The sequence below is a fragment of the Vicugna pacos genome, chromosome 15 (assembly GCF_048564905.1).
Source record: "Vicugna pacos chromosome 15, VicPac4, whole genome shotgun sequence".
NCBI classification, from domain to species: domain Eukaryota; kingdom Metazoa; phylum Chordata; class Mammalia; order Artiodactyla; family Camelidae; genus Vicugna; species Vicugna pacos.
In genome coordinates, this window is record NC_133001.1 from 53,666,602 (window position 1) to 53,889,852 (window position 223,251).

The following is a 223,251-nucleotide window of genomic DNA, read 5'->3' on the forward strand; positions in this document are numbered from 1 at the left end:
ACAGACAATGGCTCTGCTCACTTCAGCCCGCGGGATGCCCCCTTCCTGGGCTCCAGCACAGATGAATCGGGTGGACTTCCTCCTTCCCGTTATTCCTCAAATGTATGTTTTCCCCTCTCTACCCGGAATGTGAGTCAGGAACCAAGTGCATCGGATCACCTGGTAGCTTTTGAGGAAATGGAGACTCTTCAGGCCTCACCCTCAAACTCTGGAATCAGAACCTGTATTTAAAAGATGCTTGGGGATTCAAACTAATGATAAAGTTTAATAAGCTCTGAGTCTCCAATTTGGCTGCACATTTTAATCACCTGAAGAGTTTTCAAAAATAAAGGTCCCTGGGTCTCACTTCAGTCTGATTTATTTGTTAAGGGTGCAGCTGGGGCATCATAATTTTTCAAAGCTCCCCAGACAATTCTAAAATGCAGCCAAGTTTGAAATCTCCTCAGCTACCCTTTAGCCTGGAGGCCAGCAGCATGGCTGAGCGGGGCCTGTGGTTATCCCAGAACAGGCGAGGTGGGAGGAAGAATAAAGGATGGTAGGAGCAGAGGAACTGAGAAGGAAGCAGTAATCCAAACAGGGTTAGAGATGGTCTCTAATTCATCTCTAATTAGACAGCCTCTACTCTGATGCCCTCAATTTACAATAAGCAAGGTCCGGAATGGGTTGCAGACTTGGCACTGTCATAAAACAAGAAAATCAAAACAGACAGTGGTTCAGGTTGGGGTATGGGAGAACACAGCGAGAATTTCAGGCCTCCTAAACTGTTGACTCTGTGCTCTTCTCATCCCCAGACCCTTCTCTGGTGCTGAGCAAAATCTACAGATCCCTTGACTCCGTTACCTGCATCATTTCACTGCCACCTTTGTGCAAGTCACGGATGCCTTCATGATTCACCTGGCTATCTGGCTCTGAGTTTCCTGATGGTCAATCGAAAAACGGAAGACACAGTCAGTCTTGTCACTAAAAATTAGTAATTGCCCCCAGCTCCTCAAAGGAAGCCAAGCTCTTCCTGACCTTTATTTTAACAAAAGAGTTTCTTGCTCCAGGCTCCATATAGGAGTCGAATGACCTAATGCATAAGACTTCAAAGACATCCCTACAGTAATAGTTTTCATAAAGCCATTATGTATAATATCCCTGGATGTAAGCCAAGGAAATAACATTAAAATGCATGAAAATTCTGCTGGGGACTAAGAACATATGGTCCAAGTGCACAGCTTAATGCAGGAATAAAAATTAGCACACTAGAGGAAGGGGTAAATAGCATGCCCTTCAAGCGAGTCCTCATAAACATCACTTCCATTACCCTGGCTTTGGATACGGCAGTGGAGGACTGGGGCTTAATTCACCAGCCCGCCGTGCCATTGCTCTGTGTCATGGACTGAAGGAAAAGCCCAAGCAAGCAAACAGTAGGGTTATCTATTGATGAAAGTTCATAGCTCTATTCAAGACTTTTGGGAGAACAGAGAATCATCTATCTGGGGGCAAAGTTGGGTCAAGGGTATGTCCAAAGGGCAATTTGGGAGTTTTCTGCAAAAAGTTTGCCTCCAGGAGGGCACATGAAGATATGAATGACAGGTCAAATCCTGAAGTTTCTGTGCCCTTCCTTGGCCCTTGTTTCTCATTGCCACAGGAGCCCTGGGCAATCCCGTGTCCGAGGACTTGGTACACAAGGTTTCCTTGCAGAGAAGATGGGACTGGAAATAAACCTTGAAAGATGAGGAGGAAATCAATAAGTCAAAATGGGTGAGAATGATTTCAACTAAAGAAAATGACTAACGAAACAGCTTTAGCTGTAGAGATGGGCATGGCCGGACTCCTAGAGGAGTGGCCTGGCAGCCTGCCCGCCTAACAGGAATGGCTTGTCTGGGGGAGTCATGGAAAGTGCAGGGCAGTTCTCTTCACTCCAGTACCCACTCCCCCCATCTTCAAGAGCTCAGCTTATAGAAGGATCATCACTGGTGGCTCAGGCTAGAAACTGAGCATCAGCTGGACTCCCTCCTCTTCCCCCTTCACATGCTACTGGTACTATATCTTGTCTACCTACAGGATGTATTTGGAATCCATCCCTCCCAAACACCTCTATTTTCCTTAGTCCAGATGGTATCATCTCCCACCTGGTCCACTGCAAAGCCGCCTAACTCATTGCAAGTGCAGCTCTCTGCAAGTGCAATGGTGACTGAGAGGAGAAAGATATGAGGTAGCCTTAGGAGGTGTGATGAATGAACCTGGGATGATTTGAATGAAAGAAGGTGAGGAAGCAAGAATCAAAAGGACTCTCGGATGACAACACTCAGAAGGTAAGGTTGTGGGAGGAGGTGAGTCAACATGGTCGCTCCACTGAGACACAAGGTGAGGGATCATCCTCTGCTGAAACGTTACCGATGCCGCCCCATTAGTTCAAGACCAAGTCCAAAGTCTTTAGCATGACGTTGAAGTTCCTTCACCTTCTCACTCCAGCCTAACCTCTTAGCATTTCCCACTCTCACCTCACTACCACTGTCTACACTCCAGGGATACATCGGACCCCGTGACCCTCTTGTGCCTTTGCACAGGGCTTTCCTTTCCCTGAACTGCCCTTTTCCTTAACTAATTGCCTAACAAGACCAATTCTTTAGTTGGCAACTCAGAATGCACTTAGATGCTTCCCAAGTAACTGCTACTTCACTGACCCCACATGTTACAGTCGGCGGTGACCTCTTCCAAGGAGAAGTCTAGATTTAATGTGTGTTGTTGTATTTCTTAAAACTCAGTGCCCACTAAACTGATGTTGATGAGTTGTGTGACCTCAGTTCACCTGTGTGGAAATTAAGGGGTCGTGCTTGGTGATTGCTGCGGGTTTTCCAGATCTAACTCTGATGAGTCTTTGATGACTAATAGAATTGAAAAAGATAAAGTGACAGACATATCTGTACACGCACTAGAGTGAGAATTGGAGACCAGTCATCACCTCAGGGGATTAGTCATGTCACCAGCAGGAATCATGCATATTTTTAAATCCCTAAAGAATTTATGCTGGGAGGGAAAAATAATAATAGATAATATTGATTGAATTCATATACGTGCCAGAGGCTGTCCTAAGCATTTAAAAGAAAATTTTTGGAGGAAATTATCCAAAAATGCACTGCACTTTGTTTGCCGTGGGTGATCTGGAAAGCCCGGCAGGAGAGCTGATGTGTGCATCTGGTAGGGCTGCCCGAGCCCAAGAGGGAGGCAGGGGAGCCGGATTCCTGCATCACACAGTTATTTGTGCAGCTTTGCTGATTTCACTGCACAAATGACTCAGGCTCAAATAAGCAAGAGAAGTTGGTGATTTTTTTTTTTTAATTAGAGGAAGAGGATTTCAAAATAGAATCATAACTGAGGATGGAAGAGGTAATTATCATTTTTTAAATCATCTGTGAATCCAGAGAAGAGGCACCCTTTTTTTTTTTAACGTTTGGAGAGTTTCTTTTTTGAAAAATAACAAGTAGCCTCAAATGGAAGGCTCTAAAAGACCAGATGAAGAAACTAGGTCCAGAATTGGGAAAAGATGTCTCTGAAGTGACATCGGCAGGACCTGGTGAGCAATTAAATGTGGCTGGTGAGGAAAAAGAAAGAAACAGAATGACTTCTGTGTTTCTGCCTCATTTCCTGATACGGAACAGGGAGAATTTAAGGAAGAGCTGAGTTCCGTTTTAGCATTTGAGACCTCTATAAAACACGCACATGGAGGTGTCCAGTGGGTAGTTGACTGTGTGAGCAAAAACTGGGCTAGACTTTGGATGGCAGGACATGAAAGTATATGGGTGAAAGTTGAAGCCCTGGGAGAGGACAGAATTGAACTCCTGGGTTACTGGCAGCAGCCCCATGCCCTGAACACAAAGCTCGCTGTGGACAGGTGGTGGTCAGGAGCGTCACTGCAGAAGAAAGAAAACTAGATTGAGAGCTAGTCAAACTTCCATTAGTTCTTTTTTCTAATATCGTCAAGATGTCCTTGAAGTACCATGTTTCCTCCCAGAAGCTCAGCTTCTCCTTCTGTGAAAGGAGACACTTAGGGACTGAGTGACTCATAACACATGTGATTATGGATTAGAAAAAGTTAACTTAATCTCAATTCCTGGTTCTAAATGAGAGCCATGTTGCTTGCATCCATTCATTGATTTGACATACATCTATTAAGCACCTGCTCTGTGAAAGGCTCAGAACAGAGGTGACTGAAATACTGAATCAAGGACTATACAGCCTACAACGGGGGTGTAGACTTGATGTCTCTCCCAGAGGCATAAACCAGTTACCACAAACACTCAGAGAAGGGTTGACCACTGGCCTGGAGAGGTTGAGAAGGTCCAGGAGCAGAGAATTACTGACATGGGCTTCAGAGGGTGAGTAAGTGCTCGCCATGCCAAGCTGGGCAGACACAGTCTTAGGAAGTACAGATGAGGGAAAAGACGGGTCATGTTTGGATGCCTTGAGTAGTCCCATGTAATTGAATCACAAGAGTAGGAGGTGACTGGTGGGAGGTGAGGCTAACAATACAGGTGCTAACCAGCTGTGAAGGGCTTTGAATGCCATGCCAAGAGCTTGGTTTTAGCCAGTTGGAAAAGGGCGTGTCATGACCCTGGTCAGACAATTATTCAATTTCCTATTCTAGCCAAGGGATGAAAGGATACTAACTTCTTATAAACAGGATCTCCTCCATGGCACCTCTTTGCCCAGCATCTGGCTTATTCTTCACTTGTCATTAAGCATGGTTCTCAATGCTAGATACACATTATAAACACCTGGGAGCTTGAAAGAAAGTGTCCGCTAGCTCCTACCCCAACCAATTATATCTGCATATTTTCTGTAAGGTTCAGTCACCTGTTGTTTTTGTTTAAGCTTTCCAGGTAATTATAAGATGCAGCCAGGGTTAAGTAGTGCTTTAGAGTCAGACCTTCTTATGTCACCAGAGGAAATGGCCACCAGGTAGTCCCCATCCTTCTGAAATTGTCTCTATAACATTAGCAAAGGTCAAAGGGCCAAATCAATCACATTATTCGAAAAGCGTATTTGAAAAACATTAGGACGAACCTAAAGGGTTGACTTTAACAGGTTCCTCACTCTCAGTGAGCTGAGAGTTTGGTGTGGATCCAAACGCCACTTAGTCTCTGTTGAAACGAAGCAAATCTGGGCAGCAATCCACATCACTGAACCCCTGCAGTCCCTCCGTCTGAAGAGACACCCTGGATCGCTCCCCTGCATCCTTGGACCCACCCAGAAAACTCACATCAACCATCCCCGAATGAGGGGGGCTACGAAACGTTTTATATGACATTTTTCTGACACTTTTACTTCTGATATTTACTAACACAGCAGCCAGACAAACATGGATCTTGTGAAAAGCTTCAGTAAGTATTGGAGCTTTTGCTCTTCCTGCCCCAGAGGTAACTTGCAGCATCCTTCGGTTCTACTCACCAAATACAGTAAATAACTCACTGCTATTAATATAGGACATGCATGTCCACTGGAACATGCTGCTTACGTATTTAATAAGCATGACTTTTAGGGTTTGGATAGGACTTCAACAGTGACCCAGAAGGAGAATAAATAACTTCAGGCAACACAGAGGGGCAGCAGTGGGAAAAAGTCTCAATGCCTTGGTTCTAACCTCTGCCCTAGGGTGACACACCATGTGACTTCACACAGGTCCCTTTCCTGGAACTCAGTTTCCCTACTGGTATCAGGGGAGTTGGATTAGATATTTTCAAAACTCTTTCTCCATCCCACATTACATTTTTACTAATAAGCAACTTTGGTTTTTTTTTTTAAGTTTTTTTGGGGGAGGTGGTAATTAGTTTTATTTATTTAATACAGGTACTGAGGATTGAACCCAGGATCTTGTGCATGCTAACCATGTGCTCTACCACTGAGCTATATACCCTCCGCCCTGAGCAACTTTTGAATGTGAAGGAAAAGTCCTTTGTACAAATCACAGCTGTTACTTGGTAGCTAGAGAATGCTAAGTCACAACCTCTTTCTTTTCTGTAAAGAAGAGCATAACCCTTTACTGAGTAGAGCTCGCATGTAAAGCAAAGGATTTGAAATTCTCGGGGCTCAATGAAGCTAAAAGTAGAAACAGTCATCATTTACTGAGTACCACTATGTACTGTGTACTGATGCTTTATATGTGTGCATGATTCCATTAGTCAACAGCTTAAATTCCTCTGGAACCCAATGGGGTTAGAAATGGAATACTACTCTGCCATAAAAAGAATGAAATAATGCCATTTTCAGCAACATGGACGGACTTAAAGATTATCATACTAAATGAAGTAAGTCAGAGAGAGAAAGACAAATATCGTATGATTCGTTTATATGTGGAATCTTAAAAAATGATACAAATGAACTTGTTTACAAACCAAAAGAGACTCACAAACATAAAAAACAAACTTATAGTTACCACAGGGGAAAGGGAAGAGGGGTGGGAATAAATTAGGAGTTTGAGATTAGCAGGTACAAACAATTATATATAAAATAGATAAACAACAAGTTCCTACTGTAGAGCACAGGAACTACATTCAATATTTTGTAATAACCTATAATGAAAGAGCATATATATATAACTGAATCACTGTGTTGTACACCTGAAACTAACACAACATTGTAGATCAATTGTACTTCAATTAAAAAAGAAATGAATTGATATTGTTTTCCAGTCCTCACAGCACAGCAGTTTTACAGATGATGAAAGGAGATGGGGAGGATCTGTGGGTTTCCGAAAATGCCCAGATAAGCACTGATGGCCAACAATTCTAACAAGGGACCCCCTGATCCAACACTAGTGGCTGCCACGGGTCTTTCCACAGTCGGTGCCACCTCCCTTTGTCACTTTCAGAAAGTCACTTCATCCTCGTGAGCCTCCCCCACCCCCCACCATCCACTTTGCTCAGAGTTGCCATAAAGGATAAATCCATTGAGAACTGAGAAAGCACCTTTGAAACTGTGGCACACACACAGAAGTGAGCAGTTACTGATAGTGGAATGACTTCTCACATGCTGATAAAGAGCTGAAATTATCAAGAAGGATCCTCACCTAACCTTCAACACAGAAGAATCCCTTCTACACCCAGAGTTTCAATCCACTTTCTTTCAGACCTGCTTGGCAGAGTGGAAGGGGGCAGGGAGGAGAAGGGTGGCAGCACGCCGAGCGCTGCCTGTGACCCCGCCCGTGCTGGGCATCCTGCGGGCCATCCCAGGACCATCTCACAGACAATACCACTGCTGCCTCACCACCACCCATGTACAAGTTGCCCTACATCCGCCCTACGGGTCACAAAGCAGAGGCTTTGCCCTCAAACCCACAGCTACTAAGCAGCTTAAACCAAATCCTGTTTGGAGCTTGTCTGTAAGTGATGGGGTCTCTCAAGCCCTTCTGAAGCATCCTCTATATCCACTCAACACAAGATTTTGTAAAATACTGTCTTCTCTTCACAGTCCTAAGGACAAAATCTTAATATATCCAGATGTGCGGCCAATACATCAATTAGGATGTGACCTCATCGCTTATTTACAGCCAAAAAAAAAAAAAACAGAAAACTACTGCCCTGTCCACTCCAGGGTAGAGTCCTCCTGAAGTCTAGCCTCCACACACCCTGCCTTCGGGTCTTGGATCCTGGAAACCCTTTTCCCAAGGAGCTCGTGAGTGACGTGGCTATTATGGGATGGCACAGACGCACACCGCTCTCAGCACGGCCACCGCGGTGAATGGCAATGGTTATTTTCCCCATTAGAGAAAAGGCCAAGCGCTACCCAACAGCCCTGAGTCCATTAAGAAGGAATCTGGGTCATTTCTGATTTTAACAGACAGTGTGATCCTCAGCAGTGAAAGAACAAAAATGACTACTTCAGAGAAACGCATTCCAGTCGCAGCCCTGCCCATGGCTAAGTGACAGGGTAAGATCTGCCTTTGTACCCGTCCTAAGCTTCAGCAGGACAACAGTTTTGATCCCTATTTTGTCAGTCGCTGTTCTAGGCACCCTGGGGGAACTTGCTGCCCGGCCCAGGGGGGCTCCCTGATCCGCGGAAGGAATGGGGTTGGATTCGAGGTAGCACTTCCTTACGGAGGAGGAGGATGTAAGGGAGGGGTGGGAGCAGGAGGTATGGGGAGGGGGGGAAAGTAGGAGCTGATCATGAGAAACCTTTGGACTGATAACCAGGGCCCAGGTTTTAGCCCAAAGGCACATTAAGGAGCCACTGAAGGTTTAACACAGAGACCTTAACTGGGCGGATCTGTGCTCTGTGCTCATCACATTCTCCTGTTCGGGTGCTATTTATGAGTCCTGTGGCTTCGAGCTGGGTTGACGCTTTATCAGATCTTAAAAGGATTTCACATACCAGTGAGTGCACAGGACCCGCAAGTGAAGGTCTTCCTGGGCAAAGGTGCCCAGCAAATCCCTAGGCAGGAATGAAGGTTCCTGCTCACTTGTCATTGAAACCCAACCCCGTCTTCTGAACTTCAAGGAATTTCTCTCTTACCTAAACCAAGGCTTGGCTGGCTTGAAGGGGAACCTTCTCTGGTGTAGCAGCTGGTGGAGGACTGCAGGACTCCAAGCCCAGCACGACTGTCCCCCTTTAAGATGCTGCTGCTTGGTCCCTCCAACAGTGTCCTCCAAAAAGGCCAGCCACACCACTAACTGGCATGTGCCTCGTACTTGCCTTCCTGCAGGGGGCGCCTGTCTGGGGCAGGAAACCCTACCTGCTATTGACAAGCTCAACAATTGGAAAGTTGTTCTTAATACTGACACAAAATACATAGAAAACAAACTTACGGTTACCAGGGCGAAAGGGGGAGGTGGAGGGACAAACTGGGAGTTCAGGATTTGCAGATACTAACTACTGTAGATAACAACCAGGTCCTACTGTACAGCACAGGGAACTATATTCAATACCTTGTGATAGTCTATAATGAAAAAGAGTATGAAAAGGAATATATATATGTATAAATGAATCACTATGCTGTCTACTAGAAATTAACAAAACGTTGAAAACAAATTATACTTCAGTTGGAAAAAAAAATTGAGCTGAAATCTATCTACTAGAAACCTGCCTCCACTGGTGTCAGTTTTACCCTTTACAGTCATGCAGAACACGCCAGCTTCCTCTCCAATGGGGCGTGTTTATTATCTGGTTCTCCCTGGAGCTGTGAGGTCCTTAAGGATGGGGACGGTGCCTGATTCATGTGGAATCTCAGAATCCAACACAATGCCTGCCACACAAGAGTTCAATAAATGTTGTCTGAATTAATGGATGTACATGTGATAAATGGGGTTAATAAATACATGCCTGATGAAGTGTGCTAAGTGAATGTGAAAGCAGTGTCTGTAGGTCGTGTTCACATCTTATAACTCCCATAGTTCTCTCCTCTCATGATTACGAATTGTAGGTCAAAAATTCTGAAACATAAAAAAATTGGGGTCTTTGAGCTCAGATCTTCCCCCAGGAGCCTCACCTCAGACGGAAATATTCCGTTTCAGTGGGAGAACACAGGACGCTCTCAGAGCCCAGCTTCCTTTGTAACATGGGTCAGTGTTTCATATCAGCCCTTTCTCACCTGCGGGGAAAACTAGACGCGGAGGAAATGGAAGAGACGGCAGATCGGTTGGGTGCGATCAATGCAGGGGAGAGACGGCCAGAGGATGTGACCTTCCTTCATTACCCCTTTGTTACCCCTTTCCTGTGCTTCTGGAGAGCAGAATTCTCCCTTCTCCATGCCAGCGCAAGCCCTCTCGGCGCCCCCTGCCATTCCTGCCCATCCCACCCAGACGGTAGGCACCTGCCCTGGTCAGCCACCGGCAGCAGAGGACAGAGCTCCGCAGACGTGGGTGGCCCTGGGTGTCTGATTTGCCTCTGTGTCCTTGGCCCAGCACAGGGCCTGGCATACTAAGTAGCAGACTGAGTGCTCCCAGTGCCTGCAATTAGCAATAATTCGCACCCTGACGAGTGCAAACAACCACGGATGTGTGTCCGCCCTTCAGCACCCGGACTGTGTTGTCAGGTGCCCCTGACTGCAAGGTCCCTATTTCCCTATGCTACCCCTCCAAGTGGAGAGGAGGGCATCCCAGTTTTCTGCCTGGGCTTGTGGTTTTTGTTCTCTGCCTTTTGAACCCGCACATCCACTACTTGGTTCAGAGAGCCTGGAAGACATCAGCTCAACCATTTTGTATGGGTTAGGCAAAGCCATGAAAACCACATCGTGTCACTTGGCTGATTTGTCCCTTACACTTGGAGTGACGTCTAAACTCCTGACTAGGGCCAGCAAGGTGCAGCACGACTGGTCCCTGCATCCCCTGCAGCTTCACCGCCTGCCACCCCACCACTCTGCTCCCCAAGCACACTGGCCTGCTATTAGTTTCTAGAACATGCCACGCTCTGCACCACTGCAAAGGCTTTCCTGCTTGCTGAGCCAGTCTCTCTCTCTCTGGTGCTTCCAATGCTGACTCTCTTCATAGTCTAAGGTTAAACGTCACCTTTCCAGAAAGCCCTCCCTCAGACGATCTTTCGAAAGTAGAACGTGCCCTGTCCGTCAGAGCGTGTGCCTTTCTCCTGCAGTATGAATTTCCATAGTCATCACTCCATTTAGTCCCTTGTTTATCATTTGTCAGCCCTTGATGCTGCGAAGCTCGTCTACCTGGCACACTGGCATGTCTCCCGCGCCACACACCCTAACAGGATATTGCATGACGACCCCTCCTGAGTGCTACGTGGGTCTCGCACTCCCTGTGCACTTCAAGGCCATTGCCTCTTCTAATTCTCACAATGCTGGGGCATAATTACTGTGCCTGTGTTATAAATGAGAACATGGGGCTTTAAGGGACTTGTCTAATGTCACACGGTTAGTCACATAGTCAGGATCTGAATCCCTGCTGTCTGATTTCAAAATCCATGGCCACATGATTATAACCTACAGCAACCAATCAGCATGTGCTGAATAAATAACTCTGAAAAGCAACAGCGGCAGCTCTTGTAACCTCTCCAGTTGTTCAATTCTAGAAGATAAGAGCCGTGTCATACATCCCTTTGGTGTTTTCCAACCCATGACAGTTCTGGGGATAGAGCAACTCAACTGATGCTTGTGAAAAGCAGGAATTTTATAATAATGCAGCCAAGGCAGTGGTGCTGAGAAGAGGAACACTAGGCTTATGACATGGAGCAAACGGCAGAACGTAGAGTGGATGTGGCATTGAGAGATGACTGGTCCGATTCTTCTCATCCAGATGCTCATTTGCTCACAAGTCCATGTTCCTTAATGAGGCGCATGTGGTCCTCCGTCATCTGCCCTGGTCGGCCTTACTCCAGCCTCATCCCCCAGCCCTGTCCTCACCCACATTCCCCTCAGCAGCCACAGGGTCAAGGGCCTATAGACCTTGTCCTACCGAGGAACTTAGGTTTTAATTTTTAGGTCAAGAAATCACTGAAGAGTTTGATTCAAGGGATTTGGCAGATTTAAGTGGAACACAGCAGACCAGATCGAAACTCACAGCGTGGACCACCATTAGGAGTGCACAGTGCTGCCACCCAATGGGTACTGGATAAATAATCGTGAAGGGAGAAAGCCAGGAACAGAAGGGATTGCCCTGGGAATAATCCCGCCAAGTGATGACGAGCTGATCCAAAAAATCTGTGATCCTGCTGGGAAGAAAGGCAAAGGGCCTGGGGAACCTGACCCCAGGCTGGGGCCAAAGAGACCTGAGTCCCAGTCCTGGCCTTGGGTACTTCAGTAGCCTGCTCAGCGTGGACAAGGCAAATTGAACCTGGACCTCAGATTCCCGACCTCGGGCTCTTTACAACAGGACCAAAGGATCTAGTTGATGAGTCCCCCAACCCGGCCTTGGAGGAATAAGAGTCAGGCAAATGGTGCACTGAAGAGCCACACATCTGCAGTGGCCACTGATGCTAATCTGTGTTCCTGTGCAGCCTCAGGCCTGGAAAGAAACTGCCTGCAGCTCCTGGAGCAGAACTTTTCAGCAACTTCACATTTTCTTCCTTGCGAGCGCTTTTTACAAATCAAGCCACTGGGAAGCATGTATGTAAATGCGTTGGTCCTCCGTGTATGCGGAGACCACAGTGTGGAAACTCCCACCATCCTCGCCCCCCCCACCGACATCTCCCCCACCCCATCCTTTTTCCTCTTTGTCTTCCCCTCTGTTTGTGCAAACTACCTACGACGATTTCTACACTTCACCAGAAATAGAACGTTTCATTTTATTCATTACAAATAATGGCCTGGTTTGTGTTTTATTGTGAAATCGATACATATTCAAAATCAGTGGCGTGGGTCTTTGAAGTAATCTCTAAGTTCTCCCCCAGCTCGGCCGTTCTATCATTTCTCCTGTTCTGAATTTTGGTCCACAGCGCTCACTACCCCTGCCATGTTTTGCATTGTTTTAAAAGTCCTGTCCTGAGCAGAGATCAACATTCTAAATAACCATCCTCAATGCTTTCACGGTGTGTTTCAGTTTGCCCGTACGCGGCGGGAAGTGAGGACGCAGACTGTGGTGTGGCTCCTACCCTCGAGGTACAGGAACAATCAGCTCCTTACAGACCTGCAGCTGCTCTTACCCTCCCAGATCCCAGCACAGGCGCCCTCCCCTTCCCCCACATGAGAAGGGTGCACATGTCCACAGGTCCTTTCGCGGTAGTAAGAGGTCGCTCTGATTAGAGATCTTTCAGGACTCGCATTTCATCCTGGAGAATGTAGACCTTTTGTAATTTCCAGCGTCCAGGCAGTGAAAAGGATATTTAAGGACTGAAATAACATGGCAGGAAATTGAGATTCACTTACTGCATATAAAGTGATCGAAAAATCCCCTCTTTCGCTATCTCTTTTCCCCTTGGGTCTGTGGTTCACAAACTGCAGAGCATAAATCGTGGAGCAAACCATGCTGGAATATCAATAAAGCCACATCGACCCGAGGCAGGAACTTATCTTGCAGCATGAGGATTTTTTTTTTTTTTTAGACATTGGTTGGCAGCCAGGTTGATGAAAGGAGAAACCAAAGAGAATAACAGCTTTGCAGCAGCAAAAGAGGAAGTTAGGATTCAGGAAATGTTATCCATGTGCCTCTCTGTAAATTCATAAGGAATGAAGTTGGGGTTGGGGGTGTGTGGTGAATAATGGAAATACCAACACCGTGCCAGAGGCCACAAGACCCCAGGTCTGGGTGGTCCCCAAGGGTTATGGGTTGACTTGTGCCCCTTCAAAAACTCATAGGTTGAAGTCTTAACCCCCAAGACACTAGACTGTGACCTGATTTGGAGGCTGGGTCTTTACAGAGGGATTCAAGTTAAAGTGAGCTCATTAGGGTGGGTCCTAATCCAGCATGACTGGTGATCATATAAAAGGGAAATTTACACACAGACAATCATGGAGAGAAGCGGATGTGAAAAAACATAGGAAGAAAACCCATCTTAAAGTCAAAGAGAGAGGTCTGGAACAGAGCCTTTCCTCAGAGCCCTCAGAAGGAACCAACCCAGGTGACACCTTGACTTTAGACTTCCATCCTCCAAAACTGTCAGGCACTGAATATGTTGTTTAAAACACTCAGTTTATGGTAGTTCATTGTGGAAGGTCTATCAAAATAGTACTTCAATAGTACACATCTCTTCAAAGAAGACATACAGATGGCCAATAAGCATATGAAAAGATGCTCAACATCATTAATTGTTAGAGAAATGCAAATCAAAACTACAATGAGATATCACCTCACACCAGTTGGAACTGCCATCATTAAAAAGTCTACAAATGATAAATGCTGGAGAGGGTGTGGAGAAAAAGGAACCCTCCTACACTGCTGGTGGAAATATAAATTGGTGCAGCCATTGTGGAGGACAGTATGGAGATTCCTTAAAAATTAAAAGTAGACTTACTGTATGATCCAGCAATCCCACTTCTGGGTATATACCCAGAGAAAAATATAATTCAAAAAGATACATGCACCCCAATGTTCACAGCAGCACTATTTACAACAGCCAAGACATGGAAACAACCCAAATGTTCATTTACAGATGACTGGATAAAGAAGATGTGGTATATATATTCAATGGAATACTTCTCAGCCATGAAAAAAGAATAAAATCATGCCATTTGCAGCAACATGGATGAAGCTGGAGATAATCATTCTAAGTGAAGTAAGCCAGAAAGAGAAAGAAAAATGCCATATATTGCTTATATATGGAATCTAAAAAAAAGGACACAAATGATCTTATTTATACAACAGAAATAGACTCGCAGACATAGAGAACAAACTTATGCTTACCAAGGGTTAAAGGGGGTGGGAAGGGGTAAATTGGAAGTTTGAGATTTGCACCTCTTGGGGAGTGATGGAAATGAGCTATCTTGATTGTGGTGGTGGTTTCATGGGTGTATACAGCTATCAAAATTCATCAAATTGTGCATCTAAAATATGTGTAGTTTACTGAACAGGAACTATACCACAATAAAGGTGTTTAAAAATAAAACAAAACAAAAAAATAGAACACCCAGCTTCCAGAAAACCTAGGAGAAGAACGAGGTAGCTGCCATCTTCTTCTGCAGGTGTCCCCTCCTCTTAAGTCCCAAGTGGATTCTTTACTGAATTGCTCTCATTCTTTGTCATGTTTCAAATACATTTGCCTACCTGTAAAAGTCCACGTGTAAAATAATAAGTAATTTTTTATTATCATTCTGTAACAATCAGAGAGAAAACTACCATCCAAACATCTGATCAACATGAAAAGCAAGTTATGACCATCTTGAAATAATAAGATTTCATTTAAAGACAAAAACACATGAACCTGACTAAGTGTGACTAGATTCTTCATGGGGAAGTGTAGCAATTCCGTCAGGCTTTCAGAAATGTGGGGAACATTTCACCAACCTCTTTCTCCCTCCCCCTGCCTCCTATGACCTTCATGGATATCAAGGTGGAATTGAGAATTTAGGCCTGTGTTTCTCAAGGGCTGGTGGGAGGCATGTACAGAACTAAAAGCCCAATAGGTTATTTTCATGAGCTGTTGTCCCCACTCCCACACCCCAGCTCAAGAATCCCAATGTCTTCCCACTATTTTCTTTGAGAGATGAGGTAACTAAGGCTCCTTCCTGAAGTCAGTGTTTCAACAACCATTCATGAAGCTCCTACTGTGCGCTCACGATGTGCCAGACATCAGATGTCTTCGTAAGATACAAGCTGTTCCCCAGGTAGCTCCTCATCTTGTGAAAGATTCAGATGTTAAAACAGGCTGTGACAATGCCAGGCTGTGTGTGACGTGACCGCCAAGGAAGGGCTTATAGTCAGACTCAGAGAGTCAGCAAGCCCTTCTGAGAAGTGCCTTTTAAGCAAAGGAGTTAGCCAGGTGATGGCAGTCCAAAGTGGACAGGATGAGCAAAGGCTAGTGGAGAGGGAGCACCTTGTGTGTGTGCGTGCGTGCGTGCGTGCGCATGCGTGCACCCACGTGCTGTAAGAATGGTGGAAGTGAGAGGAAGAGTAGACTTGTGACTCGGGGCAACAGTGATAGACTCTAAACAGCCTGAGTTGCTGGAAAACCAAGTGTGATGGAGAGAAGAGCATGACATGAACCTGGACCACACTGTTGAGGGCTCTTTAGGTCTAGCGAGATCAAGCGATCTACTCGAGGCCACTTGGCTGCTTAGCAGAGATAAGACTTGAGTCTTCTTCCTCCTAAATCAATGCTACCTCCATTAAGTAATAATAATGACTAATGTGTTTTGGGAGTTATGATGAGACATTACAGATATTAAACCATTTAATCTTTACGACAACGCAATCAAATAATTACTTTTATTACTAACCCCACTTTTCTGATGAAAACACTGAAGCATGGGGAGTTTGAGTAAGTCACACAGCTGCCAAGTGATTATCCGTCTTCTTAACCGTTATTTCATGGTTCCTTGGGACTATCTTCCATGACAACAGTATGTACAGAGAAAGAAGGTCAGCGTCTATGATATATCTGAAATAGGGAGAAAAATACCTGTACAGGCAATTGTGCAAGATGTAAGTTTACCTTTATTGAGAAGAGTACCATTTTATCCACTTAATTCTCAATATGGTAAGAATTTACACTAACTTCGGGGATGCTTAACGCTCTTCTTCAGTGGAAATAGCCAAACAGAACTCAAAATGATTCCCCTCTTGCTTTAGCTTTCCAAGCCCTCAGGTATGGTATCCTGGGGGGCATTTTGGTTGGATGTGATTTATATGCTGATGCATTTATTTTGAGAACCTCAAATATATCAATTGTGTGATCATATACAAAGGGATTCTTTTAAGAATGGAAAGTGATTTGAGAAAAGGAAGACTAACCTGCAACACCTTTCTGGATCAATAAGCAACATTTGTTAGAAAGTTAGGGTTGAGCAGGGGGACTACACTTTCAGTGCTTTCGTGAGCTCAAATTCCCTGCCGTGCTGGATCAGGGCTGCGGTGGACTGCATGAACATACTCTATCGAAAGGATGACATCCAAAGAACTGATAAAAATAAAATATACTCATCGCTCTTTCTAACACAATGCTGAAATTTGTGTTCCCTGCTGGATACTCTGTTAGGCAGAGAGGACCCAAAATGGTATAGTCCTTTCCTGATGTAGAACCATGTGAAGGAAAGCAAAAACAGATGATGAGTAAGATGCTGGATCAGCAGAGACGAGGCAGAGTGGAACAGCAGGAACTAGGGGCAGTGACCAAAGACTGGGGCATTCAAAGTGCAAAGGAATGACAGAAGTGGAGATCACTTCCAGAAGATTCACTGACTTGGCATTGGTGCTTAAGGTGTCATTACAAGTGCTGACCTTGGAGCTGTGGAGAAGAGTTAAGAGGATGTGGTGGTCACCTAAGAATTGGCCAGGGCAGGTGCTGGGTCTTAATAAAGGAAAAAACTGCTTCTGTCTGGAGAGCATCACAGAAGGTCCCAGAGGGAGCCAGTGTGTCCTCACAGTTAAAGCCCAGCTGCATCAACCCTTCCGCGTTCAAATCTATGAACCACTTACTGTTTGAGCTCAGGCAATTACGTCACCTCTATGGGCTTTTGCATCCTCATCTGTAAATTTATGATAAATAACAGTCCTGATTTGATGGAGATTTGTGAACAGCAAGTGACATAATTTCTGTAAAACACTTAGCCCAGCCGGTCCCCGAGTTAATACTCTTCAGATATTAGCTATGATTATTATTACTTGAAGGGCTGACATTTGAGCTGGTCTATAAAAGATGAAGAGTATTTTGCTAGGTGGAAAAGCGGGGGGAGGACATTCCAAGGAGCAAGATTAACATCGAAATTGATTTTCCAGGCCAAGAAGAAAAATACCTCTTTTGTGAAAAATTTCCTTTTTTCAGCTTGACTGTTAGCAAAAGCAAGCCAAGAATTTCACATGGGAAATAGGATCTGAAACCCCACCTTTCATTCTGAAATTCAGGAGATGTAAGTTTGCATTTTATTATTCTCAGACGGTTAGTTTTTTCTTTTCCTTAACCTCTGTTCCACCCAACCCCAAGTGCTTTGCTAAAGCAATTTGCGCTCATGACAAGAAACGAATAAATTATCTGGGAGCATAAAAGATTGAGACAGGGATGCGGGTAAATGAAAATAGAAGCGATTCAGGTTGATCAGCCCTTTGGTCATTTTGTTTGTCAAACATGTATTGGGTTTCTACTCTGTGCCAAGCATTATGCTTGATGCAGAGGCTATAAAGGTAATTACATCATTGTCCCTGTCCTTGAGGGGCTCTGACTAGTGAGGGAGAAGGGCAGGTAACCAGACATTTCCAATTTCAAAGGACAGAGGGAAGAAGAAATGTGCCTGGTAATAATAAGCCCAGCCCAGAGGGCCAAGGGCCAAAGTCACGTCATATTTAAAATCAATATTAACATCCTTTAAATCCTCCTCTTGGAAGGATGTTGGAGTTACAAGTATGCAAGATGGAGCTACTCTCCGGGTATCACCTGGTGTGCATTAGGAAGTGTGCATAATTCAGCGCTACGTATAAGAGAGCTTCTTCCTGACTGATAACCAACATTTGTTAGAACCTTTTCCTCCAGCCTGTGTTTCACTTTTGACTTCCTCCTTCTGAAAGACAAAGTTTAATCAGGGCTGAATTAAATTAGAAATGTTAATGCTGAGATAATTACCACTGCTTTGGGAAGAATTATCTCTAATAACACATTTCATTCATCAGCCCTGAACATAGTTTTGATCCCACCATCTCCTGATGTGCGGAAACGGTGGATTTTCATACTGAATTGTAGCTTTCAGGCATTCATCACACACAAAGGGCTTGTATCCGGCACAGAAGATGACGTCCAGTCTCTGCTCAGTTGAGTGTTAAAATTCAAAGTATAAGTGTACAGCTGCTCAGAGAGTGTTTGCCTTTAATGAAGATGATTCACAGAGCTGCGGGTAGGAAGGACAGACTCTGAAGCTGTTGACAGTCGGGAAAATCAGGAGAAGAAATTTAGTCCAGTCTCTTGGGCTGCCTCCATGGGACAAGTCATCTGAGATACTGTTTTTCCATTCCAGTCTTACTGACTCTTTTCCAAGTTGGAATATAATGGGCACAAGAATAGGAGGGAGAATCAGACAGTCTTGCCCCTGTACCCCACGTCACCAGCTCTGATACTTACTAGAATGTATGTTGGCTAAATTTATTAAAACCATAATTTTCTCATCTGTAAAATGGGTTAATAAAATCTACCCTAGAGGGTTGTCATTATGATAATATAAAGAAATACTTTCCTGACTGAAAAAAACACTAAAAAATAAAATCAGAAGTGATGGGACCTAATTAATCTTACAAGCTTTTGCACAGCAAAGGAAACCATAAGCAAAACAATCTATGGAATAGGAGAAAATATTTGCGAATAATGAGGCTGACTAGGGCTTAATTTCCAGAATATATAAACAGCTCATACAATTCAGTAACAAAAAAAAGCAAACAACTCAATCCAAAAATGGGCAGAAGACCTAAACAATTCTCCAATGAAGACATACAAATGGCCAATGACACATGAAGAAATGGTCAATATCGCTAATTATCAGAGAAATGCAAATCAAAACCACGAGGTATCACCTCACACCACTCAGAATGGCCATCATTCAAAAGTCCACAAATGATGAATGCTGGAGAGGGTGTGGAGAAAAGGGAACCCTCCTACATTGCTGGTGGCAATGTAGTTTGGTGCAGCCATTATGGAAAACAGTATGGAGATTCCTAAAAAAAAACTAAAAATAGACTTACTATATGATCCAACAATCCAACTCCTGGGCATATATCCAGAGGGAACTCTAATTCAAAAAGATACATGCACCCCAATGTTCATAGCAGCACTATTTACCAAGACATGGAAACAACTTAAATGTCCATCAACAGATGACTGGATAAAGAAGATGTGGTATATTTATACAATGGAGTACTACTCAGCCATAAAAACCAACAACATAACACCATTTGCAGCAACATGGGTGGACCTGGAGATCGTCATTCTAAGTGAAGTAAGCCAGAAAGGGAAAGAAAAATACCGTATGATTTCACTCAGAAGTGAAATTTAAAAAAGAAAAAGACATAAATGAACTTCTTTACAAAACAGAAAGAGACTCACAGACATAGAAAACAAACTTATAGTTACCAGGGAGTTAAAGCGGGTGGGAAGGGATAAATTGGGAGAGTAAGATTTGCTACTAAATATAAAATAGATAAACAACAAGTTTCTTCTGAATAGCACAGGGAACTCTATTCAATATCTTGTAGTAACCTATAATGAAAAAGAATATGAAAACAAGTACATGTATGTATATGTATGTCTGAAACATTATGTTGTACACCAGAAATGGACGCAACATTGTAGACTAACTCTATTTCAATAAAAATTAAAATAGATTTTAAAAAAAGAATAGACACTTAAAAACTGGAAAAAAAAAAGAAGTGACTAGCAAACATTGCTATCCTTTACTTATTTATTCCCAAGACAGACTGAAGGCAGGGTCTGTGCTTCACACTTTTGGATGCCCCATGCTCTAATACAGCAGGGGTTTGGTGACTATTTGAAGGGTTGTTTTGTAGGGACATTTATGTAGGTGGTTTGGGTGTATTAATAGCTATTACATCATTTAAAAAATGTTTTACTACTGCCACTGAAGAATTCGCTTTCTGCGCTAAGCAAATTGACATCCGAAAAAAAGGGGAGAACGTAACTTAAAGTTTATAGAGGCAGGAGTTCCAGATCTGCAAGCCACTTTACCTCTTTGGGCCTCAGTTTTCCCTTCATACAGTGGAAGCTTCAGTTTGTAGGTACATTAGTACCGCCCAGCCCTACCCTCTCTCAGGAAGGAAGGAAGGAAGCCAATAGTAAGTGGCCGCCTGCAACGCACCAGTCCTGGGTTTATTCTCAGGGTCACTGAGCGGTCTGCAGGATCCAGGGGGGCGCAGGGCTACCCACCGACTCTGGCTCCTGGATTCCAGTCATATTTTCAACAGGCTGGTTGGAATATAGATTCATAAAAACTCCAGAAGTTAAAAGTGATAAGCTGATGGTGAATGAATGTAAAATACTGCTTGTCCTCTCCTTGCCCCAAATCTTGTGAAGTCTTGCCAAGCACCCCGAGGAGAAGCCCTCAGTCAGTCTGTGTGCTCAGCCATCTGCATTCAGCCAAGACCAGGGAAAGGAGACATCACATAAAGAATAGCTGCTCCTAGAATCTTTCAGTAATTGAGCTGATCTGCGTTTTCCCTTCAACATGAACTGATTTTAAGTGGGAGAAAAATCAACTTCTGTTTTATACTCTAATGGGAGGATAAAAGTTATACAACCATGCATTCCACTGATTAGAAATTCCTGCTCATTTTCTGCTGCCTGCTAGCCATTTGGTAGCATTTTAATTTAACTTTCCACTTGCATGTTCCCCATTAATATTTATGAAATGATTACTAGCTGCAGTTCAGTCTTTAAAAACTGGATGTGAAGCATTCAGCAAAATACATTTGCTAGTAGTTGTGAACAAATAATGCTCTAACAAGCTGTTAGGAAGCTTTCATTTTTTAATGTATCTCTTTTTTTTCCCCCTAAAGCTAAGATAATTAAAAGGCAGTGTGGGCCTAACAGGCAGGTAGAAATTTTAATAATTACATAAAACACTGTATATTACAGGAACCCTTAGACTAAGTCTAATTCTGGACTTGGAGGAGAATCTGCAGAGTCTTACATGCCCATTAAATAAAGACAAAGTTTATTCCCAAGACCTACATTAACACCACAGTAACAGCTAGCATGCTTACTGACCTTTAGAGCTGAAAAGTTCTTTTTCACATTTTTTTAAAAATTTTATCTTCACAACTGCTCCATGAGATGGGTGTTATCATTTTTATTTTACAAGTCAGAGATGTCAGGTTTAGGTTTAAGTAATGTCCCTTATTTAATCAATCCTGTCTGAATGACAGCCCTGTGCCCAACTCTGCATCCAGTTCTTTCACCTAGAGGGTGCACGCTGCCGTCTGTCCATCCAAGAGCTCAGGACCTCTGCAGGAGCAAGGCACTCCAGCAAACACACTGCACTGCAGCAAGGGCTAAGACTGACCACGGGGGAGATCTGCGCAAGGTACAATAGAAAACCAAAGAGGAATAATAAAACCGAAGTGGGGAGCAAGAAGAAGGGTACTGGAAAGTTAGGGAAGTTTTAAGGCTAAATCCTCAGGAAGCCAATACAGCACAAAGGCATAAAGCACTTCCTGGGGACCCGCACAGCACCTGATACAGCAGAGGGCAAGGTGGGAGGGGCTGCTTGGAAAAGGAGGCCTGTACCAGACCACATAGGGCCTTCTGCTGGCCCTTCAAGCTTCATTTTTTAAACTGATGAGGAATCATTAAAAAAAATTTAAGCAAGGCAGTGAAATGACAGAATATGTGGGCTGGATGGGTTGGTTTTTCAGCAGCAAGGACTAACTAAATCAGAGAGGAAGAGACCAGAGGCAAGGAGACCAGGTACAAGTTCAGGAAAAGAGCAACCAGGGTTTGAACTTGGCCCTGGGACAGGGACAGTGGGGATGAAGGTGAAACTGCCAGAAAGTGGCCAAACCCATTATTGGACCAAAACGCCAATGTGTCTCCAAACGCCATGCCCTGCACACCACAACATACTGTTTTTATATAAGACAGGCTTTAACAACCTTCTCTTACAGGCGCAAAGAAACCAGTAAGACAGCAACAAAAGACAATGAGACCCGCCCTGGATCTCAAAGCTGAATGACTGCTTCTGCAATAAGACGGAGTTATACTGATCAGGCTGCATCTCAACAGCCTTCAGCGTGCAAGGCTGGCCTGCGGCAAAATCAGAGAAGGTGAGCCCTTCGGCCCTCTCCTCTCCTTCCTCCCTTCTCTGAACAGTAACACCCTCACTGATAGCAGCTTAAAACCTAACCTCACTCCAAGGTGTACTGTCCTGAAGAGCACTTGAATACTCAAGTCCGAGGAGAGTTCATCTCCAGTGGTGGACATTCTGGAGCTTTGAGGGATACTGGGGAGATTTCTGACCACACAGGGAGCCTTGGTCACGCACTGCTCTTCCGGTCTGTATTCATCCCCACCTCTCTGGCGCAACACGGGGGCTTCCAGAACAGCTCCCTTTACTCCATTAACTCAGTTCCCCTGGCTTGAGCCATTCGGGATTCATAGCTTTCTATTTCGTCCCCTAGAAGTTTGCAGGTAAAATGTCGTTTTCTTCAAGAGACATATTCATGGAGTCATTACCAGTATTATCAGAGGGCAATGATTAAACTACCTTGTACAGGGCCAGCTGTCTAAAAGGAAAGAGAACAGTGGACCTGTAGGCTTCATTAGTAGCAAAGAGGGTGAGGGCTTATGGAAAGAAAGAGATTATTAGTCAGGTCTGCAGGCACTGCTGAGGTGGCACTGTTTGAGAAAAGGTAGAGCCTCATTCACACAGGCGCACGCACGCGCGCAATCAGGAACCCACTGGATGAATCACCCACTTGTCAATGACTTTCTATCCCAAAGATAGTTGTTTCATGGTGGCCACGTTTTTCAAACCAAAATCAAAACTCACATCCTAAAAAACTTTCTCTTTAATTTTTTTTAGTAAAATGAATATTTTCAATAAAATCCAAGTGATCATCACAATTTAGTTCACCTGAAGCCCAAATGCAGGGTGGATTTTGCCCCCCAAAACCTCTCCTTTCATCCTTAATAGGACTTGCCTCCCATTTAACTGAAATGATCACGGCTTTCTGGTTAAAACACCTATTCTCTCTTCCTCTTCAGAACACTTGTTTCCATTCTACTCTGTTTTCTTTCAATTCAGTGAAATGGCAGAGCAAAAACTGCCTGGGATCAGGAGTCTGACAAATCTGAGACTGAACTCCAGTCTTGATAATTACAAAACTCTGTGATCGAGGGCAAGTCCTTCCACATGGCTGAGCCTTGGGTTTCTCATCTGTGAAATGAGGAGAAGAGAATGCCGTGATCAGAGACATCGTAAGCGTTCAATTAGTATTTGCCCTCCCTCCCTCCCTCTTGCCTTCATTTGCACAACCTTGGAATCTAGTACCACTGTTTCCGATGTCAATATTCTTCCCAACATTTTTGTAGCCCTTCCTGCTTCCTCTCCATCAGTGACATTTTCCAAACACACTTCAAGATCCAGTTGCAACATGACTCCAGTCCTGTAACAGATGTCATATGCTTTTCTTTGTTTAATATAAGCAAATATAACATTGGTATTCACGTACTATTTCAGATTAAGATACAGCATCCCACAGGAGGCAAAAGTTTATTTTATTTAGTTATTTTTTTAACTCAGTATTTCTACATTTCTCTAGTTTCTCTGAAATCAATAAAGTAAAGCCTATTATTTTCAGTGCTCACTTTGGCATTAATAAAAGAGAAATCAGTATACTAATGTTGGAACTTAAAATATTGACAGTAAGGAAGAAAACACTGATCATTTTTCATTTATGCATTTTGAAGCAGTGGGTCTGAAGTGGTAATATATTTATGAGCTGCTTTGAGAATGAGCACAATTATTACACTGGGCTGTATGAAAAAGAAGTGATTACCCGAGGAGGGAGCTCTTTTCTATGTTTCAGATGCCATGCACCACTCCGTAAACACTTAAAAAAAATACTTTTGCCTTAAAGGTGACTCAATTCCATTCAACAAACATTGAGACTAAGCTAGCACAAGACGCTGTGAGAGTTGCATATTAGAAAAATCACATGTTCCTCTCCTGACCCCTCCCTTCCCGAGCTAATGCCTCATTGTTCTTTAAGAGCTAGTTCAGACGCCTAGTTGCCGTCTCCTCCAAGAGTCTTTCTCTGCTCTTTGCAGCTGAGTTAAATGCTGCTGCTCTCCTGCCGGAGGCCACGTGCCGGCTGTTGTCACGGCATGGCTGCAATGCATCTTGGTTCCCTGTTTCTTCATTTGTCACTCGTAATAAATGTGAGCTCTGTAAGGATAGGGACCATTTATTTTATGCCTAAATCCACAGCACCTAGCCCAGTGTCTGGCCCACCCAGGCATTTACTAAATGTTAAACAAACCAATAAATGGATGAGTCAATGAATGAATCAAAGAATGAGCCGAAGAGTCCATTGAATCAAGCATTTTAGCCAAAGATACACAGAAGGCATCTATGTAACCAGTGCCAGTGAACAGAAAACTAGAACAAGATGCGGAAACTGCAGAGAGTTTAGAAATTTCATTGAGATTACTTTCAATACTACATGCAAATCTATGCTTCCATTAGCAGCTGCTATGAAGTGCTTCTTTCATTTAAAAAATAATGGTAATAATAATAGCGTATTAAAACATTCCTATACATTTGACTGAAGCTTTACATTTACAAATAATTTTCAAATATGTCATTTCATGTCATTTTCCGCACTTTGCAGGAAAGGAACAGAGCTCTGAGGAGCTATGGATCCCTGGGAACTGGTTCTGTGGTCTCCCGAGCTCTCTGTGACACCAGGGTCTATCCCGGTCTAATACTGCTCTGGAGGGTGACAGTGCTGTTTGTGATTATCACTAGACTGAATTCTGCAGTAAGACACACATGTTTTTCTGACAGCTGATGACAATTAAAGAATAGATTTGTCAAAAAATAAATTGACCAAAATGATGTTTTCTCAGGCAAAATCTTCTCATATGTTGGCAATTTTTGTACACAAAGGGCCAGTACTCAAGCTTTGTATAAATCTTCTAGCATTTAATCCATTTCTCAGAATGTATTTTACTCTTTCATTAATTCCATGAGACTTTTATATTGTTACAGAATTTATTCTTATTTTGCACACTTTTCTTTATTTCTAATTTATCTTCAATTATGCTAGCCTTCACTTTTCTAAAAATCAGATGGCATTTCTCATTTTTATCTAAGCAAACAATTTTCAGAAGTAGATGCTGAGAATCACTTCAAATGTTGATCATTTCTTGCCACTCCACATTGATTTTCTTAAAATACATTTTAAAGTAATTTGTCCATTCTCTAAGCTCATTTACTAAAATATATTTTAATTTAAAATTTATCAGATATTATGCCTATTTTACTTATTTGGTTTTCACCACATTAAACTATGTCTATTTTATTTTAAAACACTTTTACCTAGTGTGAACATAAGTTTTGCTACCGCATGACATTATATTGCCACCATTTGACAGGACTTCTGAAGTCATAATTAAAGCTCTCGTGAAAGTAGTGTCTGATGTAGATTTAAAGAGAAAGCCTAACCACAGGCTTAGAAAAATAAACTAAAATGAAAGTTTCCCATGAAAACTTCTGTAAAGATTTCATAAATGATTAAAAAGAATGTATAAAGTATAATGAATGCTTGAAGATAGGTAAAAATCTACAAAATCACTCCAAGGTGCAGTGAAGTATCAATACATAAAAATATTTATTTTTGCCTCATTTGCTCTTTCAAGGTCATAATGTAGGTTTATTGGTGGGAAATCTGAACCCATAGCCTAATGAATGAGACTCATGATACTGTAATTTTAGTGATAGGCTATTGAATATCTCTTTAATTACCTTCATAGGTTTCATTTATGTGTTCATTTTGACAAGGGGATTTCCTCCCTAAAGGACACGTCAATAATCTTGGTCAAGAAATGTTGGTTAGGAGATACTATTATTATTATCTCCGTTTTACTGATGAGGAACACAGTCCAATGATTAACATGCATACAACTAATGACAATATAAAGCAGAACAATATCGGGTCTAACATGAATGTCAGCTAATCACTAAAGATTTGTCTACTTCACCCAAGCCAACTTTCCTTGTGTACTTGGTCGCCTCTGGCAGGACAATGTGCCATAAAACGATTTCTCATTCAGCGCATGATTTCTGTCTCCTTTGTACTTAATACACTGCATTCCCAGGCCTGTTAGATGCTGTGCATGTGACTGCACAAAGAATAGAAGATGATGTTCCTTTTGCACTCCAGGGTGAATCCAAAGTTGGCAGCAGCCTTGGAGAGAATGTCAAGGAATGAAGTCTGGGAAGTTCAGCAGAACTGGGAAGGTGGTTTCCCAGAACAGAGGAGAAACCAAGTTAGAGCTGATAAGGGAAAGAAGTTCTAGCCCGAGCCAGTGTCACACATCAGGCCTAAAGGATAAGACAAGGCTTAATATGAGAAAATGGATCACGAGGACAAATCTCAAAGAGATCAAGATATGGGGGGAAATGTGTGGATATAAAAACTATAAACAAGATAGAGATGTAGCCTTTTGTCTATGTGGGTCCCAAGATCATTGACTCTTACTCTTACCTCTCTACTGATCCAACCAAGATTAGGTGAGGAGGGGACCAAGGACAGGGCACAGCTTATTCACAGCTATGGAACAAGACATGGCTGCCTAAGCTGAGGGACTCTCAGAATTAGAGCCTGGTCTGAACACAGAGATGGTTGAGAATTGAGTGGGTCAGTTTGGAATCTAGGTCACCAAATTCAAATAAGATAAATTGAAAGAGCCAAGATCAGGCACATAACAGATAAAGACATAGAGGAGACAAGGACAGTGGAGCTCAGGTCCAGCGGATCAGTCAGGTTGTCCATTGACTTAGTGCATCAGGGTAACCAGGTCTTGTAGTTTGGAACGGGGAGGGTGGCCCATTCCAGATGTTCACGGCACACGGGAAATGGGCACAGAGCTCCTAAAGAATCTGTGAGCCACGCCCCATGGCTCTCTCAAAAAGTTAACCATTTAGTTTTCAGTATCTCATGCAGTTCATCTACTCTATGTATGTAACAGTTTATAATTTTCCACTCATTCTTTACTGGCATCTTGTTTGCTTTGAAATCGACTTGTGAGAAGGAGAGAATGAGTATGATTAGTTCCATAAACCAGATCTGACCTGGCAAGCTCTTTGAGATGCTCCAAACCGGTAATGTTCTCTGGAGGATTTTCCTCTCTCTACAAATGCAAAGGCCTCCCGTTGCTAAGAAAAGCAGATATGTCAGCTGCCTGTGCTCAACCCCTCACTAGTAATACAGAGTTTTCTACGGAAAAGTACTGACTCATTTTCTGCGTCTAACCCGCCAGAAGAGGGAGTGTGCCAGTGCCACGTGGATGGGCAGCAGGATGCTGGACTCCTCTTGCAGAACGCTGGCATCCTTCTGCTTACTTCCCCATTATTACTTTCCACTTTTTGAAAGCTCCTGGCTTTGTGAACTCACAGCAACAAACCGTGAATGATAGATGAGAAGAAAAATTCTATCCTTTCCAACTACTAAACTGTGACAGTTCAGACAATGTTCCTGCTTCCCCAGACAAGCCTAATTATTCACAAGAATATCAACAACACAAAGAACAACAAAGATCTTAGTTTGGAAACTAAAATTATTTCAACAAGGGTGAAGGAAGGAAATAAAGAAGAAAGGGAGAATTAGAAAGACAAGTAAACAATTTACAATGTAAAGTGGATTTTTTTTCCTTCCATGTTTCAACCTTTTTTGTCTACAGTAAGGGAATTTGAGAATAAAAATTGTTTACACACACACACACACACCCCACCTACTCTGTTTAAATGTCTTCTTTACCTGCTGTGTGATTTTTTTAAAAGGTCTATTTAACTTTTCACTATAGTGATTTCAGTGCAAACCAATGTCATGATAGGATAGTAACAATTTCCAGATCAAAGAAAACACCACACAACTCAACCAACCGGACTTAAACCTACAAAAGCCTCTCGAGACCATGACTGGCTTCTCCAGCAGCACTGAGCCTTCCCCGTGGCTTTCCTCCCGGACTTGTTATTCAGTGAATGGGTGGAAGGGGCATGGGGGTCAGGGAGCTTCAAGGGGCTACACTGCTGGGCCCCAGCCACAACCAGCTCCCTCCCCCCGACACAGAGAGTTCAGAGTTTTGAATTAATTCCTATTTTGCCAATTTCCAGTTTTATGATTGTAGGCAAATGATTTAAACTCTGCAAGCCTGATTTTTGTTTACCAATAAATTAAGGGAAGTAATACAAGACTTTAGGCCTAAAGTCTTATATTAAGGATTAGCTATAATATATGCAAAAGACATAGTATATGAAACATCATGAACATTAAATAAATGAGATATTAAATCAGGGTTTTTTAATATTCAGAATTAGAGATTCAATCTTCTTTGATGAGAGATATTAGTTATTGTTTCAGTTATTCCAATAAGTGACTTTTCTTGGTTATCACACTTAATTTTTTTCTGTAAAATGAATTTTTTAACTCCAGTATCTGAAAATGAAGTAATGAGTTAGCTGATAGTAAAAACAAAAAGGAGAGAGTATTCTCTTATTTCTTTTTTGATTAATATTATCAATCAAACTGATGTCTTTAATGGAAAACGATTCACTGAAATCAGCTCGTGTTGCAACGTGAAACGCCTTCTAGCTCTGAGGCAAGAGTCCAGGCCTCAGAGCCAGGCAGACCTGACTCGGCTACTGGATCTTGTCCTTTAATTGCCATTTTGCTCTTGAACAAGTCATTTAGACTCTCATTTCTATTGGATCAAAAACTATCAATTCAGATCCTAAAACTGTTATCAAGGCTAGAGAAGCTATGATAATAGTATAAATTCTAAGAGCTACAATTTCCTCATCTATTAAATGCATGCAATAAAAGCCCCATCCTCTCTCTTGTCTGGGCAACTGGGACAGCCTTTAACAGCTCTGTCTGCTCTTACTACTTCTCCAGTTCCTCACCCTGCCCCACCTCTCAACTGTTCTCCCCACGAGATCCACATAATCATCTGAAACATGTAAATTGCAGGTCAGGGCTCTCCTCTGCTCAGACCTCAGCTGCGGTCTCCCAGCACAAGTTAAGCAAGATTTCAGACTATTCAGCCATTAAAAAAAAGAATAAAATAATGCCATTTGCAGCAACATGAATGGAAATGGAGAACGTCATTCTATGTGAAGTAAGCTAGAAAGAAAGAAAAATACCATATGATATCACTTATATGTGGAATCTAAAAAAAATGACACAAATGAACTTAATTACAAAATAGAAACAGACTCACAGACATAAAAAACAAACGCATGGTTACCAGGGGAAAGGGGGAGGTGGAGCGCTAAATTGGGAATTTGGGATTTGCAGATACTAACTACTATATATAAAATAGATAGACAAGGTCCTACTGTATAGCACAGGGAACTATATTCAGTATCTTATAATAGCCTGTAATGAAAAAGAATATGAAAAGGAATCTATATATGTATAACTGAATCACTATGCTGTACACCAGAAATTAACACAACATTGTAAAACTGACTATATACTTCAGTTAAAAAAAATTCACCACTATCCCAAATTATATCACATGCCTGTATATTTAATCATTAGTGGTCTGTTTCCGCTGCTAGACTGCCATCTTCATAAGGGCAGGATCCACTACCGTGGTTCCAGACTCTGAAATTACGTGCAGGGCACATAACAGGTGTTCAACACGTATCTGTTGCCTGAGCAAATAAAGACATCCAAGGCTGCTGGGTAATTCATGAGACAAGATGTGCAAAGTGGCAGCAGAGTGCCTGGCCCCAAGTGGCTGCTTAACGAATGCACCAGAAGGAGAAGAGCCTCGTACTGATTCGAACACAACACGATCCTTCACCCAGCATTCTGATGGACACCCTAATTTTCTTATAATCTTAGTAAGTCCCATGATGGTTGTTACAACATCGTCAAGGAGAATAGGACAATAAAGAGGAATGAAGGTGCTCATTCAAGTCCAAGGCAAAGACTGCAAAGGCCCAAGATGAGGCTGAACTAGAGCTGAGCAGGGTGCAAGGCACATCGGAGGCCAGAGACAAGAATGAGGTGGGGCAGAGGCTAAGAAATGGCCACCATGTCACAGCAGGCCAGCCCGAGGGGAGAGAGAGCTCATGGAAAGTTAGGCAGCAACTCCTTGGCAGATGACCTCAAGGCTCTGGTGATGTGGGAGGCCCAGTCCTGAGTCTGAAATTCCTCAAGGAAATGGGAAATTCCTTTTATTGTTCCGCACATGACCTTTCTTCTCCTCAAAGACTCCCTGTCTCCCTACTTTCTTACATCAGTTACCTATCGAGCCTCCCACCTAAATGCCTGTGCCCCTCCCAGGGACATCATCTCTCATTTCACCCAGACAATTGCATCAGTTTCTAAAGTGGTCTGGCATCAGCCCGCCCCTCTGCCCAGCCCAGATCCCGACTCCCAAGCCTGTGCTCCAGGATTCGGGCTTTCTCTCCTATCACCTTCCAACAAGATGAAACTCAAACACCTGAGGGTGCCATGCAAGGCCTCTCAGAGTCCAGCTCCTGACTGCCTCACCTGTCTCACAGTCTGCTACATCCCATGACAAGTCACATCCTCCAGCCTGACAAAATCCACCCACATCTTTATCACCACCTCCCTCTCAGAGAAAACAGCAGAAGCTCTGTTTTTTCTAACAGGATTACCCATCCCCCCTTTTCCTGTCAATTATATCACCCAGTGCCTGTCCCTCCCAGAGCAGAGCTGGGCACAGGATCCAGGTTAGCCAATGAAAATGCTCCATTTTTTGTCCAGAGAGAACTAGTCTAGGATGGAGCCATCTCCCAAGCAAGGCTTGTTAGTTCCTTCCCTAGGATTGACATGTGAGAGTGGGAACACAAGCATCCTTCATTTGGCTGTGATATGAAGATAATAGGATGTGGGTCCCAGGGCAGCGATGGTCACCTGGCCTCCCTGAGGTATGACCTTGTTTACAGAATGAAACCTGACACAGGCGTGCAACACGCAGAGCTGCTGTGAGATGGAGAGTCACAAGGCTCTGAGGACCCCAGGCACAGAGAGTGACACTGAGTGTTGACTCCATAAACACAGTGCACATGGAAGTGTTTATTGAATGATGGACAGATGGATGGAGAGATGGAGGACAAACAGAGTAACAGTGGAAGGACAGGCAGACCGACAAGGAGGTGTACAGCTGTGCCATAATTAGGACCAGAAGAAGAAAGTACACTGGACGAAGCGTAGGGCCCCTCTTCTTTTCTTTGTGTTAAATGCCATCCTAACAGCTCAGTGCCCTCCTGCTTGCTTTGTAAAGTCAAGTTGAATGTCACGTTGCGTGTTGCAGGGAGCCTTTGTAACTTTCCTACTGCTGCCATTGTCTAATCAGATGAAAGAATTTTCAAAACATCTCATCTGTGCGTGTTTCTAACAGCTTTTTATGATTCATCGTTGACCATCTCAAGCTCACTCGGCATAGCTCTAACTGACATTATATTTAGATTTATCACCACGGCTGACTCTATTTTTTACACTTTTAATTGTATTATCTTCTGAAGGGGAAAATGTTAGAGCTCGGGTAGGATTATATTAAGTTAAAAAATTTACAGCAAAAGATTTCAAAGATTGATGATACTCAGCATTGTCAAGGGGGTGTAGAGAGGGAAGCCCACAAACTCCGCTGATGGAAGTTGTACATTGGCAAAGCTTTACTGGGGGACAGCTTGGCAATATGCATCAAAATCAGAAATACCCTAGCAATTCCATTTAGAGGAATTTTTGCCTAAGGAAGTAAATGAATAATTGTTCAAATGTATATATAAAGTATATTTACTGCATCATTATTTTTAATAGTGGAAGACTGAGAAAATCCAAACTGTCCAAATTTAACTGGGATTAATTAAATAAATTATAGTACATCCAGGCAGTAAAATAGTATCTATACATTAAAAAGATTAGATACAGATATAGATACAAATATATAGATACAAATACTGAGAAATGTATAAATATATGGGTATGTAGACAGATATATAAATAGAAGTGAGAGCTTTTCCTGATACATTGTCAAATTTAAACCGTAAATCACAGGCTGGTATATATGTCTCCAATTATATTGCAAATAATGTAATTTTCATATATATGTATTTACACTTACCAAAAAAACTTAAAAGCTAAAAGGCTATTTGCCAGACTGTTACCAATCGCTTTCTCAGGGAAGTAGCTCAGAGAGGGCTTTTATTTTATTTTTTATATATTTCTGTACTGTTTGATTTTTTCAAATGGTTAGTAGATATACGTTAATAGTACGATAAACAGTAAAGACGTTTCTATTGGGAGAAAAATAGCTTCCACGTGTTGCTCCTTATTTGAGGGGCACATACTGACTACAGTTTTGTCTGTATTTGATAAGATGAATCTGTGCAAATATGAGGCTAGTCTGTATCCATGGTAACAACGCATCCAGTTATTTAGGGCATGTGTGTCCCTCACATACTAGGGTTGGCTCTGGTATTTGGTTTGGAACAGACACAACAATAGACCATTAGAAAACATACATTTATTTCTTAATACATTCGCCCCATGATACTGTAGAGATAAAACCAACTGGATTCTAAAACCCAGTGTGAGAATGTATGTAAAGATTAAACCCTGGAGTCAGAAAAGCTTGTGTGTCTAGAAGCATGAGAGAGAAATCACCAGGGACAGGCTGATTGTTTCTACCATAAAAGATGCAAATAAAAATTTCAAAGAAAAGCCAACATCCGCATAAGGCTGGAGGAAGCTGAGGGAAGATGACCAGAGAGTTGACATTTTCAAGTAACTCTACCCCTGGTGTGGACAATTGCATTGTTTTGTTTCAATTTTAGTTTCTCATTTTTAAAAAATCTGCTAAAACTTCTTTTGTCCCTCCATTCTAATCTAAAGTGATGGACCTTTTCTGGGGAGGAGCATGGTTTAATAGAGCACGCTCCTAAAGTCATAGGACCCAGCAGCACATTAACTCCGCCGCTGTCACCATGTTACTTAACTCCTGAGACTCTTCATTCTTCATTTGTAAAACAATAGGACGTGGTTCCTTCACAGAATCCCCTGTAAAGATGTGTTTGCAAAAGGGTTTTGTAAACTGCAAAGCACTGCAAAGACGTTAGCCCTTTTATTTTTGTCATCATTTCCCTCAGAATCTCCAGAGGCCATCCAGCCCCTAGTTCTTAGGAGATACAAAATAAAAAAAATAAAATAAAATAGTCTCATTGTTTTAGTCAACATTGAAAGAATAAAGGATTTAAAGAGATACCTAGGTTCAACTCTTACCTACACATTTTACTTGATGAATGTCCACAAACAAGCCAACATGGATATACAGAAAGGAATCCTCACCCGGAAAGCTGCGTGGCTTAAATTAGACAATGCTATGAAAATGCTTTATAAATTGTGACATGTCATAGGGATGTCAGCTAGCATCAGTAGCATCAGTAGTGACAATTACTAAAGAAAACTAGAGCTGGACAACAGTTAAAGTGGTAAAAACAAATTTTATTCAAGAACTATTAAAAACAAAACAAAACAAAACAAAAAAAGAACTATTGCAAGAGGCGGGAAGAGACTTTACCATAGAACTGGGCTCAATTCCAAACACAAGAAGGACAAGTGGGGATGAATAGCCAAGGAGTAGGTTTGGGGATCCAGGCCAGGAAAGCTAGTGAGAGGAGACATCAAGGGTACGGGGGTTCTCCCTAGACTGAACAAACAGGACTCTCGCTGAAGGCAGGTCAAGAGGATCAGATCTGCCTGCGTAGACAGCAGAGGAAGAAGAATTTGATCAGTACCGAGGGTGGGGGATTCTGGCTAAACTGACTGAGCAGATTCTTGCTACAACTGGGTCCACAGACAGGGCCTAACCAAAAAAGGGCTCAGAGAAGCCTGTCTAGACTTTGGTCAAGGAGAGAGTCTTTGTCACAACATATGCTAAGTTGATTACCTTAATGTTATATTAATGATGTCAGTTAACACTATTTATGACTATTAGTGATAATGATGAGTGATAATGAAACTTGGGATCATAGTATAATAACCTACTATTGCCAGAGAGTAGGTTCTTGTCTTGCACAGGAAAGAATTCAAGAGCAAGCCATAGTGCAGTGAAAGCAAGTTTATTTAGAGAGAGACACATTCCATAGATTGAATGCGGTCCATTTTAGAAGGGAGAGTGGCCCCAGGGAGCAGGGGTAGTTAGTTTTTATGGGCTGGGTAATTTCACATGCTAACAAGTGGGAGGATCATTCCAACTGTTGGAAAGCATGGGCAGGGATTTCCAGGAATTGGGCCCCCCAGCCCACTTTTTGACCTTTTATGGTCAGCCTGGAAACTGTCATGGTGCCTGTGGGTGTGTCATTTCCCATGCTAATGTATTACAATGAGTCTGCAATGAGGATCAAGGTTTACTGCAAGTCTAGACTTCTGCCATCTTGGACCTAGTTGGTTCTAACCAGTTTATGTCACATCCTCAACAGCAGTGTCATTCTTTTAATGGTCGTGCCTCGTCCCCTTCCCTCCTGTCTCACTACCAATCTTCAGATACCAGGTTCTCAGAAAATATATTTTAATACCTAAAATATATGTATCATTACTTGAAACTTTACCAGGTGTCTTTGAGGGTCCAGGTTTTTCTAGGAATTACAGTGCTTTGGAAGGCCTTGTATGTGGGAAGGATAAATGTTTATCCGGTTGGAGTATTTTGGCAGGCACAGGGAAGGCCTCACGCCCCCTGACATTTCTTTCTTGCTGCTGGAATCTGCACCATGGAGGCCTCTGACAGAAAACCAATGCAGGGCCTCCCTTCTTGGGCCAAGAGATGTAACTTTGGGTGAAGTAGAACCAGAATGTTCATCCTGGTGTATCCCAGGCCAAAACTCTCACTGGCCCTTCATGCCGTATTTCTTCTTTTGGGGTAGAGTCTCATAAAATAAAACGATAAATATGAAAGCACTTCATAGTGCATAAAGAGCCTATACTGAGGCTGGTTATCTTCAAAGCCTTTATTTTCATCATTTATGCAAAAAACTATATTGGGAGCAGACTGCTCCCACCCTCGGCAGTCCATAGGATACGCTCCTCCTCCCACTATTCACTTCTCCTGCTATGTGGGGTGTGGGGGGAGGGAATTTTTGAATGGGCCTGTAGCACCAGCAAACCCAGTGCTGTGACCCTTATCATCCTGATGTGAACTTGGCATTATCCTTTTGTCTAAAACATCTGCCTGAAAGATTATGGCAGGAAGCAACTGGTAAAAAAGTAAGAATCTAGCTTAGCCTGTCACTCACTTTGCTCAAATTAAAGCCATTTGCATTTCTAGGATGTATTAGCCCTATTCAACGCCTGCCACAGAAATGGAAATGGTCTTGGGGGAACAGCCTGTTCCTAATCAGTGATCCTGGGGGATGAAGCAATCACCGACTTTGAATCCCAACCTCTAGATTTCTCTGCAGGAGACCCCAGATGCCAGTTTCCAAAGGTGAGTGGATGTAAATGCCTTCTCAGTGTGACTAATTACCAGGGTCCTTGGCACCCAGAGCTGTTAGAGCTGATTAGAGAGCTGGAGAGGGCTTCTTCTAGAGGATATGAAACAAAAGTTACAGAACAATAGCTGCAGACCAAAAAGCCAGACTTAACTCTTCAGGGAACCCTCTAGGGATGGGAAGGGCAGAAGCAAAGCCACTGGTCAGAAGTTGAAAGGTCTTTAAAATCCTGGTTCCTGGGACTCAGGATCTCTCAACCATCAATGACCTTGAGAGTGTCATCCATCCCTTTGCACCTGTCTATGGACAGTGCCACCAGACGTTACCAGTCACCCTGGGATCAGACAGGTGCCCTTTTATTTGTTGATGCCTGAGGGAGTCCCCAAACTTTAATCTGTGTTTCTTGGGGCCAGATTGTTCGTCTTTTGGGGTAAAGAGTCCATTAAAACGAGGCTCATGGGGTAGACAGTATAGCTTAAGTGGTAAGGGTGCATGCTTAGCATGCAGAAGGTCCTAGGTTTAATCCCCAGTACCTCTTCCCAAAATAAATAAACTTAATTACCTCCCCTGTCCACCAAAATAAAACAATTAAACAATACAATAATAAATAAAATAGTTCTTTTGAAAAAAAGTAGGCTCATGATAATAAATTAGTGACATAGACTCATGATTTAATGTCATAATTTCTTCTATTTCCAAAAAAGTCCAAAAATTCATAAGGAGTAGTCATTTGAGCATCATCCAAACTGTACACCTGCCAGTGGCAGGTGAGCCAGGCTGACTCCCCAGCTGCCACATGTCCATGGGGCTTTAAGATTTGCCATCCACCCCTGTGTCCAATAGCAAATTGTGTGATGGAGAAAATGCTTCTGTGAGGAAACTAGATCTCCCGTGAAAAAATCTGGCATTAATAAAATATAAAAGATTTCTCATACAAAGATATGCATTGGGAAATAGTTCCTTATTGCTTGAAATGTGACGGAGGATAAAGTCAGCTATCTGGTCTACCATTTTCTTATCTATGAATTTAGAGATTTGAGAAATTTCTCAGGACGGACCCACTATAACAGCTAAGGGCCTGCTCTGTTTGTCCCACCTGCTGTTTTGGGAATTTTAAACCCTCTTCAACATCTCTTCTAAATATTCTGGGAAACCTACAGGAGATGTCACACCTGTTTTTTCAAGAGCTAATTATTGTGCATCTACTACATGCTGTACGCTTGTCAGAAGATGGGTGTGCAGTGGTGGATGAAACAGAAGTGGCCCTGATCACTCGTGGAGTCATCACATGCTATCCTAATCTCTTTCCCTCCTGCTCCTGCTGCCAGTGGGGCCGGGTGTCTGATTCCCCGGGAGTCTCAAACATTGCTGATGGCCATGAAAAATGCTGTCATTGTTATATTAGCTTCCCATTGCTACTGTAATGAATTCCCACAAACTTAATGCTTTAAAGCAACACAAATTTACTACCTTGCAATTCTGGAGGTCAGAAATCTGAAATGGGCCTCATGTGGCTACAACCAAGAACTGCTTTTCTTCTGGAAGCTCCAGGGGAGAATCTATTCCTTGCCTCTTCCATCGTCTAGAGGCCACCTGCATTCCTTGGCCCCTGGTTGCATCACTCAGACCTCTGCTTCCATGATCACGTAAGGACCCTCGTGATTACACTGGGCTCACCAGATAATCCAGGATAAACTCCGCATCTCCAGATCATTAACAGAATCACATCTATGAAGCCCCTCTTCCATGGAAGGTAACATTCATGGATTCCGGGGAGAAGGTCGTGAACATCTTTGGGGAGCCACTGTTCTTCCTACCACAAATGCCAGCTCCGCTAAGGCTGCTGACAAATGCTACTGTGACCTCTGGTGCATGAGACAAAGTTCCACTTTATGTCATTAGAAAAAAATACACTTTCACAACCAGCCAATTTATTCTTCCTAAAAGTGTTTATTAAGTACCTTTTACGTGCCAGCGGTATTCTAAGCTGGGCTTAGTGATCAACGGGCAAGATGATGTTTCTGTCTTTCAATAGCCTATATTTCTCATGGGGCTGGTGGGGGGGGGGAGAATAGCACTAGTCAAGTTAAAAATAACCAATACAGTTTAAATGTTGGTAAATTCTATGAAGGAATAAAACAGAGTGAGGTTATGGAGTAAGACTGGGGAGGTCCTGGCCATGGGAGACCTCTCTGAGGAGGTCTTCAAAGCTGAGCCCAGAGACTGAGGTGATATGAGGAAGCAGCCAGGGAAGGAATGTTCCAGACAGAAGGAACACTGACACCAAGACTCTGGGTAGGCATGAACTTTCAACGATGGTAATGACCAGTGTGTCTAGAGGGCAAGGAGTTCAGGGGAGAGTTGGGCAAGATGGAGATTAGCAACACAGGTTGAAGCCAGATCACATAAAGCCTTTGTAGGCATGGCCCTGGGAGCAACAGGATGCTAAAAGAGGGATGTCTTTTGCTTGGGAAATGAGCGTGTAGGGTGAATACACAGTAAAACTTTATTATTGGAAGCCACTAGATTTGGGGGTCATTGAAACAATAACTAGACAGGGAGCTTATGTAGAGCAGCACTGGCACATGTGTCTTACAGGTCAGTTCCATCAAAGACAACCCGGATATCAGATGGGAGCCCCTTGCTTTTTGAATATCTGGTTAAAGCTAATTCAGCCTCCCCCTCCACGACGTGGGAATGCCAAGGCACTGCCTCCCATTCCTGTGCACTCCAGGGCTGCGAGCATTCTCTAGCCTTTCTTCTCCTGGCTCAGCAGTTATCTCAGCAATGCGACAACCCCGACCCAGAGTGCACCTCCTTCCTTGATTCAATAACAAAAACTACTCACCTGTGAGCTGTGCAGACTTTGCTAGAGATTCACTTGGTTGGAGGTATAGAGAATAAAGGAGAACTTATAAAACAGATCAAAGCTGAATCAATCAGGTAAGACTAAATTAACAGATGACCCCCCCCAATTCTTAGTGGCTTCCAATAATAAAGTTTTACTGTCTATTTACCCTACATGTTCATCACAGTTGGCTCTGGCTCTGCTCCCATTTTCTTCTTTGTGGACGGAGGCTCACAGAGCGTTTGCTGCCTGGAGCACAGCCAGTCATCACGGAAGGGGGAATCACTCACTGCCTCTTAAAGCTTTTGCTTGGGAAATGACGCACATCAATTTCACTCACGATTTATTGACCAACGCAACTCCCATGGCCAAGCCTGAGTTCTGAGAGTGTGGGGATATATAATCCTCCCACAGGAAGTGGCACCAAATATAGATGAGCAGTAATGCAATCTACCACATCAGCATTTTAAAATGCACTAGTGGATATCATCACCTTAAAGTGCTTTTGAAAAACCTCTAAGAGCGCAGTCGCCCTCCTCTCTCTTCTGATCCTCTTCCCCGCTCTCCAGAGCCAAACAACCTTTCCCTCCATCTCAGGCAAACCTCCTGAATATATTTTTCCTACTTAATTATACAAGAAACCCCTATAAGTAGGAATCAAAAGAAGCAGAGCCCTACCTCCTGAAAATGGCAATTTTACATCATAATGTCTAACAGTTGCAAATACAAGGACAACCACACGGTAGACTTGGAGGGAGATGCAGAGCAGAGACATGCCAGGTGAGAGAGTTTTCTAGAATCTGAGAATTGGGCTGAGACCTGCTCAGGCCTACCTATTCTCCAGCTGTAGCTCATAAAGAATTTCAATAGCAATGTTGGTAAATAGAGAACGAGGCCAATGGCTATCTGTGGCAAAGACCTACTTGAGACAGATCTTATCTTTGTTTTATTTCTTGAGGCTGATTAAACAAAAGCCATGTTTTCAAGGGTTTATTGGCGCTACATAATTTCTTTTGTGAAGTGTCTGTTGAAATGATGTGCCCAACAAGAAAAAGTCAAAAGATTCTATTTTTTAAAAGAGGAAAAGATCTACTAAACAGGCAAAATTGGATGCCCAAGTTTCTATTAGGCAAATGAAAAGATACCAACACTCATCTAAAAAAAAAAAAACTGAAATTAACAAAAGATACTGTCGTGCTAAGTTTTGGTGAAGATGTAGTACAACCGAAAATCTCAAATATTAGGCATATAAATGGGTACAAACACATTGGATAATTATTCATATCTACTAAACCTAAACATAGACCTACACTATAAATCACCAATCACACTTACAGTTTTATCCCCAAGAGAAGTAAGTACATTTGTCCATCAAAAAATATGGACCAGATTATTTATAGCAGGTGTATTCACAATTGCCAAAAGCTGGGAGCAAACAATTATCAGCAGAAGATAGAGCAGCTACATAAATTGTGGTACAGTCAAATAATGGAATACTACACAGCAATAAAAAATGACCAACCACTGATGCCCACATAACATGGATGAATCTAAAAAAAATTACTTTGAGCAAAAGAAGCCAAAAGCCACTAAAAATTGCATTCTGTATTTATATAAAGTGCAAGAGTGGGAAAACCCGATTGATGGTGATAGAAGTCAAAACATGCTGATATCAGGGGTGGAGTATTGATGATGAAGGAACAGAAAAGAATCTTCATGGGTCCCAGAAATATTCTTCATTTCAATCCGTGTGTTTGTTAAACTTAAACAGATGTATATAAAATATTATCAAGATCTACTTAAGAAAATTGCTACACAGTTTACTGCATGTGTTATTCATCAATTAAAAAAAAACAAGTTCAAGTTTCTTATCTCACGGAAAAATGGAACTCCTTTGAGTTGGAAATAAATTCTCCCATTTCAAAAATAATCTTGAAGTTGGAAGGTTTACAATTTAAAAAAAATTTTTTTGTTTTGTGGTACATCTTGAAAGATTGGTAAGAATTGGTCAGGTGAAGGAGGAAATCAAATTCAAAGACAGAGAAGCAAGAGAGAATAAGAACCATTAAGAGAAGTAGAAGGAGTGTGGGTCCAGCACCAAACACACATGAAAAAAATCTGGATGATTAACATCTTTAGAAACGTGCTCTTGGGCTTCCAGAAAATGGAAATCATTAAGAAAATGAGAAGTTGTCTAAAGACCTACTTCAATGATTCATTTACATGAATTAGTATTTTACTCTGGAAAATAAACAAAGGAACTGGTGCTTTGTTATTTCTGAAGATTGAATCCAGCAGTTTCCAAAGGGAGCCAGAGCAGTCTGGCTCGAATTTTAGCATCTCTGTCCTCGTCCCAGATGCATGGGCAGAGGATTAATAACAACACACGTCAGACTGTTTTCCCTGTAACCAGCAGCAGCATTCTTAGTTTGTAAGAATGAAGTCTTGGGTTCCCTTATTATCATTCTTCTTGCTCCCCTCAATTGTCCCTGGGCAGAATGCCTGTGGGATATAGACTAGTGATTTAAAATGTCCTATTCATTACCATGAATGTCAGCCTTTCAACCCAGACCAAGAAACCCTGAACTATGCAGGGACGGAGGGAGCACAGGCGTTCCAGCAGCTAATAGTAGGCTATTGTTTCAAATGATTACGGCAGCACCTTGGCCTCCTAAGCAGTGAGTGACAGAGGCAGGCTTGGGAATGCTTATCTGGTGGGAACAGACAAGATGCTATCAGGTCCTGCTTTACAGTATCTCTGCATAGCATCTCGCCTCTTTTGGTGGCCAGAGAAAGTAGGTCAGGGGGGAGGGCCTGGGTGAGCCACAGGGGCCGAGTTGGAGGCTCTCATACAGGGTTAATTATCTCTGGTTTTCCCCTTTTCCATCACTGGTTATAACGTGGGGCCCACCTTGTGGTTTCAGCTTAAATTAGGAAGGAAAGATTCGTCACTGCAACTGCCTGCTTGATTTGAAGATATTGTGGGTCTTTATCTCCCAACTGCAAAAACCTGATAAGAATGAAGAGGTGATGTGAGAATTTGTAACCGATTACAGGAATTTTTAAAGGAAAAAGATGAAGGGCGGGGAGAGAGAATGATGGCTGATTCTTGCTACTGTGAATCTCTCTTCTTTCATGTCTTTGGATTTTGATGGGAAAAGAGAAAAAACTCCGTTATCCCCTTTCAGTTTAAATTTGGAAGACATGGGGATCCAGACTGATGCTAATATCCTGAATCTGGGATTTGGGGAGTGTCTCTTAAGCTCCATGGACCTGGGATGTTTCTCCTACGTGAGAAGGTCCACAACAAGAAGTCCTTCTCCTCTCTGAATTGTAGGATTCAATGACATCTGGAATTCAATGAGCTTTTTGTTTTTGTTTTTTGTTTGCTTTGCTTTTAAGAATCAGCTACACTGGGGTCAAATCCAGGAAGTGAAACAGGGCGGCACATGGCACCCACGCTCTGCTCTGCCGTGACCATCCACACCCTGGGGACAGGACAGGGGTCTCGCCTCTGCCCTCAGTTCCTGTTCGTGTGACTTGGACTCTCTCCTTAAGGTCCTTAATCCTGCGTCCTTATCTGGGAAATGTGGATAATACCTGCTTCACAGAGCTGTTGAGTTTTCTATTAAGGTAGGAAAGGTGCCTGGTTTAGATTAGCAGCTATTGTTATAACTCTTCACAACGTACTGGCGCAGCAACTCCGCAGCCAGACTTCTCAGGTCCAAGTCTGAGCTCTGCCAGTGTCTGTCTGTGTAACCTTGGGCAAGTTGCTGAATCTCTCTGTCTCAGTTTTCTCGTCTGCGAAATGGAGATAATACTACCTACTTTATTGGGCTGTTACGAAGATTAATATGTATAATGTCCTTAAATCGTTTAAATAACTTTTAAATATTAAATATTTTAAAATTAAATATTTGGCACAGAGTAAGTGCTAAGTAAGTGGGGTTTTTTTAATTAAATGATATATATATATATATATATATATATATACACACACACACATATATACACACACACGCATACATACTTATACATGTGATGTCTCATAAAGCAAGTGGGCATAAATGTTGGGTATAAGGATAATGATCATCATCATGACAACAGAAACCATCTTTTAGGACTAGAGCTGAAGCGTTAGAAAAGAGTTCCTGTGTAAGGCACCGCACCGGCAGAGGGGATGGAGAAATGGGGCCCTGTTGCAGAAAAAGCTACGTGGCAGATTTAGCAGAACTGATAGTTGGGTGGGCCTGTGCCTGAGGATGGAGGCAAGGTAGATCCTGAATCAAATGATGACTCTAGATTTCTCTCTGGGCAACATGGTAGATGGTGCTGCCATGAAATGAGAGGAAACTCTAGGAAAGATCAGATTTGAAGTGAAATAAAGTAAGTTTGTGTTTAGACATGATGAGTTCTGAGCTGTAGGCAGGACATTCAGAGAAGCCCACTTATCCAAATAGGACCTGAATAAATAGAATCCTGCACTGAATTCTGGCCAAGACCAATTCCAGCAGCAGCATAAACCATCCCATGTTACCTGTAACAGCTTATACTCAGTTAAAAAAAAAAAAACTGAAGAAAATCAGTGGAAGCATTTGTCCCCTGTCACCTGCTTGGGAAGGACTTTGGAGATCTGCAGGTCCAACTTCCTCATTAGCCTGACGACGTTGGACATGATCCCACCATCCATCACTTACAAAACCAGTTCACGTCTCTGATCTTATTTAAGTTTGTGGAAAGATCATACCCTATTTTATTGGCAGGAATTGGAGTTGGGACTAGATCTAGGCTCCACTATCCAGTGTTCTCTTGGCCATCACTTAATTAGGGTCAGCTGGTACTGTAACTATTTTACATGCCAGATTTAACCAAGATTATCTCATTAAATCCTCAGATCAACCCAGGAGATCGATGCCATCAGCTCCATTTTCAAATAACATTAAGAATTTACACAAAGTCACACAGATGTTAAGTGACAAAATTGGGGTAACTGAGTACCAAGCTTAGTTACATTTCAGCGCTTTCAAGGAATTTTTTAATAACAATGTGTAGATGATGAAGTAGGTTTCTTCAAGAAAGATAAGTCTTCCTAAATTCAAACCCTGGTTCTGTCTTTTATGCGCTGTGAGACTTTGGGCAAGTCACTTCACTTCTCTGTGTCTGTCTAGTTGCCTGTAAGATGGGGACAATAATGGCATCTGGCAATGTAAAAGCACTGAGTTCATATTGGTACAAAGTTTAGCAAAAACTGAAATTCAGTAAGTTCTCTATTAATGTTAGGAATCACCATGACTGTAATTACAACGTCCTCTGGGACCCATTTTTTTCCGGAGCGGAGATCAAACTTCGGGAATCAGCTCAGTGTAAATCAAGCCCAGGAACTACTTCCTCGGTTTTGCATTCACGTTTATTACCAAAAAAAATCAAGGGTTAAAGAAAAGCAGCACACAGCAGGTTGCAAAGAAGGAAATGAAAGCGAGAAAATAAAGGCAAGACTTGAAGCTGTCACTGCCCTTCACTCTGATGTCATGAAGCGCTGCACCTTTACAAGATTTGGGTCACAAATTCAACCTTGAATTTCTAGCAGTCAGTGCAAAGAGAGAAATACGATCAGAGAGTCTAAAAGACAAAGCAAACGCTCAGGAGAGGCACCGCCAGTCTTTAAGACAGTTAAGAGAGGAACTTCTCCCATTTTTCGTAGCTCAGTGAGCAGTGGACAACATACCCACCCGTGTCCCCGGTATGGAACCAGCCTGGCCAGCAGCTGTCAAAATATTCCCAGGAAAACAGCCACAGGCGACCAACAGCTTTGTCATGAGAACAATTTTGTATCCACCAGACCCATGGCCCCCTTTGCTCTATAAGAAGCCTTTCTTTCACTTCTGCATTTGTTTGCTTTAGGGGGTTAGCTGTAAAAATAATAATAATAACAATAATAATAATAGCAATGCTTGGGTCAGCCATCAGACACCAGTTGTGGAGGGTCCAGGGTCCCTTGGGCTTCTCTGAGGTCATGGGCGTCTGGCCTTCATTGTTCTTGGCCCGCCTGTGGTCATGAGAACAAGCAGAGGCTTTGCCATCAGGCAGCTCCATCCGTCTGGGTCTCCTCGGGACCCCCAAAGGGCAGGCCGTTCTCCACACTCCCAGGGCCATTAACTCCTCTCGCTTCTAACTTTTGAAATCTCTATAAAGTTCCTGGGCCCTTCAGTCATCCCAGAAAGATGTGCCTTCATTTCTCTCCAAATCATAGTCTTTTTGGCACTCAGCTTTAGATGGTTTTTCCTGAGACAGGCAATGCTCTCCCCTGCTGCCTCCCCCCAACCCAGTGACATCCTCAGCTCTGCCTTTACTGACAGGCAGAGAGAGCCCCAGCACCAGACTTCCCCAAATAACCCACAGACTGCTTTCCCCACGGCACCTCCCTCGGAGGTAACAGTACCTTATACAGTTCCACCTAGTCCCTGAAAGGATTTAAACAGCTGATGCTGAAGACATTAATTATTAAAAATTCATAAAACTATTCAAATAAGCCTTCCATATCTCTACTGTAGACACCATTTCTCTCATCTCTAACTCCTTAAGCACCTTAATTCCTTTAAATTACTCAATACATTTTGCCTGGTTTAATAATTATTCAGAGTCAGAGCTTCACTTTTCCTTCTGGACTATGACTTTGCAAAGCCAAAACCTATATAAAATCCACACAAATGCTCCTTAAATATCTAATGAATGAATGCACAAACATTTATCTTTAGAGGGGATAGAGCAGTGAGAGCTCAGGGCATTATCCCGGAGGTGTTCTTCATACTGTGGGTGAGCAGTTCCATGAACACGGTTATAACTCACTTTTGCGAACACAGTGATAGACCAAGCTAAGTGCTCATAGGGACACGAGGAAGGGATGCTCTGGGACAGCTTAGGCAATGAATTATTTGCAGCGTAATAAAAAGGACATGAACAAGCAATGAAAAGAGGTTAATGCAAGACCCTGACAATGAACATAACACTTGGTACTGAACATCCTAGCAGCCAAGTCAAAAAGGGAAATAGTATGCTTTGTACAGCTCTGGATGTCAAATCAAACTTGCCAGTTTACAGGGAACACAAACTTTTATCTTTGTTTGGTCTAACTTCAGACAGCTCCTCACCTAAAGGACACTGAGCTACATAAAGAATTGCTTACAGAAATGATAGTTTAAATTGTAAAACTTACAAATTCAAGGGCATATTGTTGATCCCTTTGGGGAAAATAAATCTCCATGAAAAATTGAAGAAATAAAGAGCTGATGAGGATGTGGAAAGCTGAATCTTTCATCCATTGCTGGTGGGAATATAAAAATGGTGCAACCAGGCTGGAAAATGGTTTGCAGTTTCCTATAAAACTGAATATGCAACTACCATCTGACCCATCGATTGCCTCTGGATGTTTAGAGGAAGAAAACATGCTCATACAAAATTCTGTCCATGAAAACTTATAGCAACTTCATTTGTAGTTGCCTAAAACTGGAAATAACACACAACACGGGTATCTTTTGATGGTTACTGGTTAAACACACTGGGATATACCCATATCATAGAAAAATCACTCAGAAATAAAATGGGACCACTATCGATACATGGAACAACCTGATGATTCTCCAGGGGAATTGTACTAAGTGAAAAATTCCAGTCCCAAAAGGTTACAGACTGTGTGATTTTCACTCACATTCTTGATTTCTATCACATTCTTGAAATGATAAAATTATAGAAATGGACAACTGATTGCTGGATTGCCAGAAACTAAGGAGGGGCCGTAAAAGAGCCGTATAATGAACCCTGCTGGTGGTGGGAATGTTCTGCACCTTGACCATGACAACCTCAGTATCCAGGCTGTGACACTGTCCTATGGTTCTGGGAGATGTTATCACCAGGGAAAACTGAGCACAGATACCCGGGCTCTCAGGATCTCTCCCTACTATTTCTTACAACTGTATGGAAATCTACAATCATCTCAAAATGAAAGTTTAATTTTCCAAACAGTGAGTCATTAAAATGACACAGCCATTTTAAAAAAGAGTTTGGCAGTTTCTTATACACTTAAGCACAGACTTACCATAAGACCCACCAATCCCACACCTAGGTAACTGTCCAAGACAAATGAAGACATATGTCCACACAAAAACCTGTGTGCAAGTATTTGTGGCAACTTTACTCATGGGCTTCAGAAACTGGGACCAACTCAAACATCATCAGTGGGTGAGTGGATAAACCAACCGTGGTCCATCCACGCAAAGGGATAATACGCAGCAATAGGAATAAAGTACTGATACAAATAGCAACATCGACGACTCTCAAACACATTAGGCTACGTGAAAGCCAGATCCAAGCTACATCCGGCTGTCTGATTTCATTTATACAACACTCTGGAAAAAGCAAACCTATAGGCATAGAAACAGATCAATGGGTGCTCGGGGCTGCAGGTGGAAGAAGGTATTGACTACAAAGGAGGGATGAGGGAACACTAGAATGATGGAAATGTTCTGTATCTTGACCATGGGGGTGATTACAAAACAGTACGCGTTTTTTTCAAAATTTATAGAACTGTACACCCAAAAAGGCAGAAATTTACTAAATATAAATTGTGCCTCAAGAAACTTGACTTAAATAAGAAGGTGAATCATTAAACTGTTGTTACGAAGCTGGAGTTTGGACAAGTTAGAGGACAGGAGGTAAACGCCCTTTGGGTGTGAGGATGAACTAAGTCAAACACAGGGAAAGGCGCATTCTCATCCATGGAAGAGCCACAACTGTCCCGTGGTGCCCTGTGACTACCGAGGCACAGAGGTTCTAACAAATCCACAAGGCCTCCCCAGCAGTCATGTGTGGCAGAACCAGAAGTCAAACCCAGGTTTTCCCTGGGCTGGAAAAAGTGTTCTTTAGTACACGGTGCTGTGTGACACTGCTGGCAAGGAACCTGAGTGGATGAATTTTCAATCGCCGATTAGAGAGTATTTGTTGAGTTGGAGATGCTGTGTGCATTCAGTTGTGAAACTAAAGAACCCAGCTTGGACTTGGAATCCTGCTACGGCTCCTCCCTTCTGCTCAGAGACAAATGGGCCACAGGCCTATGAGCTGAGCCTGGGTCAGCCTAGGAAAGGAGCTTCGGATCATCCTACTTTGCAAAAAGGACAACTTGCAGTTTCCAACCCAAACAGACCCGGGGCCCCAGCCGGCCAGCTGAGTTGATGCAGTGCCCAGGCTGCCACGATTCTGCACTGAAATAACAAGACCCAGACCATGGTCTGCTGTGGAGGAGAGATGCTGGGGGCAGGGGAGCTGGGAGCTGCCCTGCCATGTTCACCCTCTCTGGGCTCACGGCCAGGGCACAGGGGCCCCAGGAGGAGACCCTGAAGACAACCTTGAGGGGCAAAGCATAGGACTGGTTACGAAGGCTACAACTGAGAAGATGATGAGCAATAAGACGGGGTCAAAGTAGCGGTCCAGCCCTGATCTTGGCTTCCTGCAGGAGTGCCATTTCCAGCTCCGTTCATTCAACACATGTTTAAAGCAGGCCTGGAATGCCCAGTTGTGAAATCAGGCAGTTCTTAGGTCATTCTCGGGGTAAGACAATCACTTGTACATGGAGAGGAGCTTCTGCTTTAGAGGAAATGAGGAAAGGGCTCCCTCGCCCCCAGCTTTCTCATTCTAACTTCCATGTTCCAACCCTTCCTCATTCCCCACCTCCTCCCCCACCATTTCTTGTTGGAGCTGTCCCCAGCCGTCTCTTCCCGCCACCTGCATCGTCTCTAAGTTCTGACCTTCCTCATCACTCAGCTGGATTTTAAAATAGCCTCTTGACCGAGCTGCCTGACATCACCACCCACTCAGGTCTATTCCCTGATGGAATCTAACACATGCCTTTGGCCAGTTTTACACTCTGCACTCCCTCCCGCTTGCCGGCAGAGTGAAATCCAAACACCGCGTACAGGCATGTGACATCTGTGCAGTCTGGTCCCTTCTGGCCTCTGAGTTCTCACCTCCCCGGGGCCCGCCTGGCATCCATGCTCTGGCCATCCTAACCTCCTTACTAGTCCCAGAGCAACCTCCCTCGTGTCTCTTCCACAAGACTGTGAACTTCCCAGGGGCCAAGTCTTCCTGACCTCATGGCCTTTACTCCCAAGCCAGTGCCTGGAATGTAACAGAACTTTAATATGCATTTTCAAATGAATGAGGGAAGGAAAGAAGGAAGGAGGGAAGAAGGACTGCTCTCAACTCCTAAAATAAAGGCCAGCAAAATTAAGGAAGTTGAAATCAATTGCTTGGAAAATGAGGTCTAGGAGGCCACAATGGAATGACAATATTCTAGGTAACAAGAGATTCTCAAAGGTACAGTGAAAACCGGAGTGTGATCCACAGACAGTCAGGAATCATCATATTCTCGAGTTATTATTTATTCATTCAATAGGTATTTACTGAGGGCTTCCTCTGCAGCAGGCTAAACTACATGCATTATCTCATTTAATCATCCCCCGAAAACAAATGTGTAGGTGTAAATCCATTCATTTTACTGATAAGGAAACGGAGGCTCAGAGAGGTTAGGTAAATTACCCAATGTCACGCTGTCAGTGAGCACAGATCCAGGATGTGAATTCAGGCCTCTCTGACTTGAAACTTGTGCTAATTCTACTGCGTCACTCGACACCCTCCTCCCCTGTCATTCCAGGACCCTCCCCTTCCCTTCCATTTTCTCCTTGTTGGAAAGTTAACCACAGGACGCAGTGTGTTTCAGTACAGAACACAGCGGAATCCTCATTCTTGAAAGGCAAAAACACAGCATCTTAATTGAAACAAGATAATCCAAACATTTTGCTTCACTTAAAGTTTATAAATTCCATTTTGTTGACTTACATTTTCACAAATGACCGTCATCTCAAAGTTATTTTATTTTTACAGAAGTTAGGAAAAGAAAAAGAAAAGAAGCTTTAGAACAAAATAACACACAGCATATTTTGGTCCTGTCTTCTGGGTGTTGGAAGAAAGGTTGAGAGGTTTCAAGGGGAAACTCACAAGCCATTTAACACTATTCCTCCAGGACCCTTGTCCACCGGCACAGACCCTCGGGCACCCTGGGTCGCCAACAGCCATGATCTTAAATCTTGTTTCTTTCTCTCTTTCAAAACCCCTTCCTCACCTCCAACCCCAAGATAATTTCCTGGCAGGGCCCTCCTTGCAAAATCAGAATTAGAAGTAAGGGCAGACAGCTCCCACATTGATTCGGGTCACAGTTTCAGGAAAGATGCTTTTAGTCAAAATGGTCAAAGTCAGTTCTGCTTTTCTCACAGAAATCAGTTCTAATGTAGATTAAAATATAAGACCTTGGGTCCCTCAGTTAACTTCTCCACATCTTTTTTACCGAACCAGAGAGAGAACATCCAACCTCCCTACATGCGCATGTGTGCCCAGGACCCACTGGGCTCCTCTGACCTACTCCTCCTCATGACACCTCTTCTTTCGGTGTCCCAGAGCCACGGGGCACTGTGAGACACCACGGGCTCCAGGATCAAAAGAGCTGGGTCCCAGTGAAGCCTCCCCCATTCCCCCAGGATTTGGGTACCTGTGGTCGCACGTCTCCACCTATAAGGGAAGTGTAGCTCCACCTACCTTTTCTGCCTATGGGCTTTGCCTTAACTCACATGATCACGTGCACAAGAGCCTTTGAAACCTGGTTTGGGGGCAGCTACGAAGGCTGTCCCTAAGCCCCTAACAGCACTGTCCAGTCTCAACACAGACTCCCCTCCACCATCTACCCTGCTAACCTGTTTACACGTTCTGTTAAGACGCGGCTCACCCCACCTTCTCCAGGAAGGCATCTGCACCACCCCAGCCCCTAGCCTCTCCCAAAGCACAGGCTGACTTCTCCAAGCATTTCCTTATCCTGTCCTCCTTGTGCCCAGCATTGTGAATCCAGTGATGGGGACAGAGTGTGGATTCCCGCATGCAAAGCAACTGAGACAAGGGTTCAAGGGCACACAGGTTATTTTAGAGATGCTAGGAGTGCCATCAAGGAGATGAGGACATGACTCAGGAAAGGGAAGGCAGTGTGTTCGGGACCAGTTTCAAAGTGTGCAGCCTGGGCAACCACACAGGACCCTGCACTCAGAAGGCCCCGGATGTGGTTCAGTGCTCTGCTGTCACCGCTTGAAATTCTTTCTCATTTTCCCCTTGAACTTGTATGTATCAGCCATAAAATACAAACTGTGTAACTTGGGTAATTCCCCATACAGGTTCACTGCTCTTATATTTGCATTTAAAACTGGCATTGCACAACACAAAGAAGATTGATGAAAACTCATTGCTGATAATATGAGTTTATTTTTTTAGTCAGAACAACTTTAAAGTAAGCAATTATTCCCCATTCCTCTTTTCCCAAGTCCTCGGCAACCACCAATCTGCTTTCTGGCTCAGTGGATTTACCTATTCAGGATATTTCATTTAAATAGACTCATGTAATAGGTGACCTTTGTGTCTGCCTTCTTTCACTTAGTATTATGTTTTAGGGGCTCATCCATATTGTAATATGTATAAGTACTTCATTCCTTTCTACGTCTGAATAATATTTCGCTGTGTCCATATACCGCATTTTGTCCATTCCTGGACATCAGCTGTTACCACCTTCTGACTACGGTGAGCAGGACAGGTATGAGCTCACACAGACACACATTTGTTGGAGTTCTGTTTTTAACTCTTCTGGGTGTGTATACCTCTTTTACTTTTAAGGGCTCACATGAGGACATCGGGCCCACCATATAATACAGGATAATCTCCCTTAATTCCAACTCTTAACACGGAATGTGACATATTCACAGGCATTGGGGTGTGGACATCTCTGGGGGACCATTTTTCTGCCTCCTATGAGACCTGTGTGATCAAAGTTTGGAGAGAACGTGATGGCGGCAGGCAGCTACGAGCATCCTGGTCCTGCTACTTGACCAGTGCTTCTTATACTTGAGAACTAAGTGAAACCCACCTAGAGAAAAGGAACCCATTCAGAGCTCAAGGATATGTCCACTGACCGCCCACCCCCACAGAGAAAATGCATGGAAAGTTCACTCTCCATTTAATGATCACTGGCTCTAACGTGCTCAGTGACACACGTGTAAACCCAGACATCCAGATCCTGTGGGAGAACCATTTTAAGGCAACTTTTCAATCAATCCAGATTATATTTTATGTCAAGGTTTTAGATTGCCATCAAATGAAAGAGAAATGTGTTACATTCTCACAGAATTCACATCATCACAAGAATTGGGGGCCTTGGGTATCAGTAAATCCAGGGGGAGAAATATTTGGCCAGTGTTGGCCTGTTTTGTTCATTGCCATGCCCCAGGGCTGGTGCACAGAAGATGCTCAAGACATGTTGCTGAATAAATAAAAGGAGAAGAGGATGGGGACTTGGCAGGGCAGGTGTGCAGTGGGGGTTGGCAGAGGCCTGATACATCACGGATCAGCTTCCTTAGACCATATACTGTATACTGTCCCCAAGAGCCACTTGAAGGTCCTGGCTGTCCATATACCTCACTTGGTGATCAGCACTTATGGTTTCATAGCAGTTTTCATCAACATTAACAAGGAAGAGAGAATGTGCCAAATCGCCATGAAGAACCGAGGGCAACGCCAGGAAAAGGTGTGTGGTTCAGAGGTGATGCCAGTGAGAACATGGCCCCAGGGCCCCTGTGACTCCAGAATCACTGGTCCTTGCTCCTCCCCATCTTTCCTACCTCAGAAGGGGCTGGAAGGTGACACACATAAGATAGGAAAAAAAAAAAAAAGATATCCAGTGACTGAGATTTTAGAAACAAAATCAAATTCCCTATTAGGATTGAACACAGAGTAGGTAACAAAGCTCAGGACGTGTTTGGTTGTCATATCTCATTACTGAGGATAGGAGGGAGGATTTTGATAAGTCTGTTTATAAGGAGCACATCCCCCAGACCTGAAAGAGGAGTTACCTTGGGATGTTCCGACAGTGAAGGTCTTTCTGGAACTGATGAAGCAACAGGAGCCAGGTGGGAGTCCCAGACAGCATTCCTCAGATTCCTAAGGAGGAAAGACATTTCATCCTTGAAATGTAAATACAATCCTTTTTGTTTTATTCTTTTCAAATACAACTTGGTTCTGAAAGTTGATCTATTGAAAGGAAAGCTTGCCTTTGCCAAAATGTCAAAATCTTACAATGGAGAATGTGTTCACCAAGTAACTGTGATTTCCTATTTATATAAACTTTTCTTTTTCCAAGTTCCAAAAACTTTGAAACTCTTCCCGAATTAGGCTAGGTCAATCTATTTCAAAAGGGCTGTCAATAGGAATAGGATATGGTTATTCTCAAATGACACAATTTCATGAAATCCGTTTTTTAAAAAACTTGTGTTAATACTCTCGTTCAAACGGAAAAATCTCAAGGAGAAATTCTTTGTAATTTGGTAGTTACAGAGAAGAATGGCGCTGTGCTTCCAAATACTAGATGTTTAGAAAATTCCCACTGCACTTTAACTGGGAGTCATGAATTCTCTACCTTCGCCCAAGTTCTGCCACCCTGAGCTGGTCATGTCTTTTCTCTGGGCTGCAACTTCTCCAGCTGTTAACAGGAGGAAGGTGACAAGCAATTTCTTCCAACATGATTTGGTGAGTTCTCTGCAACAAGTCTACAGAATCCAAGTCTATTCCATAACTTTGGAGATGTATTTAATCTCAGAAATAAACAACATCCCTCCCCTTCCAAAACATACACTTTCTTTTGAAAAGTATCTGTCTCCTAAGAAAGTATAGAAGACTTCTTCAAAGACCCTTCTAAAGTTATGGCGCTAAGTATTTCCACCTGTACCCAGCATGAACTTGGCCACTTAATCAAGTTGTGATTATCCGGCTCAGAGTTGAGCCTGAGTGTACATTTTAAAGAAATGAAGAGCTGAGTCATGTGGTTAATGGCACAGAATTCCAGTCTCCAGAGAATCCTCAATCCCAAGACTATTGGGAGTGAATGTTCAGAAGGTCGTAAGTTTTCAAGGACAAATAAACCGGTGTCTGTAACAAGAAAGGATTGCCAACACACTCGGCCTTTCTCAGCAAGCCCTGTGGCTTCCATCTCCAAAATATCTCCGCAGTCTGTTGCCTGAGAATCTCTTGGTTGCTTCCCTGGTTCAAACCCCCCTTTTTCTCTCTGTTTAAATCAATGTCCTTGCTTCCGGTTTCCCCCTTTGTAGATCATCCTCCATGAAGCCTGCATAATATCAGAAATCTGATGATATCATGTCTCAGTTTAAAAACCTTCCAAGACCACCCACGAGACTGAAGCCAAAACTTTCAAGCATGACTTTCAAAGACCTACATATTAAAAAACCAATGGGTCAATGATGAAATCAAAGTCAAAGACCTACGTAATATGGTCTCATCTGCTTTGTCCTTTAGTCTAGGATCACCAGATTTAATAAGTAAAAATATATGATGATCAATTAAATTTGAACCTTGGAGAAGCAACAAATGATGTTTTCAGTATAAGCATGTCTCATTAAATATTTGGGACATGCTCATGCTAAAAATGTATTCATTGTCTATCTGAAATTCACATCTAACTGGGTCCCCTAAGTTTGACCTGGTAACACAGTTCTAGCTACACTACTCTAATCATTATTTTCCAAACCATGAATTAGCTACCCTTGGGCAACTATTCATGCCATTTTCACTACCCAAAATGCTACTTTCTTCTTCTCCTCAACTAGAAAACTCCTATTCATCCCTTAAAACCCAACACACCTTCTGTAAAGCTTCCCTGACTGCTAAGGGTACCTTTAATCACTTCTTCCTATGCCTTCTTTTATTTATTTCCCTTTCTATACTCACTACAGTGTAGTGACATAGTTCCTGGATGTAGGAATTTGAAATCTAAGATATTATTACATATTCAGCATCAAAGAAGAATTTAACTCACAGAAAACATCCAATTGGTGAAATAAAGGACATTTTTAAAAAGAAATAGCATCTTGACTGTTTCTGCATTTTATTGAAATAGAAGTATTATTTCTGAGTCTGAAATTTCAGACCCCATGCCACTTTCTCACCCTGACGAATGCCTCTGCGACCCCTTGCAGGTAAGCAAGAGGAAGCAGCAATGAAAGTCAGATCGTCTAATGAGGAGTAAGAAACACAGACAGAGAATCTGCAGTGCAGAAGCCTGCTCTACTCTGTTTACAAGGCTAGAAATTTTATCTATCCAAAATAAGTCAAAAGAAGTGATGACAAATCTTAGCACTGAGAACTTCGAGCACTGAACTGGGAAATTCACATATAGGCTATAGCTCATTTCTTGATTAGAATGACTAAAGCAGCCAGGACCAGACTTTATTTGCTTTGTACATTTGTGTCATTAATTTTTCCAAGATTACTAAGCAAAGACATTGTTCCATATATAAAGAAGATAACTGCAAGATTTATCTCTGGTGACTTTCTGAAGCTAAGTGTGACTACGAGGACAATGGAAAGAACCTTGTGCTGCTCCACACCTTCTATGTAGCAAATACTGTCCCATCCCCTGGGCCATATTATTTCATTTAAATCTTAGACCTGCCCTAAAAAGTCATCATTAGTATCCTCTGTGTCCAGAGGAAACTGCAGTTCAGAGAATTTGTACCTTCCCTAAAACCCTGTAGCTAAGGTGTGTCTTAGTGTAATTGGAACCTGAATTGTCTCTCCAAAGACTCTGTCCTTCCCACTGCCCCAGAGCAGCTTGCATAGAACCCAAAGGATTCATCTCACAATGAATGAAAGTTATGATCAGTCATTCAATCAACAAACATTTTAGGAACACACAGCGAGCACATGATATGGGCTATATGCTGAGGGCCACCCAAGAAGGTGCAATGAGATCCTTAATGAGTATTCTAGAACCCTGGGCTTCAGCACCAATCCTCCTCCAATAAGTCACGCAGCCTTGGCCACTCCGCTTCACTGGCTGAGTCTCCCTTTCCTCATATGCATAACAGTGATGACAATAGCTCCCTGCAGTCTCAGAGCTGGTGTGAACACTGGATGAATCGATGTGTGAGAAAACGTTTTCGTCAGGTGACAAATGCTGTAGAAATGTGAAGTACAAACTTGTGTTTTCAACAAGCCTTCCAGTAAACAGAGACTTGAATAGTTACTGGAGGTTTTTGAGAGCAGGAAGTAGAGCGGGAACTCGCAGGCGAAAGGAGCCCTGTGCTGTCAGGGGTCCTCCCTCTCCGCGGAGGCACACAAAGGAAGCTGAGTCACCCCGGCTCGGCAAGGCCCCTGCGGTCCCCAGGAGATCAATTGAGTCTTCCTGTGAGAAAGCGGAAACCCAAATCCTGCTGTCCCCACGGTCCCTCCTGAGAGCTGGCCCCTGTGGTTGGCCAAGGTTGGCCTCGGGGCCGTGTGGTTCCTTTCTGCGGCTTGGCTGACAAAAACAGCCCCGCGTGGTATATGCCCTCCCAGCCCCCACGCCGCGTAGCATCTATGGGAGGGAGCCAGAGATACAGGAACCGGAGACGCCAAGGTGGCTCCTCTTCAGACCTTGTCCACTACTGAGTTCTCTCTGCAAAACACCTGTCTGTCCACAGAAAACAAACTTATGGTTACCAGGGGATAAAGGGAAGAGGGGGGGATAAACTGGGAGTTTGGGATTGGCTAATACAAACTACAGAACAGATAAACAACAAGTTCCTACTGTACAGCACAGGGAACTATATTCAATGGCTTGCAGTGATCTATAGAGAAAAAGAATGTGTATCTATGTATGTGTGTATAACCGAATCACTATGCTGTACACCGGACTAACACAATATTGTAAATCAACTATACTTCAGATGTTAAAAATCAATTATTTATTTATTTTTTAAAGAAACATGTGTCAAGCTCACTGCTCTGGTTTATCCTTAGTTGGACAACACTGGCAACCTTCAGAAGCCCATTTATGATGGGGATCTCACAGGAAGCAGGGGAGAGCTAACTTTATGGGGTTCTGGAAGGTCAACCTTCTGGTTACTTTGGTAAGTGATGAATCCCCCACAGCCTTGAAGCCTAGAGCATCTTCTGGAGGACAGGAGCACCCCAGCACCCCTACACTGGCTGCTGGCAGCTCACACCCAGAGAGCCATGCAGGGTCGAACAGAGGACCATGTGTTCCATGACGGGGGCTGCTTTAGACTCACCCACCCTGATCCTCTGGTTCGAGGATCAAGAGGACAAAGATTCAAGTGAGGCAGGTGGTCATTTAAGAGGATGGCTTACTCAAATATTGCTAGGGATATGGGGTCGAAACCTCCCTAGAGCTGCCCTCAAGCCCTCTGGCCGAGGGGGAGTAGGGTAGAAGAAACACACAGATGGCGGGGTCAGATGCAACAGGATTCAACCTCCGACTTCACCACTTACTAGCTGTGTGGCCGAGCGTGAGTCAGAAGAAACCCTCTGGGCTTCATTGCTTCTTCTATTTCAAGGAGATGCTCTCCACCCTACCCCAGTGCAGCCCCCACGGTGGGGCAGTCATGAGGACCAGAGATGAGGTCTCAATCGGATTTTCAACCAAAGGAAGCCAGAACACTGTACCTACCGCTATTAGGAGCCCACAGAGGCAAGATGAACTCAGACTTGATTTGAACAGATCCAGATCGCTAAAGAGGCAGTCTAGCAGCACAGCCAGAAGTCCGAGAGTGTGCCTCAGGGTTTCAGGTGGAGGGTGGAGGCTGGGAGGCAGGAACAGACTCTAGCCCTCTGGGGAGATGATAGGGTCCTACTTAACAGGCTGGACTCAGAAACTGGGAAGCAATATTCCGGTAACTTTAGGCTGAGCGTGTGTAGCAGAGCCCCAGAATGCAGGTATGACTCAGTGCTTAAAGACTGTCTTCCCATAGCCCTCCCTGCTCAGGCGAGGATCCCAAGAAGCCCCCAGACCCCTGCATATCCACCGCATTCCCTTGTCATGCTAATCTTGCTAACCCCATAAAGCCACCAGCTCCCTTGCCTCGTGTAGTGAGTTGAATTGTGTCCCCTTAAAATAAGATATGTTGAAGTCCCAATCCCCAGTACCTCAGAACGTAACCCTGGAAATAGAATCTCTGCAGATTTAATCAATTTAAGATGAGGTCCTCCAGGGTGGATCATAATCCAAAGGACCAGTGTCCACCTCATAAGAAGAAATTGGGATGTAGAGACAGACATGCACAGAGGGAAGATGGTGTGGAGACACAGGAAGAACACCCCATGAGGCACGGGGTTGTGGTGATGCACGTCTGCAAGCCAAAGAATGCCAAAGGTCACTGGCAAAGCATCAGAAGCTAGGAAGAGACAAGGAAGGGTTCTACCTGGAGGCTCAGATGGAGCACGGTCCTGCCAAAGCTTGGTTTTGAGCTTCTTGCCTTCAGAAAGACAATCAAATGATTTGTTCTAAGCCATCCAATTTATGGTACTTTACTAGACCAGCCCTAGGACATTAATACACCTGGGAATTTGATTTATTTTGGGTCAACAAATATTCACTGAGCTCAGTATAGTGGGTAATAAAACAAATACACAATTACAACCCCTTCTGAGGAGTGTGATGATGGTGTGTTTTCAGAAGAGAAGACAACAAACTGCAGGCGGAAACGCTCCTGTCACTAGTTCCTTGCACGGAGTCAGAGCAGCTGCCACCATGGCTGAGGCTGGGCTGCACTGTCTGTATGTGAAGCTCCTGAGAAGAACGCTGGAAGCTGTATCTCACTCTGCACCGCGTTGTCCTTTGGAGCTCTGGGTAGGGAGCCAGACTGACAGCCAGCTCGCCCTGCTGAGATTTGGGGAAGTTACTTCCTCTCCCTGAGCCGCATCAACTTTCTCTGCAAAAGGAAAATAACCACCAACTAACAAGAGTTCCTGATGACTGAATGGGCTAGTGCATGAAAGCCCTGAGCTCAGAACCCGGTACACAGCACGAGTTCAATAAATCTTAGCTCCTACTAGTATCGTCAGAGCTGCACAACTACTTAGTGGCAGAGCTGGGACAGTGAGCAACGCTTCTTGACTCAACATTCTGAATCGTATCATTCTGCCCTCTGTGCAAAGCTTGTAATAATGACAACAATTCCACTGTACTTTTGGGACGCAGTGCTCCTTGTCTAAATATTACATTCATTGTCCAAAAAAATTCCATAAAGGAGATACTACATTCCTTTTCAGATAAGAACACCAAGGCTCAGAAATGTAAACAGTAACCTATAATGAAAAAGAATATATGTATGTACATGTACGACGGACACGTCACGCTGTACACCAGAAACTGACACGGCATTGTAAACTGACTGTATTTCAATAAAAAAAACAGAAAAGAAAAGAAAGAAAGAAGAGAAAAAGAAACGTAAATAGCTGACTAAAGGCACAGGGCCAGTGATGGATGCAGCCTGACTCAGACCTGGGTCCTCCGTCTCCCAGTCTCCCTAGAAGACCCCTCTCTCCTCTCCAGGGCCTCATCCCACCCCATGTTGATGTGGGTGTACAGCCCCCGTCCCGCCTGTAGGGTCCGGACTTTTTCACGGTACCAAGCTGAAGTCCTAACTTGGCTCCAACAGAAGTGTTCTCTGCTTAGAGTTTCTTTCTGCAACGATTCTTTAAATCGATTCTCCCACTTCAAACGAACAGATGGAAATTTGAGATCAGTCACAGCTCCCGCATTCACCATGATCGACCGCCACTTCATTAAGTTCTGGAGAGGTTCCTATGTCTTTACTAAAAATGACACGTGCATTTTTTCTGCCTGACAAATCAGCCTCACACCTTTTCTGGGCCGTCAGTAACTTGGATGGGCGTGTGGATCACCAGAGGACTTTGTTAAAATGCAGATTCTGACTCAGTAGGTCTGGGGTCAAGCGTTAAGATTCCGGGACCACACTCTTAGTAGCTTAGGCCATAGACTTCCAGGCCCTGAGTGCCTGACAGCCATCTCCTTCTCCCCTGGGGTCCACAGCCCTTGGGGCAGTGATGTTCTGGCCTGATCACCCCCGAGCTCAGCTACAGGCTCCCAAGGACGGCAGTCCAGCCTCATCTTCGCGGGCACATTTCCCCTCTAGGCTGCGGGCTCCGGCACCTGACTTGTCCCCGCCTGTGACCCGGCACCTGGGACAGCAGCCAGCACCTAGCAAGTGGTCCATTATTATTTGCTAAGTAACCGACAGATGAATCCTGGCATCTCCCCATAGTGCCTGTGATATAGCAGACAACTTTCAAAAATGTGTTTGTTCAATAAAATTCCTTGTACCTAGGATATTGTTAAGACCAGTGTCTATATTACAACTAATTGTTCTGACCTATTTATTCACTTATTCACCTATTTTTATTTTTGTTTTTGGTGGGGAGGGTGGTTTGTGGGGGAGGTAATTAGGTTATTTATTTGTTTATTTATTTGTTTGTTTTTAATGGAGGTACTGGGGATTGAACTCAGGACCTCATGCATGCTAAGCACATGCTCTACCACTGAGCTACACCCTCCCCCGTATTCATCAATATGTAGTGAGTGACTACTCTGTATGAGACACTGGGGACAGTGTAATAAGTAAGTGACATAGTGCTTCTGTTTTCTTATTACTTATACATTAATAATTATAGCCCTTCACTGAGCATTGAGTATGTGCCTGGTGTTTACGACGTGCTCTGCAGTATCAACAAATTCGATCCTCCCAACAACTTTGGGAGCAGGAACTGTCATCATCCTCATGTTGCAGCACAGGAGACTCAGGCCCCGAGCAGTTAGACAAGCTGTCCACCGCCACACAGTTAATCAGCGATGGTGCCAGAACTGAATCCCAAGCCATCTGGATTCGGATCACTGCTTGACCAGAAAGGACAAATGACAAATAAGCAAATAAACAGACAAGATAATCCAAGATGGAGCTAAGTAGGAAGCCAGAAGGTTGATGCAGTGAATCATAGGAGGAGTGGAAACTCCTACAAGTGAGGCTGATCAAGGGGGAGAGTTAACAAGTGCCCCCGCCCCTGTACCCCTCCTGCTCTTCCACGAACACCATCCTCCTATTGGGTGGTTCACAGCAGTAACATGCATAGGAAAGAAATAAAAGAATTCTGGGGCAAAAAAAAAAAAAAAGATGGCTTGAATATCTTCCTAGCCAAAGGAAGATAATAAAGTCTATCGTTACTCATTCTACAAGTATTTATGGCATATCTGCTCTGTGCAGGTGCCAGGTGCACTGTGGATATGGGAGTGGGGAACACAGTCAGAAGTCACTGCCGCAGAGAGCTTATGATCTAGCAAGGGGAGAGAGATGTTCAACTAACAGAATAATCAGACAAATAAACAAATGCATAGAGACGTGAACAAATAAACAGATGTAAAGTGCTGAACAAAAAAATAGTAAGGCACTGAAAGGAACAGGGAACTTCAGAGTTTGGGAAAAGAACCTAACCAGGGCTCACACTGGCTTCCTTCGACTCTCAATATTTTTCTCTATTGTGACATAATTTCCCAACCACTCTACCATTTACTTTTATCAGCCACATTCAACATATATTTATTTAGACCTACTGTGTGTCGGACATTACCCCCTTCTCTTGATTATGTCCTTCCAGTGAGAGTTGCTTCTGCCCTCCTCCCAAGTGTATTATCAAACTGTGACCTTTCTTCCCAGGCTGATAAAAGACAAAGGGGAAGACATTTTATTTCCACTGAGCATGGATTCAGGAAATATTTAATGAGCCCCTAATAACTCTACATAGCGTGTGTACTGCATTTATTGTTTATCAAATACTCCCACAGTCATGCTCTGCCCCAGCTGGCCAACAGTCCCCTGATGAAGGTAGAGTAGGAACAATTCCATTCATTTTATTTATATTGCATCCCTTCTGAATAGGATTTGAGGACATTATTTAAAAAACAATGGCCAGTAGGATTATTATAACCATTTCATAAATGAAGAAACACAGTCTAGGAAAGTCTATGGGGCTTACTGACAACACACAATAAACAGTAAAGCTGGAATCAAAACCCAGGCCTTCTATCCCCAAACCCACATGACTCACCATACACGGTCCCTTGCCAGGCCCCTGAGGTGCCCAATAGACAATGAAATGGAGGTGCCTCTGCTCTTACTACACTTAAGGCTTCAATCAAGACTATAAGCCAAGACTTCAACAGCTACATAAGGAAACAAGGACAGATGCGAAGTTTTGAGAGAGATGGATGGAAACTCAGCAGAACACGGGCTCATCTGCAACTTTGGCTGAGAAAATTCTACAAGGTCTGATGGAGGACATGGACTACTAAATGGGACAGGCTAGAAAAAGCATTCCGGGTTAAAGGAATGTTCATCGGCCCAAGTTTCAGAAAACACTGGCCATATGCCAAAAATATCATCACGGCATCCCCTCCTCTCTCCCTTAGTCCCATAAATTAGTTAGTGTCCCCAAACCACTGTAAACCAGAAGTATCTTGGGAATGCCCTTCTGCTTCTCTTTCACACTGGAGTCAGATCAGGCTTCTAGGTAGAGAAAGAGGAATGGTGAGAAATGACCTTTCCTAGGGCACCTACCATGTACCAGAAACTTTTGGGTACTCTATAAATGTTGTGTCATTCAATCCTCACAATAGCCCTACCAGGTAAATATTATTCCCCATCTTATAGATGACGAAGTTGAAACTCAGAGACTAGTTGACCTGCTCGAAGTTAAATAACTAACAGGCAGGGAAGCTGTGACTTGAACCCAGGACGATCAGAAGCCAAAGCCAGGTCTCTGTAGGAGACTGCACACTTGAACCAGCCAGACATCAAGGAGGATCTGTTCTGTGAATGATTATGAGCTTGTGAGCTAATAATTTAGCACCTGGTGGATAATTAGCAAGTCAAGAAGATCCAAAGTAGATTTAAGCACCTAAATCACTGAAAGGTGAAAATGGGGAGTTTCTGTTCAGTAAGTATAAATTTGCAGACGAGTTAAGTTCTAGAGATGTGCTGTAAAACAGTGCGCCTATACTCAACCATATGGTAACGTACAGTTAGAAATTTGTTAAGAGGATAGATCTCATGTTGTATTCTTACCACAATAAATCAAACAAACTAAATCACACAAAGAAAGTTGCAAATAAAGAAAAATATACAACCGAATGTATCCAAGCATGAATTCTTCCACCATAATTCTTCCTACAAGATTTTTTTGATGTGGTATAAACATTTCTTTAATCATCACATTTTTCTACATTCCATGAGGAAGCCTCCTAAGATATGGTGGGTCCTGTTTATGTTTGGGTCTATCAGATCACACAAAAGCAATTATGATGGTCCATTGATTCATAAACATGAATGTGGACATCTTTAAATGTTTACACAAACACATTGATTACTTACATTTGGAAGCCTACAAGGGAGCATTGCACTGATCTTTAATGCAATGTTGGGGAAAAAAATAAGGTTCTTTGCAAATACACTAATCAGCCTATATTCACTGCTCATTAGACTGACTCTTGAAATCATCTTCAGTTTGTTTGCAAAGATGATTCACATCTGCACCAACACGTGTGGTGGAGCCGAAGTGTGTGTGTGGAGGGAGGTACGCTTTGGGCTACAAATCCAGAGTGGTTTTCAGCATCTGTGGGCTTGAGAATCGACCCCCAAAGGAGCCAAAAAGCAATGGCAAACAGGAGAAGCAGAGAAATTCATTTCCAGCAGATCAGCTCTGACTCTCACAATTCCTAGCAATTGAGCAAATGGTACTGTCGCTAAAGGTTTTTGCATATTATAGAACCATTAAATAGGCATTGTGGCAAAAGACATTAAACATTTTGTTTTCTCACCTCTCATCTCCACTTTTATTTAGTTTGGATTCTGATGGTGGAATGCATTTAAAACTATAAAATGGGGGAGGTTGGGGTGCGGACATAGCTCAGTGGTAGAGTGCATGCCTAGCATGTACGAGGTCCTGGGTTCAATCCCCGGTACCTCCACCAAAAGTAATAAATAAATAGATAAACTTAATTACCTCCCTCCACTAAAAACAATTGAAAAAATTGAAGGAAAAAATACATCTAGGAGAAGTACATCTAGGAAATAGTAGTGGGGCAGAGCTTGCTCCCTGACTAAACCATGCATTTTAAAATTGTGGTAAAATATAGATCACATTAAAAAAAAAAACCTCTAAAGAGCCTAGAGAGTAATTACTATGACTGCGGAGTCAAAGCTGACAGAGACACGCAGCATACAATTTCTATTTCAAAGTATCAAACTGACATAAACAGTTGTGATTTATTTGTTTACTGATGGCAACCTGAAGCTTCTAGAATTCCTAAGACATCCCTGTGAATGAGCAGACAGGAAAAATGGACAGATGAAATTTAGAATCAAGGTGAGTTAGAATAAGGGGCAAGGTGTGTTATCGATTCACAAACTTCCTGAATCTGTTTTTTCCCAGCGCTACGGAAAAGGGACTTGTGACTTCTGTGTAACTCTCATCCCATCTCATCCCACTCTCTTAAACTGGTTTAAAAAGAGAAAAACTAATAATTGAATGACAATCCTAATCTCAAATGCAGAATTTATGCAGAAACAGGAATGGGAAAGATCATATTCTTCTTCTACAGTTGATGGTTGTCAGCTGCTGAAGTAAATGATGTAAGGGGTGTGTGTGTGTGTGTGTGACAGACAGAGGGAGAGAGGAAGAGGTTTTAAGGAATTGGCTCGTATTATCACATGACTGTGAGGCTGGAACTACTGACTGAAATGTTAATCTCATCTAAACAATACTTTCACAGCAAAATACTTTCTGGACTAGTGTTTGACCATGTATCTGGGTGTCATGGCCTAGCCAAGTCGGCACATAGTTTCCTAGTTGCTTTTCACACTTTATCTCTATTAATCTCCATATTTAACCTATAACACCCATGTGCGTTATTAGACTATATCATCTCATTTAACCCTCAGAAGAATTCATCAAGATAAAGCACCATTTTTTCACCATTTTTTTATAGATGAAATTGAGGTTTGCAGTGGTTGTATAACTTGCTGAAGTCACCCAGCTGGCAAGGGTCTGCCATGAAGAGAAAACCCAGCTGCCCCCATCCTGAAGCCCTTGCCCATGGTACAGCACCGCAGCCCCCCATAGTGAAAGGACCAGGTGAGAACCCCTGGACAAGTAGACCAGATGCTAGAAGGAGCACCTGTCTTTGGATTAGAAGGAAACAAGGGTACATTTTAAGGAATAAGAGAGAAAACTAAGCTTCCCACAGAGGAAAGTGACCTGATGCAAAACAGCAGAAGCTCCCAGGCAGAGAGAATGACACATGTTCAGGTACATCATTAATGTTGGTGGCCCCCAGCTGTGGAGGACATGAGCTGGGAGGAGCCAGCCTGGAGCCAGAGTCACGTTGCCTGAGGCAGTGGCCCTGCCACCTCCTAGTTGTGTGACCTTGAGCAAGTTACTTAACCTTGTTTATCTGTTTCCATATGTGTCAAAAGAGGATCTGGTACTTACTTTGCCTAACTATTATGGGAATTCCAGATAATGAGTATTAATTACCTGAGACACAGGAAACCCTCCACCAACCAGAACACTGAGTGCCAGATGCCCACATAGTACATTTTCTGGCTTCTTGTACTGGAGCAAAACGAGATCAAATGTGGCTTTTGTTGTCGCCAGCAGACCAGAGTGACCAAGGTGAGGGACAACAGGCCCCACCCATGTCCTGTGGGTGTTGACGTCACTAGTTGCAGCCCTGTGACCAGAAAGCCAGGTGTCAGGGCCTCTAGAACAGAAGCTGGGTGGCTTTGCTCAGCTTTGTGACCACAGGCTGCAGAAGCAGCATAACTGGGGGCTGCGAAGGAGGCGGAGACGGGGCGTGGAGGGGAGTGTGAGGATGGCCTATTGCAAATCCAGACCCTCACCAGGAAACTCCTCAACCTGGTTGTCTAGTCACTGGAAAGTCAGCATGTCCCCTCTCGTGTGACACGGTGCAGGCATCTCCCTGAGAGCCGGCACTGTATTGGGACATCCTGTACTGCATGCTGGGATCGCAGAGACAAGTCACACACCATCTCACCCTCAGTGAGCCCAGGGTCTAGGGGAGAAGAAGGGTAGCAAAGAGATCGATGAGTTACAGTGTGCCGGAAACCCTGCCAAGGTCTGCATGAGATGCAGAAAACATGGAAAGGAGCAGTGATCAGTGCTCCCTGGGGCATTAGGTGTGACCTCACAGGTAGGTGCCCCCGGGTGGGAGGTGCATGGAGCCCGGGGAGATGCTCACTGCCTACAGCCAACTTCTCCCCGAGACGATCCAAAGACGCCTCAGACTTGACGTCCCAGCCATGACCCACTTCTCATCCTGTTTTCTCTGGCTCCATTAGTAGTGACCCCACCCCCTGACAGTCACCCAAGCCAGAAACTGGAAGTCACTGAGGACTCCGTGCCCTGTCCCCACCCCTCATGCCCAGTTACCAGGTCCCGCTTATATTCCAACCCCATATTTCTCAGATCACTCTTTGCCTTTCATTCCCACTGTGATCACCAGTCCTCCAACCCCAAGGAAAGAAGAAAGGAAGGTCAATTCCCCCAAAAGAAAAGAGACAGTCTCTTCCATAAGAAGAGGGAAGGGATGCCAGAAATCCAAATTCAGCAGATGTCCACGGCACTAATAATAGTTAAAGAACCAAGTTTTAAAATGTTACTCTTTTCATAAATTAGAGCATATTAAAGGTTATCCTGAACATAATGTCACTCTCAGTCGCATACTAATATGTGTTCTAAAGTGGGAGAGCAGGAGTGGAATTAGAACAACCTCAGGGCGGCGGCCGGGAGAGGTACCCCAGCGATGATCCTGGGGCCCGGGGCTTGGGCACTGGGCAGGCACCTGGGACGAACAAGGTGCGAAAAATCTGCACACACCTGCCGGGGCCACAGCAGAGGCAAGTGTGAAAATGACCAAACCCAGGCACGGAGACCTCAGATCATTCAGAGGGAGGTCCTCCAACTCTATTCTGAAAAACAGCTATTCAGTTCTGCTATCAGTCTTGGCTGACTTCCAGTTCAGGAAAAGACCTTATGCTCAGCTAAAGTGCTCCCCGAGTCTGTCCATCTATTGCTTTTTCCACATCTGTAACAAGGACCCATTTCAACCCCTCACCATGGCTGCTGGGATTTTCAGGTTCTTCATGGGGATGGTGGGATTTTTTTATTTTCATGATCTTGATGGGGAAAAAAAAATGAAATGAATCCTTTGGTGGCATTGCAACTGCTGTTGTTTTGAAATGTTTCGGTTTTATTTTGAGACTTGTATTTTGTGAGTATCTGTTTCTACATTTGGAGGTTCATGCAATATGCATGGTTTCTTTACAAGATGTGCTATGCATTGAGGGAGACAGGACTGTCTGCCAGACTTTGTTGAGAAAACCCAGAGCAGTTACACCTGACCGGAAAACCATCTGCGTCTGCCCCGTGGACACATGGTCAGGGCCAGGATTGGCACAGGAAGCCCGGACTCTCGTTCAAAGAGCTCTCAGCTAAATGATGCCCCAGAAGAGAAATGGTAGATTTACAGGAGTTGAGGAATGCTTATCACTTGAAATAAATATTTATTTTTAATGATTTTTTTTTCCTGGAAAAGTGGCCGGCAAATAAAGGTCTTGAGAGATACACCGTATATCCAATTCCTGAATGGGAGGTCATCGTCTCCAAGTTACGTGAGGTATAAACCTAGGAGCAGAAGTATGAGTGCCCCACCTAAAACAGAACTAAAGCCCTGGTGAGAGCCACCAGCACTGTGGTTGTTCCCCACTTCATACTCCTGCTGTCTGTACGTGCCTGGCACACACCGGGTACTCAAGAAACGGTAAGAGTGTCATTACTATTACTGACACTGTACTTGAATCTTTAGTCTTTAGCACAGGCCCTGGAACACAGTAGGTGCTTTATAAATGTCCATCAAATGCCTGAATGAATACCAGGAAGAGGCATCTGGCCGCTGACTGGCAGCAGACTGTGATGCTCCAGGGCTTTCTCTGGGCTCAGCTGTGAGGGACGCTGATGACGGATCTGGGAAGAGCCTCTCCCCGGAGAAAGCGGGTCCACCAACCCCAAAGAGTCCCCGGCTAAGATCGGAGCTGCCGACGTTGTATGTCAAGCCAGCCTTGGAGTAACATTTTCCAAGTTCCCTCCAGCCCTCAAATTCACTCCTGGCCAAAGATCGAATAAGCTTGGCAGGAGGCTGGAGGCTGCTTCTCAATTTGTACGAAACGCTGATTGAAGATCTCAGCTGAAAACAGACTTTGTCCATGCAGAGCACACCCGTCCGGGCTTTCATGACAGTCCAAAGGAAAAGGAACTTGTTTTGTTTGGTCGCACTGGGCCCACTCCCACATCTTCTGCCAGCCAGGCTGGCAGACAAGCCGAGCCGAGCCGGGAGCAGTGGAAAGGAAACCCCCAGGGTGCTCGTCTTTTCGTGCATGCGAAGGGAAGACAGATTCCTCTTTTCTGTCTCCTTTCTGTCCTGCTTGTTTTCTCTCTCCTAGTGACTCTCCCTCCCTCCCTCCCTCCCTCCATCCATCCCTCTCTCTCTCTCTCTTTCTCTCTCTCTTTTAAAGTCCTCTACCCCACCCCTCAGTCTGTCCTGCCGACCCTGCCCTTCAGGGACAGACACCAAAGCCCGCCACGTCCTTCCAGCTCCACTCGTCCTGGGGTGGACTTGAGGTCGGAGCATCCTGGCTCCGCGCCCCCCTATAGTTGCGATCTTGGGCAAACCATTCATTATCACTCATTTCATGGCTTCAGTGATTGACTTGTACACGTCTGTAAAATAGCTGACACCCAGGAAGCGCTCAAATAGGATTTGTTTTTCGTCGTGTTCCCTCATCCTTCTCATCAGATCATTGCTGGGGTCCAGAATTCTCCATAGCTGAACTCATCCAAATGAAGACATATTAGATAAGAAACGTTATCTGAAAGTCCTGGACACAATAGGAGCTCAAGAAGCATCAGCTATTGCTACTGTTATATATCATCCCATCATCTCATCATCATCGACTATTTGTGGAGCCTCTTTATGTGCTAAAGCCTGTAACGGGCACTTAAAAAAATGCTATTTCTCATCACCATAACCCTACAAGGTCGACATTACTGTCCCGTTTTCTGCAGACAAGGAAACTGTGGCTCAGGAAACAAAGTGAGCAACTCAAAACCACACAGCTAGCAAGTGGCCAAATCAGGACTGTCTAATTAGATCTCATCAGCAGTCATCCTCCTCTGAGGCTCAGGTGAAAGAGAAACAGAGGGAAAATAAGCAGATGATGTGACCCCTGGTCTCCCACGGGAGTGCTCAGAGAAACAGGTTACGGGCATCAAACTAGAGCCAGGGCTGCCAGACTGTGAAGAAATGAGAACTGAGCTGTGCAGGAGAGAGACGGGTGCTTGCTGGAGAGACCTGGGGAAGCCTCAGGGTCAGAGCAGCCTTGAGCTGGACCTGGACCAGCGGAGCCCAAAGGGGACAGCTAGGAGCTCTGGCAGGATGGGGTGGGAAGGCTGGGAGCAACAACGGATACTGACTGAGGACCTCCTGTGCTCCTGCCCAGGGCTGGACAGCAAACATGCATCACCCCGTTGTCCAGGGGAGGAAGTGCAGCCATCCAAGTAACAGGTGGGAACAGGCAGGGCACTTCCAGCAAATGGTGCTACTTGGGGACATCAGCTGGAAGCCTATCTTGACTCATGAAGAGGAATGACCAGGTCACTCTCACCCCAAGGGCACGATAATGTTTCAGACTTTCCTTTCATTCTCCTTTGCCTGCTCAGCCCTCGAGGTGGGCTTCCCATAGGGAACGAGGTGCCCATGCTTTCTTGACACAATATGGTGGGTCTGTCTGTCATTCCTTCCCTTAACCGGCGCATGCTGTGGAGCCCCTACTGTGTGGCTGGCTCTTGTCAGAGATGCCAGGACACACAGATCCATCTTCCAGAGACCCTGCCTTTGAAACTACTCTCATGTGGCTCCTGAGTTCATCCCAGATGCTGGACCACTGCCAAATAAATGTAAGGAAGAGCACAGCGAATCTTAATTACAGCATGGAGTAAATTCACTAAACTATGCCTCGTTGTCTACTTTCCTCGGTTGTCCAATCTGTAACCCACTGACCAGCTACAAATACTTATAATTATTTTCTTTCATCATGCTCAAAACCACTAATTAGAGTAATTACTGCAAAGTATAGTTAACATGAATCAAGCTGACATGAAGCAAATCCTGCCCCATCTCCCCATTTTGGCTTTCCTCTAAGTGCCCTACTCTTCTGTTAGTTGGTTTCCCAGGCCAGACTCACCCAATTTGCTAAAATGTTCGACTATCTGATGAGGCTCCACACTCCTGGCCTCTCTGACATTAGGCAGAGTAAACACCAATGGTAAGTGAAGATTTCCAAAGATTCAAGCCTGGCGGGTCAGACCTCTGATCGCTTCCAGCTCCCCTGCAACCGATGGCTCTCTTCTCATCCAGGTCCATTTTATGGCTTGTATCCCAGGCCTGAAGGCTTTGGTGTCTGTTGCCTTGTCATGAAAGGCCCATTAGCATGAATATTTATTTTTTAAAGACGTTGCCCCGGCGCACAGAGAGAAATGGCTTTGATGTAATCAAAAGAGCTAAACATCTGTATGTATATGTATGGCTGAAACATGATGTTGCACACCAGAAATTAACATTGTAACTGATTCTATGTCAATTTAAATAAATAAATAAATAAATAAACAAACTAACTAACTAACTAACTAACTAACTCGGCTGGAAGATGAGGTCCTTGGCTCTTGATCCCTGGGGATTTCGGGCAAGTCACTTTCCCCCGCTGACCGTGGGCTTCCTCCGGGGTGCAGGTGACAACTAACGCCCGCCCCAGAGCATGAGCGGGTGTGGACGTGAGGGTGGGCCCGCTACTGTCCATGTTGACTCTAGAAGGCGCTGATTGTTGTATGACTAGGGTAGGAAGTGGTAGAGTCCAGAATGAAAGGCACGTATCCCGTGGGGGACACTCTGACTGCAAGCTCACGGGTGTTTTGGTGTATTTGCTGTTCTGCTGTGTTGTCTGGATGGATTTATTCTTTCAGGAAACCAAGCTGCCCTCCCAGTCATCTTCCACTCACACCCTAAAGACGGGCATGAGAATAGGGCGCAGTATCTCAGCACCCCTCCCCTTCCTCACCCTCATTATGACACTTACTTACTCCACATGTAACACTCATTTGGGAACCAGCTGCTCCAGCCCCTCCACCAGTGCACTCTGAGCAGGGGCTGTCTGCTTCCTCTCCCCGCCGGTGCCAGCACGGTGACAGCTCCAGGGCAGCTGCCAACTTAACATGCAGCTACTGAAGCTTAAATGTCAGGATCCCCCATTTGCACAGGCCCCTTCCAAAGCCTTGAACCTCATTTTATGTTCATAACTTTGTGTCCTGTGATGGGCTGAACTGTGTCCCACAAATTTATATTGAAGCCCAGCCCTCCAGGACCTCAGAATGTGGCTGTATTTGGAGATAAGGTGAAGAGGCAATTAAGTTAAAATGGGATCATTAAGGTGGGCCCTAATCCAACGGGACTGGCGTCCCTGTAAGAAGAGGAAATTGGAACATGGACACACACAGAGAGAAGACAACGTGAAGAAACAGGAAAAAGACAGCTGTGTGCAGGACAAGGAGAGAGCCCTCAGAAGAAACCAACCCTGCTGACACTTCGATCTCAAACTTCCAGCTTCCAGAACTATGAGAGGATAAATTTCTGTCTTTGGTGCTTTGTTTTGGCAGACTGAGCAAACGAACGCATATTCAGCCAAAATGTAAAAGCCTCAAGCCCCACAAAAGCTGGCCTGCCACAGTGTAGACGCATGACTGGCTGACACTTGAATGACTAGTCAGGGCATCATCAGAACGCGCTAGGCGGAGAGTGACGGCCAGAGAGACCTGTGCTGCTGGCGTAAAGAGCGGGGGCTTCTCGGGCGGAAGGCAGAAGAGCTCCTGAAGCAAAGGGCCAAGACTCAGTTTGACTCAGTTCCTATTGCAACAGACTTTGTTCTTGAGCCTGTATTACGCTTTCCTCTGGCAGCTTCTGGTCAGTTTCATCAATGTGTATGAGAGACCACATGGGACTCAGCCACAGCGAGCTCTCTTACCCTGAGGTTCTAAAAAGGAGGGACGGGTAAGATCCAGGAATCCAAATGACAACTGCAGAAAATCGAAGCAATTTCTGGAAGATCTTCTGAAATGCCCAGCTCACAGGGCAAAGGACTCCCAAGAAAATTCTGATTTAGGGAAATTACAGGCCTTTTAGCTTCTCAAGTTATCTTATAATCATTGAAATGAGAGAGGAGCAGATGGCAGGATCTACCCAGAAACTTTAAAAAGGAAAGCAGCGGGTAGAGGTTAAAAACATGTATTATTTATTCCTCAGAAGGGGAAGTAAATTTTAAAATATGAGGACAGTTAGCATGGACGGCACAATGTGCCGTCTTTCTCTGCCTCATGCAATGTTCAAAACGACCTCACAAAATGATTTTATGATTAAGTAGATGAGGAAACTGATGCCTGAGTTTACACGGACAGCAACATTGTTAAGCCTTGATCTTTCGAGTCGAATCTCCTTTACTTCTCATCATAGTGATAGATTTGTATGTATCTTTCTGTGCGTGGTTGTAAAATGCTTTGTGCTTACTATTTTTAATGAGAAAAATATAAAATGATTGTTTAATTAGAAGCATTACTAGGGATTTGTATTTCTTAAATAGTCAGGCTAAGGCTGACTCCTTTTGCCAAAAACCTGAGCTATAATCCCCCCCACCCCCGGACAGAGACTGTGTCTCGTTTTCCCCTGTGCCCTGTGTTCATACAGTACCTGGTCTTCCAAAGGTGCTGGAGATATTTGCTGCTGAACCCTGGTAGCCTTCCCAGATCCAGGCCTGTACCTCAGTTTTGACTCCCCAGCCCCACTGCCCTGCTCCCAAGTCCAAACCCTTCCCAAACCCAGGATCTGGCTTGGTCCCAACCCAGGGTTTAGAGCTCAGCTGCCTCTGATCCAAACGTGCAGGTGACATCCTCTCCCAACCTCATCCTGCAGCATCCAACCCACCTGATCTGGACCCTCCTTCTCTTTTGCAAGCCCTGGGGGCTCTGGGATTAAGCCGACCACCCCTTTGATACTCCAGAAGAGGCCCTGCAACTCCCTATATAATAGAATAAAAATAGCCAACATTTACTGAGTCCTTACTCTGAGACAAGTACTATACAGGGTGCTTCACATCTGTAATCTCAGTTAACTCCCACTACATCCCTGGTGTTGTAAATGGTATGTATTATGGCCCTGGGTTAAGTACCAGAATCCTTATTTTGTTAATAAAGAAACCAAGGTACAGAGAAGTTAAGGAATGTAGCTTAGGGACAGGCAGGCAGGAGCAGAAAGTAATCCCCCATGTGCCCTGCGGTTTGCACGCACCACATTTACAGAAACGGACCCAAAGGCTGGTCTTGGCATCATCAAATCCCACACTCTGTCCTGAACTGACACAGGCTCAGGTCCAGGCTGTCTGATCCCGGAAGTGATGCTCTCCACTGCATGCTCCACTGTCTCCCTACACAGAGAGGGTCCTGGGCAAAGTGATGGCTCCCAGAGTTGTGATAAGGATAAACTGAGTCTGGGGCTCTGCTCAGACTACTTCACAGGGCAGAGTTCAGCAGGCCAGCCACAGGGGCTCATCTGAGAAGTCAGGTGGCTCAGGGAGAAGGGAGAGAGAGGAAGGCTGTGCTCCCAGACAATGAGCATGGACCAGCTACCGTGTGCCTCTGATGAGCTTCTCCAGGGCGAACAGGTTGCTCCTGGTTTAATGGCTTAATTAGACATTGGGTAGCCGTCCCTGAGCCCAATCCTAAAGGACTCACAGAAAAATTCCAAGAGCCCCTTTACCCCAAATACCTGGAGTAGCCTAAGGATCCATCAGACTTTGTTCCTAAGGGTTGAGACATTATATAAAACCCACTTCACTGGCCACAGATCAGAATCAGAAATTTGACTTAGATAGATAGATAGATAGATAGATAGATAGATAGATAGATAGATAGATAGATAGATTGACAGACAGACAGACAGACAGGTTGCTTTCCCTACACCTCTGCCCAAGGGGAAACTGGAAACGCCATTACAAGGGCCCATAGAAGAGGAAATGGCAAAGTAAATCAGTCCAATCTGGCTCTGAAGGAAGGCCTGACCTACACTTGTGAACATGGACAAAATAGTGATGAATCATACCTTTCTTCCCAGATGTGAACCCTGAAACCCTGCCAAGGTCTGTTTCAGTGTTTTATTGATGGAGTAACATGGCCACATCCCAGGGGCTGGCTCACTCATTCATGGAGCCAAGTCTTGGTAAATGTTTTATGTTTGCAAATCCTTGAGCTTGATGAGCTGTGACGGTGTTCGCCCATCGCAGTCTGCCCCGTGTCCGTGGGGTCTGGGCAGTGCTCACACACAGTGGCACTTCAGCACGCAACCCATCAATAAACATAGGTAGCACCTGCCCTGTAAGGGTTCAAGACCTTTGTGACAGCTGTTATCACGGAGTGTTGTGGTTTTCTTTTGTTTCACAAAGCCCACAAGATTACTGTTATGCTTTTCTAACAGTAACACCATGTTGTTAGAAAATTTTGAACTGGGATTCAGAAGACCTGGGTTTAAGACCCAGCCCTGCCATTGACAAGTTTTGTGAACAGGAGGAAAATTCATAAACCTGAGTCTCAGTTTTCTCATCTGTAAAATGGGGGTGATAACACTTATCATCGTGGGTTGACTGGATGCCCCATCTGTCTGTCTGGGATGATATAAGGCCAAGAATCAAAACATCCATGAAAGCACAATGCAAATTGCAAATAACTCTACAAATGTAATATGTGCCATTTTTAAAATTGGAATTCAACAAGAGTAGGTGCTTGGCCAGGTAACACATGCCTAAAGGAAAGTTTCAGTCATGCGGATAAATCAGATTTGTTGGAGGAAAGTCTTTAACTGGTGGGCCAACCTACAAGGCTGTAAGAACCTCAATAATCGACCCCTTCTATGCACGAGGTACCACAAGGCACAGAGAACACACTACTAGGGAGTGTAGTTCTACTCAGTGGAGACACTCCCAGTCCAAAGTTAAAGCAAATAACAGGAATGTAACAGTGTGAACGCCGAGGGGAGGAATGGCTCACATGCCATGAGAAACAGGAAGTGCTTCCTAAAGGACAGGACAACTGAGCCAGATGTTGAAAGGTAAGGAGAAATTTGCTCATAAAGCAAGCAAGTCACAAATACCAAGAAAGAAAAGGGTCAAGACCTTTCAGAGGAAGGTGCTGTAAGGACGTGGACTTCCTGCCTGGTGCTGGGTTGGTGGAAAGAGGGAAGACACGATGATGGACAGTGGTTAGACCCAGCTCTCCTGACAGTCCCAACCAGCTCACATTTTGTAGGCAGAAACAGGTGAGCAATTTAGAGGAGCCATGGTCAGATGGTAAGGGGGAAAGGCTGAGTGTGAAAAGGGGTTGATAAAGAAAGACATGGTCAGAAACCATCTTCACCCACTCAGTAGCAAAGAGTTGATACCACCTTCTACTTAGATACTTCCCACTTTAACTTAAACTTTTGGTAAGTAGCAACTCACTAAGCTTTTGAGAGTCTCCGTCTCCTCAGATGTCAAAGGAGCCGCAAGAACAATGGAAATCAGAGGCGGGAGGTCTCCCACGGACTCATGACTGACTATGTAGCTGAGAGCCCCAAGGAGGAATTCCCCAGGTGACATAAGCTGAAGGAAGGTGCAAGTTTCAGTCTTGCAGAGTAACTCTCTCATTCCATTTTTGCATCCCAGTGGTGGCTTCAGAATCATCTTCTCTGAGTTCTCATTTTCTCCGGCTGCAAAGTATACTTTGGCATGAGAATGGGCCGCTCAGGCTCATGAACCGGGCCTCGTTCCCTCTGGTGGATGAAGTGTCTTATCCGTAAACCAGAACCATCTGTGTCAAATGACTGGGAGGCACAAAAAGTGCCGGAACCACAGAATTCCAGCTTTGGTTTCGGCTTTCTGGCAATGAAAAGAATAAAAATGCAGCTCTTATTTCTCCAAATATTTCCTCCTCCACCGTCTACTCTGGTCTAACTTCAACTCTCGATTAGGAAGCCCTGATGTTTTTGCGCCCCACTCTTCCAACTGCCTTTATTGCTGGAATGCATATTAAGGGCATGGTACTGGTGGGGGATTAAATCATTTTTTTTCAAAACAAAACAAACTTCATAAATCCTGGCTCATTCCTACACAGGTATATAGAAGAAACAGAAGAAATTTTCCTGTGTGTTCAGATCTTGCCAAGACCCAAATATGAAAAACATATAAGACCCAAATATGAATTTTTTTCCACAGAAAGTGTCTGTTAAGGCACTTGAAGTGAGCCCAGAGAAAGGCAAGCAGTGAGCTACGAAAACATCGTGCCCAGTGTCTGCCGAGAATGGCCTGCAAGGCTCCTCACGCAGCATCTGCCCACGTTATCATAATCAGGGGCACCGTGTGCACCACCTGATAAAGACCGCCGTTCGGACTGACTAGATGGGGTGGGACCAAGATATTTACAGAGATGAGTGAGAGGTGCTGGAAAATTCTCTCCCCTCCACACCACAGGAAGGCTTGAAGATCCAACCCAAACCAGAGCTCGCTCGTTCAAGTGTCAGGAGATGAAAATAATGTGGTTTGGGTGCACAAACGTTTTTAGCTATAAATACCCTTCAGGTTGTTCCAATGCACTGAGCCAAAACCTAAACGCTGTGAGGTTTCACCCAACTGAATGGTTCCTTAAATAAACACAGTGCAAGGACCAAAATTACCAAGATGAAATTGAAAGAGCAGGGACTGACTCTAAACGGATGATCTGATTAAGAAAACACGCCCGGGCCTTTAGTGACCAGCGTTAGCTGAGGGCCTTCAGTGGGCTATGGGCTTCAGGCTCATTCAAATCCACCAGCATAGTAAGTCTTCCACCAGAAATCCCATGAGAAAGGTCATTAGTGCCCTGCACGTAAAGAGGAGGAAACCAAAGACTCCAGACAGATTAAGAAACCAGCTCAGGATCAGAAGTCAAATCTGTCTGATCCCAAAGCCAAAGCCCACCATCTTCCACAGGACCCACTGTCCCCACGACACGTGTCAGTTTCCCCTTCAGTGTGGCCCCTTCAAGGGTCATGGCACTCGTCCCACTCACCTAGGACACCCCAGTACCAGGAGGGGTCTGGCCCCTCTTCACCTTGTGTAAAGTTTCTTAGGGATGCCGTGACAAGGTGGTTTACCACAAACTAGGCGGATTAAAGCCATGGACATTTATTTTCTCGCAGTTCTGGAAGCCAGAAGTCCAGAACCCAGGTGTCATCAGGGTTGGCTACTTCTGGGGGTTCTGAGGGAGGATCTGTTCCCTGCCTCTCTCCTAGCTTCAGACTGTTTCCCAGAAATCCTTGGCGTTCCTCAGTTTGTAGACACATCACTAATTGCTGCCTCCATCTTCACATGTCGTGCTCTCTGTGTCCGAGTCTGTGTCTCTTCCCCCTTCTTAGGACAGCAGTCGTACTGAATTAGGGCCACCCGAATCCAGTGTGACCTCATCTTAACTTGATCACATCTGTAAAGGAATGTTTCCAAATAAGGTCATAGTCCCAGGCTGGGTGGTCAGGACTTCAGCATACCTTTTAGAGGGACACAGTTCAACCCGTAATAGAGACAATAACTTCATATTTCTTGAATTAACAAAAGGACCAGATGGACCCTTCCAAGACTTCTGATATAATCCATAGCCTGGGAACTCCCCTGGTAGTGCCTCTCTGGACACACTATTTCCTCGGATTCTGCAGTTCCAACTTCTTCCCACAGCCTGAAGAAACCAGTCAAATTTCCCAAAGCTTCCACCATGGTGGGGACCTTCTGTGTCCTGACAGAGTGAGGAAAAAAACTCTTCTCCGGTTAGGAATCACATCCCACTCCCTTTTCCTTTAAAAACCCAGGGCAGTTTTACAACTGCATAAGGAAGGTTGGAAGGTCTGAATATCATTCAAACAGAAAGAGTAAGAACACAAATCTAAGAACCATTCCTTGGCCCCTGAGTCAGAGCACCGGGAGGGAAGCTTGTTATGAAAAACACCAAGAGCAAAAACTAAACCTCATCAAATTCTGAAACGCACCCATCTTGTGTGCAGTGCTCATCAGCCAACAGCACCACAGACAAACACCGGAAGAGTTTTCGATACTGCTCCAGCTATAAAATCTTTGGGGTTTTTGTTTGTGGGAATAAATAATTTTTTAAGAATTTGATATTTACAACACATATACACTTTATGTTCTACCTCCAAGACAGCTATAAATGAGGATGTTACCGCCCAAGAAGGTAATATTGACAAAAATGAGTTAGAAGTGGCTAACAAAGCCCAACTGAAGGAAACTACAGAAAGTAACCAGGAAACTCTAAACCCATCCTGGCAACGAGCATCTGCACGTATGCTAAGTGTCATTTCTGCCAGGTGCATGAAACCCATGAGTAATTACAGACAAGAAAACAAATTGAGCGATAACCTTTTTTCAGCATGGACACCACCTCCTCTGTGTGACAGCGCTTTGAAGAGTTAAACGCCTCCTACAAATGCCAGGTGGTGGGATTACCATTGCCTCCACTGTACTCATCACAGCCAAGGCTGCACACAGAGCAGTTCCACAGGGAATATTCCGCCTTCCGCTTTCTTTCCCTGGAAATACATGGTTCATTTAAGCCCGTGGAGCTTAAAATGTAGCCCAAAGAACCCTGGAGTTCTAACACTCAAATCAAAGACTGTCTTTTTTCCAATTTGCAGGGAGAATAATAAATAACGAATAGAAATTTCTCAGTGTGACGTTTTATTCTGTAATTTTCCTTGTAAGAATTCAGAACTCACTACCTTTGTGCTGCTAGTAAGTACCAGAGATGGCGGAGCAAACAGCAAGCCTTATCATGCCACTGTGCCCATAGCACCGTGCACCTGCCAGCAGCCCACTGCGTGCCAATAGCAGGTAACCCCCGTTTGCATTTGTATAGTCAACACTCTCATGTACCTGACGGTGGGGGACATGCAGGTCTAGAGCCCTGCACTTGACCATTGTGAGCTCACAGTAAATGTTTGCTATAAGAATGAACACGTGAAAGTGCAAATCACAACCATAGTGAGATACCACCTCACAGCCGCTAAGACAGCTGTTATGAAAAAAAACAAAAACAAAATAACAAGTGTTGACAAGGATGTGGAGAAATTAGAACACTTGTGCATTGCTGTTGGGAATGTAAAATGGGGCAGCCAGTGTGGAAAACAATATGGCAGTAACTCCAAAAATGAAGTACAGAATTATCATATGACCCAGCAGCACAGCCTCTAGGTATATACTAAGAAGAATTAAAAGCAGAAACTCAGATAGACACTTGTACACCCACGTTCCCAGCAGCATTATTCATGATGGCCAAAAGGTGGAAGCAACCGAGCATCTGTCCATCAATGGATGAATGGTCAGACAAAATGTGGTCTGTATATACAATGGACCATCATTTAGCCTTAGAAAGAAAGGAAACACCATGGTTGAACCTTGAGGATATGATGCTAAGTGAGATAAAATAGGCACGAGAGAACAAATACTGTGATTCCACTTACAGAAAATACCTAAAATAGTCAAATTCAGAGTCAGAATAGTTACCGGGCCGGGGAAAGGGAGCAATAGGGAGTCATTATTTAAAGGGTACAAAGTTTCAGTTAGGGATGATGAAACGTTCTGGAGATGAACAGTAGTAACATTTGCACAACAATACGATGTACTGAAAGCCACTAAACCATACACTTAAAATGGTTAGCTGGTAAATTTCACACAACGAAATTTTTACAATTGAAAAAAAGGATGAGCAGGTCAATGTCAACATTCAGCAAGTCTCTAGCTAGCCTCTGGCTTCGGATAGCCCGTCACCTCCTCAGCTTTAGAAACTTGAGAGCAGAGTTGCCGTAGTACCACTTGTGGGTATCTAAAGAATGTTAAAGAAAAAGGCTGTAACTTTCTTAAATGCAGAGATACGTTATATTGACTCATAATTCCAGCGCCCAAATAATCCCAGCTGACCATATTTTCAAAGGTAAAAATAACACACACTTGGAGTATTTAGCAGCGCATGATGTTGTAAAAGGAGACGTACAAGCATCTTTCCGTCCCAGCCCCTCTCCAGTGCTAAGTGCCATTAACAGTGTCTCAATGTGTTCTTTAAACTACAAGAGAACAAATGTTATGCTCAGGCTGATGTTATGAAGACACATGCATGAGCAGATATTTTTTAAATATTCATCTAGGATGTTTATATTTACGTTCCGTTTTACACTTACAGCTTTAACATTTATACAACTTGGTTCATACACTGTACACTCTTCAGGATTTAACTTTTTTCCACTGAAAATATTCTGAGGGATTTTTCCATATTAGGATGCAAAGAACTACTTGGCGACTGTTGAACATTCCTGATGCAACCTTTAAGCTGCTTCCAAGCTTGCTTGTGTTTTGTTTTGTTTTGTAGACAAGTATATTTATTGTGATGGAATTGGCAGATCAAAATATGAGCGGTCTGGATTTTAATAAACATCGGCAAATTACAGTCCACAACGCATTAACAGCCTAAACTCTCAGAATGTGTGAAAATACCTGTTCTCCACCCATCACCCCAGTCATTCCAGCACTCTGCAGGAACCAGGGTTTGAACGTTTGCTTGTCTACTGAAGCAATGTGGTATCTCATGAAGTTTATTTGAATTTCCTTACCTGAGACACACTGAGCTTCCTTTATCATGTTCCATGTCCATGTTTTTTCCTTTAAATTATTTGTTGATATTCTTTATTGGCTTTCCTATTACTTTGCCTTATTGATTTATATGAGCTCCTTAAAGAGTCCGGAAATTAACCCTTCATTTGTCATATGACTTGCAGATATGTGCCCCAGATCTGTTTTCCCGTGTTTTAGCTCTTCTGTGCCAGGCAAAAATTCAAAATTTTTGTTTTGTTGTATGTATCTGTCTTTTCTTTTACAGCTTCTGGACTTTTAATCCTACTCAGAACGGCTTTCCATCCTCCAAGCTTAAAAATAAACCCATTCCAACTTTTAGACTATCTTTGCTCTATGTATGTGATAGTGTGCCAGTGGCGTTACCTTAGATGGAATAAATTAGAAGAACAGTGAGTGGGAATGTTAAGACTAGCTATTAAAATGGGAGTGAATGACTATGTCAAATGATTTTCAATGAGCATGCCAAAACAACCCAATGGGAAAGAATGCTATTTTTAACAAATGGCATTGGGACAACTGGATATCCATGTGTGAAAAGTGAAGTTGGACACTTAACTCACACCATATAAAAAATCAACTCAAAATTGATCATAGACCTAAATATAATGCTAAAACTATCCAACTCCTAGAAGAAGACATAAGAGTAATCTTTGTGCCCTTGGGTTAGACAATGGTTTTTCAGATATGACACCAAAAGCACAAGTGAAAAAAGAAGAAAGAAAAAGATAAATCAGATTTCATAAAAATAAAAAACTCTTGTGTTTCAAAGACCACCATCATAAAAGGGAACATGCAACCCGTAGAATGGGAGAAATCATTTGCAAATCACATGTTGATAAGGGACCTGTATCTACACCCACTAGAATGGCTAAAACAAAAGAGATAGACAAAATACCAGTCCTCAAAAGCACTGAAAAGCAAAATGAAAAATAACAAGTTTCAGCCAGGATGTGGAGATACGGGAACTTCCATTCACTGTTGACTGAGCTGTTAAATGGTACAGCCACTTTGAAAACTAGTTTGGTAGTTTCTCAAAATAATAGACATGGAGTTACCATGTGACCCAGCAATCTCATTCCTAGATCTACTCCCAAGACAAATGAAAACAAAGTCCATGCAGAAAGCTGTACATGAATGTTCATAGCAGTGTTATCCATAATAGCCAAAAATGGAAACAACTCAAATGTCCATCAACTGATGAATATAGAAACAAAATGCGGCAGAGTCACACAATGGAATATTACTCAGCAGTAAAATAGAATGAAGTACCAATTCATGTGACAACATGGATGAGCCTTGAAAACATCATGCTTCATAAAAGAAACCAATCACAAAAGACTACATAATGTAGCATTCCATTTATCTGAAACAAGAGTCCATTTATCTGAAATGTCCAGAATAGGCAAATCCATGGAAACAGAAAGTAAATTAGTGGTTAGTTAGGGCTGGGGAAGGGGATGGGGGAAGACATGGGATAAAGGGGAATGACTGCTAATAAGTATGGAGTTTCTTTAGGGGTGATAAGATTGTTCTAAAATTAGAGAGTGATCATGATTGTAAAACTCTTTGAATCCTAAAACCCACTGAATTTTATATTTTACATGGGTGAATTTTATAGTGTATGAATTATAGCTCATTAAAGTTAGCTTTTTAAACTTCATTTTACAAATCAGGCAATGAGCCATAGTCTTCCAACTTCTAGGCTAGACTTTAACATTTTGTGCTTTTGAAAGATTTGAAAATAAACATGGAAAAAAAATCTGAGGAGTAAGTGATAAGAGAGAAAGGAAGGAAAAAACTAGAAGGTGATACAGAGTAAAAACTCAGAGAAAAACTTAAGGAGGAAGCATCCTTTCTTCCCTCTGTATATATCGATCCGTAGATAAAATGCTCCCTCATCCAGGAGAAATACTTGGTCTGAAAGCAGGAACCCAGTGAAGTCTGTCACGGGGAGATGCAGAGGGGTCAGTGACCAGAGCACCACACAGGGGTGTAACCCTGCCCCTACTGTTCCCTAAGGGTGACCCTATAGCCAAGTCACCTGGCCATTCTGGGCATCTCTTTCCTTCTCTCTAAAGGGCAGTAATATCTCTCCTCACAAGGGTAAAGCTCTAACACTTGAAAACTCTTAACACATTATAAAATGTGAATATTATTATGATAAACTTAATGTTTCTCTGTTAATGTGGCATGAATGATGGCTTCTTTTGAGAATTTTTACTTCTTAACATGAATGTAAATATGCCCAGAGCAGAATAAGAAATTAATATCCATTTTCCAAATAAATCTGTGTGAAGGTCCACTAGTGGGTGGGCTGAAAAGGCCCATGTTTGCATTCTCAATCTTTCCTCCCCCAGCTCCTTGTCCCCATTCCCTCAGAGAAGACTTTGAGAAGACAAAAAGTCTAGAGTAATTCTTGGATGCATTCTGTTTGCTCCACCGTGTAAATCTCCCTTCTGGAGGCTTCAATCAATGTTTGTTTTGCTTTCTGTGCTTTTTTGGGCAGGTATGTCTTCTGCCACCATATTCACAGAGACTGGTCTGGTGGAGCCAAATTTATGCAGCTGATGTCTCACTTATGTGAGCCTGAAACATTTCTTATCTAGCAGATGTACCCACTTAAGTTACGCTGGACCCAGAGAGAAGGGGAGGTGGGAGGTGATACAAGCGAGCTTTGGAGTCAGTTTTCAGCAGGGGCAGTGGTGCCTGAGTTTTTGGTGCTAACTGAGAAGTCTGAATCTGAAGGTGTGGCCTTGGCTGAGAACAGATAAGAGGAAGGTCACAGGGAGGAGCAAGGATAAGCCAGCGTCAGGAACTGAGTATTGGCCACAGAGCTAACAGATGTGACAAGCAGTGGAATGTAGGGGACAATCTGAGATCAGAGGCTGGCAGAAGAGCTCCAGCAGCCCCCTCCTCAGCTGGCAAAGCAGGACCTTGACCTAGTCCAAGTTCACTGGCCACCAAGCTCCTCTCCTTCCAGAGAGCATTCAGTTTTGTTAAGAAATCCATCAGGCTTGTAGATTTTCCAGGAGACTTCTTAAATTTTCTCATGCTAATGAATTGGCATAATGCTCTATAAACCTTGTTCCTGATCTGAAATATCCAGTCCTGAACAGAGAATCACCTTATTTCATTATTACCTTCATATGAAATACAAAAAACAAAAAAAGTGTTTCCTCATCTCAGAATCCTTTCCAGTTTCCCTTTCTCTTTGGGGTGGTATTTCAGAGGCCATCATGGCTCCCTATTGGATCAGTTCCCACCTCCCTGCACCCTACAGTCAACAGAAATGTTGAAGGTACATTCTACAGTCCTAGGGCAATAATTTAATAAGCAGTATCACTCAGTAGGAATTGAAAATCCAAAATAATGGCTCCCTAAACAGAACTAGAACCCATATTGCAACTGGTGTCAACAAGGTGCCACATGGTCATTCAATAGTCCCCTCTTAAAAGCACACACTGGGTCCCAGCACTGTTACAAGTACTGCCTCATCCACACCTCACAGCATCCCCATCAGGTGGATACTATGACTATCTCTGTTTCATAGATGACAAAACTGAAGCCCAGAGGTTACATCCTTGCCCAAGGTCACATAGATAGCAAATAGTAGAGCTAGAACTTGAACTTGGGCAATCTCACTGCAAAACCCGTGCTCTAAACCACTCTACTACACTGCCCTGAATTCAACAAAAGGCACAGTGCACCCAATCCCAAAGAGGAAGACAGGAAGCTTTGAAAAGCATTTTCCATGTTGAATGGGTTTTTCTCAGAGGTGCCAATAGGGATACTACATTATGAGACACACGGAAAATATTTTTTAAAACTTTATTGTCCCCAAACCTCACTACCTTGGCAACTGTTCCCCTCAAAAATCTCAGTTCTCTGATTCATTTCTGAATTTTCTGTAAAATCGCTAGACCACCTGGATCTCCAATCCCTTTCCACTTATGGAAAAATTTAGACAGTTTAGTCTCCTTCAGTTCTCCTCTTTACTAATTATCCTGGTCAGCAAAACAAAATCTACCAAAGGTAGATCAGGTTTAGCAGGGAAAGGATATGCATGCTTTTTTGTCCCTTTACATCTTGGTCACATTTATGTTAATTGTGTTTCATCATTAAGTCAGAACCTCAAACACAACTCAACTGGAATGTTCCTAACTCTTCCTTCCAGCCCACAAGGTACGCCCTTTATCTTGCCTCTCACACCTCCAGGCTACAAGGTGATGGTGCCTGTGGGTCACTCTTCCTCAGTTTCCTTGGCACCACCCCCCACCCCGCAACGCATCTCAATACCCTCATCTATAGCCTAAGGTGAGACTGCTCCTTTGTAGCTCCCTGGCTATGCGACATAAAACATCTTGAGTTCTACAATCAAGTCTACATCTCTACGTCTTTGTCTACTGTTCTTCCTCCTTTTAAAATCATTATTAGTAGCTCATACCTAGATTATCTATAGAACTGACACAACCAACAGAGACGTTGACTTAGACTGGCTGGGTAGCCCCTTCCAAGGGCACCATGATTTTGTATTTAAAACCAAGACTATAAGTTGGCCCTGGGTGGGTCTGTTACCTACCTGACCACTGCTACACCCTGACCCCAGGCTGTTCTGCCTCCCTAGTCAAGCCCTTCTCAACCATGGGCCATGGAATGCTAGGGCTGGGCTGGGGAGATCTCTCAGACCAGAGGGAGTAGCTCGGCTGAAAATCAAGGACATCCCTCTGCCCCTGATGCATCAAGGCCATTACATCCCTGAGGAGAGAAGTGGATCTCAGCTTTGCAACACATTCCAGAGGTGTGAACACTGGAGTTCTCCCCTCCCCCGTGCAGTCACAACCACTGAAAAGGGCCCTCAGAAGAAAGAGCGTGATAACAAATTAAAAAATGATAATTACTGTGATTTAGCACCTTCTCAGCAGATGACTCTTAACCTAAAGAGTTGCCTATTTCATCCCCAGGAGGATGAGCAGGGATCTGCAGAGAGACATACAGCATTTGAAGAACTATATTCAAATATTTAACATAAATGTGGATGTCACGAAACTAAAAATGCATATATTTTAGCTACAAAAGACATCAAGTAAGCTAATAAAATCTTGTTGGGAAGAGGAAAGTGGAATTAAAAGGAAGAGAAATGCTCATCTGCTGTGGCTGGTGCTGGGCTAGGAGGCCCCTGTATGGAGTGGCATGTGTTTCCCACCACACAGTAACCAAGCAGGACCCTCGGGACCTTCCTGGGACAGGCCCCTCCCCCATATCCTCTGCTTTAGCTCTTCTCTGAGGTACCGAGATAATAGTATCTGATGCACAATTCCTGAGTTGTTTCACATATGCTAAACTCCCACCAAATGGAAGAAATTAACTACTTGATGACCATGAGCACATAGCCCCCAGACCTACTGGCGCCTAAGGATGGATAGTTTTACCACCTGTTACCTCACTACCAACCAATCAGAGAATTGTGCACGAGACAATCACTTACCCTGGGCTCCACTCCCTCATCTTGCCTTTAAAAATGCATTGCTGAAATCCATCGGCGAGTTCGGGCTTTTTGAGCACTAGCTGTCCTGAACTCCTTGCTTGGTGCCCTGCAATAAACGCTGTGCTTTCCTCCACCATAACTTAGTGTCAGTAGATTGGCTGTACCACGTCCAGGCATGCGGACCCACATTTGGTTCGGTACCAACATTATGTAAGGGAAGTGGCTACTTTCTTAGACTCAGTGATTTCGTTCCCTAGTCTGAACAAATTTAAATAGTTATGGCACAATCCTCACAGAGCTGTTGTGAGAATCATTACATGAGTTCATACACTGAGGGCACTTACAGCAGTGCCCAGCACAGCACGTGGTCATCACAACACAACGACGAACGGTTATTATCAGCTCTTATCCTGCTCTGCTTCTCCCAGATGAAAAAGACAGAAGTCATGCTGCCTCAGAGCAGCAGAGCTGAGGTCTGAACCCAAGTCTTCTGAATTTAAATTCTAATCCACACTGCAGACAGACTTTGCTACCTTTCCAAAAAATAAAAATAAAAATAAATATATATATATATATATATATGTGTATGTATATATAAAATAGATGATGTCATCTCAGGTCAGTAATGGCATACTGTTTAGACATTGTTTTAAAGCTTGCAGTCAGAGAACTTGAGCTCAAATGCTAGGGAACAAAGGTAGAGAAAGATGTGTTGAATTTAGGGTCTGTTGGGAACTTTAAAGCTCCGGGAGGTCTGGATTCAGAAAAGAACTCAAGGCTAGAAATACATACTGAGGAGTTACTAGTTTAGGGGTAGATGGTTCCTGAAGCCTGGGCATGAATGAGCTGGAAGAGGAAGAATGGGTTGAGTTTAAAAGAAGAACACTGGCCAGGCAACTGTGCTGCTCGTGGAAAACAGATTTAGAAAATGCCAAATGCACTTTGATATTGTCAGTTCCGAGGAGCGGGTGCACAGCGGAGAAGGAGCAGGCTTATTCTCCTGTATAATTGCATCTCACACCTTCTGCGTAATACAGATTTGCTCTGAGATAAGCTATCTAGGACTTTGCATTTCTCTGCTGGCTGCTATCCAGCTTGGATTTGGCATTTCCCAGGGTGTTAACAACCGTGTCTGTATTTTGGTTCTGTACTTATTAGGAGTTCTCTGAAAATAGCCTCTAGCAACTTCTGCTCGGTCTTTCTGAATGTGAGGCTGAAAACTCTCGCAGCTGAATGTAATTTTTGACACTTCATTTCTCCCAGCGAGAACCGGGACGGGGATTCACAGTGGCCCCTGTGACGCCCGAAAAGCAGCATCTCTCTTGTTTCACGGAAGCCACGCCCACAGAGGGGCAGTGTTCACTGGTGGTTGGCTTCTGCGGGTAACATACTTCTGTGTCTCAAAAGTGTAACACTGGTCCTTAATTACTCTCGAGTGGAAAGTCAGGCTGAGCAATCAGCCATTAAAAGAGAGCGAGAGAGAGATTACTAACATTTAACATTAATTCAAATCCTCCTAGAAACTAAGTAGAAGACAGAGTACACTGAGGAGAACCAAACTAAAATGGGGAGAAAAATCATACATGAAAAATGAATATTCATTATGTGATGACTCAATAAAATGTTAAAGAGAAAGTTTGTAAGTTCACTTTTCCTTTGATCACACAAAAGTTTCTGATGTGTACTAGGAGCTAGACGTGGCTTCAGCATTTTCACATGTACCTTCTTTAACGTTCCCAACTCTGGAAGAAGGTATTTTAGCACCACTGTACAGATACAGGAGCTATTGTTCAGAGAAATTAAGTAGCTCTCTCCACATCACACAACCAGAAATTAATATGGCAGGATTCACATCCCAGTCTTCCTAACTGTAATCCCATTCTTTGCTGGGAGAACTTGCATTAAACTGCATAGAGATTCAGGGCCCCATGTACCAGTCGTACATGTGCACACAATTGCAAGAGACTGAAACACACCAGGATCAGGACAAGGAGGCCAGTGGGTCAAAATGCAAAGACCTGGGAGGGGCCTGTTTGACTCTGGGAGCAGAAAGAACTGGCTAGTTGCATATCAGCTCTTCAAGGTACCAAATGAACGAGTCTTTTCAAAAATATGTGTAGTGAGCATCTCTTTTCCCCCTTTCCTATTTGTCTATTTCTGCTCCCCTTAAACCTCAATTATCAAAATGCAATAGCTAGGTAACATTTAACCTAACTCCTGACTTCTGCTCTACTGAGGCAAACAATGCCTTGCCTAGCCTGTTCCTGGGTTAAAAGGAGTCAGAATGAAGAATTAAGTAGTTAAAGAATGACTGACTCTCTACGCCAAGCTTCCCTTTAGTGAATCTGCAGGAGGACCCTGCAGGTAAGACAGCACCCAAAGGAAGACCAGGGGAAGTCCGTAGGTCTGCACACAATGGAAAGATGACAAAGAATCTGAACTCCTACTGTAATAATTAACTGAGATTATTTCCCCTTTTCCCCTTTAAAAATTGTTATGGCCAAGCAGAATCTTTGGAGTTGGTCTTGGGACATGAGTCCACCTTCCCAGGTTGCTGGCTTTGCTGAATAAAGCACCTTTCCTTTCTACTGACACCTGCCCCTTGAGTATTGGCTTTTGAGCGGTGAGCAGAGAAACCTGAATTTGAAGACACAGGGAAATCCCATGAAGTAGAGGGATGGGAGTGTTTGAGCAATGAAGAGGAGCCTGCTGAGCTGCTGCCATAATGAACGGGAGAGTAAGGCTGGAAATAAGTTAGGAGTAGAATGTAGAAGAGTTGTGAATGCCATACAAATAGTGTGGATGTTATTTTTCAGGAAAGAGAGGGACCCGGAGGTATTGAACGTGAAAGGTGAAGGGTGTGACCTGTTTTAGGTCTTATGCTGCGGCTGTGAGAAGGCTGGACACTGAGGGTGGAGGAGCAGGCAGTCCTATTTGGAGGCTGTTGGAGTGTACTTGGTGACCCTGTGGCAGTCTCGGCAGGAATGGCAGAAAGGACAGGTATCGGAGATACTAGAAAGAGGGAGGAGAATGAATAAAGATGATGTGCAGTTGGGAAGACATGATGGCTAATTTTACATATCAATCTGACTAGGCCACAGGGCGCTCCGATATATGGTCAAACATTTTTCTAGGTGTTTCTGTGAGGGTGTGCTCAAATGAGATTAACATTTTAGTCCACAGGCTGACTAATGGTGGCTTCCTTAATTTGAGTGGGCCTCATCTAAGCAGCTGAAGATCTAAATCAAACAAAAAGGCTGACCCTCCTATGACAGATTTCTTCCTGACTGATCAATTTCAAACTAGGATTTTGGCCTTTTCCTGCCTTTTGACTCAAATAGAAACAATGGCTTTTCCTGGGGTTCAAGCCCAACTGACTGACCCTGAAGATCTCGGGGCTTCTTAGTCTCTGTAATTGCATGAGCCAATTTTTGCCAATAAATCTTTTTATATACACACAGCCGATTGGTTCTGTTTCTCTGGAGAGCCCTGATGAATACAAGAGAACATCAGAATTCTAGCCTAGGTGAATGCAAATTCTGGTAACAGTTGCAGAGATCAGAGCAGACTCAGATTTGGAGGAAGAAGGAGAATTCAATTCAGACATAAAGTCTGAGGTGGATAAGAGCTAGGAGACAGTTGTATGCATGAGTCAAAAGCCCAGGAGAGAGAGCTGGGACGAACCCAGAGACTTGGGAGCCTTCGGGAGGGGTGCTATAGTAGAGGGCGTGGGTTCAAATCACCAAGGAAGAGAGTCCAGGACAGAAACACTCAGCTTAGAACGTTGTGACACCATGCCCCAGGGGAAAGTGACCCTGAATGTGTCCTTTCCAGGTACACAAGGCCTTTCTCCAGTTCCCTCTTTGAGAGACAGGACAAAAATTTCAAAGTCACTTTCCAGGGAGAGAATGTATAAGACGGCTCCATTATTGCTCTCCCAAATGGAGCCCCGACCATTCCTCCAGATCTGTTCAGCCCTTTGAAGAGTTATTTCTCCTTTCTTTGCTAGATTTTGAACTCCCTTAATACATCACCATCTAAGCTCATTGTCTCTACCATTCTGGAAAATAATTCACCAGTCTGTCCCTAGCAGGGACTTCTCTGTTTGGGTCCATTCTGATCAGGCAGGGCCAGGTGGAATTCTGGGAACCTGGACTGAGAGAGAGCTCCCTGTCCACTTAGACACAGGAGAGCATGAAGCACTCCCAGGATCTTGAAAACACCACTTCACACCAGAGATACGTTTTATACTAGCATGAAGATGAGCAAGGTCACCTGATTTTAGTCATTCATCTATCCATCCATTCACTCAACAGACATATATCAAACGCCCACTTGGAACCAGGTGCCTGCTGTGAAGACCCACAGCATCTGTACAGCAAGAATCACATGGATAAAACAGGGTTAATACTGCCTCCCTCGGTGTTACTGTGCAGACTGAAATAACCTGTGTAAAGTGCTTAGCACAGCACCTGCCCACGGAGAAGCCCTGAAATTCCCACACCTCCCCCTTCCCGGGGCCCTGCTCTTCATCAATGAGCAAATCCGGCTTTACTGCTGATTTTCTTTTCATGCAGCAGGTTCCTCCCACTTTGATTCTGTCCTCCTTCGACTGTTCATCTCTTCTAAGGTAGGTCACCATCCAATTACATTTTCACTAGAAAAGCCTGCTGGTCATGGAGCTGAGAATCAGACACGTGATGCAAATGTAACCAAGGACAAGCAGGAACGATTACAAGTGCACCTGGTTGGGGCCTCTGGGGCGGGTCCTGACCTCCCGGAAGCTCTGTGACCAGCGGGAGGATGCTGACTCTCGCACTGCGTGTTCACGTGTGTGTGTGCGTGTGTGTCAGCGCACCCACATCCACAGCCCCGTCATTCACCATCCTCTCCACTTAAGACCCAAGGTGGGCACAGGTAATGGTTTGCATCACGCCTGTGAATGGAGGACCTCCCAGCTACACTACATTTTAGCCTCCTATGAATTAAAGCTCTTGGAGGCCAGCGAACACTTTTTCTTTGATGAATGACTAGGAAAGTGAATAATATTCAGGCTCACCCACCTCGAAGGCAGCTGTTCTTAGGATTAATTGGAAGGTTGGCCCGCGTACGCCTCCCATATTTCTTTGGTAAGAAAAAAATTACACAATCATGTGACCTTCATATTTGGTTCATGACTAGAAACAAATCTTCCCTGGCTGTTCCTTCCAAGAATCTGTGGGGAAATGAAACAGTGGCCATGTTTACAGGGCACTAAATTGTGTGATTAACAAATGTGTTTGGACAGTCAGAGCAGAAAAGAGAGATGCCAGCGTGGATTTGCGGCCAGGATTCTGCACGTGGCTGCTTCGCCCAGGCCTAGCCTCCAAGGCAGGGGTAGGGGAGGCAGACCCAGAGGAAGAGAGGCCTGAGAAAAACATCTGCAAAGTGAGAGGGGAAGGAAGGAGGAGCCAGCCGCAGAGAGTCAGGAATTCCGAGCCTCTGAGTCCATTCCCCTTTTCAGAGACAGGGGAACTGAGGCACAGTAGGGAAGTAACTTTCCCAAGATTGTCTGTTGTTTGGAGTGACCATTCTTCTATATTTGTGGTCAATGACAACCTGACCCAGGGTCTCAAGTGTCTCTTCCCCTTTCTAACATCCTCCTCCAAACACCAGGAACATGCACACACCACCAATACATACACATACACACATACACACATCACACACACACACAGTGAAAACGAAATGAATGTGTGGTCAAAACATAATACACAGAACTGAACTGAATCAGCAGTGGCTCACTGACTGGCATCGCTCTGCTTCACATGATCTTGCATCTTTTGCGTTTATTTATTTGTTTAAAAACATGAAGAACTTCCATGACCCTACCACCTAAGGCCAAGAACTAGAACATATCTAGTTAAGTTTCATTTACTTGTGTTCCTCCCATCTTCCCTCCCCCACCAGACATAACCATCACCGTCCTAAATTTTGTGTTTTTCCTCATGTGGTATCTGTGTACATTGCATCAATGTATTATTTAGTTTTCTTAATTTTCTTAATTTTTTATTTTATTTTATTGAGTTATAGTGTTGTGTCAATTTCCAGGGTAGAGCACAATTTTTCAGTCATACATGAATATATGTATATTCATTTTCACATTCTTTTTTGCATGAGCTACCACAAGATATTGTATATATTTCCCTGTGCTATATACAGAGTTTTCTTAATTTTCAACTCCACGTTATTGTCACACTCTAGGTACCAGACTTATTTTTTCTATTTACAGTAATGTGATCATTATTGATCCAGATTATTTATCATTAAAGTTGATTGATTTTCATTGCTATATACAATATTCTCTTGTGTCATTATATTACAGTTTATTCATCCATTCTCCTGCCAATAGACTCATTTGATTTTTTTTACTAGAAAGAGTACTTCTGTGAATATCCTTATACACATCTGGTACACATATGTGCAAGACCTTCCCCTAAGTATATGCCTAGGAGAGACCTGCTGGGTGCTTAAGTATGAGAATGTTCACACTTATTAAAAAAATCACCAATTGCTTTTCAGAACGATTATCGCAGTTTACACTTCCACAGCAAAGAAGCGGAAACACCACTGACCCATATTCCTTCCAAAACAGGGAACTGTCAAACTTCTTTAATTTTGCCAAATGGACACAAAATGGCATCTCATGTTGGCCTTGATTTCTAGTTTCAGATGTTTCCTTACCACGTGGGTCTCCCCTTCTGTGAAATGTCTGTCTTGCCTTTATCCATATTTATGGGGTGGATTTTCCCTATTGATTTTGTGTGTCCTTAACACTAGGATTTCATCAGTTATTGATGTTCCATGTTATCATCTCCAAGCTTGTAGATTGTCTTTTCCCTTCCTTTATGGTGTCTTTTGAGGCTCAGAACTTAATTCTAATGCAGTGTAATTGACCAGCCTTTAATTTCATGTTGGTACACTGGATTTTACTTCTCAAACCACTGCCAATCCTGCATCACAGTTTAGTTTACACTTCTTATCTTTTCTGTACCTCGTAAACCTGGTGAGCCATATTTAACACTGTCTCACTTTACAGGTGAGGAATCTAAGTCTTGAAGGTAAGTGATTTGCCTGAGGCCACAAAGCCAAGATGCAGCTGTGTAAGGATCAGGGCTCCAGTCCTGTGTCACTGGGACTGCTCCAGTTCCACGGTCCTGCTCCACCCCTCCCTGCTGGGCCAGGAATTCATCCAGCCATCCTCGAAGCTAACAATTATTTCAGGGTCTGATGTGCATGATGCATAGTGCTAAGCCCTGGGGCTAGAGAGATAAACAGGATGTCATCCCTTGAAAAGCTTGTGTCAGAAAGACTGTGCTGAGAGAAGGCTTTGCATGAGACATCTGAGCTTGGACTTGAAGGAGAACAGTCTTTTTCAAAGCGCGGGGTTTTAGAATAGGTGGGAGCATTCTAGGTGAAGGAAACAGCATGAGCAAAGGGACAGAGGAGTGAAAGAGCACGGTGAGGTGGTGAGCAGCAGGCTGTCCCACGTGGGGCGGGGTGGGGAACAGTAGTGGGAAAAGAGGCTGGGCGCAGAGACAAAGGTCAGACTGGGAAGGACCCTGAGTGCTCGCTAACCAGCAGTAACCATGCTACAGGCGGTTCTTTGGCTTTGAAGTGCTGAGATCTGGCCTGAAAAGCCACTCTATCCTCTAATATCCCTTCAAGATCTCCTTCTTGAAGGTTTCTGCCTGCCAGGTGGGACATTCCTTTCACTGGTCCTCCATGTCTGAGGGTTTTCTCCTCAATGTACCAGCCTGAGATTTGGTAAGGAGAGCTTCCATTATCACGTATCAAGTAATTCATAGAATTCCATCCTTCCTGCTCTACTCCATCAACACCCAGTGAACACTGGCCGAGAGACTTGATCTCAGTGACAGCGTGGCCGAGCACAGGGAAAGGGGTCAGAGCGCACGCTGGGGTCTGATTTTCAGCACGGCCACTAACCATGTGACTAGGGCATGCTTCTTCAGCCTTCTGAGACCACTTTTGTTGACTGTCTTGAGGATTTAATGGCTTATAGAATGTGTCTAAAGCAAAGGAAACACCTAACAAATACCAGTGGACTCCTACGTCATGCCCCCTGAAGGACACGCAATCTAGACAGAAAAAGAACTTCGCTACTGAAACCAAATGGAGAGACATTGAGTGTGAACTCGAAGGGAGAATTCCTGCTTTAGGAGAGACGACTGGCCCCTGAGCCCCAAGCGTCATCTTCCCCAGGGATCTTTTGTTCTTAGATCCCAACTGCCCATGCTGGCTCCTGGGACTCACAAGCAGACAGGGGTAACTTGCACAAGCTTGGCCCTACAACAAGGGACAAAAGTCAAAACAAACAGTTCGCATCTTTCAGAATCCTCCTTCACGACAGAGCTGTCCAGTCTCACCATAATAATAGCAAGAACCACCATAAAATAGATCTAATCAGGAGGAAGCAGGTCAACTGGCTAATAGGTTTCAGGGAACTTCAATTGGACATGGTGACACCCAAACACTCAAAATGACTTAAAGATGCACTTTCTCCAATGCTCATTTGAATCTGCTTAGAAGAATCATTATGTTGAAATTAACCAGGAATGGAGGATTCTTAATAGAGAACAGACAGAAACTTTTGTTTTAAATCCACAATACACATTTACATGGGTGTACCTCTGAAATTTGGAGAAAGTAAACTAGAAATCAGGGCAGGTAGTGCCCAGACTGGGAAAGTGCCCAACTAGACAGAAACAGGAGACTGTGCAAAAGGCACTTCTTTTCCTGAACATATGGAATCGTTTCAAGTAATACATCATCCACTAAGCCACAAAGCAAGACTCAACAAATTTCAGAAGAAGCAATTCTGAACAGTGGGTGGAAGAGTCCCCACAGAGCAGTTTTGTATTTGCTTCTGATGTGTACCCCCAAAAGTTTCAATGGGCAGGACCCAGGTTCATGTTGTTTTTCTCAGCTTGGGATTTCCATAACAGGCAGGTGCCAAGCACGTAGATGCTCCATTGGCAAGTGTCATGGTATTTCTCCCATGAAACTCTATCCCCCAACTCAGAGCCACAGACAGAGAGCAGCCTCCTAGCATCTCCCATGGGGTGGGATCTATCTTATTCAAAATTCTCTAATTCTGGTCTCTTGAAGTTTAGCAACACTAATGGGAAATAATATAATTTTCTTTATTCCCCTTATTTCTCTATTCTGGGGACCTAGGTGGGTGATGAAGAAGCCATGGGTCAGAGGTATACCAAGATATGCCAGGAATCCTTTGTTTCCATCCTCAGACTTGCCTATGAAAGGATAAAACATCCCATTTTACCCCTTTCGGAGTTTGATTGCTTTGCCGCTGCCGAATCTTTCTTGGCTTTTACAACTTTTGTTCATTCAGTTGGGCACACAGCAGGAATCTTGCAATCCATCTTCATCACACCACCATTGCCTAAAAGTCTCTATATTAGCAAAAAATTATTTAAAAAAAAAAAAGCTTCTCTATCCCCCAGCCTGTGCTAACCTTGCTGGAAATAAAGGATAATTAGACAAGATCCATCCCCAAGAGCTAATGTTAATCTAGTTATTAAGTTATGAAGATGTGGTCAGAAGCTACGGGAATACAGCTTAATAAACGGAAATAAAGACAAGTGTCCCAGGGAAACACACTGCACCCATTCAGATAGTATTCTAATCATCAGCATCCCATTTTATGAAATTTGAAAATGCTCATGACCTCGTCTGAGCCTCACCCAGCCCAGTGACCTGTGCAGGCTAAGAAAAACCAAATGGCTTGCCTGAGGTCAGAGCCAAGGGTGTGAGGGAAGTGCGGGGGGGGGGGGGGGGCCAAGGGCTGGAAAGAGATGGGATTATCACACTCATAAAAATTCACCATGAGTTGAGCCACATGAACCAATTCAAGAAAAAGCGGATTCACACAAAATTAAACTGAGTAAATTTTTAATTCATCAAGTAAAATTTAACAAAATGGTTTTTTATTTTTTAGAGTTAAGTTCTAGTGTATTCAGTATACTTTCCCAGTGCCTACAAACTGACTTACGTACAACATTTTCATTAGTTTCATAAATCTGGCTACAGCTGTGTATTTCAAAGGAAGAGAAGGTCTGGGATGTCTCAGTGGCAGAACAGGTCCTAGGAGCCCCAGGGGGCTCTCACACTAGCTCGAGTTTAACTGTTCTCTTTCTGGCACTGGATCCAAGCTTAGATCGCTATTGCTAATTAGAGAAACAATTTAGAAGATCCAGAGGGAAGCCACACAGGCCACTGAAAGGCAGAAAAATCAGATGTGTGATTTTTGAGACGTGGGATTTATGATCAGAGGTCAAGCATGGAAGAGGATATGCTGTAGGATCAGGGGTTCAAGCTCCAATTTATCATCTCTGAAGTAGGAGTGACAGTCAGAATTGTAAGGAATATTTAAAATGCAGACAGCTTGAGACATAGTAGACACTCAAATTTTTAAAGTACTTTGGATACTGAAGTATCCAGTTTTCATCCTTCTTACTTTTTTTCACAAATATTTATTGAGAGTATTAGCCATGTGCTGCACCCCACACTTATCATGTATTGTCTGACTTTATCTTGTCCTTTGCCTCGTAACTTGCACTAGGAATTGACATCCCCATCTTTACAGATGAGGAAAATAGAGGCTCAGAGGCTTTGTGTGACTTGCGCAAGGTTGGGGATGTGGTGTGTAGCCGGGCTGGATTCCCACGCAGACCTGTCAGACTGCAAAGGCCTCACACACCAAGCAGCACGTTCTTGCTGCCCTAATTCATGTAAGAAGACTCGCAAGCCCTCAGCATCTACAATGTGTCTGAGTCTGTTCCAAGAGATTTACTTATTTAATTTAAATGTGCATATTTAACTCGTATGTGAAACATCTAATCTGCACACAGCGCCTTAAGGTGGGTACCACTATTATCCTGTACTACAGATGAAAAAATGCGAGACACAGAATTGTGTAACTCAACCTAGGTCCCATAACCTGCATCTTATTATATGAAGGACAGCACGTGGCAAATCTGATATCGACATCCAGCTTGGGGACAATGTGGTCATGATCGCATGTGCTTTCACTCCAATGGAGAGGAATGAACCCAAGGGCTTCCCAAAACCTTTCCCCTCTCTGGATCTTATCGCTCCAATTTTAACCAATCAACAAAACCACCAACACTAAATGTTAGGTTGTTTTTATCCTCATAGGGATTTTTGTCTTTAACGATAAGGAAGCTAAACTCTGATTCACTCTTCTTTTAATACAGAATTCGGCCTCAATTAACCAAAAATTTTCTCACTTTACATTTTTTACAGACATCTTTGTATTTGAGAAAATCAGCAATAGCTAAGGACACGAAGCCACAGAAAACCCCACTGCGATCTGCAGCTCTTGTGAGCTGACTCTCTCCATCTCTTGGCTGCCTATTTCCCTCTCCACGGAGCGGTCACAGGACCCAAAGGGAGACGCCGTCTGGATCCAACCTCTATTGCATCATCCTGGTGGAATGTGGACACAGGGTTTTTGCAAGGACTTTCTGCTTAAGCCTTGTTTTATTTAAGTTGATATCATTCTCAGAGACTTAAATCTCATCCACAGTTGCTTGGAATCCAGGTTTCAGTTGGATTATTGAAGGGATGCAGCAAATGTGTCCTCCTAAAAGTTGAACTCAGCGGATGGTCAAACCAAAGCCATCCTGCCCCAAGGCGCAAAGCGAATCTTTCAGCTCATTACATTTTAAAGATTGCTAGCAGTCAGCAGCCTTTGGATTTATGTAACGTAAGTCATACATAGTAAAAAGCATGTGCTTGTTATATAACAAACTTCATGTGAATTGGTTAAAATAGGGCAGGTAAACTAGATGTTGAAAATCAGAACACAAAGGCCCCCAACAGCTTGAAATGTACGCTGTTTACAGTCATAAGGAGGTAGCTTGGGGTTTTTTCCCCTATGCTCTCCAATAATAACAGACAGTTGAGTGTCTGCAAAAACACCAGGCGCTTCTGCCCCGTGGCTCAGCAGAGAGAGCAATGGCTTTGGAGTGAGGTCAGACTACTTGGTCTCTGATATTCAGCGAGTTTCCCCACCGTGGTTCACCCACCCATCAAGCAGAGGCATGCCACCTTACCAAGTCAATGCACGAGTTAAATGAAAAACCTTGCCAAGTGTCTGACTCAAAGTAGGTACCCAAGGAAGGATGGTCTCCTAGCCAGCTGCCCTTATCGGATTGTATTTACTCCTCCTGGCCAGCCCGGGAGCTTGGTGTGATTACAATTCCAATTTAGCAGGTGAGGGGACTGGAGCCCGCTGCCAACCTGACATTCCACTTAAGCGGAGGAGGGTCTTCAACACCAAACTAACTCCTCAGAGGTGCATCTCCATTTTGCATAGGTCATCCCGTGGGCAGCCGGTGCAGGTCTTCCAACTCTGCTTTTCTTTCCAGCTGCCTGCCATCTGGCACTTTCCCTGCCAATTAGCACCCCAACCACAGTACAGCAGGGGAAATCCAAAAGGGTGAGCCTCGGTGGTTAGTAGCGGAATTGTGTGGTTTACAAGCTTTGGGGGAAAGGTTCTTTTTTTATAGTTTGATAAATGAAGAAAGTCACATCTAAGCAGTGACATGAGTATTTTAAATTATATTTGGAGTTCAGTTGTCTATTATCCCGTCCTCCCACTAACAGGTAATTGAGAATGGATCATGGTATTTAAGGAGTGTTCTAAACCACAAGGTCCCACTCTATAGCACAGGAACTATAGTCAATACATTGTAATGGCCTATAATGGAAAAGAATAAGAAAAAGAAAAAAAATACATATATATGTATATAACTGAATCACTATGCTATACACCAGAAATTAACACAACATTGTAAATCAACTATACTTCAGTTAAAAAAAAAAGAAGTGTTCTGAACTTCAGGGAGATTAAAGTTCATTTGTATGCTAAAGCGGTGAGCATGTTTCTTAGAGTCATATCACAACTGCTATTCATCCCAGCCACTACCACCAAACTGCACTACTCTCTGCTGTCTCTCATCAGACGGAGTCTCGTGGGCAAGTGTTAACTCGTTGCTGAGATGGAATGACTGGCATTCTCGACCGAGCAAAGCAGAGAATACACACAAAGACATCAGATCAGTCATTGGATTCCAGGTCAGACGCCTTACATCTTTGCTCAGGCAAGTTCATGTTAGCTCAGACCAAGAATCCACTAGTGGGAGAAGTAGTGTCTATTTTTGAAACTGGTTTGTGATGGAGGTGAGAGAAATCACTCAAAAGATCCAATAAGTTGGATTTTAAAATCCAGTAAAACATCTGCATTTAGTCCCAACTCACAGTCTACAATCATCTTTTGTTTTCAGTCAAGTCCTTATATAGCATCTTGACTACATTAACAAGGGCTACAAAACTTGTAAAAACCAACCCTGCAAAAAAACAAAAAAACGAAAACAATCCCTGCAGAAAGATGGAGAAGCAGTACTCTCCCAATGGTGTTCTAGAAAACAGTTTGGCAAAATACAGCAAAGGTCTTTAAAACACTCATCATTTTTGATTTAATAATTGCACTTCTTAAAGTCCATTCTTAGGAAACAATTTGTAAATGCAAATAAATATGTTTCTTACAGTGTCTGCATAGATGATGACACAATTGGAATCAGTGAATGTTCCCAAAATGAATAACCAATAAATATTTATTGTGCAGCTACTTGGTACAGATACTATTCCAGGCAGCTCTTCCTCAGTAAAAGGAGGGCAGGAAAAAGGATGGACACAGCTGGCCTGGGACAGGTGAGGGTAGTGGAGGCAGCTTGGGAAGTTTTCTTCAGGTTGCTGAAGTAATTTGTGATAGAGCCCACCAATTAAATACTCCATAACGCCTAAAAGCCATATTCATAAAAAATTTCAGGGGGAGGGAAAAGGGCTTAGAATATCATATCCCATGAAAAAGCATCATGCATACTTGTGCGTGTGTGTGTGTCTTGTGTTGTGAGTATCTGCAGATCTCAAGTGTTTGGGATGAAATGCACCAGTGTCTGTAACTAACTAGGAAATGTATAAGAAAACAGACAGACTGATCAACAGAGGGACAGACAGACAGCGATGTGCTAAAGCAAATATAGGAAAACAATGATAGAATCTCAATGGCAACTATATGGGTGTTCACCATACAATTCTTTCAACTTTTATGTATGTTTGAAAGTTTTTTGTTGATTTGTTTTATTGAAGTATAGTTGATTTATAATGTTGTGCTAGTTTCTGGTGGACAGCATAGTGATTCAGTTACACACACATATATATATTCTTTCTCATTATAGGTTATTACAAGCTATTGCATATAGTTCTCTGTGCTATACAATAGCACCTTGTTTATCTATTCGGTGTACAGTAGTCTTTACATGCTAATCCCGAACTCCTACTTTATCCCTCCCCCACCTTTCCCCTTTGGTAACCATTTCTTTCCTATGTCTGTTTCTGTTTTGTAAGTAGGTTTATTTGTATCATATCCTAGATTCCACATGTAAATGATATCATATGATATTTATCTTTCTCTTTCTGACTTGCTTCACTTAGTTTGATTATCTCCAGGTCCATCCATGTTGCTGCAAATGGCATTATTTCATTCTTTTTACGGCTGAGTAGTATTCCATTGTGTGAAATACTACTTATTTATCCAATCATTCAAAAGTCCACAAAGGATAAATGCTGGAGAGGGTGTGGAGAAAACGGAACCCTCCTACACTGTTGGTGGGAATACATTTTGGTGCAGCCACTATGGAAAACAGTATGGAGATTCCTTAAAGAACTAAAAATAGAGTTACCATATGATCCAGCAATCCCACTCCTGGGCATATGTCCAGAAAGTTTTTATAATATAAAATTAAGGAAAAACACATTTTTATGTCCATATTCACACAAACATGTACAAGTACCAAAATGTTCAAAGTAGTCACCTTTCAGTGGTGACAACAAGAGTGATTTTTTTTTAATTTTGTCTTATACATTTATATGTATTACCCACTCCATGAGGCCCCGGCCCCAACAGGTGAGTGAGAATTTAGTCTCCCTGAAGTGGTCCCCACTTGCTTCCAGGGGCCACCCTGACTGTACCCTATGATAAACTCCTCTGTTTCTTCTCCCGCACCTTGTTGGTGTGTGCCCCCTGTAGTAGCTCGCTCTGTGATAACCCCACCTTCCTGGGTGCAGGTGGCCTCTTCTATCTGGAACTGCTCCTGCCACCTCCTCTACTCAAGGGCAAGGACATCACTCAGCTTTCCCAGTTCTGCCTACACACTCCCTGAGGCAATAGCCCGTCCTCTGCTCTCCACGGCGCCTCTACAGCACCTGCACTCAAATCTCAGCTCCAACACCTACCAGTTGTGGGACCCTCAGCTAATTGCTTACCCTCTCTGGGCTTTAATTTCCTAAACTGCAAAACTGTGAAAATATCAGTCCCTAGCTCATAACGTTATTATAAGAACAAAATGAGTTCACATCTAGTATTCAGAAAAGTACCTGAAACCCGTAAGTTTGTTTTCTATGTCTGTGAGTCTGTTCCTTTTCTGGAAGTAAGTTCACTTGTGTCATTTTTTTAGATTCCACATATAAGTGATACCATGTGACATTTGTCTTTCTCTGTCAAGGGGAAAGGGGGAGGAGGGATAAATTAGGAGTTTGAGATTAACAGATACTAACTACGATATATAAATAGATAAACGAGGTCCTACTGTATAGCACAGGGAACTATAGTCAATAGCTTGTAATACCTATAATAAAAAAATGTGTGTGTGTGTATATATATATAACTGAATCACCATGCTGTACACCAGAAACTAACACAACATTGTCAATCAACTATACTGCAATTAAAAAACAAAAGAACAAACAGAACAGTATCTGGGATGTAATGGGCGCTATGCCAGTATATCATTATTATTGTCAATATCATTACCATTACTAGTATTACCACCATATCTATTACTACCACTTATAAAACATGAGTAAGGCTTATCTCCTGAGTCTTCCTTTCTTGCTCCAAGATTTACATCTTCTGGGGATAATGGAAGACTGGGACATTCACTCAGTGGCAAACCCCCCTCTGTCCACCAGAGTTCAGTCTCATCTCAAAGCCTTCAAAAGACAACCCTAAGGAGTCTGACACGGATGTTTTTCTCAAAGGCTCTGCTAGTCAGTCTTATCATGGTCATCATGCTAAATGTATTTTCCAAATTTGATGTAATAAATAGGTGCTACTTTCATAATGAAAAGAAGATGGTGGCTGTGAGCGTTCTTAATAATTGCTATTAAGAGTCTGCAGGAGTCTATGGGGTGCCACAGAAATCAAACAGACTCCTATCGCAAAGTCTGTACGTAGTCACTGGTTATCCTCAAGGTGTCTGTACAGCTGTTTGCAAGGCTGCACTCGGACGTTCCAATCCCTTCTAGGAAACAGTTGTCAGAAGTCGTAGATGCTGTTTTTCTGAGATATAAAAACAATAGCAATTTGCTATTTTTATCAATTCCATCTTTGCTGGGCCTATCATAGCCAATAATTTGAACTAGGGTAAAAATAAGAGATTACTTTTGTATTCAAAGTTCATATGGTCGAAATCCTAACCTTTGCCAAAAAAAATTATTTTAAATAGAAAAGAATCGTTTGTTTCTGGCACAGGAATGTCATTCAAACCCTTAAATTCAAAATAACTTACACTTTTCCAAGCTCCACTTATTTTTCCAAATAAACAAAGGTATCTTTTTCTAAATTGTTTCCACCCAACTTTTGAAACATGCCCACTAAATTTCTCAAATATGACATGTTTTATGTGTTTTCCAGGTGTTAAGAAATGCCAGGAAACCAACCTAGGGAGTAAAAAGAATTCATAGATCTGGTTGGTGAGAGAGAATAAATAATGACCCTTCTACCTTCCAGCAAATGTAAAACTCTTTATAATTCTTCAGGTACCAGTTTAATAGCCATCAAAGCTGTCTTACTTGGTTATTTCAGAAATTCAGCTTGCATGTGTGAGCAACAAATTGCATTTATCTTTGTGAATATACAAATGAGTGCATTATTTGACTCAATCAGTGGCTCACCTGTCAGTAGAGGAGACATTTTGGAATAAAACAAAAAGCCTGGTATTGTGAGAGCTGGAAAAGTCCCAGAGGATCATTTTATCAAAACCCAGAGAGGTGATGAGCTCCCTCAAGTTCACGCAGCAAGCTGGTCCAGTGGGGGCTGCCATCTTGGCCTCCCCTCCCCGACAGCAGGACCTCTGTACTGCACTGGGCAGTTAGAATGCAACCACTGAGAGAAGAAATGCCTATGAATTCCTTTTCCCTACCCTGCATCCTTATGGAATATAATGTGGTGAAGTGAGAAGAGCGCAGGCTTTGGAACCAGATCTACCTAGGTCCAAATCCAATGCTACCAGTTACTGCAAACCCCGAATAACACTGAGGGTTTCTTTATCTTATGGTGAGACTGTGAGAAAAGAGAGATGAGTACCTCATATACAAGGTTCTCGGTAGTAGTCAGGATGATGATTATCTGTCTATAGCTGAATACATCAACTAGATATTTGTTAAATATATTAGACATACAAGACGTATACATTTGACATATAGAGATATAATATATATAACCTAGTATATGTGTGTATGTATATATAGATGTGTGTGTGTACAGATATAGATATATGTTACTAATGCCTAAAATTCCTATTTTTGAATGAGTGAAGGAATAAATACTTACTTGTTCTGAGAAACATTTAAGCTATGGGATACCTTGATTACATCTTCTCCCTCCAGAGATTAACAGCTATATTTTATGAAAATTCACTCTAAAATTATATTCTTTGCTAAAAGCAAGCTCCATTGTGTCAAGACTCCAAGTAATGGCTGGAGCGTGTCCTATTTAGGATGCCGTGTCCATGTATGAAGTTTCACACCCATTAGATTTACATCTTCAGAGAAGCAAAAATAAATGATGTGAGTCTGTGACTGTATCCCAAGCAGATGACTGAACACTTTACTTTCTTGGATCTCACTAGGGCAGCCCCTAGAAGTCTTTCTTGAAACACAAACCTTATGTTCCCTTTTTGTCTTTAGGTTTTATTTTTCTAAGAAAAAGGTAAGAGCCTGGGACCAAATATCCATTCTGTAAAACCACTTTTTCAGGGACAACTTTTTAAGACCAAAGAAGATCTCAGAGCATGGCCCGCCACCCTCTTTCCTGGTTTTTCCCGCTGGTCAGCTGGACATCACGGGCATTAGCCACCAACACTGCCACTCTGGCATGGTTTGCCACTTTTCAGGGCAAACCATCCCATCCCTGAGGCTGTTCTTATCATTAGAAAACTTCTTCCCAAAGACTCCCACCAATGTTTACGCTCTGAAGTTGCACAGGCTGGATAAACTCTCTAAACCAGCTCTTGAAACATTGGAAAACACTGCCAAGCTCTTCCTACAACCTGCGCACCCTAGTTAAGTACCCCCCAGTTCCTCTAGTCACTCTTCCTATGAGAGACCTCGGCTAGACTGAGAACACCTGGAGATCCGCTTGGTACAGTCACATAATGGCATCTTGAATACAGCAGAAGCTCAATAAATATTTGTCAAACAGATAGATGAATAATTAAATGGTTTTCGAAAACTTCTAATGTATTCATTTACTCAACAAACAGGCATAGAGGGCTAATAACATTCTTGTATAAGCAAAAGGGATCCAAAGTTAAGTAAGAAACAGTCTGTGCTCCCAAAGAATCCATGACTTTCAAAAACATCCAAAACAGAAACAGACTCACAGACATAGAAAACAAACTTATAGTTACCAGAGGGTAAGGGGGTGGGAAGGGTTAAACTGGGAGTTCAAGATTTGCAGATACTAACTAATATATATAAAATAGATAACCAATAAGTTTCTACTGTAGAGCACAGGGAACTATATTCAATATCTTATAGTAACTTACGGTGAAAAAGAATATGAAAGTGAATATATGTATGTTCACATATGACTGAAGCACGGAAATTGACACAACATTGTAAACGGACTATATTTCAATAAAAATATATATACAAAAAACAGCCTCTGTAAATGACTGTTATGGGTCAACATGCAGTATGTGCTCTAACACAACGTACAAAGTGTAGAGATGTCCTTGAGGGTCTCGAGGGAGGAGCAGCACTTGCTCGAGCAGCAACAGGGAAACCCACGCCCAAGCGACCGGCGTGGGTAAACCCCCAGTGATGATCTGTCTGGGTTAATGTAGCACATTTCCTATTCCTCTATAGCCCCACAACTGAACACTATACTCCAGTCAGAGCTTTGGCCGTGCAAGTCACAAGGAAAACAGCATCTCTCTTAAAAAGTCGTAATTCTTCTAAGAGTGCATTTTACTTTTAGATTTACTTTTTTGGTAGCCATGTCTCATGACTGGTTTCTAGGGAGGGCATAGTCACCTCAAACCACTGAAACATTTATTGCAATAACTACTCTTTGCTAAGCCCCACGCCTGCCAAGTTGCATTGGTACAACGGACTAATTTTTCACTTTCCTCAAATATAGAAATTTCCCACTATTACATTTCGTTTCATTCCTCCGAACTCTCACTCCAGCCACCACCACTGAACTATTACAGTGTCAGACCCTTCCTTGCTGAAGAATACAGAACAGAGTATTGAGATTCTGCACTATATGATCAGGAAATTTGGGAGAAAGTAAAAGTTGGAATTTTGGTGAGGCCAGCATTCCAAAAGCAGCTGTCATTTCTGACCTTTCCCTGTTACACTGGAATCTAATCAATGTCAACGTTATTTCTGTCGTAGGGAAGAAAGCCACCGAGGTGTGATGGCTGCGTCCCTGCATCCCTGGAAGGCTCCCAATTTCTAATATTCTGTCTCCTTCATTGTATAAATCAGCAAAATGTCCTAGAAATTACAGCACCTTACTGTCTATATTTACTGCATCGCCCACTGTCTGTCTCATAAATGTTCCCTGTGTCCTTTGTTAGATAATTCATCCCCAATTTTCTCTGAAAAGATTAATAAAGAAGATTTGAATGATTCCATGAGAAGTCCTCTAAAGTGCCAGTGAGACTCGGAGCTAAAAGTGAACTAGAAATCTTGGCATGCTGCATTCCAGCCCTTCACCCTCCAAGAGTTTGCGAGGTAAAATGGGCCAAGCCATCTGAGACTTCCTTCTCCACTGCAAAATATGCCTAAAGCTTCTTATTCCATTTCTAAATGGTTTTTGGGGGGGGGGGCGGGTGGAGGAGGGAAGAGAGGAGGAGATGGGAAACAATATTATCTCTTTTCTATATCACAGCCTTTTATACACATAAGCCCATTTAATACTTATAATTTTGAGGGGAATCTGAGCACCCCTCTTTTATAGACAAAGAATAATGAAGCTTAAAGGATTTTAGTACCTTCTCCCAACAGCGTACAGAGCCCAGGTCTGCTAGGCCTTGAAGCCCTTACTCTTTCCATGTACTACATATTTGATAACTAGGAAAAATCTAAACTTGGAAAAGAATCTTGGTGGATAGCTCATCCAGTTTGTTTTTCAGATGAATCAACAGAGGCTCAGAAAGGACCAGAGACATTGGCAACGTGCTGGAGTTAACTAATGGCAGAACCGGAACCCAGGTCTCCTGAAACCCCACCCCGTTTCCTTCCTCCAGCACCATCCTCGGGGGACGACTCAGTGGGAAGGATTGCTGAATCAAGGTTCACCTAGACCCCAAGGCCAAGCGGAAAAAAGGTGCTATTAATTGCAGAATACTACTTCAAGATGGTAGCAAAGTGACGTGAGGGCAAAGATTTGCAAATAATCTAATGTCAGATATAAAAAGTAAAGAGAGAGATATTGACAAGGTGACAGATAAAAGGTGTCTGAATTAAACTATGCACAAAAAGCAGAAGTCAATGTGGTGGGCAAGCTTGGAGGAGTCTCGTGGAATCCCTTTCCCTGAATTCTATCTGAAAACTCCCTGAACCAGAAAACCAGTACCATGACTGCCTGATAAGATGGTTAAATGGACAGTTTGGGGTGGGAAAAAAATGAGGTCACCCTGAAGAATTCTATCTGATGTGCAATATCGTGAACCAGAGGTTAATTTTCTGGAGTTTTTTTTAAGATAATTAATCTCTTCCGTATGGTAATTGGCAATAAAAAATAGCTCCTTCTATAAAACCACCTAAAGAGAAAATACATAACAGAAGAATTATCAAAAAAAAAACTGTTCAAGAAAAAATACACAAGTGACAAAAGCAAGTTCCTTACCAATGATGGAAATATTTGAAGACGGAAAAATTCCAAGAAATATTTTCCTTCTGTAAGTTGAACAAAGTGGGAGAATCTGGAGGTGGTGCTCTATAAAAGAGTATGCTTTTTATTTAAATGCATTTTCAAAATGTAGGATGCTGATGGAAATGCTACTTATAATTAATCAGCAAATAAGACTTTAGAAAATAAGACTAGCCCTTGGAGTCAGGCTACTTTTGCAGCAGGATATTTGCCTCTAATGTGATCATTGGTAGTTAAAGTTACTGGATTCTGTTTGTTCCCGAGGAGCCAAGAGGCATTTATATTCTCTTCTCTCCAAAAGTAAACCACAATCAAAACTAGGTTGCAGATGCTGTTTGAAAATAATGACTAACATCTGCACAGCCCCGTTACGGTTTAAAGAGCAGATTCACATCTATTATCTCATTTGATGCACATGAAAATTTGTGAGGCAGATATTATTTCCCCATCAAGGCTCAGAGTTTGAAGGACTCGGCTAAGGATACACAATGGCTGAGTGACAGACCTCAGGCTCCTTTTCCGTTCCCTGCATGCTGCCCACCCAGTACACCATCAACCCGGACTACAACTGCCCTCAAAACACCTGTGAGTTCCGAATCTCCTGGAATCCAGTTAACAAGGATCTGCAATGGTCTGCTTTTGTGTATTTGTTTTTGGCGGAGGAGGGGGGCAGTTTGAGGGAGCACTTACTTTGAAGATGGAAAAGATGAGCAGACAAATATCATTCTGCACATTAAGGGAACTCCTTTGCTTGGTGTACAGCTATTCTGATCTGCACTTTTCTGGATAATCTTTTGTTGTTCAAATAGGAATCTAAAGTCAAGATAATTATCAAAATACAAAAATCAGTTTTGTTCAATGTAGTGTTTCATTACTGTGTGAATTCGGCTGCAAGATTTTTAAATACTTACAATTTTTTAAAAAAGTGAACAAAGAAAGAATTTCTGGTTAAGCAGAAAAGCAAATTAATGAGAAATGCCATTCACAAACTAGTGTCATCACTGCACAAAGATGCTCTTTGAGTCTATGGACAAATATTGGCAGGATTCTTTTTCACCCTTTCACTTATTTCTCATCTTCAGGACTGAGAACTACAGCCAGAAAGTGAGATGTCCATTAGGAATTTTGGGTCATTTTTTTCAAACGTATTTGTACTTAATGCTGGAGTCTGGGCATGTCAAACCTGGAATTGAAAGAAAAAAAGATCCCTCTGTCAGTATGGTTATTTAGAGTGTTCATGGGGAGAGAGAGGAGAGGGCAGGAATTTCTCCAAAGGGGAGGCTCCTTGGTCCTGCAATTCCTCTTGGTGAAGGACAGCTAGTTTGGGATAGTTTGGTTCCAGGTAATCTCTGAAAGCAAGCCTTCAAGTAGGAGTCCTGAAGTCTGTAATAGAGATCAAATGTAATGAGAGGAAACTTTGTTGGAATCCAAAGCAGACTTTTCCTTCCAAGAGTTTCTGCACTTAAAATCACAGTATAATTTTGTTTACGAAGAAAGAAAGATATTCTGACTCAAATAAAACAGATTTGATATATGATCCTCAGAAGCAAATATTCCCCCAGGCTATTAAGGCAATAAACTTGAGAGAAAGTGATTTTTACATGGAAAAAAAAAACTCCGAGATGAAGGAACATATAATTAAAGTTGGATCTAGGCAATATCAACTTTGAAACAACAAAATCAGTCAAATAACCAAGATTTATCTTCTTAATGCCAACAAAATGCGCCTCCCACATACACACAGCCCCATCCCACTAAATTATTTAATTGATGTTGGTGGCCATATTAGATTGCTCGGGCCACCATAACTAATTATCACAGACTGAATGGCTTAAACAATAGAAATTTATTTTGTCACAGGTCTGGAGGCTTAAAGTCCAAGAGCAAGGTGTTGGCAGGTCTGGTTTCTTCTGAGGCCGCTCTCCTTGACTTCTCACTGTTTCCTTACACAGTCACCCCTCAGTCTCTGTGTCTGTGTCTAATCTCCTCTTCTTATAAAGACCCTGGTTCTACTGGATTAAACCCATTACAGAACCTCATTTTACTTTAATTACCTCTTTAAAGGCACTATCCCCAAATGCAGCCCTATTCTGAGGTCCTGGGAGGACTAGGACTTCAACATGTGAATTTGGGGGGACACATTCAGCCCATTAACATTTCACCCTCTAGTCCCACATGTTCTTTTCACATAACAAAAATACATTCGCCCCATCCCAACAGGCCCCCTCCAAAGTCTTAATCCACTCCAAGTTCAAAATCTCATCTAAATATAAATATAAATCATGTATGGGTAAGACCTAAGGTAGGATGCATCCTGAGGCAAATTTCCTCTCCAGCTGTGAATCTGTGAAACCAGACATGTAATCTGCTTCCAAAATACAACAGTAGGGCAAGCAGAGCATAGACAATTCCCATCCCGGATGGGAAAAGTCAGGAAGAAGAAAGGGGTGGCAGGTACCAAGCAAGTCTGAAAACTAGCAAGGCAAATTCCATTAGATTTTAGGCTTGAGAATAACCCTCTTTGGCTCCATTCTCATTCTCTGCATCTACCGGAAGGCAGCCCTTCCCCAAGGCCCTGGGCACCAGTTCCACGCCATAAAACCAAGGGGGAAGCAGCCCCAACACCCACCCCCAGGCCTACGTCCTCTAAGCCTGTGATGGCAGCCCTGCTCTGAACTGCCTTCTGGGCCTTTGGAGAAACATGTTCACAGCCAGGTAACTCTATTGATCCACCCTGTAAAGTCTCAAAAGTCCAACAGCCTTCCTTCATTTTGTCCTGTCTCTCTCCCGTCTCCCCACTTCAGTCCAAGCTGGCATCAATTCTCTTGAAATGGTTAATTGAACTCATGAGTCACACCTGTGGTTTCTTTATAATCAAATGATTGTCCAGCAACACCCTTGATGGTCTCTCCAAATCATGCTTTCTTGTTTTCTGCAATACTGATAGGCTGAGAATTTCCAAATCTTACAGTTCTGGTTCCTTTTGGCTTAACAATTCCTTCTTTAGTTCATCTCTCACCTCTCACATTTTACTACAAGCGGTCAGGGGAAACATAGCAGTACCTCCAACACTTTGCTTAGAGATCTCCTCAGCTAAACATCCAAGTTAATCATGGACAAGTCCTCCCTTGCAAAAAACACTGGAACACAACTCGGCCAAGGTCTCTGTCCCTTTATTATAAGGATTACCATTCTTCAGTTTCCAATAACGTGTTCCTCATTTCCATCTGTGACCTCCCCAGAAGCACGATATTTCTATGAATAGTCCCTTCAAGGCAGTCTTGGCTTTCCTGACATCACCTCAAAACTCTTCCAGCCTCTCCCCATTACCCAGTTCAAAAGCCACCCTCACATGGGTAGGTATTTGTTACAGCAGCACCTCCACTTTCCAGCACCAAAATCTGTTATCAGTCAGGGTTCCCCAGAGAGACAGAACCGACAGTTTTAAGGAGCTGACTCCCACATATGACTGTGGAGGCTGACAAGCCCACAGTCTGCAGGCGAGGCTGGCAGGCTGGGGACCCAGAAGAGAGCTGCAGCTTGAGTCTGAGATGCGGTCTGCTGGCAGGCTTCCCTCTTCTTTCGGGGATGTCAGTCTTTTCATAAGAGGCCTTCAAATGATTGGATGAGGCCCACCACATTATTAAAGGTGCTCTGCTTTACTCAAAGTCTATTGATGCACTAACCTCATCTAAAAACTATCCTCACAGGGTCATCTAGAATAATGTTTAACTAAATATCTAAATGTTGTGGCCTAGCCAAGTGGACACATAAAATTAACCCTCACAGTGACACATTGTTATTTATTTCCTAATCTTCAGACTGAACTCATTCAAGGGCCAGAGGTGAACTCAAGCATATAAATGAGAAAAAAAGCACGGCATCCTGATGAGAGTCCTGAATTAGGAGTTAATAGAGATATGTTTTCTGCTAATTGATTGGCTCTATGATGTATCTGCTGTCATTTTTTTAATTTATGAAATGGGAGTAAAATTAATAACCCCCTCATCAGAGATCAAATGTGATGATGAAATACGAAGCACTTTGAAATGTTAGTTATTAATGATAATATTAATTACCACGAAATGCTTGCCTCACACTTTCAACGGACAAAGTCTGGAAGGCAGCAAACTTGGATGTCTATCTGGATCAATATCACGATGCCCTGCATGGGTGATCAGGTGGCATCTCTCTTGCTCTTACCCCTCTCTAAAGCCCAAACTTCAGCTATTCCCATAGACAATGAAGTCTGGCAGCAGTAAAGCCTATCTTAAAGCTACCATGTGAGCAGAAGCAAACGTCAAGTCCTCCTTTACCAGTGATATGGCTTCTGTTCTCCCAATGACATTGTGACCAACTCCATCGACATTTGAGAAAGGTGGTCTGCAACTCAAAGACCCTATAAAATGTAATCAAAGTCATATACGTGGAAAGAGAGACCATCATTATTAGTAAAATAATCTCCTTTTTTTTTTTTAAGTGAGGAGGGAACTTCTCCTTGCTCCACCGTCTGGGATGAGTTTTTGAAGTAGAAATAATCATTTAACTTTGTCTTTTGAGGTCAGTGAGATAGAGATCTGAGTAGGGCATTTTTGTAGTTTTAATGCTCTTGGAAAGAAAAGAATAGAACTAACCAGCTGCCTTGCCCTGGGCTCTTTTCCCATACATTGTCTCTCACTTAGCCTTCCCCCCAAATCCTGCAGCATAGAAATTATCTCTACATGGGAACAGCTATGGGGGTTGCCAACAACTTGGGAAATAGAGACATAAAGTTAATAGCAGGGTTAATAATAGCACCACAGACACCAGATCAGAGCTGGGATGTTGAAAGTTAACTGGAAAAAAATACACTATTAATAACTAGAGACATTAATATAATTGAAGTTAAGTAGGGGGCACTTGGTAATTCCTGGAAGTGGAGGGAGGGAGAGTCACAGAGTAGTGCCCATGCCAGAAGGGACCAAGGGGGAGGGATTCCAGGTCCAAGGTTCGATATGTCCAGTCTCTGTGACAAATTTAGCTCTATTATGAAAATGGATGGAAGAGGCCACTAGAGCCCAAGGCCACTGGACACTTATACTGCATAATCACCTTATCATACTCTGACAGCATCTGCATCAAGTAACCTTCCAATTATAATTTACTTTCCCATGTAACTTTCCCACAAGAAGAGAAAATGCCATTTGGGTCACTGCAAGTATTTTGGCCATTATGCTAGGTATGACTCCTGTTCTAATTTAATACATTGACGTTATGGTTTTTATATCAACCTTTATGAATTTGGCTAATGTGAGTCTGCCTCAAGAAATGGAGCACTATCTTGACGAACCAATCTAGTAACAAGTTGCCTCAACTCTCTTACCCCGTAAAACATCTTAGCGGACTGACAATGAATTCTGTTTAGTCTTTCTGTCCAATTCTATTTGAAATTTCAACACTATCACCTATTTACCTTCCTTGAGCCTGAGTTTCCTTTTCTGCAAAACAGGGAATGCTTGCCAGAAATTAAATAAGACAATGTAAATAAAGTAGATAGCAAGGTCATCAAGATAGGAACTCAATTGTAGGAACCCAATTAGTGTTAGTTCCCTTTTCTTCTGGCCCCCATGAGGGCATTTTCCTGGAGGCTGAAGCTAGGGAACACTCCATCTAAGGACTCTGGTTCCTCTAAGTCAAAAGTGCTCCACTTCCTAAGGAATGCTTCCTCATTCAACCAAGTTTCCAATTGTCAGAACGTCTCCCCTACCTGGAGTTCCCCAAAACAGAAATATAGGAAATGTTAGGGAACACTTAATGACCAGCAGACTTTATCAGTTTAACAAACGTGCAAGAGTCGGAAGTGATGTGGGTCCTGATACAGGGAAGCTGCCCCAAAAGCTGAATCACAATAATTACATGGACGCCAAGGGGATTGCCAGTGAGTTTTCTGGGTCTGGCAGAAATCCCCATCACTGACAGAAATCCACCAACTCCAGGAAGAGGACTTCATACAGTGGTCATGCTGAAGGCATTTGGTCTGGGGACCGTGGTAGCTGGGAATACCACGGGTTCAAATGCATTATTGCTGCTCTGAACAAACTGGGAGGTAATGACAGAGACCTACTGAAAAGCAAGGAAAATCTCCAAGGCCACTTCCTCCCAGGATATATGCTTTGACATCCAAGTTGGCCAGGTTGTCAGCATAGCAATCCTTGAAGCATGCTGTCTGTGACACGGATGAACTCCTCCTTCACTTCTTGAATGTTTCAAGATGTCTCTTTATAGCAACAAACTAAGATTAATGGGCGGGGGGAGACCCAGAGCCAAATCTTACCCCAACAGGAACTGTGCAGCGGAACACGAAGCAGCCCAGAGAGTTTGGCTGGGAGGACTGCCGAGATGGCTGTCAGAGCAGCAGTGGAAAGAATCCGCTTCCCCTGGCAGGGATTGCTCCCCTCTCACCTCCTGGAGAAAGAGATGCATTTCCTAGAATAGAGGCAAAATCTCCCTCGATCCAAGGTCACAGACACCTCCGTCCAACTTTGTTTCCGTTCACACACAAGGAAATAAAGACACTGACGCGGTCTGACTAAAGATGAAATGGAAGTGGTCCAAGTGTCAGTTTGGGGCCAAGAAAGCTCTTTCCAAATCTGGTCTCAGAGTTTCGGGTTTCTCCAATGATTTAGTCCATGTTCTCAATGAAAAGAGGCCTGGACGTGGGAGGGGTGGAGAATTAGAGATGGAGTAGCGGGAGTGCAAGATAACATTCAAGACCTCAAGTTGTGGAGTCAGACAACACAGGCTTCAGATCCCAGCTGTGCACTGCTAATGACTGTGTGATCTTAGGCAAGTAACTTAACCTCTCTGAGCCCCAGTCTCCTGCAAAGGGAAGCCTGATACTCTCTTTCTCACAGAGTTGTTGTGGAAATTAAATGAGATAACATATGCAAAGGTGCATAACACAGCCTTGATACATGGTAGACGCAAGCCAAATGTTAGTTTCCTTCCTTTCCAAATTACCTTTTTAGAATTTCTGAATGCATTCACGCCGAAAAGCACTGCTGAGACGGGTGTCTTCAATTATACTTTATAGAGAATATGAAACATATGGGAGGAAGATATTGATCCCAAGCTGCCAAAATTATTTTTGTGGAAGGAAAATTCAGAATCACTCCAGATCCACACTGCACTCTTAGCTGCAGGTGTGCCTACTGCGGCTTTGACACTATTAACTTGAATATATTCATTATGACATAAATAGAATTTGGGGAGCAACTTCATTCAGGTTGGAGCTGTGAGTGGCACCATCTTTTGCAGAATCACTCCACTGGGTATGTATCAACACAGTGGAAAATGTCAGACTGAGGAGAGGAAGTTTTCTCTCTGGGATCCGAACACCTGGTGTGAGAAAATCGAACGGAAAGGTGATGGCAGAGAAGGAGAATAATTCTTACTCTTTCTATGTAATATATTCAAGCAAGTGTGCAAAGCAATAGATCTTCCTGTTAGTGTTTTTATTTGATACATGTTTAATGGTCTTTCACAATAATCCGTGGGGCATATCTGCATTGAAATGGTAAGTTTCTCAGACATGCACAGGTAAAAGAGCATTATGAACCTCGTAAGATAGTGCACCTCCACCTGCTGAGAGGCAGGTGGCTAGTGGGGACTGTGAAACCGCAGTGAGATCAGAGGGAGAAAATTAGCAAAGACTGATTTTCTACTGTGTCCCTGGCAAAGTGTTTGGCACTTAGAGACATTTTATCACTTGAACTTCACAGCAGCTTTATGAGGTCAGAGCTACCCCAGCTCATTTTAGAGATAAGGAAATTGAGTCCAAGGAGATTAACTAAGACTCAGATCAGAGCCCAGATCTGTCTAATTCCGAAGCCTAGCTTTTCCACTGTCCCACGCTGCCTGCCCAAGGATCTCAGACGGGCTCTAATTCACCCTCTCTCCCTTGCTTTGTGGCTGAAGAGTCCTCAGCCCAGGGAGGTGAGGCACATTGCTTCAGGTCAAACAGTGAACTCATCTTGAAGGCTGAAGCAGACCACTCCTCGGATGCCGGCACAGTTCACTCTCCTCCATGTCTCCCAAGTTAGAGACCCCTGGACGCAAGCATCACAAACCTGCTTTTCCCCAGAGATCCCAGCTCAGTAAACGAAAGCCCCATTTACCCACCTGCTTCAGACAACCCGGAGTCCTCCTGGATGCCTCCCTTTCTGTCACGTCCGCCATCTGATGCCCCCCCACATCCCCACCCCACCCCACCTCTCTGCTGCCACCCTGCTTCATCCGAGCTCCTAGCCACAGCACTTGCCTGGCTGTTGTCGCCTCTTAATTGGTCCCTTTGCCTCTGTCCTTCCCTCCCCGCATTCTGTCCTCTGCACAGCGGCTCCAAGAGCATTCCTTTCTCTCTCTCACTCAATCCTTCATCTCACAAATTCTTGTGAGCGCTTACTGTGTGCCAGGCACTGTTTCAAGTGGGAATTCAGCAGTGGTAAAATAGGCTAGAATCCCTGACCTCATGAACCTTACATTTTAGTAGAGGAAACAGACAAGTAATAAGATAAATATGTAAAATGTAGAGTAAGTTACATTGTGACAAGTTCCAGGGAGAAAAATAAAGCAGGGAAAGGGGCTGAGAGTTTGGATAGAATGTGTGGGGAGGCTTCTCTAAGAAGGTGGCCTGGCCGAGGTCACCTGGAGGAAGAGAGGAGTGAACTCTGTGTGCGTCTAGGAGAAGGATGCTCTGAGCTGAAGGAACACGGTACATAGTCCTAAGACAGGTAAGAGGAGATGCCTTTGCAGGGAGCCCTCAGGGCCACAGTTACCATTTGCTAAGCCCCACACGCAGCCAAATATTCTAGTGCTTTGCATTTATTGACTTCTTATTCTTATTAATCAACAACCCTCAAAATATCCTCAATTTTTAAATGAGGAAATTGAAAAGTTCAGCGGCATGTCCAATTTCACTGTGCTCCGGCTGCCTCTCTGCTGATCCAGATTTGCGCTGGGCTACTAAGTCAGGACGTGTCTTCAGTGAAACTTTCTTAGCTACAAGGTCAACTACGGGTTGAATTATGGCCTCAGTTCTGAATTATAAAGAGCTGCTCAGAACAAGCCATGAGCTCAGACCCAAAGCTCAGCCTGGACCACAACCGAGGTTGGGTTCCACTCTCTGATGAAACAGATTTCCAGGGACCTCAGATTCTTCATATGAAATCAGACTGGATGTCACCAACTGGTCCCTGGGTCAGAGGAGCCCTCAGAGACCATGCAATCCAACATCTGTATTTATAGCAGGTGAGACAGTCCCAAAGAGGGCCATGACCAGTCCCCTCAGTCACTTGGAGGTCAAAGGCAGAGCCAGGACTCCCAGCCAATGCTCTTCCCAGAAGAATATCTCCGTCCATAGAGTGTGTGAATTATTCTGCCTTGGCTTTGAGGCATTAAAATGCAGAGAAGTGAATAAAAGCTTGGGTAGGGGTTCCAGCTGACTCCTGAAGGAACCTTCCCCACCCTGGCGTGATGATCTGACTCTCCTCACACCAAGGAGTGGGCAGAATGGTGACTCCCAAAATAACATGTTCACGCCCTGATTCCTGGACCACAAAATAACACTTTCCATGGCAAAAGAGTGACTATCACTTTACATGGCAAATCAAGTGATTAAATTTATGATACTGAGAGGAGGAGCTTATCCTGGATTGTCCTGGTGGGTCATTCATGCAGTCACACATCTCCTTCTAAGAGAGAAACAGAGGGAATTCCAAGACAGAAGAGGGGAGGCCCCGTGATGGTGGAGGCACAGATCGGAGTGATGGGGCCATGAGCCAAGGAATGCTGGGCCACCAAGAGCTGGAAGACAGAAGGGATGGATTCTCCCCTAGAACTTCCAGATGAAGCTCAGTCCTGTCCACACCTTGCCTTCAGTTTCAGCCCCATGAAACTGATTTCAGACTTGGAGACTCCAGAGTGTGAGAGAACACATTTCTGCTGTTTTAAGGCACCAAGTTTGCAGCGACATGTCACAGCTGCCCAAGGAAACCAGCCATCCCTGAACTGCTGGCTTCTCGCTGTCATCAGGGGCTCCTGCCTGCCTACCTGTGCCCTCGGCCTGTTGGCCTCAGAACCCACACCCCACATGCCTCTTCTTTCCTGCCCTCTCAGCTCTCCCCTCAGCTCAGACCCCTCTCCAGCTCCCACTCTCTTCTCTCCTCCTTTCTACTCATCCCTCTCAGCTCTTCCAGTCCCTAGAAGCTCCATTCCCATAAGCTCCGCCTGAGGGCGCCCCCAACCCTGCCTACCAGAGACAACGTGGCTGAAGCCTCTTCCAGCAGCGCCACAAATCTTCATTAGGAACGTAATGGTCACTAATGCGCTGGAACCAGGCGGCTCTGCTAGCCCGCCCTGACAGTGGCAGTGATGGATGGCAGCCCGGCTGCCCTCCCCACCTGCCATCACCTTGTGCTGAGGTTTCTGAATGAAAGAAAGTGTGAGGGAATTGCTGGTGAGAAGAATCCGGGCTTGGTCAGCATGGGGTCTGGAGCCCCCTGTTTTAGAGACAGCCGAGCTCTTTCTAGGTACTAGGGGGAGCTCCCCCACATCAGCCAAGCCCCTCTGTCCACGCAAATTAGGACAGAGGGACCCGGGCAAGCCTGCCAAGGAAACAGAGGACACCCAGCTAATCCTGAATCTCAGATAAACAACAAACAAGTATGTTCCATGCAATGTGTGGCACACAGTGATACTAGAAATGTATTCATTTTTTTATCTGAATTCACATGTTTGACTGGGTGTCCTGCATTTTTACTTGCTAAATCTAGCAACCCTGGACCTGGGCATCCAATGGGTAGCTCCAGACAGTGCCCTCTGCCTGTGACATCACAGCCTACCTGCCCAGGCCACTGAGAGCTGCCTTAGGACAGAAGCCAAGTTCTCTGTGGCGTCTGAGTCCTTGCCAGAATTCTAGGAACCTCAGGCAAGCATGCTCATGCACGGAAACTCAGGCCGAGCAAAAGAACTGATTTGCTGAAGTTGCAGCCATGGGAACCAAGAGACGTAGAAGATGGCTCGGAAAAGCTGCGTGAGGTTCCAGTAATGTACTCAATCCAGCCCACACGCACTCCGCCAGGCGCTCACTGCCACTGCAGAGCTGAGAAAAGCACAGCCTGTGTCCTGAGGGAGGCAACGAGGATGCTACGGAATTTTCCACCCTAATTAGCCTGGACTCACCCCCAGTCCCTGAATCGTCTTCTCTGCACCTCCTCCCAAGCATCCCTCACCTGCAGCGCATCACCCCTACCCCACGCCGAGCAGCACTTCCGCTACTTTGCTGCTCTCTGCATCCTGCCCTCATTACTATCTCCACTTTGGACCAGTGCCCTCTATAAACTTGCTCTGTTTCAGGCCATGTGCCTCCCCACAGCCACCTTTCTGGCTATGAGACATCGCAGTCCTGACGGAGCAGCTCTTCTTACTGCCGTTGACTGCCACCCCTTTGCCTGCCTCATTCAGACCAAACTCATCGGCATGGCACTTGGAAAGCTCCGAGGTCGGCTCCTGCCTCATCTCCAGCCAGCCCACATGAAACACCCAGTGCTGCAGGCAGGTGGGATGACAAGCTGTTTCTAGAAGTCTGGATTCCTTCCTCCTGCTCATCTTGGGAATCTGGGACTCAGAAAACTGAGACAGGAAAAGCTTTGGCTACACCGTCATTAACCAAGTCAGCTCGGCATGCCTTGGGGGTGTCTGTGACCCATCAGGGGATGCTTCCCCACCTCCTCGCCAACAACTAAGATTCTGTGGCTTCGGCCCTACCTGGATGGGTCAGTGTCAGGCAGGGTAGGGCCCCCAGCACAGCACGGGGCTGAATTTCAAAGCTGGAGACTTCAACTTCTCCACTCTGCAGGGGTCGTGGTGGGCCTTACCAGAGACGTCTGTCTACAAAGGAGGATCAGCGAGAGGAATCCTCATTCTGCTCCTTAAGGCTATGGTTGTACATCTCTCCTCACTCTGAGATGATGTTAAATCTCTGCCAACCCCAATTCTTCTCAGGGTTCGCCTCAACCATTCCTCTCGGACAATACCAAGGTAAGCCAACTGCTCTAAGTCACAAACCCCAAATCTCTGACTTAACCCAGCAAGGGTTTATTTGCTGCTCATTTCAGTCTGGGGCGCTCTGCCCCACGCAGTCATTCAGGGACCCAGACTCCTTTCATGTTGTGGCTCTAACCTTCCCTAGGTCCTTGGAATTCTTTCTACTGAAAAGGTAAATGAGGTGAGGATTGTAAGTGTTGAGCTCTATTTCAGAGTCTGGTTCTCAGGACCCCAAACTGCATATACACACATCAGTTCTGCTCACACTGCATCAGCGCAAACTCAGGCCGATGAGAAAGGAGCCTGGACAGCGCGGTCTTGTGGTGCTCACAGGTACCCAGGAGAGGGCAGGGCCAATCAGCCCCAGCAGCATCTCCACAAGGAACTGCCCTCCTCTCTTGTGCCCAGCATGGAGCACTGCTTTGGTGGTGGGAACCTTTGAAAGTAGAGAGGAAGGATGTATTTGAACCTGAGAGCATGATTCCAGAGTACTGGACTTAGAATCAGGGCATTCCCTTTCACTTTTTAGGACCAATACAATGTTATTTCTCTTCCCACTTCTACAAACTCTATTCCCAAATCTATAAAATGTGGCCAAAAATATTAGATTCTATAGAGTGGCTGCGAAGATTAACAAGAAAACCTATGCAAAATCAACTACCCCAGGACCTGGTATGGATGGAAAAACTCCTCTCTGGGTGCTAACGTGGGTCCAAGTCTGTCTTCTGGCGTCTACTTGATCCGCATAAAAACACTGACCTCTTTGACTATAAACCTGTGGGCTGGGACACTCAGACATCACATCCTATCAAGAGCTGACCAAACAGAAATGAATTAGTGAGCTGGAGAATTCGATATCATCCCTGTTTTACTTTCTCTCTAACAAAACTTTGAAAATGTTTTCCTTTGGTATTAAACCACTTGATCTTGACTTAGTATTCCATGGCCTCAGCCGCCCTGGAGCTGTGCGGTTTGCACACGTTGGACCGGGATCTGACACTGGGATCTGGCATTCAGTTGAGGAGAGCCTTTGAAGGCTGAATGAGACTTGGCTGCTTGATTTGAAGGTTCTTCCAGGCTTCAGGCGTCCCACTAAAGGAGGCACAGCTCTTGTGGGAAGAGGTTAGCTGGGCAGAACAGACTGGCAGGAGTTTGAGACAGCTTCCTCCTTGCCTCATGATTTGAAACCAAACCAGCATAAACCTACAGTATAATCAGAGCTTTGAGAGGCTCTCAGAACCGAATCCAGTCTCTACAATACCCAGGAAGGAATGGTGGGATGTCAGTGGGGTCAATGTCAGCTCTACCTAATACTCAGCTGAGGCCCCCGAGCCCAATGTGGGACACAGGACAGGAGTCAGCGGGACTGACATGACTGTATACAGAGCAGCGAAGACCATGGGTTCTGCAGCAAGGGCATTTAAATTCGTGTTTGCTACTTCTCAGCTGAGTGACCGTGAGCGAGCCGGTTACCTAACCCCTCTGACTGAGTAGCCCCATCTCAAAAATGGAGAGCAGAAGAGGACCTCCATCATCATGCTAATGTGAAGATTAAGCGAAAGAAATTCAGGAAGCTCTTAAAAGTAGCTGGCATTCGGCAGTTACACAGTGAAGTTCATCACTGTTGCCGTTAGTAGCAGTAGTAGCAGTAGACATATTATTATCACAAAAGGTATCTTCACTTGGTTACTGACGTGCTCACTGGTGACTTAGGTCCCGAGTCTGTGCAAGACCCTGGAGAGACATCATTCCTACCCTGGAGCTGCCACAGTCTGCTCCGGGAACAATGAAAGCAAAGAAGATGCTGTTTGGATCCAAGCAGCTGGAGGTGATGGGACAGCACGGATGGGAGCCCCCTGACCTAACCTGTGGGCACGATGCTGCCACACGTTTTTAGTCCACAAAGGACTGGGATGGCTGATGGAGGAAACACAGAAGCCCCGGGGTCCCTGTGTGAAAGGAGAGGAGGCTGGAGACAGGAGGTGGAGTTTGAATGGGCTGTGTGATGAGGAGTCCCAGTGATGCTCAGAACCACGGACACAGATCGTGGGGGTCCCCGCTCCTGCCCCCACGCACCCACCCACCCTCTGATGGTAGAACAAGAATTCTAGAGTCTCAAGACTGGGAGGGACCTTCAAGGAGGAAGTGTGATGTCCTAGGTGGGTTCTAAAGAAACATCATTTCATTTCTGAAACCAAGCTCAGTCTCATCCTCTATCACGTGAGGATACAGTGAGAAGGCAGCTGTCTGCAAGCCAAGGAAAGAGCTTTCACCAAAAACCAACCTTGCTGGTACCTTGGTCTTGGACTTCCCAGCTCCTAAAACTGTGAGATAATAAATTTCTACTGTCTAAGGCACCCCATTGTGGTATTTTGTTACAGCACCTGAGCCACTACGACGGTTCAGATACAAAGGACATTACTTGGTTCATGTTCACAAACGCTTGGAAAGTGCTGACCAGGTCAACCCATCGCCCGACCATCCTTGACTCTCCTGTCCAGCAGGCATCCCCGCGGATGTCCATCCACCTCTGAGCCAACGTGAGAGGGCCAGCTCACTCCTTTCCTGGGCGGCCCCGTCTGTCACTGAGTCTCTCAGGCTATTAAAAACAATTCTTCCTTTGAGCCGAAATCTGTCTCCTTGGAATTTCCACTCACTAAAACAGCACCACACATTCTGAAGCAAACTTCTTTCCCATTCATTTATTTTTATGTTTTATTTGGATTCTCTGAAGGCCCTTCTCTGAGCAGAGCTCCAGCCTGGCTGCTGGTGGAGTGGAGACAGAAACAGGCCCAGGGCACAGCTCCTGCCACCAACAAAACTTGGGGTCTCATGGTGAAAACACACGAACGCACGAACAGCATGTTTGAGAAAGAGCCATGAAGATGGCCCAAGGGCCTCAGGGGCTGTGGGCCAAGAGAACAAAGCAGAATTCTGTTTCAGATGGAGGTTCAGTGGCTGGACGGGCAAGGGGGACTAACAGGAGGGTGGTCTGCTTGGATGGGGTCAGAGCTCAGCACTGAGGAAGGGACCACTGCATGACCAATGGTAGCAAGTAGCCCTGTATCTGGAGAAAAGTGAGAGGATTCCAGGAAGACATCCTTCCCAAAGAATCAGAAAAGGAAAAGTTAGGAAAAAGCAGACAACTAACAACCAACAATATAGGCTATTTCTGAGTTTATTTAATTAAATTCACATAAGTCAGGTGACTGTCAATGGTCCACAAGGCCCTGGCAATACAGGGAAAAAAAAGCAGAATTCACTGGTCACCTTTGACCAAGAAGCCACACGAAGCAGTAACTGTGGTCAGGAACAGAGTCATGACCCAATACGGCAGCTCTTGTGAGAGCCACACAGCTGGACGGGGAATGCTGGACAGACAAACACAGGAGTGTTAGCTGAGGGGTTAAAACTTTGGAGAGAAGTGGGAGTCAGGGCATAAAGGAGTCAAATGTTTAATAGAATATACAGGGGGAGAGAGGAGGTTGAGTGGAGTGATTCAAACACCACAGGCTTTGACCTTGGACCTGAGTTTGATTCGCCATCTAGTCGCTGTGTGACCTTGGGTAAGTGCCAACCTCTCTGATGCTCAATTTTCTTAAACATTAACAAGGAAAAAAATAGTACCTAACTTTAACCTTTCTGATCCTCTATTTTCTTAACTGTTAATAGAAAAAAAAATACATATAGTACCTAACTTGGAGGATGCTAATGAGAATTAAAAGAGAAAATATGTAAGGCATTTGGCACATGACTGGGCTCATCTAAACAGCAGTTACTACTCTTGCTCCTCGAGGTGACACCTGAAGACTCAAGTAAGACCAGTGACTAGAAGATATAGGAGAAAGCTTTCTGTTTCATGAGCATTAGTCAACTGGAATGGCTCAAAAACAGAAGAGGGCACCTTCTATAGAGTGAACAGCCACTTGGAAAGAGGTAGAATGGTGTAGGGGCAAAAACATCAGAATTAGTTCAGAGGCTCTTGCTCCCATTTCCTAGATAGATCATCCAAAGAAGGCTTCATCATTCTCCTCTCTAGCTGCTACCTCCCTCTCCACCTCCAAGGCAACCAACATCCAGACTTCTCTCACCATAACTTAGCCTTGCCTGTTCTTTAACTCGACCTAAATGGAGTCACACAGGATGTAATCTTTTGAGTTTGGTATTTTTATTCAGCATTTAGTTTGTGGGATGTTATTATATGGAGGTGTAGTTGATTCTCAATACGTTTTTGTTACTATTTTTTCAGTTCAGTTTGAGTTGTCACCTTGAAACAAAATGGCTGTCAGAAAAAACTTCCAAATGGCTAAACTCCTATGATTGCACCAAATGATGGCTGCAGTCCCAAAAACCACTAGTTTGGTATTCTGAATCACAAGATGATTCACTAAGTTGCCCTAGAGCATATACATAAAATGTGCACATCCTTTATAACAAATGAAATAAACTGAGCAGTGGGAGCCAACAGCTTAAATAAAAGCAGGCATATATCAAAACCTTAGAGAAGAAAGATTCAATTAGAAGAAGGAGAGAATTCACATTGCCTATGCATATAGGTGAAGAAAGAACAGAAACTTTCTCTAGAGTCACCAATGGAGTTGTTAGAAATGCGCAGGCATGAAACACCGTGGAAGGAATGTAAGTACTGACACCACATAGCACTGGTAGGGAGCCCTCGGTCCACTGTCCACTAACAGTGTGAACTTGAACAAGTTACTTCACTTCTCTGGGTCTCAATTTCTTTATCTGTGAAATTAAAATAATAGTACCCACCTCTTAGGCTTGTTTTAAAGATAAAACTCAACTAAATAATTGTGTGAGATAGAAAGTAGGGGCCTGTATTATTAAGAAATGAGGAAAATGCCACCCCATAGCCCCGGCTCCAAACAAACTTGATTTGTATGTTTCTATGAGCTTTCTGAGGGCAGAATATGAAACTTATTTATCTGATGATCCAACGTGCTTATTAGCATTTCATACAAAAAATATGTATGTTGACTCAAAGCTTTTTTATTACGAGGTAGATGCATGGTTGTTCTTCTGCTTATGTATTTGGAAGGAAGACAGTGACACTGATATACATTAGTGTCCCTGTGTGTTAGCTGTTATGCCAGTCACTTTGCAAATGGTAATGGACTTGGATTGTTCTATCATTTAACCTTTATAACAATTCTATGAAACAGAGTTTTACAGACCAAAAAACCAAAACTCAGAAAGGTTAAGGTCATATACCCAGTTAGTTTAGGATCAAGTTTGGAATCAGGTCTATGTATTTCCAAACGCTGGGTTCCTTCCACTCCCCATTGTTTTCTCACTGTTTCTCACTATCTTCTCTGCCCATTCATTAATTCAGCTATTTATTCATTCATTGAATCAATCCATCAGTGAATATTTATGAAGCCCCCTCCCATGTGCCAGGCTCTCTTCTAGACACTTGCAGTATGAAGACAGATAGTCTCTCCCCTCATGAAGATTACATCCTAGCTGGGAGATGGCAGTAAATAAATACATAGAATTCCGATGGTTGAGCTATGAAATAAATAAAGAAATGTAATTCAGGGGCAGGAGCCTTCCTGCAGAGGTGACATCTGAGCTGAGACCAGAAAAATGTCCTCTTAAGCGGTTCCAGATGACATATCCTCCTGCCCTTCCATATACCCTCTTTCACAAATAGACCCACGAAGTATTCGAAGCCATCCCCAGGCCTCCCACAGGGAGCAGTTTTCAAAGCTGGATTTACAGATCGGTAGGAACGGATCCCAGCCCACCTCCCTGCCAAAGTCCCGTCAGCACTCACAGATGGTTTCCACAGATTACTGCTTTCCTATCTGTCTGGGCTGCCTCTCCCAAGGGGGCAAACGGCCTACGAGAGGTGGATGATGAGGAAGAATTTTCCAACATCTTTTATGCAGCAACTGGCCCCTGTAGTTTTCATCCCTGTGGGAACCCTTGGCTTATATTCTTTTATCTTCCTCCACCTCTCTTTTCCGACAGGGAAAAGAACTACCAGTGACAAGGGGTCCACTGTGCTCCTCCAAGCACTGCACTTTATGTACTTATCTGAAAATGCCTTTAGTTATGAGACTCTGTGTACTGCCTTCTGATGTTTCGTGACACTGTCTTGCATGTGGTCACAAAGACCATGGTTGGTCTTTCCTCTACAGAAGTATTCATTTGTAAGCAAAGTGTTCGGACCATCACAAATACATTCAGAGGCAGCACTCTCCCTGCTAAACATGCCACGGACTATTAGGCTGTACAAGAGAACTGCTGGGCTCAAACAAGGAGATGAAAGTTTCTGGTGAAGGAGGAACAGCATGTGCTTTGAAGTCAGACACCTGGATTCTAAACCTACTTCACCACAACAGTGTGATTTTTAAAGAATCAACTTCTCTAAGCCTTATTTCCCCAGCTTAAAAATGAGGTTAATGATACCTAGCCAGGTTGCAAATAGTGAAGGGAAAGGATTGGTCTTGGCCTAAGCGTACAGTGTGACAAACGTGTCCCCAAAACAAGAGTGACAGATACAGGTCCCTTGGAAATTTACCATAATCTAACATCTGGCGATGTTTGGTGACAGTAATGACATGATTTTTCAGCCCACCAGATATCCACCCATCTCCCAGGATGGAATCACATTGACCAAGTTCCATAGACTAGAGAAAAACCAGAATATCAACTTCTCAAATGACGAGGAGGACTAGGATTGTGATACAAACCTCACAGTCTTTCAGCATGACTAACACTCCCCCACTGAAAAGCACAGGGAAAGCCAAATTATACTCGGGAGGTCGACTGATGAACACGGAATCAGAACAAGGAGAATTAGATGAAACACCTGTTTCAAGGCATCAAAACAACATGGCCATGGGGATCAAAATATTCACAGCCCCTTTCCCTGGACAGTGTCCCTGTGGGCGCTGGTGAAGCTGGACTCCACACCTCTCCACTTCCTAGGGTCCTCTCTGACAGCCTCATTCTTTCCCTTAGAAATGCTAACATGTTCAATTGAATTTTTTCAAACTTTTTTAGACTCAAGAAACATTTTTCTGTTGGAGATGATTTTACTTTGCCCTGTTCTGACCTCCTGATGTTGATTTGATTTTATTTTATTTTTTGTTGAAGTATAGTTGATTTATGAACATTGATTTTTATAATTTAGCTTTCTGGAGGCAATCTTAGTTCTAGCCACAATATTTACCTGTGGGTTTTCTAGGAAGAGTAAAGGACATAGACTTCATATAGCACTTGGAACATAACAGGTATTGAAGAAGCTTTGATGATGACGGCGGTGATGATGGTGGTGGTGGTGGTTCTGTGTATTGGTCACAATACACTTCTGCTCTAAATCAGGGAATATTTCAAAAGGAACAGTAGGAAGTGTAAAGAGTAGGGAAAAGGTAAGTCACATGGTCATTTCTTGATTCCTTCTTAAATAGCAAATCCCGTCTCTTAACCACGAGACTGGGCACGTGATCTAAGCTGAACTAGCCATTGAACCCCAGCCCAACAGCAACAGAGACTGGCACATAAATGAGGCATATGCCCAAACTGGCCAAAGGGTGTCCTTTGCAAGTCCTCGTAAGGACGTTGTGCTATTGTGCTCTGGTGTTTCTGACCTGCTTAGAGCACAGGAAGAGGCCACATCCCTGTGGGTAGAGGACAGAGCATCCACTGAAGGAAGAGAAAATTCCCATCATCTGGAGATGAGGTAGATCATGGGCAGGAAATAGAGACTTAGAAAATGGGAGGCTGGAGCCTCCTGCTGTCCCTGGGACTTGTCCTCGAGTCTGCACCCAAGCAGGAGAGAGATGTTCTCAGGGTGCTCCTGGGTGGGAGTCAAACAGTGGTCGCTGCCGCATCCGATGATCCAGGGACTGACAGATAGACAGAAACAGCCTGGAAAAACCCACGTGGCTGGGCCAGGGTCTGTGTGTGGTGAGGACAGGCGGATCCGGTGCCCATCTGTGCACTCCCCTGTATCCCAAGCCCTCACCTGTGCTCTGAAGAAAATGGGGAGCACGAACATCTTAGTCTGCTAAGGCTGCTGTAACAAAGGACCACAGACTGAGTGGCTTATAAACGACAGAAATTCATTTCTCGGAGTTCTGGAGGATGGAGTCCGAGACCAAGGTGCCAGCGTGGTCAGGTTCCGGTGAGAGCCCGCTTCAGACTTCTCCTTCCCCTCACGTGACAGACAGCAGAGAGCACAAGCCCTCTCCTGACTCTTCTAAGGCATTAACCCTGTTCAGGAGGGCTCTGCCTCATAATCTCAACTCATCCCAATTACCTCCTAAAGCCCCGCCTCCTGATACCTTCACATCGCGGGGTAGAGTTTCAACACAAGAATTTTCAGGGAAGACCGACTCTCAGTTCACAACAAAGAGTAAAGAGTAAGCAGCAGCCCCGAGGCAGCCTCGAAGCCTCGGCAGCCAGGTCTGGTGAGAGGGTCCGAGGGGAAGATGCATCTTCCGGCCAGTGGTGTAAACTCCCAGGGCCTGCCTCCCCCTCCACCCTGACCACCTCCACTCCACAACAGATGCAGACACAGGCTCACCCTCCACTGACAACCCCAAAGGACTTGCTGTGATGTTATGAAGCACGTGGCCATGTCTCTTCTCCAGTTGCCTTTGGTATAAGGGTGCTCAGTACATTTCTGCAGATCGATTTGTGGCTGTGGCTTTCTCTCTGGATAGGAAATTTGAGGGCTGCAGATACGGATGTTTAGCCTGAGAGCCGACAGAACCTATGAGCCTAGAAATGAATCCTGAAACAATCCCATTACACTGGGAGAGGCAAAGTGCTTCTTTAAGTAAAGAAGGATGTAATAAGGAGCAAAATTACTTTCCTAAAATGTCCCAAGAGCCCACAATGTGAAAGAAAAATCCCACATGTCCTATGGGGTCCAGAGGAGGAGAATTAGAACTGATAGACAGAAGTTATACCAAGATGGATTTTTATCTCAAAGAAAGAAACATGCAGCTCCTTATACCTGATAATGAAGGGCAAAGGGTGACTCCTGTTTTCCCTCCCAGCTTACCTCTAACTCCTCCAAAAGCTCTCTAAAGAGCACAAACATAATGCTGAGGAGGCTGACTAACACAACTGTGTGGGGAGCAGCGAATGCACCAGCAATGCTAAGGGTCCCTCCTATCTGTTGTGCTGTTATCATGGGCAGGTACCTGCCAAGAGCTTTACAGATCTCTTCTCACTTGATCATCACAAGGACCCTAAGAAGTAGGTACCATCACTACCCTCATTTAAAGATAAGGAAACAGGCTTAGAAAGGTTAAGTAACTTGCCAAATCTACTTTGGTCTTAACTAGCAAACAATATTACGTACATTTCTAGGGTTGTTTTCAGTTTATTGAGCCACTTAATGAAACGTTCCATGTTTGCTACAGAGGATCACCAGGCTGCACAAGAGGGTGTTGTCCTGGGATCCAGCCAACAGGAGTGCTGAGTAATCTCACCCGAGGGCAATGGCAGTCAGGCTCCACAGAGGTCACGCCACCAACCTCCAGCACGTTTCTGATCAAGTGTTTGTTTTGTTGCTTTGCATACTCATGTCCATGAGAATCTTGAAGAATTGGACTTTTACTTTCAGAAATGAAATGGGAAAAGCAGAGCCACGAAGGGGATATATGCCAAGGAGCCCCTGGCAGGCCACTGGAAGCTGCTAAAAGTTGGGTGAAGAGGTGACAAGCAGAAACGTCCAAAGGGATGAGCTGAGTCCAGATGGCCAGCTAGATTTCTCACAGGAGAGGAACTGGCTGGGGAGAGGCAGAAGTTCTGAAAGTTGTTTTTTTGTTGGGTTTTTTTTGCTTTTTTTTTTTTTTTTTTGTCACAACCCTCTAAATAGAGGCAGTTACTCTTCAGGGACTGGATGTCACACACTGTATGCCAAAGTCAAACTCACCTACAGAGAATTCTGTATCGCCTGCTCACAGAATTTTAGTATCTTCCAAGAGCTTTCAATAAAAAGTTGAAAGGCATTAATTTAGCACACATAATCTACATGTTTGGCTCCTGCAGTAGCATCTCTCACCCCTTCTACATAAACATACACAGCCACAACGAGTTGCCTGTGGTTCTCAAAATAAAGCTAATGTTTCATGATTTTCTACTCCTGCCTTTAATGTCCTCCCGCCCTTTTCTTTAACTCTTATTTATTCTTCAAGACTCAGGTGATCTACACATCGTTCTCCCTGGACCTGCCTCTCTTCTTTGCCTGTGCGGTATAGTGTCCTTCCACATAACCCCAAACATCCCGTATGTATCTGCATCACAACACGTAATTCACAATGAGTTCTGTCAATTGTCTCCCATCACCACTCCCATCACTGCTTCCACCACCAACAGACAGAGGAAGTGGAGGGAAAGGGTCATATCTTCTTTGATTTTAAACAGGAGTTTAGCACCACAAATGATTTTAGAATGAAGTGATTTTTTTCAGTTCAGTTGCTTATACGTTAAAGTTAATAGGCAAAAAATAAAGTTAATAGGCAAAAAATTCTATGTACTACCAATGAACAACTGGAAACAAACAAACAAAAATTCACACTAGCTCCCCCCAAATGAAGCCTTTTTGGTATAATCTAATGAGTCATCTACAGCAAGAGCCAGGAAATTTTACATAAAGGGCCAGGTAGACTTTAGGCTTTGAGGGCTATTTAATGTCTGTTGCACAGTCCTCTTTGTTTTTGTTTTGTTTTGCCTTGCTTTTGTTTTACAGCCCATTAAAAATGTAAAAACAAACAAAAACAAAAACAAAAAACACCTTTCTTAGCTCACTAGTCTTACAAAATAGGCCACAGACCAGATTTGGTTCATGGGTCATAGTTTACTGATCCTTACAAAATCCTACTGAAAGGCGTCAAAAGCCTAAAAAATGGGGAGACAGTGCATTTGTGAATTAAAAGACTCAATACAGTAAAGATGACAAATTGATCTGTAGATGTAATATCCATCAAAATCCCAGCAGAACTTTTTTGTAGATACAAACAAGGTGATTCTAAAGTTTATATGAAAAGGCTAAGGAACTAGAAAAGCTAAAACTATTTTGGAAAAGAAAAAAAATGAAATTAGAAGAATTACACTAATAAGATTAATATTAAGACATTATAAAACTACAATAATCAGGATAGTGTTGATATTGAAGAAAGGATAGACATACATTATAGAAGAGACGCACCAATATGTCCACTAGGTTTAGACAAAGGTGCAAAAAATAATTCAATAGAGAAAGAGTAGTCTTTTCAACAGATAGTGCTGGAACAACTCGATAATCCATATGCAAAAAAAAAAAATTAACTTTGACCTAAAGCTCATGCCTTATATAAAACTTAACTAAAATGTATTAAATATAAAAACAAAAAATTATAAAGCTTTTAGGAGAAACATAATAGAAAATATTTTTGACCATATACCAAGAACACAATCTGTAAAAGAAAAAATTGACAAATAGGACTTCACCAAAATGAAAACTTTTGTTCTAATGAGTTCTTTTTGGCATCATTTCATTGAAATAAAGGGATGTTCATGGAGATTTAAATGAGTAGAAGCCAGTGCATTTCTGGGCATTGATATATACTTCTTTGCCTACAGAGAGCCAGACATCCCTTGGGTTGAATAATGGCTGGAACCTGTCTATTTTATTCTATTCTAGAGCCACTGTCAGATACCATCATTTCTCTGGCATCGTCTGTGCCAACCCATCATTTTCTTCAAAAAAGGAAAAATCAGAAAGCTGTGTAGAGGAGAAACATTTACCTAGGAAAACAATAAACTAGCAATTACATTCTTACAATGCAATTTTCAAGTATCATTTCCTCCTGGAAATCGTCCTCCCTGACACTCATGTGGGATGTCAATTTAAAATACCACTGCTGCATTTCTCTGTCAGGGCATTTCCTTTGAAGAGTTTTCAAAACCTTGGCCAGGGGCTCTCCCTCATTCACAATGTATGTTATAAGTAATGAATATCCTTGATATCTTTCCTATGAAGGGGAAGCAGACTCCTTTAAAAGTTTCACAGTAAACTCAGGAAAGATGTATGTATTGGTGTATCGTGGCAAGGGTGTATGTATTCAGGGTGGCAAGAGAGACTTAAAAAGGGGATGCACACCTCATAGGTGATTCATCCCTCATTTCAGATCTCAGCTTCTTTTTTACCATGTCAAGCGCCTCACATTTCAGAGCTTTAATGTACATCTTAAATAGTCAATTTACACAATTCACAGCTTCTCAGCTATCACGTGGTCTGGATCCACTCACTGGCACAGCTGCCTGTGCTTTGGGCTCTGCTTGACCTAACTGGCTTCCTTTCAACTATTCTTCCTTCCAACTTGACTAGAATGAAGAGGAGATAAAAGGGGAGGAAGATGTCCTAGTAGAGGGGTAGTAAGTGAATGGTGGAAAAGAGGGAGGACAAATGACAGTTTTAAAAAGGAGAGAATCTTTAACCCTAATGTATTTTAATCACACAGTTTGGGAAGTTTTGTCCCTATTCAGCTGTAGGACATCTGCTCTAAAGCAAGGTTTTGTAGCAATGGTCATGAGGAAATACATAAGGACAAATGCTGTTGCCTTGTAATGAGCTTTTTATGAGTTCTCTCTGGTTGCCAGGTATGTGTGAAACATTCTTTCCTTGGGTCAGAGATTTTATTACCTTCCCAATGGCCAGGATTTCACTGTAATAACTGATGGAAAACATTTGTACAGTATTTAGAGGGCTGAATACCCAGCTCATAACAGCAAGCCACATCTATGGGGAGAAACTGAAGCAGTCTCTCTAGTCCAAATAGCCTGGACCACTCCAGAAGACGGCACTGAAGTAGTAGAATCAGGAAACTGGTTGTAGGGAGGCCAACTCAGGACACTGCCACCAAAGACAAAATATCCAAGAGAGAGAGTATCCCAAGATGCACTGGGACCTTCAGCTGTGAGTGGAGACAGAGCTTCCTGAATCCTGGGAGAGCCAAAGAATTTGACTTGGTCAAACTTAGGGCGTCATGATTAATCTTATTAATCTTATTTGTCTTAGTCTAGAGCTACTAACTGCAGTTCGAGGGTGCAATTTATCAGATTTGAAGTTGAGAACAAAAGACCTAGAGGAGCTCTGCCAGATTAGCCCTGAAGAGACAAGAAAGAGGAAAAGTCAAATACAGCAGGAAGGAAAAGAGAGGACAGGAATAAGCTGCAGCTTATTTAACACGTAGTAAACATCTGCCCAGGTCCTAAAGACCTTACTTATGACCTCTCACTGTTGTGGTCAAGACAAGACAGAGTGAATCTTGGTTTCTTGTAATTTCTCTTAGAAGAGGGCCCCTTAGCAACAGAGTGATTTTAGTTTTGTTTTTCAGCAGAAGCAGAAACCTTTGTTTAAATGGAACCATCAAGAAATTCACTACATAAAAACAGATAAAAGTATAACTGTGATCCGAGAGGATTTGAGTTTCCTAAACAAGAGGGCTGACCCAGGCAGGAGCTGGGGTCCCTGTCTCTGTCCACGTTCTTCCCATCACCTCACAATCCTCTCTTTATGGAAACCTAATAAACGTTTCTGGATTCATGTCTCATCTCTTTAAAAAGCTCATAAGCCTTAAAGGCAAATTTCAAGTCTCATGTACTCCTTTTTACCCCTCACTGAATATCGACAGGGACTGACACACACCCCAAGGCTCTATACGTACCTGCAGGCACACTCTGGGGAATTTTCAATGATGAACTTAGCTGCAGGGCAACTTTAAAGCTCATAAAGAAGTCACATTACGGAGGGGGGATTATGCTTCTGTGGGGGTAAGCCTTCCTCTTCTAGAGGAGGAAGCAGTGTATCCTGAACAGCCCACGGGTACAGGCCTCCCGGGTAAGGACACAGTCCCTGCAGTCCTGTCAAACAGGCTTATTCCAAGTGGTGCATCCATGAAGGTACCACCCCAGAGCGGACAGGCAAGTTTCCAGATAAAGGAAAATAAGTCATGTGTGTGTGAAGCCGGGCAAACAGAAAACTGGAGGATGGGCAAGGATTAGCCAGCCAAGAGGTTCAAGCAGACCATGATGCTAATTCTGCTAAGACTGAGGAACACGTTCATTAAAAATTGAAGTATTCTAACTTTGTTGCTGTTGTTAATTATGTAAGCTTGTCTTGGAAGAGAATGGCCAATGGTTTCTTAACTCCTCATCCTCTTCCTTTACTCCTGTATAACATGATTAGACCACATAGAAGCTTGCGAGACATACAGCTCCCAGTTCCATCAACACTTACTGTATGTCAGGCACTTTGCTAAGAGAAAGGATACCAATTTCCTTAACAAAAAGAATCAAATAGATGCTCTTTGCCTTCGAAAGTAAGAAAAACACATCCCAGTCTTCAAGATGCAAACAGTCTTTACAAAAAATGCTCAGTAATTTCAGTCCAGGGGGCAGCACTTAATACACTGGCACCTAATGGATGCTCAATTCATATTTGTTGATGAAAAGAATGAAGGAAGGATACAGGTACCGCCAGGGTGGTGTGAGAGTACACGGGAGGCGAAATGAGCACAGCTAAAGTAGGAGATGACTGTCAGAAAAATCACTCGGTAAAAACCTAGTGAATGCAAAAGAAATTAACATTTGAAAACACTTTGCATTTTACAAAATTCTTTGGCTTGAAACATCTCCTTTGTACCCACATCACCAAATAAAGAAGGTATAATTCTCCCTCAATTTCCAGATAAGCCAATTAGAGAAGTAAGAAGCTGGCCAAGGTCACCCAGTTGGTAAGAGTCAGAGTTGGGACTCAGCCCCATTCTTTCAGCTCTAAAGTTTGTTTTGCAGAAAGCCATTTTGCTACCTAGAACTTCCAAGTCTCAGCTCTCTTCTGGAAACCTGACACTGAAGACACACCTCCACTTCCACTACAGTTTTCCAGTTGGCCCCTAAGGAGTCACTTCAACCTCAAAATGGTAAGGCGAGGAACCTCACTTTCAAAATTTTTGGAGCTACCACGGGTATGATGATTTCTTTTTCTTTCCCTGGCCCCATTCCATAGAAAAATAAATGGTGAAAAGGAAAATTATATTAGTGGTAAAATGATTACTTTAATAAAATAGGAGACCATGTTCCTTAACAAAAACTCATTAAATGAATGCAAACTGACAAGTCGTAAACACAAGGAAAGTATTTTTAGCAAAACAGTATCATCACACACACAATTTTCAGGTACAGTTTCATCAATTTACCTACATGAGATATTAAACTACTCTTTGCTGTTCTCTGTGAGCAGTCAGTTCCTGTACTTCCCTGCATGTAAATGAGAAATAATTCAGGCTGTTAATGAGAAATCAACATAAAGGCAGCAGCAAAGCATGGCGCTGCATTTATGAAGTAGCTGTTTACATTTGTTCAATTATCTGGTTAATTATAGGGTCACAAAATCAGAATGAGCTGGGGAGTTAAAGGGATGGCAGAGAAAACGCAGTTGATCACCTGCTATTCCTCATCAAATCAAGGTTCACCTGTGCACAACCGCTCCTTCAGTTTGCACCCTATTGCATACCTTGTCAGCTCTGAGTGAATCTTCCCAACATCCTAAAATCCCCCAAGACCTGATTCCTCCTTTGGGGGTAACAGAATGAGCAATGGACTAGAAAGTGTGGCCAGAAGTCTGACTTCACCTTGGGAAAGTCCCCAGGCTAACCTGGCTCTCTTCCTTCTCCAGCCCCATGTTGGTCCTCCCTAAGCACCCCATCCACAGTCTTCCAGCCAGAGACAGAGCAGTCATCCCAACATGCTTCCCTCTCCCACACCAGAATAGTCCACTGACTACCCTATCCAGCCCATTCCACTGCTTTAACATAGCCAGTCCATCCCTTCCTCTCCAGATCAGTACCACGGCCAGGTCAGGGCTTACCTCTCACCTGGGCTGCGGACATCACCTAATCAGCCTCCCTGTCTCCACACTCCTCCCCTGACTCTCATCCTCCCTCTGTGCTGCCCCAGGAACCCTCTACATCACAAACCAGAGCAAGACACTCTCACGGCAGAAAGCCTTTTCTGTTTCCCATCAGCCTCAGGTAACTCTGTAAATGAGAATTCAAGGTCCTTCACCCCACAGTGTTGACCCACGCAGCTGTGCTCCCAGGACTCCTTGCATCTGGAAATACACCATAAATAACAAAATGACAAGCGCAGTATTACAACAATGTAGTATTTTTGAAGTTGGGCTTTCTTATATTTAATATGTGCCAACAATGAGGTAGGAAAGTTTATTTTTCACTGAAAAAAATGTCATTATTAAATTGATGGTGTACTTCAGAGTCAAGGGAATGAAGTATGAAGGGGAAAAATATGAAAAATTTTCCTCCAAATACTAGGGAGTAGGGAGGATATTTTGAAAACAGAAATGTCTCCACAATGTCTTTATTATCATTTTTTCTTAAAAAGCATGAATTTGAAGACAGACAGGCCTGAGTTCTGTACCCATTCTGATACTTTTGGGGCCTTTGATCTTGGGAAAGTTATTTAACTTCCTGAACTTCATCTTCCTCTGTGAATGGGATAAACTACATACTGCAGTGTTATTCAAAGGGTGAAATTATGTAAGGTGAGTTACACACTTAGCACATTCACAAGGGGAAGATCTAATAAATACAACTTATTATAATGAGGATTAATAACACTATTGTCATTTTTTCTCCCACCATAAAAGTAATGCCAAGATATCACACTGCTCTTTTCCTCAGTTGATATTATTTTGTAGCAATTATAGAAAAAATATATATAGTCGAATGAAACATCAACAGAACTCTGGTTGTTTACAACATAAAAGTGCATTTGTAAAATTTCCATTTTAAAAGAAAATCTATGCCCTAGCCTATGACCCCCACTCCAAGTAAGCACAGAAATTCCAAATTCACTTTTGTAAGAAAAATGTTTAGATGATCCATTAGAGATGAGTATGATGAGACTGGCTCTGTATTTAATATTGCTGGCCAACAGAAAGAAGGATGTAATTGTGTTGTTGTATATTAAATTTAATAATAGGATGGACTTTCATCCTTAAAGTCCTTTATTTGCAATCTGGTGCACGAGTAGCCGCTGAAACTCTTTCCAAGCTTGTCCTATTCCACTTCAATTAATTCAGCAAGCAAGACAGAAGGGGCTGTTTAAACTATCGCTGGTAGAACAGGGTGTTATTCATACAGTCTATGCAAGAAGTCCTGGAGATGGTGCTGGTAGTCTCTCAGCCAATCATGGCTCTTGTCCAAAAGATTCTGTCGTTTTAAATTAATCAGCCCATCCCCCCCTCGCACTACTAGGGCCAAAAGCGAGCAGAGGCAGAAGATGGAGTGCATGTCCGGTTGACTGGATGTTGCAGGAATGTGACCGCTGCAGTCGAGGTCTGAGCAGTGCCTGATGCTTCACATCCCTGGGACAACGGGCACAAGGACAGAATGAGGGAACTTAATTACAGCGTCTTCAAGCAGCTCATGGAGCTGCCCGGGAGGGAGACCTAATGGGTGTCAACACAATTAAGGATCTTCACACACATCTGAAAATAACCGACTGTGACACAGACTCAATGGCTGTGTTGTCATCTCATCTTCACAGTGATTTGACATACTGGTTATCAACGCAAAATTGAATTAGAGGAAGAGATTGCACGGTAATTTCCCAGCCTGGCTCTCCAATTTCTCTGTTAGCCAAGGCAGAGCAAGCCCCATTCTGGCTGCCCAGCCACCCCACATTCCACCCCAGCCCAGGCTCCTGCCTCAAAAACAGACAAAGCAGGGATGGTTTCACATCAGCTCCTTGGCTGCCAAAACTCTGGATGCTTAGAAGAAATGCAGGAGCTGCTAACAATGCTGTGCTTATCCTGAGCACACCTGAAGGAGCTGTGCTCCCAGGACTCCTTGGGTCTGCCCTCTCAACCCAGCCTTATTCTCTTAATCCCTTAGTGACATCCTCTCCTAGCTACGTGGCCTTGGCAACCCACCTCTCCTAAATCTCAATCTCTTCATCTCTAATATGGGGTTAGTCAGCAAGGCTAGGTTAGAATCACCTGGAAAACTCTTTAAATGTGTAGATGTAGTTCCCCTACTGAATTGGGTTTCCTCGGGGGATGAAACCCAGGCATGTGTATTTTTAACAAGTTCAGCTCCTGAGGCAACCAGCTCTGTCCCAGTCACCAGATTCAAAAGCTAGAAAGGACCAGATGATGTCTAAGGGGTTGTTCTCGTTCCGCAGCTTGTCAAGCTGTTCTTCTATTCCTATTAATGCACATGATCCCTTCCCAGTTACCAGCCCACACTACGTATTTAAACGTATGCTGTCATTTAATCCTCAGAAGGGCCCCTCTGCAGATAGGGTCATATAGCCATCTCCTACCTGTCCCTCCAGTCTCACTTTAAACATTGCTTCATTCAGGAGGCCCAGACCAGGATCCATGCCCCTGCCCTCATGACTCTTCCACTCCCCTAATCATCGTAGCATCACACGCTTTACTGGTCCATTTCCCGGATGAAGCGGGGGGCTTTGCCTGTCCTACTCACTGCTGTATCTCCAGGGATGATGCATGCTGACTGCTTAATCAATTGTGGCTGAGTTTAAGGCTAGTGAAACTGATGCTCAGATAGGTTAAGTAACTAACCCAATAGCATAAGAATTTGAAACCAGGGCTACCTCACCAGCTGGTGCTTTTTAGACTGTTCTCAGTATCCTCATCCCAGTGGCTGGCCTCACTCTTTGAAAGATAATTTGACAGGCATCTTTGCTCAGAATTCCAACCCTAGATTTCTTTATAAGTTAAAAGACAACTATCTTAAGAAGACTAGGCCCCTCAGGCCTTGGAAAGAAGTTGACCAACATGATCAAATAAATCAAGTGCTCAGGGAGGCCCCTCCCAGTCGGGGAGACTGGCTTTCTTATCCAGCCCTGCTAGTGCTTCTCCCCGACAGCTCATGACAAAGCAGCCGCTACAGGGCACAGCCAATGATGTGAATGCTTTCTCCTTAACAATCACAACATTCCTGTGAGCTAAAGATGATCATCCCGATTTTACAGATGAGGAAATTGAGGCTCAGAGGCATTAAACCCCAACCAGGGGCCCACAGCTAGCGATCAATGGAGTAAGACCTGGGTTTGCCTCCTCTCCCACCAAAGAATTGAGCCTTGTGGTTAAGAGTTTCACTTCCAATTTTATTGAGACAAAAATTACCTAGAAGTCAACTGGATTTTAATTACATGTTAGAAAATTATGTTGTGTACGTATTGGCCTGATTTTTAGCTTGTGATGTGGAATTCCATGTCATGTTTGGCCCCTCTCAACTTCAGCTTCTCTGTCAGTATGAACTTTGCTATTGATTTGCTCAACTTACAAGACAGTTTTCGTGTCTTTTTTTCACCTTCTGGCTTTTGACTGGATCATTACTCAAGTTCATTAGAAAATTCCATCAACAGTGTGATTTCCACTGTGCATGTGGGCCAACATGAAGGACAACCAAAAAAGTGCACTGGTGCTGATGGTGGTGTTGAGCTCATTTCCCCTTTTAATGTTTGTGTGAATGCTTTTCTTTCCAGTGATTAAGACACTGATTAAAAAAGAAATAGTGTATGCCATCAGAAACTAGAAGCCCTAAATAAATTGTATTTGCATCTGTTTCTATTCGGGTATTAAAAATAGACTAAAACTGTTCAGATTTAGCAAAAGGCTACTGGAACAAGAATGATGCTAGATGTTGGTGCCAAGCAGAGGGGAAGCCATGATAGCTGGCATTAAGTGTCTTGGCTGGAGAATTAGATGGCCTGAGTTCAAATTTCACGTGAGGTCTGCCTCTGAGAAGCTGCATTACTTGGAGAAAGTCATTTCTCCTGTCTGTTAAGGGTAATTCCAGCCTCTAACTCAAATAAGTTAGTGGGTAAGGAGTAAATGGAGTCCTTCTAGGGAGCACCCTAGCAAATGCCTGGTATACAGTGAGCATTCATATAGCGTGAGGAATTTTTTTTTTCTTTATTGAGAACCCCAGGGTCAGGGTCATCCTTGTTTTTCCACCAGACCTTTTCTCTAGCCTTCTTGCTTTCGATAGTTTTTTTTCGACACTCTGCTAGCACCTGCTGCCTGCGTCCCTCCCGTGGGACACTCTTCTGCCTCTCCCTGCTCCTTTATTTCCTTCTGTGGCCCTCAGTCCACAGTCGTGCTATGTATCTTTCATGGAGTAAGACTCACTCTTTGGGCAACAAAGATGTAACCTCATGAAATGTAAGAAGAAGACGTCTCCAAGAAACAGCCTCTTCATCTTCAACACTTCAAAGGGACTCCAGTCACCAGATCAAAAGGAGAAAGCCCGACAGCCCTCCATCAAAGCTCCCACCCTCCCACGGATTGGCAGCCTCCTGGGCACACGGTGCTTTCAATCTGTTGCCATCGTTGCTGTCCACAATGTATGAGCACCCATCACTCAACCTTAAGGTTGGAGATATTTTGAAATTTGGTCTAAGTCTTTTTTACCCATAGCTTTTGATTTCTGCTGTTTCTATCAAAATTAGAAGAATTATGGTGAAGCCATTAAAAAGGTTAGTCACTAAAGCTTGGGAAAAGGGCCCTGCACACCAAGAAACCAACCTGGAACCAGAAACTACACAGTCTTAGGGGAAGCCTCCCTCAGTGGAAACCACACCCCAGGGCCACAGCCCATCCCCACCAGCAACAGTCCTGAGAGCTGCTGGGTTAGACCAGAAGTCCTAGGAGGCAAAAAAGAGGCAGGTGCACTGGGTCTACCTCCTTATGGACTTTTTGGAAATCAATCACCAGATGTTGAATTTAATTTCTCGTAAGGAATACACATTTTTGTAAACCCTGCGGAAAAGTCAGAACATACAAGGTAAAAAAATAATGCATCATCTTACCACCACGAATAACATCAGTAAACATGTTACTAAGTATAAGAGGACCTTCCTAACAATCATATTTGTGATATTAAAAATAGGTTAATATTTAAATATTTATTAACATATCCATATCTATTTTAGTGTAACAGTTATGTATTTATATAATTATTTCTATTGCATCAATTTGTATTATGTAAGCATGTATTTATATTTGTATAGTGTATATTTTGTATTTATATACTACGCACGATAGTGTTTATATAATATATAGGTATCTATGATATACAAAATGTAGCATGTAAGTGTATACATATATCACATAGGTGTATTTTATACACTTAGATTTACAGATTTAAATATCCTCACTTTTGACATCATAAATCATGCTGTCATGAATGTCCTGTTACAAAATCATTCTACTGCTGATGATTCATTTCTCTGGTCTTGGGTAGGAATGAGTAAGCCATTGCTCTAAAGGTGTAAGAAATACTGCATCGTTTTTTCGTAAGCCTCTCATTTGCCAGGCCAGCCAGAAAGCCATCTGTGGTCATTTCATGGGGTCCCTCTCCCTGCCATGGGTTGTGTCAGAACCAGGAAAAGGAAGGCAAGCCCTGGTGTCAGTCTGGATTGCTCACCTGTGCTGTTGCTCTACCTAAGGCCCAACAGATGCTAAATGCCCAGTTCCCCAAACATCCCTGGCAGAGTCTGGTCCCAAGCTGGTCCCACCCAGGGGCTGGCGCTACAGATGCCCAGGCCCAGCACTTGCTGCCCAAACTCTGCAGGCGGCTCCCTGGCATCACAAGCCCTGCAGGTGATGGGCTCCCACCTGTGGGTGAAGGCTCCACCCCAGTTCTGTCCTTTCAACACAGGCCGGTTCTTAATTTGATTTGTGATGTGTTTGCACTGCCACACATAGGATGCTAGGTCAAATGCTACATATTTTTTCAGACTTTCAAAAAATCCTTTTAAAAGGTTTATCATGAAAATATCATATATACAAAAATACAGGAAATGCATAAAGTATGCAGAGTTATCAAACAAACACCATTATTCCCATGACCCAAGTGAAGACATAGGTTCTTCCAACTACTTTCAGGTTCCCCTCTCCCCTTCCCTCAGCCCAAAGGGAAACATAATATTGATTTTTTGAGTTTACTAGTGCCTTGCTCTCACATGAAGTATAACTAAATAAACAATAACTATCTCTAAACTGTGAACTTTTGTACTCTCAAGGACTCTGTACAAATAGTATTACGCACTTTATGTTCTTTAGAAACTGGCTTTTATCATTTAATTTAATGTTCTTTTAAGATTCACTGTTGTTGAGGCATGAAGCAATGGTTAATTCATTTTACCAAAGTATAGTATTCCAACAGAGGAATAACCACAATTTATTCATGCATTCTCCCCTTGATGAATATCTGGGGTATTTCCAGTTTTTTCTATTACAAACTATGCCACTGAGGACATAGTTCTGCAGCTCCCCTGCGGCACACAACCAGAAATGCATCTGGTTTATGTACCTGTGAGGAATGGCTGAGTCAGATGCATTACACAGCATCACGTGAAAAGATAATGTCCATTTTTCCAACATGTTCATATGTATTTCAGACCTTCCCCAGCATGTTATAAAGTTCTATTTTCTTTACTCTTCCTCAATACATAAATTCTGCCAGTCTAGCAGGGATGAAATGCTATCTGCTTGTCATCTGAATCTGCATCTCCCTGATTTCTAATGAGAAAGAGCATTTTTGCCTATGTTTATGGGCCATTTCATACTTTCTTTTCTCTGAAAGATTTGTTCTATCTTTTGCCCTATTTTTTTCTGTTTGCTTTGTCTTTCTCTTTTTGACCTTGATCTGCTGTAGGTCTTTATAGATAGTAAACCATTATTGGTTACATGTGTTGAAAATATAGGTTTATAGTTTGTATTAACATGTGCCTTATGGTGTCCCTTGATAAATTATTTCCATTTTTAATCTTCTTATTAAAGTATAATTGACAGACAATAAATTCCACATATTTTAAATGCATAGTTTGAAGAGGTCTGACAGATATTTCACAGGTAAGCAATCACCCAAACAGCACAGTTTACATTAGGGTTCACTCTTGGTGTTGTACATTCTATGCAGGTAAACAAATGTATAATGACACGTATCCACTATTATAGTATCACAGATCATTTTCACTGCCCTAAAAATCCTCTGTTCTCTAACTATTCATTCCTCCCTCCCCCTAACCCCAATTAACCACTGATCTTTTTGGTGTCTCCATGGCTTTGCCTCTTCTAGAATGTCATGCAGTTAATCATACAGTATGTAGACTTTTCAGATTGGCTTTTTACGTAATATACATTTAAGGTTCTTTCATGTCTTATCATGGCTGTACAGCTCATTTCTTTTTAGCTCTAAGTAATACTGTCTGGGTGTACCATAGTTTATTTACCCATTCATCAAAGAAGGACATTTTGGCTGCTTCCAAGTTTTGGCCATTACGAATAACACTACTACGAACATCCGTGTGCTAGCTTTTCTGTTGATGTAAGTTTTCAACTCCTTTTGATATACAGCAAAGAACACAGTTGCTGGATTATATGGTAAGAGTATGTTTAGTTATATAAGAAACTGCCAACTTGTCTTCCAAAGTGGCTGTACCATTTTGCATTCCCACCAGCAACAAATGAAAATTTCTGTTGTTCTACATCCTCACCCACATGTGGTGTTGTCCTTGGTCTGGATTTTGGTCATTCTAATAGGTGTGTGTAGTAGCTCAGGGTTGTTTTAATGTGCATCTCCCTAATGACATATGACGGGGAATGCATTTTTGTAGGCTTATTTGTCACCTGTCCATTTGTCACCTGTCCATCATCTTGGGTGAGATGTTACTAAGGTTTCTGGCCCATTTTTTAAATCAGGTTGTTTGTTTTCTTATTGTTGAGTTTTAAGTGTTCTCTGTATATTTTGGATAACAGTCCTTTATCAGATATGTCTTAGCAAATATTTTCTCTCAGTCTATGGTTTGTGTTTTTATTCTGTTGACCGTACCCTTCACAGAGAACAAATTTTTTTCTTTTTTTGTGTGTGTTGGGGGAGGAGGTAATTAGGTTTACTTACTTATTTTTAGAGGAGGTACTGGGGATTGAACCTAGGACCTTGTGCATGCTAGGCATGTGCTCTACCTCTTGAGCTATACCATCCCCCTGAAATTTTTAATTTTATTGAAGACCTGATTAATTCATTTTCTCATGGATCATGCTTCTGTGTTATGGATAAAAAGTCACTGCCAAAACCCAGCTTATATAAAATTTCTATGTTGTCTTCTAGGAGTTCTGTTACTTTGTACTTTACATTTAAGTGTGTGATCCATTTTGTGTGAATTTTTTTGAAAGGTGTAAGGTCTGTGTCTATATTCACTTTTTTTGCACATGGACGTCCAGTTGTTCCCACATCATTTATTGAAAAGACCATCTTTGCTGTATTATATTGCCTTTGCTCCTTTGCCAAAGATCAGTTGACTGACAATATTTATGTGGGTCTTGGTTGTGGTGTAGAATTCTTTTAATACACTGTTGGTGTCAGTTTGCTAATATTTTATTGAAGATTTTTGCATTTATATGGATGAGAGATATTGGTGTGTAGTTTTCTTGTAATGTCTTTGGGTTTTGGTATTTGTGGGAAGATTTTTAACTATGAGACAGAGAGATGGATAGGAAGATAGATATGACTATTCGGGTATTTTATTTCTTAAATTCATTTGGTAAGCTGTCTTTTCCAAAGAAGGTACATTTTGTCTGAGTTAGTAAATGTATTGGTATAAAATTCTTTTTAATATCCTTAGAATCCTCAGTGATTTCTTCTCCTTCATTTCTGATATTGATGATATGTGTTTTCTCTTTTTGTTTCTTGGCTAGTCTTACTAAGGGTTTATTAATTTTGTACATCTTTTCAAATAGCTGAATTTTGGCTTAGTTAACTTTCTCTAGGTTTTCCTGATGTCTATGTCATTGATTTCTTCTCTGATATTATTTCTTTTTTCTAAGTTACTTTTATTTTAATTTGTACTATTAAGTAGCTTCTTAAGATATAAATTTATATCATCAATTTATTTTTTATTTTTTGTGTATATATATATATATATATATATATATCATTAATTTTAAACATTTCTTTTCTAGTATAGGCATAGTGGGAAATGGGAACTTTGTTCACCACTGACAGAAGCAGAAATTGGTGCTCCCACTTTAGAAGAGAGTTTGGTATTACCTAAAGCAGTTAAACATGGATGTAAACTACAACTCGGTAATTCCACTCCTAGTTACATACTCCAAAGAACCTCTTGCCCATTTGTTTCTGTAGGTATACTTATAGAAGCATTATTCATTATGTCATGAAACTGAAAATAACTCAAATACTATACTAGAATAGGACTGATCAATACTGGAACATTTAGCATGGACAAATAAACAGAATGCAATGGGATATTACAGAGCAGGGAAATGAATGGACTATAGCTACATTCACCAACATGAATTAATCTATATTCATGTTATAAATCTAAATAATAACATTGCATGAAAAAAAGTGGACCACAGAGTAATAGCAAGAAAATTATTCAAATCATTTTTAAAGTTCAAAGGCAGACAAAGTAGAACACCTGTTTCTTATCTAGGGTTATTTACAAAGGTGAGCTACTATAAAGAAAAGCATAGAAAGATTAACGTAAGATTTAGGATTGTGATTTCCTTTAGAGATGGCAGAGTTGAAAGTGAACAAAAGAAACAGGAGTGCTGGAAAGAGCAGACAGAGAATTTCTAAGGTACTGATCACGTCTTTTGCCTTAATCTAGGCAGTTGGTACATGGTCACCAAATTGTTATCATTAACTAACCTTCACATGTTATCATTAACTAACCTTCACATACACTTTCTTATAGTCTTTAGTATAAATTCAGTATTTCACAAAAAAATATAATGCTTCTCAAAAAAAGTGAAGAGTTTTAAACTTCATGAAAATTCTGAGGCATAGGTAGGTGAGGCTAGATCTGTTGATCCATTTAACAAGTGCTTTGTGAACACCAGCTCTGTACCAGGTATTGTGTTGTGTGCTAGTGACGTAGAGATGGACAGGATGGAGTGCGTGTCCTCAGAGTTTCCAGAAGAGGCTGATACCTACATGAGTGCATCCTCAGAAGGCAGAATAGAGGGTTTGTGAAGATGAGCCATGGAAAATGGTTTAGGAAAAGAGCTTAGCACCATTGCCATATCCTTTAACCAAGAAAAAAAGGAGGAGATTGAGAGTTTTTCAGGAGTGCCAGGATCAGAGCCTTTTCTCAGGATGTCTAATCTACCCAAATATGGCTTCCAGCAGGCAGAGAGACAGGAAGCAAAAGTCCAAAGACACCAGAGTAAGGGCTCACAGAAGAATTATCAACAGCCTGAACCAGGATGCTAAAATCAGGAGGGAGAAACAGAGGGTGCTGATGTGCACATGGCAGTGGGGGTGGGAAGAGTGTGTTCAGAGATAGGGACGGTTATCTGGCAAAGTGATGGAGAAGTCAGAGACGGCCATAAGAGAGGTTCAACCTGGATGATGAAGGATGGAAGGAGGATGGAGATGGAGCAACACGAGACAAGGAGAGGTTGCAGGGGGTGGGGAAGGAAGGGAAGGGAGCCTACAGGGTTCTCTGTCAGGGACACACAGAGGCTAAGGTCAGGGTGGGCACACCCGGAAAGACGTCCTGTAGGAATTAGGGAAAGGTGCATGATTTTCCTGACTCCTTTCACTCCCGATGACCTTTCCCTCTTCTGGTCAGATGATTCTATGCATCTTTATGAGCTTCCATTTGCTGGCCAGCCTTATAGACTCTAAGAAAGAAATTTCAACCAGTCTCAGACCAATTCACCTTTGCCTATCTCCCACAGTCAAACAGGGTCTGCAGTGAAATGTACGCTTTTAATCAAGGCTCACCTGTGGACCATAGGCTGCATCCACATGATATAAAAAGCCTCGATACAGAAAAATAAAGCTCAAACCTTGCCACCTGCAGGCTTGGGTTTGAACCTCCATCTCTTTCTAGCTCTGTGACCCTGAGCAGTCCACTCAACCTCTCTGAGCCTTAATTTCTCTCATCTTTGTAATGGAAACAATAATACTTGTCCTAGTTATCTCACAAAGTCACTGAGTAGATACCATACAGGTGTGAGGTTTACAACTGTCATAATGAAAACACTTAGCGAGAGCGGGAACTGCAAGGGATCAGAAGCATCGATCCGCTGCAATGAGGAAATAAAAACAGGAAACCAGCTGCAGGAACTCTTCCCTATTTTAACTGCTGCTCTGGCCTTTTTAGTAATTCCAATGACTGTGCTTCTAAAACCCATCTCAGATTCTGGATGGCAGTGATTCTGCAAGGGACGCACAGCACACTATCAGGTTAAATTACTACCAGCTAAAGGGACGAGACCAACCAGAACACATGTTCTTCTTTAAAAGCGACTCCGGAAACACAGTATTTCTTCCATGCAAGCTCTCTTCTATCCAAAACGAAAGGAGGAGGGGCGGACAGAAAGGAAGCAGGGGAGGGGATGCTATTTGTAATGAGTAGCTTCCCTGTGCCGGGTGCTGCACTGAAGGTTTATGCACAGACTTCCCCATTTAGCCCTCACCATGCTCTGCAGTGTGGGTATAATTTCCTAATTTAATAGAGGAAAACAATTGAGGTTCTTTAGATGCTAAGAAAGCTGCCTAAGAGTCCACTGTTAGGCAGAGTCAATGCTGAGATTCAAACCCTGGTCTGAATCAAAGCCTCCCTGCTCTTCCTCCACGCTGTCTCCCAAGCTGAACCCGAACAAGCCACCACCAAAGGATTCCACACTCCACACTAATCATTTACAATTTCATCCTCAATTCTTCTATTTGTAGTAGGAAAGGCTTGCATGTAATTAACTTAAGGATGAGTTCTCCATAAATTATACTTCAATCTGGTTCTACATTTGAATAATTAAGTTTAAAACAGAAAGACTAATGAAACTGATGGTTACCAAATTACTAGATTTTGAAAATCATTGATTTCCTCATTTGCCTGCTAAAATTAATTGATCTCATTTACATATACAGATTGCATTTGCTTTAGCTTTGAGAATATTTATCTTCCAAGTTTTTTCCACCAAAGTTTCAAAATCCATTTGCAAAAATGCAATTCTATTTCAATTATGCTCATTTGCATGGAAACCAAAGCTTTATTGCTCTTCTACTTAATACTATTATGATGGTTCCTTTCATTTGAATACAATGTCCTTGTAACTTAAAGAATAAATTTTTAACCCAGCCAAGCAACTTTAAAAATACATATGGAAATGATCAGTGTAATACAATAACTTCTAGTAAATAAGAGAAATAAAAGCATATTCTCCTATTACAAAACACAGAAAAACACTTTACAAAATACATTTTAACAATATCTATGACACAATACCCTAAGATATTATGACCATGTAAAGCTAAATGTTTGTATCTCACATGAGAAGGTTATTTCTTGGAATGATTAGTGAACAGGATAAACCCAACAAAATTTCCAAGAAATACAGAAACAAAAGGATCCAATGACTTGAAAAGGAGCTAAAAGTCACTGGCTTTCAAAGAGAGGTTCACCACCTCCAATGTTTGTGGGTTACAAATTAGCATTTCTTATATTTTCTTACATTAGCAGTATGTTTTACAATAAAATATAAGTTGAATAAAAATCATATAGGAAGAGCAGTGATTGTTCTATGAACTTTTGTTCAGTTTTATATTTTTATATGTGGGTGTGTAAATATGTGTGTGAGCATATCTGTATGTATGTACGTGTGTATGCATCTGTGTGGGGTGTGTGTATGGCCTGGGGCATTGTCATAACATCAAATGTACTTCTTACTGCGGATCAAGGTCAAGAAGTTTGAAAACCACTCATCTAATCATTTCCCTTTGTGTAGAAGAGTTTTGAAGGATCGATATTTCAAAGATAGTAAACAGTAGACTTGGCGTAAGATAGTGTGGGTTCAAATCTTAGCAAGTAACTTCATCTCCCTAAATCTCAGACTCCTTCCTCATTTGTAAAATGGAGATAATAATAGGAATATCACAGGTTTGTCTTCAAGATTAAAAGAAATAATGTATGTCAAGTGTTGAACACAGTGTCTGGCATATATGAGTACTAAACATTGACTATCATTTTCTTGAACCCCTCAAAAGCTTCGTTGTCTCTCATTAAATTTATCTCCTTCTATAAAAAACAAATTTCTTCTCTATATACAGTATCTTGTAATAACCTTTAATGAAAAAGAGTAAGAAAATGAATATATATATATTTGCATGGTTGGGACATGATGCTGTACACCAGAAACTGATACACTGTAACCGGCTATATGTCAATTTAAAAATAAAAGAAATAAATTTATCTGCTTCTAGTTGTGCCCACTTCCCATGAGTACACACCCATGTTGAGTCCCTCCTCACCTCTGGGCCCTCTGCTGCGGGGAGAGATGGAGTGAAAAGAAGGGGCACGCATCCATGTACCCCAATCTGATGCTACTTTCAAATAAAAGCGCTAGCACAAGCAAGAAGGTTCTTAGTCACCTTAGAACTCCTCCTGACACCTGGATCCTTCTCCTGTCACACTTGCTTCTTTCAATACAGTCTATATCCGGGGCATGAAATGGGAATAAAGAACATTTTAGGGGGGAAAAAAATAAAAAGCAGCTACTCAGTCCAAATACTGATGATCCTGGAATAATGAGCTTTAGGATCTCAAAGCAGGGGAAATGTTTAGGGTGCGTGCAAGAGATTAGATTGAAACTATCACCTATTTAAAGGAATTTATAAGGCAAGTCAAGGGTTTTGAACTTTATAGAGTAATCATAAAAAGAGGCAACAACTGCTGAGTTCTTACCCTGCCTGATGCCAAATGCCTTACACACATTATCTCAACTCACCGTCACAATACCCACAAAGCAGGGTTTGTAGTTATCCTCAATTTTCAAATGGAAAAGCTGAAGAGTCAGGAGACTGAAAAATGTTAAATGGTGAAGCTGAGATTCACACCCTGGCCATCTACGTCTGGAGCCAGCCCTCTTCAGATTCTACTGCCTTCTGCAGGTCAGAGGGGCCATCAGAGCGCTTTTAAACAGGAAATTGACATGAAGAGACCAGCATTTTCTCTGCTTTTTCTGTAAACTGAGAATAGGCAGAGCTGGGAGAGCTGGAGTCAGGGAGGCCCCTGGCTAATCCAACAGTCCATTCAGAAGGTGAAGAAGAAAGGAAAGGTTGTCCTAAGGGTGGAGGGGCTGGAAGTACCAGAAACAGATGTGAGAGATTGGATTGATACAGATTGGTGACTGTTTAAATGTGAGGCCTCAAGTCACCGGCAGGGGCCAAGCACAACTCTTGGGTTTCCAGCTCTGGTGGGTGGAAGCAACAGAGCCTGAAGTCCTCCGTGCAGGAGAAGCAGGTCTGGGAGGCAAGATGATGAATTCTGTTTGGGGACGCTCACTGACGTTCAAGTGAAGACAAAGCAAATTTTGCATACAAAGAGGCAACGGAGTGCAGGAGGGCACTGGAGCCAGACTGCCTGGCAATGAATCGTAATTTCCAAAAGCTCTGGGACTGAGGGCAAATCAGTTAATGCACGTAAAATACTGCCTGGCACACAGAAAGAAACCAAGAAGTGTTAGCTATTAGTATGATTACACAACCAACTGAAATTAAAATAGGGAGTGGCACAAAGTTGCTCTGAAAGCACTGCTTCCTCCGTGCACCCCATCTCTGAACCACATCTTAGATGCTGCTGCTTTGAAACTGCTTAGGGGTAGCAGAGGTGCCAAAAGGAATTAAAGAAACCCACCTGAAACAGGTCCCTTCCACTGCGTTCCTAAGGTCAGCCCTGTTCCCCTCAGTCCACAGGGGCAGAAGCGCCTCTATTTTCATATTTTGCTCTTTGCTTATTCTGCTGGGTGGGGTAATCATGTCATATTTGAATTTGGAACTAACTCTTCTAGGCAACTTTTTAGATGTGACTGAGTCAGTCCTGGCCTCATCAGTGGGAAAACCGCACCCTCCTGAACTTCAACCAGTTTTGCTGACTTACGTTCCCCATGGAGAAAGTGCAAAGGTGGAGAATTAACATTTACTAAGAACTGACACTGGGGAGAGCACTTTATACACCTCATCTATATAAGCCATCTATTCCTCATAGTGGACTGTAACGTTGGCAGTCAGATAGGGAAAATGAGGCACAGGGAGATGACATCACCCTTCCAAGTCTCCCAGCTGGTAAGTGGCTCCTAACCCCAGTCACCTGACTCCATCGCTCCCTGCAGTCTGACATCACAGTTCGCCATCGGTGGCGAGGCTGATTAACCTGTCCTAAAATGCCATGTCACATTGCCAGTAATTTCCACTAAAAGATGATGCTTACTAAAGGGTGAGAGACCCAGCGATCATAGTTTTCCCATGCTTAAATCGCTGAACTGCGCAGACAGCTCACCCACTGCTGTTATACTCACTGAGCTCCTTCCATCAGTGCCCCACAGGGTTTTCTAGGTGTTGGGCCCTGTAATAAAATAACTGAAAGTGATGACAAACTTAAAGTATGACATGGAACAATGTGCAAAGAGATACAACCACCTAGCTACAAAGAACCATCTGGTTTAAAATTTTTTATTTAAATATTGACTAAATCTAATCTAGTTTCCCTGAGCAGGGATTCCCCCACATTTGTCTTAGTGTCAGAGGGCCTCTGGCCCTCGCTATGTCCCATAGTCTTTCCAGTTTTGCCAACTGCAAGACAAGATGCCTGGGATCCTTCCCATGAAATAAGACCAGTTCCCCTAGTCCACCTCCATCCTCATTTCAACCAAGACAACACCACAGCATTTGCCACCCCATGAATCTAACTCTCTCATCCTTTAGCAGCTCTTAATAACCATTCCATCTCTTCATTCCCTGAGCTACGCGCTCCTAGCTTGGGTCCTGAGAGCTCCGTGTGTGTGATGTATGTTTCTTTCTTACTGTGCTTGTTTGGGATGGATGCTTAAGTCTACCAGTTTCATAAAGAGATTGATTCTTTTTTCCTGCCTGAATATTTCCAGATTTCTGCTTCCAGCAATAGAAGATTCACTTATTTCAAAACAATCCTCCTTCCAAGACAACCAGAAAAGCTAGACAAATTTTTTTAATACATTTGAAGGTATTGGAAGACCACTAAGGGAGAAAAGATTTCCGGGTCTAAAAGTCTGAAAAGAAGGGAAGCCAAGAGAGGGGAATTACAATATTTGGCTAGTTTTTGTTCTTGATCAGAAAGCTGGCAGTGAGAAGCTGAGAACTGCAGAGATTTCGACAGTCTCAAGGAGAAAAGGTCTGGTACCACCCGGGCTTAGTGTTGGAACCCCAGAAAGGTGACACCTGAGGGACAAGAATGAACAAAACCCAACTAGTTACAAAAACACCTTAAAAACAAGGATGCAAAAAGGACAAGAGTAAAAAGAAAGAAAAAAATACTTCATGCAAACACTAACCAAAATAAATATGGATTCACTGTGTGACCATAAAACAAAGTCACTTTGGCTATAAAGCAAAAGAAAAAAAACCCTAGAAATAAGGAGAGCAGTTTCATGACAATGAAAAAAAGTGAATCCATCAGGAAAATATAAAAATGCAAAGTCTGCAATGCCCTGTATCAGTCAGGGTTTGTACAGAAGTGAGAGGCCTCACCAGAAAATGGAGCTGAGTGATCAGTTAAGTGAAAAGTGGTGAAGAGCTCACTGGGGAAGCAGGTGGTGCCGCAGAGCTGAGAGATGAGCTGGGGGAAGAGCGGGGAGCTCAGGGGAAGACCCGTGGGCTGAGGGGAAGCCCAGGGAGCCCCCGCAGGAATGCCTGGACCCACTCTTACCTCTGAAATCTACCCAGATGCAGGGTCTCCATCATGGAGACAGATAGAAAGATAGGTAGGTAGGTAGGTAGGTAGATAGATAGATAGATAATGATAAGAATGATATTTTTCTGGAAATTATTCAAGAGTCCATCACAGAAAATAGACTTTTTTCCTCTTTTAATTTTGTCACACTTTCTTCCTGAGAAGATCCTTACAAAACAGCAGTACTTTGAGAACTGTTCCTCCACAAATTCATTTCCTTTTTCTTTTTTTAACTCTTGGCCACCAAGACCTCCTGGAGCCTCCCTCATCTAATACAGGACCTCAGGACCGTCCCCATGGTCCTCAGAAAGCCGGTCCAAATGAAAGCCACAGGCAGGCACTACAGGTCAAATGAAACGTGCACAGAACTCATTACAGACGAGGGAGAGTCCAGCTCCCAGCCACTGGGTGCTGTTGGCAGCTTGGGAACAGCTGGGAGGAGGCAGGCCAGGGCAAGGGGGCCCTGCCCGAGCTGACACCCGCCGGCCCCTCAGACATCGCATGGAGCTCCAGATGCAGACAGCAGGCTGCATCTGGAGCTCCATGCCTTAATCACAATGTTGTTTCTCTCTTGGGGTTCAATTCCATGCTTGGCATCTTTGGTGCAATTCTTCTCAGCTTCCATGCAACCTTTGGAAATCTTCCGCCTGGCTTGGATTCCCCAGGGTTATATGAACAGCTTAAAAGATGGACAAGGCCTAGAAAACTCTCAGGGGGCTCCCACGACCCATGACCAGGGTCTTAGGCTCCTGGTTGCAGGGTGGCTTCCTTGACACCCACTCAACTGGCCACCCCTAAAGGAACAACAGACAAATGTGCTAGATGGACACTTTTCCCCCCTCTTCTCTACCATGACCTCTTTCCTACTGGGGCTGACAAAAGAAACAGAGAAGTGGGTTCTCAGATCTGTTCTTCCAGTGGTGGCTGCCACAGCATCAGCCTCGAATGCTTTCTTTCCTTAAACACCACCGTCACCAACCAGAGCAGATGCCAGAGCTCCCACCATTAGAAACTCTTCACTCTGGTCTCAGAAACCATTCATTTCCAGATTCTTTGTTCAAACCAAAATATCCTAACACTTTGAGACAGCATTTCCCAAAGTGAGCTCCTAAGAACATTCTCCAAAATGTTCTTAGAAAAATAGACCCATGGTCTAAAAAGGAACAAAAAAAAAAGTGGCATATCACATGTCTTTCCTGAAGGTCATGATGCAATTAACATGTTAAAGGCTCTAAGGATCCCACAGTAAATAAAATCATTTCATCATGTTTCATAATGTTTCCCAAAAAGATCTGTTCATGAAACCCTATGTTGTTTTTCCAGCTATAAACATCTCCCAAAACAGACAGAGCTTTCTTTGGAAAATCTGATTTAAAGCCATCAATTTGCAATAACAGAGAAGGGTGTCCAGACTGCTGGACTCAAAGTCAGGAAAATGTGACCTCCCAGCCATGAACGTCCAGTTCTGGGATCCTGAACAGGTCTCAAGACATTCTGATCTTTCACTTTGCCAAAGAGGAAATAATAACAGTAACCTCAAAAGTTTTGTTGTGACATACACGTTATGAATATAGTTTATAGATAGTAAAGGGTAATTCAAGTGTTAACATCAGCATAGCTCTGACCCTTTCCAACTATGATTTCCATGCCTGTCATTTGGCCTCAGTAGCTTCGTAGTGGCCCAGAGGAGCTGGGAGGCAGGCTTTGCAAAGTGCGTGGGTTTGAAGGAGGTGGTACAGAGCCAAGTGAATGAGGACCCACCAGGAGGAAGCCACCACACCTGTGGCTCCCAGCCAGTCTCTGTCTCCAGGTTGACTCTCTCTGCCTCCATGCAATGGGAAACAGGGAGCTGAAACAAGACATGGGGATAGGGGGGTGGGGTTAAGCTAAATGGAGCCCACGGACCTTGACACACACATGTGGAAGGGAAACATGATCAGGACAAGGTCTCCAGTGCAAATCAAGTTCCAGTTCTGACCATAAGGGGCCCTGGGCAAACACACGGGAAGTCAGCCCATCTCATTCCACTCAGCACTGAGCTTGAGGTCAACAGGGATGCAGCTGATGGAGTCAAAAGACACACACAGCACGGGCAGGAGACTAATTCTGCACCCACAACGATGCTGCAAAGAAGCATCTCGGAGCCTTAATGATGGCCATGGCCCCACAATCCCAGTCTGCCCATCGCCCTATCTGCCAGATCTATTTACTTGTTTCTATTGTTAAATAGAAGGGGAGCCCTTGGCCCCAGGGGCATTCACATCTGGATCCCCAGAATCTAACGACTTATTTAACAAATCACATGTTTGAGGAGGGATCTGTGCTTTTGTCAAGCAGAGCAGGGCCATTCCCTGAGCTCTGTGCAGAGAAAAAATCTTTCTCCCCTCTTCTCTGATAACCTCCAACTAACACCTAGAGACCAGAAAATCACACCCATTCTCCACAGCCCAGATGCTACGTGAGAGTTCCCAAGAGATCCCATCTGATCTGAAAAATGCCCAAATGTTCTTGCCATTTTACAGTGGGCACAGCCCTGCTCTAACCAAACCAGGCCCCAAAAGCTAGACAGCAAATGCCATTTCAGCACAGATGCCTGGATTCAAAATGTCACTCCACAAGCAACTCCTAGTAATAATCCTTTCTACTTCTGGCTTGTAGCACCTATGTCCTTTAATTTCTCCATTCTGATGCTCTGATATCTTGGGGTCTTGCTGATCCTGGAGGAACTGCCCCTCATAGGGTTAGCAGTTTCTAGAGACCCTCAATGAGTCTCTAGAGAGCTTGACTTTCAAATGCAAACCAACCAAATCAGAGCCCACATCCCACCACCTCCTGGGTCAGGCTCTCACACTCCAAGCCACTCTCCACCTGCCCTAATCACGCAAGGGCCAGGTACGAGCCAATTAGGGAGGGAGAGCCCCTACACCCCAGAGCCCACTGAAACTATTCAAAGTAGGCAATCTGAAACCCGCTCACCCTGCCTGTCCATTTCTTTCTTACGGAAACCATAGTAAAGGCTCTTGCCCACAATTTTCCCCTTTCCCTCTGACTCCTCACTGACCTCATGTGGCCACCCCATGGTATGGCCTGCCCTTCCTCTTGGGATTTGTGAATATAACAAACTATCTTATCAATGGCAGGCATTTCCTGATCTGTTGGCTCTGCCATACCTAAATAATAATAAAATCCATATTTCAAGACAAATGTTTCCAAAAACTGTAACCTAATTCTCATTCATTAGAACTGATCGAGCATCAGAGAGTGGTCCGCGAAACAGACAATGAACTTAACCCAGTAAAAATTCTACATCAGATAACAAAGAGTGAAAGACCCGTGGTTGTGGGTGACAGGGAGATGGCAACTCCTCCTGCCCCAACACCGAAGGAAAGCAATCCTGCAAACACATCTGCCTCAGCCTCCAGGCTGTGTTTCCTCTGCCAGCGCTCAGTAGGCATTCTGTGAGGATTACTGCCCACGTGGGTGTGTTTCTGATGTTTTTGTGGGAGAGGGCAAGCTCCGTGTCCATCTATTCCGCCATCCTGAAGCCCCCCAGACTGTGCGTTTCTCAAAGGCCGGGATGAAAGCTAACTCTTCCACGCGTCATCAGCTCCACTGGGTTTCTAGTCTTGCCCTTGCCCTAAGCGGGTTTCTTAGGACCCGTTGGGGGAAAAAACCTGGTGACTTCATGTGCAGCTACTCATATGTGGTGAGAAAGACAGACAGACTCATGCCTCCCAGAGTATACACCCCAGTGTCTCTGATGTGTGAATATTGTTTAATAATGCAGGCATTAAGCTTAACATCATTCAGCACCTCTGAGGTCTCCAAACTCAGTCAGGCCCTCATGGAGGCTCAGTGATCCTGCCATGTTTAACCCATCAAACTCCCATGTCATCACCCTTGTTGGTTGTTACAAACCTTCTCTGTCCTAGTCCAGCTCCTCCCCTCCCTGGCTCCGCCACCCTATCTCAGTAGATAATCTTTTCAAATATTTCACTGAGAAAATTGAGACTATCAGAAATGAACTCTCAGTGGAGGAGGGGAAGAGGGTGGGCATAGCTCAGTGGCAGAGTGAGTGCCTAGCATGCATGAGGTCCTGAGTTCAATCCTCAGTACCTCCATTAAAATAAATAAATAAATGAAAGCCTAATTACCTCCTCCATAAATTAATTAATTGGTTAAAAAAAGACGCGAACTCTCAAATTCCTGCCCCTGTCTTTGAACCTGTCTGTGCGCATTTGCTCCCATCCCCACTCTCTTCTCCTGACTCAGAGGAAGTGTCCCCCTTCTACTTCAGAGTCAGCCCTTCATCTACACCGCAACATTGTGTCATCACTCCTCTCTTCTATTTATCCTCTTCTCTGCTAATTTCTTAACATCTGTGTCTGATCGAACGTCAGATTTTTTAAAAACTCATTCAACAAATATTCAGTACTTATTGAAAGACACTATACTAGCAATCTAACACTCACTTCTCACCCACAGATGTCTTACCAAAAGTAGACAGACAGACAAGCAAACAAAAGCCACCCTCTGATTGGGCCGGGCCCCCAAGGGGAGTGAGTGCAGGGGGCTGTGGGCACAGGAAGGTGGGATGATATCCCAGTGGGTGTGAGACAGAAGAGCTCCCAGAGGTGAAGCTAGATCCATGCCTTGACCCCGTGTTCTGGTGTAGCAATCACCTACGCTCTCATCACTTGCATAAACATGTTCCAAAAAAATATAGTCCACTCTGAATATTTCCACTTCTCCAACCACCTCTCCATTCACTTCCAATTAATATGGCTTCTGAGACAACTTTTCCAATGAAGCTACCTCCTTGGAGGTCGCTAGTCACATAAGACTTTCTATACCAATGGACATTTTTCACTACCTGTGTCTTACTTGATCTCCCTGAAGCATTTTAACACTGCACCTGTCTTTTCCTTTGGCTTCCTAAGTGCCTCTCTTAGGTCTCTTCCTGTCTCTTTTATCTATTTGTCCTTCTCTATCTCCACCATGGACCTCTCTTTTAATAAGAACAATTTTAACTCCTGACATTCCCCAAGGTCTCTTCTTGGCCCTCTTCCCTTTTCCCTGCACTGTTCCTGGATATTCACTGTATCTGTTTGATTCCCACATGCCCTCAGTTCACAGCTCATTCATGACTTTCTGACCAAATAAAATCTCCCTGCCACACCCTCTGATGACACTACACACCTCCCCTTCATAGCCCTCACCCCGATCTAATTTTGCATTTATTTATGTGGCTGTTTGCTTAAGAGCTCCCCTTCAAAGAGACTGAAATTCCATCTAGGCACTCTGCCCAAAATTGCATGATATTTAAATAATTTATGGCATGCATACTTAATGAAATATTATACAACTAGTGAGAAGTCATCCCAGAAAAAAATCAATGACTTGGAAAAATATTACATGGTACGTTAAATATTATAAAAGCATATTGCAAAACAATACCTATAGTATGATCCCAACAGCAGTAAGACTTACAAATGGAAGTTAATTTATGGGAAGATCTGCCTGCTTAATATTTCCCTGGACTCATTTTTTTTTTTGGCTGAGCACCTCCTATATGACAAATTGACTAGCTGTATTGAAATCTGTTACTATATTAATACACACAAATCCAGACAGGTGTTAGAAATTGAAGCAGATTTTCTTTGCTTACCAGTGAGTTATAAAGGTCCAGAGTTGTGGGCAAAGGGTTCCAAGTCAGCTTCTGTTTCCTTTGCAGTAAGTTCTGCATTCAGTCCACTAACATTTATTGCATAGCCCCAGCTAGGCACTGGGGGTATAGAAACAAATTGGATGCATTCTCTTAGCACAAGATGGGTACAGTCTAGTGAGGGGGTCATACAGGTAAACAAAAAGGCAAATAAGAGTTACAGGTGCTGTAACAGAAGTTCATGGGGGCACAAGGTAGGGATGTCATTTGCCCAGAGGAGCAGATGTTGAGTACAGAGCCACTAGGAAGGCTCGGGGGATGATACAACAAGACTCAGGTGTGTGTGGTACTCCACAGATTTCAAAGTTGTTTTCACCTTCTTTATTCTATCAGCTTGTATCCATCCATGTGATCAAGGCTAGTACTACTATGCCCATTTTGATTTTGCAGATAAGGAAATAATAGCTAAACCTCAAACAGCATTCACTAGGCATTTTACAAGTGTTAATTTCGTGTAATCCCCATTAGAAGGAGGCAGAAACCACTCTTATCCTCGGTTTACAGATAAGGACAGAGACAGAGAGAGGTTAAGCAATTTGCCCAGCTCATCAGTGGAGATGTAGATTTAAAGTATAGACTGTGTGATGCCAGGGCCAGTGCCCCAGAGGAGAACTCGGTGTTTCCCTCAGGGCCAGGAAGCAGGGAAGAGGCAAATCCTGCACAAAAATCCAGATACTCAGGCTCAAAGCCCAGTGCTACCTCCACTCCTCCTGAGATGGAACAATTCTCAGAGAGTCTGAAAAACCCAGAAACAAAGAAAGGAGAGGGAGGGAGGCAGCTCACTAACTTTTGCTGAGAGTCTGTTTCTGTGCCAGGCGCTGTCCATGGCAGGGCACCAACCCTCTGACTTAGTCGTTACTACAGCCCTGGAAGGCTGTGGACATGATTTTTCTCATCTGCACGGAGGAGGCATGGTTTGAGAGGAGGAGCGATTTGGTACCGCGAGTCCCACCTCTACAGGCAGTGCCCACGAGGTCAAGTGCCCTCCAGACAGTGGGGTTTTGCCCCTTCTGCACTCAGTGCCCAAGGAGAAGCACTGCCAAGGCCCACATGGGCAGACATGCCCCCTAGAAGGGCCTGCCACATGCCCCATGCTGGGAAACAGAGATGAAGCCTGGTGTCCACCCTGGAGGAGGTCCCAGCATGGGAAGGGGTCCTGGCTGTCCCTTCAGCATCCTGTGCTCCCCCACCCCTCCCTCCTTGAAGCAGGAAACAGGAGAGGAAACACCACGGCACAAGAGCAGGGCCTCTGCTCACGTTCCAGCAAGGCTGACTCCAGATGCTTCTAGCGCACCTTTGTTCAGGGTCAGGGCAAGTCTGGGGAGAAGCTGTCTGGGTTACACGCAGACCCACAGAGGGTACAGGCTGCCCAGGGGATTCCTGCAAGCCAGGCCCAGCTTCAGAAACTCTCCTCTCCTCTGTACCTACCCACTCCCAGCTCCCATCCCCTACCCCCATCCCCCACCCTACCCCCAACCCCAGGCCCAGGGGCCTTGGCATGTACTCTTCCCTGCTTTGCAACCAGCCTCAGGAACTGCTGCGTGTATCTCATGCAGAGGGACAAGAACTGTGTCCTCCCTCAGTGATCTGGGCTCTCCACTTCCAAGTCATGTTCTGCATGTGATGAGATATACTAAAAAAGACAAGATGTGGAGGAAATTGTGCAACCTAGCATCATCGCAGGGGAGAAGAGAGGAGTTCAACTATGTTGTGGGTTATCTTGGCTGGAATCCCACCCAGGATGCGGATGCCTCTGCCCTTAACCAAAGGAGCGTGTCTGCCCTGCCAGCGACGTAGGGACACGCTCACCCCTGCCCGGAAGACCCGAACGTTTCCACAGGAAGCCATGGCTTAGGCTGCAAATCTTTCAATCTTTCTGCTCCTTTTCAAAAACAGAGACGGAGTCAGCCAAACCCTAAAGAGATTTAGAAGAGAAGCCTAAAGGCTAATAGATTTTACTCTTGGGATGCACAGTTCCTCAAGCCTGGCAATTAGTTTAACTAGAATTGAGGCCCTTTGAAACCGCCACCCCTCCCTTCTGACCCAAACAAAAATAAGCCTGGTTCAGGTTCCATTTTGAGTGCAGCTAGACTGCTCCAAACACTCAACATCTCAAGAAGGTACTCTCTCCATTCAAATGGCTTCTAATCTGCTCCTTCAAAAAGTTCTGGAATGTTCTATTATTGACTTGCGATGTTAATGCATTTACAATCTCCATTAAGCACTACTTTGGAAAATGTATTCTAAGTCATGATGCTAGATATGTCACGTATATTATTTGATTTAGTCATCACAAGAAGCCCTTTTCTCAGCCCTAGTAACGTAAGTTTGAAAACTCACCCCAAGTTAATGCAATCAGTAACTGGTGGACATGGGTCCATCTACTTCTCTTGGTTAAATTTACTAAACAGTTAATTGTAGCATAACTACAGACAATGCATGTATTGTTTAATACACAGAAGGTTTCTTTTATTACCACAGCCAACCCCCGGTACAGAACAGGGTCTCTCAGACTGTGGCCCAGCTTCTACTGACTTTCCTCACTTATTTCTGTAGCATCCCTAGCTCTAGGGAGGTCATTCCCATCTGGTCTCCACTCAGTGGCCCCATCTTCAAACACGATCTGTGTAGACACCGATCACTCAAGATGCAGATATGAAGTGCTGAGTCACCAACAGCAACATGTCTGCATTCTGGCCACTTTTAGCCCCAACTGCTCTGACCCAACTTTGTCCAGTACTAGGATCAAAGGCACGGTTTCTTCACCACACACACACTACCCTTTGCTAGGTCTGCACAACTATCTGCTGTGATAAATAGAGTATTTTTATTCTCATTTTATAAACAATGAAATCAGGATTCCAAGCATGCAAGAGGGCCCCCGGGGCTGTTTTATCACCTTGCACTTTTTACTTACAACTCTTCTTGTTTACAAACTATCACAATCACAAGGTAACATTTTTCACCTCCCAACATAGGTTGCCTTTTTTGTTGACTTTACTGATCTTCTCAATGTCCTCTAGGTTTTGGTGAAAATGCAGGCACTATTGAAAATTAGGACACCTCTTTTAGGCATAAATGAGACATTATTTTGGTTAATTACTATTTCTTGAGGATCTTCCATAAGCCAAGCACTGCCCTGGGTACTAGATACAAAGAAAAATACAAGTCACTGATTCTAGGGAACTCAGGAGCTAACGGGGAAGAGAGAAGGAGAGAGAAAACCGAAAACTCAAGACTGCTAAGCTATCCACATGAGGAAAACACAAAGCACCAGTCATCAGGAGCCAAAGAATTTGATGTCAGCTTACCCAGGAAGTCAATTCCTGGCACATGACATGTAATACATAAATATGCTCAATGAAGCACAACTTTTAATTACTCATTAAATAATTAATTGCTTGAATTATTCCAAAGCAATGTATCTGGCCAATAATTTGAACCACTAAATAATTTATGGCACATTTACTCAGTAAAGAATTTTGCTTCTGTTTTTAAAAAATGGTGCTTATAAAGTTTTTTTTAATACCAGGAGGAAATGCTTATGTTATATTAAGTGAAAAAACAATGAATTATACTATGCTTAAAACATATATTTTAAAAAATGGAAGACAGGAACCAGGTGAGTACTGACAAATGGCAAGTAAAATAAGCCTTTGGTTTGTAGTGTGTGCCGATGTAAATATTCCCACCGTGACCTCTTTCAAGCTGCCAATATGATATCACTACGTCTTTGAACACGAAATGAGGAATAAATGCACCCGGTCGGCTTTCCCAAGGTTGAATCAGCCAGCTTCAGAACTACTGGCAATAACCTCAAGATGTCGACAGTAGTTTGAATGACACAATGATGGGAATGTTATTTTTTATTTATACTTTCCAAATTTTCTGTAATGCAGTGAGGGGAAAGCTCATCATGTTTGTAAAGCTCTTTTCCCCAGAGGAATGGCCTCTTAGCAAGTGTGGCCATTAGTGAGGATGTGATTTGAGCAATACTATTAGGCTTTTTCTTTGCACACCAAACTAAATACATTCTTGTTATTTGGTTTCACATTTCATTCAGTGAACAATGTCAGGAGCTGGAATGAGCCAGAGAACACAGATCATTCTTTGTCCTGATACAACCCACCCAGCAACCTGAGAATATTGCAGCTAAGGAGGACCCTGATACCTGAGCCGAAAGAAAGGGCTACAGCCAAATGAGACCCTGACTGATGGTCCAGTGAGATCAACCAAGACAAATTCTTTTTCTTGGGTTGTGCAATTTTTTTCTTAATGAAACAAGAATGTAGCATTAGCTCTGAAGAAGGATAAGATTATATAGGTGAGTCTTTAGGGAAGTTATATATTTTCTCCAGTCCTCAGTTTTCTCATCTATAAAACAGGGACATTAGTGCACACCAGTAACCACATCACAATCGCGAGGGTTGAAGGAGAGAGTACATGTGAAATGTGTGATAGCACTTCATGAGAGAGATGAGTTCTTATTTGCTTCCTTTAGCTTCCTCTGCTGCCTTTGGAAGAAAAGGAAAGGTCCAAAGAAATGTCAACCAATAGAAAAGGGATTAATGACAAATGAGAAGCCCATGGTCTTGAAAATAGCTCCGGAGTTTTCGGAACAGCAGTAGCACACGTTTCCTATCTGCCATGGCATGAAACCACACGGTTGGGCTTTTGTAAAAGCCTCAAACAGCTTTACCCCCAATATACAGCTCTCATACAGCAAGGGGAAAAAAATAAGGCTTTTTAGAAAGTCAGATTTATCTGTCATCTAAACCTGCAGCCCAGACAACAGGACATGATTTCAGAAAAGAAAAAAACACCAGATTTCTGCTTCAATCTGCTGCTTCCAGCTATCACCTTCCCAGCCAAGGGATAAAAGAGTTTAATCAGAAGAGGCAGCAAATTGCTCAACCCAATTCTGTGCAGCATACACACAGAAATATATACCTTGATTGAATGCACAGAAACTACACTCTACATTCAGAAAATCTAAGTGCTAACCTCTCACAGCACCAAATGCAAACAGATACCAGGGCCAAGAGCTTCAGATCCTTGAAATGGCCAGGTGATCTGGCTTTCACTCTCTCACCTGGGAGGGCTGTATGCATCAACACTTCTGGCACCAAAGGAGAGGAGACCCGGCTCGCTTTGAAGCTGAGTGTGGCACGGTGCTGTCTGGCCCTCCAGACACCAGGTTCCAACAACGACACGCTCCTCTGGAGACACGACAACCAGCCTTCAGTGGTTCTTTCCTCCGACTCTGACCAGAGTTTGAGCAGCAGACTGACTTCCTGCTGGGATTTCATTTTAAATCCTTTTCTGTATATTTAGCCATTTCATTTTTGTTCTATCCTGAAGTTGGACGTCTCTGGGGATTAAAAAAAAAAGATTAAAAACAAACTAGCTTTGATGGTCCATTTTTGTTGGCAACCTGGCTAGATGAGGGTGCCTGGTTGTTTGGTCAAACACTAGTCTAGATGTCACAGTGGAAGTATATTTTAAATATGATTAACATTTAAATCAGTAAACTTTGAGTAAAGCCGATCACTGTTCTTCATGTAGGTGGGCCTCACGCAATCATTTGATGGCTTCAGGCACAAAGATTGAGGTTTCTCAAAGAAGGAATTCTGCCTCCAGACTGCCACATGGGATTTGTCCCCGTTTCCAGCCTTCAAACTCAAGACATCAACTTTTACCTGAATCTCCAGCCTGCTGTGTGCCATACAGATTTGGGACTTGAGAGCCCTCACAATCACATGAACCAACTCCTTAAAAGATCCACAGACAGACACATACATACACACACACACGACATATATGTGCATACAGACAGATACAGAGAGATGGTAGATAGATACACAGAATACACATCCATACATGTAGCTATGCACCTAAATTTGTATCTGTAGATAATAAATCCTATTGGTTCTGTTTCTCTGGAGAAGCCTGACTAACACACCAGCAAACACCCCTCTGTCCTCAAAGAGCAACCAGTCCAATGCGGGCAAAGGACTGGCCAGCAGACACGGAGCGGTCCGCAGGTGCAGGTCTGAGCTGCAGGGGAGCACAGACACACCTGTGCAAGGTGGCCAGCTCATATTTCCTCCAGGAGCTCCATTTCCATGATTACCTCATGTCATTACCTCACGTAAAGGCCCCAGCTAGGTCTGAGGTCTGGCTCATGGGGCTACCAGGTCCCCTGACGCCTCAGTCCATCTCCCCAAGCAGCCAGGAAGTGCTGGTCACTTGCTGCTTCAAGCAAGGATGGGAAGGAGAGGCAGAGAACCTAGCTGGCGGAAGAGAGAGTGGGAACGCCGGACTGCTCGGGGAGAAGATCTGACCCCGTGTGCCCTGCCCTGTGGTGCTGCAGAGCTGCTCTGGGAATCTGGGCCCATCTGAGTGAGGAGAAGGAAATAAATGAGAGTAAATTCAGTGATAGGCTATGCCCCGGAGCAGTGGTTGTCAAACTTGACTTTCTCAAAAGCATCGCTTCTGGGGCTTGGTAAAAAAAAAATGGAGATTCCCAAGCTCCAATTTGGGAAGTTGGTTCAGAAAGTGCAGGATGGGGCTCAGAAAAGGACGTTCAACAACACACCCCAGGTGATTCTAATACAGCTGCCACGTGGCCCACAATCGGAGGCTACCTTCTTGGCAAGGCTGAGAGCTAGTTAACACACTGGTGAGAGGAGAGCTGCTCCCCCTTCGCCCCACTCCAGTGCAGTCAGCTCCGGAGAAGCTGGGGGCTGAGAATCGTCCTGGGCAGACGGGGACAAGGTTACCCCAGCCTCCCATCTCTTTCTGACTCAGCTGGGCAGAAGGAGAAGTCGGCTGGGACAGGGACAGACAACAGTTCTCCCTGTTGCTCTTCTAGGGGTTGTTGGTTTTGCTTGAAATTTGGGGGAAGAAAAACTAATTCTCACTGGTGCCATTAGTCAAAGGTTAATTTGAGATGGAATCAGCAGTGAACTGACATTCATTTTCCCCTCTCAATTAGCAGAATTGGGGTAAAGAAAATGTCATTAGTCACCAGGAGGAGCTGGAGAAGAGGAACTCACCTCCTCCTTCCCCCTCGGTGTTTGAGCACAGGGATCGCAATTAACACCCTCAGTGCTGTAACCTTCTCAGCGCGACACTCCACCGGTTCCTCCTCCTGTTCACGATCAGTGTCTCGCCCCTTCCTTCATTTCCATGTTAATGGGCCATCTCCAAATTGCTTCATTCCCTTCCCTGACCCCCATCCCTGCTGACTCGCTGACAGCCTACAGAGGCTTCTTCTCTGCAAGAAGCATTTCCCAAGCAACTTAATTACTCCCTCTTTTCTCTTTGGTGACCTGACCGGAGGCTGAAACACCACCCCATATTTCTCCATCAGTCATTTTAACTACCCTGCAGTTGCTCTAAGTGTCCTCTGCTCTGTTCATCATGGAAGTACCCAGGGCTTCCTGAAGAGCACATAAACCCAACCACGCTTGGGAATGAAGAATGTTTCAGCATTCCATTTTATGACCTTTATCTAAAATAAGAAAGCTCGAAATTACAAAGGGCACAGCTGGAGGTCAGAAAAAAAAGAGGGAGGGAACTGCTTGATTACGGGATGGTTTTATGCAGTGTAGCTCTGGGAATGATACTGAGGGTGCATGTCTGTCTGTCTGAAGCAGTGGAGATGAGAGGGGCCATGAGGGAATAGGAAACCAGGTCCAAGGCTCCGGCCAAGCGCGGCCCTTGGAAGCAGGGAGTCACCACAGGCATCACTAAAACCCAGCAGCACTGTGTTTGGAAGAGGGGTTTGGGGTTGGAGCCAAACTCAGTGAGTTAATAATATTAGTTATACAACATTCTTCTTCTCAGAAGCCGTTACTCTGTGTCTCCATAGTCATGAGGCATCTGAGAGGCAGTCATTACAGAGATTATGGGGAAATGTGTGCAATGAAGCAGATATTGGACCCAAATATGCAGAGACACGTTCGTCTTTGTTACAGTCCAAAACTAAATACTGCATGTGGTGGGTTGTTGTCTTAACACCCACAAGGAATCCCACCACCAGTTATGCAGATTCTGGTGTGGTTCCCCTCCCACAATGGTTGCAGAGTTGGTCATGTGACTTGTTTTGGCCAATAGGATATCAGCAAATGTGACACAAGCAGAGACTTGACACGCTCATTAGGGCTCACTGTCTTGAACACTGCTGCCCTAATACAAAAGAGCTGGACGGTCCTCCCGGCAAGGCCACATGGAGAACAACTGAGACACCTTGGCTGACAGCCCTCGCTAATGGCCAGAAATGAGGGTGAGGTCAACTTGAGCCATCTCATGCCAGTAGAGTGGCCAAGTGATGAGTGGCCCCAGACCAAACAGCAGCATATGAGCAAAGAAATTATTGTTACTCAGAGCTACTGAGTTTGAAAGGATTTGTTATGCAGCCATAGATAGCTGTTACATTATCCATCTAATTGAAAGAGCCTCCAACAATTTGGAGAAAATCCACTTTGTAAAATCCAGCAGTTATGCATGATTGAAAACTTATCATGAACCAGTAATAAAGAATCTTCATAACCTGGTAGGGTATCTGGCAAACCCTCAGAGCAAGCATAAATGTAATGGTGAAATACTCAAGGCTTCACTACCAAAACAGAAGCACTGCCAGCCATCATTCCTTCCACTCAACACTCTATCAGAAGTCCTAGATAATCTAACAGGAAAAACAGAAGAGAAAAAGAAACCAAAAATATAAGAACTGGAAATGAAGAGAGAACAAAAAAACTGTATCTATTTATAGGCCATGTGATTGTCTGGGGCAGGGTGAAAAATGCCTCCTCTCCCCACCCCTCGCCAAGATGCTCATGATGCTAATCCCCAGAACCTGTGAATGTTGCCTTTTATGACAAAAGGGACTTTGCCAATATGATTAATTTCAAAAATCTGAGATGAGGACATTCTCCTGAATTATCTAGGTGGACGCAACATATTCACAGGGCTCCTTATGGGAGGGAGGCACATATGGAAGTAACAAATCCACAAAAGAGGTCAGAAAAATCTAGCAAAGGATAAACAAGATTTTTACTAAGTATAAAATATTTTTAAAAATGTAAAATAAGATCTTTATAAAGGATCTATCTACCACGCTTCTTATGAAGATCATCATCATAAAGAAAGCATCTGCCCCAAATTAATCCGTACTTCTGATGTATGAATTCCAACAAGGATTTTTGCGTGTGGAACTCGACAGGCAGATCCTGAAATCAGAAAGGAAGAGTGGGCAGGAAAGGGTTAACACAGCAGACCTAGGTTGCTCAAATCCTGCACATTCCAAACAATAGCATATCTTCAGCTTCTGGGAAATACCCTCTGTGTCCTTGGAATAGTCTGCCTGATAAGAGGGCTTTTGTATGCTTGAGGCCATGCGCCATGCTGTACTGCTGTGGCTTGAAAACATTATCTTGACATGTGATTTATGGTGCATGCCTGTGTTTGCTCATAGTGAGAGGAGGGTGGTCACAGAAGGGTCTGAAATCACAGGAGCTGAGGTCAATTATGCAGGTTGCTGCCCGTCTTCATAACCAACGCCCAATAAAAGCCCTGCACTAGATTCAGGGGCGTTTCCCTGGCTGCAACACATCACACACACTGCCCCACATTGTTGCTGGGAGAACTGTGTGTCCCCATGCAACTCTGCTGGGAGGCACACCCGGGAGCTTGCACCTTGTTTCTCCCAGACTTTGCCCCTTTTCCCTCTGCTGATTTTCATCTGTAGCCTTTTGCTGCAATGAACTGTAACTGAGTCCTGCAAGCCCTCCTAGCAAATCATCAAGCCTGGGGGTGGTCTTGGAAACTCCAGACACAAAGAGCAAAGCACTAGGGATAGCCGATTTCATTGTGAAGAAAATCAGTAAGCTGGGAGTAGTGAGTTGCTACCCTTACCAGATTAAGGCTGGTAATAAAACTGTAACAATTAAGTTAGGAGATCCTGGAACAGATGGACAAACGGAATAGAACAGAAATCACAGACACAGGCCTGTTATCTAGAAGACCAAAAGATGAATGCAAATGGCGAGTGGGGAGTGCAGGTAACTACTCAATAAATGGTCATTTTAAAAAGGAGGCCCCTGGCTCACACCATATTTGAAAAATATGGAGACTACATTCTAAATGGGGTGAGGAAGATGATAAACAATGAACATGGTAAGTAAATGTCTAGTACTTTAAAGGTTATCAAGTGCTATGAGGAATTTAAAAAAAAAAAAAACAGCAGAGCAGGACTAGAGATCCAAGAGCTGCATGAATTCATCAGGCATTTACAGCCCTTCCCGGCACTCCCAGGGGCATTCGGAGTCAGCTAAGTATCAGACAGAAACCATCTTCCACTTCCTTCCACTGCCGAGTGCTGCCAGGTCCCTCCTCTTCTCTGAGCTCCACCTGTGTCTCTACCTTTTGAGCCGCAGTCCATCTGGGCTGCCCCCGGGCCCATCGCCACCCAGGGTCACCCACACGTGAGAGAGGCAGTGTGGCTGCCTTGGATCAAGGCCTGACTCCAACATCTTCTGGGAGTTTGAGGCCAGGAATGTAGTCTCCCCTGACAACATGCTAGTTCAGTACATTGTCTCTCTCCTCACGCCTTCATGGCCTATTGCTCTGCAGTGATTATGGTCTACTTGGAAGCAAAGACCTAAACCCCACTGTTGGGGCCCCACACATACCATTCCTCACAACCCAGACCAAGCCCTTATATGGATGGTGAGGGAGCAAACGTTCCTAGAGGCTGGAGAGCTGCCAGGGGCCACTCCATCTCTAGCAAAATACACCCACAGCACCACAACATTCGTCTTCTGAAGGAAAGCCTTGGAGAAAGGGAGGGGAGGATGGAATCCGCGCTGGCCTCTGGGCCTCATTCTCGGGACAAGGGTAAGGACGGGAGGGTGGGGAGAGGACGTTCTAATTCTAGAAAATGTGTTTGAGACCCCTTCCTCCCTGCCCAGCCCTAGGGTCCTCTCTTGAGCCTGGGCTGGTTCTCATGCCCTCAGTTTCTTCTCAGCCTCAGGCCTCAGGAGGCCTCAACCTGCTTCTCTTCACTCTCTGAAACTGGCACCACCCACAGTGTTCCCGGAGCGATGTCTCCTCCCCAGGCCAGCCCTGGTGCCACACCCAGCCCTGCTGGAGGCAGTCTTCCCAGTTACTCTGCTTTCTGCTGCCTCTGAAGATGAGCCTACAGGCTTTTGCACTGGAAGTGCCACAGAGCTGCAGCCAACAAGGGGACGGGATGAGATTCAGACACAGGACTCTGGCAACCTGTGGTTTCCATAGCTGGAGGCCAGGTGTCAAGGCCCAGACTCCCTTCCGATATGGAAGGCCGTGGGGCCTACCCTACAACTCTGCCGCTTTGCTCTTGCTCCTAGCACGGGTGCATCAGCCCTCCCTGCGCCCTCCCAGGGAGGACTGAACACACACCACACGGCAAGGCCAAGTGATGGGGGCCCGGGAGCGCAGAGAGCAGGACAGGCAGGCAGGACTGGGAGTTCTGGTGGCAGAAGGTCGGGTCCAGGACGAGATACTGACGTGCCAGACAACTGACCTCAGCAGAGCCTCAAGCTCATGGGGAAAATTCAGAGACTCATTCATCAAATAGTAAGTAGTTGCAGGGAAAGGCAAGGCTCTGTTTGCAGCCATCTTTCATTCATGCATTCTTGCAGCCAACATTTCCAAGTGCTCCTCCAGGCCAGGGTGGGTCTGAGGACCCAGGGAGCGTTTGGATTCAGTCCTCGTCTTCCAGGGGTCTCATTCCCAAAGGGAGACAACTTACTAGAAAACAAAAGTGTAAAGTAAAAACTCAAAAGGTCCCCCCCTTACTTATGCCATCCCTCACTGTGAAAAATGCACAGATGTACATTTATTCTGAATTTTTTCTGTGATTATACCAAAAACCGGGACAGAAAACTGTAGAAGCACACTTGGCAGGCCAGGCAGCCGCATGTCTGGAATAACGTACAGACAGCACTTCCAGGTGAGCAGTGAGGGGTTGGCGAGAGCTTGTGAGCCTTGAGGATGCAGCAGAGGCAGGCTCCGTGCTGCAGTGACATGCGCTCCAAGCAGGTGGGCGGGAAGGCTGCAGCAGGGCTGGGTCACCGAGCCAACCCATGGAGTTTCCTCTGTGCCCACCCCACAGGCCTGGAAAGTGCCCTACACCAATGGGACTCGGTCTGCAGGTGAGCCAAGGGCCCTAGGTGCCATAGGACAGGACAGGGTATGGGAGCCCCGCAAAACATCATTCCCATACTGTGTTTCGAATCCCAGGGCTGCCCTGGGAGGAAGGCAGTCCTCACTACAGAGCAGTGGGAAAGACATAGAGCAGAAGCAGAGGGACCCAGGTCTCATGATGAGTTGGGCAGAGATGGACAGGAGTACTGCGCAAGGCTCTTTCCTCCAGGGACCGACAAGATTTCACACTGCATCCCACATGTGTCTCCCACCGACTTCATGGGGGCCTGCTGCAGAGGGAGACTGGAGGACTGCCTCAGAGAAGGCAGCCCCACAGAGCCTGACTGAGCCCACGTAGGCGTGGGACGGCTCCTGGGGATGGCTCGGACATCCTTCCCAGGCAAAGGAGATGGAAACCAGCTGGGACCAATGAGGAGCAGCAGCCTGGGGAACCAGCTCCGCCTCCGGATTCCATCCTGGTTTACTCAGCACTCTGAGCTGGGTGGTCCTGAGTCCTGACCCCTCTACCGCAGTTCCCTCTTCAATAAAATGGAGATAATAAGACCCTTCTCCTGGGATTCTGTAAGAATGAAGTGAAGGCTTGTATATAAAACGCATAGCACAGGGCTGCCACCTAATCCTAACAGTAAGGGTATTATTTAAGAGCACTGTGCACTGGGCATTGCTTTAAGCATTTTGGTTGTCACCTTATTTAATCTTCCTAACAGCTCTATGAGGTGGAGATTATCATCTCCATGTTATATATTTGGAATAAAGCACAGAGAGGATAAGTATGTCCTCTTTGTCGCCCAAGATCACAAAACTAGAAAGGAGGTGAAGCTGGAATTTGAACCCAAGCCATCTGAGTCCAGTACCTTTGGTCTCAATCACTGGTGCACACAGCTCATTATGTAGCAGAAATGGTGGTGGTCCTGCCATTGTGCCAACCTTCTAAGTTCACTGTGAGGATTAGAAATAAAACAGAAAGTTCCTAGAAAAGTTTATGGGTATTCAAAAACCAGCAATTAATTAGTATAACTATCACAAATATTTAGCATTACTATTCTAAGGCCAGTGGAAGGTACTTATATGACCCCCTTATAAAGTTCCTGTATCAGTCAGTTATCCATTGCCACAATAATGCTGTATAACAAATACCCACAAAACCTCAGTGGCACACAGCAACAAATTTGTGCATGGTCTGTGGGGTTTGGGGATGTGGCCTATGCTCAGCTATGTGGTCTCACGCACACATCCCAGATTGGCCAGCTGTCAGCTGATCCTGGGTGGCCTCAGAAGCTCCAGGAAACTCTGCTCTGTTTGGCTTGTCTCTCAGCCCTAAGCAGACTAGCCCAAGCATGTTCTCATGGTGATGACAGGAAGGCACAGTAAGCTCCTCTGAATAAGGGTTTTTGAAGCCTCAGTGTGCATCCCATTTGCTAAATACCTAGGGGCCAAAGCACGTCACACGGCCAAGCCAAAAGCCAAGTGGGAGGGCCCTCTACAGCTACAGAGAAAAGTTGCTGAGAACAGGTAAAAAAAAAAAATCTATCACAGGCCTTACTTCGGCAGCACATATACTACAACTGGAACGATAAAGAGAAAATTAGTATGACCCCTGGGCGGGGATGACATGCAAATCTGTGAAGCATTCCATGTTTTCATCAACATACAGAAATCTGTTGCATTTTTATACCCTAACAATTTCTCAGAAAGAGAAACTTAGAAAACAATACCCTTTACGAGTGCATTGAAAAGAATACAATACCTAGGAATAAATCCAACCAAGACAGTAAGAGGTACTGAGAACATACCTGTGAACAGGACAAACAAGGTCTCTGCTCTAATGGAGCTAATGTTCCAGTGGAGGACAAACACACACACACACACACACACAAATACATGATATAATTTCAGATAATGAAAAATTCTATGGAAAAAAATTAACCTGGATTACTTAGTAGAGAGAGGCTGAGACTGGTTTAGAGGTCAGTGACCTTTGAGATTTTTGTCTATATCCTCAGCCCAAAGCCCAATGGCTAACTTGAAATAGGCTTCAATATACATTGAAAGGAGGATGAATGGATGTATGGACAGGTGGACAGATGGACAGACAGGTGGATGGATGGATGGACACACACTGGGACCTACCTGGCACTTCCTGACATGACCTCTTCACTCTCTTCACTCTATCTGGTCCACTGGGGCCAAGAAAGAACCCAGAGAGAAGACCCAGCTCCCCCTCCACATCCAGAGAGCCAGCCCTGAAACCTCAACTAAGTGTCTTCTCCACAGTCCCTGTGGCTGGGGCATCTCAGCTCTCCACGGCTAGCAAAGGGGTTGCCTTCCTTCTGAATTCCCTGCTCAGTGCTGGAACCAAGTCCACAGAGCTGATGCTGCCCACTGTCCTTTTGGAGAAATTCAGACCCATTCCTTTTGAGTTACATCTTGGTGTTAGGGTGTGGAAGGGGTGTGAAGAAACATGGCAGGTTGCTAGCTCTGATCCCACCCCTCCCAAATTTCCCAGAGCAAGATCAGTAGTTCAATGTCCTAATATTTGGGCTTCTCACCAAAATGTACTGAGTGACTAGGTGCTTCCTATGCATTTGCTCATCCCAATATCTCACTGAATTATAGGGGGAGAGGGTGGGAAGGGCTATTATTGGGAGTTCGAGATTTGCAGATACTAACTACTATATACAAAATAGATAAACAACAAGTTTCTACTGTAGAGCACAGGGAACTATATTCAATACCTTGTAGTAATCTATAATGAAAGGGAGTATTTGTACATACATGTATGATTGAAACATTATGCTGTACACTAGAAATTGAGACAACACTGTAAACTGACTACACTTCAATAAACAATAAATAAATAAATAAATAACTCACTGAAGTTGGTCATCTTGCCCCACTCAACTGAGAAGACTGATTTCCCTGGGCTGCCGTTACAGAATGACAAGGCTGCCACTCAGAGCCAGTTTTTCTGAAGCAACATGGTAGAATGGAAGTCAGACAGTCCTTCCTAATTCACGTGACGTGGATTTAAATCGACCTTCAACCACTTCTTAACCCTGTAACTAGGACAGGCTGGGGCAGAACTGAATGTGACCTAGAAACTAGCCAACTCAATGAAGTCAAAAGTGTCTACAAACCTGTTCTAGCCCAGGGCATCTGCTGGAAGCTCCTTTGTTGGTGGCTTACATTTTTATTTTTTTAAATACTTACAGAAGTGACTGACAAAGTATATTTAAAACCTGAATAAAGTAATAAAAATAACCAGTCTTCCTAACTGTGTAAGCCTACAAACAAAAAATCATCTAAAATGACACCTTCTCCCTTGTAGGATGTGGCGGCCCATCAGACAAAGGTTTCCGACGTGCACTCTGCCAGGGACGAGGGGCCTGCGCTTCCCGGGGATCCTCTTCACCCGAGCCTCTCTTAGACTGGAGGCGGTGAAATTCGAGCCAGACGTGAAGCTGGAGGAAGTGGGCCGGAGGAGGGGTCTTTGAGCAGTTCTCTGGGGCAATCCATACTATGGAAAGTTATTTTTAATTTGTTCCATATGAATCGTGAAAAACATGAAACATTCAGGCAGTTTATCATAATTCTCGATGAGATAAATACTGTGCTCACGCAATAAAAAAAAATGGAAAATATGTTTTAGTCCAAAAACTTCATTTTTAAAAAGTTAACATAAGGAAATGATTTCCTAAAGAGACTTTCAGTCTGAGACAAAAGATGGACTTAGCCATCTTAAGGATACAGGTCAGATTTATCATTCTGATTATGTCCCTTGACTAGGACAGACTTAAGCCATGAGTTTTCCAAGCAGCAAGATTAAAATTTTGCAGGACCCAAGCATGTGCTCGACAGTGCTGTGCACCGTAAACCCTGCTCAATCCTGATCCTGCAGTCCCACCTCCCCTGCTTCAAAATTACTAGCTATGTAACCCTGGGTAAGTCACTGAGTGTGTCTAAACTTCAGTTTTCCTATTACCATAGTAACTACCTCCCATGGTAGGTGAGAGGATAGAATGAAATCATAGAGCTTTGTTTGTTAAGCCATCTAACTTATTTATAGATGTGAGCTACTACTGGTTTTGTGGACTGAAAAGCAGACACAAAATATTTCCAGGACCTATCAGGAGTTCAGCAATGTGCTAAACACAAACAAAGAAATTCAAGAAAAGCAGAAGATGTGGTCCCTGAGTCCAAGGAGCTTATGAGCAAGTTTTCAGACATAAAGAGGAAACAAAGACAGACTCATGTAAAATGATAAATAAGCAAATTAGTATTTTTATGAAACAAAAATTAGTATTTTAAGATACAAGTGACTAGAAGATTCTGGTGAAGAGTTAGGTGTATGTGTGTGGCTACAGGAAAACATAGAGGGAGGGAAGGCAGGTGCCCCATGAGATGTGAGCGAGACTCAGAAGACTCACATCTTAGACATTAACTTGGCAAAGACAAAGAGATCTAATTTTCAGTCTGGTCCTAGTCATCCTCCAGTCACTGCACAGCTCCCAGATGTGGTCATGGCCCAGCCAGGCTTAGAAGTCAGAAAGAAGACTTGGAGAAAGCATGGTCTCCACGCTGCCCAGACCAGAGTCACCTCTCTGGAGCTCATCACCAGGCTCCTCATCTGCAAAACAGTCCATCAGTGGTCCCATCCCACCTCTACTGGGAGGAACTTGGAGAGAGGTCCTGCAGACAGACTGGAAACAGGACTAAAGACCATGTCCGGAGAGACAGCTGGCCTGACGGGAGAATCAGACAAAGCCGGGGTTAGTGGGGTAGGGTGAGGGAGAGGAAAACGTACTGAGAGCCTGCTCGGTGCCAGGTACTCTGTTATGTGCCTTGTCCCACATTTTCCCACTTAATTCTCTCAACGGGAGTTGAAATCAATATTCCTATTTTACAAATAAGGAAATTGAACTTCATAGCAGTTGAGAGACTAGCCTAAAATCTGTACAAGGAAAGATTTGAACCCAAATCCTTCAGACACCAAAGCCCACAATCTTTACAGCTCCCAGTGTAGGGGGACAAGACCCTGAGCTGGGCAAATGTGTAAGGGCTCTGTCTTTTCGAGACAGCAAGAGCAAGAGACTTGGGTTGGAGGCCTTCCCTTGAGGGCTCAGAGAGGAGGAGCCAGAGGACTGCAGCTTAAGAGTGGCTAACATCTCCCCCAAGACAGAGAGGAGCATCCCAGGGGCCCAGCCCAGGTGGCCTCAGCAGGAAGGACTGGAACTGGGATACACTCCTTCTGGGAATGAAGATGGAGCACCTGACAGGGTGCTCCGTGGAGGGCACGTCTGGCCCTGCCCTAGCAGCCAGGAAAAGTGAGACTGAGGGGCTGGTCTCAGGGGCCACCCAGGGAAAGCAGGGCCAGGAGTCTGGACCCAAAATTTAGGAAGGACATTACTTGTGAAGGTGCTCAGCCTGATCGTAAGTGGGAAGAGAATAGAAGTTACATATTTGAAAACTGAGGCTTTTAAAAGAGTGAAGCAGCTTGAGGCTTGATCTCTAAATTTGCTCATCCTCCTTTCTAATTAGACCCTGCATCACAGTACCAAGTGATACCTGGGATTCCTAAGTCTGTCCCCTTCTGCCTCCCCAAGGTCAAGTCCCAGCCACTTCCCCATCTCCTTCACTGTTTCAATCTTACCCACATCCCTAACACTTGCCATCCTGCCCCTCCCATCTCTGCAACTTCCATTTCCTCCTGCAGGTCTGACTCAGTGGCCTTTCCTCCAGCCAGCATGTTCAGACCATCAATAAACTCCCCAGTCTCGGGACACTGGAGGCATCGTTTATGGGTGATTTTTCCCCCTAAACTTCTGATCACTTCTCCTCTGCCTCCTTCACTGTGGAGTAGAGTGGGAGAGAAACATGGACTCAGAGGTTCTGGGCTCATCCCCAGTCGGCCACTTCCAAGTCTCACTGAAATTTTTCCCCTAAAGCTTTCTGATTCTGTCTATTCCCTGCCTGAACTTTCTGCATTTCCCCATAAACTACCACCCTGTTGGAAATAACATCATCATGCAAGCTATCCACCAGACACGAAGGAGAGGCTCAAGTATTTTGTGGATTCATCACAACCTGCTTACAGGGGAAAACAAAAATCAGGTCATCTTGCTTTCTGAAAAATGATCCGAATGCAAAATTCAGATGCCACAGAATCACACTGTTTATTCAGATAGATGCCAAGCAAAAAGCTTAACCCTTCCTAATACAGAATAAATTTCCCTCAGCTAGAAAACTAGTCTCTTCTCAAGGATCTGGAATATTTACCATGCTTTACAAAGGCTAAAGTAACATCTCTGAATAGGAGATGGCTGAAGAGGCACGAAAGCTCTACATTTTGAATGTGGTTTTACCCAAGAGAGTGAAGTCCAGAATAGAGAAGACTTTCTCTTCCAGAGTGTTAGGGATTTTATGAGATTCAGCCTCCAGTTCTGGCCACTCTACACTTTAAAAATACCCTCTCTTTCTTCTCAAGTCCTTCTAAGTAAAGTAAAATGTAAAATAAAAAAAAAAACCTTAGCCAAGAACATTATTTGAACTTAGAATTTATGATAGCTAGAGTATAAACAGTTAAGAACAGAGATGTGAGAGAGAGAGAGAAAGGAAACAGGATGGTGTCTTATGTTGAAATTAAAGGACGAACTAAACCATCATACACAGAAAAACTAAGTCCAAATTAACAAAGAGAGAATTAAGTTCTAATGAAAACCCATTCAGTGACTATTACCTCTAATAGTACAGTTTTCATGCAATAAGAGGTATGAGAGTATCATCCAAAATTTGAAGAGCTCAAATCATTTCCTTGGCTTCTGTTTCATCATTTCTAAGATAAGGTTGATAATTACATCACAGAGTTGCTGAAAGAATGAAGTGATGTCATGTACAAGCAGGGTCTGCCTTAGTCCTTGGCACCTGGTAAGCATTTCATCATTTTTAATGTTCTTCAAAGTCGAGTCCAATAGGTCCTTTAGAACTCTCATCCTTATGATTGGAGGAATGGAGCTATTTATTGAGGACGCATTGGACATTCATCACTCTACAAGGCACTTTTAAAGTGGCATATGTGGGTGCGATCCACGTGATATTTGGCATGAAATGGTTAAAGAACACTGCCCCTCCTAACCTCCAATCATTGCAGGATTTATTTTTATTTTTCATAGTGTGATGCAGAAAACATCATGGTGTCTACCTTTCTACCTGACAGGAAACCCTGTTTTCAGCTCAGATACCAATAAGGAAGCAAGTCTTGCTACCAAAAGGCATTCACAACACTCGTCCTCTCTCCACAGAGCAGTGGAACTCCACACTGAAAGAGAGTGGGGAGCTAAGAACAGGAAGGGAAGTCATGCCCGCATTCACAAGAAAAGCAGGCAGCCAGCATTTCTGGCAGTGTTGAAGGAAGCCCCCGCTCCTCGGAAATATGGGAAAAGTGACTGCACTACAGGAAAATGGAGCCAGTGCCCACAAAGACAGGACAGAGATGGATTCCTATACAGCAGGATGCCTGCCAAGCCACGGTAGCAGGTGGGCATTCACAGATGATGGACAGAGGGGGTTGGTACTCCCATACCAGGTCATACTGGTCACCAGTAACTCCTGATAAGCAGGCTCTCGATCCTGGGTGCACTGTGAAACAGGCTCGGCTGCACCTAGCCCTAAGTACTTAGCCTTTCTGGAGGTGGGGTCCTGCATGTCACAAATACTAAACGTCATTATCCGGCCTTCTGACCACCAGCTCCAATTCTTCCATATCTTTTTTGCCTTCGTTCTCCTTACATCTATTTTGACCCTGAAGAGACCTCCAGGTCCTGGATGCCTCCATTTTCCCAACCTTCCTGGTCTCTCCACCCTTCTATCCCAGTGTGAAGTCTGTGGTCTTCAGAGAACCAACAGAATAAAGATATAGATGCTATAGATAGACAGAGACAGAGCTAGACTGAGACAGAGACAAAGAGACTGAGACAGAGATAGGGAGAGATTTATTATAAAGGATTAGCTCACAGGACTATGGAAGCCAAGTCCCAAGGTCAGCAGTGGACCAGCTGGACCAGGAGAACCAGTGGTGAGGTTCTAGTCTAAGGCAGAAGACTCATGTCTCAGCTCTAGCAGCCAAGCAGGCGTAGTTCCCCCTTAATCAGTCTTTTTGTTCTAGAATGGTCCTCAACTGATTGGATGAGGCCCACTGACACCAGGGAAGACACTCCACTTTTCTCAGTCCACCAATTCAAATGTTAACCTCATCCAGAAACATCTTCATGGACACACCCCAAATAATGTTCAACCAAATGTCTGGGCACCCCAGGGCAGCCCAGCCAAGTTGACACAGAAAATAAACCATCACAGGTGACTCATCAGGACTACAGTGACAGCTTCTGCCCAGTAAGCTCTACCCACTCCGGCATGTCTACAACCAAGTGGCTCAGTGTTCTAGAGGAAAAGTGCATACCCTGCATTTGGAGCAACTACAAAGTCATCTCTCCAATATCAGATGGATACTCCTTTCAACTCCTTTACTTATCCTGACTCACTTCCACCCCAAGTCCCTTCAACAATTATTCTACTCATTTACCACTACCTTCAAGCCCTCTAAGCCCCTCGCATGGCCCTACAACCTCATGCCCCGCTAACTATAAATCCAAACACCCCTACTCCCATCACATTTTTTCCCAGTTTTCCAAACTTGTCTCCATCTGCACTTGATGTCCACTATTATCATTTCCTCTACTCCATCTTAATATCATCTCTCTATCTCTCCCCTATTCCCCTCTCTTTCCTGCCTCCTTTCTCTTGAACTTTAAATATGCAATTCTCTCCCACCCTGTAACTGACAGAACAATGCTCCCACCCAAATCTGTCTAATTCCCAGAATCTATGAATACATTACCTTTTATAGCCAAAGGAACTTTGCACATTGATTACACTAAGGACCTGGAAATGTAGAGATTTTCCTGGGTTGTCCACACAATGTCATCATAGGGGTCCTAACAAGAGGCAGGCAGGAGGGTCAGAGGCAGAGAAGATGTGACCACAGCAGCAGAGGTCAGAGTGATGCAAAGAGGGGACCTTGAGCTAAGAAATGCAGACAGCACTCAGAAGCTGCAAAAGGCAAGGAAAGATTCTTTCCAGAGAGATTCCAGAAGGAAATGCAACCCTGCAGATGCCTTCATTCTAGGACTTCTCACCTCTGTGACTGTAAGATATTAAATCTGTGCTGTTTTAAGCAACAAAGCTTGAGGTGACTTGTTACAGCAGCTGTAGGAGACTAATATGCATCTTCAAGATAATCTCCCTTAATTCAAGTCCCTCTTTAGCCCACCACCCACAACTCTCCTTTCTTTCTTATACAAACTTCTAAAATTGTCTAATCTATTTTATACATCCTCACCTTCCATTTACTCTTCAACCTACTGCTTCCTGTTCCATCCCTATTGGTGTGGATTTTATCACTTACTAGTGAGAATAACTTACTGTCAAATGCAATGGAAACCATCCAGTCATATCTTATTATGGAGTCTCAATGAGTTTATTGAAAGCAGAGGGGAGAGGAGGGGAGGGGTTTGACGGCTACCCAAATACTCACATTCTGAAATCTGTAACTGCAGACCAGATCTCTCCCCATGGCTCCAAACCATTGTGTCTGCTGCTAGCAGCACATCTGCACATAGACCCCCATCAGGAGCCTCAAACTCAAGCTGTTCAGAAGAAAACTCATTTCCACTGCCATGCCCATCCCCTGCCCCTCCAAAAAAAATAAAAGCCATTTACTAATGTATCTCAGTTTGAATTACAACCATAGAACAAGTCACCAATTATAAACCCAGGATTCATCTTTGATTTCTTGCCCTTCCTTCAGTCACCTGTATCCCATCAATCTTGCCAGTCTCACACCCTAACTATCTCCTGAATCCATACATTTCTTCTTCATTCCCTATGGTTGCGATTTCATTTGAGATCACCATTATTTCTTGCCTGGAATTACCTCTTAATTTATCTACCTGCTTCCAAGTGTATTGATCTGCTATCCTCACCACAACCAGAGTAATTCATCTAAAATGCAAATCTGATTATTTACTCTGTGCTGACAACCTTTCAGTGGCTTCCTGGATGAGACAGAGCAAGTTGCATGGCTTACAAGACCCTCAGTAACCTCATGCCTATCTACCTCTCCCGTCCCATTTAACTTCACACACTGTCTCAAGCGTCATGCACCAGCAAGAAGGCAGCCACCAAGCTATCCCTGGTTCCGTGGCTCTTGCTCTTGCTCGTTCGTATCCTTCCAATCCCCTTCCTGCAGTTACTTAATCTTCAAGACTCAATTCAAGCATCACCTCCAAAGGAAAATTTTTCTAGACTCTCCCACGCTGAGTTAGGTTCCCCTCCTCCAGGCTCCCAGAATGTGCTTTCCAGCACTTGGCACAGTGCCCAGGGCACAGTGGGCAGTTCCGCCGATGTGTGTTGAGTGAATGAATGAATACCTAAACAGTCCATGATAGTTAAAGGGTGTGCTGAGAGGGGTGAGAAAAAGAGGGCAGCACAGTAGAGGGCATCTCACCCCCCTGGAGAGTCAAGGAAGGCTCTGAGAAGGAAGCAGCAGATCAGAGCTGGGAAGATGACCAGAGGAGGAGAGGAACTGTGTGCTAGGCAGGTAAGTCAGCTTCATATGCACATCACCTACACAGTCGCACGGGGACCCTGCTTGCTCTCACATTCTGCTGCCACCATTTTGAAATTCTTCATTTTCGAACATGGAGACCGGCATTTTCATTTGGCACTGGACCTACAACTTAGGGACCTGATCCCGCAGATAAGAATAGCCTGTCCAAAGGCATAGGAACAGGAGAGCATGTGAAAGGGCTCATCAGGACCCCCAAAGGCAGCTCCAGTCTGGCTGGGCTCCTCCAAGCCAGACAGACACTCAGCCACAGTAAGAATGAGTCTGTTCTCCCCCTACCTTGCATCTTGGTCTACAGTTTAGGAGGGAAACACCAAATCCACATTTCCAGGCCTTTTACTGCTCAAGACATACGTGTGCATATCATGGGGCAAATCAATTCCGTATGTTTCAGATTCGTTTACACTTTGTTCATCAGAATGGCCTCCGACTCCCTCCCCATCACTGTGATTTCATATCCAAGAAGCCATTGAAGCTCTCTTGGAGTTCTGGGGTTTAAACATAAAGGGAGAGGATTTGAAAAAGCTCAATTTGACTAAAGAAAACTGGATTTAGACCTCAAGAGGTTCAATTATCTCTGCTGTCCTATATCCCCCATGTTAACTCAGCTTAATTCAGTCCCCTGAGTCACAGCAATACCCCTGTGGCAGGCACAGCCCCTAAAGAGGGACATTTCCTCCCAAGGAGGAGCCAGTGCCACGACTGTGCATCAGGAACTGAAGACTTGGAGAAAATCATATCGACAGTTGCGTGAAAAAAAATAAGCCTCTTGCTCTTACCGCTGCATTAACAATCACAAATCTTTAGGACTGAAAGGGATAACTGAGATCATCTACAATAATAACTACCATCTGCAAAGTGCTTTCCACTTGATAAATCACTTTCACACTCATTTTCATATGTAATCCCTGCAGCTATTTTGTAAGAGGGGTACAGCGGTTATCATCACTTTTAATTCAATAGCTAGGAAAATGAGGCTCAGAAAGGTTATGCAGATCTCCCAAACTCACACAGCAAATAGCAGCAGTGCCGGGATCCAGACTCATACTCCTGATACTCCCCCTGGGGGCTTGTCACCAACCCACTCACCATTTCTTGGGACAAAACAAGGCCAATCATGTCCAAGCCCTCCCATGTCTTGCCAGTGTCTGTCTCATTCAGGGAGGCGGTGACAGAGCCAAAACGCCCACCTCCCTGCCTGGCACTCTTTCTACTTCTCTCAGCTTTATTGGAACAAGTCAGGGAGGACTTCTGCTTGCAAAGAAATGGCTTTACTGTTTCTGACACTGCAACTTCCACCCCCTTGAAACAGCCAGAGTACCTCACTTTAACATGTTGTCTTTCCAATTCTTACAACAGCCTGGTAAAGTCAATATTCTGTAATCTATCTTCCTCAAAGAGGAAACTGAGGGTCAGAGAGCATAAACAGTATCCCTTATGACATAAATGGTAAATAGATAACAATGTCAGGCCTTAACACCAAGTTTTCTGACACTACGCCTAAAGATCTTCCCACTAAGCCACATGAATGGCACTTGGCTCCCATCCCACAAGGACAACCAGTGGCAGAAAATGGAGCCAATGGAGGGAATGAGGGACGAAGGAGAGACATCTCTGAAGATCTGCAAATGGGACAGATTATTATATGACTTGCCTGTTTGGCCAGGATTATTAAAAACTACAGGAAAATCTCATGCATGAGGAGGAAGACAGACTCAGAGGAGGGACAGGGCTGTCTTAGAGCAAAATCTGAGGAGTACATAAGTATATTCATGCAAAGGACATGCATTCTACCTCTTTCAAGTATATGCAAATGAAGCTATAAATTAGTATTAATCAGCACCCGTGAGGTGAATTAATTAACAAGTTATAATTCACAAGAGGCCTACATGACTTGATAATGTACCACAAAGCTTATGAATATGAGAATTAATTACTTGGCCCAGATGTTGAGGGATGCTTAATTTCTTGAACTCCTGGTTTCAAGGACCCAATGATTTTATTCAGCACTGAACTGTTAAATTGAAGCTAACATTACTATGTTTACTAAATTATTATTTGAACAAACAGTCATCACTGATTAATGAGTTAATACTCAGTGCCTTGCTGTGCTAGGCATTTTATACACATCATTTCATTTAACCCTCACAACTACTACATGAGATGGACATAATTCTCATCATTTGCGCTAAAAAAAAAAAAAAGCTCCGTGATCTAATAAGCCAAAGTCACACAGATTAAATAAAGAACTGCGTACACGGAAGTGTCTGCCCAATTCCGCCCTTGGCCATGGCCTTTATTTCAAATGAACCCCTTCACAATTCTGGCTGACTAAACTTCAGATGACCTAGAATTTATTCCAATGACTTAGCTTGTTCTTCAATCGAAGCTTGGGAGTAGATTTGAATCTCAAATCTGCAGGCACATCAGTCCATTCGTTTCCAGGCTGTGTGTTCATTCCTAACTTGTTTCTCCGTTCCACTTTAACCAAAACCAAAATCAAATGTTTCTGCCTGGTAGGTAACACAAACACAGAGCCAAATTCTAGTCATCACTGTGAGGACTCGGGAGCCTAAGGAGCATAAACAAGCCACAGCCCCAAATCCCTAAACCCCTCTGTACGCAGCTGCAGGAAAATGGAAGCAGTGGAGAAGCTACAATTTTTTTACAATATGGATTCCATGTGGTTTTGAGTTTTTAACATGTTTTGAATTTTAACAGCATGTTTTCATTTTCTGCCATAAATATATTTTTCTTTTGTAATAGGAAAATGCATGTTAATTATTGAAATTACAAACAACAGTTTGGCTGGGTGTAGAATTTTTGAATCACGATCCTCCCAAACTTTACAGATGCTGTTCCTTCGACTGCCTTTCTCCAGTGCTGTGGACAGAAGTCTGAGGACTTCTTGTTTGTTTTTCCACTGTACTTGTTTTTTTTTTTTCTATCTGAAGTTTTTTAGGATTCTTTTGTTGCCAGTGGAATTCAATATTTTCACCAGGATATGTCAAAATGCTCATCAGATTTAATTGAATCTTCTGGATAAGATCCACCTGACAGGTTCAGAACTTACTTTAGTTTCAGACATATTTTGTTCTGTGTTATCCTGCATATTGTTTCTGATTTGTTCTTTTGGCCTGGTAGTTATTCTTCTTTCTAGTCCATGTTTACATCATCTTTTCTCTGATCTTTTAGCTCTGTCATTTTTTTTGTCCTCATCCAAGTTTCACTCATGATTTGATGCTCTATCGTGATTTTTGTACGACTCTGAATTTCTCCTCTGCTATTATTTGTCCTCTCATTTTATCTTCTGGAGGCTGCTTCATTCAATAATGGTAATGCCATTTCAATCAAAATATCATGGAATATAACGGGAGACTCAATGCCCTAAAGTTTATCTATAGGAATAAATCTATAAAACTAAATGGGACATTATGAGGGAGGAAATGGGGAACAGTGGAAATAAAAGGAGGGAATCCATGCAATAATAGATAGTAAAATGAAAGTTAAAACTAAAATGATAAAAACACAATCGTAGCCTCTCGCCAACAGAGGCAGGCAAATCAATGGAACGGTATAATTTTGTTTTTTCTTCAGGTGGTGTTTCAACTGGTAGGAAAAAGGATTCTGCTTGGAAATGGCGGTGAAACTCCTAACTAAGCACTTAGGGAAAAAATACCATGCTAGAGCCCTGACTTCTATTTCATAACCTAAGTTCTAGATGAATTAAAGGTTTCATTTTTAAAGTTAATAAAAATACTTAGATGAAATTGATCAACATTTACATAATCTTTATATATAAAAATTTTGAAGTATTTCACCAAAGATAAAAGCCATAAAGCAAAATCTGCCAAATTTAACTACAAAAATCAATTGGAAAAATAAACACTGAAGGCAATAGTAAAAAATACAAATGGGAGGGGTCTTTTTTAAAGGAAAGAAGTAAAGGAAGGAAGGAAGAAAAAGAAATATGTATGACCCCAAACTTAAGAGAAACAGTTAACCTCACCATAATCAAAGTATTATAAATTGAAGGTAACTCGTAACACATTCTCAACTTTCATCTCTTGCTTTAGAGTCTCAATTTTTATGCATTTATGAGATGTAAAAGAGAAATCTGATTGGAGAGCCTTGTAAGAACTAAAATTGGCAGAACTTGCTGGAAACTGGTTAGAGAGAAGACCAACATGAAGTAGAATAACGTAACTGTGCCCGAAATAAAAAATACAACAGCTAGGACTAGGCTCAGAGGACAGAAAACTCATCATGGCTGATGTCATCCAAGAAGACATTCAGGAAAACTGGACTCTTGAGCTTGACCTTGAAAAAAGAAAAAAAAAACAGAACAGTGAACTTAGGTATACTCCAAACTTGTCAACCTGCCTCAGGTGACCAAGATGGCTGTGAATTCAGGAAGCAGCAGGAAATGTGTTTCGTCTAGATTGCAAGAAAATGTGCTTACGCACCATGCTTTATAGTTCAAAAAAGTCCTTTGATACATTATTTTCACGTAATCTTCCCAAAACCCTTAGCATTAGGAAATGAAGAGGTCATAACCCCCATTTTAAGAAAGGAAAGCAAAGCCTAGAGAGATGAGATCATGCACTTGCAGTTGCTCCATTCAATGTTTACTGGAGGATATACTTTAGCCCCATTTCATAAGGGAAACCTGCCTCCTTTACCACTGCTGTTGCCGTGTGGAATAAAAATAACCAGCTCCACGCTTCCACAGAACGTCTGCACCAGCTTCAAAGAGTAGATGCTCATCCAAATTTCAAGTGGTTGTGCTAAGGAACACCAACTGCTCTTGCATGTAAAACATTAGCAGGCAAGAATGTGCTGAAAGAATCCAGATGCTCTTACCACCAAGAGAACTCTTTTGCTGTATCCAGATCCCTTTCTGGAAAGAGTAGGGAAACACTCATGAAAATATAAAAGTTGGTACCACGATGGCATCACAGCTGTAGGCAGATCAGAATACACCTCCTAGGACATGCTGCTGACGTGACATGCAGAACCTGCTGTATTAATACTCCTCACGTTGGGCCTCAGTTCCTCCAGGTACAAAACTACAAGTGAGATACTTTCTAAATTCCCTCTCATCCCTGAATTTTATAACTATCACAATTTGAGTAGGAGTAGGCACAACTCAGAGAAGAACAAACAGGGCAAGGGGACTGGAAACCACATGACGATAAGGAATCTGACCGATGGAACCAGGGATTAGAGATGAGAAGACGTGGGGGACAAGAGTGATGTCTGCAGGGCTGGCTTAGGAAAGACTAACTCAATTCATCCTGTGTGGCCACAAAGAGGGAAACAGACTGACAGGTAAAAGCCCAGGGAGTCAGAACTTGATTTAAAAAACACAGAGCCATCTAAAGATGAAACAAGCAGCTTCCAGGGAAGGGAAACAAAAGGGAGAGAGGAAAACAGTTACAGCACTCCTGCCTTAACCTTGGACGTGCATGACCCTTACCCCATAACAATCTTGATGCCTGGGCATCGTCAGCCCTCTTTTCCAGGTTAGGAAACTACTGCTCAGAAGGAAACCACTTGATCAACATCAGGGTGGTGAGTTACTGAACGCACCATTAGGAGATACTGAAACGAAGGATGAAATACAATTTAAACGTATTTAGGCATCACATGTAGGAGTGAAGGTTGGAGGAAAAGGTTTTTATGATTGCCTTCAGCCAGGGAAGCCCACAATTCTATTGGATTTGGGTGCTATTTCTAACCACAAAGAAGAATCGTGTACCTCAGAATACTGAATGGAAAGAAAAAGCCCCATTGATACTCAGCCACCACCACCATGATGACCACCACCACCACCATCACCACCACCATCACCACCGTCAGCAGCACCACCATCAGCAGCAGCATCTATTACATGCTGGGCACTATTATAAGCTAATTAGAGGTGCTAATTGTCATTAAATACAATAGTGTCAAGGTAAGCATCTTTGTCATCACTTCACAGATGAGAACTGAGCTCCAAACAGGTAAATCATTTATCAGAGGTCATCTAGCAAGTACATGGCAAAACTCAGGCTCAAGCCCAGTTCTGTCTGATTCCAAATCTGGTGCTATCCTCAGAATACCTCCCTTCCTGACTTATTCCTGCATGCTGCCCTACCAATCTTGCAGCTGACTATAGGATGTATCACATTAGGAAGTAGAGGAGCAGGTGTTACAGCAGCCCCTGCTCTCACGGTTTAAAAAAAAAAAAAAGTACTCTCCTGCACATGGCTATCACAAGTTTTATTACCGTACTCGAGAAACATGAACTTGATGGCATGGTAAGAATCAGCCTGGCTGATTCTCAGCTCACTGGGGCTCTAGAGAGGTAGCTCCAGGACACTGGCCACATCGTAAGAAAGCTCTACGCACAGGACCTCAGGGAGGCAAGACACTACCTTGCAGAGCATAGCTCATTGGAAAGATTCACCCCCAGGGCCATATTCCCCACTCTGGGGATGCTGACTTGGCTTGCCTTCCTAGCAAGGTACCAGGGCCATCAGTAACTTTCCCCATGTCAGCACTTTTTCCAATTCTCCGGCTCTTTCAGCTGAGGCTGCAATGTTAAACATGTAGTTTTTTAAATTAATTCTTTGAAGATCCACTCATGTCAGCTAACTTTTCTCACTGCAATAAGCCAAGGAAGTCACTTACCAGCAACTGCCTTTTCCACTTTCATGTACTCCCGAGCCTTTTTAAGACAGTGTTCCAAAACCTCTATTCAGCAGAACTCACCAGTAAGAAACAGGAATCTCTTGTGCTGAACACTGGAATTTGACACAACATTGTAAAATGATTATAAATCAATAAAAAATTAAAGAAAGAAACAAACAAACAAACAGGAATCTCAAAAATGTTCATTTAAAATGAATGGGGAAAGTGACAATCCTACCTTAGCCTTGGATTAAAAAAGTAGGTCTATCACAGAGGGGTGAAAAAGGAGGCAGAAGATGAATAAGCCTCAGCCAACATTCGACTTAAGACAATTCCAGTTTTTCAGTTGTGTCCTCCTCTCTAGCCTCAGTTCAGAAGTAATTTATGTCATGAACAGACTGTCTGGGCCCCAGGTAAGTGTAACTACAGGTGAGAACTTAGAAGAATCAGCCACAGCCTCTGCCCTCCAAGAGTTCACAGCTGAACAGCAAAAGAACACACCACCTACCATGGAGCAGAGCAGACAGTCCTCAAGATGCAGGGGTGTCTTGGGAGCGGCTCTGGGCTGGGAGGCCTGAGTCCTGGGTTTGGGTTCTGACTGCATCCCTAATTCACTCCATAAATTTGGACAATTGCTTCCCCTCCCAAATTTCAACTGACTCATCTATTAAAATAGATCAGGAAAAGTGCTGGGAAGGCGGCAATCATAAACTGGTCTTGGAGAAATGTTTAGAACACTGATGGATCCTGAGACGAGGTATCAGGAGACACTCTTGTCAAAGGAGACAGGTGATACCCTTTCTGCTGAAGAGGAAGGGAAAGGTACAGGAAGGGAGAGACAGAAGGAAGAAGAGCAGAAGCAACACCACCTGATTAATAAATAATAATAACAACAACAATAACAATAATAATAATAACATCTGCATAGCCCTTTACAGTGTACAGAGCAGTTCCATACACACTGGCTCACTTAACTCTCGCAGCACAGCTAGGAGGCAGGGACCGGCATTTTAACCCACCTATGGACTCAGAGCTGATTGTACATCTAGTAAGTGGTGGAGCCAGGACTCACACTGAAGTCTGACAGCAAGCCCCACATCACACAACCACAATCGCAAGCTCAGGATGCTGCCACCACATGACGTAGTGTCCAAAGGAGGTCTGCATGCGTGCCCTGGGCATGTTAATGGCAACATGGTCTCCCAAGGCAATGATGGAGAACCATGCTATGTTCTGATCAGCCCAGGACCACTGCTTTCAGCTCTAGGTCCCATACTCATAAGGGAAATTGCATTGGAACATTTCAAAGGATGGTTAGAATTCCTAAAGCCAAGCAATGTTATTCACATTTGAAGGATCATGGGACATAGAAAAGACAGAGTGGGTGAACATTGTTTTAGAATATCTGAAGGGCTTTTCTATCAGCCAGAGACCCAACAGGAAACAGACAGCTTTATCTAATTAGGTTAAATTGAGGAAGATTTGTTTACAAAGGGACTGTTGGCAATGCAACAGGTGCAGGGGAACCAAAAAAATAAGGCTCAAAGCAGAGAATCTGTCCCACCTAGACATCTAGCACATGTAGAGAGGAACTCGTTCCTGAAACGGGAATGAAGTCATGTAGAGACAGTCTCCTTGAAAAAAATCAGTAACAATCAGTGAGGACAGAGCCAACCAGAGGGAACCCCAAGGCAGGCGCCTAGGAAATACTGACACTGGAACTCACTCTTCTCTCTCCTTTCAGTCTCCTGCCAGGACACTCCTGTGGCCAAATCCAACCAGTAGTCAAGAGCATCCAGGACCCCACGGAGGAAGCCCACTGAATTCCACTCAGGTCAGCCTCCCAGGGCAGAGAGTGGAGTGAAAAGGGTGAAAGGAGGGCCTGGAGGGGCAAAGGGACATTATCAGACACAGCTGTTCTTGTGGAAGAATTAGACATGAGTGTGAGACCACAGGGAGAGTGGCAGGGGGGAGTGGAGAAGGAATTAGAACCAAGGAGATTTTACAAGGAAATGAATTATTAGCTAAAATTTAAAATAAGAAAAAAAAATTAATAGTCAAAGAGCACTGACTGGGAAGACTACTAGTTTCCACAAAGACAACTGAGTTCCCCACCTCTGAACTTCCAGTCCAGGTTAGACGGCTGGTGAGTCAGATTCTCTAGAGGAAATTCAGTGGCAAAGTGAAGCAAACGACTTGTAAAGTTTCTTCTAACCCTGATACTCCAACATTTTGTATTTTTTTAAAAAGGAGATAAAAAGTAAAACAGAAGGGATTTTTTTAAATTAATCTAGGATTTCCCCCAATCTTCCTCCTCAATCTACTCCCAAATTAAGTATCTGCATTCACTGGGCCAGGAAGATAATAAAAGATGCTAACTGATTAAGAATGAGAGTTAAAGTTCTAATTAGGTAGAATTTTTAAGTCTTTTAGTTTTGTTTTTTTTTAACAGAACTCTTCCTTGTTTATTGTGACAACGAGATGACCCTGACAAGGAACAGGAATGTTCTTTTCTAGATCAAACAACTTCAGAAGACTACTTTCTTCATCATCTCAGGAAGGGTCATATTGCCTCACAAAACTTTCATCCATAATTTTCCCACAGTCTCTCTAAAGTTAAGTAGCAAATTACAAATAAGGGAGTAACTAACAAGTAATTTGCAAACTTTATTAACTTCTTATTTTTTCCCTCTTGTTTAACAAATAACAATAAGTGCCCTCCCCTTATTTACCAAGAGTCACACTGTCCAGGTTAGTTAAAATCTGGATTTGCTGATGCTTCAATTTCCTGAATTTCCAACGAATGCTTTAGGGAATTTTAGCAATCGCATAATTACCCATAATGTATTTTATATACTAGAGGCATCTCATGTGGGTTTTGTATTGAGTAATAGCAATGTTGTTTTGAGTGAATAATAGCTCAGTTAACTCCATTGTCACTGAGTAATTTACACTTAGTTAGAAAACTAAGAAGGTCATTTGGAATTGTGTGCGTTGAAATCTGCCGTATCTTGGTAACACAATGTGCTTTTCATTTTTCACAATGTCTTGAAGAATGGAACTAATAAAGCTGATATTTCATGGTGTAGGGTGCAGACTAGCAGTTTAATGTAATGCTTCAGCTCACAATTCCTTTCGTACAAGGAACAGATTAATCTTTTCAACTGGAGAAAAAGACCACCCAAGGTTAACTGTGCAGGTGAGGTGTAAAAAAAAAATTTGGCTTACAACTGTTTTCTCCCAGAATTAATGTAACCAATTGGCATATCTCCCAAACAAGCATGACAGAGTCAGAGGTCGATGGATTCCATTCCTATTCTAGGGAAACCATGAATTAATTCAGTTATGTTCAGCAAGCCAAAATATCGCAGCCATTAGGGGATCTTTTAGGAGCCATGGGTTTGATTTCTTTGTTCCTACGTAGTCACTGGAGAGCCGAAGACGTGATCTTGCGCTCAGCCCACATCACAGCATGTTAGCAAAGAGCCATTCCCGCCCAGGCAGCCCCAGGAGAAAAGCAAAAGGAACACGCGTGCCTGGCAAAACCGTCAAAATGTGATTCTCAATGCAAGAATTTCACCTAATCACCAAGAAATTCTTGTCACCTACATAATCTCTCCTACCCTCACCCCGGTACAAAATGTTTAAGTACTACAGCAAAAAGCAACGCCTGCCTCTCCTCTGCACTCTCAGCAAACTCCACCTTCATCCATACATTTGTTCACACATCATTTCAGACACTCGCGGGCTCTGTGCCTGCACCAGGCTGGAGGTCTTCAAAGACTCTCAGCTCATTCATGCACTGAACCTGCCACACATCTATGTCACTGTCTTGATCATCACTTTTTTGCATTTTCACTCCCTTCCAGCATTGCTGGTCCATGTACTTGCTAATGCAGCACAACTTACAGATGGGGAAACACACTCAGGTGGGTAACGGGCTTGTCCAGATTACCTGGTGCCTTAGTTCCCTCAGGCTGCTGTAACAAAGACACCAGAGACCAGCGGGTTTAAAACCAGCAGACATTTATTTCTCACCGTTCTGGAGGCTGGAAGTCCGAGATGAAGATGATGGCAGGCCCAATGTCAGGTGAGGACCTGCTTCCTGGTTCACAGACAACTGTCTTCTCACTGCCTCCCCACACGGGAGGGAGGAGGGAGCTCTCTGGGGTCTCTTTTATAGGGACACTAATCCCATTCATGAGGACTCCACCTTCATGACCTAATCACTCACTGAAGGCCCTGTCTCCCAATATCATCACACTGGAGGTTGGGTTTCAACATACAAATTTGGGGGGCACATTCAGTCATGGTACCTGGTTACTAGTCACAGAGCTTAGGCAATACTCCATGTCAGTCTGACTAAAATTCCATGATCTTTCTACTGTACCAAACTGTTTCAAGCATTGTAGCTTCCCTGATACTGTAGCACTGAGACAAGTGGGACCTGGGACCCAGGTGCGTGCACCCAAACGTCTCCTCGAGCAACAGGATACAAAGAAACTACAAGGGACTAAAAACAACTGCATACATGTGCAGTTGGGGCAAATAATGAGCAAGATACAAAAAGACCAAAAAGCCAACTGCCACGTCTAGGGTGTCGGGAGAAAAAGCAGGGGACTGCACACAATCCCTGCACACAGCACCACCAAGGGGGTGGGCAGACCACCTAAGCTACCTCTCTAGCCTGATCCCTGGACTCACCCCTACCCTCACCCCATTTAAGAGACCAGCTCACCTCCCCTCAGGGAGCGAGCAAGGGCATCTGTTACTTGCTTTTACTCCCTCATGAGTCCCAACATAACGCTGCCTGAATTTTTCACCTGGCCCCATCAATTTCTAGAACCCTGGTGGGTAACAGCAGCATCATTTTCTCATGGGCTCTAATAACAGTTTTATAGGAAACACATCCCAGACACTGTCCAGTGGACTCACACATACAAATGCCTGGTACTCACTGAGCACTTCCTGTGTGCCAGGCACTGTTCTAAGCACTTTATAGGCTGTTTACACACCATTCAATCCTTTCAAAAATCAAAAGGAAAGTTACCAGTATTATCCTCATTCAATAGATGAGAAGAATGAGGCACAGAGGGATTAAGAAACTTTCCCAACATTACACTAGCTAGGAAGTGACAAAGTTGAGATTCAAAACCAGGTAGTGTGACTCCAGAGTCCGTGCTTTTATTTTTTTAATAACATTTTTTATAGATTTATAATCATTTTACAAGGTTGTGTCAAATTCCAGTGTTCAGCACAATTTTTCAGTCATACATGGACATATACACACTCATTGTCACATTTTTTTCTCTGTGAGCTACCATAAGATTTTGTGTATATCTCCCTGTGCTATACAGTATAATCTCGTCTATCTATTCTACAATTTTGAAATCCCAGTCTATCCCTTCCCACCCTCCGCCCCCCTGGCAACCACAAGTCTGTATTCTATGTCTATGAGTCTATTTCTGTCCTGTATTTACACTTTGTTTTTTTGTTTGTTTTTGTTTTTGTTTTTTAGATTCCACATGAGCGATCTCATATGGTATTTTTCTTTCTCTTTCTGGCTTACTTCCAGAGTCTGTGCTTTTAACCTCTGCACCACCCTCCATCAACATCCGGGGTCATCAGCCACCATTTACTAAATGCCTTCTGTGCGCCATCACTGCACAGGTCCTGGGTACCCAAAAGTTAATGAGAGAGTGTGGTTCTTTCTGTGCTAGAATTTAGAGCAAAGAGGAAGAGAGAGATATTAAACAAGTAAGAGCTATGGAGGAAAAAATACACTGAGAAAAAAAATGACGCAGAGGTGAGGGACAATATCCTTTTTAGACTGAGTGGTCAGAAAACGTTTCTTGGATCTAATTTGATGAGATTCAGTGCTTCAGAGAAATACAAATGATGGGCAGGAAGGACACAGATTCTCCCTTCACAGTTCATTTCCTCAGCCTGAGTTTGCATCTCAGTCTGGATCCTTCCTAGCTCTGTGGTTTTGAATATATTACCTCTTTGATATACCATATTCTCATCTAGAAAAGAGAAGTAATAATAATGCTGTGATGTTTATAATGTAGAGAAGGACCGAGTTCAGTCCTTGCTACACAGTAAATGCTAAACAAAGGTCTGATCTTTCCTTTCTTTCTCCTTATTAGCCTCATCAGCCAAACCACTGCTGGAGCCCTGGTACCAATGGAGGGGGGGATTTTCATGGGAATGTTTCAGCTCAGTCACCCTCACACCCTAATCCTCTCAGCCAGGCATGGACCTGCTCCATTAGCGTCTGAAATAAAACCAACCTGAGTGTCAGAGCTGAATATAGCGCTGTGAAGGCCATGTGGGCAGAGTGAAGCCATCTTCTTTTCCATGTCTGCCCTCAAGTAGTATACCCATCAGGACAAGCTTGGTTCCTGGGGCAGTCACAGGAAGAAACAACCCCAAATGCCCAGAGACTTAAAACAACAAAAGTTGACTTCTCGCTTGTGCTACATGTCACCGTGACCAACTGGGAGACTCTGGGGGAAGCCATCCTCATTCAGGGACCTGGGCTGAGAGAAACTCTCCCCTGTTTCCATGATGCTGAGACTGGACAGAGCAGATGGTTAATGGAACACAGCCTCATACATATAACTTCTGCCCACATTTTCTCATCTGTGACAAGTCCCATGTCCACACCTAATTTCAAGGGGCCAGGGAAGCGCAATCCCACCAAGGGCCTGGAAGAGCGAGAAACAGACTGTCTACAGCTCCAATGACCCCGCCAAGAGTTTAAAAAGATACTGCACAGCCCACGAAGAAGGATCCCACCCGTCTCTCTCCCCAGGAGGTTTGAAACTGCTTCCTTCAAGCACTGTCAGTTGTCCACCCAGCAGGCTCTCCGCCTCGGGAGAAGCTCCCCGTTATCCAGAGCTTTGCGAACATTTCCACCATAACAGCCCCACCAGCAAGAAAGACAGAACTCATACCTCCATGCGTCTGAGCACAAAAGGGACCTCCTACTGGTGTGCAGCTTCCATGAAGCCTTATGTTTTATCCAGAAGTTCATGCGAATCTTGCATCCTACTCTATTACATACCACTGTGTCACTGAATATCAAAACTGGTGCTTCCAGAAGGTGTGCAGTGCTTATCCTGTGTTTTTGTATTACCAGGTAATCATCACTTCATACTTCTAAAAAAGCTTAGTGGCAGATTCCTGACATCCCAAAAATTTATTCTTGAAATTTTCACAAATTGCCAACATCTCAAAATCACTTTTTTTAAACTTACATCACTTTTCTTTCTCTGGATTAAAACACTACCATTTATTGAGAACCTATTATGTGCCAAGCATGATCTCATTTTCTCATTCCATACGGTATTTACATCAAATCATTCCATTCTCATGACAGTTCTCTAAGAAAGGGACCACATGACTGCAGTTTCTACTGAGAGGAGGTAGAGGCTCAGGAAGGTCAATGATAGGTCAGAGCCACAAAAGAGGCAAGAAGGATGTGAATCCCGTTCTGCAAGTCTCTGAATTCCCACCTTTTCCCAGTACAACCATATTCCCTCCTAACTAGGGCTTAGAAATCAACCTCATATCCGCAACAATGCAAAAGAGAATCTACAGCACCAACTGTGTCTCCTTCCATCTCTAGCACACATGGAGAAAGAACACTATTACTTCGCAGGAAGCACTCTGTAGCTACCTGGAAACACAGGAGCTGGACCAAGACGGCCCTGCTCATCAATCCACCATGCAAATCATGGTCATATATCAGCCTCATGGCCACTGGGATTCAAATTCGTGGGGAAGACACAAACTACCACACAGCATGGACCTCCGGAGTGTCTGGTGATGAGTCCAATGGGGCCTACAAAAGACAAAGAAGAGCATGGCCTCCGCTTCCCGGTCAGGATGATGAGAGGCTCAGGCCAGCAGTAAGAAGAAAAGCAGTGGGTGTGTGTCACGGTTTTCCTGGTGGGCTCAGAGCATCACCAGGAGGCTCCCAAGGGCCTTTGCCAAGCAGCCTTGTGTCAGTTAAACGGACCCCGGAGGCAGCTGATACAAGCTTAGCTGGTGAGGAAAACGTCGCACCGCAGATCAGCTCAACCTGTCAGTTCTGGTTCCAGAGACAGACAGCCTTTCTTAACATTGTTCTGCTAAGTGGCAAAGCCACTATAACCTACATCTTTCAAGAGATCGGTCAAAAATGGATCGGTAAACATGAAAGCAATGGCTGTTATCAAAAAAGAAAAATAGAGTAAACAAATGAAAAATTTTAAACCCTTTCCTGTCAAAAAAAAAATTCCTCCAGGGGGAGGGAGGGTACAGCTCAAGTGGTAGAGAGCACGCTTGGCATGCACGAAGTCCTGGGTTCAATCCCCAGTACCTCCTCTAAACTAAAAAAATAAACCTAATTACTTCCCCCCAGCCACAAAAAAAAAAACCACTTTTTTTAATCCCCCAAACAAAATTAAAAGGCAAATGACAACCTAAGTAGGAAAACATTTGTAACTTCAGTGATAATGTGTCAGTAACATTAATGTAGGATAATTTATGCAAATTGATGTAAAATGCACATTTTTTTTTAAGGAAAAGGAAATTCACAGAAGAACTATAAATGGTCAATAACCGTTTCTCAAATGTTTATCCTTACTAGCTACCAGGAATGTAAATTAAAATAAGGTACCATTTTTTGCCTAATTGGCAAAAAAATCATTTTTCTCTTTTTGAGATAATACTTAGTGATTTTAAGGGTGCCACAATGCAGGCCCTCTTCCACAGGGCTGTGAGAGACTTAATTCCATAAGAGCAATTAGCAATGTGTATGAAAAGCCCCATGAATGTTATCTTCTTTGACCCAGTAATTCACTTCCAGGAATCTGTCCTAGGAAAATCACCAGAAATGTGGATAAAGATTTACATTTCAGAGTTTTCAATATACTGTTATTTATAATAACTAAAAACAAACAGAAATGGAAACAACTTAAGCAGCAAAAAATTTTTAAATTAATATATTTAAGTCAGGATCAGGATAAATATGGGGGAGAAATACAACAGAATATCAAAATGTATTGTATTTTCAATAATTTGGTGACATGGGGAAATGCTCATAATGTCAATTAAAAAGGCAGGCTCTGATATTCTTCTAGAAGAAAACAGGACACAGATGTATATATCACACACTCAGCCCTGCCTCCTATGCCCGTAACACAGGAGGAAACACTAAATATGGACATGATTATCTCTGAATGGTACATCACAGATGACTTTTTCCTTCTTTAGATTCTTCTCTCTCCTCCATTTGCCAAACTAACATAATATATAAAATACATAAGATATATAAATATACATATTCATTTTTACATTAAAAAAGTGTTTTGAAAACAGAATGCATAGACTGACACCACTGCCGTAAGTTCCTCCCTCCCTGCGTCCATGCCCTTGGGCCACATCTTACAGCACTTATTCTGAGTCTCGTCATGTAACCTGGGCAGTGGGATGTGACGCAAAGACTATTACACACCAGAGCATGTCTTACCTTGCTGCTCTGGGGGCCTATAACAACCACTGTGTGACAGAGCCTGAGTCTGTCTGTGGGGTGATGAGAGACACATGGCCCAGTTACCCCACTGCCCCAGCCAGAAGTCAGCTAACCTCCAGAAACAGAGCTGCCTCACCAACCAGCACACTGGAAAACCACCCACCTGAGCCCAGCCCAACTGCCAAGCCAGAGAATCATCAAATAAATACACTGTGATTGCTTTAACCCACTATGATTTGGGATGGTTTAACAATAACAAAAAATTAATAAATGACATAGGAAGGAGATGTACTCTAGTAGTAAAGTGAGAAAATCCTAGGTTTCTGAATTGAGCACTTTACTTGGCCTCCCGGTGACTCTGTTTTAAACTCTGACATGGGAATAGTACCACATGCTTCCCTGTGCAGTTGTGAGAATCACAGGAGTTCCTGTACATGAAAGCCTGACATATAGTTAGGCTAAATTACTATTAATTACTAGGAATTGTTACGAAAGAAGCCCTTGAGGACATTAAGAACACATCCTCAGTGGTGATTCAGGATATATCCATCTCCACAGTTTAGGAGTGGGCTAAAAACATTATTTTAGTTGTCAAAGGATTTTATATTTACGAGCAAAGGATAAAGCCTTGGGCTGCAAACTGGGAGTGTGAGTTCTACATCCTAATTCTTCTGCTGACTCAAGAATGTGACCTAGGATGCTTTTTTTTAATACAGCGATTAATTCCTAAGTAGTGGCCCCCTGGGTCTGAGCCAATTGCATGAAAGCAGGGGAAGAGCTCTAGTCAGGTTATTTCAGACGTAAAGCTTGAAGACCAGTCTCCTTACCTGGACTTTTACAAACTGGTGTCAACCTACTTCTGCTGCTCACAGCCCAACCCACCCCATGTGCTTAGCACTTCAACCAAGTAAGACAGCCTGATCGTCCCCAGACTGAGTGCATGACTACTGTACTTTCCTTATTCTGTTCCTGTGCTTGGAATGTCTTTTCCTATAATCAAATTTCCACGCATCCTTCAAGATCTACCCCCCGGAAGACTCCTCTGAGTTCCCAGACAAAAGTATCTCCTTCGCTTGTGTTACCACAGTAATTAATCTTAGGTCAGGTTCTCTAGAAGCAGGGACTAAGGTAGGAATCTTTGTGCCAGTGATCCATTATGGGAGGGCTCTCAGAAGGACCCTCACAGAGGAGAGGGAAGAAGACAATACAATGCAGAAAGCTAAGCAGAGATCTAGGATCAGCTGAAGTCCATGTGGAATATAAATTAAACCCCCGAGTTGTCCCAGCTTGAGGCCAGAGGTCAGTCTGGTCTTCTGTATCCTCACATCAGTCAACCATTGGCTGGAAGCCATCCTCCAGGGGAGACCATAACCTTCCAAGTATTTCTAGGGCTGCACCCACTATCCAAGGCAATTTCTGGATTCAGCTTTAGCCAAGAATGAGTTATCAGGTAAGAGGAATCTAGATGGACATCAACAACACAGTCCACCCCTCCACCACTCAATTCCCTGCAGTCCCCTGCCTCCTACATGAAGTTCACTCTATTCAGGCACAGCTTCTTCAGGATTCTGATTGGTCAAATTTCCTGGGGAAACTTACAAGAGAGAGGCTGTTGCAGTTTCCAAGGTCCCATGTGAAACACATCATCTCCTGCCTCCACCACCCACAGTTTCCCATCACCTTCACTAGCACTGCTGATCTATGTGGACCTTCCTGAGGGAGATCAGACCTTCCCCTAAGGGGGTCTGAGCCCCTATTAAGCCACAGCTGTGGAACTTGACCATTTACTGTTAAAACTGAGTGTGAGGGTGCAAAGAGACACCCGGGGATCACCTCAACACCAAACGTATTTCCCCTGCAGATCCTCTTCCTCATGATGAGCACAATGACCTCTACCAACAGTGTAACTCCTTTCTTTGCCTGACAGTTATTTATACAAAGAGCCCCAAACGGCCAGCAGATGCTGTAACTTGAAGTCTACTGGGCTCCTGCTGTATTCCCTGGGGATGACATCGCCACTCTGGGACCCAAGACCTCTAGACCCTCAGAGCCCAAAGACGTAGACAAGACAGGAAGCACAAACTCCCCCCATGGGTTACCAGGGGTGATGGTGAGCATGGCCACTCCTGCTTCCGCCCCTTAATTCCTAGACTCACATGATCTATCTATCCCACAGCGTGCCTCACTCCAGGGACTGGAGTCTGTCTTCTCATGCCCCTTTGTTCAAAGGCTCCTTCAGGGCCAGGTCTATTTTTCCTGATCTCTGCACATATAACTACTCACATAGCCCGGCATACAGTGAGGGTGACACATAGAGGAGAAAAGTGCTTTCTTGTACCACAGACATGCCTCTGGATGGCTGGACTCACAAAACATCAGCTCAATGGTCCTAATACCTGGACAGTGACAATGGTTCAGAATGTTAAATTGGGACCACCTCAGGATACCTGCAAGACAAATGGCTACCCAGTTTTGGGTAGTTCCTTAAAGTGCTGGCAAAATTAAAAATACCTGGGGCAGTGTATGTGGGGTCAGGAAGAGGGAGGAAGATGCCAAAGGCCAGAGTTTCCAAGGGCCCTGATCCCAGGAAAATCAGACGTTGCAGATGAGATCCATTTCCCTGCCAGGCAAGGCTCCCCTTAGATGGGAAACAGGGCTGAGACAGTCATCTGGGGCCACAGCAATGTCAGGTCTCCGTCCCCAGGACCACATCTGTTCGAGCTCTGGGAATGGGAGGTAATATGGCAGAGGAGTAACTATGGAAAGTGCTGGACGAGGACCAGCCAACCCTGGATACCCTGCCTTGGCCAGAAGGGGCCTGGAAAGGAAGCAGAAGCAGAACAATTGGGAAAGGTCTAAAAACCACAGGAGTCTGATGAACAAAGCCAAGAGCCTGCCCAGTGATGCAATTCATGGGAGGCAAAAAAAGAAAGAAAAGGGAAAAAAATAAGAAAATAAGAAAATAAAAGAACCCTCCAATCCTAGCCGGGAGCATTCATCATTCAGCGTGACCTTCCAGGAATCTGCTGACAGACACGAAGTGTTTTGTGTGACTTTCTGCCTGGGACCTGGAATGACTGAGAAGGGGAGGAAGGCAGGGAAGGGGCTGGAGTGTAGGGGAGGCTGGCAAGGAAGGGGGGGGAGCAGTCCTGCCTTGTAACTGGCAGAGTTGTAAGGCGCCATCTGCTGGTGACATGAGGAACCACACCCATTTCCCTGCCCAAAGTAAAACAATGTTTCCGAGAGAAGGTAGGTGTGACAGACAAACAAAAAACAGATATCCACCTCTGATGAGCAGATGCTTCCAAATCCCTTTCATCTCCTTTGAACGTTACATTCCTGCTAGGTGAGAACTGCTTTGCTAGTCTTACAGATGGGAAACTGAGGTCCAGGGAGATGATTCATTTAACCCAGGGTGAGATGAGGAATTGGTTGTCATTGAAGAATCCTTCCCCTTTCTGAAATCACAGCAGCTGTAAAAGTTCCTGGAGCATAAACGCTGAGTAAATGACTGCACAAGGCTCGAGTAACTGGGTCTTTCTGTAATTTGTTTGTATGAATCCAACAGAATAGAAAAGAGTAAATGCAAAAGTAAGAACAACAGTTGTGTTTGTAGATGGTGCTCAGGAAATACTCACAGCTGTCCTCGGGGGTGTTGACTAGCCAAACATCTTAGTCAGCTCTGGCTGCTGTAACAAAACACCACAGACTGGGGGGGGCTCAAACAGCAGAAATTCATTTTCTCACAGTTCTGGAGGCCGAAGTTCAACATCAAGGTGTCAGCTTTGGGTTTTTCTGAGGCCTCTCTTCTCGGTTTGCAGACAGCCACCATCTCACCGCGTGGTCACGTGGTCTTTTCTCTGTGCACATGCATCCCCTGTGGCTCTATGTGTTCAAATTTTCTCTTAAGGACACCAGTCACACTGGATTAGGTCCCACCCTAAAGACATCATCTTAACTTAATCACCTCTTTAAAGGCTCTCTTTCCAAATACAGTCACATTCTGAAGCACTGGGGTTCAGGGTTCAACATACGAACTTGGGATGCAGTTCAGCCCATGATCCCTAGCTCATCAAGAAATAATTTCCTGTGAATGAAGGTGCGGTATTGTGCATGCAATGGAACACTACTCAGCTATAAAAAAAAAAACAATGAAATAATGCCTTTTGCAGCATCATGGATAGACCTAGAGATGATCATACTAAGTGAAATCAGTCAGATAAAGACAAATATTATATACCACTTGTATGTGGAATCTACAATACAAATGAACTTATTTACAAAACAGAAACAGACTCGCAGACATAGAAAACAAACTAATGGTTACCAAAAGGGAAAGGGAGGAGGGATATATCAGGAATACGGGATTAACAGGTACACACTACTATATATAAAGCAAATAAGCAACAAGGATTTACAGTATAACCCAGGGAACAATATTCAGTATCTTGTAATAACCTATAATGGAAAAATAATCTGAAAAAATATATATGTGTTACTGAATCACTTCACTATACACCTAGAACTAACAGGAACATACTATTTTCAATCAATGATACTTCACTTAAAAAAAAAAAAATTCCCACCATGGGTCCCAGGCTCTCCCTGAAGGGGAAGTGGCCAGCCCATGAGCGAGAATTCCAGGGCATCCCACGCTCCCCCTGCAGCAGCTGCCGCTCTCCCACCCCTGGGGCCGCCCTGCGCTGCAGGCTCCAACCAGGGACCCAAGCAGCCAGTGCAGCTAAGACCTCTGGCTTCCATCCCAGCACAGCCAGCACACCTCCCAGCTCCACCAGCTTGGCCCAGACGGGTATTCAGGGAAGTCTCGGACCAGTTGCTTGTCCCCACTCCACGTCTCTCCCCCTCCCCCTTCCCGTGGCCCTCTCGAGCAGAAGAGACAGACTTGCCACTTCCTCTTCCTCTCTGGAGGAAACTTCTTCTAAAGCCTATTCTCTTAGCTCCTGGGGCTCCAGCCCTCCTCTGGACTGTAATCTCTATCTTATCTCTTTTAAGCTTCTAAACAACTTTCCTGAGCACTGCTTCACAGATGTGGAAATGAAGCCTCTGAGAGGCAAAACGGCTTGCCCAAGATCCCACATTTACTCAGCGGTGAGATGTATTCCGACTCTGATACACATGTACCTCCCAAGGACGGCATATGGACTCAAGGACTTCAACATCACATGTGCAACACAAGATCCTGAACTCCCTGTCCCTGTTCCTCTCCGAGACGTGAGGAAGAATACTGCCACAGCTCACAAGCCCACATCTCCCGGGCCAGCCCGTATTCCCACCCTCCTTCTACAAGGCACACACCCTAGACCTACCCGAGCCCAAATTCTCTTCCCCTCCAACCTCCATCTTCCCGCAGTCACCTTCTAACCTCCAGCCGTTGGCCCTCATCACTGAAGACTTCGGCTCCCGACTCACCGCTTCCCTCTCCGCCTCAGCTGCTGCCGTCACAGGTGACGTCAAGTCCCTAAGGATGATCTACTCAGTACCCTCTTTGTCGACGTCCAACCTCACTAAGGACCGTTTCTGCCCCAGCAACCTCTCAGTCATGCTCATGACATGAGCACGTTCTGGGCTCTGTACACAAGGACGGCACCACCTCTGAACTCTTAACACCCACGGCCCCTAACCATCCACCATGTCCTCAGCCCAGATCTGTGGTTCCAGCACTCCAGAGGGAGCACATTTCTTGCAGTGATAAGGCTGTCAAGCCTCTGACCAACCCCTGCTCCCACAGGCCATCTCTTCTCCCCATCTTGCTGCCTCTTGTCACCCAGCTCTGCTTCTCTGGTCCTCCTTATAGTCAGTCCGTTGCCCACCCTTCCTCCCTCCATTGTAGCAAAACCCAGCCCTGGTGAAATACAACCATTTCCATCCTGCATGCCTACACCCAAGCTGCTCAACATTACTGAAGAAACCTCATGCAGTGAAACTTCAAGAGCACAGACCTCCAGCTTAATACTGCGGTCTGCTGCATCTCCAACTCCTCCCCGTGCAACCCTTCCCCGCTCTCCTAGACTGCCCAGAGCCCCTCAACTCTCAGCAGGGGAGGCCACCAGAAAGTTTCAGCATCTCACTTCCTCCCTCCTGTTACAGCCCTGCTCTCATCCAAGGTGGAACTTTCATTTATACCCTGAGACAAGCCACCTTTCATCTTCCCGAAGACTTTGCTTCTCTGTAACCTCCCCTCTCCTTGGTTGCTCCCTCCAGTAATCACACGGGGCCTCCCATGTCTTGTCTCCAGCAAGGGGCAGAGAGCATCTGGATAAAGGGAACACGGGCCTGAACCATATGATTGTTTCAACGTTTCTCTAACTCCACATCTTTCAAAATAAAAAGTAGACATGAAGGAGAACAAAAAAGTATGTTAAGAAAGTTGTTGTGGGTTTTAGGTTGGATCCCCTTTGATATTTGTGAAAGACTCCAGTACAGATTTAAATTGCTGAAAAAACAAAAACAACTTCCCTTGACCCCTTCACAGCAGAACTCCTCGCCATGTCATTCATATTCATTGCTTCCATGTCCTCACTTCCATTCCTCTGAAAATGTTCTTTGTAGGATTCTAAAGATTTCCAAGGTGCCAAGTCCAATGGACCCACAGACCCAACCACTCACAGGGTCTCTGAAATTTAAAGGGTCCAAAACAAGAGTTAAGTGGGCTCCTCTCTTTGTCTTTTTAATTCACTTTCTCTGCCACCATCATCTTGCTAGTTAAACCCCAAACCCAGGAAATACTGAGGATTTCTCCTTTTCCTTTAAGCCTCACATCTAAACAATCAAAAATCCCTCTGGTTCTACCTCCAAAATATTTCCTAAGTCCACCTATTGCTCACGGTCTCCACTGCTCCTCCCTTGGGGCAAGCCTCCATCCACCTGATTCCCAGTCACCTCTCTGCTGTTCATCCTTCCCACAACATCCCCTCTCCCCAACCCAGCTCCTTAAAAACCACTCAGTGCCCTCCCCGTTCCTAAAATGAAATCCACCTCCTCACTGTGGCGTGGCCTCAGGAGGCCCTGGGTAATCTAATCTGATCTCCCTCTCCCTCCCTCCCTCTCACAAACCTCAGGACCCCTGTGTCCTCCACTTGGAAGCCTTTGCTTACACTTATCCCTCAACCTGGAGAGCTTGCTTTCTTTTCTCCACCTCTCTAGAATTAAGCAGTCCCCCATCAAGCTAGTCTCATGCCTCTGTATCATATTTCCCTTTTGAGCCTCTTACACCAAGCTTCCTGGACTGACAGATAACAGTTCTCCCCACTAGACGGTTGTAAAACCCTCACACGAAGCTAATGTTGTGAATAGCATAAGATTTGCCATGTGTCACTACACGTAACGTCATGGCCGGGCCAGGACAGCTGAGACAGATGCCACAGTAAGGACTGTAAAGGATGGGCTGGAAAACAGTATAGGGAAGCAGGAAGAGCTGGATTTGGATTCAGGCAGACCAGAGTTCAAAGCCCATCTGACACTTCTTAACAAGGCAGGCTTAAGCCAGCTATGTCCCTTCATCCTTGAGCAAGACCACAATCCTGTGTCGCAGTTTCATGTGATTAAAGGAGATCTTGTTTGTATACTTGGCGCCCAAGCAGGGCAAGTAATTGTCGATCCCCTCCACCCTCCCCTCAACTCTGCTATAAGCCACCCCGACGTCTTGAGGCTTTTCTGCCTTCATCGCCTGCTCTTAGCTCTGACCTGAATGAGGGATGCATTTGGATCTGGAGGCCAGGCTCCCTGAGTCTCTTCCCATCCTGAGGAAATAAGACTTCACTGTCCTGGCTCTGCCCCACTCACCTACCCTGATGTTGGCAACCACAGGGGACTTCAAATCTCAGACACAAGTTCAAGTCCCAGTTCTGCTGCTCACACGTCATGTGATCAGAGACTCAGGAAAATACAGCTTCACATGGTGGATTCACCCCCTCCCCAGCCATGTGCTGAACCCTCTGGCTGACATGTGAATGTCCTCTGTAACCTGCAGACCCCATGCTCATCGCTGGCATTCGGAAGTGGAGAAGGGCGTTTTCTCCACTGTCCTTCTCTTATGTGCGAAAATTAGAGTACTTGACTGAAACTACAGACCTCGTGCTGCTGTATGACACCTCAGTGTAGTTGATCTACATGCCGGTGAGTCTCTGCCCTTGACTGTGGGTTTCTTGTGTGTGGAGATGGAGTTTTCCCTGTCTTCCCCTGTGGAGCCCAGTCTTCAGCACAGAGAAGATGCTCAGAATAAGTTTGTTGTTGGCGTCTATGACTCACTGACCGAATGACTTCAATTCAACCAAAGCTCTCTTCCAACATCTTTGGGCACATTTCTTCATCTGCGAGATGGAGGCCACATTACCCCATGAGCCAAATGTAGTGAAGGTGGTTTTCTTCAACCCCCTCCTTTACACTTCCCTTCTGGAATTCTCCTCTGGACAGGGGCCCCACCTCCTGCCCCAGCGCCAGTGGTTCCCATACTCCTTGTAGTGCCTCTGTCAGGAGGGAAGACTCTATGATGAACTACATGCTCATCGTGTGATCTTATAAAAGTATCAAAGTCTCACTGACCATTTCATCATGTACTGTCTGTGACTCAGCTAACGACTCACCTGTCCAGGAATATCCACACTCGCAGAGAAGACGAATCACTTGGGATTGGGGGCTGAGGCGGATTAGAACCCAAAAGATTGCTGATGGTGAAAATTCAGACACTGCAACCACAGACAAGAAGCAGGGGTCCAGGCGACCTTCAATTCCACACCCCAAAGAAGCATGGCTGAGAACAGGCTATGACAGCTTCTATCCATCCAAACACCTACTGGGGTATAATTCAAGCTCAGTCACTTCCCAACCCTGTGACCGAGGACTGGTTAATTTATCTTCTTGAGCCTCAGTTTCCTCATCTCTAAAATGGTGACAGTAATACCTATTTAAAGCATTTGTGATGATTAAAATAATTAAACAGATATATTAAATATGATAGATAGAATAAGTAGATATAACTAAATAAACAGAATTAGAAACAGAAATTCATTCTATAATGAGTATATTATTTGCCAACACAGTAAGTACTATGTACTATAAATAAATGAAATTAATTTTAGTATCTTGTATAGCTCTGGTCAGGATATTTATTTTCTACACCCTGGAGTTTTCATCTGGAAATTAGAAACAACTCTAACCCAGCAATCCCATGGCGACTGTAATGCAACGTCTGTAGATGTGAAACCATCAAGCGTGCCACGAGGCAAAATGTAATTTCCTTCCATGGCTTATCTATTAGACAGGAGCTGAGAAGAGCAGAAGTCTGAGATCACGTGTCCCTCCCTGCAGCACCACAAGCTTAGGCGCTGCCCAAAACTGTTTCTGGGATTCTGCCTGGGCCCCAGAGCAATTTTAAGAAATGACCCAATGTGTGCTGTTCATCACACCTACTATGTGCTAGGCTCTGAGGTAACTGCTTCCTGGCTCTGGCCCAAGAAAGCAGCTCCAGAAAGTAGTTTTGTGAACAACAAACCTGTCAACAGGAGCTGGGGGTGCCTCTCACGGAAACAGATCACCCCTTCTCAGGCTGCAGGCATCCTTCCAGGGAACGCAGGGCACACAGCTGCAGCTGGAGGCCGGCCGGGCCAGCGCACACTTGCCCGATTGTGTCAGAAACCAGTGGGAGAAACAGTATCCTCTCTGAGATGCACGAAGCTGCTGTCAGCCTCCCTCTCCAGGTGCTGCCCACGGGGAACCTTTCCAGGGGCCTTTCAGGGACAACCAAGAGCTGTTCCTTAATGCATTCACTGCAGGGCATCGGGACCTTCCCACAGGTCTCCTTTTCAGCTTTTGCTTCAATAAATTAGCAAATGGAACTCAGGTAACGGCGATAATAGATGATGCCTTGAAAGGAACTTACATGGCCTCCTATTTAGTTCCATTTTCTTTGTGTGAGGCCGCTCTCCTGCCTGTCATCCTCCCAGATGTCATAGGCAATAGGTACAATCTGGCCTCTTCGTAGATAAGAGCAGGGAATCATAGACTATTTGAACCAGAAGGAAACTTAAAACTCACCTAACCAATGGTTCTCAAACTTCAAGTTATATTAGCATCACCTTCTTCCAAAGGGCCTGGTGAGCAGACTGCTGTGCCCCCTGCCCTGAATGTCTGCTTCCAGAGGTCTGGGGTGGGGCCCAAGAACTTGCATTTCTAGTAAGTTCCCAGGTGATGCTGATGCTGCCGGCCCAGAGCCCGCACCTAGGGAACCAGGACTCCAACCCCATCAATTAACCAGGGCAGGCTTAGCCCACCAACCCAGGGCCCTTCCAGCTTGTTTTTGCTGTGTACTTACCAGTGACGCTTGTGTCTCTATACGCTACCACCAGGAACTAGTAATAGAAGTAAGGGTAGGGAATGCTTGGATCTGTCTCCTTTGTTTTCAAAAAAAAAAAAAGTCCCCAGATTTCTCAGTGGAGGAAAGAGCTGGGGTGATGGGGAGGGCCTGTGGCTCAGTGGGGCTGGGCTAGGGGCAGTGGGCAGTGAAGGGGTGATGAAGGAGATCCATTCCGCCTCCCCCCGTCCCCTGCAGCCTACCCGGCCGGGTCCCCAGCCTTGTTAGAGAGTCACCATCCGTACCTGTTCCTCTGCTCGTTGGTCCCTCTGTTTACCACAGACGAGCGTGTCTCAGGCAAGTTTGCCCAAAGGCAGGTCGGAGCCGGTGACGAGTTCCTCAGTCTCGGTGCAGAGAAACGCAGCCTTGCTTTGGCGCCAGCCTTGAGTTCCAGTTCAGATCCATCTTCGTTCCCCTCACCTCGAGGGTAGTTTTGAGCACGAGGTTATAATCAACAGGTAAGAAAGCAAGCTACGCGCAAACAACCCGGCCAGAACCGGCCGAGGCCAAGATGGCGGAGCAGCTGCCCTGGGGCAGGCCCTGAGTCTCACTGACCGCTGATCTGACTACATTAGCATCCAAAGCAACGCACCCGCCAGCAGCCAGAACCCGATGGTAAAGACTGAAAAAGGATAAACAGGGGGTGGCACCCGACTTCCTTGAAAAGCCTCACCCTTTCCCCAGCAGAGCAAGGTATACGCCGCCCCGTCATTAGCCTCAGTAAGCCTCGCGTTGTCTTCCCGCCTTAAATCCCGCGAGAAGTTGATCCGTGAACTTCAAATCCCGCGAGAAGTTGATTCGTGAACTTCGTTTCCGCTTGTGCATCTTCTGACCGTTGACTGAAGCTCGCGCGGCGCAGAGCTCAGCGTCAGTTTCATCATTGGGCTGCTGGAACCCTAACCAAGAGCCCGGCCAGGGCCCCAGCAGGGTCCGTAGGATTTAATTCAGTAACAGCTTAGCCTGGGAAAGTAACACCTGAGGGAGAGAACCCGAGAGCACCGTAAAACCAACTGATTGCATGTGCGTGGTGCAGCAGTTCAGCCTGGCAACTGCTAAGGGATATATGAATCTTGTCTTACGATTCTTGTCTTTCCCTGATTTAGGTTTTTATGTAGAAACTACTCTTTGTTCAATCTATGCATATTAATTCATGAAATATATATACTAGAATAATACTCAGCCATAAAAAAGGATGAAATAATGCCATTTGCAGCAACATGGCTGGACGTGGAGATCATCATACTAAGCAAAGGAAGTCAGAAAAAGAAAGAAAAATACCGTAAGATATCACGTATATATGGAATCTAAAACAAATGATACAAATGAATTTATTTACAAAACAAAGAGACAAAACACACAAAACAAGTTTATAGTTATCAAAGGGGAAGGGGGTGGGGTAAATTAGAGTTTGGGATTAACAGATATATACAGAATAGATAAACATCAAGTTCCTACTGTGTAGCACAGGAAACTATATTCAATATCTTGTAATAACCTATAATGAAAAAGAATATATATATATATGTATAGCTGAATCACTATGCTGGACACCAGAAACTAACAACATTGTAAGTCAACTATACTTCAATTAAAAAAATAGTAATAGCTAATATTTAGAATGCACCTACTGGGTGCCAGGAACTGCTCCAAATGTTCACAGACGTTAACTTATTTATTCAGTCTACACAACAACCTGCAAGTATCACTCCCATTTTAAAGGTGAAGATACTGAGACGTAAAGAAGTTAAGTGACTTTGCCAAGGACAAAGTTAATTAGCCCAGGCATCGCAGCTCCTGAGCCGTTACTCTGAACCACTACTTACATGCCCTGGGGTACCCTCCCTGGATTCCAGTTGTCCCTTAGCATGTCACACGAAATCATAATTACTGATGTACTCGTTGGTCTGTCTCTTCAGTACCCTCTGCCACCAGTCTACAAGGTCCTCACAGCCTGTGATTTACTCACTGTGTGGTTGTTAGCTGTGCATGAGCTTGGCATGTGCCTGGTGTCATACGCCTTCAGCAAATGTTGGCTGGACCAGGGCACGGACGAAGAGGTTATGGGAGAGCAAACTCGCATGTCAGTTTGAAAAAAATACAGTGCAAGAAGATCTAATATTGATTGAAAGAAATACTCTGTCAGAAAATGTATATATCTGTGTTAATCTGCAAAAAAAAAAAAGTGAAGAAATAACAGTCCTATTTCACAGATGAGGAATGGAGGGGTTAAATAACATGTCTAAAGCTAGTATTCCTGTATTCCCTAGAGCCAGAAAAAAAAAATATGAAAGTCTCTGAAATGGGAAAAAAAGCAGATTACTAGGTATTCTATCTAAAGCATCCTTTCAAGATATCTTTACCTTCTGTGCTTCTCTGTGCTATTTTACTACTCTGTAAACTGAAGAAAACTGATAGTGATGCAAATAATTCTTGTCCATGGAAATGCAAATGAATTTTGGTCCTTGGAGATGAACTTGATTATTGCCCTGTGGACACTGAATTGTTTTGCATCTATTTGCAAATTCATTTCCCAATTCCTGACTATCTGTGTTTGTGGGTTCTTTGAATTTTCCATTGAAGCGGTTTCTACATTTTACCCATTTCCTCATTAATTAATGAGTTAAATAGAATTCTTAGCATGTATTCATTATATATTTCCATGAGAGTCTTAATTTCACCTTTATTTTAATTTTAGCACCAATTAGGATTCAAATCCATGTTTGTTGGTTCTTTCCAATTAATTATCCACACACACACACATCACTGCTGATTACAAGTTCTTTACCATTAAGCGCTCTGTCAAAGGCAAACTAAGCTTGCTTAAAATATAAAAGCACAAATATTTAAATAGGTCTCTAAAAATTTGTATTTTTCACAGTTGTCTATTAAGGACTGAATTAGAAAGGTCTGATTTGAGTAATGTGGAATTGGAGACAGTCCTGCATTCCTACTATAGTGTGTATCCTGATTCTCTTTGTTCTGTGCTTTTTTTCCTGTGCTTGTCTGCCTCCATCTCCTGGTGGATTCACATGGATTGAGCCATGTTATTATTTTCTACTGTTTCTCCCACACTATACTGTGGCCCAGAACAAACCGGCATGTGGTCAGGGCAAAATAATTCAGGTGGGATTGACTCAAACTGAACTGAACAGGACCTGAGCTCAGCCTCCTACGTCTACGTAGGAATCCTTACCTTCCCACAAAGCCAGGTCCTGGAGGACCAGAAATACTATCCTGAGAAATCTGGGGAAATCTCAGAGTATTTCCCCTATAAAGGATCAGAAGATTTTCAAGGAGGAAAAATGGCTGCTACCCTGCACAGACTCTGGACTCATAGTCCCCAGTGCCTCTACCCCACCTCACCAATACACACACACACACATACACACACACACACACACACACACACACACACACACACACACACACACACTAGATGACATGGTGTGGCTTTGATGGAACACAAGCTGGAGTCAGCTCTCAACTCAAGTCCTAGCTACAGCATTCAGTGCTGCTCTGAGTTTCAGCTTTATCATCTGTGCTGGTTAATTTTATGCATCAGCTTGGCTAGACAATGCCTGGTGCCCAAATGTTTGGTCAAACTCCTGTCCAGATGTTGCTGTGGAAGCATTTTTTAGAAGTGATTAACATTTAAGTCCGTAGACTTTGAGTTAAGCAGACGACCCTCGGTAAGGTGCAGGGTCCTCATCCAATCGACTGAAGACCTTAAAAGACTGAGTTCCCCTGAGGAAGAAGGACTTCTGCCTCCAGACCGCCTTAGAACTTGCATCAGCTCTTTCCTGGGTCTTTGGCATGCTGGCCTGCCCTGCACATTTCAGACTTGCAGCCTTCATATGTGTGAACCAATTTCTTCCTTTCTCTCACTTTTCTCCCTGCCTCTCTGTCCCCAGCTAAAAGAATATTAAATGGCAGTCCAGAGGTGAACTTGCAGAACTGGGTTTTCCTGGATGTCATAGAAAAATACAAAATTTACTTTCATAGACCCAGCAACATCCTGCAGATAAATAAAGGGCCAAAGGAGACTCTAATGCATCAGAGTGGATACTCTACTCTCTGTTCTGTGTGACCACCTCACTTCCATAGGTGTCTGCATCTTTGGCTAAATAAATAGAAAACTTAATCCAACTGGAGAGTAGATATTTGCCTGCGATGAAGTGATGTCAAATCCATGATCCACCTGAAATTTTGCACAACTGAAAAAATGAAAGATGATATACTAAAATGTGATCTCTTTCGAGGACAACTTTACCAACCCAAGAAAGGTCAGTGAGAGTGATTAGGTTGTTGGAATAGCATTTGGATATTTTACATCACCCATAGTCTGCAGGCTATTCAGTCTGATCAAGTACAGCCCAAAACCAATAGGGCAGCTGCTGTCCCCAGACCCTGAGATGCATTAATGAAATTAACTCCAAGGCCATATTTTCCCCTATTTTGAAAATTCACCCACATTCTGTTTCACTTTGTCCATAAGTTCAGCCATATTGTCTAATGCAGCCCTGGAGAGATAGCATGGTGAGCCCAAATGTATGTTGAAGAATGCTCTCAAATAAGGATACTGTAAATTGTTTCCCATTTTTTAATTTCCATATAGGAATTAAAGGCCAAAGACACCGAAATCTAAAATAATTCTCCTTTCAAATTTCTCATTCTGCTCAGTGTTAGAGAAAGTGGCTCCTGATGGAAATAGATTTCAGGCGGATTGCTTCTGAAACTGTTGTTTCTCAAGCTCTTTCCAGTGGAAGGGGTGTAATTCCTTTAGCACCTGCCAAGGGGCAGGAATCCAATGCCAAGTCTCTCACATTCCCTGCTTTTCCAAAGATTCAGGAAGAACCCCAAGATTATCTCAGTACTACACCCACCCCCACCAATGTTAGAAAACCCCAGCAGATCCCAAGCCCTGTGAACATTTTGGTGGCAAGACCAGTTCATTGCACAGTCCAGAGCTCAGCCTGACACCAGAACAGAGTTCAGGAATTTCTGTGAGAGGAAAATGAGTGCAAATATATATGAAAAAGCTAAATACGCTTGGTTTCAGCCTCGGCAGAATCCCAGTGGGTCTGGCCAGTTGTTTGATGTGTAATTTTTTTTTCCTATAAACACAACTTCAGCAGGAAGACCTCACCATTGAGGAGGTTTGTGGTGATGGCTGTGAACGTCTCTTCAGAAAGCAACATTTGAGACACTTCCTGAAAACCTGAGAAATTCATCCTTACTAGAGGCTCCTCTCTGCCTCTTAAAACCTCTTCATTGCTGTTTCCCCAGATGTTCCTGGCACCCCAGTGCTGAACGGAGGATCAGCTCTGTTTCAGCTCCCTCCTGTCAGCAGAGCACACCACGTTTATTTTTAGCTTTTTGTTTCCTGATCGTTCCATTTTGGTTTTTTCTTTGCATTACCCAGGAAGATGGAATATCCCCCACTAAACAACTCCATCCCCCAGGTCACAAAGGTCCTTATCTTTTACAGATAAAATCCGCCTTTACGCTGCTGTGGTTGAACCCACAGTCTGGGTCTTTCAAATCTACAACCATCAGAGTTTACGAGGCGAGCACTTCCGAGCAAGCTGACCCCCACCCCTTGGGGGGATGGAGATTCAGAGACTCAGATTCAGTTGGTCTAGGGTGGGACTTAGACCTCAGTGATTTTAAAATACGCCCCCCTCCAATTAATTCTAATAGACAACCAAGGTTGAGAATCTCTGATGATAAGACCTAGAAGGTTCTCTGTTCTAATACCCCTCACCAGCGTCAGCCACAGCTGTAATTCTGGTGGGGGCACAAGGAGGCCCACAGACAGGGTCTACAGAAGCTCTGCCTCCCCACAAGAATCTCCTTCTCTTTATGTAAAACTCACAAGGTTTATTCTCAGAGATTCCCAGCCAAGAGGCACCAGAATGTATCAATTACTCCTTCTCCATTATGCATGAAGAACCACCAGGCACATAGGAACCAAACAGCAGCTTTATTAACCTGGACAAGGCGTCAACAGCACCCTCTCTCCTGGAAGGACTGGAGAAGTGCTGGGATGGGGATCACCTGGCTCTGAGGCCTGGCGAGGCCCCACCTACCTCTCCACAGGTGTGCCTGCTTGGGGAACATGGGGGATGGGGGCCCTCGTACGTTTTCAGAGCTGTTGGTGGCAGGGTGGCTCTGAGAGTGTCTGAGACTTGTTGGGCCCTGAAGTGAGGCCCATGTGGCTCAGGGTGCAGGGGGGGGGGGGGTGCCTCACTGAGCAGATCAGCCCTTCCTGCCTCTGCAGCTACCCTCCCCCTCCATGGAAAGGCAGCACCTGGGCATCCGTGCAGTGGGGTGGGGAGGGGAAGGGCGAGAAATAGCTTTGAGGGAGCAGCCAGGACCTGAGTCTGAATCTCTTCTGTGCACTTCACTGGGGACAAACAAATGTGTCCAACGGGACATGTTACCTGCTGCTCGTGCCTCCAGGTGGCCGTTTCTCAGGGCTGGACCACACAACATGTCTTGGGCTGACTCTCCATCTGCCTGGCCCGTGCCCTTTGCTGGTTCTCTTCACCTGGGCTCTTAGACTCTGTGGTGGCTCCTGCTGGCACGCGTGTTCGTGTTGGACACTTGGAAGTTATCCTGGATACCCCTTGGGGGTCCCTGGTTCCCTCTCCTTCACGCCATGTTACTGCCTAGATTAGGGCCTCAGCACCTCCCCACAGCAGCCCCGGGCGTCTCCTATGACTTTCATTGGCCAGGCCCATCCTCTGGTCCATGCTCACCTGCGTGACCTCCCACCAGGCCGCCCCTCCTTCACTTGACCCTCTGGCCTGGTCACACCATGATGTCGCCACCTCTCAACCGTTTCTCAACACACTTCAAACCCCTCCTCTCATCACATCAAGCTCATAAAGCTGCTTCCACCCCATGCCCCTCCCTGCTTGCCAGGTGGAAAAGGCCGGTCATCACTTGAGACTGGGTCCAGGCTCCGCCCTCAGAGGTTGCCTTCCTCTGCCCTGATGCCCAGCGCCCCCACCCCAGATAAACTTACTTCCCTCCAGGCTCCCCTCCCAGGACGCTGACCTTCCTGTCGCTGCACTTACCCAGCTCCAGTACATCATTTCGATAAACGGCCGTTTCCTACTGGCCACGAGCTCCTCAGATCCCCTAGTACCTGGCATTTTGTCGGGCATATAGAAGTGTATTTTATTCCTTCAGATGCTAACCTTATTGTCTAGTGCTAAGGTCCAGGACACCACTCAGACAAAATGATGATTGTTCCAGAAACGCTCACTCCAGGCATAAAGCAACTTATAAATAAATGGATTGGTGCTCTGGGAATTTGGCCACCAGTTGGAATAAAAGGAATTGTCCTTGAAGAGTTTAGCATGTGAAGAAGCCTTGCCCCTTGGAAAGTGTGGAAGCGTGGAGGGGAGGGGAGGGGAGCGCTTGGTCTAATATCTGCAGGTCATTTCCTTCTCCTTCTGTTTCTTTTCCTCATCTCCTTTTTGTTACTCTTTTTGTTTCTTTTTTACTTTATTTTGTCGGCATCCTTTTATAATTTTCATCCTACTATTTTATTGGAACCAAAAAATAATGTATTCTCATAGTCCTGGAAGTCAAAGATATTACTAGAAGACATAGAGCAAAATCTAGCCCCACTCACCCCATCACACACACACACACACACACACACACACACACACACACGCCTCCTGCTCCCTGGACACTAGACTTTCCAATTCTTTCAGCTCTTTATTCTGGTACCTACTTTTCTATTTCTAAATAATATGAACATACTATAATATTTGGATTAACCAAATTTAGGTATGACTTATTGACTTTTTACAATTGATGCAGATTTTATCTTCAATGTACTCTTTCCCCCTTCCTAAACCTCCTAGTATAAATGACATGATTTTAATTTCTATAATTTTTGAGTTTTTCTGGGGCAGAGAGTGGCTCCTTTTTTATTGCTCATCATTCTTTCAATGTATAACTAACCCCTCCCCGCCCCCCAAAAAAATGCTCTGGGAGAAGAAAGCTGCTCAGCAGGGTTTTTCACATCGCCAAATCTCTCTCTCCTTTTTTCTCCTTCTTTTACACACAAAAAAGGAAAGAGAGAACTCTGGATGAAACATTACTTCTCCTAAAGCACAGTGGTGCTTGCCGCCCTCCTCTAGGCTGCTCTGCCACCAGGCTTCCCTCCAACCCTCATCTCTCCCCTCATCTGTTCCCTCGTTCTGTGGATCAGTTAGGTAATGCTAGATGCTGTCACAAATAAGCCTCTGAATCTCGGAGGTTATCACCATGGAAACTTAGTTCTTACTCCACAAAGTCCATTTCAGTATTTAGCAGGCCACCTGCCACACAGTGACTCAGGGATCCAGGTTCCTTCCATCTTGTGGCTCTGCCCTCGAGACTTTTGCTTCCCGTGATGGAGAAGCCAGGGAATGGGAAGAAGGTACCCCTAGTTTTTAACTGCTTTGGCCTAGAGGTGAGCCGATCACTGCTGCTTACATTTCCATTGCCAAGATGCAGTGACATGACCCCACTGAGATGTGGGGCTAGGGGTTGGGAAACTTAGCCCCTGGGAGGAGGCCTTTTTTCAGCAATGACTCTCCAGGACCATGGGACTCCTTAGAGGACAGCTAGCCACCTCTGCCACACCTAAAGCTCAGGGTCTCCAAATTCCCTGTCCCTGGCCCCCTTTCACAGGAAGCCCCAAATCAATGAACATTTCCACGTAGATATTATATGGCAAGAATTCATCCACTGAACTTGAGTGTCATTCCTTTGTGTTGTTACACGGCTGTCATACATCTGAGGAAAACACAGAACAGAAGGCCGTGGAGGAGTACAAGTCACTCAGTCCTGTGCCCCAGATGCTTTTTCATCAGCTCACACCAGTGTGTCCAATCAGTAGGTTTCATGGTGCCTGGAAAGTCTTCCAGTCCAGCCCGGAGATGGCATCTCTGGCAGGAGCTTCAGTTACAGATGCTCCATTCTCCCCTCACCCCACCCGCTCCAAGAAGCATTGAGTCCTTGCAGGTATTTCTGAAGCAAAAGGTCAAGCTCTGCTTGATGAGAGGAATCGGGTCTGGTCTGCATTTGTTTCTGGTCAAAACAAGAAGTGCTCACCCCCTTTTTCGAAACACATTCGCTTTTTACAAAGCAAAGGCACTGAGGCACCCGCAATGATTCAACCCTGAGTAATTTGTGGAAGATGCTTCACGTCTTTCTCACGGCCTGTCCCCTGCTCTGTCTCCGTCAGCTCAGCCAGGGCAGATGCTGGTGCTTCTCTCGTGTGGAGAGTTCTGGAGGCTGGCTCGTGCTGTGAGCACACGGTGTGGTTGCTCTGATTTTTGCCCTCTTCACCTCCATTGCCCCAGTGGCCAGCCGTAGGACCGCCGGTCTCCATGGGTGCAGGGACAGAGCCTGTTAGCACATGAAATCATGCTGGATTTGGAGACCTGAGTTCCCACTCCACCTTTTACTCATCAGAGGACCTTCAACAAATCACGGTCTCTCTGAACATGACTCTTCTCCTCCATAAAACAGAGTAAATGCAAAAAATGATCTGAAACAGCAGTGATAATAAAACTTAGAGCTGAGCCATGTCCAAAGCACAGACATGCCCATTACCTTAATGCCGCTGTTTGCTTCATGGCCCCATGTGGAGCCAGCAGGGAAAACGATGCGCTCCCACTTCGCAGATGCAGAAACTCATGCTCAGCTAGGAGCCTGGTGGCCACGAGAGAGACTGCCAAGCTGAATAGGGGACAGTCCGCATTGTTTCAGATCCACCCTTTTAAGCATGGAGGTGCCAGGCACTGTGATAGTTGCTTTGGGAAAGAAATATAAGAGCGTATCTTTCTATGGGGCTCAGAGTTGAACCAGGATGACACAGGGAAATGGCGAACTCCCTGTTCCAGGTCTGGCTCGGTCTTGCTTTGCAAGTTGGGATGAACAGAATGATGGGCGTGGGGCAGCATCCAGAGAGCTCTGTGTGAGCCAGCGTGGCAGACACAAAAGGGAAGGCGAGGCTGCCACCAGGCCTTGAGAGATGCTTGAGACTCGCAGACGGGGTGAGGAGGGCAAGCTGGAAAGCTAAGGATGGTGCGAGTACTCCGCCAGCCCGAGAGTGCTCAGGGCGCGTCACTGGAAAGGCACTCTGCTGGCGCGCCCTTAGAGGACTTGCTTCCATAAACACATTGTCAACGAAAATAGTCATAAACAATCTAAAATAAGACTAGAAAAGAGGTTTATTTGAGCCGAACTGAGGACTATAGCCCAGAAGCCAGCTTCCCAGATGATTCTGAGATACTGCTCCAGAGAAGCATGGTTTTCAGCACAGTTTTATATTTTGTCAGAAGTACAAACATTAAACAAGTCAGGCAAGTCAGAGATACATTCCTTCAAGGTTTCAAAGAAACAAAAACAAAAAAACAGACCAGCATGGAAGTACAGAGTGAGCCTGTGTGGCCCTGGCACCCGGGAAGGCAGTCATCATCAGAGGAGGACCAGCATGGGTGCCCCAGAAAGGGAGGTACTTAATCTTTATTTTTAACATGGAATTTTTTTTTAACCTCTGGCCAATGTGCCCTTTCCTTTAAAAATTGAAACAGGTGTACATGCTTGATAGGCCACAAACAGGCTGTTTTAGTTAGCGTCAAATGCAAGGAAACTCATGTATAAGCCGGGATGACTTCCCCAGACCTCAATAGGTAAAAATTTCTTTTATCAATATGAACAGCACATCAATTACATGCAAGCAGATGCCTTATCCACAGGCATGGGTGAGATCCTCCCATGGACCCGCTCAGTTTTCATGTTTGCCCTTTTTATAAGCTTTTCATTGCACATCAACAGCCCTAAACTCCGCCTTGTGTCTGAATTTAAATTTTTGTATGTTAGCTGATGATTCTATACTGTTAAAGGATGCTGATTGCCAGGTGCTGCTGCTGCTGCTACTGGGAGAGAAAGCCAGGCCAACTTTGAAGCCCAAGTCAAGGCCACTGTCCGCTCCTCGCCCTTCCCCCACCCCGCCCCAGGAGGATGTCAAGGGTGGTATCTCAGGAACCCAGGCCTGCAGCTCTCTCACCAGCCGGTTGCTGCAGGGGTGAGGAGCCGGAGGCTCAGGTGAGAAAGACGCCATCCAAGGTCCCACTCATCTCCATGTGTCAAGGTTAGACCCTCTCCCCTATCTGTTCTCCAGGTGCCCCACGAATTGGAATAGACCTTGAGGATCTGGGGACCATTCAGCTTCAGCACCCTGGGGAAATGTGGAAAGTGGGGTGCCAGGCCTGTTTCCCTAGTCCCCAGGGAAAGCCATCCCAGGGTCTCCCACATCCATGCAAAGTTTCTTACCTGAACACCCAGCAGCTCTCTCTCAAAGTAAGCAAAACCATCATAGAAATTTCAACATAGCTTTGGCTCCCTAGAAACAGAATTGCCCATCCGCCCCCCCTCAGAGTGTGCAGGTGTGCATTTAGCCTCCTGGAGCGTCCTCATTGCTCACTTGACAGCACAGGTGCGGGTTTGGGAGCAGCTGCCAGCAGGACCTCTCCTCTCTGTCCTCCCACAAGAGTGGCTTTGGCTCTGGCGGGTGGGACAGCTGAGCTTCTGCCACATGACGGGGGTGCAGGCTCCCTCCCTCTCCTAGTGCTCAGGCACCGTGTTAAGATGTGTTAACATGTGTTCCAAAGCATCTACCTCCGTGGAGCCAGAGACAATTTTCTAGTTTAGGGGGTGAAAAGAGATATTTGCAAGTTCCAATGTAACTCAGGCAACGTCCACAACTCCTGTCACTTTGGGGAATAAAACTCACCCGTGAGAGTCCATTTGATCAGCTGGGCTGCATCTGTCTGAATCCTGGAGGAGGGAAGGGTGATGGGCAGGCAGAACCCCCAGGTGTGCTGATGCTTCAAGTACCAAATGACATCATATCATGGCCAAACAAAGGTTTTGTGGCACTTCGAACAGAGAAAATTAGGACAGTGGGGCATTGGTAGGGTAATCCCTGGCTAAACACCAAGTCCCCATCTCCAAGTCGGTGCCACACTTGTCCTGTCAGTTTATTCCCTCTTGCTGGAAGAATCTGCAGCAGCTTGCTTGCAGTCAGGAGGGATGGACCTGGGTAACAGGAACTTCTTCATGACTGCATTTTGTAGAAGTCAGTTGTTAAAGAGTTAGACGGTGACCCACCATGTTCAAAACTCAAAAGAATCAAGCTGATACGTGAAACGTAAGACACGAAGACCTCAGCTGTAAACCCAAATCCAGCCTCATCTCACTGGCTTTAATACATCAACATTTTCCACCACATAACATGCACGTTCATTTGAATTTCATTGGTGCTATAGCTTTATCTGCACTTAATTTTAAATGCATTTTGGTTTTACGACTATAAAGGGCTACTGCTTTCTGCTTATGTGTATTTAAATACAATTATATAAAAATTATATAAAAATAATTCAGTGCAACACTGCAACATTTTGTATTATTGGAATCGAAGACAAAAATGCTGCATAGCATTTGTCCACTTAACACGCCCTCTCTAATCCTAAGAAACTCACCTATTCAGGTACCATTCACTGATTTCTGTGCAAAGTCCAGATGAAAACAATTTTACTGTATCAGCCATTATCTCCATTATCATCCTTTGTGTGCTGCATGAAAGCAAGAATGTGAACTTTGGTCCAGAACTAAATCTCCTTCAATAAATCAGAGGTTAACCACCTCCCTCAATCAACAGGCACTGTTTATTTTTAGGATCTCCCTGAAATATGAATCAAGAAGACAAAAGAATAAAAGCGAAACTAATAGGCCATTCTGGAAGGAAAAATATAAAGTTCCCAAATGAACGTTACTTGAAAACATAAACCGTTGCTCCTCCGCTTGGCTCTGTCATACATCTCGGAAAAGGATGTTTTTACAATCAGAGCAGAAATATGACTGGCGTTCCTACATTTACATTTCTTTGTTGCAAAATGAATATAACTTGTTCGGATTCCAGCAGCGGAGAAAGCAGCAGAAGTCGTGGTTACTTTCCAAAGTGAAACTTAAAACCACAATCTCCGGTGCACAAAAGGCAGAATGAGTCACCGGAAGAGGCCACTTGCTTGCAAAACTCATTAAAAGCAATGCAGGGCTGAATGGACTTCCTGCACCAGTGAAAAGATCGCTGGCATCAGGACAGCACCTCAAGTCTCCCAGAATTTGGGGGAGGAAGAGTGCCCTCAGAAATCCGGGCACAGCCCCGGTCTGCTGGTTCACACGCACTTGGCTGCCTGGCCGGGTCGAGGCGGACTCTCCTCCCAGCCGGGACCAGCGGACACTGAGATGCCCAGGAAGGAGGCTCAGGCTGACCACGGGGCATTAAAGGCTCAGGACACCTTGTGACTCAGTTGAGCCGCTGTATTGGGTTTCCAGGGGCCCCCCTCCTTCAGCAGATCCGCTCTGTCGGCCTGACCAGGCCAGATTAAAGGTAGATGTCGGCGGTTGAAATACAGAAGTGGCTCCTTGAGAACAGGATCTGGGCCTTGGGTGTATCTTCTGGAACTTGATGGAGCACCAGAATCCTGGGGTGCACTTCTGAGCACAGGCTGTGGGCCCCGCACCCACAGTCTGACCCAGCAGGCCAGGGGAGAGCCCAGGACCTGTATTTCTGCCGAGCTCTCTGATGCTGAGACAGCAGGCCCTGAGACGCTACTGTGAGAGCCACAAACCTAAATGGTTCTTAGACCAGAAGGACAAGCAGCCACAGACTGCTCCCTCCTCCAAGCCGGTCAGTGATGCTTGGCCTTGGGCTGTGCCAACTGAAGGCACTTCGGTACCCAAATGGTCCCCTAAGTGACTCCTTTCTCTCCCTGAAAGCCAACAACACACCTGGCCAGTCTCCAAGGCAGGCACCACAGGCCTCTGTCAAGCCAGGACAAGGTTTTTAAAAGTCTGTGCTGCCAAACCCAAACGGATTCTGCCCCCAGGTGGCCATCTGGGGCCCAGTGACTTCCAGAGCCAAAGTCTGTCTGCTCAAATTCTGGTTTCCTGCAGTCATCCAGTCCTTTTGTGATGGTAGTGACCCTCACCAGCGCCTTCCCTTGCAGCAGGTGTTGAAAAAGAGGGTCAGAAATAGGAAGAAGACACAATTTGTGTTTTTAACCACTTTCTCTTTGTTTAGGGCAGAGATGGGATGCCTCCTACCACCCCCAGCCCCGTAGAAACAGGGCACGGGCTTTATGCAGACATGCAAAGGGAGGCGGATGAGTAAGTGATGGGTGGTCTGACAGCCCTCTGAAACATCCGGTTAGGACCACACTCCTGCTGGAGTGAAGAAATCAGATTCCAGAGTTCATTTTTTTTATTTTTTAAAATAAGGCCTGTGTAACTTTCCTCCCGGCCGGTTCTCCTGTCCCAGGGCTGCACGAGGGCTGCCTGCGTTACCTTTTACGGGAAAAGTCACTCTGAGGCCCAAAGCCGGTGGTCACTGACCCATCATCAATGTTCCTTGATGTCCGAGGACAGGGTTGGCGAGTCTGCTGGGGTGTGTCAGGGTTTGAAAACCAAGAAAGCATTTTAAATATTCAGGTGATTGCAGCTGAGACGCTGGGGAAACCCAGGCTCCGAACTGGTCACCCCTGCACGTGTGAGGGCTGCCTGCACAACCAAACGGAAACAGCGTGGCCTAGTGGCTCTGCAGAGAGAAGTGGTGATGGGCGGGCAGGTGGCCGCAGTTTACACTCATTTTTATTTTACAGATAAACGCGCCTACGATTTAAATCAGGGTTGGAATACATCTGTGCCGTTCAACTTAGTGAGAGTTTAAGATACCCAGGCATGCTTTCTACAGACGTACGGAGATGAGGCACTCGGCCTGGGACCCTGTGAGGCTGTCTTTTAAGCATTTAGGGACCAATATTCTTAAATTTATTCCAGAAACACTTTTGCTGACGGAGGTAAATCAATAGGGCGTCTCAGACATGCTGTCAATGCACAGAATCGACAGGAATTACGATGGTTTACAAGTTATCTGGATGAACTCGTTGAGGGATTCGACTGATTTGTTTGAAATGAGAAATGAATATACCCCAGAAAGAGTCCAAAAAACAGGGACAGTGTGTGTGAGGCAAGGGAACCTCTATTGTCTCTACTTTTACTTTATGTACGTTCTGGTGCTTGGTGATCTTTGGCTGGGGAGACTGACTAGCTATCGGTTAGACAGCAGGCCTGGGACACGCAAACCCACCCACCCAGAGCCAGGACCCCGTCGGGCCTGCACACCCCACGAGGCACCATTCCTCTGCCTTCGTCAGCCCAGGGCCAGGCACCGGGCAACTGAGGGCCACGCCGAGAGCTTAGCGGCCACTGGAGTTGCTCACACTCGCCTGCGCGGCCTTCCCTGCAGGGGCCCCGGGAGAGGCCGGGCCTGGGCTCCCTCCTCACGCCTTTCTTTTGTCTCCTGACCACGCTGGTGCTCTTCCACCGTGGCCCTGCTGGCCAGATGCCTCCCATTGTAAGGACCTGTGAGCATCATAAGCTTTGATTTCCTGAGCTGCTTCTGTGTTTTCTCTTGTGGCTACAGCTGACTGACTACCTCACACAAGAACACAGGACAGCAGCATAGATGGACCTAGTGAAGTAAGCCAGAAAGAGAAAGAAAAATACCGTATGACATCACTCGTATGTATAATCTAAAACAAAAGAAAAAAAGAGGACGCTAATTAACTCATCTACAAAACAGAAACAGTCTCCCAGACAGAGTAAACAATCTTATGGTTATGGGGGAAAGAGGGTGGGAAGGGATAAATTTGGGAGTTTGAGATTTGCAAATGTTAGCCACTATATATAAAAGCAGATTTAAAAAAAAAAACAAATTTCTT

The 223,251-nt window shown here is 44.1% G+C and overlaps 1 long non-coding RNA gene and 1 other non-coding gene across 7 annotated transcripts; one reads left to right on the plus strand and one right to left on the minus strand.

The window, feature by feature from the left end:
• Positions 1 to 23,069: 23,069 nt before the first annotated feature.
• Positions 23,070 to 208,117, minus strand: LOC140685784 (uncharacterized). 6 transcript variants are annotated; one of them, XR_012059221.1, is made up of 8 exons: positions 207,637 to 208,117; positions 163,023 to 163,301; positions 108,216 to 108,487; positions 107,995 to 108,117; positions 107,281 to 107,330; positions 52,604 to 52,691; positions 23,555 to 23,684; positions 23,070 to 23,455 (listed from the first exon to the last, which is right to left on the minus strand). It is a non-coding gene; the product is annotated as an uncharacterized lncRNA (long non-coding RNA). The 6 variants fall into 6 exon arrangements; XR_012059216.1 differs by having other exon boundaries at positions 107,281 to 107,370; XR_012059219.1 differs by lacking the exon at positions 108,216 to 108,487 and having other exon boundaries at positions 107,281 to 107,370.
• LOC116283539 (U6 spliceosomal RNA) lies at positions 171,683 to 171,785 on the plus strand. Its single transcript, XR_004193172.2, has one exon. It is a non-coding gene; the product is annotated as a U6 spliceosomal RNA (small nuclear RNA).
• Positions 208,118 to 223,251: the final 15,134 nt, after the last annotated feature.